The sequence below is a fragment of the Zootoca vivipara genome, chromosome 5, assembly GCF_965207765.1.
Source record: "Zootoca vivipara chromosome 5, rZooViv2.hap1.1, whole genome shotgun sequence".
NCBI classification, from domain to species: domain Eukaryota; kingdom Metazoa; phylum Chordata; class Lepidosauria; order Squamata; family Lacertidae; genus Zootoca; species Zootoca vivipara.
The window spans coordinates 42,635,002-42,866,938 of NC_142588.1; the positions used below are offsets into that span (position 1 = coordinate 42,635,002).

Consider the following 231,937-nt stretch of genomic DNA (forward strand, 5'->3'; position numbering starts at 1 on the left):
TACCTATTTATTCCATGATTATTTATTGAAAGCTATCTCATGCTCAGTTACTTTTCCTACTTTCTTTTGCTTTAAACATTAAACAGATGCTGTATATTTTCAAATCATTTCAACGTAATACCTGATGAGTGAGTTCTCTCTCTCTCTTTTGCTTTTGCTGTGTCAGTGGCTTAGTTTTCTGGAGTGTTTGCTTCTTTCTGTGCAATCATCGTAAACAAATTGTGTGCAGTCACAGGCAGGGGAAGTAAAGTCAGCTGTCTCGTAAACAAACCAATGTTTCTGTTTATCAGATAAGTGTATTATTTTGGCGTTTGGTAAGCGGTTTCATTTAATCACAGGGGTGTTGAAAGCCTGCATGGCTTTTTCAAACAGATTATTAAGATACTGGGGAAAGTCAGGCTAGCCAACATTACACATGTACCTGCTTGAAGCACTGCATTGCTGCCTGAGTCTACCACCACCAATATTAACTGGTTTACTTTGAACTTGAGAAGAGCCCAGCTGGATCAGATCAAAGACCAATCAAATTCAGCATCCCGTTTTCACAGCAGCCAACCCAATGCCTATGCGAAGTCCGCAAGCAGCACATGAGCACAACTGCAATCTTTCAACTTCTGCTCCCATACATCTGATACTCAGAGGCATACTGCCTCCGACAGCAAACATAGCTACTTTGAGAGCTTTATCCTCCATTAATTTCTCTAATCTTCTTTTAACTTGGTGGCCATCATGACATCTTGCAGGGAGCTAATGCTATAGTTTAACTGCACTGCATAAAAAAGTGATGCCTGGACTTATTTTACTACTTTTTCATCGGTCTTGAACCTTCCAACATTCGTTCACTGGGCACGAGGTTATTTTGAGATCGGGAGAAAAACGTCTCTCTCCCTCCACTTTCTCTACACCATGCATAATTTTAATTATAGTCTTACCATCTTGTAGGCTATTCTTTGTCGACTTAAAAGGCAAGAAAGGCTGATTAACCAAAAGAACATCCTTGAAAATGTTCACATGTTGCATCCAATCTCCGTCCCCAATAGTTGATCTGTACACTTGTATATTTATTCACATGTAAAAGTTGATGAGCCTGGGCATCTGTGTACACAATAGGTGAGCTGTACAAAGCAACACGTGTACACTCTTAACACTCCTGAACATATGTAGAGACAGCTTGTACCTGTGTTCGGTGTGATGTGTGAGCAAGCCTCCTCTGCTTCATGGTTTGTGCATGCATAGAAGGGGGCAGTGAAACTGTGCTGCTGCCTTTGTCCCCAACAGTGTGAGTGCCACCGGCTGTCCCCTTTTGATGTACATGCATAGAAGATATGCATGGGGAAGTGGGGAAGTTCACGATGGTAAGAACCACCTGTCCTGCTCCCTCAGCTCCCCACTCCCTTTGTGTGCACAGGTGTACCTACTCACATGCAGCAGTACACACGAAAGCATCTATTGATAGTAGCTATGGGTGAATCAGTCAATTCTGCTTTTTCTCAGCTTCTTATTTTTCCAATCTTAAGTTCAGTTCTCCTACCTTTCCACACGAATTCACGATTCTTCAGTGTTTTAGTGCAATATTCTCCAATATACTGTACGCATTTTTAATGGCAATTTTGCCCAATTTATGTACGTTTACTAAGCAATCTCCCCCAATACATGGCATTTTTGTGTGGCATTTGAACGATTGTGCATATTTTTAAAATGCACACTTTGCCTTAGTGTATGCATTTTTGTACACATTACTTGGCTGGAGGATTGCACTGCAGAATTCAGAAAATGCGAATTTTGAAAGATGTCTGTGTTTTGGTGTTTTCAGAAAATGGGTATTAGGTTGGTTCCCCTTTAAATGCAAACTGAATTGCATATGCCTCTAATTTGACCTCTTGTGAAATGCAGATGGTAATTTTGACTCAATAGTGATTCTTCTGAACATCCACAGGCTGTGTCCTAGTCCGTATCCCATTAATGAGTATCTCAATATCATGCACACCTGCAGCCTGGAAAATCCAGAAATGTATTACATAGAGATGCTTGGGTTGGGATACCCAAACGGCAATCCTATGCACACTTCCCAAGGGCTGAATCCCACTGAACCCATTAGGGCTTACTTTGGAGCAGACATGCATAAGATGGTGCTGTTAATGGGTTAAAGGTAAAGGGACCATTAGGTCCAGTCGTAACCGACTCTGGGGTTGCGGCGCTCATCTCGCTTTACTGGCCGAGGGAGCTGGGGTACAGCTTCTGGGTCATGTGTCCAGCATGACTAAGCCGCTTCTGGCAAACCAGAGCAGTACACGGAAATGCCGTTTACCTTCCTGCCGGAGCAGTACCTATTTATCTACTTGCACTTTGACGTGCTTTTGAACTGCTAGGTTGGCAGGAGCTGGAACCGAGCAACAGAAGCTCACCCGGTCGTGGGGATTTAAACCGCTGACCTTCTGATCGGCAAGCCCTAGGCTCTGTGGTTTAACCCACAGTGCCCCCCGCGTCCAGTTACCTGATTCCAAACATATTCACACCACCCAAATACCAACTCTTTTATATCTATATAAGGCATCCCTGGGAGAGAGAAAAATTTGGAGCTATTTACAGAAGAAGACTTATGAGCCAAACACAGCTAATTCTCAGAGGGCTCCTGTCAGCAAAAAATACTTTAGGGATTGGAACCTAAATCTCATTGAAATTCACGCTGAGACTTTCAACAATGTTCCCCTTAATATCTTTGAAGAGTTCTTTGGGGAAATACAGCTGTTTGAAACTAAAACTAAAGATTTCATCTTACTTTATGATACCAATATTTCTCATCAGCAGTCACTGCAGAGTGACAATATTTTATTGTTCACAGGGCACCGCTCCTGAAATGTGACTTCTTTTATACAAGTCTCCAAAGAAACAAATTTCTAAAACTGTATATTTCTTGGATGGGTGGAAGGAAGGTCTTTCTTGAATTTACTTATACCCTCTTCTTCCCAAGTACCACACAAGCACCCTTAATGGCCATTTAAGGGGCGATCCTGAACACATGAGCAGGCGCCTCTTGATTTAAAGGGACTTACAAGGATGTCTGAGGTGGCAAAAAGGGGGCACCAAAGATAGATGTGAGTATTTATCCATCTAAGGAAATACAAAAGGAGGGGGATTTCAACCAAGGAAAAATGATACGAAGGGGGCTTTCAGAGATAAAAATGAATGCATTTTCAAATTGAAGAGGGGAGATAACTTGCACATTCATCTTGTCAAAAGAAACACTTGCACACTCTTATACCTGAAGGAGCATCTCCACCCCCATTGTTCTGCCTGGACACTGATGTCCAGCTCTGAGGGTCTTCTGCTGGTTCCCTCACTGTGAGAAGCCAAGTTACAGGGAACCAGGCAGAGGGCCTTCTTGGTAGTGGCGCCCACCCTGTGGAACGCCCTCCCATCAGATGTCAAGGAGATAAACAACTACAGGTGAAACTCGGAAAATTAGAATATCGTCGAAAAGCGCATTTATTTCAGTAATGCAACTGAAAAGGTGAAACCAATATATGAGATAGATGCATGACATGCTAAGCAAGATATGCTAAGCCTTTATTTGTTGTAGCTGTAATTATTTGTCATTAGGCAGGTCAATTATAAATTGAATGTAATTAATGAAATGTAATAGTGATGTTTATTTTTGTATTATTGTAACTATTTGTTTTATTACTGTGGAATTTCCAAAAGAAAGCATTTGTAAAAATTGTTAAAAGAAAAAATAATAATAATAAGTTGCATTACTGAAATAAATGCACTTTTCGATGGTATTCTAATTTTCCGAGTTTCACCTGTATCTGATGTTTAGAATACATCTGAAGGCAGCCATGTTTAGGGAAGTTTTTAATGACAGAGGTTTTAATGTATTTTTAATCTTTGTTGGAAGCCACCCAGAGTGGCTGGGGAAACCCAGCCAGATGGGTGGGGTCTTAATCCTATATAATAAAGTCCAAGTTGTCCCTGCGTCCAAGCTGTCCCGTGTGTCCCTGGGTCACTGCGCATGTCCCCCAGAGACACAGGGATTGGACGGAGGGACAACGGCCAACCGCCGCTCCGAAGCCCAGTCTCATGCTGGAGGTGCGCGGTGAGGCGGCAGGGGAAAGAAGCGCTCCCCCCGGCAGCCTTGCCGCGCACCGCCGGCATGGGACTGCGCTTCCTCGGCGAACACAAGCAGGCAGACAGCCCGCCTGCTTACCTTCCCCGAGGAAGCCGAAGCGGCAGCGGGCGCCAAGGGAAGCCGGCTTTGGCTTGGCGGCGGCGGGAAGAAGGGGAGGAATTCCTCCCCTTTTTCCCGCCGCCACTAAGCCAGTCCCCGAGCCGAAGTGCGGCGCGGCGGGGGCTTTTCGCCGATTGCCTTCCCGGAGAGAAGGGGGAGGCAAACGGCGAAAAGCACCCGCCACGCCGCACTTCGGCTCGGGGACTGGCTTGGCGTGCGCGGCGAGGCGGGGGGGGGAGGAGAAGCGCTCCTCCTCCCCGCCGCCTCACCACGCAGCGCTGACATGGGACGGGGCTTCGGAGACCTTCTCTGAAGCCCCGTCTCATGCGGGAGGTGCGCGGGGAGGAGGCGGGGGGGAGAAGCGCTCCTCCCCCCCCCGCCTCGGCACGCAGCGCCGACATGGGACGGGGCTTCGGAGACCTCCGAAGCCCCGTCTCATGCGGGAGGTGCGCAGCGAGGCGGCAGGGGGGGGAGAAGCGCTCCTCCCCCCCGCCGCCTCGGCACGCAGCGCCGGCATGAGACGGGGCTTCGGAGACCTCCGAAGCTCCGTCCCATGCCGGCGCTGCACAGAGCAGCGTTCTAGCGCCCGTTTTTAAACAGGCTGAATTCCACTAGTAATAATAACAACAACAACAACAATAATAAATTATTATTATTATTATTATTATTATTATTATTATTATTATTATTATTATTATTATTCCTACTGCATAGTTTGTGACAGCATGGAAATTGGTCCAGAATGAGGGAAGGCCTTTTTTGGTTACAAACAAACAAACACACACACACACACACACACACACGGGAGAGACATGTGCTGACATGCTTTAGCCTGTGGAGAAGCCAAATCTCAACCAATCATCCCTGTAAAGGTAAAGGTAAAGGTAAGGTAAAGGGACCCCTGACCATTAGGTCCAGTCACAAACGACTCTGTGGTTGCAGCGCTCATGTCACTTTATTGGCCGAGGTCACGGCGTACAGCTTCTGGGTCATGTGGCCAGCATGACTAAGCCACTTCTGGCGAACCAGAGCAGTGCACGGAAATGCCGTTTACCTTCCCACCGGAGCGGTACCTATTTATCTATTTGCACTTTCGAACTGCTAGGTTGGCAGGAGCTGGGACCAGGGATTCGAACTGCTGACCTTCTGATCAGCAAGCCCTAGGCTCAGTGGTTTAGACCACAGTGCCACCTGCGTCCCAAAATCATCCCTGTACCTCTACTTAAAACAAAACAAGCACATATTCTGGCAGGTGGGGGGCGTACAACATTTTTTGTCTAGTGCCAGGAGTGCTAGTTCAAAGGGATGCAGGAGAAGGACTTGTAATACCTTGTATCTCATGTCACTGATCCCAACCAATAGATGACACTAGTGTGGTAACAGCATTTGGAAGACTACTCCCAGTTATTATTACTTTTAAAGTCAATGGGACTTAAGCACTTCAGTCCCATTAACTGCAGTGTCTCTTAAACCTCTTCTGATTGTGTTACCAAAGTACAAAATCTATTGTTCAGTATGTTGTAAATACATTGTTTGCTACATTCCCCTCCCCTCCTCCTGCACCCGTCAGCTTCAGCTGATGAATGAACAAGTCTACAAGCCGTGTCTCGGCAAAGAACTACCATGGAGCAACAGCAAGGAATACTTAAAAGAGGCACCCTGAGCAGAAAATGACAGTGTTCTGCTCTATACTCTGTCAAATGAGCCAATGTGTTCTCAAAAGTTTGTCTAGGAAAAAAAGGGTTCGCCCTCTTAACTCTGTTTTTACGATAGAATATATGGTGTGAATTTAATGTTTTTGACAGCTGGAAGGTAGGAGCTGTACAATATTCGCATACACCCCAGAACTATGCACATAACAAGGGCATTGCAATACAGACAGACCCTTTCTGGCTTAATCAAAGCATTGTCATGAGTCACAGTGGAAGAAAGTCATAACTAGTGTTTAAAAGGAAACAATAATGGGCCAAGCTGTCATTGTGGGTTGTGGATCTCTTCTCTCAACCGCCTGGACAAACCTGCTTGCGTTGGTTCTCAGCGCACAGTCACAAGTGTGTTAGGTTTTTGACATGCTGCTGCAAATATTGCTCTTTGAGTGAGGGCTACATTCTACCTTTGCTATCAGAGTCAGTAGGGCTCTGTGCACCAATTGCTGGGAATCACAGGTGGGCGGAGTGCTTTTGGGCTTGAGCCCTGCTTGTAGGCTTCCCAAAGGCATCACTGTAAGAACAGGACGCTGGACCAGCTGGGCCTCTGATGGATCTGGCTAGGCTCTTCTTATCTACTTAGGAGTGTCACCCATGCAGGATGCCCAAATCAATCCCCCTGCACACGTTTGCAGATCCACACAGCCTTCTCATCACAGGCGGAAGTGGGTAGTCATCAATAGGTGGAAGGCATTTTCCGTAGCTGCAGCATGTTGTTGTGATTGGGTGCCTAGGCTTGGAGGTGGGACATAATCCAGGGGAACTGAATCCTGCTGAGCTCTTTCATTCAAGCATGCCCCTTTGGCCTGCGCTTCCACTGGGAACTTTTACCTTTAGCAATGCATGCTGATACAGTCTCCCCTCTTCCTCTACTTAGCCCGTTTGGTGCATAGCTGCCAAGTTATCCCTTTTTTAAAGGGATTTTCCCTTATGCTGAATAGGCTTCCTCATGAGAAAAGGGAAAACTTGGCAGCTATGGTTTGGTGGTTTATCTTTCAGAAAAGCTTGTTTCCTTGGCATAGAATCATAGAATCATAGAGTTGGAAGAGACCACAAGGGCCATCCAGTCCAACCCCCTGCCAAGCAGGAAACACCATCAAAGCATTCCTGACAGATGGCTGTCAAGCCTCTGCTTAAAGACCTCCAAAGAAGGAGACTCCACCACACTCCTTGGCAGCAAATTCCACTGCCGAACAGCTCTTACTCATGTCAGGAAGTTCTTTCTAATGTTTAGGTGGAATCTTCTTTCTTGTAGTTTGAATCCATTGCTCCATGTCCGCTTCTCTGGAGCAGCAGAAAACAGCCTTTCTTCCTCCTCTATATGACATCCTTTAATATATTTGAACATGGCTATAATATCACCTCTTAACCTTCTCTTCTCCAGGCTAAACATACCCAGCTCCCTAAGCCATTCCTCATAAGGCATCATTTCCAGGCCTTTGACCATTTTGGTTGCCCTCCTCTGGACACGTTCCAGCTTGTCAGTATCCTTCTTGAACTGTGGTGCCCAGAACTGGGCACAGTATTCCAGGTGAGGTCTGACCAGAGCAGAATACAGTGGTGCTATTACTTCCCTTGATCTAGATGCTATACTCCTATTGATGCAGCCCAGAATTGCATTGGCTTTTTTAGCTGCTGCATCACACTGAAGAGGCTCAGGAGATGACATCATCAATAGAGATGAGGTCATTGCCCCTGCTGTGGAATAAGCGGTAGTGCTTTGTGTCTTGTGCCCTACACCACCCCCAGTCATCCAAAGAGATAATTCACTTTCTGGGGGACAATCCACTGATAGTTTTGTGTATGTACAATGTGCCTTAGATTGCAAGCTTATGCTCACTTACTGGGAAGTAATCACCATTAAACATGACATGTCTCAGTTCTGAGTAAACTGCATACGGTAGGATTGGGCTGTTGAGGGCACAGTTAAGCTCTTTGGTATTTATGGAAGCCTAAGTTTCTCTGAATTTTACCCACTGACTTCAGCTGTTTCAAGAGACTTCCAAATAACCACCTCCTGATGATCTGAGCTGTCATTTAATTTGCAGATTGCTACAATAATTTTGGAGAAGTTTTATCACATGAAATCTGAAGCACATACATTTGGAGTTAAGTAGAGGTTGGGACAGGTGGAATTGACCTGCATTCCAAGTAATGGAGAAAGTAAAAAGCTCCATGGTTTAAATGGCATCTTGATTTTGGAGGTTAGGTAATAGGCACTGGGTTCTCTCCCCGCCCCCAATAGACTTAGTATTCTGCTAAAAATGCATTTATTTTTTGTCCCTTCTGAGGTGCTGAACTAGAAGTAGCCACTATATTTGATTGTATCTTATATGAAGTAAAACTCGGTTTTAAGGTCTTCAGTATTTAATCCAAGGACAGATGAGACATTTAAATTTTAGTAGCACTCAGTTTATATACCTGACATAGAAAAATGGCTGCAGTCCTTTTTATCAGATCAGAGAATTGGCATTAAATGACAAAATATTAGTCAGGCGATAGATCCAAGAAGCCTATAAGTTCTGAAGCAACTTCTTTAAATCTATTTCTTTTTTTAGGGGACAGAAGGGTATTGTCTGATGCTAGTTATTTGAGGCACTGGGAGTGGTTTCCTTTCTCTTTTCTTGAAAGAATGCTGCCAGATACTTTATCCATCTGTCCATTTTCATATTTATTGTTTTCCCAATCACTTTATCCATCCATCTGTTCATCTGTGTAAACCCATTTTTTAAAAATTTTAATTTTTATTTATAGACTGACCTTAATAAACTCTCTTCAAGTACCGTGTGTTTATCACTGTCATGGATGAAAACATTATTAATGACAGGCGAGTCGAACAGGGAAGATGACTACCCTTTAAATTCCTTTTCAGCTGACTGGGCCGGAGCAACTCAGCTGGTTAGAGGTGGCTCCGATCGATAAGGTCAGAGTTCAGTCACTGTTCCCATCACTTCTATCATCCCCATCATTGCCAGCTAACGATGCCTGCAGGTGGAGCGTTGCAGCTTCCTACATTTATGAATTGCCTGGCTTTCATATTGAAGTCTCATCAGCCCTGCAGGATTTAGAAACATGCACACACACACACCATATATTGCTATAGATACTTATTTTCAAATGTGTACAAGTAAAGACATAGAGGTCAATAAAGAGGAAGAAGAAATCCAGTGTGTTAGAGTGGGGAAAGGTGTACTCTAGCAGTTTGAAAAGGAGCAGTAATTGTACTTTTGGATAAAGTGAAAGAAAACTCTGGTTGCCGTATTCGATGAAATTCGGCAAGATTCATTTAAGTTCTCTACAGGATCAGGTTAGGATCCACAAACAACCCTACAACCCTGACACCTCTGGGCTTCCCCCAGACATCAGCTTTAAAACAAACAAACAAACAAACAATTCTATGGCCATGATTTGGAGCCACCACAGAGAAGGAAGACAGAGGAGAGAAAACCAGTGCTGAAGGTATGACTTGGGGAAGAAGAATGAGATTGGCTGTTATAGGGCATTCTTTCCTCCACCCTGCCAGAGATCAATCTGAGTAACTGAGTGAAGCTGTATGAATGGGGTGATGGTTGGGCAAAGCAGTAGCAGGGAGGATGGACTTCCCTGGACTCCGGGGAAGGCTCCTTTTTGGAGTTTTCCTTCTGCTGTCAACCAACTCCCCCTGCCTCCAGCTTCCTATTCTCCACGTGGGTGGGCTCCTCACCTTCTGTATGGGAGTTCTGATTGTGTCTCCACTTTTTAATATCTTCTGGGTTTCTTTAATTAAAAGAAGCATGATGTTACATAATTCCACATTGTATCTGTCAGGTGTCCAGGTTCCCAGCTTGATAACACAGTAAGTGTAGGTAATTAAAAAGGAGGATTTATTGCAAAAACAAACAGCTAGCTCTAACAAAGCCTCCAGCATCATTACTCAAGATGACCCTTCTGAAGATTCCTTCCGATTTCTGCAGAATATATTGAACTTTTGCACCTTATGTCTCTTGTTTTGTTTCCTGTCTAACAGCCCTCCTATTCACCGACTCTTCGGACTTATTGGATCAGCTCCAGCCTCTTCCTTTTCTGAGAGACTGCCTCTGTGTCTGTGCGCGCCTGTTGGAACTTACTGAGAGCATTGGCTGTGTTCCAGCCTGCTCTCAGCTACTGCCTTATCAGCTTGCCTGTCAAAGTCAGGAAGAGCCAAAGTCTGCAGCTGCTGGCTCTCCCCTGCCTGACTAACATCTAAGCCTCTCTGTTCCTGGCTGCTCTCTGCAGTTGGCTGCAAACCTTCGCTTGGAGCTGGCTCGTTCCTGACAGTATCCCTTGGTATTTGAATTTGAATTTCAGGACAGGGGGTGTAATTAAAATAACAGTAACGTTAAGGTTCTATCAGCGTAAGGGTTTTCCTTTTGCAGTGGAGCCCTCTCCCCTTCTCCACCCCCTGCTCACACCCATAATCTGTACTGGGTGTTCCCCTAACCCTCTAAAGCAGATCTGGGGAAGGCATGGGATGTGCATGGGGGGGAGAAGGGAGGGAATTCCCATTGCACTAGTGAGAATCTTTGTGTTATAAATAATTCTTGATTTTTATTTTTATTTTATATTTTGCTTATATACACCATGACTCTGTTCCTCTTACCTGGGAGAAAAACATCATTGAGCAAGCACATGTAGTATTGCACAGATGCAAATGGCGGCACTGACTATATCAACCTGAAGATGATGATGTTCCTTTGTCTCATAGTACATTACCAGGTACCCATACATCTATATAGCTGTGTTTAGAAGGAACTGGCATTGTGGACTGCCCATTCTTGTGAAAGTTCACAGAAGTCAACTCTACATTTTTCAAACTGCCACTTTTTCTACCAAGCTTACCACAAAATTTCAGTTATGACTATAATAGATGTTGCTTTTTTATTTTTATTGAAAGAAACTCTAATACAGTGGTACCTCGGGTTAAGAACTTAATTCGTTCTGGAGGTCCGTTCTTAACCTGAAACTGTTCTTAACCTGAGGTACCACTTTAGCTAATGGGGCCTCCCGCTGTCGCCGCACTGTTGGAGCACGATTTCTGTTCTCATCCTGAAGCAAAGTTCTTAACCTGAGGTACTATTTCTGGGTTAGCGGAGTCTGTAACCTGAAGCGTCTGTAACCTGAGGTACCACTGTACAATAGCTCATGCAAAAGATTTGTTTCACTTTCACCACTGCCAAGAGGTGACTGGGGTTGCTGTGAGATCAGCTCTTCAGCATCCAATTCTTATGTGGAGGCATTCTTTTGCAGAGAGGATTGGTTATTTGACACTTGAGGGCATCTTTATATTTAAGCATTAGCATGGGCAACAAGGACTTGTATGCAGGGGAGTGAACAGGCTGATAAACTGCTCCATCCCTCCTCTCTGCCCAGCATAGAAACCAAAGAGGGTACAAGAAGGGGGAAACCCCTCTTTGGTGCTCAGCATAGATATGGACCAACTCCCCACCCTCAGGCTCACAATCTACAAAGACACCACACATGAGGAAAAAGGAATGGGGGGGAGGAAGGGAATGCAAGCTCCTATAATTCCTAAGGCTGTGCCAATTTCAGGGGCATTTTTGGCCATTCTGCCCTTGATGAAGAGCAGTCTCCTCCCCTGAAGGACCTCCTCCTCCCCAGATCAGCGGCAGAGCTGGTGACAACATCTAAGCCAGGATGACAGAGCAGTTCCAGCCACATGGTTCTTCCCTCAGACAGCTGACTTGAGGGCAGTTAGAATCCACACAGGAGGGGATTTGATGCAGTTACCCCCCCCTTCCTAACAGATGCATGCCAGTGACCTTTGTGGGCTTATTTACAAGGCTACCATCGGCTTAAATTGCCATTAAAACTCTCATCATTATAAAAGGGGCCTGTGCAAGCTTCCCAGAGGGTGGGGTCCCTGTAACCTTCCTGGTGTTGCTGAACTATGACTCCTTTCACATTGAGCACAGTTGGGTGGGGGACCTGTGGCCCTTCAGATATAGTCAGACAGCATTCTCAGCCAAGGCAGCCAATGGCTAGGGATAGCAGTTGTAGTGGCAATCTAAAGGGTCACACATTCCCCATCCCTGTTCTAAGTAGACCAGCTGATGGGATGTTTTGCCCAGATTTTCTTGCCTAAACCAGGTTACTGAAAACTTCAACTCAACAAGTAGAATTGGAACTTTCCACTAACCCAAGGCAGATTTTCTGTTTTTATATTTTTCTTATCTAGCCCCACCTCTTGACAGCATTCAAAGCTTGCCCACATGGTGTTTCTGTAGATCAACAGATCAGGTCCCAAGTAGGATAATGATGGATCACTTGGCAGAATAATATATGATGTTCTGGTAGGCCAGCTGACTCCATGACTGAATCACAACTGGTTTGTGGACATGGATGCCCAACAAGCTACATATCCTAGGGTAATCCTATAGACATCAGTGAGACTATACCAGAGTAAATTGTTGGTATAAGCTCCTGGGTATACCCCGCAAAAAAACATGGATAAGTGACACTAGACCTACTTCTTAATTACAGGCAAAAAATATATGCTGACAAAATATATCTCTGTAGTACCTTAGGAATTGTAGTAAAAGTCACATTAATTTCAAAATCATACATTTCTGGGGGGAGCTGAGTTCAGATTTATGGGAGATAATGGTTAAAAGGTGGCTATAAATGCTTTATGAGTTCAGTAGGTTGACATAAGAGCCAACCTTGCTGGGGGAAAATTACATTTTTTATGCAGGCGGCTTCAAATAGGTTTGACAAATATTTGGTGAGACAACCTACGGTAAGCCTTGTGTTTTATCTTTGGGTGGTATAGCTGGGGACTTTATTTCCTGTTGTGGTGACACTGTTTGATTATTCAAGATATTGTGTGTGTGTGTAATGTTGTTTGATCCCAAGTTGTACAAGAATCATTAGAATGCTGAGCTTTCTAGCATGGATCTTAATATTGGCAGCCGTGACATAAAAACTGAGCCCCAGACGTATTTAATCTAATATCTATAATTCTGACAGTGAAATAAGCAACACAAGTGCATATGATAGTTTGTGACACACAATTTTAACTTCATTCAGTCACTTTGCTCTTGAGCCATGGTTACCTGCAGGATAGGGCGATAAAACAAGGATGTACAAGAATGTGTCAAACGTAGGGCTTCCCTAAATTACACTCGGAGGCACAGATTAATACATTTAATACATTCCAGTCATGAGTGAAGTACTTATAGCAGCGGCAACGTGCTCCTTCAGTGATATCATTCATGGGAATGAACTACAGCTAACAGTGACAAGCTGGAAAAATGCCCCCACTTTTCAAACTGTACAAATGGCATTTGGACACAGTAACTCAAAACTGGACACTTCATTTCAAGTTTAAAGCTAGTGGCCCAGTCAAAAGCTATTACTCCATCTTCTTTATTTGTAGTCCATGCTTTTGTGCTCTTTAAGAATCAAATAAATACTGGTGTAATGGTTAGCAACTGCCACTTCGACGAAAAATACTGCTAAATTCACCAATAAGTCTTCTTTCTACACACTCAAATTTATGACACTGAGAACTGGAGCCGTTCCTATTACGATGTCTGGTTAGGGGTGCCTCTTTTTTAATGCAGAAGGAGGCTCATTTTAGTGATAAGGGTTTAAACCTGATCTACTTTTTCTTTGCTTCCTTATAATACATCTCTCTCCCCCCGCCGAGGACTGTGAAATAAACAATCAATACCTGCAAGCAAAGGCATACAGAGCGAATCCACTCTGCTTTGAGGTTTAGTAAGAAGCACATCATTTCATTATTGGGATGCTGGTTTCCTTGCCACAATCTGTATTTACGATTATTGAAAGGGTTCATTATTATCCCAAACACAGAGCTTTGAATCTGCCTTCTAATACCAGCTTCTAATACACTGATGAGGAGGTTTTTTTAGCGTGAGGACCAGAATTCATTTTAGACAACCTTCTCAGGGTTGGAGGGATGTCACTGGTGTCTGTAGCCAGAAGCAAAAGTGGGTGGGGAAACTACAGCTAATTACTTTTTTTTTTTTTACAGCAGGCTTGTTTCTTCAAACACCTCTCTGTCCTCTGTCCAGGTAAGCAATTTGCATTAACAAAGGCCAAAGACACATTATAGCCAAGCATAAACACTCAAGGAAGATGCCAAGCAAACTGGTGAGGGGTATGGCCTGAGAGAAGGTTGTGTCTGGGGAGGGTTTGGAGAGAGCCCTGAGGTCCAGATGGAGAGGCCCAGAGGGCACCATTTGGTCCCCAGGCCTGAGGTCTCCCATCCATGAAGTAGTAAGTAGAAAGGTGTGCACACTGTTACAATTAACACTATGGTATCATGTTTTTGAGTTTTACTTGCATGCACCAACAGTGATGAGTCTGGAGACATGAAGCAACATCCGAGTCTGTGTCATAATTTAACCAAGCAGGCTTGTTTCCACTACTTCCATTGCTCTGTAGTTGTAGATGTTGTAGGTGTCTCTGAAAATTTTTACACATCACTTGGGAAGACAGGCAAATTAATATCAGTGTACTGGTAGAAGCAAAGATCACCAGTGTTGAAGCAATGATTCTTCAACATCAACTTCGTTGGACTGGTCATGTTGTGCGGATGCCTGATGATTGTCTTCCAAAGCAACTACTCTATTCCGAACTTAAAAATGGAAAGTGTAATACTGGTGGTCAACAAAAGAGGTTTAAAGACTGTCTCAAGTCAAATCTTTAAAAATGTAGTATAAACACTGACATCTGGGAAACACTTGCCTGCGAGCGCTCCAGTTGGAGAACAGCCTTTACCAAAGGTGTTGTGGACTTTGAAGACGCTCAAACACAGGACGCAAGGGAGAAACATGCCAAGAGGAAGGCACGCTTGGCAAATCCACACTGTGATCAACTCCTGCCCGGAAACCAATGTCCCCACTGTGGCCTCCACAGTCACTTACGGACCCATCGTTAAAACTGTGTTTATAGAAGACAATCTTACTCGGATACGAGTGATCACCAAAGAAGAAGAAGAAGAAGTTGTAGATGTTGGCCTACTTTGCCACACAGTTGAAGACTAAGGAGACAGCAGAGTTGTAATGATTTTGAAGTATTTGTTGATCATAAAAACAGAAGGTCCTTCAGTGGCTTTCATGTACTCAGAATTAATCAAAGACATGCCGTTGTGAAGGAGCAGGTCAATACTCAACTATAAAAACCCTACATTGTGGAGAATACTTGGGAATAAAGGCACTTAGCTTGAAATTCATGGCGTGAATTCATTGATTAGAGAAGGAGGAGGGGTGAAAGGGTGGTGGAACATTACAAAATGTGTTGATATTACAAGACTAGTATCTTCTCCTTAGTCTATGCTTGTACATTCAAACTTACCTCGTCTTACACATCAAACATATTTCCACTTAACAGTTCTCCCTGCTAATTGTAAGACAGTGAACCTGGTGAGCTTTTTAAATTTTTGCATCCTGAAAGGTGTGATGGAAAATGACCATCTTCTCCATTATTTCTCCAGCAGGTAATGTTAAAGAATAGCAACTTGTTTGGAAAGGGATGTGGCTCAGTAGTCGAACATGTCTTCCATGTAGCTGGCCCCAGGTTCAGTCCTAAGCATCTCCAGGTAACGTTGAGGAAGAAGGTCTTATCTGAAACCCCTTAGAGCATAAGTCTTTGTAGCCACTATTGGATTAGATGAACCAATGGTCTCATTCAGTATAAGGCAGCTTTCTGTGTTCTATGTTCATCAGCATAAGTATTTGAAAGGGTTTTTTAAAGTAGAGGGTCAACTACCCATTGGTTTGAGGCCATCTGACATCACATGTTCTCTCACCCAAGCCAAATAACCATTACTGAGCTATGGTTATCCCCTCTCCCCAGTTCACACTTTTGGCTTAACCTGCGGACTTTCAATTGTGTTTGTGGGAGGGGCATGTTACTGGTTTGTTGGTTGGTTTAGTTATGTATTTTCTGTTCTTGTTCTCGTTCTGCCTGGACACTGAGGTCCAGTGCCAAGGGTCTTCTGGCGGTTCCCTCAATGCGAGAAGCAAAGCTACAGGGAACCAGGCAGAGGGCCTTCTCGGTAGTGGCGCCCGCCCTGTGGAACGCCCTCCCATCGGAGGTCAAGGAGATAAACAACTACCTGACATTTAGAAAACATCTCAAGGCAGCCCTATTTAGGGAAGTTTTTAAAGTGTGACACTTTAATGTATTTTAATCCTTGTTGGAAGCTTCCCAGAGTGGCTGGGGAAACCCAGCCAGATGGGCAGGGTACAAATAATAAATGATGATGATGATGATGTGAACCACCCTGTGATCTTCAGATGAAGGTTGGTATACAGATAACAGTGATGCTTATCATCATCATCACCATCACATTTATCTGCTTTCTAGATAATGCTCCATTGAATTGTTTGTGTTACCTGGACTCCAACAATTATGTATCATGGTTTGAGTACTACAAAAGAAAAAGAAAACATATTTCTGAAATAGAGGTGCTCTCCTGAGGAAGGGTACCTGGTTCTCATACCACACACAAGGAACAGCTGTGCATTTGCTGCAGTATAAACTGGAAAGGCCTTTAGAAGTGATATGTGATAACAGGAGAAAGATAAATCTGAAAAGGGAGAATGCTAAGCCATGTTGTTTCAACCTATTTTGTAATTCTCTTCCACCTTTCCCTCTCATCTTAGGTAAGCAATGAATTCACATCCTGGATTTCAGATGAAGTGTTATAAGCAGTTTAACAAGTATAAAACCAATTAAATATATATATATATATATAAATACACATTCCATACTATTCACTCAATTTGGGCTTTTTATAGTTGAGCATTGACGCTTTACAATGGCATGTTTTTGATTAAGAAAGCCACTGAAGAACATTCTGTTTCTGTAATATACTATTATATTACTTTTTTTAAAAAAGGGACTATGTCACTACTGTCTCTTTTTTACCTGTAACATAATTGTGACACCCTCACTCAAAACCCAGTCGCATTTCACTTAATCTTGGGCCCACTTTAGAAAGTTTGAGAAGAATTCATTTTTTCACACAGCATTTTGAAGTGGCATGACATTGTTTTATATCTGTGCTACATTATGTTTTATGATAGATTTGTTAGCTTTTAATCATTGGCCTGATCCTGACATTTTCTGGGTTTATAACTTAGGCATATGATGAAGGCCTGTTTTTAAAATGGCATTTATTTTGTTTCTTAAGTAAACTGTTTCCAGTCTCCCTCGTTAACCAGGATGCTAAAATAGCTGTGACTATGTTTGTTTGTTTTTAAAAAACGTTTCAAATTTTTTTTAGGAAGATTTATTAGGGTGCAATCCTAACCCTGGCTTACTGCCTGGTGGAAGATAAAAGAGTGTTGGAGCCACTGCAGCATCTGAAAGGTGGGGTGTGCTTAGCTTGTGTGGGACAATAGTGATGTGCTATGACCAGCATCCCATGTAACCTGTTTCTGAGAAAATATGCACTGGATCATGCTGCATTGTTCATGAAGTGTAGGTGGGTTCCCACAAGGCAAGATACAATGATAACAGCAACGACCTTTATTGAACTAGCAGAACTGGACAACAGGGGCAAAGCAGCTGCTTATATACACTTCCGAAGGCCTGAGCCACTCCCACTCCCAACATGATTGGCCGTCTAAACTTCCAAGCTGCGAATCATGACTCAGAGTTTAAGGGCCAACAGCAGAGGCCCAAATCCTGAAATGTTCTGTGATTGGATACCATGTATCGAATCAGAACACAGGGGCTCAGAATCCTTAGTCCAGACAAGCTCAGGCAAACGCAGACCACTGAATACATAACAGTTCGTATCCATGCTAAGATTCTCTACATTTCTAGGTGAGGCAGAGCACAATGGCTTTGCATTGTGAAGTCTCACAATGTGAAGAGAATCTTCTTATCATCTCATTAACAACACCCATTTGTGAATGGCGCAGATGCTTCTGCGCTCTGACATCTTAACAGCTTTTTAACTGCAGCTAAGGGCATAACACTCACTGCCCTCCCCTCCATTCTTTAAAAGCATAGATCCCTTTTGTCTTCCTCCCCAAAAGGCTGGTTGTCTAAAAGGGCCACTGACTATGAAACAGTATCTGAGCAGCTTTGATCCCAGACTAGTTGAGGGCAGTGCTTTAAAATTGCACCATCCTGTCAGACCTTGATGATGCCATCAGAGCCGTTTTCTCCCGCTTTCACTCTGAATGCTTCCTCTCACCTTCCCTCATTGTCTTCTTCTCTCTTGCCCCGGGGTTAGGATAGTTATTGTGTATGGCTGAGCAAAAGAAGTTCTGGCTGAGTGACTGCATTCAGCAGTTGAGAAATCAGACGCAAAAGAGAGGACTAGGAAAATGAAAAGCCACCTGCACCGCACACACCTTGGGGAATATTATGAGCAAATGCTGAATTGGGAAAAATCTGGGAATATCCATGGAAATGCTACAGCAGAAATGTGTCTGAATAAAGAAGAAAAATACATGCAGCGTCTAATCTGGAGACATTTCTAGGCAGAATGTAAAAATACCATACTTGAGCACATGAATCTGTCTATACAGTCTCTCTCACAACTGTGTGTCTTTATATATTTTAGTTATATCTTACTATTTCTCCACAGAGTGCCAGTTTGTTTCTGAGCCCAATTTGAAGGGCTGGTTTTGACCTATGAAGCCTTGCATGGGACACTGTATATCTACACTCTGCTAACATTACATCTGAGGCTTTTCTCTGGGTGTCCCCTCTAAGATATTTTGAAGGGTATCACTGAAAAAACAGGCCACACTCATTCCCTGGTCAATTGCTCCTCAGGGAAGTGTGCCTAGGGCCAGCTTTGTCATCCTTCTGGTGCTGAGTGAAAACATTGTTATGCTCCTGAGTATTTGGACAGCACTGATGATAAGGCTTTTGCTGGCTGGCTTCATGCTATGTGGAGTGGGGGCTATTTTGTGCTGTTTCAGAAGAGTATTTCTTTGTATGAGCACTTAATTCATCCAAAGAAATAGTTAACTACATTTAACAAATGATATGATTAAATCTCACATGGTAGCTTTTAAAAAAACCTAAACACTGGATGCGGCCGCACTTGTCTACAGAAACACAGGGCACAGTGAAGGGAGGTTTAAGCTAGGGGAAAAAATAAACACTTTTAGGGAGGCCGCAATCTTGTGTGGGTTACATGACATGCAGGCCCAGATGATGGCATCCTGGATTTGTGCTGCATCATGATGGAAGTATGCTGGTTCAATCACCGCCATCTCCACAAAGTGCTGGGAGAGAGCCCTGCTGAAGGCTTAGAAAGCCATTGCCACCAATGGGCCAATGGATAAGGCAGCTCCTTATATTTTCCCCGCTTGCTAATATCATTAATGTCATGTGTCATTAAGTCCTCAAAGATAGTGACTGGCCCCCAAATCACCCACTGGGTTTCGTGGCTGAATGGTGATTTTAACTTGGGTCTCTTTCTAGTCAAAGTCCAACAGTCAAAGCACTACATTAGGGGTAACTGTCATGGTGCCTTCTGAATGTTGCTGGACAGGCTACAATCGCCATTAGCCCCAGCATGTTGGCAGTTTTAAAACACATGGTTTAATGACAATAACAAAATTAACTTGGTCAATGCACTTAAACTGTTAGTTACTGCTAGTTGCACTGACTACTTTGCAATGTGGCATCTTTCCTTTCCTTTGCATCACTACAGGATATATATATATTTATTTATTTAAAAAAATGAATAACAATTGCAGATTTGGGTTTTCTCTAATCTTAGAATGAATCAATATCCTTTCCATTGGCTCCAAGTTATGCTAAAAGAGGTTTACTTTTGAAATGTGACACTCTTGAGAGACCAGTAGAATAATTTTAGGAAGTACTCTATGCACACTGATGTCTTTGTAGGAAATATATATTTGAGAATAAATTGATAAAATAATTGGATTTCATGCACAGAAATACAGATTTTGAGATAGTGAAGGTGCTCCCTCACTACTGATTTCTACAGAGAAGTCAGGTTTTCTTTGTTCGGTAGTCCTGAAGAGCTTGTAGTGCTTATTTACATATGAAAAGAGAAGTTTATAAAAGAGCTTTCCTCTTTTAAATTATTAACTATTAGATGGACTAAAATCTGCCACCATTATCATCCTATAGATTGACACAAACGGCATATGGATCATTTTGAAGCTGAGGGTTAGTTTCTTTTTAAAGAGAGAATTGTTTTAGTTTTTGCAGGAAATTAATCAGGGGAATGGGCTTTGTAGTGCTTGGAGCACATCTAATCTGTCCTTTGTTCAAATTTGCCTTGCTCCAATTCCTAGCAATTGTAGACAACATCGCCTTTTGTTGGCGAGCCACTTGTTACATGCATAATTAGAGACCTCAGTAGCTGTGTTTAAAGAAAAACTGTTTTCCAATGTAATGTGTGATCTTGATAATAGTATTTTCATCAAAGGTAGCAATTACATTCATTAAGCCAGGACTGGCATGGCAGCAAGGAAATTAAGTGGAAGGTGAATAAAAAGCTCTCCCATTTCTTTCTTCCTTTTTTTCTTTCTGTCTTTCTTTAAAAAAACCCCACAAAAAACCTCTCTTTATAAGTTGAAATGCACCATGTTGAGCTGTTACTGCAAAATACATACTGAATATGGCAAAAAATAATAATAAAGTCCCCTTAACCTTTCTGAATAAAGATCCTGCAGATATCTCAGGGACATCTACTATAGCCGCACTTTTCAAATGAAAGAGCTTGAGTCTACATTAATTTCTTATGCAAGTTTTAAACGAGCTCAACATACGATGCAGGTCTTTAAAGGCTCCAGGGCTCAGTAGGATTAATTCACTGTTCTTTTCACACATAAATTAATTGTTTTGTGTTCTCAAAAACCGCAAACAGCACATAAATCAACCAGTTTAGAAGACAGGCAAGGCTTTCATTATCTGTTTAGAAATTATTACGGGGTACCTTTTAAAAGGAGAGAGGAGGGGAAAACCAGAAGCATTGCAAAATTAGGCCTTAGTCTGTATTAATTAACTCTATCCTGAATATGAAGCGATAACCCTGAGAAATTTAGCTCTGGAAAGGAAATGTTCTAGAACACTAATGGAAGATTGGACTCAGATAAACATGGAAGACTTGAGGCTTCCTTTCTTCCCCAAAGGTAACTCAGGGTGTGGGGCCACATGGCTGTCCCATAGCATATAGACAGAAATGGGCACAATATGCACAGAATGGAAGAGGATTAAGGGATACTTAAAAGGTAAAGGGACCCCTGACCATTAGGTCCAGTCGTGGCCGACTCTGGGGTTGCGCGCTCATCTCGCATTATTGGCCGAGGGAGCCGGCGTACAGCTTCCAGGTCATGTGGCCAGCATGACAAAGCTGCTTCTGGAGAACCAGAGCAGCACATGGAAACGCCGTTTACCTTCCCGCTGTAGCGGTACCTATTTATCTACTTGCACTTTGACGTGCTTTCGAACTGCTAGGTTGGCAGGAGCTGGGACCAAGCAACGGGAGCTCACCCCGTCACAGGGATTCGAACCGCCGACCTTCTGATCAGCAAGCCCTAGGCTCAGTGGTTTAACCACAGCGCCACCTGGGTCCTTACTTAGTGGCTAACTCCATAAACATGTTTAATGGAGCTGAGCGCCATTAAAAACAAAACAAAAGAACAGCAAGGGGGAGATTTAAAGGAGTGAATTAATAGGAGAGGGTTTTTGGTTTTACTTGTCCTTCAGCCATTTCTCTGCTCCAAATTGCCTTGTAGACACATCGTTCTCTCCTGTGAGTTTCAAAGCACGCATTGACCATCGGTGTGGATCCTGCAGCCTTCCAGATGTCGTTGGATTCAAGCGCCCATCAACACTAGGCCAGCAAGACCAACAGCCAGGAGTGATGGGAATTGGAGTCTAGTGACACCTGGAGGGCCATAGTTTTCCCTATAGATGCGTGGTTTGAACTTTGCAGTGGTGCTGCAAAGTTCCTAAATTTGTTGTGTGGTTGAAAGGATGCCATGTTACAAGAGCTTTGCTCGGTTGAGCCTATGTAGACCTATGCAGAAAGGTAGTTGTCAGGGGGGAGCCTCTGAGGAAGCTTCTTCTTCTTCTTGGGACACGGTTCTCTTGAATGCAACGTGAGGACACATTAGGCGTTTAATAGCCAGTCTCTCTTCTCCAGGGACACCTGAAAATGGCATACCCTCCAAGAGTCCCAATATTCCAGGTACAGTCCCAGAATTATGAAAGCCACCCCAGCTTCTAATTTGATCTTGGAATGTTCCTTATTTCCCCTGCCAGTGCTTCTGCCACTGAACTTGCAGAGGAGAATAGGCCGGCGCTTGTCCTGAGCAGCAACAGTAAGAGCACCCTGTTGCCTCTCCATGGCGGCTGCTGCTGCTGCTGCTTCCTTTGGGGGCAGCTTGTAAGTGAGGAGAGGCAGCCACAGCCAAGGCCCAGCCCCACCTGATGGGGCAGGCAAGTGGCAGAGCCACCCTGAGAATAAAGGGGGAGCTGAGTGCAAAGAATCTTTTATTTTTATTTTTTTTAAAATACTTTTTAGGTCCACATCTAATCTTTCCCCCTTCTAAAATTTATTTATTGAAATGTGTTTTTCTTTTTGTAAATCTAACAAAGAATAAAATAAAATCGGAATTAAGGGCTTTTCTCAGGACAGTGGAAGGGGGGGGGTCCTGTTGGTATCGTGGTGGTGGCACTCGCCCTTCTTCTGATAGGAAATGCTTGGGGGGGGGAACGGGGAGGGTCAAGGAGGGTCAGTTGTGGGCGAGTGAGAAACGGCCCTCTTTTCATCTGAGGAATGTTGGAGGGTATGGAATGGTAGTTCGGGTAGGTTGGCTAGAGTTTCAAGGAGAGTCATAGGGGCCAGGTGAGGGGGGCCCTGGGTGCTCCAACCCCCCACAATATTCTCCATGAAGGGACCGAGCACCCACAATATTTTTTTTTGCGTCAGGGCCACACAACATGGGAGTTGGCACATGTGACATCAGCACACCTGCTGACGTGCGCGCCTGAGGTCAGTACACCGCAGGGCGTGCTGACCTCGTGCACACATGCTGCAGGGCGGGCTGATGTTAGATGCATGTGTGCATGTGGCGTGTGTGGCCCCAGGCACCCACGGTCCCAGGGCCAAGCCGGTGGGCCTGAAAAGAGTTCTCAGCACCTCACCAAACTACCTTCTGATTCCACAATAGTACCCTTGAGTTGTTTTGATGTCCAAATGCAGGAAGCTGTTAAAGGGGGAGGGGGGCGTCTATCCCTGAAGTTCTGCATAGCTCTTTAGGTAGTGCTATACAGTATTCCCCATTAGAATATCCCCACCCACCCACCCCCCGCAAAGGGAAACAAGGACAGTGCATCACAGTCCCAGCCACAGCAATATCTGGCCCTCTCCAAATGTGAAGGGTGTTTGCTTTATTATTGTTGTGTCGTGGGTTTCTTAATAGTAGTCATTCAGTGACAACATCTTCATGATAACAGCTCTTTATTTAAGGCAACAAGACAAGACTGACTCTGAGGACAGGAAAGCTACATTTATAGGGACAGGGGACTAGCTAGAAAGGGATACATTTTGGAGGGAACAATATCAGGCAATCACAGTGCTGCCTTTTGGAGGGAACCAATAAGATAGAGGATCCAAATACAGCAGCTTAAATGAACCAATAGTAGCTGAACCAAAAGGCAGTTTTGTTGTTGTTGTTTAGTCGTTTAGTCATGTCCGACTCTTCGTGACCCCATGGACCAGAGCACGCCAGGCACTCCTGTCTTCCACTGCCTCCCGCAGTTTGGTCAAACTCATGTTCGTAGCTTCGAGAACACTGTCCAACCATCTTGTCCTCTGACGTCCCCTTCTCCTAGTGCCCTCAATCTTTCCCAACATCAGGGTCTTTTCCAAGGATTCTTCTCTTCTCATGAGGTGGCCAAAGTATTGGAGCCTCAGCTTCACGATCTGTCCTTCCAGGGAGCACTCAGGGCTGATTTCCTTAAGAATGGATAGGTTTGATCTTCCTGCAGTCCATGGGACTCTCAAGAGTCTCCTCCAGCACCATAATTCAAAAGCATCAATTCTTCAGCGATCAGCCTTCTTTATGGTCCAGCTCTCACTTCCATACATCACTACTGGGAAAACCATAGCTTTAACTATACGGACCTTTGTCGGCAAGGTGATGTCTCTGCTTTTTAAGATGCTGTCTAGGTTTGTCATTGCTTTTCTCCCAAGAAGCAGGCGTCTTTTAATTTCGTGACTGCTGTCACCATCTGCAGTGATCAAGGAGCCCAAGAAAGTAAAATCTCTCACTGCCTCCATTTCTTCCCCTTCTATTTGCCAGGAGGTGATGGGACCAGTGGCCATGATCTTGGTTTTTTTGATGTTGAGCTTCAGACCATATTTTGCGCTCTCCTCTTTCACCCTCATTAAAAGGTTCTTTAATTCCTCCTCGCTTTCTGCCATCAAGGTTGTGTCATCTGCATATCTGAGGTTGTTGATATTTCTTCCGGCAATCTTAATTCCGGCTTGGGATTCATCTAGTCCAGCCTTTCGCATGATGAATTCTGCATATAAGTTAAATAAGCAGGGAGACAATATACAACCTTGTCGTAGTCCTTTCCCAATTTTGAACCAATCAGTTGTTCCATATCCAGTTCTAACTGTAGCTTCTTGTCCCACATAGAGATTTCTCAGGAGACAGATGAGGTGATCAGGCACTCCCATTTCTTTAAGAACTTGCCATAGTTTGCTTTGGTCGACACAGTCAAAGGCTTTTGCATAGTCAATGAAGCAGAAGTAGACGTTTTTCTGGAACTCTCTAGCTTTCTGCATAATCCAGCGCATGTTTGCTATTTGGTCTCTGGTTCCTCTGCCCTTTCGAAATCCAGCTTGCACTTCTGGGAGTTCTCGATCCACATACTGCCTAAGCCTGCCTTGTAGAATTTTAAGCATAACCTTGCTAGCGTGTGAAATGAGCGCAATTGTGCGGTAGTTGGAGCATTCTTTGGCACTGCCCTTCTTTGGAATTGGGATGTAGACTGATCTTCTCCAATCCTCTGGCCATTGCTGAGTTTTCCAAACTTGCTGGCATATTGGGTGTAGCACCTTAACAGCATCATCTTTTAAAATTTTAAATAGTTCAGCTGGAATATCATCACTTCCACTGGCCTTGTTATTAGCAGTGCTTTCTAAGGCCCATTTGACTTCACTCTCCAAGATGTCTGGCTCAAGGTCAGCAACCACACTACCTGAGGTGTACGAGACCTCCATATCTTTCTGGTATAATTCCTCTGTGTATTCTTGCCACCTCTTCTTGATGTCTTCTGCTTCTGTTAGGTCCTTACCACTTTTGTCCTTGATTATGGTAATCTTTGTACGAAATGTTCCTTTCATATCTCCAATTTTCTTGAACAGATCTCTGGTTTTCCCCATTCTATTGTTTTCCTCTATTTCTTTGCATTGCTCATTTAAGCAGACCCTCTTGTCTCTCCTTGCTGTTTTTTGGAAATCTGCATTCAGTTTCCTGTATCTTTCCCTATCTCCCTTGCATTTTGCTTGCCTCCTCTCCTCCGCTATTTGTAAGGCCTCGTTGGATAGCCATTTTGCTTTCTTGCATTTCCTTTTCCTTGGGATGGTTTTCGTTGCTGCCTCCTGTATAATGTTACGAGCCTCCATCCATAGTTCTTCAGGCACTCTGTCCACCAAATCTAAATCCTTAAACCTGTTCCTCACTTCCACTGTGTATTCATAAGGGATTTGATTCAGATTGTATCTTACTGGCCCAGTGGTTTTTCCTACTTTCTTCAGTTTAAGCTGGAATTTTGCTATAAGAAGCTGATGATCTGAGTTACAGTCAGCTCCAGGTCTTGTTTTTGCTGACTGTATAGAGCTTCTCCATCTTTGGCTGCAGAGAATATAATCAATCTGATTTCGATGCTGCCCATTTGGTGATCTCCATGTGTAGAGTCGTCTCTTGTGTTGTTGGAAGAGAGTGTTTGTGATGACCAGCTTGTTCTCTTGACAGAACTCTATTAGCCTTTGCCCTGCTTCATTTTGAACTCCAAGGCCAAACTTGCCAGTTGTTCCTTTTATCTCTTGATTCCCTACTTGAGCATTCCAATCCCCTGTAATGAGAAGAACATCCTTCTTTGGTGTCATTTCTAGAAGTTGTTGTAGGTCTTCATAGAATTGGTCAATTTCACTTTCTTCAGCACCGGTAGTTGGTGCATAAACTTGGATTACTGTGATGTTAAAAGGTCTGCCTTGGATTCGTATCGAGATCATTCTGTCATTTTTGAGATTGCATCCCATTACAGCTTTTGCCACTCTTTTGTTGACTATGAGGGCCACTCCATTTCTTCTACAGGATTCTTGCCCACAGTAGTAGATATGATAGTCACCCGAACTGAATTCGCCCATTCCCTTCCATTTTAGTTCACTGATGCCCAGGATGTCAATATTTATTCTTGTCATCTCATTTTTGACCACATCCAGCTTACCTCCACTCATGGTTCTTACATTCCAGGTTCCTATGCAATATTTTTCTTTACAGCATCGGACTTTCCTTTTGCTTTTGCAGTTCCTTTTGCTTTTGGCAGTTACTTTACCCTAAAGCACATACAGACAATAGTAATGCAGATATAAAATCCTTTGACTCAATACACAACAATTATTATTTTATTCCTACAGTAGTGCTTTAGTGCAAAAAATTAAATGATTTTTTAAATAAAAAATAGAAAGCAAACAATAGGTGAAAAATGAATGAATGAATGAATAAATAAATAAATAGGGAAAGGGCCATTTATAGGGCGTTTCAATGATACAGCTGCAAGATAAATCAAGTTAAAATGCTACTAAGTCACCTGTTTGGCAGAAAAGTATTGAATCTAGCTCTTTATCAAAACAGTTGTGTCAGGGGGACTCCCTACAGGGAGCCTCCCCCAGTCATCCTGAGCAGCACTTCGCCCAGTGACAGCGCTAGCAGCGGGTCAGGAGGAGGGAATGAGGAATGGAGCGGGATGGAGAGGGGGCTCCAAGACGTATCAGAGCCTCAGCACCGACCCAGCTGGCCAGAGGAAGGAAGGACAGCGCAGTGAGGTGTCGGAGCCTCTGCAACGCTCCAGCCAAAGGATGGGAGAATCAACGCAGCCCCTTCCGGTGCCCACATTGGGTCATGCACCCAGATGTAGGGCAAGGGGGCGGCATTTTGGGGTTCCCAGACTATTATGCTGGCGCAAGAGCAGACAAGCGTCATTGCCGGGTTCTGAATCAGACTAGGCAGTCATGTTTTCTGATGTCTCTGCACTGTAAATAGTATGCACAATAAAGCTCTTAAAGACAGAGCAGGCTGGAGCGTCTTTACTCGAGAGTAGCCGCAACAATCCCCTGACAAGTTGATTTGTATATTTTAACCTTTTTTTAAAAAAAAGCTTCATGGATTAAAAAAACACCAAGTAATGGTAGCAGTACAGTGAGGAAATGTAGGTGGGCCCATCACCAGTTGTGTTCTGAATCACTCTTTTATTCTAGCTGATGTTAAAGCGGAGGGACAGAAATATATAAATGACCCATATTTGGTTTGTTGACTGTTGGATGGATCCAGTTCTATTTGTGGGGCATTCTGCTGCAAGGAGAGAAGTGATTTCCATCCCTCCCATCCTTTCTATGCACTGCACCTCCCTAAAAAGAGAGTTGGAGGATCTTCTGAAACAAAAAGGGAAGTGATGTGGGGGAGTGTTTGTGTGCATGTAAAAACAGGTGAAAATTACCTTCTCTCCTTTTTCCACTGAAAGCTTCTACTGGATTCGGGTTCTTTTCAAGGTGTCTCTAGATGCAACCCTATATATTGAATAGTTACGGTCAAAAGTCTTCTGTATTGTCAGGGGTCACCCTATTCTCCAAGAGCTAGCAAAATGAAATGTATTTAATGTATTTAAATGAGATTTATTCTGCTCCTAACAAGTGAATTTGCATCTTCCTTCTTTCCTTAAAGTTTAACCTCCAGGAGTGAGATGTGGGGACCACAATCCATCCAACTTGCCAGTGGTCTACTCTTTTATTGTATTTTCCATTCATTAACAAATCACATTTTTGAAGAGATGGCTATTCAGTTAACAGAATTTGTCACCACCAAGAGCAGATAAGCCCACATCTACTGCTAAGTCAACTAGACATGAATTAACCTTATAGGAATAATTGATACAGAAGACTTTGCTTCTGGGTGAAAGCAAGTCAGACCAGATGGCCTCCAGAAAATTTGTAAGTTTATGCAATTGCCTAGTGAGATACAAGGTTCTAGCTTAGTGGTCTGTTGAGCACATGCTTTGCATGCAGATATAATCACCGGCACCTGCAGGTAGGGCTGGGAAGGACCCCTTCCTGAATTCCCCGGAGAGCTACTGGCAGGCAGTGTGGAAAGGAAGTACAGTACTGAGATAGACAGACTAATGGGCCGACTCAGTTTAAACCAGCTTCCTATGTGAGAGATGGAGGAGGGGAGCACACTTTGTCTCTCCCCTTCCCAACCCCGGAAGAAAAAAAGAGCAAGCCAGCTGCGTTTTGGTCCTAATGAAAAACTGAAGCCTAACAGCAAGAAAAGACATAATGAATGAACACTTCACTACATAAAAAGTCAACTCGCTCTGGTGCCAAAGAGGACTTACTGTTAACCTTAAAAAAAGGAAAGGCATACATTTAATTATTTCTACACTGGCAGGCTTTTTTGGCACACTTTCCCACATCTTTCTCCCTCCAGTATCTTCAATGTGACAGTGATTTAGGCATTTATTATTATTTTTTAAAAAATGGCCTGTATGGAAGAGCTCCTATGCCCTCTACTGTATAGATTTGGATATGTTCAGCCTGTTTACTGGTAGATGGATGTCCCTCTAGTGGCTGGCTTAAGAGGAGGAAAAGGTAAGCAATCACACTCGAAACTAAAAAGTCAAGATTGACTCCAGTGCATCATTCTTGCTTATGCAATACCTTTTACAAACCATCCCATGAGGGGGAAACATGGGAATGCTACATTCAAATAGGTTGCCAATGCAATTTGCTTCCCCTGCCCCATAAATAGACAACTTTAGGGTGAGGAAAATGTATGCATCTGAAAATATTTTATTCCAAGTAAGTTGCTAGAGGCAATTTGCCACCCAATTTCAAAACCAACGTAGAACCAACTTAACAAGTCCAAAATGACAAAACTGCCAAAAGAACACTCCTAATGGATTTACTTTGTTATAATCATACATGCACCTGAGAAGAGTCAGCATTATTTGTGAATAAACAGGACGTACAGAACCATCTAAATGCCATAGCCAAGTCCATTTCCATTATTGCTTAGCTTCTCATTCTGAACCAAGATCACAAATGTATCCTTGTTGTTCAGCTGGTTTAGTCTTTGTGTTAACATTACTCATAATCCGTTTTCTTGACTGTGACAGAATTTTTTTAAAAAAGCTTTTGGGATGCCTTTAAGGATACCTTGATGCCAAAGAAAGAAAGAAAGAAAGAAAGAAAGAGCAGAGAAGAAACTAAGAGAATCCCATATGTGTGTTCTTGTCCAGGTGCAGAAAGCGATCTTGTATGAATTGTGCTTGCATTTGCAAAAACCTTCCAATGTCAGCCTATGAAAAAATTAGGAAAGCAAAAGAACAGCAAGAGATAGCAATGTGTGCCAGAGAAGAAAGAAGAGAAAGAGACAGTGAGAAAGGCATCTAGGCCTTACTGTGCCACACTAGATCATGCATCAAGTACTATCTCCATGGAATGTAGTTGTGGGGTAGATGGATAGACAGCACACACCACAGTCAGAAGACATTATCATATGCTTTGTTAATTGAGAAGATGTTGTGTGTATGGCATTCATCAACCACAAACTTATTTTACAGTTTTATTCCACTTTCACTTAGTAGATGCATTTGCATTTAATCACTTTTATAGCCACTTTGTGGGGTGTACAATCATGGTAGAAGACATACAAAAATATTTGTAACAATGCACGCAGTAAGCGTGCTGTACAAAAATACTTCATGTTAGAGATGCTCTTTATACAAACTGTGCCTTTAACTTGAAATATTCACCAAGGGTTTTAGAAGGAATCGGATTCCGATCAGCTGCATACAGCCCAAAGCAGATATAATAAACACACAGTTCAAAGTGATAAAAACTTGTATGCTAGATGCTTAATGCAAAAGCCATTTCAAGTTAGGGTTGTAACATTCCCCCCTTGCTGAAAGTGGATTTCTGCTTTTTAAAAGCTGCCTCCTAGCGAGAATTTAAAGAAAGCTTTCCCAGGCATGAGTTGTTATAAGGAAAGGAAAGTTCTGCCTGCTGAATCTCTGACTGACATGCAGATGTTAAAAGACCCAGAGCCCCTCAAGAAAAGAAAGAGGCAAATGCAGGCACTGTAACAGATATACTGTATAGCAAAAGCAGAGGCATGAACAGTATGTTGAATCAAGTACGGTAGCTGGACAGTTTTCATGAGCAGCTTTGTACATCGTATAAATGGACTATGTGGCTATACTTGTTCTAAACCCACGAAGGGAGTCCAAATGTAACAAGGACAAGCTTTCCATATTTTTTAATACAGCTAGATTGATTGAAGGCACAGTGGGGACATTGTCACCGAAATGGTATAGCCAATTACTGCCAGATTAAAGAGTAATGCTACCACTTATTACTGGGGCTGCAATGTTTTGTCAATCAGATTACTCCATCTGAAACATTTTAATAAATTTTAAAGATGGCTCTATTAAACTTGCAGATCGTTGCAATTATTTTTTTAATACAAGCATTTCTTTAAAAAAAGAATACAGGCAGCACTCCCAGGCTGCAGAGGGAAGGCACATGAGGCCACCACTTGGTTGAAGCCAAGTAGGTCTGGGTCTGGCTGGTGCCTGGAGAGGAAACTGCCTGGAAACCACATGAAACCATAAGATAAGAAAGGTGGGAAATAAATGAATCATCGAAGAGAAAGATCACATCTTCTGTCACACAGAGGAGAATGCCTCTTCTAAGATGGCAGAAACAACCAAAAATTCAACTTGTGCCTGCTGGATTTCTGGTCTCCTCTTTTTGGGGGTGCCTTTTAATGTGTTGCGCTTCTTCCAAAATGTGTGCATTACCTAACACAAAGTAGGCTTCCTCCCCACCCCCATCATCCACTTCAGAACATTGCTTATTCTGGAGGTGGCTGGAGCCTGAGGATGGATGGCGGCTAACAGATTGAGGTTGAATCCTGACAAGACAGAAGTACTGTTTGTGGGGGACATGAGGTGGGCAGGTGTGGAGGACTCCCTGGTCCTGAATGGGGTAACTGTGCCCCTGAAGGACCAGGTGTGCAACCTGGGAGTCATTTTGGACTCACAGCTGTCCATGGAGGCGCAGGTCAATTCTGTGTCCAGGGCAGCTGTCTATCAGCTCCGTCTGGGATGCAGGCTGAGACCCTATCTGCCTGCAGACTGTCTTGCCAGAGTGGTGCATGCTCTAGTTATCTCCCGCTTGGACTACTGCAATGTGCTCTACGTGGGGCTACCTTTGAAAGTGACCTGGAAACTAAACTAATCCAGAATGCGGCAGCTAGACTGGTGACTGGGAGCGGCTGCCAAGACCACATAACACTGGTCTTGAAAGACCTACATTGGCTCCCAGTACATTTCCGGGCACAATTCAAAGTGTTGATGCTGATCTTTAAAGCCCTAAACGGCTTCGATCTGGTATACCTGAAGGAGCATCTCCACCCCCATCGTTCTGCCCGGGTTCCCTCGCTGCGAGAAGCCAAGTTACAGGGAACCTGGCAGAGGGCCTTCTCGGTAGTGGCACCCGCCCCGTGGAATGCCCTCCCACCAGATGTCAAAGAGAAAAACAACTACCAGACTTTTAGAAGACACCTGAAGGCAGCCCTGTTTAGGGAAGCTTTTAATGCTTAATGGATTATTGTGTTTTAGTATTCTGTTGGAAGCCGCCCAGAGTGTTTAGGCCATGTTTTCAAGCACCTACCATTGATACTTGTGTAGTTCACCGACATCTATGGGTTGTAGGGTATTTTTTAGTGTAACTTCATTACAGCTCCCATGTGATCAGGGCCATCACACTTGTGTGAATAGAATTTCAGAGATTTCTTGGATACGTTCTTTTTCAGTTTATATATTTTTGTGTTGGATCTTGATAGGCAGGTGCAAAAGTTCAAAGAGCCCACATGGAAAAGCAGAGAAGCCTTGATAGCCCAGAATCAACTGAAGTTACCAGTTCTACAAACCCCAATGTGTAGATACAGAAGAAGGCTGATTTCAACACCCAGTATCATTATGTAGTTGGGAAAATTAGTTATTATGGTACATTACTGAAGTGTAACAGTCTAGCCACTTATGCTGCAGTCTTGTACATATTTAAAAGTACCACAATTTTTCTTATTTTGTCTTAGAAATTGGACATGAAGAGATAACCCATGATTCTGACAGGTACTGCAGCGGTAATTAAATCTCTTGAATTTCAGTATTCTTGAGCAATGCATTTTGCAATTGTGTTCAGCTGGATATTTGAGGTTCCTTCATATATGGTACCTAAAACAAACCATCAGGGTGGGGGAATAAATGAAGCAATGATATAAGCAGTGATAAAGAGTGATTTAAACGTGTTTTGGTAAACATTAGATATGAGGAAAAGATACGTAACACAGGCAGAGCGAAAAAGATCCAATAATGCAGCCTCAAGTTCTACAGCTGGAGTATTTTTTATGATCAGTGCAGTATGTTAAACAATTTAATAGAAACTTTGAATGTGGCATGGTTTTATTACAAAGGAAGATGCAAGGGCAAGCTCACAAAAGTTATGGATTGACTCCAGCGGTGACCGTGTGGTCGTGGAGCAGACTTCCGTTTGCAGAACAGGACTTTGGCTCTCTCTCCCTTTTTTCTGCAGCCACCCACAAAACCGCTCTGAGGGACTGGGGGGTCCCTCCAGTGCAGATTTGGGAGGCATGTGGGGGCTGTAGGAGGGAGGAATAAGAAGTCCTGTTGTGCAAGCAGAAGTCTACTCACGAATGTTCGATTCCACCCTATAACTTGTATGTGTTAAGTAGGTATCGCTTTCATATCCTCTTGCACAAATTTTAATAGAGTCGGTCCATTATGGCAGGCTGCAGATCAGTGACTGATGAGACTGTGATATTGACAGAGATTTGTACAGCCTAGCATAGATAGGGCTGGTCATCATTTTGCTGAAGAAAGCACAATGCATTTCCTAACAGAAATTAGTCCCTATATCTTCCACATCCAGAGGCATGAGGCCTGCTTTTCAGTCATGCAATTCTGAGCAGCTAAGGATTGGAAGCGAATAATATAGCCGCATGGTGGGGCAGGTAGCAAGGATTTGCCTATGCAGCTGTATGCGAAGAGACTATCAGATCTACATTCTGCATAATGAACAAGCTAAGGTATCTAATCAGTTTGCCTGTGAGTAGTATCTTAAGCTGGGACAGTGAAGAGGGTCAGGAACCTGGTGTGGCTAAGAATGTAGATCAAAACTAGAGAAACAATCAGACTTCCAGATTCTTATAGACTTGCCACTCAATATCCACATCAGGAGATGGAGAATGGCAAAACTGCTTTGTCGATAACTTTCAAACTCAAACTAGATAAAAAAATGCTAAGTTTTCATTTTCAACAGATGATCTATAAGGAACTGCTACTTACCAATCTTGCAATCCCTGTAATATTTTTCAATAGGATAATCTTTTGTGAAGCCAACTCCGCCCATCCATTCAATACATTTACTTGTTGTTAGAGTAGCAACCTGCAAAAAACACATGAAGCATGCTGTGACTTTGCTCGATTCAAATCAATACTATCCTGACCGTGAAAATACTGACATCAGGTTGGTGCCACGTAGAATGTTTTAATCAGGTATTTGGCTTATTGCTGATTTTAATAATTTTAAAAATGTTTAAAATGCTGTTTTTAATGGGCGATTTTCTTGTTTCGTTCTTTTTGTAAGCCACTTTGCGGTTCCATTACAATCCAGCGATATATTTATCTTGTTCAAAGTGTGTATATGATTGTTTTATGTAGGCAAATGTTTTAATTGTATTTAAAGGCAATTGTTCCATATATGTTTTTATTGCAAACTGCTTCAGGATGTCTCATGATAAGCTATCTGTAAATTAAAGAAAATAATAATATAAAGCCGCAGTTCAATTATGTTGAAAAAGAAAAGGCAAAAAAAGAACCTCAAATACAGCTTACCTCCGCTGCATAATACTTGGCCATGCTTGACTCTTTTATGAATGGCCTTCCGCTTTCTGCAAGTCGAGCTGCATTGTAGGTTAACAATCTTGCAGCTTCTATCTGTACAGCCACTTGAGCAATCTGATGTTGCATTCCCTTGAAAGAAACAAGTTCCAAGTAAAACTAAACTTGCATGAGAAAATCACCCTCCCTTCCCCAGCTGTCAAGTATAATGCTCAGTTCTTGATCCGATGAGTGACTGATTTATCAATTCTTTGCTTGTTTACTCAAGTGTAAATAGAACCATATTCATTTCCAGGTAAGGAATGAAGTCTAAAGTGCCAAAAGAGCAAGCCAAAAAGCAAGGGGAAAATCATTACTATAGATATCGTTTTATAAACACATCCTATGGCAACTACAGTGAAATAAAAGGTAAAGGGGCCCCTGACCATCAGGTCCAATTGTGTCCAACCCTATCGGGGTGCGGCGCTCATCTCGCGTTATTGGCCAAGGGAACTGATGTACAGCTTCCAGGTCATGTGGCCAGCATGACAAAGCTACTTCTGGCGAACCAGAGCAGCACATGGAAATGCTGTTTACCTTCCCCTATTTATCTATTTGCACTTTGACGTGCTTTCAAACTGCTAGGTTGGCAGGAGCAGGGACCGAACAATGAGAGCTCACCCCGTTGCGGGGATTCGAACTGCCGACCTTCTGATTGGCAAGCCCTAGGCTCTGTGGTTTAACCCATAATAATGCAAATATTACAGTAGTTAACCAAATTGTAGCTTGAGTGATAAATTACAAATGAGCTTTTAAACAATTCTACCATGATGCAAGAAATAACTGCATCATGGTAGAATTGTGTAAAAATTCGTAGCTGGAGGAGTTCTCACTCAAGTTATAGAAAGTTATGCCGCACAGATAGTCAGAAATGTATTACTACTTAAAATGTTTTCTTCATATTTACTACTGACAGGTAGTCCTTCAAACAAAACGTGGCAGTGGTTAAGAAGTTATAATACTGTGGCCTACAAAATATCAGCTGTGATAAAGCATTTCTTTTCTTTTCTTTGTTTTTAGACCCATTTTACAGAATGCAATCATCGCTACCTGAAAATCAAATATGATTTTTCCAAATTGGGACCTCTCCTTTGTATATCGGATGGTGTGGTCAAAACATCCTTGTGCTAATCCCAACATCTGTGAATGAACAACAACGTAAAGCAAATGTTACTAATATGGTTGGAAAAGTGTCACAGTCCTCTTTTAAAGGGCAAGACAAGCTTTGTGACAATTGCCAGGAGTGAGTTTGGTTGTTAGGGGCCCATAATCAACCACAGGATTGGAGAGATTTTGTATTCCCCCAGCAAACCTTGTTATATGCAGAATTCAAAAGGCAGTGAAAGAAGCTAGAAGTCAGGTATTTCTAAGAACACCTCACCGTCACTTTCATTTTACTCATTTAATTTTCAATGCCCCATCACACAGCATAATAATACCTAGTCAGTCGCCCGCAGTCCATTTCACTGCTTAATATGGAAAGTGATAATCTAACAACATTAATGTGTAATGCCTTGATAAGGTTACTTACTTTTTAATACTGTTCTCCCAAACTTAATAGCTCAGGTTTTTTTTTCATAATATGCTAATTAAATTATAAATTAAAACCAGCTTTTTTATAGGGGGGAGAGGAAGGGAACCTGGGTTTTTGCTCATGACATCTCTCTTTACTTCAAGATGTTGGAACAAAGTATTTAGTTAAGATACTCTTGGTGTGAGTGACGCAGGGGAACTTCTAACAAAGAGACTGAAACCTAGTCACTGTGGCTAAAATTCAAAGAACTATGCAACTACTTCCATGTGCCCAAGGACACATGGAAGAGCATTACAAAGCATTTCTGAAACCAAGGGGTTATTCAAATCAGCTTGAGGTATCACATGGAAACCTCTTGTTCAAAGGGGGGGGAGGCAAAACATCCCATTGGGCATGCCCAGTAATTGTTGGGTCCGAGCCTATGTGCTTAAAGAATGTTAAGCTGTGATGAGGTGCACTTTATTTCTCCAAGACAAAGGAAGGACTAGGAGCATGTAGGTAGGGAATTATGCAATCCAGCAGCCAGTTCCTAATCTCTTTAACTACAGTCGTGGAAGACTCTTCAGCCATAATCAGGCTTTCAACCCCTCACATGATTACAGCTGGCTGAAGGGGAAGCGTGTGGCCCCACATTCTCTGCTACGTTCTGAAGGGCCCAATCCTGCTGCAAATCATATAATGGGGGGGAGGGAGTCATAGGTTTCAAGTATACAAACCTTCAGCCACAGTGTCTGGACAGTGGTGGCTCTCCTGATTCAGGTAATTGTAACTTGATGACACTTAAAAGGGCTTTTGTTACAATTCTGCAACATCCTTTTTGAGATCAGGACTGGTGGGGGTCAGTCAAAACTGTATACACTCTGCGTTATGCCTGCAAAACTTAAGTAATTATAGTGATACTTACCTGTGCAGCTATTCCTATCCTTCCTGTATTGAGCATTCCAATGGCATACTTATAGCCCTGCCCAACCTGCCCAAGCACGTTGGTCACAGGAACCTGAGGAATTAAGCAAAATCAATTAATTGCTAATAGCCCTTTACTTCCATCTCCACATTTATTCATTTAAAAAATACAGACCACCTTTCAAACATAAATGCTTCCCAAAGCAGTTTACAAAAACGCACACAAACAAAGCAACAAACCACAATACAACTTCAAAACCGGCAACCTCACTATGCTGCATCCAGGCAACTGCAGAGCCAAACATGTATTTTACATTCGGTTACGAGGAACATAAAAAAGCAAACTACTGTACAGTATGGCTTTGGGTTGACAAAAGTATTGTAAATTTGGATCAATCATAAATCAACAGGTCGTGTGTGATTCAAATCTAAATTTGCTATACTGTATTTCTAAAAGTTTTTTTTTAAAGCCAACCTCCTGCGAGTAATGCACCATTCATCTTCCAAACTCATGCTAATTTATGCAACTGTATCGCACTGAGCTGTTCATACTGAGCTACGGCATTGCAGCAACTTAGCCAAATTCCACAGCTTTAAAAGGACTACTGCACCTTCACATTTTCGAATGTTACAGGACATGTAGATGTGGCTCTGATTCCCAGTTTATCCTCCTTCTTTCCTATGTGTAGGCCCTCTGTATTACGGTCTACTATGAAACAGGTAATTCCTCTATAGCCCTAGGAAGGAAAGACATACGGAAAATTAACTGTGCCGATATTAAGGATGGGGTGGAAATTCGATTCAGTTCACATTTAAAGGCAGTTCTACCTAATTCTATTCTAATTCTATTCACATTTAAAGGTAGTTCTACCTAATTCTATTAGGTGGCACTGTGGGTTAAACCACAGAGCCTAGGGCTTGCCGATCAGAAGGTTGGCAGTTCAAATCCCCACGACGGGGTGAGCTCCCATTGCTCGGTCCCAGCTCCTGCCAACCTAGCAGTTCGAAAGCACGTCAAAGTGCAAGTAGATAAATAGGTACCGCTACAGCGGGAAAGTAAACGGTGTTTCCATGTGTTGCTCTGGTTCGCCCGAAGCGGCTTTGTCATGCTGGCCACATGACCTGGAAGCTGTACGCCGGCTCCCTTGACCAATAACACAAGATGAGCGTCGCAACCCCAGAGTCGGTCACGACTGGACCTAATGGTCAGGGGTCTCTTTACCTTTACCTAATTCTCACATTCTGAAAATGCAGCAATCCTTTGAAATCTGCACTTCTCTGATTTTTGCAGGGCAGTTTTCCAACCAAGTAATGTAAGGTTAAGATTGCATGAAAATGCATATATTAGTAAAAACACAGAACAAAAAACTCATTATATTAGGTAGCGTTCCAAACCAAAAAGGGCACAATACAATAAAATGCTAACAAATGTTTGTGAGTACCTTTAAAAAAAATTAGGAAACTTATGTAGAACTATGGAGAACCCAACTTAATACTGGAAAAACGAGAAGCTGCGAGAAACCAGAATTCACCCATCCAAGGCTGACCTTGGATGACCAGTCTTTCCTTTTCAATATGCCATTTAAGTGAAGATCTTTATCCCAATCTGTGTCTGTATTAGATCTGAAATTATTTCTATTTACAGATTTAGTTTTATACATGGATTTGTTTTTATTGTAAACGCTTTTAACTGTGAAATTGACTGCAGTGGTACCTTGGTTGTCGAACTTAATCCGTTCTTGAAACTGTTCAAAAAACAAGGCGCAGCTTCTGATTGGCTGCAGGAGCAAGTCAGGCGTTCAGCATCTGAAGAACGTTCGCAAACTGGAACGCTTACTCCTGGGTTTGCAGCGTTCGGGAGCAGATTTGTTTGGGAGCCAAACTGTTGCTCTCAACTTACAGCTTTTTATTTTAGTTCATGTGTGTATGCTGTTGTTCCTCTTCCCACCCCCCAGAAATGAAAATCAAGGTAGCTAATAATATACCAAAATGAATAAAAAATATCCTGGAAATTCCTAGAGTATGAATATTTCAGTAAGTAAGTTGCTAACAATTAATGGAACAGGTAGGTAGCCGTGTTGGCTGCCATAGTTGAAACAAAATAAAAAAATTCCTTCCAGTAGCACCTTAGAGACCAACTAAGTTTGTCATTGGTATGAGCTTTCGGGTATCTGAAGAAGTGTGCATGCACACAAAAGCTCATACCAATGACAAACTTAATTGGTTTCTAAGGTGCTACTGGAAAGATTTTTTAATTTTGTTTCAATTAATGGAACAATCCGTCACCGCAACCTCTAAGCAGACGCAAGCGTAAAGTAGCAACCATGCAAGATACCAAGAGCTTGAGCACTAATCTTCTTGGCACTCAAGCTGTAATTATTTTTAAAACTCAAAGACACATAACTGCATGCTATGTATTAAGCATACAGTGGACCCTCTGGATACGAATGTAATTCGTTCGGGGGTCCGTACGTACCCCGAAAAATCCGCAAGTAGAGGCGCCGCTTCTGCGCTTCCGGGTTTACCGCGCTCGCAACCCGAAAGGTACGCTACCTGAAGGTAACACAACCCAAGGGTCCACTGTAATGCGTGATTTGTCCTTTGTCACTCACTATTAAAAGGTAAAGGACCCCTGGACGGTTAAGTCCAGTCAAAGGTGACTATGGGGTTGCGGCGCTCATCTCGCTTTCAGGCTGAGGGAGCCGGCGTTTGTCCACAGGCAGCTTTCCGGGTCATGTGGCCAGCATGACTAAACCGATTCTGGTGCAACAAAACACTGTGACGGAAACCAGAGCACACGGAAACGCCATTTACCTTCCCGTTGCAGCGGTCCCTGTTTAACTACTTCCACTGGTGTGCTTTTGAACTGCTAGGTTGGCAGGGCAATGGGAGCTCACCCTGTTGTGGGGATTCAAACCACTGACCTTCTGATCGGCAAGCCCAAGAGGCTCAGTGGTTTAGACCACAGCACCATCCGCACCTTTACCTTTTTACTCACTAATATGGATACTCCAGTCCAGACAGGACTTCTCAGATGCAAATAGGGTAAGGAAAACACTAGGGCAAGGCAGCAGGGATCGGGGGGGGGAGAGGGGGGGTTCCTAAATTTCCAAAGCAACAGAATAAATCCCCTAAATTGAGGATACAGGAAGAAAAAGGTAGACTGCCAGTATAAACAAGGTAGAAGTCTAGTTTATACCTTGTAATTAATCTTGATGCAGTGCCTTAGTAAAATCAAGCAATAACTCTTTTAGCTACTTACTGCGGAAGGGTTGGCATTTGCCATCACCAAAAACACTCCTGCATGCTCAGCAAAGCTAATCCACATCTTTGACCCACTGATGATATAGTAGTCCCCCTTCTTTTCAGCACGAGTCTTCAAGGAAAATGCATCACTGCCAGAACCAGGCTCCGAAAGGCAGAAGCTGCCAATCTATCATTTTAAAATAAAGTCAAGTCACTAGATACATTCACTCTGCAAACATTTTGAAAACATAGGTACAGCAAAGTAATCAAGTAAGAAAGCATTATTTTTCAACCAGTGGCATATTTAATCCACAAGACAAGTATTTACACAATATAGTGTCTCTTAATATTTTCGCACCACTCCAATTAAAAAAAACACCCAACCCTTTCTTGGATGGCACTGGTTGGAAAACAAAGAAGGGCTGTTACTACTTATTGTTTTAATCAGAGCAAACAGTTTCCTAGAATTCCACATTCTCATTCATCCTGAACAAAGTCACACGTCTACCGTTGTACAGCAGTGCTATGGAGGAAAGGGGGAACAGCTGCTGCAATAACAGTGACACTGTTATGTTGTGCATTGGCAGTGAGAAATATACAAAAAGCTCTGTCACGGGCCAGTTTAGTGGCCTCTTTAAGGGTGATGAAAATTAAGAGTTTAGCTCCAAAAACTTGAATGATTTCGCTGTAAACATCTCTTTTACCCAACCTAAGACTCACAGGAGTCAATGAGACACAAATATGCCTAAACTCAACTGGTTTAGTTTAACTAGGGCTAGGCTGTGGATGGAGCATCCTATGCATGCTTACTTGAGAGTAAGTTTCAGTAAATTGGTGGAACTTACTCCTAAATAAATCTACATAGGTTTCTGCAGTTTGTTCCTTAAGGTGGAAATTCTGCAAATGCATACTTAACTTATGTGCCAATATGCTTCACCTACTATGTCTTTTGCCAGTCTAGGCAAATAGGTTTGCTTTTGTTCTTCTGTGCCGTACGTCGTAAACAATTTATTGGTTAAGGTATTCTGGAGTTCACACATAAGCGCTACAGATGGATCAACCTTGGCCAACTCCTCAACCACCAGAATATTGGAAAAAAAAGAAAACCCAGTTCCTCCATATTTGGGATCAAGATCAATACCCATCAACTGAAAAAGAAAGAGCAAGCTATTGTTAGGAGTGGGTGGAGAAACCTTATGAATTCTGACTTCTACTCAACTTCCATAATCTTTGCTAGAAAAAAAAGAGTATTCTACTAAGGCCCAATCCAGAGAAGGCCCAATGAATTTTAACGAACATGACTCATTTCAATTAGTTTCAATGGGTCTACTCCGAGTAAAATTTAGCTGAATACCACTTATTGATTCCGAAAGGAATTTTCATGTGTACCCTCCTATAATCACAGCCTCCCACTGAACTCTAAGGAAATGTTCACAAGGTTTGGCTATCAGCATGCTCAAGTTTGAGATCCAATACTGTGATCCTACAGATTTGTTTGTGCTGTTGTACTCCTGAAACAGCAAATTGGAATCAGAGTGGCATAATACTAACACATAATTGTTACTTGTGCCTCTCAGATTAATCAAAATGCCCCAAAGTGCAATCCTAACCATGCTCACTCAGAAGCAACCATGTCCACTCATTTGGGCTTGCTCCCATGTAAGTGGGGTCAGGATGTAACCTTAGTCACCAAATGTTTCCCCCTGAAATCTACCTCCAATGAAACAACCGCATAAATTTTCTATCTGCTAAGAATTAGAAAAGCTACAAATATTTACAGAAAAACAGAATGAAAGCTAGCAGTCAGCAGACCATTTTTCAATTATATCATTCATCCTTTTGCTCATAATGTTATAAATGTATACGTACAGTACTCAGTGTGCAAAGGGAAGAAGTTACATATTGCATTAAAAACACCAAAATATGTACAAACCCCTTGTTCAAATAGGCCTTGTAGAATAGAATCGTCCATTTTTGCATCAGCATCCATTTTCTGTACTAATGGTAGAACTCGCTCATGAGCAAACTTTTTCACTATAAGGAAGAAAAGATATAAAGAATCTCATTGTTGGCCTTAAGTTGCAGTGAAGCCAGAAATTTAACAGATATAAAATTCACAAATGTAGGTAAGATAGCACTAGTGGTTACAGTTAGATTTAGGTCTTTTGATTGAAGTTTACCATGGTGTAGTGGGGGAAAGGTAATAGTATTTATCCCCTCTGCCTAGAATGTAACACAGAATTGTGTACATAGACTTAAACCGACATTTAATTCTTCAAAACATCTTTTTGAAAATGAGCTAACAATTTATGTGGTGGGGGCGAATTTCTTGCTTATGGAAGTGATTCATTCTCTTCAGTGCATTATTATAAATCACATGCCATGTAGAAAATAATTGATTTAGTCATGGCAGACTTTGCCCATAGTGATTGAATTCAAATACATTACCCGTTTCTTTGATCATGATCTCCTCTTCTGTAAATGTCTGAAGTGGAGCACAGGTTACTCCCTCACTGGCTAGGTTTGGTAAAGCCTCAGATTTGGAAGATTTAAAGGAACTGGGTTGCCTCATGCAAAAGTTTATGCATGGAAGCATATTCCATCTCAGCTGTGGACAAAACATATTTTAAGAAGGAGAGAACAATATTACTAGAGAAAATAATATTAACCTGAAGCTACAAATAAGATAGGGGCGTGGGTAGCGCTGTGGTCTAAACCACAGAGCCTAGGGCTTGCCGATTAGGTCAGTGGTTTGAATCCTCGCGACAGGTTGAGCTCCGGTTGCTCGGTCCCTGCTCCTGCCAACTTAGCAGTTCGAAAGCACGTCAAAGTACAAGTAGATAAATAGGTACCGCTACAGCGGGAAGGTAAACGGCATTTCCGTGTGCTGCTCTGGTTCTCCAGAAGCGGCTTAGTCATGCTGGCCACATGACCCGGAAGCTGTACGCCGGCTCCCTCGGCCAGTAAAGCGAGATGAGCGCCGCAATCCCAGTCATCCGTGACTGGACCGAATGGTCACGGCCAGGGTGGATTTGATTTAAATCAAACTGATTTAAATCACGATTTAAATCACGATTTAAATCACTAGTCAGTAAGGCTTGATTTAAATCATAGTTGATTTAAATCATAAAGACTAATTCTTGCTGGTATAACATTATTATGCAAGTAGATGAAGATTTTTAGAATAACAACTTTTCATATTAGTTTTTTTATCCCCAGTTTAATAGGTTAATCATTCATATTTGGACAACTTTACTGTTGTACTTAGGAAGGAGAAAAATAATCATTACCTTAATAATAACAATTTAAATAGATTTATTCAACTGAAACAATAACATTTCAGCAAATGTTATTTGCTTAAACAAACATCCATGTTTGTTAACTAATTTGGCTAAACAAAAACAAAATATATATATTTTAAGAAACTTAGACTGTCAGCCCAGTCTACACATGAAAAACTTAAATACTGTCCAAACAATCAGAAAAATATTGTTTCTATTCTATTCACTGAACTTCTTGAAACTTAGCACTGAAGGGGTTGCTTCTGTATTCATAGGTTTGTAGAACAATAGGATTAAGGTCTTTTTCTCAACTCTGTTCATGTTATAACATTTTTGCTGTGAAGAAGAGGCATGTGATCTCTGTTGAGTCAAATTCAGTTTTGAGAACTGCAAAAGTAAACCAAGCACCTGTGATAATATCTTGTAGGCAGAGAAACTGCCCAATAATCTTACAAAAACCTCTGGAAGAGGTGAATGGATTAATGGAATTTATTTACCCCCAAAATTAAACATATACAGTACAACCTTATACTACATAATTAAAAAAACTAATCTTTATTTCATGATGGAATAACCTTTGGATGGTAATATGTTTTCCTCAAAAAGCATTTTATTTAAAAAAAATCCAATTTAAATCAAAAAAATCGATTTAAATCAAAAAAATCCGATTTAAATCAAAAAAATCCGATTTTTTTGATTTTTTTAAAAAAATCATTGATTTTTATCCACCCTGGTCACGGCTCCCTTTACCTTTACCTTACAAATAAGATACAGTATATCCATGAAATCTCTATCATGCTACAGAAAGCAAGGGCAGACTCTGACCAAGGTGACTAATGAGCACATCACTAGACTTGGATTGTGCGCAAGGATGGATATTATAATTTGGGGTACTGGGGAAAGAAACTATGCTCCCAAGTGAACAAAAGTATCCTACAAGATACTTCAGAATATAAACAGGATGAAAGTCAGCCATGTATCAGGAACAGTGCCTTCCTGAAGTTTTGGGTTCCAATTCCCATCAGCCCCAACTAGCAAAGCCACGGTCAGGGGTGGTGGGAATGTGCAATAAAGTATCTGGATTGCACCATGTTGGCTACCACTGCAATACAGTATGCCCTTGACTTATGTGGGGGTTGCTACAGGTGTTGTGGAAGTTGTCTCTGTCGATCATGTTAGATCTTTTGAGTCACACATACAGATTATCATTTGCTTTGCTTTAGTAATCAACTGGTGAGCATGCACAAGAACAACTTCAAGATCGCATATGGTGAGACAACATTTGCATAGTCCAAGACTGTAAATTCTGATTTTCATTCTTTGTTTTATGCAATCTTATTTCTCTGGCTTTGTTGCTGAGAACACAAGTAAGACGCCTCCCCCCCCCCTAATGTTAAGAACACTTAGGAGAGACACCTTTCAACAGAAAACTGTTTAGGATTATCGTGCAACAATCCTTTGACTTGCTTAGATCTAACAGCATATGTGCTTAAATTTAACATTGAAACAGACCAAACTTAATTTCAGGCAGAACAGAGTGAAAGGTCATTTCCATTTTGTTAAGGTAACTTCAGCCTCTTTGAAAAAACTAGATTATAAAGAATCTACACAGATTTTTGTTTAGTTGCTCTGTAAAGTGACATGCAGAGTGAAGGTGCTATATAAAACTACAATAACTATAATATAAAAGGGCTTAGTACTGGAGCCTAGTGGCCTGATTTATGTTGTTAGGTCCTATGCAGATTTAAACACATTGGACACATTCAGATTCAATGCAAATGGTTTGTTTAGTTTAACTGTGGCTTGCTTATACATGCAAACCTGTTTCGGTGGGCTTAGATATGGGCAAAGTACACAGGATTGGGTTTTAAGTTGCAAGTCAACCCACCTTCATGTTAAACAATTTCTTGCTGACAGGCAAGTAGACCAAGATTGCTCTCACTTTATAAAAAGAGGCAACTTCCTGTTAAGCTATCTTCCACTATAAAATTTACAATGGGCAATATACATGAACATTTGCAAATAGCTCCTGAATTATGTAGAAAGTTCACACTCCAGGGTTAGGCACTTGAAAGGGGTCAGCACACATAAAATAAGTAAATACCCAAAAACAATACATACTTCTGTACTGCAGAATCTCACACAAAACTCAGTAGATGACTACTATGTTTGAAATAATAATAGTTTTCTACAATAGGGAAGGCCAGCCTTTCTACATTAAAGTACCTAATGTAACAGTTGCATAGATGGGGTTTTTAGCATACATAGCTTTTCAGAGCACAGTAACATCAGAAGCTATTACTGTAAAAATAAATAAACAAACCCCTCCCTATTGTTAAAGGCACAAACTCCTAATGTTAAAAAGCTGGTTCATCCCTGTTCTGGGTAACAAACAAGCTGAATCGCCACACTTTTCTTTACAGTATACAATATGCAGATGGCTGAGCAAATCACTAGTGAGAAACCTTAGCAATTGGTGAGATATTGTTGGACCAATGGACTTGCCCTTTTTCTATCCCTGTTTTAGCAGGCTAATATTGAAAGCTCATGTTGCAATAGATTAACTAGTCTTATGTACCAGTGGAGTTCTGCTTGACCTCTTCTGGATCCAATCTTTTTGTGAACAGACACCAACTAAAAATACCAATGTGTCTACATTTGTAACAGACATGTAATTTTTTAAAGAGATTAGAACCACAGTCTACCATTTTTTATGAAGTGAGTTAGGAGAAAACACTACTGAAGTGTTCTCTTTTCAAAAATACTGAAATATGGGCTACCAAGTTTTCTTGTTCATTCTTACAATAAAGGACCTACATGAATGAAGTTGTATTTCCCAAGCCAGTCTTGAACAGCTAGTAGTGCTGGACTTAGAGCTTCATAGTAGTTCCCTCTTTAGTTGGCAATGTGTATTAATTTTCTTCAGAAGGTAGTAAGTCAGGCCTGATGCACCGACTTGGGGGGGGGGGCATCCTGCTAATTCTACACTTCTATCTCATAGTGCTGCCCTGATTATCACTGAAAGGACCATGCTTAGTTACACCCAGCTTTGCAGCAGTTACCGGTATATGCATTTTCATTCAGAAGTCAGTCAGTGTTCAGTGGAGCGGAAACCTTTATGTTTAGAACTGTTGCGTTAGGATTATTATTATTACTGGCACATCTTAACAAAGGGTATGCAAATTTAGCCTACTCTACAGAGTGAAAAGGGGTGTGGGGTGAAGGAGAGATCACCTCACGGCTCCCCTGCGCACTAACACACCCTTTATCCATTTCTAAAGAGAGAGTGAGAGGTGCCAGAACTCAGCAGCATCTTGAAATCACGTTCTGGGAACTGTTCCTCCTAAATCCCAAAACGCATGGAGACCGTTATGCACCCACGCCCTCTTGTCCAAGAACAGTTTAACCACCTTTCCCCGTGCATCCTCCTGAAATTCAACAAGGGAACCTTTCTCTGTGACTGGATTTGTTCTTGGACACAGCTCACCTGTACAGGTGAGGTTTACAAAGGACTCCCTCTCTTACCAGGGACCAGACTATCTTGCACATCTGGACTACGCCCCTCTTCTCGCACTGGAGGTAGCTTTCCGACTCGAGATGCCGGGATTGGAACCTGCGACCATCTGCTTGCAAAGCAGCCGATCGACCCGCTCACCTACAGCCTCCACCTGCAGCTGCGTCCTGGATCTGAAAACAGCCCCTCCCCCCAGGTGAGCCCCTGGAAAAGAACGGCGACATTTACCTTCCCGCAGCGCCTGAGCGAAGACAGAGCCCCTGCCGCCGCCGCCGCCATCCCGTCTGCCGCCGCAGCTTCTCTCTCCGAAGGCTGAGCGGACACCGAACTTGCTGGAGGAACCCAAAGAGGGAACTTCTGCCCACCTTTACGGAAAGCCTGCCGCGCAACGCACTTCTGGCTCCCAATGGAACCCTCCTCCTCCTCCTGAGGGACGGGAGTGTTTAGAAGCGCCTCGACTCTTGTTCCCCAACTCCCCGCCCCCGATCCGGAGCAGCGTCGCTTTCATTTTTACAGGCGTTTGCGCATCCCCTTCGTTCTCGCCCCCGCACATTAAAGGAGGGAGGCCGACGGTATGCGACTGGATACCGGAAGTTCTACAGAACTCAAGAGAAAAATAAAAACGAGCAAACCACCCGCTTTGGAGAAAGAAGGAGCGAGAGCGCGCTGCTTCCCACGCCTCTCTTTGAGGACGGCGCGCGTCGGCCGCGCCTGTTGGAGGAGCTGGCGGAGCTCTCGCGGGATTTCGAAAGGGGAAGGACGCGGGTTACGCCTGGGCTCTGGGAGACACAACAAACATGGAGGTGGCGGCGACGGCGGTGGCGGCAGTGGCGACGGCGGGAGTCGGGTCCACCTGCGGCTGGCAAGTGCGGCGGAGGTGAGGCGGCGGCGGGGCAAGCAGCGTCCGGGGGGCTCCCTCCGCCTGGGCGGAGCAGGGGGAGACCTCGTGGTCCTTCCCCGCTGGCGCCCCGCTCTGCCTGCCTGCCGAAGTTGGGAGCGCAGGAGGAGTGGCGCTGGCGAAGCCCACTTCGCTGAGGGTCGGCCGGGGAGGCAGCATCTCGGGAGCGGCGCTCCGATGCGGTCGGGGAAAAGGCTGCGCGCTGGCCAGGAGGTGGGTTCGGTGAGCAGTGGGAATCTGCCCCCCAGCAGCTCCCAAAGGGAGGCTTGGAGTTTGGGGCTCTGTCAGGGTCACGGGAGGAGAGGTGGTCGCAGGCAGCCTGCGCTTTCTCCGGGAGTCGCTGGCAGCTCATCTTGCCTTAAGGGGAAAGCAAGAAGAAGATGAAGATGCCTGGGCTCCTCATGAATCCTACAGTTGTGCAGAAGAGGGTTTTTTTTCCAGCAGGTGTCGCTTGCATGACAAGGTGCTTCTGTGGACATCTCCACCTCTGCGCAACTATTAAGGGGCGCCTGGAACAGGAACACCCAGTCCGGCCGCCGCCCTTGCCCAGCGAGGGAGGATGAAATTGCCTCTTCCCCACACAGCTGTTAAGAGGGACACACCTCTCCTGCGTTGCATCTGACCATCCTGGCGGCCACTTGGGGGTGGGGTGTCCAGAGGCAGAAAGTGGCTCACTGAACTGTTTTGGAGCCAACAGCTCTTTTTGCTCCTAAAACATACATCCTCGAAAGGATGCTCGCTGATACTGTTGGGTGCTCCTTTAGCACTACCCGAGCTGCCCAGGCTCAAGAAGTGACACTATTTTTATTGTGATCACTCAATAAGCGACACAGAGTGGGAGATGTCTGACTTGAACTGCTTGGAGATGAGAGGGGTAGGTAGTGGAAGGGAAAAGTTGCAAGTTGGGGGGTCTTTGCACGGGATTGAAGAAATGGAGGGCAGGGAGGGTGGTGGGCCATAGCTTGTGTGCATGGAGTTCTGTGGAATGAAAAATCTGAGTTCTATTCCAACTGCCTCCCTCTTACCGTCTCCTTGGTTTAATTCTTTAAAGTAATTATATGAGCCATAATGTTTAGGATTAAATTGGCAAAGTAATTGGGAGCAAGTGGTAAGAGATGAGAAGATGAAGTGGTATCTTCCAACAAGATTGGATCATACTGTATTTGTATCATAGTACTATAGGCCGCTGATTTGCAGCATTGGACAAAATTGCTGAGAGTTCCTTCAGCTCTGCATCCCTTCAAGCCTCGCTGCCCTGATCTGCAAGGATGGGGAAATGGGTTAAGTGTTGACAGAAAGGGCAAGAGTGACAATATACTGGATGGAAATTATTGCTCCCACAGTGCAGTTAATACAGTATAGCTTTGCTGTGGTGAAAAAGCAAGCTCTGTAAAGTTACTTCCTGCATTTTCAAGTTCTTCCTATGGTTTGTGTCACCGTTGGCTATATATAATATGTTCTCCAGTGGGAGCAGAGGTACAGTGAAACATTTTAGCTGAATAATATGGCTAAGTCCGCTGTAGAGTATGTAGCCAGCTCATTTTTGCTGTTGCCTTCGGGATGAAAGTCAGCAAGTGAGAATAAGGCAACAAATGCATGGTCATCATTCAAGACTTTCTGGTGGCTGAAATGTTGATCTTCCTCCTTATAGCACTCATGTTCAGCCTCTTGCACATTCTAATGCAGGGGTCAGCAAACTTTTTCAGCAGGGGTACGGTCCACTGTCCCTCAGACCTTGTGGGGGGTCGGACTATATTTTGAAAAAGAAATATTAACGAATTCCTATGCCCCACAAATTACCCAGAGATGCATTTTAAATGAAAGGACACATTCTACTCATGTAAAAACATGCTGATTCCTGGACCGTCTGTGGGCCGGATTTAGAAGGTGATTGAGCTGCATCCGGCCCCCGGGCGTTAGTTTGGGGACCCCTGTTCTAATGTATAGATTTTGTTTTGTCATGTTAACTTTATGTTTGGCAAAAATCAATCTCTTTTGGACAATGTGGAACTGTGAAAATGTTAAGGTGTTATGTGAGCAGACTTGAGAAAAGTCTCAAATTTTTCTTTCTTCCTTAGATTTCTTAGATACGAGCGTCAAATGTCTGTCCTGCACGGAGCAGACAAATATGGCATGTACATAAACAGCTGAACCACCTGTTTCAGATATGTAAACAACAGCATAAAAAACTTTAGCATTCAGGCAATCCAGCACTTGGATTCTTTCGTGCAGCTACAATTCACTGTGAATATCCTAAATAGGGCTTTGTACAGCAGTGTCAGCTAGGAAAAGAAAAGCATATTCTTCTTACACAGGAAAACTATTGCATAGGTTTATTCATGTGGATGCTGTATTTGACAAAATGTAATTTTTTAGCATTAACTTGGTAAGGATTTTGGTATGGGAATTATATTACTTAAGCATGAAATGTGAGTTATAAAACTAAGATTTTATGGCTTTCCTTAGGTATAATGTACTCTGTGCGTATTTTCAACACTAAAGTAACACCATTATCAGGCTATGTTATTTTAAGGCAATGGCATCTAATTTAACGAACTCAGTTTGAAAATGCGGAACTTCACATTTTGATTTCCCTTGAGATTGCTTTAAAAACAATATTGAGTATGCAAAATTATGTCTTTTTTTATTCTGCAGTGTTCAACTAAAGGAACCCAAGTTAACTTAAATCTATATGAAGCTGATGACTACAGAAAGAAGGTAGGCAAAACGATTGTATAAAGGAGAATTTGAAGCAACTGTCACTGAGAATGACACTAGATCTTGCTCAGCACCAACCTAGTGATACTTTTATTGCTTTATTTTTTTTGTAAACAGCTTTGATGGTTTTTCAACCGATAAAGTAGTGAATAAGTTTTATGGGATAAATAATAAATAACCCAAGAACAGCACTGCTGGATCAGACTGAAGGCCTATCTAGTCTAGCATCCTGTTCTCACAACAGATGTCTATGTGAAGACTACAAGCAATCATGAGCACAACATCAGTCTGTCCTCGAAAGATATGGCTGCATAATGCCTATTAAGATTATTGTCTTGGTCATATGCTAACCATATTGTTCCCCACTTAAAAAATAGCAAAGAAAGGCCATGGCAGCGCTACACAACTTGTGACCCATGAAAATGATCACATCTCTACTAGGATCTCTGCTCCTAGTAGCCTTTGGAGAGGGATGTTTCTGGGAAGGGTGTGTTCTCTGCTCTGCTGCCGCCCCTGAGGCTTTGAGGCAGACATTGTCAATGCCTTCTGGCTCCCTGTTGTGGGCGTTGGGCATTGGGTGAGCTAGACTAGAACAGGGTTTCCCAAACTTGGGTCTCCAGCTGTTTTTGGACAATTCCCATCATCCCTAACCACTGGTCCTGCTAGCTAGGGATGATGGTAGTCTAAGAACATCTGGAGACCCAAGTTTTGGAAACCCTGGAATAGAAGATGGACAAGCCCTCTCACCTCAGAGACTGGCAACAGAAATGTTTGTAAGCAGCCTTGAAGACTTAACTGGTGGAAATGCTTTTTAAAACCAGTGTGCCCTAATCTCATTTCCTTGTAGACTAGAAAGGCATTAATCAGAGAAGTGTGTTTAATATATGATGGAACATACATTTCAAGAGTGGATTTTTGATGTCTGTTTCACTGATTTGAAGTTGATTTGGATGATTAAGGTAAAACTCTTGCACACACATTTTAATGATCTCTTAAAAGTTATGTATCTTCATGTGTCAGTAAACCGTAATGAGCTATGCTTGGGTTTTTTGTCTGGAGGGAAGAAATGAGGAGGTTGTTGGAATATGCAGGGCGAAGTGAAGTCGGAATAAGGGAGCTGTGGGTGCAAGTGGGAATCCTGGTAGTATTACTATTTTTGAAGGCAGCACTGTAGAGGGAAGCTTTTTAATGTTTAATGTTTTATTTTGTTTTTATATATGTTGTAAGCTGCCCAGTGGCAGGGGTACAAATAAATTCTTCTTCTTCTTCTTCTTCTGAGAAGATGGAGTAGAGTGGGCTATCTGGAAAGAAGGAGGCTTAGAAGACGACTAGTTCTAATTACATTCTTATTAAGCTTCAGTTTACTGTGGATATTTTTGATGAATAAAGAAAACAAATACTGTTGCTGAGCCTGGGTAACTGTCAATAAAACTCACACTTCAAGAGTTTAAACATCTACCTTTGTCATTCCTCCCCTCCCTTCCCCACAAGTAATTTCAGTGGCAATGAGTCTCCTTCCAGTACAGTCCAAAATATAATATTAATCTCTTTCCCCTACTCAGCTGAAAAGCAGAACAAATATACTCTTTTATAAGTCATTTTTTCAAACATTTTAGACACTCTTTCTGGATCACACCATTCAAAAACCTTTATTATTTATACCCCGCCCATCTGGCTGGGCTTCCCCTGCCACTCTGGGCGGCTTCCAACAAACATTAAAATACATCAAATATCACAGATTAAAAACTTCCCTAAACAAGGCTGCCTTTAGGTATTTTCTCAATGTCAGGTAGCTGTTTATCTCTCTGACCTCAAATGGGAGGGTGTTCCACAGGGCGGGTGCCACTACCGAGAAGGCCCTCTGCCTGGTTCCCTGTAGCTTTGCTTCTCGCAGTGAGGGAACCACCAGAAGGCCCTCGGCGCTGGACCTCAGTGTTCGGGCAGAACGATGGGGGTGGAGACGCCCCTTCAGGTATACTGGACCGAGGCCATTTAGGGCTTTAAAGGTCAGCACCAACACTTTTAATTGTGCTTGGAAATGTACTGGGAGCCAATGTAGGTCTTTCAAGACCGGTGTTATGTGGTCTCGGCGGCTGCTCCCAGTCAACAGTCTAGCTGCCGCATTCTGGATTAGTTGTAGTTTCCGGGTCACCTTCAAAGGTAGCCCCACATAGAGCGCATTGCAGTAATCCAAGCAGGAGATAACCAGAGCATGCACCACTCTTGACGAGGCAGTCTGCAGGCAGGTAGGGTTTCAGCTTGCGTACCAGATGGAGCTGATAAACAGCTGCCCTGGATACAGAATTAACCTGCGCCTCCATGGACAGCTGTGAGTCCAAAATGACTTCCAGGCTGCGCTCCTGGTCTTTCAGGGGCACAGTTACTCCGTTTAGGACCAGGGAGTCCTCCACGCCTGTCCGCCTCCTGTCCCCCACAAACAGTACTTCTGTCTTGTCAGGATTCAATCTCAATCTGTTAGCCGCCATCCATCCTCCAACCGCCTCCAGGCACTCACACAGGACCTTCACCACCTTCACTGGTTCTGATTTGAAAGAGAGGTACAGCAGGAAGACAGGATTTATTGTCTTTCTTCCTATTTTAATTTTCTCCCCAACCTGAGCATAAATGACTGCCCGGCATCTTGCTGGCTAGAACTCTTTGAATACCAAAGAGACCTCATCTCTTTGCATAGGAACTTTCCTGTGGATCCCCACCACTATTCCTTTCGTTGATCAACTCCAGCTATTCTCAACTCCAGTACATCACGCAGGCTCCTTGTAGAAATAAGGGCAGGTACTAAATCTTCCCTTGCAAGCCCATAAGCTGGCAATTCTGTTTCTCTCTCTCTCTTTCTTTCTTTCTTTCTTTCTTTCTTTCTTTCTTTCTTTCTTTCTCTCTCTCTCTCTCTCTCTCTCTCTCTCTCTCTCTCTCTCTCTCTCTCTCTCTCTCTCTCTCTCTCTCTCTCTCCCCTTCCCTTATCTTCTGTTTTCAGCCCGATCAGATTCCTCTTTCTTGGGAAGACCTGCTTTCTTTATTTCCCTAGCTGTTCACCAATTGCTGCCTTCTCATTCTTTCCCTGAAATCTTTCCCAAAGCCCCACAAAATTACTAGCATAAACACTCTTCCTAAAGCAAGTAATGCCCTCAGCCAGATAACCCTTTCCCCTTGTTTAGCCAAGATCTCCTTCCACACTTTCTCTTATCAGTGTTACTGCATCCTAGAGTTTCAGTGTGTTCCCAGGCATGCTTTAAGAATGTAGTTAACTTTTGTATTGGTTTTAAACTCTTTTAAACATCATCTGTTATTAGTTTTCTGGTTATTGATTCTGTTTAATTTCTAAAATAGCATTTGTTTTCCTCACTGCTTTTTGCCCTTCAGCAAACAAGTGATGCCTGAAAAATTCCTTTTAAAAATAACTAGGGGAAGTGGGAGGCATGTACAGTGGTACCTCGACATCCGAATGGCTCTACTTCCGAAGGTTTTGACTTCCGAAGTCGGCAAACCCGGAAGTGTTGTCGCAGCGTGTGCGTTTGGCGCCTGCACAGAAGCGGGGGGTGGTGGTGGTGCGATCCGCGCATGCGCAGAAGCGCAAAATTGCGCAGAAACGCAAAATTGCGCAGAACGGGCGCTTCGACAACCGAAGACCTCGACTTACGAAGAGCGCCGCGGAACGGATCATTTTCGTAAGTCGAGGTACCACTGTATATGAATAAAATGTATGAAATGGTATAGCCAAGTAAATAGAGAAACTTTTGTCCTTCAGAGTACTAGAATTTAGGATTTTCCAGTGAAACTGATTGGCAGTGGGTTAAACACCCCCACAGACCAAGTACTTAAATAAGTACACAATGATGAAGTGTACTAAATTAGTAGACGTTCTAATTCAAAAAATGAAATTTCTATAGCAGGTTACTAACATTCCTTCCAGATGTTGTGGACAACAACTCCCATTAGCTCCAACCAGCGTGGCCAAAAGCAAGAATGATGGGAGTTGTAGTTCAAAATACATGCAGGGTACCATGTTGGTTGTTTCTGCTCTATAGAGGCAGTATATCAGTAATGAGTAGATGGAGATTAATCTGGGAGGTTATAATGACCAGTTTCAGGGGTTTCTTCATTTATTTCTCTTTTTTGCTTGCCACAGTATTCATTTGGCCATAATTTGAAACAGAATACTTGGATAGGTATTTTCATCTAATCCAGTAAAGTAATATGTGCATTTTCATTGCCTGCCTGATGTTTACTGCAAAATTTTACAAACTAAATATATTTTTCCTGGCAAGACTGAACAGGTATGCCTGTTAGCACCCTCTTCAAATATATTTTAATTTTTTAAGACTTCCAGGTGACTAGCTGCCTTACTGTGATGTGAACCAGTGTGTGTAGAAATGTTTTGTATGCTGTCAGCCTTCAAAGAAAAAATGATTTTCAAATGTGATTATATATACCACTGGTAAAGCCTTAACAGGACATAGTAAAAGGGATTTAAGATTGAGGTGAAAAGGTTGTTTTCAAAACAAAGTCTGTAAAATGAGTAACTGAAATGCTTCTGTCAGTTTTATATATGATTTTGGACTACCATTCCTGAAGTTTTCTTAAATTAGTTAATAAATGGTTGAATATCCCCCCCTTTTTTGTTAATAGGGAAAGTGGGACATGTGTGCTTTATTACTTATCTAATATCCTGAAGAAGAGTTCAAAATGTTTTCTACATAAAAGGAAAAAATTCAGGTATGACATGTCTATAATGATTTTTTGGGAAAAGACTGCAGTTCTTAGAACTTGCCTTTAAAAGTTTTTATCCGCATGTAATCATTTTGCAGCAGTAGGCTGTGTGCGTCTCTTCTCTTACAGCACACCAATAAAATGGAATTACGGAGATATTTGGGAGAGGCCAATGGAAGTCTAACAAGATTTTTTAGTAATACAATATTAAATCTTGTGTAGTGATAAAAGACACTACAAATTGCACAAAATCAGCGGCTGGTTAAGATTACCTATCAAATGGATTTGATAGTCATTTCACTTTATTCCTTTAAAAAAATATAGCCAAGTGAAAGACTGGGTGTGGGAACTAGGAATTTGCTACTGTGGTTATCATATATAAATGAAAGAAATATGGTTATAATATTAATCTAGTGAGCAGAGCAAGCTAAATTACATCTGGGGAATGGTGCAGCCACTGCTATATTCAATGTTTTATTGCTCGTGCCCACCGGGGTAGCAGGGGAAGGGTAGCTTTTGATACTTATTTGTTGAGGGGGCAAATTGGTGGCAGCAGGTGGGCATGTCTGCTGAACCCTAATCCCCTCCACAAGTGTGGGTGAAGGGGTAGTGATTCCCCCCCCCTTGCTGTTACGTGTTTGCCATTTTGTTGTATTGGATATATATGTTTTTTATATATATTACGTATAAGCTTCTCTGAACATTCCTTTGGGGGGAAGAAGCAGAGTAAAATTATTTTACAGATAAATCTAGTGAGTCAAAACAGAAACCGCATTTTCATCAGCAGACCAAGAGAAAAATTTACATGGAGTGGAGACACAAAAGCGGAACCTTTGAAATGAGAGGTGTCTTACTGAAGTTTCCAATCATCAGGGCTTTGAGTATTTGTAGATTTCACAGTTCCACAGGCTACCTTCTTTCCCTCGACCTTGTGTCGCAAAACACCAAATTCTAGTTACCAAGATGGTTCCTTAACAGTATAAAATGACCCTTGCTGGGTGAGACAAAGGGCCTACCTAGTTCAATATCCTGTCTCCTATGTTGACCAACCAGATGTCAATGGGAAGCCTGCAAGCAGGAGTTCTGTGTTTTGCTTTTAGCTTAGTATCTTTTTGAACCACAAAAATGTAAACTCTTGATAATGGATAACTGGCTCCTGGAAACCTACTTTCTATTTTCTGAAGGCCTTGATGTAGCATGAGTAGGTTTGTTGATATGAACAGTATAGGACTTGGGCTTTTATAAAACGTTAGACATCTTCACACAGTGAAACTTCTTATGGGGAGCCCGAATCGTTTCCTGACTCTGCTTTGATGGCTGGCTTTTTCAAGTCACCATCTACCACCCTAGCTTACCTCATAGGGTAATTGCAAGGCTGCTTTTCAAGTGAGAAATCAGTAATGATTTTCAATATTGTGTGGTTTTTGCTTGAATCTTAAGTTGGTTTTTTTATTTTAGGCCCACAGAATTGTGAAGTTGTAGTGTGAATATGGGTGAAAAGAAACCAGAACCTTTGGATTTTGTAAAAGATTTTCAGGAATATCTGACTCAGCAGACTCACCATGTGAACATGATTTCAGGCTCTGTTGGTGGGGACAAAGAAGCAGAGACTCTTCAAGGAGGTAGGTTCACCATGGTACAATTCAGTTTTCCCTTTATTTAAATGAAAGGCTGGTTATTGTAGAGGGAGCTTCTTTCCACCTTTCTCGCAATAGCCTGTTATAGTATGCAAACTAAGTACAAGATAAAGAAACTTATTGGTGTTTCCCTTCTCTTTTTACAGCAGGGACAGAAGGTGATCAAAATGGACTAGATCATCCTTCGGTCGAAGTCTCACTGGATGAAAACTCTGGAGTGTTAGTAGATGGGTTTGAAAGAACTTTTGATGGAAAATTGAAATGTCGGTATTGTAACTATGCCAGCAAAGGAACAGCACGTCTCATAGAACATATCAGAATTCATACAGGTATTACTGAGTCTGCAGATTTTGTATCTCTCTGCTGGTGGTATATATACCTACAAGCTTTCTTACTGTGTTAAACGTGTTTTCCAGTCAGGAGATTTGTATCTATCTGTTAAATCAGGGGTCCCCAAACTACGGCCCCCGGGCCGGATGCGGCCCAATCGGCCTTCCAATCCGGCCCGCGACGACCCCCGCCGCCCGCTGCCGCCGCCCGCTCTCGCGGCGCGCGGCGCAGCGGCGATCTAAAAAATCGGCAAAAAAATCGCCGAAAATTCTTTGTGCGCATGCGTACGGGCCTCTCCCGACCCGGAAGAGGTCATTTCTGGTGCACTTCCGGGTCGGGGGAGGCCCATACGCATGCGCACAAGCGATTTTCGGCGATTTTTTTCCCCGCCCGTGTGCGCGTGCGCATGCGCACGGGCGCGCACTCCCCCGCCCTCCGGCCCGCTGCGCGCGCACTCCCCTGCCATCCGGCCCACCGCGCGGTCGGCGCGGCGGGCACCGGCCCGCCGCTCGGTAAGTCTGGGGACCCCTGTGTTAAATGATCTTTCACCTTCTATTTTTCCAGTAAGCAAACCTGATTCTTAAAGTTCAGTTTTCAACTAAATGTAGGAAAACCAGACTATATGAAATAACCTGTGTGATTGTCTAGGGAAATGGTTTTGCCAGTTCTAGATACTGCTTACACTTGCAATGTTGCTGGTTCTTTTACTTGTTCAACTTACCGTATGTCTCTTCCAGCATTTACTGGTCCTAAGACATGAACCATAAAACTCATCTCTTTCATTTGACTGTTGTTTGTCTAAGGATTTTAAATGGTAGCTTTAGATATTGTAGTGCTCTGTTTCCGCAAGTGACTCAACTCTAGTTAGTCACTCTTCTTCCTTTTGTTTCTTGCAAAACACATGGTATCAAAGCAACAATAAAATCTTGACTTGTATTCTTTCAGGTGAGAAACCACACAGATGCCACTTATGCCCCTTTGCATCAGCATACGAACGTCACTTGGAAGCTCATATGCGATCGCATACAGGTGAAAAACCTTACAAATGTGAATTGTGTTCATTCCGCTGTAGTGACAGAAGCAACCTGTCTCACCACCGCAGGCGCAAACATAAAATGGTGCCTATAAAAGGTACAAGGCCTTCCCTTAGTAGCAAGAAGATGTGGGGTGTCTTGCAGAAGAAGACCAGTAACTTGGGGTATAGTCGAAGGGCGCTAATAAACTTGAGTCCACCTTCCATGGTGGTTCAGAAGCCGGACTACCTTAATGACTTCACTCATGAAATCCCAAGCATTCAGACTGAAGCATATGAAAGTATGACAAAGCCAACAGAGACTGGTGGGTTACCAAGAGATCCACAAGACCTTATGGTAGATAACCCTTTAAACCAGCTATCTACTTTAGCAGGACAGTTGTCTAGCCTGCCCCCTGAAAACCAAAACCCACCCTCTCCTGATGTTGTACCGTGTCAAGATGAAAAGCCTTTTATGATGCAGCAGCCTGCTGTGCCAGCAGCCGTTCCAGCGATGTCGACCAGTATTCCTCAGAGTTCATCCCCTACGAGTCCTGATCCTCGCCCTGCACATTCTCAAAGAAACTACAGTCCGGTTGCGGGTCCCAGCAGCGACCACAGTGCTCATGCCAGCACCCCGAGCATAAGTAATAGCCAGCCAAGCACTCCAGCACCAACTCTTCCAGTTCAGGATCCTCAGCTTCTGCATCACTGCCAGCACTGTGATATGTATTTTGCTGACAATATCCTTTATACGATCCACATGGGATGTCATGGCTTTGAGAACCCTTTCCAGTGCAACATATGTGGTTGCAAATGTAAAAACAAGTATGACTTTGCTTGCCATTTTGCCAGAGGCCAACATAACCAGCATTGATTGAATATAAGTTATACCATGCATTCATTTATCTGTGTTTGTTTAAACACATTGCTGTCTTGTCTTTTCGCTGCTACTGGAGAGGTTGCGTGCCCTTTTGGAGGAATCCAGTTAAGCAGATTTAACATCAAAGGCAATTACCTTTACATGCTTTCATGATTTGCTAGGGACGTGCTTGTTTACCATGGTGGCATTCTTCACATGGTTCCTAAAATAAGAATGAGGTTTGTAGTGCAATTATTATTATTACTATTAATGGATAATCAGTGCAACACAATATATACTGACCTAACATAATGTGGATCTTGTCGATCAACACTTGTGTCCAAGTACTTAACAAATACTTAACATTAAGCTGAGCTACTGGAGTAGCCTTTAATTCCGTCATACATAATGCACTCGGATATTTTCAGTGTAGAAGCTATATGCAACTGTGTATAAACTGACCATCCCTATAAAATATTGTGTAAAGAGTAAACAGAGATAAAGTTGATGTCTACAACAAAACTTAAATCTAGGAAAAGTTTAATTGCTGTGAGGCCTTTAATAAAGCTCCTGTGGTAATAGTGAGTCATGATGTGGAAAACTAGAACAGTAAAAATGTGAAATAGGGTACAAAGACATCCACTTTCCATTACTGCTGACCCCCTTCTAAAGGAATACAAGGAAACAGTGCCTAGTATTAAATGTGTGTAATTTTAAAAACTGTGTGCAGAAAGAAAACTGGAAGAAAATGGGTAATGTGTTAAAATATTGTACCATAATCTTCATACCTAGCTTGCATTGCATTGCATTGCATAGAACTTCATTACCATTTAAATGCTAATGTGTAAGTTGTTTTGTCTTTGCCTTCTGGTAGTAACGTTTTTACCTTAAAATGAAGTGGCAAGGAGGTTATGAGATTATGATAATCCATTAAGATTTCACATGGGTCATTTTATCTGTGAATGATGAGTGCACTTCTTGAAAAGAGCATCCTTGTCCAGGTAAACAGCAGTCAAAAGAGAACATTCCATATTGGGTTTTTTGTTATAGTTCTGGACTTGACAAAGCAAAAAGTTTATATGAGGAATCACTGACTAATTACAGTGGATAAATACCATAAGACATAGCAGTCAGCTGTTTCTGCCTTGATCTAGATAAGTGAATAGGCACTTTAAACAAACTATGCTAGCAAAAACTGTGGTGCTAGCTTTTAGCACATGAATCCTTAATATACAGGGGAAAACACTTACTTTGACATGCACTTTTATTGTATATCTTCGTTGTTTTATTTTAAGGGAAAGAGAGGTCTTTATACTGCTGTCACTTGCATAACAAGTAAATATGCACATGCACATACAAACCTAGGACAGTGTGCTTTTATTGAATGGTTTCGCATCCCAAAGTACGTTCCTTTGTGTGAATAATTGTCTAGTATACCCCTCTCCATCTTCAGCGCTTTTGGTAGAGGAGCATTCTTCTGATAGCCAAAATAGGAGCACAAATTAGAAAAGTCCTCTTGAGTCAGTTAAGTCATCACTGGTCAGTGCAAAACCTTATCAGTAGAATCCTATCTAGTAAGGTGTAAGAAATCTTATGCCAAAGTCTACTTGAGCAATTGGGTCCCCCCCCCCTCCTGTAGCCACATGGCACCACAAAGGTCCTAAACTATAATAAGGTGGAGGATGCACAGTATTTACTGAGGTAAACAGCACATAGTTTGAGCAGATTATGCTGCTGGCACTGTACTTAAAGCAGACTAAAAACAACCTTCCCGTGTTTTTGTCTCTTTAAGTTTAGAACCATTTTTCAGAGGGAAAGCCCTCTCAAGCAGCTATATTTAAGACCTTAATTTCAGTTCTTGACATTCTCTTATCTTTCTCAAAGTTAATGTTCAGTGTCTTAATACATTTGTGTAACTGTACTCAATGTTTGCATTCCGACGTATAGAAGTACTCCGCCAGAATATTCTTGGAATTGCCTTCTGCCTCTCTAAAATGGCATAGCACCAAATTAGTCTTGCAACTCTAGTGCCATATATGTTGCACTCAGGAAGTCAGTGACAAACTTATCATTAGTCTTGTTTGATTGGGATTGCATGCTATGACAGCAGAGAACCTAAAATATACTATGTATGTTTTAATTACAGTGCTGGATATGTTGAATGGACTAACACAGCTAAATAAAGGCTGCTTGTAAAAATCCTCACGTATATCCTAGCTGGGTCATCTTTATGAAATGTCTATAAATGATCTGATTGAATGAGCTGTTGTAGAGCAATGGACAACAGCTGGTGACAGCTCCACTCTCAGCCTGTTCACTTCTTCCCTGGCCAAAACCAGACCAGCTGGTCTTAGTTGACCCTGAAAGGGCATCCATGCTGAGAAGGAGGCCAAGGGGCCGATTGAAAGCATAGGTATGGGGAAAAGATAGGGCAAGAAGTGGCCATCAAATAAGGTCATGTTGAATAAGTGAGGGAAGGAGAAGCTTTATTGGGGACATCTCTACTTTTTCCAGTACAGTGTGTTGGCAAACTCTGAATGTTACTGTGTACTAGAAATACAAAATATTTTTAGAATTGAGCCGTAAAGGGCTATGGTCAGGGTCATGGCTTCTATTTTAGTAGAGTTCCTGTACTCCTTAAAGTCGAGCAGATAGTCAAGAGGTGAGGCTTGGAAACATATAGATAACCTGAGCAACTGCTACAGGTCACGCAGCTTTTGAAAACTCAAGGCCACTGTTGCGGTGGGTAGTGGAAATAGAAACCCTGTGCACTACTGTTTTTTTAGAGACCATTCAGCCAAAGAGCTATTAGCGACACCTGAGCAGCAGAGGACAACAAACTTAAACCAACAAGAAATGAGAGCTGGGACTAAAAGCAGATGAAGGCCTGCAAATGATGTCATTTACCACTGGGATCTACAATGCCAAAATGCTCAAGTACAAGGTATACGAAGTACAATACAGCCTTTACTGCTTCCACTAAGTAAGGCATAAGGATGGGATGTTGCAGACTCTGGTTTTACCACTGATACAGAACAGCTCGTTTCAGTAACAAAACATGCAGGATTGGGGTTTTGAAAAAGAGTATTAGCCTCATTCTCTGCTACAGCATCAAAATTAATCTCTAAACATAACATTTTCCACTGTCCATGGGCTCTTAAGTCTCTCTCCCCATATTCAGGCCCGAAATAAGAAAAAATTCAACAGCAGCTCTATTAATTAAAGCAAAACAAAGTCTTAATGTTATAAGGAGCTTGCATTAATATTTTCTCCAGATGAATTTCAGCTTCTGCATTCAGATAAACGAGATTGTGTGAGAGGTGGTGGTTGAAACCGCAGCCCATAACTCACTTATTTTGGAGTTGTCAACATGGCTACAGTGCCTCCGTGGATTGTGGATCGCTGCCTTACTAGGTTGCTCTATTACTACTGTTACCTTGCTATTTTTAAACCCTTTGTTACTCACAGTACTGAAAACAAAAAGTGATATACAGTCATACCTTGGTTCACGAACGCCTTGCGAGTTGAATGTTTTGGCTCCTGAACACCGTAAACCTGGGAGTGTTCGTTCGATTTGCAAACGTTCTTTGGAACCCAAACCTCTGACGCGGTTTCCGATTGGCTGCAGCAGCAGCTTCCTTCAGCCAATCGGAAGTTGCGCCTTGGTTTCCAAACGTTTTGGAAGTCGAACGGAGGTACCGAGGTACCACTGTACCTTTGACTGGAAACAATTCACAAAATGTGGAATATATAGCCAGAAGTACTATATGCATCCCCTTTGTGAATAAAAATGAAACGGCAGTCTGAGTGGACTAGATGGAACAAATATGGAAAGGCACAGTCCTTTTGATTCTGATGGTCTTTAATGTACAGTATTTTATAACAGTGCTAAAGCTACACACAGAACTCAGCCAAATTGGTAAAGAAAAAGTGATTTATATGTGTTGTATATAAGGGACGCAGGTGGCACTGTGGGTAAACCACAGAGCCTAGGGCTTGCCGATCAGAAGGTCGGCGGTTCGAATCCCCGCGACGGGGTGAGCTCCCGTTGCTTGGTCCCTGCTCCTGCCAACCTAGCAGTTCGAAAGCACGTCAAAGTGCAAGTAGATAAATAAGTACCGCTACAGCAGGAAGGTAAAAGGCGTTTCCGTGCGCTGCTCTGGTTCACCAGAAGCAGCTTTGTCATGCTGGCCACATGACCTGGAAGCTGTACGCCGGCTCCCTCGGCCAATAATGCGAGATGAGCGCTGCAACCTCAGAGTCGGTCACAACTGGACCTAATGGTCAGGGATCCGTTTACCTTTATATGCGATACAGTATAACTTTGTGCCATCAGATGGTGCTGTGGAGTCCTGTTTTTTCCCTACAGTACTTGTTTTCCCTATTTAAATTTACAACGCTTTTAACTGGAATGCTGCTTTAATGTGTCTAGATCCAGCCATTGTTTGCCCACTAAGCCCCTTGCCCTCCAGTTGTTGGACTACAACTGCCATCCTCCATTAGACCTTCAGCCATGCTAGTAGGGGCTGGTGGGACTTTGAAGTTTAACAACGTCTGGGTCATACCGGTATGTATGAGTCAATGATCCTGGCTGCAGACATATTTCAAATTATAGCAAACAGTAAAATATTTCAGAGGGTAAATCTCACTGTATCTTTCTTCTCCCTATGGATCCTGAAGCTTCTTGGTACAACTGGTATTTTTCGCAGTCAGTCCGAACAGAGAGAGAGAGGGAATCGGCCCAGCTTTTTCCAATGAGACATCATATCTGCTTCAGGTGCCTGGCATTGAAAATGCCAAATCTCAGCAATATCTTGTGTTCTTGCCAAACCCACATCCTACTGCATTATATCCCCTTCACTGAATGAATCAAAATGCTAATACTTCTTACTTAAATATTTTTTAACAACGCCATCTGCCTGTTGGCTGAATAAAGAGGTTACATTTATATCCAATTGGTTATTTTTCTCGTTTTCTCTGTGCCTCAAATCTTCCAAAAATTCCACTTTCAGCATATTTAGTTCATCTGCCAAGCTCTTCATCTCCTTTGGGGTAAGGTTATTATCTAGGGAAACAAAATGCACAGCACATGGTGATTTACCTACTGTTAAATTTATCTTAAACCAGGCAGAGGGCCTTCTTGGTAGTGGTGCCCACCCTGTGGAACGCCCTCCCATCAGATGTCAATTAAATAAACAACTCTCTGACTTTTAGAAGACATCTGAAGGCAGCCCTGTTTAGGGAAGTTGTTAATGCTTGATGTTCTATCGTGTTTTTAATATTCTGTTGGAAGCTGCCTAGAGTGGCTGGGGAAACCCAGCCAGATGGACAGGTTATAAATAATTTTATTATTATTATTATTATTATTATTATTATTATTATTATTATTATTATTTTAGAGGGGAAGGAAGATCAAAGTTTTAAGCAAAGCCACTTTTTTGGGGGGGGGGGGAATGAACTGAGGCTTACCTCCTCAGGAGTGGGATCTCTAAAAGAGGAATCTTCAGAGATAGAGAGGGGACAACTGGCATGTACAGGGCCTTTGTACATAGTGTCTTTAAATAGTAGTCATAAACCGCTGCACATGTAAGGTTTTGTTGTACTGTGCCCTCCTAATTTAAGTGCATGCAAAGCAAGTTAAGCAACCTCTTGCAAATAAGCATACCTTTAGCAGTCTTCATGGTCTGAGAGACAGCTCGCCTGACAGCCTGGTCTGCTTGATGAAGAACACTGGCTGCACAAATAGCTCGATCCATTTCCTAGACGCAATCAAGAAGAAAAAATGTTCATAGAACTGGGCTCAAATATATATATAGATCTTCAAAGAGTAAATTCGGGCATTATGAATATGTGCACTAACTGGAGTGAGCTTTGTGCACCTTCTTGCACAAAGGGAGGAGAGTTGAAACTTCCCATTTATTTTTTTTGCACTTTCGGACAAGTATAAAACTACACGGGGAATTTTGGTACAGAGCACTCTTGAGGTTTGCCATAAGAACCTCTACTGAACATTCTTCACTCTTCAGAAATGCTGTAACACAAGAAAGCTTACAACCATAAGACATTGATTCAGTGAAATGAGGTGAAAAAAGGCAGACTTCCCTCTTGTCTGCTACAGAAGGCTAGCACTCATTTCCTTTGCCTTCCATTGTTGACAATGGGACCTGATGGCTCTGGTAGTTCTCTCGGTTATGGCCACCGAGTTGTCCCATTCAGAGTAGGCCAATTGAAATGAATAAAGTCAAGTTAGACATGATTATGAACTTCAGTGGGTTTACTCCGAGTTAGGACTACCATTGGGTCGGATTCATCTAATGAACCCCATTAGTGAAAGCCCTGCATAATGACTTCCACTTATGCAGTGGGGCTTCCCCTATACCCCATGGGCTGGGGGTGGGGGTCAGGAGAACCCCTGGAACTGTGCATGGGGAGGGATCATTCCATCTGACAATGTGCAGGTGGAGTGTTTGTAATGGCACGACACTGAATTCCACCAACTGTCTTTTACAGCACAAACTTCTTCTTTATGACCACAAAGTGGGTCTTAAGATTTCCTGTGTAGGAAATGTTCTCCTCCAAAGTGGACAATTATCCACTGGTGGATTTTTTTCCAGCAGAAGTGCCAGGCATCAAATGTCTATTTTATTAGCTATGTAATAGTTCCATATTACCTTTACTTCTGTATTCTCTTCCAGGGGTTTCACTGGATTTTCCAAAGCAGTAGATAGCAAATCAATCACTTGAAGACTGAAAAAGTCAAGAAGACAAAAATGTTAAAGGAAAAACCTACTATGCATATGCAATGTAAGCACTCGCCTAAGGACATTGGCATCACAGAAGTGTCCAAGGCTAGAATTTTGCTGAGATCAATGAGGTTAGACAGCAGAGAAAAGAGAGAGCAGAATTTAAATTGGGATCTAATATTGGATCTCAGGGTGAGCTGCGATAGATTAGCAAGGGTCTGAGTCTGAGTTTTCTGATTTTTATACACACACACACACACAATAATTTTTATTAGTTTTCAATTAGAATAATCCAATGGTAGCCTCATTATAACAGTGCCAGATTAACTTTGCTAGGCCCACAGGTGACTGTGAAGCCTCCATTTAATTCAATGTAAATAACTGCTTTCTTGTGACTACATACTTATCTTCTACTGAACATTCTGTAGTCTTCAGAACGAGGCTGTTCTGCTCCCAGGCGTATTTCTCTGGTTTTGGAGCTTCCATTTTCTGCACCATTGCATGGATGGTTTCTTCAGGTAATGGTTGTTTTCTCCGATTGTTTCTCTCTAAACAAACATCAACCTGGCAATCTAGGAACAACTGACAGAAGCCCAGTGTATCTAGACAAATATAAAAATATTCCTGGATGATAAGAGGGGCATTTTAATCTCACCAAGGTTTCTGAAAAGTGTAGGCATAACACACACACACAGGAATTTTGCACAAAATGAGGCGGTCTTTTGTATCGCCATGAAGTAAGGAAGTGGGATCCTAAGTATTTCAGAGTTTAGTATTCATTACAAATAGAGCTTGCACGAGACTATGTAACACACATTCTGCTTTGGTTGCCTAAGGCCAATTGTTCAAGGTTTTGGTTCTAGTATAGAAAACCCTGAAATGGTTTAGGAGCTAGGTATCTGAAGGAACACCTCTCCTGCCCAGACCCTGTTTGGGGAGGCCTGGTATATCAATGATATATGATAATGGTATATCAATGACTAATTTTTTTCTTTCAGAGCTTTGACTGGCACTCACTTTATCTATATTTTAGAACCAGCTGAATTTCCTTTTCTGCCAGGCCATCTGAAGTACATGTACATGTGGGAACCTGGTCGTATTAAGCAGATGTTATGGTAATAATTATTTGTAATATTATTTTACTTTTGGTTTTCATTGGTTATTGTGTCTGATCTGCGGTCACTTAGGATGTGGAGGTGGGACAGAAATGCCCTAATAAATAAAAATGAACAACACGAAAAAGCATAACACAAGTAGCATAAAAATAACATCAGAGGGAACAAAACTGCATTAAATTAAATTAAAATGGGATTCCCTGAAAAAATAATGAAATAGGCACCAAGCAAACCTGACTGATGAGAGTTTTCCACAAGAGGGCACTGCAATTGAAAAGGCAGCAGCAGCAGCAGCAGCAAGATGTTAATGTCCAGGTGGCTGCTATGCTGGCCTCCAGGTATCCTAGCCCCAAGCCATTTAGGGCTTTCTGGGTAAAAAATAGAACTCTGGAAACAGACCAGAAACCCTCTCTAAAAAAAGCTCAACAACATTGACCTGAACCCCAATAAAACAGGTGTAGATCACTTCCCATTTTTAACTCTGTGAGTAGATCGCAGTCTCCTGGAAGTTGGCCATCCCTGGTATAGGATATCAGGTGGAAGGAAACAGACGTCTGCAGTCCCAGCACCACTACCAATGCAGAAATGGCCAGTTCTGTACCACAAGTTGCTGCCCACTAATGCTATCATAGTTTAGGTGTTCTATGTAGCAGATTATTGATCTTTGGGGCAGATAGGAATCCATGAGATACAACCAGAAATCATGGTTTGCACTGCTGAGTCATAAGGCTGAGCCGCTACCTTAAAATATAATACCAAACTTACACTGGCGAGCTAACTGGTACACTTCGTATCTCATACTCCGATAATAAAAGTTGTCATCTAAAATAAAATATATTGGTCTGAGAGGGGTAAAATCTATTAAATATTGACAAGATGCAGAGTCTTCAGTTCCTGTTCTTGGATATATTATTTCTTGTTGTTTCAGATAGCAGGCAAACCTTTTCCATGTTGTTTCAGTTCTGTTTGGAGGAGGAGAATAATGGCATCCTTTAATAAAATTCTGAAGGAAATGTTCAAGATACAGCAATAATTCATGACGGTACAATCTCCAGTGTGACATCTATAAAGTAAAAGAACAATTATTCATGGTTAGAGTACAAAAAAACTGGAACCATTAAGAGCAATGAAGGTGTTGCTATTGGCTGCAGTGTTAAATGGACAGCGTTTGTCCTCTTCATTTTTAGATGATTTGCTATTCTTTCTTAGCATTCTTAGTATACTTATTTAATGACAGAAGGTAATTTAACCTTTTATCTTTCTTTTGGTGCCTTAAAGACCAACAGATTTATAGCACAACCCTAACTATGCCTACTCAGAAGGAAGTCCTACAGGGGTCAGCAAACTTTTTCAGCAGGGGGCCGGTCCACTGTCCTCAGACCTTGTGGGAGGCCGGACTATATATTTTTTTTGGGGGGGGGGAAATGAACGAATTCCTATGCCCCACAAATAACCCAGAGATGCATTTTAAATAAAAGGACACATTCTACTCATGTAAGAACACCAGGCAGGCCCCACAAACAACCCAGAGATGCATTTTAAATAAAAGGACACATTTTAGTCATGTAAAAACATGCTGATTCCTGGACCGTCCGTGGGCCAGATTTAGAAGGCTATTGAGCCACATCTGGCCCCCGGGCCTTAGTTTGGGGACCAGTCCTACTGAATTCTCCCAGGTAAGAGGAGTTAGGATTGCAGTCCTATTGCAGTGTAAATTTCATGGACTTCACTGAAGCCACAAAAATGTCCAAGGGCTTATTCTGCAACAACAAAAAAACACCTCTTGGCTGTTTCTATGAATGAATATTAAGTAATTTCACATCTTCTAATCTAAACAGCTTGTTATCAGTTCAGCCCAGACTGAACTGACTGCAAAATACCACCACCACCACTGGTTTATTTATATATTGCCTTTCAGCCCAAAGGGCCCTGAACCAGCAACCAGCATACTGAAATACTGTAAAACAAGACATAACACTATGCTGGTTTATCAGTCCGTACATGAGGATCAAAACAGCAAAACATTAAGATTCAGAAAGGGAACTTTCAGCAGAAAATAATAGGAAACAAGATGCTTTTTAAAAATATGCAGGCTAGTCTTGCTTAACTTCATGTAACTAATATATATATATAGATGTTTTAAAAACTAGTTCCCTTTTCCTGATGCAAATTGAAATACGCAAAACCTTCTGGCGGCAGCTTGAGCAAATCAAAGCTGATTTAGAAGAATGATGACTTTTGTCATTTATCGTTGCCATGCTACAGTAGATTACTTTAATAAAGGCTCCCACAATACCCTTTTTTTTACTATTTTAGCAAACTTGGTGAGCGCCTACTCAAGGCAAACCCCGCAGCTGACGCTAAAGCACCAGATCTCATAGCCGGATTCAGCTGCGAGGCGTCAGAAGGAAAAGGATCCTTGGCATTGGTAGGAGGCTCACACAGCGGCTGAAAATTACAGCTGGGGGGCATCCTGCTGCCCACCTGGAGCTGCTGAGCTACCACTGAAAGATCCCGCGGGCAGGCGAAGACCTTTCCCTGGCCAATGAGAATCGCAAGACCACACTGACCAATAAAGAGCAGGGGGAGGAGGCTACTGACCAACGGCTGCTGTCCGCGTTGTCCCGAGCTCTCATTTGATTGGTCGAACGCTTCCGAAGGTATGAGGTCGTCGTAAGCGAGGGGAACGCAACGCCACCCTTTGCGCTCCCTCAGGACCCGGCTCAGAGCCTGCGCCGCCGTCGTTTTACCCGCGGCAGGTAAACCGCAAAGCAAGCACAGCCCCAGCTGGTGGCCTCCGGAGCGCTGTAACTTTTCCGCCATGAGGCACCGCGCTTCGTGCGGAGCGTTAAAACTCCCGTGACTGGAAGGGACCGACGGCTGAGTTCTGCGCTTGCGCAGTTGGCTCCGTGCGCTAGCACTGCGCAGGCGCGCTGGGGAGGGACTTTGGCACAGGGAGTTCTAAAGAGACAGGGCTTCTTCCTCCTTCCGCGCACCGGACTTCCAGGTTGCTGTCGACGCTGGGCTCTAGAGGGGCAAAAGCGACCGTTGCATGTAGGAGACACAAGCAAGGAGCCCCGGCACCCCTATGTCGCTTGCAGTGATTTGGCAACAGTTTAGGGTGGTCAGATGCAATAGAGGACAAGGCAAGTTGATTCTGACTGTTGATTGCGCTGTAAGTTGCTTTTAATGAAAACTGCTAAACGGTATTGATTAGAGCAGGCATATCGATCTATTGTATGAAAATAAATTACATTTCTAATGATTTTTCAAAGAGTTGTTGCTTTTAAAGATTACCAACTTGCAATAAAGAAACACGTGCAAATTAAATAGCAAAGTATTTTATTTCGTACAAAATAGTTCACAGAGATTGCCACTGAAATACAACAGTGTGTGACAGTGTTTTCTAAAGGTATTTAATTGCGATTTGTGCAAAATTGCATATAAAATGGTTATAGGTACCGGTATTAGAAAAAGTAGTAGTTGAAAAGTATTGTTAGAAGTTTGATTTCTGATGGCATTTTAGAACCTGTAAGCAAACCTTACAGCCCTCATTCTCAGAAAAATGAGCTGAACTGTGGGGGTTAAAACCCCATGTCGGGCAAAGGATTCCTGCATTACAGGGGGTGGAATAGATGATCCTTGTAGTCCCTTCCAACTCTGTGATTTGGCAGACATCTTCATTCTACTGTTTTAAATGTCTGCTAAAACCTTTTATTCCAGCAAGCCTATCTCGGCATATAATTTCATTGTGTATTACTCATTTTTAAATGCTACTACTTTTATCTGTTAATTATTTTATTGCTTTATATACACCGCTTAGATATATTTTTTTTGAGTCAGCAAAGTCTTATATTCAAATAAATACCCGTAAAAATAATTTACTGTTTCTAACAATACAGTATAGCATTCACAGCAATCGGATTGTACATTCATTCACCTCCAAAACAAAAACACTGGCAGGGGTGTGATTAGGTATGATTTTGACAGTGTGAGCTGTTCCTACAATATTGTAAACAAGATCTAAATTCCTATATATTAAAAGTAAATAAGGAGGATGCATAATTATGCCCCCCCCCCCCCGCGCCACAGGTTTGGAATATAGAAATGGAAGACCAGACCTTTAATCTAGGAGTACTTTGCCTACTTTAGTGCAAAAAGGCATATTGAAAAATATCCATGTACTGTAAGTATTTTGGAACATAACAACTATGAACTTGGGCAATACCAGCTGAGGACAAACAACATTGGAATCAACCCCTATTCTCAAACAAATTAACGTCCACTTTGCCAACCATGTAATTAGTACTCAGGGTCTGTAAAAATCCTGCCCCGACCCAATTTTCAGTATCAGTTCTACCTCCATGCACTTCCTTTGGTTCCGCACTCTCAATTTTAAACAACTTACAGGTGCCTGTTTCCATGCATTGGCCACCCCTTATTGAACTGGGGGCAAATAAATCAAAAAGTGTTCCCCCCCCCTTCATTGTTTTCATTAACATTTTGTTTTATGTTTAAAGCAGCTGAATTTTAAGGAACAATTACAGTGGTACCTCTACTTATGAACGGAGCTCCGTCCACCATCTTGGATGTGGTTTAGATAGGATTTTGTCTACTTACGAATTTTTAGATAGGGTTGCTTCTACTTACGAATTTTTTCTCCCAATGCATTCCTATGGGATTCGACTTACAAATTTTTTCGACTTATGAATGTGCGTTTGGAACGCATTAAATTCGTAAGTAGAGGTACCACTGTATTCACAGAAAAGCTGTGGGCAAAGCTAGATGCAGCACTAAGTGCATCATTAGAACTCGTGTCATATTTTAAATATAGGGATGGTTTCCATCAGGATTGCAGTATAGTGGAGGATAGGTTTCACCTCTCTTTCCTCGGCTATGAAAATAGCTTTAGGGCAGGCTTCCTCAAACTCGGCCCTCCAAATGTTTTGAGACTACAATCTCCATCACCCCTGACCACTGGTCCTGCTAGCTAGGGATCATGGGAGTTGTAGGCCAAAAACATCTGGAGGGCCAAGTTTGAGGAAGCCTGCTTTAGGGTGAAAGCTGCCTTTGGCATAAATGAGATCCTTTTTTCTAAGGCTAACAGCTGTGCCTTAGGTGTGTGTTGTGTGCGTGCTAAGATCTCCATTTCTTGTGTGCTGCAATCCCAGTGGTAAATCAACCCTAGTGCATCCTTTTTTTTATAAAAAAAAAAGATAGTAAAATTTGGAAACCTAAAATGATTTCTAATTACACATTCAGCATTGTATCAGTTTGGCCCTGTGTTGGGAGAGATATATTTATGTATATGTCCTGACGGCTAATGTGACACAACACAAACAGTATTCTGCAGTCTAATACATGAGTTCTGAGACTGGTCCATGGACCACCAGTGGTCTACAAACTTTGTTCAGGTGGTCCATGTGTTGGTATTAAATACTAATACTGATTTTAGGTGCATTTTTATTGCTTCTTTCATTTCTTATATTGTATTTTAGTGTATTGTAATAGAGCAATACCGTAAAATACAATAGAAGAAGCAATAAAAATACAATTTAAAAATCATACAGCATCTAGCACAGCACATTACCATCGTTATAACAGGCAAAAAAAAAGTCATTCAGTGGCCCATCAATACCCTCAGCAATTTTCAAGTGGTCTGTAGAAAAAAAGGTTGGGAACCACTGATCTAATGATTAAGGCAGCCTTAGTCTATCTACGGAGGGGGGGAATCCCATATTCTTTTGTTAGCGTTTCAACAGTTTTTAAGAAATTAAAATGAGGTCTTCACTTGTATATCGATAAAAAATAATACTTTCAAAAATATGTAACAGGTTTAGCACTGGCACATTTCTGCTACCCTCTTACATGTTTAATGTGTCCATCTAACCCTCTTGAGAATTTCTCAGGATGGAGTTGCGTAAACAGGTCTGGGTGGGATTGGTGGTCGTAAAGGAGGTCTTGATGGAAGTGGCCCAAGGTTTGCTTGTATGGGTGGCCTAAAGGAGATAACATGCAGTATTAGTAGTATGCATTTGGTGGCATATTTCAGAGGCTGGTCAATAGTGACAGACTTTCTAGAAACAGACTTTCCCTCCCACTAGAGGTCAAAGAGAACAACAATTACCAGACCTTTAGAAGGCATCTCAAGGCAGCCCTGTTTAGGGAAGCTTTTAATGTGTGATGGACTTCTGTATTTTAATGTTTGATGGATTTCTGTATTTTAGAATTTCTTTTTGTTGGAAGCTGCCCAGAGTGGCTGGGGGAACCCGGCCAGATGGGCGGGGTATAAATAAATGATTATTATTATTATAAACATAATGAATACTTCTACCTACCTACATACCTACTTACTTACTTACTTACCTACATACATACCTCCTTACTTACCTTCTAGAAACATAATGAATACTTCTACCTACCTACATACCTCCTTACTTACTTTCGATTATATCCTCTGTATGAATGACAGCTGCTCTGCCAGAGTTCTACCCCTTTATGCCATGGGTAGCCAACAAGGTACCCTCCATATGTTTTTGACCACAACTCCCATCAGCCCCAGCCAGCATAGCCAATGGTCAGGGATGATGGGAATTGTACTCCAATAACATTCTGGCACGAACCACGGTTGGTTACCGCCTCATGTACATCAACTGTGCACTCTTTGCACAAGTGAAGCCACAGGTAAATAGATGAACAGGAGAAATGTTTATGGGCAAAATTCTGCTGGACGCCCCTGCTGATATTCACACCAGGGAACCGGGATTAAAGGAACCTTTCCCTGGATATTGGCTCTCTGAGAAGGGATTCAGTGTGCAGTTCAAATGTTGCTGAATCTCCAGTCTTTGCTCAGTTTAAATGTTTGCCCTGATTGTAGGCACAGATGCCTGTAAAATTATGCTGAAAAGATTTTAAAGTGCAAACCTTGGAGCAGGAAAGTGTGATATCGTAAAGATTCCAGAATTTGACGTTGTAGGCTGCAGAGGGAAAAGAAATGTATAGTAAGGAGAATTCATGCTTAACACAGCAGTGAAGCTTACTGCATCTTTTCATTCTAGCAAAATACGGTACCATGTACTGCTTTAATGTAACTGATCTAACCTTCTGCAGAATTGCATTTCTGAATGGAAAATCATTGCCAAATTCACAGCGCCTATGGAGAGCCGAAACATTAGCCCAAACTTTATTCATCAGCAGTAACTTCAAATAATACATTGCGATGAAAAAAATAAATATTCTTACCCGCCTATTATTTACTGGTGGCTTTGGTCCACCTGGAGTGCTGCTTTGTCTTGCTTGCCGTGCATTTTCAGCCCTTAAAACATAATGCAAACAGGTAGGTTAAAAATAACACATTTTTCTTCATTAAAGATTAAGTTTTGTTCTGGTGCATACAAACCATCTGGGACAAGGCAATCCAAAGCCCTGGGGCCGCATCTGATTTTCACTATTTTAGATACAGTATTTTGCTGCTATCCACTGTTTTAACACTGACGGTCTTAACCTTGTCACAGACTGGGCACACATTTCTGGTTTTTAAAAAACGATCTTATTCTTTTCATACCTGTGGCGTCTTCTCCATTCTCTGAAAATACGTCTTTTAATTGCATCCCTCTTGACAATTGCAACCGCTACTATAATTAGCAGAGGCAACACAAGCAGGAAAAACACTAGCAGGCCATCACGAAGTGATGTATCTAAAGGAGAAAAGGCAATGAAAATTACTTGTTTTGCTTTTAATTTAGGATTAATGTCATAGTGCAGCAGAAGAGAAGGTTCCGCATCCAACACCACCTTTTTCATACCCAGCCTAATCCCTATGGCTCAGGGATTCAAAAATTTAGGTCTCCAGCTGTTTTTGGACTACAACTCCCATAATCCCTAGCTAGCAGGACCAGTGATCAGGGGTAATGGGAATTGTAGTCCAAAACAGCTGGAGACCCAAGTTTGGGAAACCCTGCTCTAGCTCATTCTTACCTATGTGAGTTGGGCCACTGTCTATGCTACCACCGTATCCAGATTTGTCACAATAAGGAGGTGCCCATCCAGGATCACAATGGCAATTGCCTTTGTTGTTGCATACCTACAGGAAAGAAGGACCAAAAAAGAGGTGAAAAATTAGGCTAGGGATGGTGAAGCTGTTGGCCATTTGTCATGGGATGATGGGAGCAGATGTCTAGGAACAAACAGAGGGTTCTCCACCCCTCCATTAGGCCCCATTATGTTCTGACTTCCTTGAGGAAATGCTACGATGAACACAGCTTTCCTTGACTTCAAGGCAGAAAAAAAAGCAATGAGTACAACCAAAGCAAACGACAGATATGTATGCTATGGAATAAAGAACACTGACCTAATTTAGTGATTTGCCATTTCTAAATATGTTCAATGATGCTAACATTGTCTGGCTCCAGATTGTGTCTGCTGCAACCAGCAGCATGTATGATAGTTCCCACGCACAAAACAGGTGGGCTGCCAAATATTTTAATGGTTCTTAAATGTTTCTAATTGTTGTTGCTAATCATTTTAATATTTCTTGTAAGCTGCTTAGAGATTTTGCTACAATCAAGTTGTATATAAATTTTGTTAAGAAAACAGTTTGTTTTTTTATTTTTACAAAATTTATATCGCACCTTTTCTCCCAAAGGAGCTCAGGGTGACATGTTTGGTGCTACTGTGCAAATACATGGGAACGGAGCCTACCACCAAAACAGGTTCAGAATTACAATTCTGTATAGTGCGGGAATCCTGATTCTGAAACTGGTCTGAAAGCCATACTAAGAGGGCTTCACAAAATTGATGGCAAGGTGCAGGAAATAGCTATTCAAACCACATGCTGCCCACTCCTTTACAGCAATTGTTTCTGGTGGCAATAAAGACTGCAAGAAAATCTTATCAATAGCTGAACTGTTTTTATAGCCAGAATATTGGAATATTATACAATCTTTTTTTCAGCTCTACCTCTGGAATAATAGCATCATCATTTTCTTACTTACTGCACGGTCATTGCATGTTTTCTTTACATCACAATTGTAGCCAAGCAGGCTTGCATTGACACACTTGAAATCAACACAGGCCTGAAAAAACAAAAAGGAACACAAGCTTTAAAGTTTGAAAGCATATGTCTTTAAAAATACCAAAGTGTAATGCAGAAACAACGGGCAGGCTCAGACTTCACGCTAAATCATAAGTTTGGATGTAACACTAAACATAAATAGCTTAGAATTACCTGCATGAACCACAATAAGCCTTGGGCTCACACCCTCCCTCCTTCCCCTGAACAACTCTTTTGCAACCAAGAAAAGGAGAGCAAAAGATTTCACATTCAACTATTTATTTATTTGCTGCATTTATATCCCACCTCTTTACTCTCCAAGGAGCTCGAGGTGGTATCCATGGGTCTTCCTCTCCTCATTTAATCCCCACGGCAACCCTGTGAGGTAAGTTAAGCAGAGAGGCAACGACTGGCCCCCTGCGAGCTTCATGGTTGAATGGGGATTTGAACCCTTGTCTCCCACGTCTTGGTCCAGCACTGTAACCACTATGCCACACCTTTGTGTCTGAATGTGAGGAACTCTGGGTACTTAAAACTCTAGTTAGTTCAAGCAAGCTGGAATCACATGACGGTTTATGATTCTGATTTGTTTGGGTAGCTAGTGTTTTAACTAACCAGAGTTTGGGCACAGTGGGGAACTCCGGTAAGTTTAAAGATGGAAGTGGATGCTTCAAATCTCATCCTCTGGTGTGTGCTAGAGAGGGACGGAGGCTGGGTGCCAGCATGAGGCTTGCCACAGCCTGTGCATATAACTCCAACAATGGCTTAACATTACATCTGAAACCTGAAGCACACAATTAAGAAACCAGGTTTCTGTGGATGGTTTATTATAAGGTTTCCATGAGATACAAATCGGCTTTTTCTTCCCAGGCAGGGCACCTGTGCCTTCTAAAGCTATATGACAGGTAGCAAGTGAAGAGCTGCAACTGTGGAATCGCTGCTTGTCAGGGAATAGGGTTAGAAAAAAATGGTTGGCAATACAAACTAAATACAAAAAGGCAGTTTTGGAAATACAGACATAACTCGGACTGTAATCTGAATCCTGTTTGCACCTGCATCATCGAGCAGGGAGTTTGTGATGCGAAGGACACTCTCTTACCTTCCCTTCTGCACAAGCTGTGCCTCTGTTAACCAAAGCTGGATCGGGAACATCTGATCCCAGAGCAAAGTCAGTAGTCACACACCTAACGCCATCTTGAATCTGGCTGTATATCTGGGATGGAAGATTCTGTTGACTGACAGATGTGCAGTGAATCTTGCCACAAAGGCTATTGCTGCAATAAAAATGAAGTGCAAAAATTAAGAAAGTGGGGAACACCAGAGTAAATATCAAAGTACCTCCCATCTTCTAATGTCTATACAAGCATACATGGTTCTGTTTGCTCCAGTTTTTAAAATGCCACCAATCATGTTTGTACAAACTAAATGATCCATATTAGCAGTTTAACTGCATAAAATCTGGACTGCTTTTAGGGAGGAAGAAAGACCGCATGTATCAGCTTCAGAGGAGCTATCCTGCATGCTTTATGAAGCTGGGGGAAAGCACTGTGGCCATGTGTTTCTCCTTCCCATTGTGTGCCAGCTGCTCCAAGATTCAGTCCTGCATTAAGCCAGAGTTCCCTGTTACATCCAAACTGGGGGAGTCTGGCTTAATATCATTTAACAAATGAGGATAATAAAGCAGGATTGTATTCCGATTTGTTAACTAGCATTAAGCTGGGGTCCCCTGCTTTAAACATAATGGCTTGATGCCAACTAGGATCTTTGTGTCAAAACCAATGGGTGATTGTAAATGGGGAAGTGAGAGAGATGAGCATCAGTGGTGAACTTTGGGCCCCGTGTGATGCTAAAATTTGGCACCCCTGCCTCTTGCACTCAGTTCTAAAAGCATTATTTTGTCACCCTCTGCAGCATGGCACCCAATGCATTTGCACCAGTCAAACCACCTAAAACCGTCTCTGGTGCTTGGCTACAGTTACATAAACCATGGTTTATGAAGCCATTGCCTATCATCTATTAGGGTTTCAGCTTCCATGAAGCAACAGCGTATAAATATGACTTCCTGAGTACTTACGCTTGAGAACATTTAACAAAATCTCCTTTTGACATTCCACAGTTGCCGAGCCTGTCTCCATTACTATTGGCTGTTTCAAAACAAGCATTTGGCCCTTTCTTTGCTCCTATAAAAACAACAGAAACGTATTTGTCAAAAATAGTCCGTTTTCTTAAACATAGCTGTTTCTGCTAACTTAATAACAGTTGTGTTACATGGGCTATAAACCGTTTAAAACATACCCTTTCCAAAGAGGGATTCACACTGAGAATCATAATTCTGACAAATTCCAGCATAGCAATAGTCTTTCATATTGTTGCATGGGTAGCCATCCATGATATACACATCATCTGGGCAGTTGGGATATGTTCCATTGCAATATTCAGGGAGATCACAGGCATTCATTTTTGCCCTGCACTGCACTCCTGCGACCTTGAACTAGAAAACAGAATTTTATTTATTTTGTTTGCTTGGTAACCATAGCAAAGACGCTATAACAATATGTGGAAGTGACACGGGATAAAGAAGAGTAAAAATGCCTTTTGACAGCAGCTTGTAAAAAGGGAGAAGAGGCAGGAACAATTCCTGGTACTCAGCTTCAATAAAAGGGTAAGTTGATAGGGTTGCTAGCTATACTGAAGGAAATATGACAGAAGGTGCTGTTGTTCCAACTATGGCAAAATAATAATAAAAATACAAGAAGCAGGGCTAGCCCAGTAAATTTTGCTGCCTGAGGGGAAGGACAAGATAGAGCTCTCCGAACACTCTCCACCCCCACCAATTCCATGTTCTGAAACTAGGGATGTTGGCGAATTCTGCAAGAAATGCAAGCAGAAAGTGCAGGTGTTTGCTTATTCATCCTATATCTGGAACAGAAATTGATGCAGGATGCAATCGGTATTCACCATTGGTGCTGTTTTCAATGTGCAAATGGTATGTAATTTATTATCTTTGTGCCTTCCATTTATTTGCATTGTTTCCTTTGCACTGAAATTAATGGTGTAGAGTAGCGTAATGATTACACGATTAATTATGTAAAATTTCACTGAAATGAATAGCATTGCTTTTGTCAGAAGCCAAACTGCAGTGGAATGGAAACAGCACTGCATAGGCTAACAAGGTGGAACAGAAATCAGTGCCTTCTTACATTCCTCACTGAACCAGTAGCTCAATTTTACTTCAGCACTGGTTATGGGTCAGCATCCGCCACACCTAAGCTAGCTTTAGGAGGAGCAGGACACGCAGGGTGACATACATACAGCTCTGTTCTCTAACACCTCATGGCTGCTTCTTGCCCTCCAGTGGCCTTGCTTCTGGGTAAATAAGCATAGCATTGTGTTGCACGTGTACAGAAAGAGCAATCTAGCTTACTTGACACTTCTCACAGCACAATCCTTCAGCACACTCTGATCCAGCTTTTAGTTTGCACGTGGCAGCATCACAACAAGGGTTGGTACACTCCTGTTAGGAAAAAAGACTTCAGTTGGACACAGTGTTAAATTGTCAAAAGCAACTTATGTTAGTTGCCCACTGAATCCCTCCTTAGAGAGCCCCTTCATCTGGGGGTGGGGCGGGGGTGTGTGTCTTCTGTTCTTGATTTGGAGGGCTGCAATTCTAACCCCCCATTTTTCAGGTAGAAATCCCCATTAATTCACTAGGACTTGCCTCTGAGTAGATCTGGTCAGAATCACGCTATGCGTGTTTTAGTTTATTGCTTGGGAGGGTGGGCAGAGAAGAGAATTTGGCTGGGCATTTCCCCACACCAGTTTCCATTGCGATGAACCAATGAATGCCCTGTAGGAATCTTTTATCTTTGCTCCAGGGGCTTAGAAAGGGAACCAGGGGTGTGTGGATGTGAAGAGAGGGTGGTTTTTACTTGTACAGCTCTCTTTGTCTGAGGTATGCAGGTAGGATGCCTCTACCCCTAACACGGAACAAGGCAGTAAACTAGCCCAGTAGCTGGAGGGGGGAAACCTGTTGCCCTGCGATGCTAGTCAACTAATTGAAGGGATACAGTTTGACTTTAAAGCACATCCTGAGTGAAGTCTGTATAGTACAGTCCACATTTATTTAGGCTGTTTACTGCCCAATGTGTGGAGCTGCTATTGAGGGCCAACTTACTTCCAACTGTGGTGACACACATTGGCATCTAAAGGGCGTTTGTTGAAAGTTAAGAACATTGCTACTAGCAATACAGTGATGCCTCGCAAGACTAATTTAATTTGTTCCGCAAGACGAATTCATTTTGCGAAAAATTCGTCTTGTGAATCACGGTTTCCCATAGGAATGCATTGAAATTTCTTTTTTTGCCCATAGGAACACATTAATTAAATTTCAATGCATTCCTATGGGAAACCGTGATTCGCAAGATGAATTTTTCGCAAAACGTATTCATCTTGCGAGTCACCATCAGATCGCAAGACGCATTCATCTTGCGAAATATTCGTCTTGCAGGGCATTCGTCTTGCGAGGTACCACTGTATATCACAGCTTCTATAGCCTCCATATAGTAGGAGTATTTAAAATGAGAGTCATCATAGTGACTTGTTGTTAAAAGTGGAAGTTGGCAAATGTATCCTCTTTTTTGCTATTCAAAATATGGCAAACCTAATTTATCTCCATCTAGATAAGGGAAGTGTAGAAATCCTATTCCCTCCTGAAGAAGTGTTACACCCATTGTCTCCCTGAAAACACATACAGTACATTCTTCAGCAACTCTTTATTCATGCAAATGGTTGGTGCTTGCAGGTCCAGCTATCGCCAGTCAACTATGAATAAATAAACTAGTTTGACAAATTTAGTAGTTTCTTCTACTACAAACTACAGCATTGATGATACAAGATTAAAATCTCAGTTGGTACCTATGAGCATTATCTGAACCACCTGCACCCCCACCCCATTCAGTGTTATAAATGGCAGTAAAACTTCCTGTTTCATTATCCCTTCCTTCTTGATGTGATTATTAAGTATTTACCTTTTGTTACACGTGGATTTCTCCTTGTTCTCTTAACCCTTTTCTCTATCCATGCCTAACAGAGCAGGTGTGAGGGAGAAAGGAGACAGAAATTGTGCACATTGCCTCGAGCAGTGGTAACCTCCACATCTGTCAGGGTGGTCAAACAAGATACAAAACCTCCTCTTCCCCTGCCCTGTTCTTTGACTCAGTCTGGAGTAGCAGTGGACAAAATTTTTAACTAACTCGCTGTTGTACTACACCAAACACAGGGTGGGGGTAGTGGGAGGAACAAAAATCAATGCACCGAATGCTATATCTAAATATTAATTCAAGAAACACCTACTTCTGGTGTGCCACAATCACATTCTTCATTTTTATCCACAATGTTGTTGCCGCAGGCGGGCTCTGTATAAATATCACTTGGCTTGGGAGGATTTCGAAGGCAGGTTCCTCTGCCTCTCAAAATGAGGTCCTCAAAATCATTGGCGCTGCAGCTGCTGAAGTTCTTGGACCCACTAGAAAGCACAAAATTGCCTGTGTTTTGCATATCTGTTTGTCCAGACTATGAAGTAGTGCATTTTGTCACTAGAAATCATCGTCTTATCAATGCCATCTACTTCCTGTTTTAAGGAATGAAAACCACACTTTTTGCAAAAGAAGGAAAGGAACAGAGCTGGCCCACCCATAAGGCCCACCACCTGAGAAGAGGGATTGACTGTTAAATCACTCTGAAAATCGTAGCTCTGTGAAGGGAATAGAAGTCTCAGCAGATTACAGCTCCCTGGATTCTTTGAGGGGAAGACATGACTGTTTAAAGTGGTTTGGTACTGCTTTAGGTGTATAGTGAGATGTGGCCTTCAATTGATCTTAAGCACCAACAGAAGATTGGCAGATAGACCCCCAATCTACAAATTAAAAATAAATAAGACAAGTTGCTATAATAAAATAAATAAGGGTTCTTACTTATCTGAACTGTGCATAATGTAGTGACCTGAACATCTTCCGTCATCATGATTCATACCCAAATTGTGTCCTAGCTCATGTGCAACAACTGTAGCGTGAGCTATCACAGCACCATGGTTAAACTGGCAAAGAGAGCAGAAATGGCAAAACCATTAAAATGGTTAAACTGGCAAAGAGAGCAGAAATAGGGGTATGCAGAGGGAGACACTGTGAAATCCCCTTGTCTTAGTGCTAATGTCTAGTTAAATAACACCCATAGCAACAATTGTATGAGAGACTTAACAAAGTAGTACAGGAAGAGCCAACTCAATGTATATTGCTGCCTAGGCAAAAACTAATTATCTGCCCCCCCCCTACTGTATCCTGTTTCATGGAGGGGAGAGAGAGTGGTCGATTCTATTTAACACATCATGAATAGTTCAAACAGAGCATTATAAAAAGAATACAGTAGTAAATGTCTGCCCTATAATTAATACTCATTTTATAGAAGTCCATGTTCTACAATCTTTTATCAACTCATAATTAACTCTACATAGTGTTCTACCTCAAGTCAAGATTTGTCCAGCACGTATTGATCAGCCCTCAGCGATACCAGCTCAAGCATGGAATCTAGCATCTCTGCAACATCCTTCACTTCCATTTTTAACATTGTCATTTTTTTTTATTTGAAAGCACAGCTCTTAAGCATTGATTCTATAGACACTTATTGGAAGCAAGTCCCATTGAACTCAGCGGAGTTTGTTTCCAAGTAGAGATGTTGAGAACTGCACTGTGCAGTCCATGGAATATGCTTCAAAAAGTATAATTATGCCTTATAAAATCACAATAACCTGTGCAAGAGGTTGGATTGATTATAAAAATAAGAAAACATACTGCTCTATTTTATTTTCATTTTTAATTGAAATAGAATTTGAGCCATCACAGTACAAAATTAGATTCTCCTTCCCATCACGCTGCAGATAGCTATACCAGAAATTATCAGTCTGCTCACTATGATCCTTTTTAATGAGTGGTTATTTTGTTTTGCTGTTGACTGCAAGTCTAAACATATAATCAAGGCAAAAATTGGCTCAAGCTCTGCCATAATCAAAAACTGGACTAAATGTATACAATGTTGATGCAGGTATGCCTTTGCTAAGACACTTTGCTAAGACATCTTTGCTAAGACATCTTGCTTTGTAGAGCCCTTCATTACATAGTTGGAAAACAATTTTTTTGTAAACCAGTTTGAGATCCTGTTACTGTCAAGAAGTATGTATATGTGTGTGTATTTAAATAAAATAATTAATAAATAAATATAACGAGCAACCTCATGGCGAATCTTAAGGTCCTGTTGAATTGGCTGGACGTGCAAACATTTTCTACTTAATAGGCCAACATGTCCACAACTAAGAGAATATAGTGTACTTACTGTGCTGATTGACCCTCCATGATTCGGACTACAGACTGTGCCAACGAAAGCCATTCCAACCGTTGCACCAAATGCACTTCTCCCTCTGCAATGCAGGAACAGAATGAGTGTAATGCTTTTCAAATATGTTTGGGGCTATGCAGTGCAATATGAGAATTTCAACTTTCACATCAGAGAAAAAAAACATGCTGAGTCCTCATGCTTGCAGGAATAAGGTCAAGACCTGTTTGTTAAAATTCTTTCTGCTAAAACTCCAGGAACGTATAAAGCCTAGGTATGCGGAAGGGCTATGGTTCAGTGGCAAAGCATGAGAAAGGTCAAAGGTTCAATTTCTGGCATTTCCATGCAGGGTTGGGAAACACCCCTGTCTGAAATCCTAGAGAGCTACTGAACTAGACTGACCAGTGGTCTGAGCAGCTTCCTAGATTCACATGAGTTCCGTGGCTGGGTGATGGTGGAGTTGGGAGAAATGTTCTTCTCCTAACTTAACACAACTATCAAGCTAGTCACTTTTGTTCTCAGCCTTATCCCTCTCCACCTTGGATTATTCCATGAACCAAAACCTCTCTTTAAATAGTGGCCAGTTCCCAAGATAAAAAAACAAGAACACACACAAGGCACTCAACCCACATCTTCTGCCAAATTCTCAGAACATAAAATTGCACAATCTGAAGGGGAAAACCAACACATGTGACCGGACAAAGCATATGAAGCATGCAGGTTAAGTGCAGTTGGTGACATTTTCCTAAACTGAGTTGTTCCCTTGGGCAGCAGAATCTCAAGAGTTCAGTGTCCCAGTCAGTAATCACAGATAGGTTTATGTAGAGAGGGGAAAACCTTACATGATGAGGTGGCTGACATCATTTCGTGATCTCTTCAGGAGATTTGTCTCTCTCCAGGATGCGAATTTGCCCAGCACATCTCCAGCTGAACCACTATCCACATCTATAGGGTTTCCTTGAGTCCATATTTCTAGCCCAATTAGGACAACTTGTATATTTAAGGGACTGAACATCTGCACATACAAAATTGTTATTATTATGAAGATCTAAGGAATTTGATTAGGTATTGCTCCCCCAAATCCTTGGTGTTTGTCCACCTCTACCCCCAAAGGAACGTCATGGTACATGCTTCATCTGCTCCCAATAGTTATGCGTTCAACACAGTAAAGACAAGACATTTTTTGATGAATTGTGCTCCCCATCATGCATACAGATGTACATCTAAAGCAAGCTCTGCATATGATTCACATCCCACAGTCACCCAACCTTTATGCATTTCACCAAAGGCCATTACTCCCAATGAGAATTGTATCTGTGTTGAGGAGCAGGACTCTTTAGGAGTGAAATGGAATTTAGTGTAACAAACACAATCCACAAATGACCTAAAGCACTGTGACTGCCAAAACTGGCTTCATAGGCTCTTAAAAACCACACAGGGTTGCAGGGGGATGGGGCTAATCTTTTTAAGTAGCAAGGAACCTATGAGCAACTGTGGGGTTTGAGCTATATATATAAAAAAATCCACAACAGACTCAATGCAAAGGGGCAGGAGTAGCAATTGACACTGCTGAAACAGTAGTGAAACATGGCTCCGCAATGCCTTTCAAGATGTAGGGAGATGTGGAGGTGGGGGGTTACTGGGCAGGCCTTGACTTTTAGAATGGAATTCCAATGACTGGTCCGCAGGCTGGATCCAGAGGGCATATGGGCCTGATCCAGCCCGTGGTCCTTACTTTGCCAAGCCATGTTCTACAGTGGTACCTCGGTTTATGAACACAATTGGTTCCGGAAGTCTGTTCATAAACTGAAGCGTTCATAAACTGAAGCGAACTTTCCCATTGAAAGTAATGGAAAGTGGATTAATCCGTTCCAAGCGGGTCCCGGGCGTTCGTAAACCGAAAATTTGTAAACCGAGGTGTTTGTAAACCGAGGTTCCACTGTATATCTATACTGTATCCAAAATCAGATGCCCAATGAATCATTGCCTCCTTCACCAACTCGTCCTTTTTCTCCCCTTCCAATAAGATGCTATAGATATTAGATAATAATTTATTCTTCTCCCCTAGAATTATTTCCCCAAAATCTGATTCTTCTTCAAATAATTATTCCAAGAGATGTCTTGACTGGATTCATTTTCATACATACGTTCAGTATTTGTAGGCTCTCTTAAATATTCTGAAGGATCACTAACCTAAATCTTACACAGTTTTGTATGCTTTTGTTAAGCACATTTTTTGCTGAAGTCCATAGTATGCAAAGCCTGGCAATAGACAAACCGATTACACATCTGAACATAAGAAAGAGCCTGATTCTGCTAAGGCAGGCCATGCAATTAGCCTCTGCGCACTTACTGATTTGATATAATCCAGTTACTGATAAAAATATTACTGTAGTGTTTTGACATTTTCTGCAAAATAGTGTGATAAAGCACAGTCTAATGAATGTCTCTGTGAGGACTTACCCCATCAACATAATTAGCCAGTTCTACTGTTTCCTTTTGTACAGCTTCAGCATCAGATTTCTTCAGCAAGTACTGAAACAATTCAAAATATAAGATTTTCTAGAGCAGGAAATTCAAATACTTTGGCAAAAAGCATTGAGTTGAGAGAGAAATTACCCTGTTTTTATCAACAACCATATACAGTTCGACATATCTTTTCTCTGGCAGTACGGCTCGCCTTCTCTGTAACGAGGAAAACAGACCACATGACATTACATATATTTCCAGACTGCATTTTTTATTTTTATTTTGAAGTAATTCAAATAGATAAGTTAGCTATAAAAAGTACATAAAATATTTTAGGAGGTGCCAGGCATCCAAGGAAAAGGCCAATTCGTTGGCTGAACTGGCATTCTATAAATTTTCTAACACACCATTGTATGTTTGGAGGGGGGGTCAGTATAGATTATGTCCTTAGACAGGCACCCCCAAACTTCGGCCCTCCAGATGTTTTGGCCTACAACTCCCATCTTCCTCAACCACTGGTCCTGTTAGCTAGGGATCATGGGAGTTGTAGGCCAAAACATCTGGAGGGCCGCAATTTGGGGATGCCTGCCCTTGGATCTCATCCTGTGAGCTTGTATCCAGTAAGGGCTAGAATCTAGTAGAAGAGGCTGTGGAACCTGCCAAACCAGTTCCTTTGCTAAGGTAATGGCTTTGGCTGGTCAGTTAAGTGCCTAAAATCAGCATCTCAAAGAATAAGCCAGGCTGCAATCTTACAACTCAGTGATGCTAGTCATTTTCCCCACTCATCTCATCTAGCTGGCTGCCACATGATTCTAGATATAAGAACTATAGCCCAAGTAGATTGTGTGAGCAAGAGAAACATGCCTTGCTCTGTGCTGAGCCTAAACTGGACTTTGGGGTTCCCTGGAAACCAGTGGGATAGAAAGATCTATTGGAGCGCAGTGCTGTAAGCCCTTCCATCCCATCCCATCCCATCCCATCCCATCCCATCCCATCCCATCCCATCCTCTCTCTCTCTCTCTCTCTCTCTCTCTCTCTCTCTCTCTCTCTCTCTGTGTGTGTGTGTGTGTGTAGATAAAACCATATATCTTAACAGCACCACAATAATTTGACTCACCTGGGGCATGGAGCAAGCAGAAAGGTGTAATGCAAATTATCCAAGTTAAACTGAAATTAACTCAGTATGAAAATATACTTTTCTATCTAATCTTGCCCCCTTTCCCATGGGAATATTTTAACTATGGAAATAAAGTGCCACGGAGAGACTTGCTGGAAATAAACCACCAGTCTCAGTTTGAAACCAGAAGGATTGTTGCTAAAAGCTAGAATAAATAGTTTAGACAAGGTGTACTATTTTCGAAAAACAATGTACGAATGCTTTTTTACCCTTAGAATTTTGTCCGAATTGAAGGGACTGTGTGAGATATTTGTGTATTTGAGAAAAGTCTTTGTGCTCTGCTCATGGTCTTCATTTGGCACACCACATGAAAAGGGCTCATGGGGAGAGTTTTCTAAGGCATAGAAGAAGTGCTCAAATCGATCTGATCCATCGACTGGTTCCAAGCCATATCGCTTGCCACCAATATGAAGCATTCCCCTGAAACCACAGAAAGCAAGAAAAGTTACCTGGCCGTGTCCTGCTCACCCACATCCACATCGATAACAGTTCAGCCTAAGTTAACTATTGCTAAACCATTCGTAGCGATAGCATTTACTACAACAATATATAAAATGTGTTAAGTTTCTCGAAAGGCTAGTTGAGTTAACTGTCTAGGCTGCCTACACTTTAACCCATTAGTTACCCAAAAGTGTAACCCAAATGTGTACTTTTTTTTTCTTAATCCAGGATCATTTATGCTCGTATTCAGCAGGTTGCATTCAATCTAGACTGATTCTAGATCCTGACATCAACAAGAATGGGTGTGTGCTTACTTGATGCACATTTGAAAACTGTGATCGGGTTATCTGTGCCTTTTCTTCTCTGCACAGGGCCCAGGTGAATGAATGAATCACCCTGCTGGGATAGCCCAGTTGGTAGAGTATGAATCATAGAATCATAGAGTTGGAAGAGACCACAAGGGCCATCCAGTCCAACCCCCTGAGACTCTTCATCTCAGGGTTGTGGGTTCAAGCCCCATATTTTGCATTGCAGGGAGTTGGACTAGATGTCCCTTGTGGTCCCTTCCAACTCTGCAATTCTATGATTCTATAAGAAGGCTGACTGCAATCTTAGTATACACCCACATATCATTGGGGAGCTGGGGTTAGACCCCTGCACTGCAAGGACCACTTCCATTTGTTTTCAAACAGCTGTACTGTGGGGGCAACAGAGAATCAAATTGCAATAAGCTCCCCCCCCCCCCCGGAATGAAATTGATTTCTCAAGAAGTGATTTTCAGGGGCAAGAAATAGGCAATAGATCTAGATTGTGTGTGGACTATTGTAGCAAAAGCAAGAGCTCAGACTCCCATTGATTCTAAAATAAAATGTCAAACAGATTAAAACGTATTTGCCTCCAAATGAAGTTAGAATGAAAAGGTAGTACCTAAGGCCATCACAGGTACTGAGAGCAAGCAGGGAGTCCTCAATCCCTTCAACAACTCCACGGTAATAGCAGTGAGCCTGAAACCAAACAATTAATAGTGTTTTTCTCATGCAAACAACAGACGCAACCTGTAATTTGGTGTACAAACTATGCTTTGTTTACTCAAATTGGCACACACACTATGTGGTTTTCTGGCTTCTGATGCAACTTATTTCCAAGTCCTGTTTTTCATCAACCATCCTGTGATGAGGATTTAAGGAGAGAGAGGAAGGGAGGCTAAGGCCACCTCAGAGCCACCTCCGTTTGTGGTTTTCCCTCCCCACCATAGGCCCTTTCTACTGTCAATCAATTCCCCTGTGGGAAGGATGCAAACGACTTTTTACATGCTGACAGTATTTATTGCATGCTTTTTAAATGTAGCTTAAAATTTATTGTAAGCTGCCTTAGAAAGATTGTTATCCTGTTGATACGGTTTGCTTCACAGGCTTTGGATTGTGCTTTTGTTCTGTTTTGAATGCCCATCACTGAACATTATTCCAAACAGTGTCACGAAGCACTCACCTGGGGGGACTTTGGTTAAGGAAGTTCCCTGCCTTGGAGGAGAAGTGGTGTATAGGGGCTGGTGTCAGCTATTTACCTCTGTAGAAAAGCCCAGAGGAAAAATTCATAGAATCATAGAGTTGGAAGAGACCACAAGGACCATCCAGTCCAACCCCCTGCCAAGCAGGAAACACCATCAAAGCATTCTTGACATATGGCTGTCGAGCCTCTGCTTAAAGACCTCCAAAGAAGGAGACTCCACCACACTTCTTGGCAGCAAATTCCACTGTCGAACAGCTCTTACTGTCAGGAAGTTCTTCCTAATGTTTAGGTGGAATCTTCTTTCTTGTAGTTTGAATCAATTGCTCCGTAATGGATTCGAAAGATGCAAAGACCTGAGTCAATGAGGTGGTTGAATTCCTGCAGGTGAGTGCGTTGTGACCCTGCCTTCTGCATTAAATGCAGCCAATACAACTTTGATGTTGTTCAGATGCTTGATTATCATCTTCCAAAGCAACTACTCTATTCGCAGCTTAAGAATGGAAAGTAAAATGGCAGTGGACGGCAAAAGAGATTTAAAGATGCTCTCAAGGCAAATCTTTAAAAAATGTAGTATAAGCATAGATAATTTAGAAACACTGGCCTGCGAGTGCTCCAGTTGGAGAATAGCCTCTACGAAAGATGTCATATGAAGGCAGCCCTGTTTAGGGAAGTTCTTAATGATTGATGTTTTAATGTATTTTTAATCTTTTGCTGGAAGCCACCCAGAATGGCTGGGGAAACCCAGCCAGATGGGCAGGGTTTAAATAAATATATTATTATTATTATTATTATTATTATTATTATTATTATTATCTCTGAAGAAGCATGAGCTCAGGGCAAAAGGGAGAAACATGCTAAGAGGAAGGCATGTTTGGCAAATCCTCACTGTGATCAACTCCCGCCCAGAAACCTATGTCCCACTGTGGAAGGACGTGTGGGTCAAGAATTGGCCTCCACAGTCATGGACACACTGTTAAGAAGACAATCTTACTCGATTATGAGTGATTGCCAAATAAAGAAGAAGAAAAGATTGGTTCAAACCATAGCAAGGACTGTGTTTAGGAGAACACAATGTAAGGGCAGGTCTATAACCTCCCACTCCCCTTTGGAAGTGAGTTGATCCAACCTCCCTCTGTTCTCTCTTATTCTGGCCGGTAATATTACAGAGTTTCTAAGCCATGTTTTCCCAACCTGGTGCCCTGCAGCCTGCCAGCCTTAAAACAACAATAACATCTGGAGAGTATCAGGTTGAGGAAGGCTATTCCAGGTACATGAGGCATTTTTGACCAACCATCTTATAGCAGTTTAGAGCATTTAAACCAAGGGTGGCATTCAAGAGAGCCAGTGTGGTATAGTGGTTAAGAGTGGTAGGCTCGTAATCTGGTGAACAAGATTCGCGTCTCCACTCCTCCACATGCAGCTGCTGGGTGACCTTGGGCTAGCCACACTTCTCTGAAGTCTCTCAGCCCCACTCACCTCACAGAGTGTTTGTTGTGGGAGAGGAAGGGAAAGGAGAATGTTAGCTGCTTTGAGACTCCTTAGGGTAGTGACAAAGCTCCTCCTCTTCTTAGGGCCCATCCAGACTGGCTCTTGACCAATGCCCAGAAAGCACTGTCCAAGCAGTTTTCTGCTTCTCCTGCATTTTCTAGGCATGGGTCAAGCAGTTTTGCCTTTGCTCCACTGCTTTCCACCAGAAAACCTGCTCTTTAGTAATAAATCAGAGCAATTGCCAATCTGGAGAAAAGCTGATTGATGGTTGCTGCAATTCAGCGGTAAATATCAGGTTTTTTGGGGGGGGGAGTGGCGAGGTAAGGGCAAGGCTGGATGAACCCTAAGTTTTTACTCTGCATGGACTGTTGAAATTACATCCATTTATGTCACCAGGCCAATTCTGAGTTAAGACATAGTTGAATAGTGCCCCAGGGAGTTCTCTTTATCTCTCACACACACCCCTTTATCTTTATGTTTAACTATAAAAATACCTTTCTTGAGGTGGCCAAGAAAGATAAAGGTATCAGGGGTGTGAGACAACTCCCTGGGGCACTATTCAACTACTTCTTACTGCGGGTGTGAATCAATTGTTGCTCAAAGGTGGGGGGGGGGGTCCTCCACCATCACTGTACCTTAGCTTCGAAGGGAGTAGTCTCCAATTTGCCATCTTTTCTGTAGGTATATAGTATGAAATTCTCACCAATAAGGTTTCTGAAAGCATAAAAAAATATAGCATGTGATTTTATGCTGGATTTCTTTTCCTTACTGCATTTTCTGCAGATCAGGAAAATCTGAATTAAATGTGGGGTAGTGCAGGCTGCCCCTTGGATGGGGATAACATCATGTGGACAAGAAGAAAAGCATGTGAGCATGGGTTTGAAACGCCCTTCACTCCTCCCATCCAAAAGTTTCTCTGTTGCATCCCAAGGTAGCTTGTGTTAAAAAATTAGGCCAGGATTCTAGAGACACCTGTAAGCATGCATACAGTACTTCTGCATGCACCCAGAAGAAAGCGGAATTTCTCCCTTTCTGGTACAGCCTCTCATTCCCCATAGGATGCTATGAGGCCACTGGAGAGGCACATCAAGGGCACTGAAGGCTGTTTCTGGAAGGAGGAAGTTGAAAAGTCTGCTTGCATGCACAGAGAGCACCATACTACATGGATCCTGCTGCAGCGGTCCATATTGGGTCTAACAGCTAAGTTCACCCCAGATGGATTGTTTAATATTTGCCAAAAGAAAAGTATATATTAAGTATACAAATTAAAGAGCCACGTACAAATATAAAAAAATGTTTTCTCAGCTGCTGCACCTTGCCTCTCATTCCTGATAATTTGTACACAAACACACATTTTAATACAAGCCATTTAAAAAAAATCCCTTCCCTTGTAGTCCACCATTCACAGTATTCGCCCCAATGAGATTTCATTGCAAATATTATATCAACTAAAATAAAACACAAAAAGGCCTTAGAACGGTATACATAAAACATACTTATTTTTCTTTAATTTCAGGATATGTGTTCCGTTTCCAGTTTGGATCAAGTAAGACAGCTGATTATCTAAATGCTCCTGAAAAATAAATCACATGCAAAACATAATATGCAGTTCTTAAATCTTCATAAAACCAGCAGTGCCTCTGATCAAAAACATGATGCTACAGCTTTGCTCAGTTTTCTAAACAGGCAACAAATCTGCAGAATTCAGTCCAGCAGGTCATTGCATGCACACTCTAGCATGAATACCTACCAATTAGTTCTTTATATTTACACATTATAATAGATCCTCTGCAATTATTTATTTTTAAGGGGGGGTTACACCCCAAGTCTGCAGATCTGCATAGCTGTGACTGGTGCACAATGTGGCTTCTACTGCTGACACAGCTACAGTAACAGCCTATTCAAAGAGCACAGCACAAGCACGTTCAACACTGTGTGCTGCCTGTCAGCTAAAATTATAGACGTAGCTTGCTTTGTAAAGCTACCAGGATACAGCTCAGCCTTCAGGAATGACATCTCACTCCTGGCCACTGACCATGACCAGAGCACTGCATTTGGCAAAAGGCATGGTTGCCTTATTAATACATGTTGGAGTGCTTCTTAGTATCCAACAAAACAGAGACATGGGAAGCTGCCTTATCCCAAGTTAGACCATGGACTCATCTCCCTCAGTATTGTTGATAGTGACTGTCAATGGCCTTCCAGGCTTTCAATCAGGAGTCTTTCCCAGCCCTAGAAATGCCGGGGATGGAACCTGGGATCTTCTGCAAGCAAAGCATTTGTATTTGTATTTGCATGTGTTCTACCACTGAACTATGATCCCTCCCTGGATCCATTCATGCCTGGGAATTGTATTATGCTGGCACAGCTCTCCTTTCACCTGATCCTTTGCTCTGCTAATGTGGTGGGACGTAGAATGGGACCATAAGTCAAACATGCTTATCTTGTTGATAAACATTATCACATAACCTCCTTGCAAACAAATCTGAAGGAAGGCTCAATAGATACCAGACATCATATAACCTTCTCCCAAACTTTGTGCTGACAAATCATGAGGAATGCTCAGGAGACCCACCATTTGGAAGCAAACTCAGTTCCAAGATGGAGACTGCAATGGGGGCTGAATAAGGCTGTGTACGTACTCCCTTTTTCTCTGCATTCAGTGCAGTTGTCTGGGAAGCAGTGTATATACTGTATGACTTTAGCCACAATTCATCTATCCTGTATTTTTAAAATGAAATACTGTGTTTTGATGCTTTGATCTGAAGAAGAAGAATAACATAGCTGGGTTTTAAGCATGTAATGTGTACACAACCCTAGTCCCTGTCAGGTGCTACAGATATCAGGTGATAAACCTAGGATTCTGGGATAATGAAGAAATCAAGATAGGACTGGTAATCCAGTTCCAGCCCTTTACTGGGGGGCCTTATTCAACCTGCCGTCTCCATTTGGGGGCTGAGTCTAGAAGAAGACGACATCTAGCCTAAATTTTGTACTTTTTGAATTCTTCTTTGTCCCACCAGCCCCTGCTTTGTCTAACTTCTAGTTTGATAAAGAGTCCCAGATAACTCAAAAAAGTGGTAAAACTCTGTGAAGTTTAGGTTGGTCCTAATAATGGTATTTGGGGGACGCAGGTGGCGCTGTGGGTTAAACCACAGAGCCTAGGGCTTGCCAATCAGAAGGTTGGCGGTTTGAATCCCTGTGACGGGGTGAGCTCCCGTTGCTCGGTCCCTGCTCCTGCCAACCTAGCAGTTCGAAAGCACGTCAAAGTGCAAGTAGATAAATAGGTACCACTACGGCGGGAAGGTAAACGGTGTTTCCATGTGCTCCTCTGGTTCGCCAGAAGCGGCTTAGTCATGCTGGCCACATGACCTGGAAGCTGTATGCTGGCTCCCTCGGCCAGTAAAGCGAGATGAGCGCCGCAACCCCAGAGTCGGTCACGACTGGACCTAATGGTCAGGGGTCCCTTTACCTTTAATAATGGTATTGCACAGCTATAGATATTTTCTTATGGACAAATGGCTGCGTTTGCTTTTTATTTGCTTTGGATAACTAGGACACCATATGAAGAACACTAAAGGGGGACAAAAATTGAAGGAAAAACAAACCTTTTGAGAATGCGTCCAGCGCTTCACCCTGTCAGTCAATCTTTGAGGAATTACAATCTCATATGTGGAATGCCTAGAGATCTGATGAGCATACCCTCCTAAAAATAAGGTTACAGTTTTTCAGTTTGTGTGGAGAGACCAGCCTGATAATGTCACAAGAATATTTATTTTATAATGCCCCAAAGGACCTGGACTAATCCTTTAAAAGGATTATAGAAAACAAGGTTGGGACCCACAAAACCTTAGCATACTTACAAGATCAGCAGATTTTCTTCAAGCTTGGCCCTGTCAAGTCCAATAAATCTTCTTATCTCTCTTTAATTTTAGGCAATTTCTAGCCTTTATGGTTTATGCAGGATCCACACAAAAATTAAATGTTAATAACAAGCTAATTCCTCAAAGCCTGCAAAAGGCTTTGTGCAAGATCCAAAGTAGCAGAAGCAGGAGTCCACTAGCACAGGCATCGGCAACCTCCGGCCCATGGAGGCCGTTTATCCGGCCCACGGGCCTCCCGTGAACTGAGCCGCCTGCTCGGCAAGTCCCCCGAGCGCTGCGATAAACCGGCGCAACACAGCGCGGGGACTTGCTGAGCAGTGCCAGAAATCGCATCTATGCAGCCACAGTAGCGATTTCTGGCGCTGCGGACATTTTGGAAATGGGCAGCCAGCACCGGAAATTGCTTCTGCACAGCCGCGGACATGTGCAGAAGCCATTTCTGGTGTTCTAGACATGGGCAGTGAGGCACCGGAAATCGCTTCTGCGCCTGTGCGACCCATGTCTGGCCCATGGACGATAGTCCGTGGGAATCCTCCGGCCCACGGGCAGAAAATGTTGCAGACGCCGGCACTAGCACAATGGTGCTTCTCTACCCTCCCCTCCTCTCTACAGCCCCAGCCTATGTGCCCTCAAAATCCACTCCAGGGGGTTGGGGCACCCTTCAGGACAGACTGAAGGGGGCACAGAATCTGGAGGAGAGAAACTGGGAGTCTTGTTGCACGAGTAGAGTTTGTTTTCTACAAGTGAGCAGACACAATTGGATCTAGTCCTATAGTCTAAAGCAGGGGTCAGCAAACCTTTTCAGCAGGGGGCCGGTCCACTGTCCCTCAGACCTTGTGGGGGGCCCGACTATATTTTTTTTGGGGGGGAGAATGAATTCCTATGCCCCACAAATAACCCAGAGATGCATTTTAAATAAAAGGATACATTCTACTCATGCAAAAACATGCTGATTCCCGGACCGTCCGCGGGCCAGATTTAGAAGGTGATTGGGCCGAATCTGGCCCCCAGGCCTTAGTTTGGGAACCCCCTTGTCTAAAGAAGGTTTGCAATTTTAAAAAAATGGAATGAAATGAGCAAGTGAGCAAACAGTTGGCAATATGCCATTGGTCAATTTTTTATGACCTTCTAAAAACAAAGAAGACACCTGTTGAACAAGTTATCCAGAAACTGCCCAATACTAGATTCCATGGAACAGAGTTCTCTCAACATTTTTTTATTTCTGACCTCCTTAAAATGCCTTTGTGCAAAAATGGGGTGATAAATACATTAAATGATTGATAACCATACCTATATTTTATCAACATTCTGAGGCACCCCTTACTTGCTTTGTCTATTATTACAAACAGGGAGAGCCCAAGACGTTTTGCTGTCTAAGAAATATGGATATATGCGTCCCCACCCCTCCATGAGTAGAAGCTACCCAGACTGGTAGCCGAATCTTACTTCAAAACTGTTGATGGGATTGTGTCTTCTACAGCACCTGAGGGCTCCAAATTTGCTTGGGAGGTGTCTGTTTGGCCAGGCCCGTGTGGTGGTGGGCAGCCAGGTACTCTGAGCCTTGGAGGGCTAAGCCAGACAGGAGACTCTGCAAGGGGCCTGGCGGTCTTATGCTGTCATGCCAAGAACACCCTGTGCCTGCCAGCTGCCCTGGGCTTCAGACAAGCTTTGCACAGGCCTGTGCGAGGCATGCATGGCTCAGCTTTCCAACATCTTCCCCCACTTCAGCCACCTGAAGCAGCTACCTCTTTATACCTAATGACAGGGCTGATTCTTGGTGGAAAAAAAATCTTTATACAAGACACTCAGCACACACCTTTAAACTACCTCAGTGATACAAAATTAACTGGTTCACATATTATGTTGGTCACTGGATGAACTATCAACACAAGTTGGAAGGGACCACGAGGGCCATCTAGTTCAATGCCCCTGCAATGCAGGAATCTTTTGGCTCAACATGGGGCTCGAACCCACAACCCTGAGATTAAGAGTCTCAGGCTCTACCCACTGAGCTACTGAAGCAACTGTAAATCAAATGTATGAATTACACGCCTGACTCACTGGTGTCTGTTCTTGCTTAAATATCAGGCGAACTTGCTTGGAAGAATTCTGTCCCTCTATGGTGCTGTATAAAGCCTGTTAATCAGTGTTTAAAGAAAGGTTCTCACTGAGTAAACATCTTTTTTAAAAAAAAACAAACCAAGCTTCACATCTTCTAGAAATGGTCTTTGAAATACGAAACAGTGGCCTTCCCTAAAAACCCCATATCTGACACAAAACTTGTCTTTGTTACCTATAATTCTGCTCACGAAAGGAGTCTCCCTCCCCACTATGCACTAGCTTCCTTTTGCACAGAAATGCACCAGGTTCATTTAAAAACAAACAACGATGCTACTAATTAACAGTTGAATACTACTATAGCAAAAACAGTTTTTAAAGAACACAGGCTACTTTAATTTATGCACACACACCCTCTTCTGCATAATGATAAATCCTAATGTCAGTTTGAAACATTTCCAAAACGCCACATTATTTAAAGATAAGTCCTTCATCGTGTGATCTTTCATACCTATCTTATATTACAGCAGCACATCATCCATTCCTCTTCCAAATCCCCCCATTTCTTTTTTGAACAATGGGATGTCAACTCTTTGATGCTACTTTGTATACTCCTTGCTTCTTCAACATTGTTGATGATTTGACAGTGCTTAATTTCCACAATTTCCTAACCAGCTGTGGTTCATTTGGGTTATATTTTACTTCACTTTCCATGTTTTGGCATAAAGATTTCTAGGTTGGTATATATAAAACCTGCATTTGGATTTAAGCTTACAATTCAATACATATTACCAAAAATAGCACCCACACTGTTTGGTAAAGATTGAAGAGGGCGTGAAAAATAAACTTTTGCCACATAGATATATAAATAAGGAGCTTAAACCACTGAGTCTATTGCCCAATATGCTCCTTTTAGGCTATGACTGCTTTCATTTCAGGAACTGCATCAAGAGATTCTAGCTGCCTGATTCACAACATCTTCTGAGAGGAAGGAAGCATTCTTAAAACCCTGATCTGAAATGCACTTTTTTGTTTTTGTTTTTGAAGCCTGTAATAAACATTTGTCCCTATATGAGTGCTAAAGATCACAGCCTAAACCAACCTCCAAGTACTCTGGTTTGACTGAGTTGGGCATCATGCTGCCAATGTAAACTTCTAATTGCTTTTAAAACAGGCAGAAAACAAAGCAAAACTTACCCATTGTTAGCACTGGTTTTCCAATGCCGGTTAGTCCTAGCATGATTAAATAATACAGGCAGCATTCTGACATGGTTTCTTCCTCCGGCTTTGCTGGCTAAGGTGTTCCAGCCTGGAATGCCCCAGCAATTTCACCTAATGGCCATAGAGCAAGAGAACTGAATCTTAGGACGGCAGGCGACTGACATAGTAACACAAGAATTCAGATAACACTTCCAAGGAAAGGGGAAGTGACTCTCTGAGCCAACACTGCAGAAAACTGGTTTGTCAACTTACCATTTGCAGACGGTGTAACTGGAGAAATGTACCCTGTCCACTTCACTGTAAAGATGACAAAACTAGATTCCTCTAAAACTATTTTACAAAGCCCTAGGGCTTTTTTCACAACTGAAGTGAAAAAACATCCGCCTTTTAGCCTGGAACATGCCACTTGTGACTGCCACAAATATAGGATAGCGAGCGGAAAAGAGCCATTAAGACATCCTAGACAGTGTATATTTCAAAATTGTAGCACAGACACTGGTGGGTGGGGTAGAGATGTTGAAACAAAAGACCAAAAAATCTCGGCCCAGCAGATTTAGTTTTATTATGAGATGAGTAAACAAAGGATGACAGCAATGCTGTTGCTAAAGTTGCAGCCGTGTACTCGGCTGACCAGGAACTGCACCAGAATGATTTCATTTGCAAGTGGGTCCCCACCCAGCCTTAAAACTGTATTAAAATTCCTTTCAAAAGCAACTCTGAAGATAGAAAGTGATGTACCTACAATGTAGAAATACTTGGCAGTGATGAACTGAGTTTTTTTCATCAACACATTTGCATGTTTTGTGTATAATTCCCAACCTGGCACAGTGATGTGTCACCAGAGAAGCAGGTCCCACAGAGCAGCCATCCCCTGCCTTGAAGAATGGGGGGGCAGTCAGATTGAGGACGAGCACTAAGACCCCCCCCCTTGAAACAGTGGTGGTCAATCCGTGGCCCTAGGCTACATTTTACATAGACTTTTTCTTAATTCAAAAGCCCACTGCAACTTCGGGCTTCTGACATGAGCAATCTCTCCTGGTAGGTCCACTATGCAAGGAAGAAGAGATAAAGAGATGTCAGGGAAATAAAGAAAAAGAGATTTACATGGGGGGGGAGTAAAAAGGGGTAAGAGAGAAATGCTCTCAGATGCAGTGGCGGCTGACAGATTTCCTCTGAAGTAATGCAACCCTCTACAGGGGAAAAAAAAGGCTTGTCCACGTTTGAACATTATTTAGCTGTTAATTCACCTTCCTCCCATTCAAATTAGACCAAACTAATCCACATCCACATGTATTTGACTTTGTATATGAACAACTTAAGTCTTTCTCGTTCATACCAGTAGGGCTTCCCTTTTGAGTATGCCCCCACCATCTAATTTGCTGATTCTCTATTGCTGATTAAGTACAGTACTGACAGGGAATCCATCAGATAGCTGTGTGCGCACCTTGGGTTTTCTCTTTATATCGTTGCCTAAGTAGTGTGTGGAGACACAAAACTGTAAATGCACTTTCTTACTGAAAAAGGATCCACTTGAGGCATTCGGACTGTGGCAACTGTACAGAGAAATCCATAAACAGATCCCCGCAAGGAACCTCTCCCTTGACATAACCCTATTTCAGGCTGCAGGGAGTGGAGCAAGGATCATACGGCAATGGCACCCCTACTTCTCTCACCTCCTGCAGCTAGATTTTGCCATTGCTTCCTGGGCCACGACGCAACCTGCTGGACAGCCAAGCTACCCACCGCAGTGGACACTTCTGAATTCTAATCCCCAGCATCCTCATTTTCTTGGAGAAGTCTAGAAAACCATCAAATCAGACTAAAAAGTGAACGGTGAAAGCTCCCTCACTATAGGCACAGTTATAGGAAGGTGGGCCATAGAGGTTGCAAGAAATAACTTACTGAAAAAAGGCTCTTGCCTTTCTCACACCACTTTGCAGCACTGATGAAAGCTGGCAAAATGCTCACCAGCCTTACCTGGAGCAACAACTTTGCAAAACCCACCTGGGATTGCATTGCTACCCTCCTGTGGGTCCTGAACCATTGGTTGAAGACCTATGAGCTATACTTTTTGCTCCAGCTCACAATAGTAATATTTAAAAACCTGCTTCCACATTGGAAACTGGCACCAGCAAAATTCTCTAGAGGCCAGTGAAGACATGCAACTGAACAGTTCCGCTTCTCCTTTTGCTAACCACAAGCAGGCAGGAAAGATTCGTTTTTGATTTTATGACCGTTTTGAAAAATAAGGGCAGACAGGTTTCACATCTGGGGTCAGGGAGTGGCGGACTGTTCACTTCGTAGAATGCTAGAAGTTTGGAAGCAGTGTTGCTATTCCACACCCGGCTTAAAACAGAACAGCAACGATAGGATAGCATTAAATTGTCTATGTCTGGGAGCAACCTTTGTGTTAAGAGGGAACACAACATGTCTGCATATCATGAGCACTGGCTTTTTTTTAGTGGAGAGGGAATTTAGTTAGATTTGCCTTTGCTGAAATTAAATGTGTGTTTCCATACGGGACCTCCGTTGCTGTGTATAATAGTTTCTTTTCAACATAATGATGTGGTGATGATATAAAGTATTTTAGGCTGCAAGACGAACTCTGAACCTCCATACCTGCAGGATGCTGTGGAATAGCGTAGCCAGATCCACATCCACAACCCGCACACTTACAGTAGCAACGGTGTTACGGGGTGGGAAGGGCAATCAACACCTGTGAGGCCAACTCAGGATCTAGCAAAACCTGGGCTGGCTCTGCCTTACCCTTTCTCTACCCTCTGAACACCCTGCTTCAGGGCTTTCTGCTGGCAGGGATACACCAGTGGGTGTGCATGCAGCAGGAAGGTGGTTCAATAGGGAGAGCCAAGCAGAGGAGCGCCTCCACTTAATCCCAGCCCACCAGTTAGGCATGAATGGGGTTTCGATTACCAATTGCTCTGCCCCAGTGTAATCCTATGCATGTCCAGTCAGAGTTGTCCCACTGAGAACTATGGAACTTATTCCCAGGAATAAGTGTATACAGTATAAGACTGCATCCTCGTGCTGTGTACACACTATACTGGTTAAAGCACGTTCAAAGCACATTTCTTCCCTCAAAAAATTCTGGAGACTAAAGTTTGTTAAGAGTTGCTGGGAACTGTAACTCTGCAAGGAGTAAACTGCTTTGGGGGGAGGGGAATGTGTTTTAAAGGTGTGTGTACAGTATTAGTGAAGCTCACTTACAACATCATTATACCCCATTCCTGTATAAAGGTCCTGCTGTTTCCATTCATGCTAGTGTTTGTATTGTACAGTATTGCAAACCTGCACCAGTGACAATATATTCTACAACTAAAGATCAAGCAGGTGAATTTTTTCTTTTTAAAAATATTTTATTAGAGTGCTTTTGTAAGCCACTATCTAGTTATATAAGCTTTTGTGGGATCTAAATATCAACACCCGCCGCCTTGGGTCTACTTTTGGGACGTGAAAGCTATCACACACCCTTTAGTGATGATGACAACAGCAATGAGAACATCTGCCAAGAGTGAGGCTTGATCCAACTTGTTTCCTCTGCTGCCTAGATATAGCCAGGAAGGGAGATGCTGAGAGGACGATCTTTCTTGGTTCAAGAAATGGGACCCTGGTGAAGTTATGCCTTTGCTTCTGGGGCTACAGTTGAGATCCAAGTGAGAGTGGGATGTCATGGAATACATTGAAGACAAAAGTGGGGCTTTCAGCTGGATATTTGGGATGTGTTTGTTAATAAGCTTATAGCAGGTGTCCTGATATATAGCTTGTATCATAATACAGAATCATAGAATCATAGAGTTGGAAGAGACCACAAGGGCCACCCAGCCCAACCCCCTGCCAAGCAGGAAACACCATCAAAGCATTATTGACATATGCCTGTCAAGCCTCTGCTTAAAGACCTCCAAAGAAGGAGACTCCACCACACTCCTTGGTAGCAAATTCCACTGCCGAACAGCTCTTACTGTCAGGAAGTTCTTCCTAATGTTTAGGTGGAATCTTCTTTCTTGTACCGTAGTTTGAATCCATTGCTCCGTGTCCGCTTCTCTGGAGCAGCAGAAAACAATCTTTCTCCCTCCTCCATATGACATTCTTTCATATATTTGAACATGGCTATCATATCACCCCTTAACCTTCTCTTCTCCAGGCTAAACATACCCAGCTCCCTAAGCCGTTCCTCATAAGGCATCGTTTCCAGGCCTTTGACCATTTTGGTTGCCCTCATCTGGACACATTCCAGTTTGTCAGTATCCTTCTTGAACTGTGGTGCCCAGAACTGGACACAGTACTCCAGGTGAGGTCTGACCAGAGCAGAATACAGTGGTACTATTACTTCCCTAGATCTAGATGCTATACTCCTATTGATGCAGCCCAGAATTGCATTGGCTTTTTTAGCTGCTGCATCACACTGCTGACTCATGTCAAGTTTGTGGTCAACCAAAACTCCTAGATCCTTTTCACATGTACTGCTCTCAAGCCAGGTGTCTCCCATCCTGTATTTGTGCCTTTCATTTTTTTTGCCCAAGTGTAGTACTTTACATTTCTCCTTGTTAAAATTCATCTTGTTTGCTTTGGCCCAGTTGTCTAATCTGTTAAGGTCATTCTGAAGTGTGATCCTGTCCTCTGGGGTGTTAGCCACCCCTCCCAATTTGGTGTCGTCTGCAAACTTGCTCAGGATTCCCTCAAGCCCATCATCCAAGTCATTGATAAAGATGTTGAATAAGACTGGGCCCAAGACAGAACCCTGTGGCACCCCACTAGTCACTACTCTCCAGGATGAGGAGGAGCCATTGATGAGCACCCTTTGGGTTCGGTCAGTAAGCCAGTTACAAATCCACTGAATGGTAGCGCATCTGCAACACGACGGAAGTGCTTCTATGTAGCTCCAGTTTACAATAGCATGGATATATAGTTTGATACAGTGGACTACAATGCAGGGCTACCCAAATGCATTTTTCTCCACACACACTCCACACAGCACGTTGCATTTTGGGAATGCACCGCATCACATTGCACCCTTGCCCACCCCCAATTTTCAACGGGGGATGTTACTGACACGGTCTGATCTGCGTCGTAGGGTTGTTGCAAGGCACCTTTTCTGAGACCCCATGTGCAATATGGAGTGGGTAATCCTGGGCAGTTTATTTCCCTCTTCCTAGCGCTAACCAGAGTTTGCTGAGCGCTGAAAAGCCGAATCTTAAATTTTAAAAAAAGCAGAACAAAATACACGAATGACATTTCCCCCGTCCCCCACACAAGAAGACCTGGGTTTCAACGAGAATGAACTTCTCTCTGCTTCTACTGGGGCGGGGGGTGCGCATGGGGTGAGCGGGGCAGGATACGGCCAAATCCCTGCGACGGCTTCCTCCGTAGTCTCTCGTGAGCGGCTCTCCCCGTTTCACCACTCAAACCAGAGGGAGCCGCGGCGTCGAAAGAAACCCGGGAATCCAGGCTGCGGACAGCCTTTTCTCTATGGCCAGCTTTCATCCTATCATATGCTAATACGTCTACGGTTGAAGCTGCGGAAGGGCGGAAGTTCCTGCGGGGAAGAACCGTCCGGCGAGCCCCGCGATCTTGGGAAGTTGAGTTCCCCCATCGTGAACCGCCCCCTCTCACCGCCCCGATTCCCGCGTATGGTCCCGCCGCGTAGCATCCTCTCGGCGCCCAGAGCCCGGGGGGCTTCCTGCCTGCCATGGCGAGCGGCAGCAGCCTGACGGTGGTAGCTGGCCTCACAAAAGCTCCCGCCGCTGGAGGTCTCTTCGCGCCCGCCGGCCGCCTGTCGGCTGCTTGCTCCTGGGAGTGCCGGGCGGACCTGGCGGGAGTCCTGCGCCTCGTCCCGGAGGGGGAAGCCGACGCCTGTGAGCCCCTGGGACCCCCGCTGAACGGGTGAGGAAAGCGCCCCAGATCAGGGTGCGGGAGGGGGGATACACACGCCCCAGGTCCCGGGCCTTCCTGTTCTCTGGATGGAGCCCCGGGAGGGAGCCGTGGGAAGGAGGCGAGGGGCAGCCGAGACGTGGCCTCGAGGGGCTTGGAGGGGCCTGCTCCCCTTCCAGACCCCCCCCCCCAAACACCCAGAATGACCGCCAAATGCTGAACAAGCATCAGAGCATTAAACAAACACAGAGGCTTCCGCGTCGTGACTCAGCGGGCAGGCTTTGTGTGTGTGTGTGTGTGTGTGTGTGTGTGTGTGTGTGTGTTTGCACGAAAAGGATCCCAGGCTCATCAGTTCCCGGCGTTGATCCCTGCCTTGGAAACCTTGGAGAGCTCCTGCCCTCCAAGTGCAGACCCGCCGCTGTCAACCTTTTCCACATTGAACCCAAACACAGTGCACTTGGGGGACCCGCTTCTTAAATCTTTGGCCGTATAGTTTGCACTGTCGCACTTGCGTCAGCTGCAACCCAACTTGGATTGATTGGAAGACCAGTGGGTGTAGCAGCAGCCTGGCAAGAATACGCTCTCGTCCTCATTACACTTTTCCAATCCCCCCTTCCCCCCTCTGGGGTAGCTTTCTTACTTGCTCTAGAACAGTGGTTCCCAACCTTTTTTTTTGGCCATGCCCCACCTAAGCATCTCTGAAATCCTGTGAACTAGTCATGTGGATCTAGTTACAGGTAGGTAGCCGTGTTGGTCTGACGTAGTAGAAACAAAATAAAAAAAATCCTTCCAGCAGCACCTTAGAGACCAACTAAGTTTGTTATAGGTATGAGCTTTCGTGTGCATGCACACTTCTTCAGATACACTGAAGCAGAAGTCCCCAGACGCTTATATATAGTCAGATGGTGGGGGGAGGTATTAGTCAGAAGGGTGGAGGGAGTGGGTGATTGACAGACTGATAGCTGTTGATGACCGTTAACGACTGCAAATGGTCTACGTGCAGGGAGCCTAAAAGGCTATTAACTTGGTCTAACTCATTCTTGAATTGTCCCCCCACTAAAAATCAAATTGCCCTCCTGTGGGGCGTGTACCCCATATTGGGAACCACAGCTCTAGAACAAATCCCTTTTTATAAGTTAGGTTCCGAAGTCTTAGCTCCGTTTGTCCATTCTGGCAACCTTGCAGTGACCCTCCACTACCTAAAACAGGGGTCCCAATTTACACGTGGTAGCTCCTGTTATTTTGGTTTAGCAGCTAGTTTTCCAAATCAGGGTAGTAATAATAATAATAATAGCCTGCTTTCCACTGAGAACACCGTCAGGGCCTGCAGAGGGAAGAGGTTCTCCCAGCACTGAACTAATCCACTAGGGATTCAGCGGACAGTACTGGGTTTGATGGGACCAGTGCTCTGAATAAGGCAGTGTCTTGTATAATGTTTATAGGCTCCAAACCTGAGTAAACCTATTGGACACAGTGGGCCTTACTTTTGAGCAGATGGCCAAAGTTGTAGTACAAGCTTTCATGGATCCAAGTACGAAATCTTATTTTACAATGGCAGTGTGTAAAGTAAGTATTATTTCACTCAGTGGGGCTTACTCACAGATAAGTGTGGCATAAAACCATTTTTTAAAAAAGTGCTCACAAGACCTTTAGTTGTTTTTGCTGCAAGCGACTAGCACAGCTAGGCAGAGAACTCCTGGGTCTTTTAACAGTTTTTTCAGAAATAGATTTTTCTTAAATTTTTCTGCTCTCTTCATTGCTCTCTGCAATGGTTAGCTGCAGCTACCAAAAACCATTCTTTTTTTAAACCATGCTTATTAATGGTAGCACTAATGAATTGCAGCAGCTACAGTGTTGAACTTACTGTGGATCTGAATTCAAGTCCTCGTTTTCCAAAGAAGCTCATTAACTGATCTAAAACAGTAGTTTCACCAAGCCAAGAATGGTTAGATACTCTAGTGTCCTATCATTCAGGAACAGAAGAAAAGCGTATTTGAACAATGTGGCAACAACAGGGGCAGATCCAGTCCTGAGAGGTAGATCACTATTCTCTCATTTATTATACAGATGCAGAGTTTAAGCTATATAGGTGATCATATCTTACCGTGCAATCCTGTGCACATTCATTCAGAAGCGAGTCTCGCTGTAAGTCCCAGTGGAGCTCGTTCGCACAGTGCAGTTGGCACCCGCAGGTTCTGATCTCAATTTAAAATGCAACACTATTCACCAACTAACACTTGTAAGATGAGTATTTTAAAACACACACACACACACTGTCATGAGCAGTTTGTCATTAACAAAACTTTACTGCTTAGTAACTGGAACTGTCAGTGCTTTGGCTAAACGTATAATTCAAGATGGACTTTCCCACCTTCTAGTGAGAACGTTGTGGTTCTTGAAGGACGATTACACAATGGCAACGTAGCTCCATGCTTACTGTACTTGCACTGTGACCCCCACGGTTCAGAAGAAATTATTGGTCTCGGCATTGTCAGTGAGGCCCGGAACATGGAAGTCTACGTTGGTGACGAGTACTGTGGAACTGGGAGAGGAGCGAAAGTCTTTACTGGCCAACATGACAGGTCAGTTTTCTCCTTTTTTTCTCCAGGTTGCCCACATGTTAGTTTTATGTGGCACACTGAAAGGAAAGAACTCTATGCATTCCACTTTTCTACCTGATCACCTGGAGGCAACTCCGGTGCATCATAAGGCTAGCGTACTCATTTCTTACAAGAGAATCATTTTTAAAGTTGCATCTTTTTGAAAACTCAGGCATGACATTTCAAGGAACTGTGGATGTATAGGAAGTCTCTTCTAAAGAATGGATGGGGAAACTTGCTGGACTCCCAGCTCCCACCAGCCCTAGCCAACTTGACCAATGGTCATTGATGATGGGAGTTGTAGTCTAGTAACCTCTAGAGGGCCACAGGTTCTCCACCCAAGTTTTAAAGCAAACGAGAGAGTTGCCATTTAAAAGAAAAACACCTAGTGTGAGATGGAAGATTTGGATATTAGGTAAAGCATGTTGTCACACTGCATAACCAAATTTTGTTGTTTCTGCTTTTTTTTTTTTACCAACTTATGCATTGATATTGCCATGCAGACTTCTTTCTGCTAGTGCAGTGAAATGCAAAGCAACATTTGGGATGCTGGTTGGGAGCTACTTTTAAAAGAAGCCCCCCCCCCCCCCAAGAAAAGTTGTCTGCATCTGACTCACTGAGGGGAGGAGGATAGAGGGTGAGAGGTTAGCAATGAGACCCTCTGTGGATAGGGCAACCAGCCTCATGCCGCAAAAGAAAGAAAAGGCTATTGATAGGTAAAACTGTAGGTGTACTGGACGAATCTGTGTTGTGCTTCTTGTGAAAAGCTGTTACATAAAACTTCATGTTGTTAAACAGAATTTCCACAGCTTGTATTTTTTTCCCCCTAGCAAAAATGACCAGGTTTCATTATATCAAAAGTCACTTAAATTGGAGTGTTCTGCAGCCTCTTGTAAGATTAAGGTAGGAAATTACAGAAATTATTTCTTAAATTGTGGTTATCAATCTTATTTATTCAAAAAGGCAGCACCCATACAGTGCCATGCTCTGTGTTCTGTCTTGAGTAGTGAAATAAAAGGAGGAAATATGATTCCTTTCAAAGAGCAATGAGAGTCTTGTCTCTACAGTCAGTCCTAGTGTTGGCAACTGGTCAGGAATCTCCTGGATGCCTTGCATTGACAAAGGGACCAGTAATCAACTTGAGCTGCTGCTGGACCTTAAACAAGGAGCCTGTAGCAGGAAGCACACTGAGATTCTTACTTTACTGTGGAAATTTCTGGGAGAGAATTGAGAGGGGGAAAGACCCACCTAGGCCAGTCCAGTTCTGCAGCAATATCTGAACTCTCAATGTATCTGTGAGATGAAGAGGGGAACCACTGGGGGAAGAGGTGACTTAAAACCAGCCTTGCATCATGGTGCTCCCTAGACAACAACTCCATAATTAATCACCTTTCAAAAAAAGGTTTTTTTTCTAGACCAAGTTTACTGCTTATAATCCATAATATTTTGTAGAGAAAAGTGACTATTTAACTGTTTCGTCAGTTCACCCCTGTCTGTATCCTTCTCTCCTCCACCGTCCAGCTACTGTCCATCCCTGGAAAACAAAGAGTCCTCGTCAGTAAAATCATAGTGCAAGTCAAGCCGGTCTGTATGAACCCTGTGCCAGACATTGCTGCGTTAGGATCAGGAATAGACTTGGGCAAAGTGCAAACAATAGTGGAATCTATGGGATCCAAATTATCACCTGGGGCTCAGCAACTCCTGGATATGGTTGTATTTCAACAGAAGGTAAGTCGTTGTCCTTTATTCGAAGCTATACAGTGGTGCCTTGCTTAATGAATGCCCTGCTTAACGAAATTTCCGCTTAACGAAAGGATTTTTCGAGCGGAGGTTGCCTCGCTAGACGAATGCGGTTTACGAAAGATTCGTCTAGCGAATCGCGGTTTCCCATAGGAATGCATTGAAATTCAATTAATGCGTTCCTATGGGCAAATTTTTTTTAAAAAAAATTCAGTGTATTCCTATGGGATTCGCTAGACGAATTTTTCGCTATAAGAAAAGACCCGTGGAACGAATTAATTTCGTCTAGCGAGGCACCACTGTATATGAAATGACCATTGTCAATGGTGAATGAGGTGGAGAGCGGACATGGGCTCCCTGTGAGCAATGTGTGGCATTTGTGTACTGAGACAAATCGCATGAATGCACTTAGTGGGATTTCAGCCAATAAGGGCTGATATTCCTAGAGCGAGGGCAAGATTTGCCTTCTAGATTTCAGCTGTGGAACTAAGCTGGAATAGACGACAGCATCGGCAGCCCTGCCAGATGAACAGAGCAAACTCCTTATGCTGGACTGGGGAGAGGAGATGTGGAGTTAGGCAAGGCATCTGTCTCTGCCCAGCTCTCCCAGCTCCATCCACCTCCCACAGCTGCCGCCAATGAAGTGATGCAAGGGGCACTCGGATGGCACCAAACTCTCCCCCCCCCAGAACATGTGGGCAGGAGGGCCACTGGCAGGAAGCAGCAGAAAGCCCTTAAAGGATGCATTCCTAGGATGAGGATGGGGTAGGATTGTGTTGGGGCAAGATCTGCTGCTGTCATGCAAAAGCATCAGGCTTGACTTGGGGTGGATAGTCCTGCCCCACCTTCTGCCATCGCTGCCATGAGCAGCAGGTGCATGGGTGTGGCGGCAGCTCTGCAAAGCCTCTTCACTGTGTGGGGGCGGGGGTTGGATTGCACCCTAATGAATTTTATCACTGTGATGTTAATAAGAGATAGGCAGTTCTTTAAAGCACCTCTAAGATCCTTTGGTAAGTAGGTAGTGAAGAGAAGAAGAGTGAAAATACTATGGATATCCAGTTGTGGTAGCTTGGTTGTATGATAGAAATGCACTTGTGCATTTGTGGGTCTTCTGGTTTCTCTTTCACCTCCTCCGGTCCCCCCAAATCCACTCTGAAATGTCCCCCAACCTTCTGGAGCAGAGTTTGGTGGTGCACAGGAGAACAAGGGGGGGGGGAACCTTTTGCACAAGTGGATGCCTTTTCACGCTATGTTGGATTGCACCTTATATAGTTTCCTCTGCCTGCTGCCCTCTTCCTTTGCTCTGATTGCCCACATTTCCAGGCAATTTTTTTCTTCATTTATTGTACTACAGTAGAAGCTCCTAATGTAGTTGGTTGTCTCCCCATTCCAATTATTGTGTTGTATACAAAATCAAAATCACTATACATTTCTGTAAGCAATATTAATTGGTACCCAAGGTGAACAGGAACCAACAAGGAGAGGGGGGTGGAATTCGGGAGCAGAGGGTGGTAGATATGTGATCTGAAAAGAACAAATGCTCTTCCAGGCTGAGAGGGTGATAGAACGGCAAGAGTAGTAGTGCCCAACCTCACGTTGCCTGTTCAAAACGAACAAGTCCTTGATAGAAAGCGCTGCATGTATTGGCTTGTTTGGGCTCCACATTTAACTTGTTAACATTCTCTTTCTATTAGAATGGTCTTCCATTTGGAGGCAAGTTACAAAATGTCTTTGGGAAAAACGGATTTGGGTTTGAAAACAATCATACCATTGATGGATTGAAAAAGGTAGTTGATATTGGAAGATTAGACCACTTGCCCAATGGGCTATCTCTTCCAAGAGCTCATGCAGCAGCTGGAATGGCTATGGAAGAATTAAAGAGGCACGCCGATATGAACAAACAGATTCCTAATGCAGAGAATGTATGTGAGACTCCAGGACTTCAGGCTCCACAGCCCAGCGCTGTACTTTCTCAGAATGACTTCAAAGGTTTGGTCTCATCCTTTTTGCAAGAGCAAGGAAGTGAAAAACCAAACGCACACAACTCCATGCTGCTGCTTCCACTCCTTCAAACGGTATGCGGTCAAGTAAATCAGTTACGAATAGATGAAAGGAATAAGCACTGTGAGAACAAATCCGCATCTGAGGAGGATGGGATTCAGACTTTGGGGTGAGTCCTGACTGCGGAACTTTGGAAACTACTTTTACTCTAGCGGATTTCCCTAGTGGCCAGAGGGAGGGAGGGAGGGAGGGAGGGAGGGAGGGAGGGAGGGAGGAAGGAAGGAAGGAAGGAAGGAAGGAAGGAAGGAAGGAAGGAAGGAAGGGGGCAGTTGGGATCCAGGTCACCAGCAAATAAAAGCAGGTAGTACTGAATGGTGTGAGGAGTATTACCAGTAGTTCAGGAGCCCCAGTGATGGGACAGGAGCAGCTGAGCTGGAGGGGACTCTCCTTAACCTGGGAGTTCCGGTTTCCCCCTTCAACTGGGGGGACCTCCTGTCCTTTAGAGGCATTGCTTTGGAGGGCTGCAATCTAACTCCGCACTTTCCTGGGAGTAAGCCCTATTTAATTCAGCGGGACTTGCCTCTGAGTAGACCGTTCCTTGGAGGCTTTGCTTTTGGGGTTGAGGGTGGGCAGAGAAGAGAATTTGGCTGTGCACCCCCCTCCCAAGTTTCCATTGCAGTGAACCAGTGCTCTGTAGGAATCTTTTATCTTTGCTCCAGGGGCTTAGAAAGGGAACCAGGGGGTGTATGGATATGAAGAGAGGGTGGTTTTTACTTGTACAGCTCTCTTTGTCTGAGGTGCGCAGGTAGGACGCCTCTACGCCTAACCCAGGTGGTGACTGAGGCACTGAAATTAATGACTGTGACACTAAAGACTTCCAGGGTTGAGGATGCATGTCATAATCTAGTAAACTAGCCCAGTAGGTGGAGGGAAAAAACACCTGTTGCCAACTAATTGAAGGGACACAGTTTGGTTTTTAAGCACATCCTGAGTGCATAGCTGCCAAGTTCTCCCTTTTTTTAAGGGAAATTCCTTTATGCTGAATAGGCTTCCTCGCGAGAAAAGGGAAAACTTGGCAGCTATGCCTGAGTGGAGTCTGTATAGTACAGTCCACATTTATTCAGGCTGTTTGCTCCCTAATGTGTGGAGCTTCTGTAGTTGTTGTGCCGTCAGAGTAGGCCTTTCAGGTAGAAACTCAGCAAAAAGAGCAAGAGGGCTCCCAGAGACAGTAGAGGCAGCTTACTTCCAACTATGGTGACACACATTGGCATCTAAAGGGTGTTTGTTGAAAGTTAAGAACATTGCCACTAGCAATATATCACAGTTTATATAGCCTACATTTAGTATGGGTCGTCATAGTGATTTGTAGTTAAAAGTAGAAGATGGCAAATGTGTCCTCTTCAAAATATGGCAACCCTATACTTAGAGTGAAAAGATGAATAGTTATAATTTCTAAGTTTGCGTTGTTAACTGTATACAGATCAGAATTAAATCATATTAGGTGTTCAATAACATGGTCCAGAAACACACCGACTCAGTGCCTTGCCTTCTGTTGAGGCATTTTAATTTCATGTAGTCAATATGCACAGTCAGTTATATTTTGGGCTGGTGTAAATTATTTCTTGTGTGTCCATTTACTATAGCTTGGAACAGCAGCCTGTTTTTCTGCACATGGAAAAGGTCATCGCCAGAAACATGGATCTGATGGAGAAGAGATTGATGGACCATATTGATCTGCGTATGCAGAAACTTCAGGAACATCTAGATCATAAAGTTGCTGCGCTGTTTGATTTGGTTCAGAATTCCAATAATGTTTCAAAAGAACATGGTTCTGAAGAATGCTCAGATGGGAAGAGGTAAGCAGTCTTTGGGATATGGGAGGCTTCAATGTGTGTGTTTTCCAAGGGCAACTATTTATTTTGCAAGCTTTTCAAAACTATGTGTATAAGTGTGTAAATACTTGAGATCTCAGTATTTGTACTTGTTACTGTAATTTCCCCAGTATTGTACACTAATGTTAGTGTTCGTATATCTGTAACTTGCAAAAACAACAACCCAATATTTTTTCGGTTCAGAGATCTTTTCTATATCTACTTAGGACTTATTTATTCATAAACATTTCAAAAAAGTAACTGTTTTGGGGTGTTTGCCCCTCTTTCATTGAACTAAAGAAAAGTTCTCCAAATAAAGTAGTTTGCAGGTTTAACTGTGGTGTCTTTTGTCCTACTGAGACAAGAATTAAATCAATTCTGTTTTCAGGCAATGACCGATTTACACACTTCCAATTGACACACAACTGCACCTGCGCACATTGCAGTGGCCTGGAAGGGACCAGAACGGGCAGCGTGGGCATAACAGGGTGGAGCAGGTTTACGTGTCCTTCGCTGTCATGCACGATGACCTGGAACAGAACCCCTGTGCAAATTGGGGGTTGCCTGTATTCATTTATTTACATAGATGAAGAGCCTTATTTTTGGAGAAGTGCAGATGTGTTCGATGCAGGGGTGGGTGTTTTATCTTGGCTTGTCTGCCACCCCGATTCCTAGATGGTTCTTCTAAGGTCTGTTTCATTTCTTATCCATCATTCACTCATCTCTTTGGCTGCTGCTGCAATATGCCATACATGTTTGAGCACACTGTTCCAGAATTCGAATTGCACATAAGGTGATAATAATTTCTCTGGTGTTGCAACGGGAACCAACACAATTTCTAACAGTATAAAGTGCTTGGTTCTTTTGTGTTTTTGTCACATCAATTCACATTCTGCTTAGAAAACAAAGTAGAAACAGATAGCTTGAGTGCTTATACACCTGCGTAAATGCCCAAGTTGAAAGTGTGGATCCTAAGAACTGAAGGAAAAATATCTCCCATTCCTTCCTCCCCTATAGCCTCTTGCACCCCACTGAAAAGCCACTCCAGAGCCCCCTTCTGAACAAAATGGGATGGGGCACATGTGGTTGCTGGGAGGATGAGGGAACCTGAGATTTTAATGCAATGAAATTTCTTTATGGCAAGTTAGCTGAAGATTAATGTCTGATTTGGGGCAGTTGTCCCCCACTCCCTCAGAAGTCCTCAACACCTCATCCCCTTCTGACTCCCAAACAGGCTCTTTGTGGAGGTGTGCAGGTGGATGCAGAGGAGAGGAGAATCTAGGAAACTTCCTTGAGCTAACTTACCTTAAAATCCTAGTCAAAAGTATATTATGCAGTTTCCATTTATCCTTCCCAAACAAGTTTAATTTTCCTTAAACCCAGTGGTGGACAGCATCTCTGTGATGCTTGTATATAGGCTATACTTAACCTCTCCCCCCTTTTCCATACATCACATTTTAAAGGTAAGATGGATGAAAACACAAATCTTCCAGTGCGTCTACATAAACTTAGGGTTCAGACTGAAGCAGGGAACGGATGTGCTCTGTTAAGGGCTCTGCAACTTCTGGTATCTGTATCCTGGTTCTCGAGTGAATAAATGCTTCGCTGCCAGAGCAGCCAGGAGGATAGCATTTGCAGCCACCACAACAAACGTAAGGGTATACAGGCCCTTGGATGGTGTATTCTGGCTTTCCTCAGGATGAACTTGAATAGAAGAATCTGAATGTAAAAAGCAGGGGGAAAAAGGAGAGTAAAATGTAGTTCAAAAATTTATTACCTCTATACCAGCATGTACACGTGCACACCCACCCACCCACACCCCTGTAATCATTGGGAAAATATCCATTTCACTTTCATTCACTTGCTTGATTGAGTGAGAGATTGTTGAAGACTAAGGACACTGGTTGCCTGCAATTTGATGGTGATGCACTCTTAATCCGGGCTATTATAAATGTTCAGTTTCCATGTCCCTCTTCCCTTCCTGTTTCCCTTTTGTGTCATGCCTTTTAACATTGTAACCGTGCAAGCAGGGACTGTCTTGTTTTAACTGATTGCATATTAGCCCTCATGGGATGTGTTGGGAGACCTGTGGTCTTCTAGGTGCTGCTGGATCCAAACCCCTTCAGCTCCAGCCCACATCACCAATGGGATGAAGAGAGTTGGGACTCCCAACAACTTTGTGGAGAGCCACGGGTTCCCCATCGCTTCTTTTACTGATAGTGTTTTAAGAGCAGGGATATCTGTGTATATAAGATCACCCACCAGAAGGCAGTCTTTTTCTTGCAATATACACACCTGAGCGATCCATAGAGCCGAGATCTCTCTTCAGGAGGATAGGTCCCACTGCAGCCTCCCCTTTCCATGTGTAGGAAGAAAGCTCTCTCTTAGGTCGAGGGCGACAACCTTCAGTGCAACGAGAATCAGGAGCCTTGCTGTCACAAATTAAAACTTCACAGTGGAGGTAAACATATGGTTGATACCGTAGGAACCTGAAGGAATTGAACCGAAATCTCCCATAATGTTCAAGGACCGGATAAGCCACGTAAGTGTCGTCTTCTGCGCATCTGCAATAGAACGTCCACATCGCTTTATAATGATCAGCAGTCGCTTGATCCTGTTTGCAGTAATATTAGATGTTTACCAGACAGGAAGTTGGTGGACTAATGTTAAGTGAAGAAAATGTGGAAAACAAATTACTCTGCCTTACAGAAATAGCCAATTGAACAGAGATTTGGCCTAGTGGCCTGCATTTTTTTGCAATTGTATCTGTTTTAATCATTGTATTTTGAATTGTTTTCACCTGCCTGGGACCTTAAGGTTAAGGGTGGGTAATAGTAACTTGAATTATTCACCACCACCATCATCATAGCATCAGTATTGGGCAGTATAAAGAGATTAGCTATAAGAACACAGACTGTAATAGAACACTCCCCACCTATTGGTGGATAATTTTATTATTGCTATTATTATTTATTAGATTGATACTCCGCACCTTCTTCCAAAGGAGCCCAGGATGGCATACGCAGTGATACTAATGCAACTGAAACAACTTTAAAAAGAGTTTAAAACAATATACTAAAACCGTTTAAAACTACTAAAAGCAATCATCTACTCTCAAACTAATGTTTTCAAGGTTGCAAGGGTCCAAAGCCTAGGTAAACAGGAACACTATAAAAATTTCCCTAAAAGTTAATAACGACAGCAACAGACGTCCCTCACTAAGGAGCACATTTCGCAAATGTTTACAAATGCTTTCCCTCACAACACTTCCTGTTCCCTGAGTATCAATCTTCTAAACTGTATTTTAGCCATGATAAACCATGATAAAGCCATGATAAATATATGTGCTTCTGATGCTTGAGTCTCATTTTACCCTACAATTTTTGTGATACTTCAAAAATATACAGTTTTGTGTGCACACACCACAATAACGTATTTCCGTTCTTTCCCCATTGGTCCACTGCTATGGAGGCTCCTTTAGTCTCAAATTAGCCCCATTTGTTCCCTTGCCCCACCCACATTCGCCAAGCCTTTTGGCCCAAGGCCAAAAAAACACTTATCTCCTCTGTTCATCAAGCTGTTCATCAAACTCTTCCACTGCCAACTTACAATCCACCAAGAATGACTTTAATTGTAATTGCCAACCATATTGAACAGTTATAATGGCACTCACCCACTTTTGACCAATTCATATTTTGGTGATGTAGAATCAAGGTTTGGTGATGCAGTGCAGGTATCCACAAACACTAACAGATTGGCATCACTGGAATGCAGACTGACTTGTGCATAGAGTGTTTGGTTCAAGTCCACGAAGTATGGTGAACCAAGCATTTGGGAGAAAGAATCGGAATCGTAGAAGGCCATGCTGAGATTGAATCTACCTAAAGCACTGTCATCAACACTCTCTACATTTTCTGTTTCATACATGACTTCTACAGTTGAGTTGTTTTCCATTATACACCTCACAATGAGGTCAACCTGTTTGCGGTGGGTGATCACATTGCCATTTGGGGAAGCAGTGATAGTGTTGGTGTAAGTGATCGTGTGGTTTTCTCCCTGTGTTAAGACAGAAACAAAACATTAGCCACTTTCCTTTTGGGAAAGAAAGGATATTGCAACGCAAAAGAGCACCCAGTGGGTCTTAGCTCATGTTTTGGAATATATAAAAACAACAACTAAGTCATCACATGCTAGCGTTATTCAGGCACATCTTTAAACGATTACAGAATGGCCCAGCCTTTTGAGTTCAGCCTCTTAGGTATTTAGCAGTTTCTCCACTGGAAGACAGTGAAGGTCTCTTGAAAAGAAAAGAAAAAGCTGTTTGAATACTGTTAAAAAGAATAAAAGTTCATTTAACTAATTTGTTCAATGAAGTTCTCAATGAAAGGTATTTCCACAGTGTCAGTTACACTATGATCCAAATGTCTGTATGTCGTAGCTAATCTGTACTCTGTGTTTTGGGGTCAGCATAAGATAGGGAGGTGGAGGAGAGGAGACACATCAGCACTTACCACAATATTGATAATCACTTTTTATGCTTTCTATGCTCTGATGTGCACGTGTTATTATAAGGGTCCTGGAAAAGAAAAAGGATGCGTATCCTGGGGGACGTTCTGAGGAAACAAGTGGTGGATTGGGCCGCCCTGTATCCAGTCTATGGAGCTCATTTCATAATGTGTGCCTATTCAGAAATAAGCTCCCCTGAGTTCCCTGGGACTTACTCCTATTATGCAAGTGTGTATAGGATTTCAGTTTTAAGTGTCTAATATTGGGATCATAAGCACAGGGATGTGAACCTTAATTCATTTCAGTGAATCTTACTGAAGCTATTCCAGCAGAATCCTACATATACCAAGGAAAAGAAAGGAGCAAATCTTAGCCTGGTTTATTATGTGACATTTATGTTTCTGAGATACTTCCATGGTGTCCTTCATGATATGCTTTCTTATTATCCACCTCCCTGGTTCTGATGCTGCTGATTTTCCCCAAGCAATACCAACCAAGTGGAGAGAAAAATGTTAAGATAAGTTCAAAATTTGTCTGGATAGCTCAGGCATGAGTGCCTCTGGCAGGTTTGTTGTAGGTAGATAAGAATGGGCTGGAACAGGACAGACTTGGGTCCACTCCTTGTAAGCTAGATTGTCAGGAGGCAAGCAAGATAGGAAACAAGATGATGAGGCATAATGCGAGCTCAAAGGATCAGTTCACAGCAGCATGGTTTGACTGTTTCCTTTAGTTTTGCTTTGATTATTTTTACCGTTTTAACTGTTCCGCAGCTGTTGAGTAGAAAAGAAAACGTCACTGGGTTTAATGCAACTGGTCTGCAAGATGGGTCATTTAGCGTCAAGTCATTTTCATCATAGCCAAGTGCATCCAAATAAGATTTGCTGAGAATAACTGTCATCATGTCTGAAGAACAACTGATGGATTCTGACAATATAAGAAGGGAGGAAAGCAAAGAATAAAATACAATTCGTACAGAACTGCCTCTGCTGTGGTAATGTCCTAGTTATTCTTTGTGGGCTCTAGCACTGCCTCCTTTTGCACAGGCAACAAAATTCACACCCAAGGACTCCAACGCAGTGCCAAAGTTCATTCTTTGCAGAGGATAATGCTTTTATTAGCCTAATGAAGTTATTTCAATTACTAGTGGGGTATGCCCCCCTCTAATCAGTTCCAATCAGCAGCTTAACACAGGCATTTTGTATGAAATACATTTTCTGAACAGTCTTCAAAAGCAGCTTCTTGCCAACACATTGCAATAGTCCATTCTAGGTGTTACATGGATAATAATTGTGCAACTGGCTACAGAAGGAGCAGTCATCCCTAACTGTCACATGGCTTTGCAGAATTTCAATCCCAGAGCATGTGAAAGAAGCAAATTTGGCGAGACTTCCTGCCATGTTTCAGAGACCAGAGATGATGCAATAGATCATATTCCTCTCTGCTTATTTGTACATACCACATTGAAAAGACCAGCACATCTCACATATAATGAATCTTCAGGCTCTCTATATACACATATAAAGCAGTCAAGAATCATTCTAGAGAAATAAGACTTACTGTTGGGCTCTACTGTTGGTGGTACTGGTATTGGTTCACTTGTGTAGTGAGCAGAAAAGCCCTTGTATGAATTGGCATAGTCGGTAGACAATGCAACGGTCATCACATTGGAAGAAGACTGAAATGCAGCAGATTTGCGCCCACATACTTGTTTGATTAAGCCAGAGTCAGTTGTCGCACCATCATAGATGGCGAGGAAATCAAATCTGCACTTATCATCTAGTTCTAGACTGCATACATAAAGAAAAATGTTAGATAACTGATGGTAGCAGCAGTAGCAGCAGTTTTTATTTTCATCTATGTGGTCCTTCAGTGACTTCCAGGTAACACACCTTCCAGGTAACACACCTTAAAAAAAATCCTATCTGTTTTCCAAAAGAAGCCCAGAATGGTTCTTATCCTGTTTTACCCTGTAGGATAGGGCAGACTAAATGGTAGTGACTAGCCCATGGTCACCCAGTGAGCTTTCCGGATGAGTGGGGATTTGAACCTGGGTCTGGTGCTCTAACCACTACACCACTCTGGCTGTTGATGATACGGTCTCCCCGCTCCAGTATGTCATTACATTTTTGTGATGAGCAGGGGCAGGGCTATAAAACATCATGAAGATGCATAAGGATACCACAAAAAACTAAATGTTTTAGCTGGGATCCAAAGAGCTGCATAGGCTCATGCGAGGGCCTTGTGTTAGGCCCTCGCATGTGCAGAACCCACATATCTGGTTTTTTGCATGTTTTGCTTGTTGATCTTCACAATTCCATCCCCAATAAGGTAAGATGATATGAAATATGAAAGTATACTTGCAAAATGTCATTGAAAGTTAAATTTATCTTGGAATTTTCTTCTGTTTGTATGTGCCATACACAATATGCAAATTCTGGATGTGGCTTGGGGTAATTGGGGCTGACGAATGATCCAGCTGGGCCAGTAAGGAGACCCCCGCAGTTTTCAATTTCAGCTGTGAAATAAAGTAAACAGTCATCAGTTATGTTTATCATACCGTACTTATCTTGTGCAAAACAAAACAAAGAATTAACCAGAAGCAGGACATTCTCCTGAATATCTATGACCCATAGATATTTAGCATTACAGCTGCTAAATTGATATTCTTCATTGGCTAAATGGCAAATCATCATGCTTGAAGTGTATGTGACAAATGTCTATAAAAATATAGTTCACTTGGAAAGTACAAATTCTGGATTGCCTTGTTAAGTCTTTTACAGCAAGCATGACAAGGTATGGATTCTTGTGGCAACTTAAAGTGGCGTGTGAGAGGCGAATACACAGGAAGTGCAACAATAATAGAAGGCTTGTTAAATGCTGACTAACTAGGTAAGCTGATTCATTTTCAAGAAATTTCCCCCTCATTGCCACTCATGAAGGACGTTTGATGATGACTCACGTGAATCTGGTGAGATGAAGTAATAAAATGCAAATATGGTCCGTGCAAATTCTGTGGAGTCTGTTGAGATGCGAAATGTTAAGGAGCCAGAAGATGAGTGGAAGACGGGAACAGATATGTGAGTTTTGCACACTCGTCCCAAGAGAGGCGCATCCGTTGAAGGACCATCATATACTTCAATATTTTCTCTGTCACATGTAGATGATGGATTGAATCTGGAGCAGCAGGGGAAAGACACCATTAGTTACTAAATATAGCAGAGGATCCAGCTTGCCTTGTGTATGTATTACTTCTGTCGACTCAGAAGTACAACCCCTTATGCTCAATAGGGCTTGGTCTTGGGTAAATGTGTTCATTTATTTTTGGCACGTATAAAACACCAAATTTATCATTTCCATTGGGCACTTCACAAATTTAAAAACAGTTTAAAAAATGGATAGTATTGAGTTATGTTTCTGCACTAGTGCAAGTATTAGTATGAGTGCAAATAGGTTTCCTTCCCTCTCCTTCCTCTGCATATGCCTTGTGCCATCCCCAGATCAGTTCTGGAGGGTTAGGTGACAGATTTAAGGGACATCCAGGGATGGGAAAGTGCCATTGTACAAGTGGAAATCCACTGATGGAACAATCTGCTTAGCGCTACGTTGAATACAGGACCGTAGCTTTGGAATTCTAAATGATCAAAAGCATTTGTTTGTTTGTTGTGATTTAATCAAAAATATATCACAAAGATATCTTAAATCACAAAGATACACAAAGACTAAAAGTAAAGGTAAAAAGACTAGCATTAGAGTCACACACACACACAGCTTGAATGTTCGTTCAAAATAAGAACCTGCCATTGGCTATAATTCCCTGTGAATATGGTGTGATGTTTCTCTATCTCTTGCTAGCCCTCCTTTCTATAGTTTATCTATGAGACCTGGCGGTGTAGGGTGCTACATAAATTAAATAAATAATAAAAATAAAATAATGCCTGAGAAATTAATGTGGGAAAAAAAACAATTTTAGGTGCAAGTGGGCAATAAAGGATGCTGGGGGTTAATGCTTCCTTGAATCTAAAGCAACTTTGTGGCATGTGGAACTAGCAGTAACTTAGTTTGGAATACTTGAAGTATACATTTTAACCTTTCAAATTGTTGTAGATATAATGTGCTCCTTCCTTTTAATGAGATTGGAGCACATGATGTGTTATTTTATGGTTTTTAAGATTATGAGAATGTTTCAAATATATGCTGCGGCAAATAAACTATTTTTTAAAAAGAAAGAAAGAAAAGGAAACTAGCTGTTGGTATAACCTTCGAAAATTCAGTCTTATCAGTGTACCTTTAGCTGTACTTCAGTCAATCTCAAAGTACTTGAAAAGTAATCCCAAATATGTGCTTTTCAGCTGTACTGTTCACAACCCATTTAAAGAATACTCACTCATAGAAAGAGAAGATGAGCCTGATTTTTTCATTCACATTCACAGTTGCATTACCATCTCTCTGTATTTGCCAGATACAATTTTCATTTGCCTTGACTGTAAGCGGCAGTGCTTTATAGTTAGCATTCAGTATATTACCACATGCACTTTTTGCTGTGTTTAGAAAATCAGAAACCATTGGTTAACCTCAGTAGGATTTTATGGAAGACCTTGGCCTAAAACATCGAATGATCAATCACTAGTAATGATAAATATAGATCTCATAGACCTCTCAAAACAGCCATTTAATCATTTTATTGCATGAATTACAATATGCTTTGAATCGGAGCACCACAACAGCTGTTCTTCCAGCTGTAGGCAAAATCCTTATCAACTGTTGCAGCCAAATATAATTTAAGCTGCTTTCCCTGTTCCTGAACATCACTGTTTAATTTCCTAAAGTAGCAATTTGGATTTTTTAAATGCTTTACAAAATGTGGAAATGCCAAACCAAGCGTAGGATTCAGGTTGTAAAACGGCAGACATTTGTAAGACGGTTTAACATTTGAAGCAAACATTGTGATTTAGAAGCAGTTGCAGCTTAAAAGTTCATGGCTTTAAATCAATTTTTTAAAAAAAGTTTTTGAAACTTTCATACCTTGGACTTCCTTCAGCTTATTTTCAGCAAGAGTCAAACCAAATAAAAGTGCCAAGAAAATGCATTGCCTGAAAGCTTTCATTTTGCTGAAGACAGGTGGTCACTTTTCCCGGCCCTTTTTATATCTCTGCTTATTTCATAATCATTCTGGCCCACATGGTTCGATAACAGCTTGCCTAATCTTTGCAGATCTTACTGGTGCTTTGAGCTGCAGCAGGAGATACCTGCGAGAAGGCCACAGGTGTTGCATGGCATACTAGGTGTGCTAGATAAGCAGGGGTGGGCAGGCTTGTGTTGTGTTATCTTCTGTGAAAATTAAAACGTAAAAACCAAAGACCTTGAAGGTCCACCAACTAGAGCCAGTTGTAAAACAGAGGCTCAGGGGGGAAGGCACACTTTAACAGCTATGGGAAGGGGGCCCTGAGCACATGGTCAGCCCAAAACAAATATACCCCTCCAAGTTTGCCCCAAACATTCTTTCAGTTTTTGTGTGTTTTGCAATTGCTCAATGCCACTCATTGTGATAGACAGAACTGACCTAGAGTGCAACCTTTCCTTGGTGAGAGATGGGGAAGGATTGGCTATGTTGCTGTATACACATTATACCTTCCGTGCACATTCAAAGCACCATTTAGCCCCTCAAATAATTCTGGGCACCGTAGTTTGTGAAGTGTTGCTGGGAACTGTAGCTCTGTGGGGGATGAACTACATTGCCCAGAATCCTTTGAGGGAAAGAGTGCGCTGGGAACGTGCTTGAAAGGTATGGGGTATGTGCAGCCTATGTTGCAGTAGATGAAGGTGGGTGAATAAGTGGGTTGTCAATTAGGCTTAATGCTGCTATGTATTTTTGTAGGCTAAACATTGCTGTTGGCTGAGGATTAGTTATCTGTATGGCTGGTGGGAATGCATGATAGTAAGACCTGGATAAGGACAATGTATTTGGGAGAGGTAGCGTGCAGTATGCTGCAGCTTCTATCTCCATTATTTTATTATGAATTATGAATTACTAGTGGATTTCAGCCCGTTTAAAAACGGGCGTTAGAGGAAGCGGCCTGCCGGGTCGGCACCCAGCAGCGCTGCACGAAGCACCGGGGGACTGGTGGTGGGGAAGGCAGGCAGGCAGGCAGGCGCTTGCTCTCTTGCCTGCCTGCATTCCCCACCGCCTGTCACACGAAGATCGGCGGCCGCTGCTTGCCGGGGCTTGTCAACCCCGGCAAACAGTGCCCGCCAATCTTCGGCTCTGTCCCCCAATGCGCTACGGCTCGGGGAAGCAGGCAGCTTCCCGGGCTGTTGCCGTCTCCCTGCCTGCTTCCCCAAACCAAAGCGCGTGGGGGAGGCAAACAGCGAAAAACCCTGCCGCTTCGCAATTCGGCTCCGGGACTGGCTTGGCGGTGGCGGGTCTTCCCGCCACCGCCAAGCCAGTCCGCAGCGGGGGCTTTTTGCCGTTTGCCTTCCCCTGGGGGAGTCAAACAGCGAAAAACCCCGCCGCTTCGCAATTCGGCTCCGGGACTGGCTTGGCGGTGGCGGGTCTTCCCGCCACCGCCAAGCCGCAGCGGGGGCTTTTCGCCGTTTGCCTTCCCCCGAGGGGGAGGCAAATGGCGAAAAACCCCGCTGCGCCGCAATTCGGCTCCGGGACTGGCTTGGCGGTGGCGGGTCTTCAAGCCAGTCCGGCGGGCCAAGCCAGTCCGCAGCGGAGGCTTTTCGCCGTTTGCCTTCCCCCCCACTTCGACTCGGGGACTGGCTTGGCGGCGGCGGGAAAAAGGGGAGGAATTCCTCCCCTTCTTCCCGCCACCGCCAAGCCAAAGCCGGCTTCCCTCGGCGCCCGCTGCCGCTTCGGCTTCCTCGGGTTCCCAGAGGAAGCGCCGTCCCATGCCGGCGGTGTGCGGCAAGGCTGCCGGGGGGGAGCGCTTCTCTCCCCCGCCGCCTCACCGCGCACCTCCAGCATGAGACTGGGCTTCGGAGCGGCGGTTGGCGGAGCGGCAGTTGGCTGTTCCCTGGGTCCCTGGTTGTCTCTCCGTCCAATCCCTGTGTCCCTGGCACACATGCGCAGTACCCCAGGGACACACGGGACAACTGGACGCAGGGACAACTTGGACATTATATATATAGATGCCATTTTGTGTTTGTTGCATTTTTGTATATGATTTTTATCCACAATCTTCTTCTGTTTAAGAGAATACTTTATTTTTCTTCTAAATATGCCACTTTTGATGTGCGTTTTATACTTGACCTTTACCAGTATTATTTTATTTTGATATCTTGCAGTGTTATATTTGCTGCTTTAATTTAGGCTGAAAACTGCTTCGATGTTTTTTCAAAATTATATATAAAATGATATAGGAATGACTTAAATAAATAAGTAAATAAGACGGAGAGAGAAGTTCATTTTAAATTTAAGACTAGAGGAATGCAGGAGAATATCAAGGGGAAGAGTTCTGTGCTAATATGACAAAGGTCCTTGTTACAGGTTTTCCATGATACCAACCAATGAGCCTGCCAGAGTCACAGATGTCATAGAATCATAGAGTTGGAAGAGACCACAAGGGCCATCCAGTCCAACCCCCTGCCAAGCAGGAAACACCATCAAAGCATTCTTGACATATGTCTGTCGAGCCTCTGTTTAAAGACCTCCAAAGAAGGAGACTCCACCACACTTCTTGGCAGCAAATTCCACTGTCGGACAGCTGTTACTGTCAGGAAGTTCTTCCTAATGTGATGCTATCCAAAGCCTGAGCCACATTGCATTAGATAGTATATGTCTGTGTGCATACTGGTGTGTGCATATGTACATTTGTACAGATATTCAAGGCAAATTTTCAAGGTGGAATGATGCAATGTGTTTTCTGATTAGAAAGCTAATGCAGCTGTGTAAACATAAGCAATGCCCTGGTAAAATTGGCATTCAGCTCATCCACCAATGCAGCCTAAATATGTTCATTTTTGCTACTGCTTATATGACTATATGCGACGCAGGTGGCACTTCGGGTTAAACCTAGGGCTTGCCGATCAGAAGGTCAGCGGTTCGAATCCCCGAGATGGGGTGAGCTCCCGTTGCTCGGTCCCTGCTCCTGCAGTTCGAAAGCTCATCAAAGTGCAAGTAGATAAATAGGTACCGCTCCGGCGGGAAGATAAATGGCATTTCTATGCACTGCTCTGGTTTGCCAGAAGCAGCTGGACCTAACGGTCAGGGGTCTCTCTACCCTTTACTATATGACTATACTGTATACGTGCATATATTCTTTAATACTGTTTATACCATGTGCCACCTGTATAGCTCCAGCAGCAGTGTCTTTGACCTTTTACCGTAACTGTCTTTGACCTTTGATCAGTTTCCTCCAAGAGCACCTGGATCTGGTCCACAACCACCCGCTCAATAACCTTGGATGAAAGGTTGCCTGCTCTCAATGGGGTTGCCCAGGTGGCCTGAGTGTGTGAATTATGGTCTCCATATGATTACATACACAGAAACATGATTTTTTCCCCACAGCTAGCTTTATTTGTTTTGCTAACTAATTGTGACGACTTCAAGCTAAAGGTTTTACAGATCTTTCATACTGACTACAAAGATACCAGATGATCGGAGTTACAAAGGCAGATCCAAGCATGTATTCTGGCATCTACGGAACTGTCTACAATGATGAATTCAAGATAATGCCACAAACGAAGTCATTATGCAAATATCCTCATTGCCCTTGGTGGGCATTGCTAGGTGACACTACTTAATGAAGCTTAAATGGGCCAATAACTTGCAGGTGTTCTTGACCAGAGCTTATTTCTCTCTTACGCCTGGTCAGGCAGCCTTGATAACATCGAGATTTATAGTCATATGCATCGCACACCACAATTTTGCACTGTAGGTAAACTGTTGACCATTTGAAGTTGGGTTTAAAGCTGAAGCGGGTGACCCTCTGTCTATAAGAACCCACATAGCTATAATCTTTAACACACCTGAAAAAAAATAGAGAGGAAATGATAAGCAATTGCAATTTTGCCCAACAGACACATAGTTGCAAAGCAGTCTTCCATAATATAATGCATTTCCATATGCTACTTTCCAATAATACATGCATTTTTATTCATACTTGACCCCAGTATGTGCATTTTTGTACACTGTAGATAAAACTGCACGAGAAATTCAGAGAAGGAAAGTGGAAAGATGAAAGAAATCCAGGGAAAGAGGTAGGAGCCAATCGTGGCCAAATAGAAGGTAGAATCTATAGAGACAAAATAATAAAGGGATGGCTGTGAAGAGCTTAAAGTCCTGGCAGGATAGAACCAGCTGAAGTGAAAGTGTGTGTTTTCTAATAATTGACCCTGTCCAAAGTATGCAAAAAATGTTTGTCAGCTTATTCTCCCCCTTACCCGTTTTGTATTAGAGTATGTGTTGTAGTTGTGAAGTCATGAGGGCTAGGCGAAGCCAAACAGGTGTCTACGAAGAATATTTGCCTCCGATTACAGTTAGAGATTTCAACTTTGAAGTTTTTGTCCTGGTTCATCTTCAAAAAGTAGGGCATGGAAACTACTTGGCGTGCGAAGGAAGGTGAGTCATAAAATAAAAATTTCATATGGAATAATCCACTTTGCTTTAGGCCTTCTTCCGTGGATTCCATTTCATCTATGTTGTGTGTCAGTTCCTTCATGGCTCTTGGTTCCATTTTGCAGATGAATATAAACTGAGGATTTATACCAGTTCCACGGCTGTTGACAGTATTGGAGAAACTGCTAACCCCTCCATTGTTCTGTTAAAGCATTAGACAAAACACATGGACAGTAAGTTTAAATATACTGTAGCAAATAAAACCAGAGCAAAAACAAACCAGGAGCTATTCAACAAAGCATAGTTTCCTGGTTCAGATTAAACAGGAAACTACAGTTAATGAAATACTTATTAGTTAGGTCATTCATGAGAAGAGGAGTGAATGGATTGCATGCATGTCCATGAGCCTTGTTTATACATGGTTTACAAAACCAATATATGATAATTTGAATGCAAAGGGGCCCCAGGAGGTATAATTTAACAACTGTTTTATTTTTGAAACTCACACCCTAAAAGTTATCCAAATAAAAGCTATCCAATTATACCAATATGTCTTATGATCAGATATACACTTCCTTACCTCCCGCCTTGTCCCGCAACCATCATATGGTATATAGAATATAAATTCGTCTCTTGTAGTCTCAGGTTTGCAGGCTTGGTCACTCAAGTACAGATTGCACTCAGAGCAGCCTTTTGAAGTGAGATATTCTCTGCCAATAACTGCCTTCATGTATTCGGGCAAACATGTAAGTGTTACTGGACAGGGGAAAGAAAAAGAAGAAGAAGTATTGTTGGGTACTATAAGCAAAGAAAATAATAATGTCATGTTGTGTACATGCACATATGCCCACTGGTTAAAAGAAACATTCTCACAGTACATTAGATTTCCACTAATGCCTTTTGTTGTAGCCTATGGTCACTTTATATTGTTTTTTCAATTATAGTGCTTTATTGGATTGTTTTTAGATAATTTGGTTTTATTTCACCCAGAGGACCTTGATATTTTGATATATGCAATTCTTATATATTTGTTTAGTTTTTTTGAGCTGTGAGCCATATTGTAAAATATAGAGAAGTGCAACATCTGAAGGACCTTTAGGTTCCAAGCTGTGCAATAGTCCAGCAGGTGCTGGTTAGGTCAGTTTGCTTAAAAAGGGGGATCAAACAAAATTCTTATCCATCTCTCTTCCCACCTATATGTTCTTGTAAAGATTATTTCAGTCAACAAGTAGAACCACCTTCCCTTTTCATACTTCACCATGGCCTCAAGCAACAGGGAATGAAGAAGAACGCGAAGGCTAATTTTGAGGCCTTAGGTAAAAACTATACATGGATTCCAGAAATGTTCAAAGCAGGAGGTTTTTGAGTGGGTAGCGTTTTTGTCACTGAAGGCGGAAACATCATGGTCCAAAATATTCTTATGGGCTGCCAAAGGCCCACAAACTGTCTTAGGGAGATGTTTTATCATACATTAGTTAAAAAGCAACAATATCATTTTTTACATTACCAGGATCTGTAGTTGTATCATCCACAGGAGCTATGAAAAACAAAGATGATGTTGTTGTTGTTGATGATAATAATAATAATAATAATATTTATACCCCACCCATCTTGTTGGTTTCCAACATATATAAAAACATAATAAAACATTAGACATTAAAAACCTCCCGATACAGGGCTGCCTTCAGATGTCTTCTAAAAGTTGTATAGTTATTTATCTCCTTGATAACAGAAGATAACATATAAAGACTATCTGTTTATGACATTGCTTTAGTGTAATATATTTTAGGAGTGGTACCTAAATGGCTCTCCAACACAAGAGTTATTCCATGGTCAAAAATGTCAGTTTAGGCAGCGGTTTCTTGACAAATACCAGGCATTGCTGGTGTTGTGAGACAGTACATATTTTCAGCTCTAAAAACATGCATTTCTGAATTATTTGTATATCACAAAAATATTAATTACCTGCTGTAGTGGTGGCTTGGGGGGCAGCCTTTGCTGTTATATAAAAAAGGATTGAAATGAAATTACTCATTTTTTAAAGTGACATACATATTTGCAACATATTAAAAGTTATGCACCACCTGCATTTTTTTATGCTGCTCATTAGCGAATTCCTACCTGAGAAACCCATTCTACAATGTCCACAGAGGTAGGATACTGTATTATGAAAACACAATACCTCATGACTCATAATGCTCACCTTAAATACAAGGAAAGCATTACTAGGCTTCCTCATTTGGCTCGCAGAGTGGTTTGGTCCAAACTATGGCTACCTATCCATCACCTGACATCAAGTGATGTCATATGTGGAACAGATAAATCCACGGAACCAAACTGAAAAAAGGAAGAATCAAACAGAAAAGGAATAAGATTCTCCCCTTTCCAGCCACTGGTAGAGTTCAGCACTTTTTAAATCCCAAATACGTTTGCAAAGGATAGGAGGACAGTGCACTCCCGATTCTTCCTTTCAAGGTGAGTCACCTGGCATCATGTAGCATCAGTTAATTGGCACGTGAAAGGCTTCACTCATCTGTTAACGTGGCCTACAGGAGGTGTGGGAATTCTCGAAATGCCCCAATGGCCAGATCCAGTTCCCCCATTACTGCTTTGAGCAAATGACAAGATGGTGTCCTCTCACATTCTGTGTATGGAATCCCACTAGATTAACAGTCAAATCTTACTTCAACACTGGCAATGGGAAAGTGTCATCCACCACACCCAAGGGCCTACTGGGGGGGGGGTTCAAGGCAGATTGTGTAGTAGTCTGCCAACATTTCATTGCTATTCCCCACCCCTCAGCATCTACTGCAGCTAAAGGCTCTGCAAAAATAGATTGACTGAGACAAAATCAAGTATTCAGATGCCTCTGTAGCCATTATTGCAGATAACAACATCTAAAATGTAATTTGAGACATTGATCTCAAGGTGTCACATATTAGGAAAAGGAATGTTCAAACCAACCTTTATTGGATACCAGTCACTTAGGCATTAACACATCTTATTGTTATCCGTTATCCAGAAACCCAAGTTTACCTGAGCACATGACACCAGCATCTTCCCTATGAACACAATTATGTATTCCCCAGCCTCTGTGGGAGCACTGACTCAAGCTGTCTTCATTCCCAGTGCAGCGGACATCATCCATAAGAATTGAGCCTGGGCCTTCACCAAACTGAGCCTTTCCTAGTGCCGAGATAGCATCTCCACATCCAAGCTTCCTGCACACAACTTGTGCATGGGTCATGCCCCACAAATCGTCACAGACTGTCCCCCATCTTCCGTTGTGAAAGACTTCAACCCGCCCTTCACATGCATGTCTTCCATTGACCAGTTTCACAGCCCCTTCTAGAAAGACAAAAGAGAAGGATTGTTTGCAAGGTTAGCTCTATATAAATTTTGCCACAAGTGCTGCTCATTGCACAATTCCTCCAAGGGAAGCCTGTTCAATAATATCTTCATATTTAGAAGAAAGATTTAGGATTATATTATAGAGAATGTAAGGAGCCTCTTACCTGTCGGAGCAGGTGTGGTCTGGACTGGTTCTTGAAAAGAAAGAAGAAGAGAAGTAAGTAGAAAAATGTTCGCTGGTATCAATATTGTAAGTAGGACTGATGTGGTTTAAAATGCAGCAGTAGACGCTGCTTATCAAGAAAAGTAGATTAGATGAAAGTCATGGGTGGTTCTTAAGAAGGGTGAAGAAAGTGGAATATAGCAATCCAATTTCTGCTTCAATTAGGGCAATGTTTTAGTTACCATCTTTAGTGGTATCATGTGAACAATATCTCTTTTAAGGTTTTTTTTTACACAAATAAACAAAACGGTAAATGGGTGACTGCAAGGGGTAAGCACTGTAACTCCATTTAAGTGCCTATCAAAACAGTGATTGTACGTGTTACCCAACCAACAGCATTTTACATATGTGTTCAATATTATGCAGATAATGTAATTCCTCAAGAATGATTTTGTATTAAATTCAATTTTGGTTATTATTAAAACAGTACTTTAAATCTAAATGGTCTTAAATAGTCACTGGCCCCTCCCCAGTGCTGTCTACATCTTTGGAACATGTCTGCCGCAGTCAGCTTGGTGAACAAACACAGGCTATCGTGGTTATCTGGAACAGTAATGGCTCAGCATTTCAGCTCAGCCTATGCATGTTTGGCAAGCTGCCCCATTGCAGACACGCTCAGAGCACGTCGGCTCCTCTAGATCCATCTTTGTACCTCTGGCCCTCCAGATGTTGCTGGACTACAACTCACACCATCCCTGGCTATTGGCCATGCTTGCTGGGGCTGATGGGAGTGGTAGTCCAGCAACATCTGGAGGGCCAAAGGTTCCCCACACTTGGTCTATGTCTATTAATTTTTAATGGAACTATCAACCTGCAGCTGGAAAATACCTGCGCAGATGACACTAGCATCTTCACTGCGGAGGCAATTATGTATCCCCCAGCCTCTGTGAGGGCACTGGCCCAAGTGCCATTCATTCCCAGCGCAGGAGACATCATCCAGATGGATTGTGCCTGAACCAGGACCAAATTGAGCCTGTCCAGGTGCTGAGATAACAGGTCCACATCCAAGCTGCCTGCATACGACACTTGCATCAGTTAAGTCCCATGCATCGTCGCAGACCGTCCCCCACCTTCCATTGTGAAGCACTTCAATCCGTCCTTCACATCTGTGTCTTCCATTGACTAGTTTCACAGATGCTCCTGAGAAAAAGAAGAGAGAAGAATGGGTTCACTACTGGTAGATAAAGAGGCTCAGTCACAATATCAGCATACGGAGCAAATGTTGGTGCCCATCTGAACTGACATAGCCATCCCATTTAATTTTGCTTTTCAACTTTTGCGGGGTGGCTTGGGGGCAGTGCTTTTTATGGGGGGGGGTGCAGGGGTACACATACCCCTAAACATTTTGTGAATCTTTGTACTTTTGTCCATTTATTTCCTCCGATTTTGAACTATAAAATGTTGATTTTTGTGAGTTAAAATGAGAGTACCTGTAAACGGTTTTTTAGGGAAAAAAAGCACTGGTTTGGGGTGAGGGAGATCAGCAGAGAAGTGCCGGTTGAAGTGACTGCCCAGCCACTACATATTTATTAATGTACGTAGTAACCAGAGGCATTCTGGGGATAGGTCACAGTAAAAACAGGAGGAATCCATGTTTTACCCATACAATCCCCTCTGAGAGTGACAGAATGTCAGGTTCTGTTGCACCCGGAGGAACTTGCTCCATTGCATTCAAAGAGTATGGTGGTAAGGAGCACCATGCGCTACACACTCCAGGTTGTGGGCAGCTAGATAACTGGTTCTGGAACTTTTTTAAAAAGTCAAGGAAAAAATAGTTACAGAGGCAGCGCTGCAGCTTATGGACCACCTTGCAAATAACTTTTGTTTTATTCGTCTTTTTCTTTTTTACTTTCATATTTCTGATTTTTTAAAAAATCTGCACAGGAATGGGATGGGACAGATTTAATTCCATCTCCAAGCAGAACTGGGATGGACCTGGCTTTTAGAGGGCCATCCATCCCTAGCAACTGCAGGGATGGGTGGTAGCATCATTGAGAAAAGCACTCTTGAGTGAATCATGTGCAGTTTCCAGCATGTTTATTTCCAAAGAGGTGGCAGGGTGCCATTGGGGGGGGGTAGTGATGGTGCATGTGAGAGATGGCAACACAGATCTGGTGCTAGCCGTTCCTATACATTTATAAATCATTTTGCATTTGTGGGCTATGCATTGGTCAATTCCTCCACGAAAAAAACCCACAGTATTCTACAAAGCCTGCATAGCCAAAGCTAACACTTAGTGTGATATATCATGAGGAAGCTGAGGTATCTCTTACCATTTGAAAGTGTAGTTTCCTTGCTAATTGCAGGTCCTTGAAAACCCCCCACAAAAGATGGAGAAGGGAAAAAAGGGGAAAGTAAGAGAAATATTGTGAGAAACACAGTTTTCCTGCAGTAATTTTTACTGCAGTAAAAATAGAGTCAGTTATGTAGTTTAATATGCAGCAAAAGTTACCCCATTTATTACAGATGGAATCCATGGTTAAAACAGACTTCATACAGAAACATATGTGCATTTAATAGATTTAAATGCCAGTTTGAATCTGTAAACTAAAAACTTCAATTTAGGATTGTATTATAGAGAAGATGAGGTGTTCCTTACTTGGAGTAGGAGTGCTCACAGTTGGTACTTGAAAAGAAAGAGAAAAAGTGGAATAGCAGAGTAAATATAACTTCAACGAAATCAAAATTTTACATAGAACATAAAACGTAACAGAATATGCTTCTTATCAGTGATGGTCAGTCCTTTTTTGGCACCTGAGGCAAAAGCAGAATGTGCTGCTTCTTGCCTCTGTTGTCCTGCCCTGTCTGCCCCCCACTTCCACCACTGCCAGAACACCCCCCCCCCAACTAGGTGAGATCAGGGAGCTTTCCACAAGGCCTTGGTACTCATCTTCTCTGCCCCAGTGGCAGGGAAGAGGAGCAACAATACTGCACAGCAGAATGCCTCCCACTCGCCAAAGCCTGGCAACAGGGGAATGTTCTGGCAGAAGTGGTGTTGTGAGCAGGTAGTGCCTCTTGCACTTCCACTGGCGGAAGCGGTTGCTTCATGTCACCTCATAGGTGGACCAGCTCTGCTCTTTATAAGAAAGTGACTACTGTGAGTGCTTTGGTTCTTTTGTTTTGGTTCTTAGCCACAAAGCCTTAGCCTACTGGCTTGGACATCATCCAGCCCTGTATGGCTTGACATCAGTGTTGATTATTAATATTATGAAGACTTTGCAATTTGTGGCATTTTGGGTCATGGCCCCAACACAGAGTGTGCCCTACTGTGTATTTTGAAAGTTTTCCATTGGACCAAGTCAGCTTTCTTTGCCTGGTGTATGTTCTGGAGAAACCCACAAAACATCATTTTAAATATTGATCACAAGAAATTAGATATTAGAATAGGCAATGTTCATTACAATTGGTTTCTTGAATGAAGCCAGCAAAGGCAGACAATGCATGAAACAAAGGTAATTCCCCTACATCGGTCACTTTCAACACAATCCTATACATGCCTACTCAGATATAAGCCCCATGGACTTCAATTAGACTTACTCCCAGATAAGTGGATATTGGACTGAAATTTTATATACGTTTTCACTAACCAGGTGCCGACCAGATGTTTTGGGTTATAATTCCCATCATACTTAACCACTGAACATGCTGGCTGGCGCTGACAGAAGTTGTAACCCAAGATATGTGGAGTGCACCAGGTTGGCAAAGGCTATTCTATCACCCTGAAATGAAAGAGTACCTGAGCAGATGACACCAGCATCTTCTCTATGGAGACAATTGTGCAATCCCCAGCCTCTGTGGGAGCAGTGTCCCAAGCTGATTTCATTGCCCGTGCACCTGACATCATCCATAATAATTGGCCCTGGGCCTTCACCAAACATAGCATTTGCTGTTGCTGAGCGAGCGGGTCCACATTCCTGCTGCCTGCACACAACACTTGCATCGCTTAAGTCCCACTCATCGTCGCAGACTGTCCCCCAAATTCCATTGTGAAGTACTTCAACCCGTCCCTCGCATCTGTTCCGTCCATTGACTAGTCTCACGGTGCCATCTTAGAAAGACAAAAGAGAAGCATTGGTTGCCTCCCACTGGCAGATCAAACTCTATGCAATATACATATATATAAAATTTGCATTTACATATTTACCAATTTCTTCATAATAAATTTATTCTACAATACTATATATCCAGAACTCAGATTTAATATTATGTCTTGGAGAAGAGGAAACAACTTCTATCAGCTGAAGGAGTAGGTTTCTCTGCAAGGCTGGCTTTTGACAACAGCCCATAGATTCCCTACCCAATCTATGGTACTGACCTGTCAGTCCAAGAAAATCTGGAAGGTCCAGGTTGGCCAGGTTGTTGTGTTACAAAATCACACACCGCACCGCCAAATGTAAACCAGACGACCGTCCGTCTGATGCATTATAACTATTTCTTTAAAAGTTTCACAAATACATACAAGATGAGAAAAACATACCTGGCAAAGCAGGATGGTAAGCTAGAAACAGCAAAAGAAGAGGGAGGAAAGGACCAAATCAAATACTACACTCTTTGAAGACATGATTTCCAATAGCAGGGCTGAAAACTACTAAGGCTGCAATCCTATACCCATTTGCCTGTAGTAAAGGTAAAGGGGCCCCTGACCATCAGGTCCAGTCGTGTCCGACTCTGGGGTTGCGGCGTTCATCTCGCTCTATAGGCCGTGGGAGCCGGCGTTTGTCCGCAGACAGCTTCCAGGTCATGTGGCCAGCATGACAAAGCTGCTTCTGGCGAACCAGAGCAGCGCACGGAAACGCCGTTTACCTTCCCGCCGGAGCGGTCCCTATTTATCTACATGCACTTTGACATGCTTTCGAACTGCTAGGTGGGCAGGAGCTGGGACCGAGCAACAGGAGCTCACCCCGTTGCAGGGATTCGAACCGCCGACCTTCTGATCAGCAAGCCCTAGACTCTGTGATTTAACCCACAGCGCCACCTGGGTCCCTATTGCCTGTAGTGAGCCCCCTTAAATTCAGGAGGACTTACTTCTGAGTGGATAGGTGTAAGATTGCACTGTTATTAAACTGAATTATGGTGAGATTGAATTTCTAGCTGAAGGCTTACCAGAAGTAGTGGATGCTTTGGTGCTAGGCCGAGGTGCAGGAGTGCTACTCAGAGATGTCAATGCTAGTTGAAAGAAAACAGTGAATTACAGTTACCCAGGTCATATGCTCCCTCAGTTTTTATATCCCTACGGCTAATATTTGAAATAGAAAACCATCTATTCAATAGTTCAAAAGGCTAACTATTTCAAACAAAAGGAAAAGGAAAAAAAGGATACAATAAAATAACCTTATATATTCAATACAATGTTAGCTTCTAGCAAAAAATCCTATACAAGAGTTCAGTGGGATGTAGTTATACACTATACCTTTAAAGTATATTCTTTCCATCTGACAATTCTAGGCACTATAGTTCACCCCAAACAGAGTTACAATTCCCAGTAACCCTTAAGAAATTGTAGTGCCCAGAATTCTTTGAGAGAAAGAATGAGCTCTGAATGTGCTTTAAATGTATAGGGTGTACAGTCATATTCTCTGCTAAGTGGCTATATAGGTTTACAGTGCAATCCTGAACATGCTTGATAGTGAATTGAAAAAGACTTAGGACTCAGCTACATTAGTTTTTTGTGCTTTTTTAAAAGCATGTTTTAAATGCATTATAACACTGTGACACCAGATGGTGCTGTAGAGTTCTATCTTTCGGCAATGTGATTTCCCATTATGAGGTTTACAATGCATTTTCCGGAAACATTTTTTTGATGTGTCTGGATCCATCCTTACTTCTAGGTAAAAAATACTTTGGAAGGCACTGTTAATTACCAAGCTTGAAGACCCTCTAATATTATATATTTACTACAGTTCCTATGCTTATTCACTTAAAACGATGAATTATTATATGACTGGGAAAAGATTTAATTTCTAATCCAACAAGACATTGACTCTATCTGGATCACAGCCTATTAATGGAATGTGCTATAATTATAAAATACCTGGTGCCTTTGTTGTTGCATTTCTTACTGGGGTTGAGGTTGTATTCCTTGCTGGAGCTGAGGAAAGAATTATAATAGCATCATAGATAGAAACGAACAACAAAAAGGAAATATACACACAGTTGTGTCTTCCACAGCCTGTTAAGGACTAATCGTTTCATCCTTACTTTTGTATAACTCCAGAAACAAACAATCAATAGCATTTTATTGGTTTCTAGAGAATTCTTCTGTTTCCTTTTCAGGTTTTGACTACTGATATTTACCAACATAGCAAAATATTGTGAACTCAACTAGGTTTTGCTTTGTGAAAAACATGTATAACGAGAAGGGATTTTGTACTTGGATGTCACCATTAAGATGTATGAGTTCTATTAAAATAACTTACTGCGACATTATTTATGTGTACCATTCAGACTTCACTGGTGTGCTGATACATGATAATTCATGCTATCTATACCCATCGGAGTAAAAACCTCAGTGAGACTTACTTCTGAGTAAATGTGCATAGGCATTGCACTGTAGAAAAGTTTCTTCCATAGTGCTAGGAAGATGGAACTTGTCCCATCAAACCCTAGTAGTGATAATGTTCACATTCAGTTGGGAGAGGGAAAGGACCAGAGATTCAGCTTCAGAGAAAATACACCTGCCAAGATATTTTCTGTGGGGGCATAGGTCTCCCAAATCCCAGGTTTCTTAAAACCCATTTCCATGAAAACATGATATTGGGTTGGGACTACAATCCCATCAAATCAAAATGTTTGGGAATTCCAGTTGTGTGTTAGACCCAGAGACCTCCCCCCTAAATAAAGACGCATTTGACTCAAATTTTAGTTTTGGTTTTTGGCAGAATTTAGGCCACAACTTTATTGATTACAGAAAAGTGAGTAGTTGCATAGGCTCTGGTTCGACTAGCTCCCTACACCCTTGCAGGTAGTGCTCACCCAGAGCTCTATCATAGGTCAGCCAAGGGTGAACACCTGAGGGTGAAAAGCCTGGGAACATACTCTGTTCACTCCCCAGATGCTCCCCTGGACTCAGGCATGGGCACAACTCCCTTCCGCAACCTTACAAGTTGTGACGAATTGCTACGTGGTAGGCGAAACCCAAATGGCAACAGCCAATCAGCCAAGTGGGGAAAATTCCTGCCGTGCCCCTGTCCCAACGACAGACGACACACGACGGCATAACAAGGTCAAGCGCAAAATGCCCTAAAATTAGGGAGAGGTGGGCGGGTGTTCCGATGCACTAGCCAAAAGAGGAAGCTCTGGGGCTGCCACCCCATTGGCAAGATTAAACCCAGCAACGAGGGACCTACCAATAGGGTGTTGTGGCTATCTAATGGACCCACTCACAACCAGGAGGCCCTCTTTTAGGGAGGACACGATTTCCCATAATTTCTAGCCCTGTTCAGAAGAATGGGCAATACATTTGATCAATCTCCAAGTGTGGAACACGGCCAGGCCAATTAGTTTTGCCCCCAACACTGCTCACTCTGAGTGGCTCCTTTTCCTATAATCCACACATACAGTGCGAACATCAGCAGGGTGGGGAGCCTTTACTCATACTGTGCTATGCTTCCTATGCACAAGCTGTATGTGTGGATGCCAGCGGATGGGTCTTCTTGTGGTGTGCAACATCCAGGGATGGTCTGGTTGTGTGGCCTTCCTCATGCACTGATAAAACGAATGAGCAGTTCTTCTGAAAAGGGGCTCTCAAATCCATGGAGATGCTCTTATATGCAAAATAGCAGTCTCTAAAACAACAACTCATAATGCTCCCAGCTTTCAATTAATACTCACTACTTATAATGGGACTCCCTGTAGTATGGGAAACATTTCCTAAAACAACGAAAGAAAGAATTTAGAAATAAATAAATGAATTTATACTGCAGAGAGGTGCCTTGCAAATATTATTACAAATAATGAATACTGCATAATATGTAAGGTGTGAAAACCAATAGAAATGTACATTACCAGAGCAAATGACACTTGCATCTTCCTTATGTTTGCAGTCATGGACTCCCCATCCCTTATGGGAGCAGTCCTTAAGCGAAGATTCATTCCCTTCGCACTGTACTGCATCCAGGAGGATGCTGCCAGATCCTTGGTCAAAGTAGGCACTAAGTGGAGCTGAAGTGGCTTCTCCACAACCAACTTCTTTGCAGACAACGCGAGCATCATTAATGTCCCAATCATCATCACAGACGGTCCCCCACTCCCCATTATGGTAGACTTCAACACGACCCTGACAGCTGTTCTCTCCATTCACCAGTCTTAGGGAGAAAGAATTTGCTGTTGTTCCCGATGAAGAATCATCTGCAAAAGTTGAGGGGAAATGCAACTTTTTCTAATATATAATACTGGCAAGTGTAAATTTTTTTATTATAACCTCACTTTAGTTCTTACCAGTTGTAATGCTCTGTCCTGTAGACTGTGGTGGTGGTGGAGTTCCTAATTGAAATATATTCAAGATACAACACTAAATGCTTAAATCTTTGTCTACATATTTATTTCAGTCAAATTGCAGCCAAACATAACTATGCATGAGTGCTAGTTAATGCATGAAGGTTTTAAAACCACAGAGCTGTGTTCCTAGACTCAGGTCAAAGGAGGAAGTGAAGCTGAAGCTTCTTCTCTTCCTTTCTCTCACTATTTTCTCACCTCGTAATACACCAGAACGGACATGTCTGAACTTGCTCAAAGTTCAGACCATATGTTTGAAACTATAGTGTGCATTTTGTACCCAAGTGTAATCTACCTGTGTTCTCTTTGCTGCTGCATGGAACAGTGCATGAATCAGACTTTTGGATTTAGTAAGGAAAGCTTTTAAACATACTCAATAGCATGCTAGAGAGAAGGGGCAAGCATTTTAAGACACACTAAAAGAGATATGCAAAAGAGTTTAACAACCTATATTCCATGCTATGCTGCTGGTTAACTCTGAGAAAGTTTTTAACTGCTGGGGGCTCTCTTCTGCCGGAGGATGTGCACATTCCTGCATTTTGAATCTCAGTGCCCAGTTGATTTTTTTGTTTTGTTAATTACAGTGATACTTTGCTTTACAAGTCCATTCTTAAACCAAATCCATTCTTAAACTGAGGTGTGCTTTCCCTAACGAAGCCTCCTGCCACTGGTGCCCTTCCACCATTCGGCTTCCATTTGTAGACTGAGGTAAAGTTCGCAAACTGGAACACTACTTCCGGTTTTGCGGAGTTCGTAAACTGAATAGTTCGTAAACAGGACTGTTCGTAAACCGAGGTTCCACTGTACTCACAAGTGGATCTACTTTCCACCTCCACAAAATACACAATGAAGACTTAAGAAGTTATCACTTCAGGGTGTTTGCAATAACCATCTGGTGCTTGTATTTTTAACCTCAGCCTTGTGTTATTAAGTGCTTCTTTTCTGATGTCTTTAGATGTAACATGCTTGTGTTCTCTGTTGTCTCCCACTTACAACAAAAAACCCCTTCCATTCTCAGTTTGTGTTTCCATTAGAATTCACGAACCAGCATTTGTTCCTAGTTAGCACCACTGATTTGGGGGCAGCCAAGGAAAATTAAATTTGTGCAAGAACACCTGATTCAGCTCTGTCCTCCACCCTTGCAACAATTTCCTGCAGAATTTTACCAACCAATGACAGGAGGGACTGCTGTTAATACATACCAGATGTAATGGGTGCTTCTGTGGTGGCTGGAGGTCCTGAAAATGGAAAGAAGGGTGCAAAAGAAAAAAAATGAAACTTATTTAAATACCTGATGAGAGAAACTTAAAGTTATATGGGTCCTATTTATGACATCTTAGCAGAGAAAAATGAAACTTATTTGAATACCCGATGACAGAAACTTGAAGTTATATGGGTCCTAATTATGACAGCTTAGCAGATAACTATCGGAGAAATATAATGTTTATAAACTGATTTATTCTGATTGTTCTATTCTAAATCCTAGATTGAGTTCCAGATTGAGCTAGGGAACCTGACAAGCAGATTCAGTTTCCAAAGTTCTCACTGTCTTTAAAATATGGAATCTGCACTTTCCCCTTGTAGTATTTTTTAGATTTGGAAGATGTCAGGAAGTGATTCCCTTTCACTTAGCCCTCTGGCCTCACTCTCATTCATCACAATAATGGAACATCACATCATCTAATGAAAGTGATTTGCGGAAGATTCAAAATGGACCAGAGAAATTACTCCTTCTTCCCACTACCTGTTATGTAACGGGATGACTTGCTACCACAACATATGCCCCGATGCTAATTGCTATTGAACATGATTATCAAGAGGGAAAGTAAATTACAGTATATGAATTGCATTTGCACTGGTTTGTCATTGTCTATTAGCTATGGTATATTCAGAACCAATATTCCTTGGAACATAGAGACATTCAGAACCAATATTCCTTGGAACATAGAGACATACCGGTAGAGCACCTGTCACTTGCAGTACATTCCAATGGAGCTCTAAGACTTGTTGTGTTATGAGCTTGAGTATGCCCACATATGTCTTTAGATTCTAGCCTATGCCATTATTATTGAAATTAGGTCAATGGCTGTGCAGTTTTCAAATAAATGTATCATCAGATGCAACCCCCCTGCTTCAGAAACTTCAGCACCACTTATGAGATGAAAGAATATTCTCCGCAGTGGATGGAAGGGTTTTTAATTTAAAAAACAGAAAAGGAAAAAAAATAACAACCGTATCCTTGCAATACAGGCATAATATATATGCTATATTTGGAAATATCTAGAAGAGATGCTGCAAACACATATGGAAAAATAATTGGAGGTACCTGAGCAGATAACACTGGCATCTTCCTTATGTTTGCAGTCATGGACTCCCCATCCATTATGAGAACAGTCCTCAAAAGAAGATTCAGTCCCGTCACACTGTACTGCATTCAGGAGGATGCTGCCAGAGCCTCGGCCAAAGAAGGCACTTAGTGGGGCTGCAGTGGCTTCTCCGCAACCAAGTTGTTGGCACACAACCTGAGCATCCTTTATGTCCCAATCGTCATCACAGACAGTTCCCCAGGTCCCATCATGGTAGACTTCAAGGCGACCCTGACAGTTGTTCTCTCCATTCACCAGTCTTAGGGAGAAAGGGCTTGCTGATGTTCCTGATGGTGAAATCTCTGCAAAAGGTGATGAAGAATGTTACAAGACTATTTCTTGTTCAATAATATGTAATAATAATAATAATAATAATAATAATAATAATAATTTTTATTTATACCCCGCCCTTCCCGGTCCAGAAACCGGGTTCAGGGCAGCTAACAACAAATATAAAACACTGATTAAAAACAACTTAAAAAGCAGCTTAAAACAACATAAAATACAATATAATAATAACATTTGTGGAAAAAATGCTAAAACTCCACATTAATACTCACCAGTTGTCACCCTCTGTTCTGTAGATTGTGGAGGCAGAGTTCCTAATTTAAAAAAAACAACCAGATGCAATACCAAATACTGTATATTAAATTTTGTCCACATATTATGAATTTGGTTTAAAAATCTAATTAAGGTTTTAGAATTTGGCTCTTCAGGGATGTTTGCAAACTGGTCTATATATCTTTAACCTCTTCTCTGTGTAATAATAATAATAATAATAATAATAATAATAATAATAATAATAAATTTTTATTTATACCCCGCCCTCCCCAGTCAAAAACCGGGCTCAGGGCGGCTGACACCAACAGAATTACAATAAAACATAAAAACAATTAATTAAAATACAGATTAAAATACAGTATCAAAATTTAAAGTGCAGCCTCATTTCAAGTAGTCCACAAATCCAAGCCATGAGGGAGGAAAACACAGGGGTCAGGCTGAGTCTAACCCAAAGGCCAGGCGGAACAGCTCTGTCTTGCAGGCCCTGCGGAAAGATGACAAATCCCGCAGGGCCCTGGTCTCCTGGGAAAGAGCGTTCCACCAGGTTGGGGCCAGTACTGAAAAGGCCCTGGCTCTAGTAGAGGCCAATCTAGCCATCTTATGACTCGGGATCTCCAGAATATTATTGTTTGTGGACCTTAAGGTCCTCCGCGGGGCATACCAGGAGAGGCGGTCCCGTCACTGTGTTGCCTCCAGATGTAACATGCATATCTTTGACCTTCTCTGCTTACATAGAAGAAGCAAAAAAAAGTCCTTTCTCAGTTTGCGGTTTCATCAGAACTCAGAATCACAATCTGTTCCTGGTTTGAAACTGTTTTCAGGGCAGATTATCTTTTGCCCACTCTACAGTTTATTGGCTTTTTGAGATAATGGAAAACTATGGTTTGGTGCAAATTTAGAAGCTCCTTATGTAGTGGGGTAATGAATGAAAAAGCCCAAGGCTCATAGCTGCTGATGCCCATAATGTTGATTCGTGATTTGGCATTATGTTTCAGTTCAGATTGTGCATATACGAAGAGTAACTCTGACTTTCATTTACCTCTAGATACCAGATTACTATGAAAGAAGTCTGGCTAAAGGGTCTTCAAATTTCCCATTAGCTCTCTTTATAAAATAAATTCATTCTATGGAAGTGCACACTCTTCTTTTTGCTGCCCCATGATACATGAAAATCAGGGGTCTAATGTACAACATGTTATTTTCTCTGAAGAGGGCTGTGCTCTGAATCTATTTCTCTTTATATACTAAATAGCTGCAGGATACAGCTTAAGGGAGGTTTGGCATTGGGCAACCATGGTGAATGGGGGGGGAACTGCAAAAGGTGCTACTCCTATCACACTCAAGCTCTCTCTTTTCTGCCAAACAAGCCAAACAATCGTAGCAGAGAATGTTGGTTGGGTTTTTTAAAAAATAAAGCATGATAAAGTCAAAAAATACATACCAGATGTAATGGGTATTTCTGTGGTGGTAAGAGGTCCTGGAAATAGAAAGTAGGACAGCATAAAAATAATGCCCATTTAAACACCAAAAGGGAGGAACTCATTGTTACTGTATATGGTTCTTAATTATGGCACCTCATCAAGAAGATATTGGAGAAATTTAATGTTTAGAACCTTATCTGCATTGTTCACTCTACTATAAGTGCTAAACTGATTGAATGAGGGAGCCTGCATTTTAACTTGCCAATTTCTAATTTTCTCATTTCCTGTTGTGGAACCTTCACCAAAATCTATGGGTATGTGTCCATTTTCATTACATGACAAATCTTTGCTTTGTGCTTTACTGTATACTGGGGAAATGGCAAGAATTAAGCCCGTTTCACTCAGTACTATGGCTCCACACCTATTCCTCACTATTCTGGAATACCAGACCATGTAATGAAAGTGAAAAATAGACTTATAATAGATCCAAAGGAAATATTCTCCTCACCACCTGGGATGAAATTAGAAGTTCTTCTATCATGGGATGTGCACTGCTGCTAACAGCTATTGATTATATCTCTACAGGAGAAGTTTAAATTAAATGAATTCCAAGTGAATTGGTTCATCCATGTATATTAGCTATTGTACCTTAATGGAGCCTACATCATCAGATCCAATATGCTCCTCAATAAAGGTAAAGGTAAAGGGACCCCTGACCATTAGGTCCAGTCGTGACCGACTCTGGGGTTGCGTGCTCATCTCGCATTATTGGCCGAGGGAGCCGGCATACAGCTTCCAGGTCATGTGGCCAGCATGACAAAGCCGCTTCTGGCAAACCAGAGCAGCACATGGAAACGCCGTTTACCATCCCGCTGTAGCGGTTCCTATTTATCTACTTGCATTTTGACGTGCTTTCGAACTGTTGGTTGGCAGGAGCTGGGACCAAGCAACGGGAGCTCACCCCGTCACAGGGATTCGAACCGCTGACCTTCTGATCAGCAAGTCCTAGGCTGAGTGGTTTAACCACAGCGCCACCTGGGTCCCTGACATGCTCCTCAATACTAGTCATTAAAAGTTGATAGGATCTGAAGAGTTTGAGTTCTGGCCACTTGCAGGTTCTTCAAGTCCTTGAAGTCCTCTGATCTTGTACATTTAAGCATTTCTGCATGTCTCTTTAGCTTTTAAACTATATATTTATTATTGAAATGAGTTCAATCAGTGTGCAGTGTACAAATGCATAAGCAGATGCAAAAACAAACAAACAAATGCAGAGGAATAATTCCAATGCAACTTATCATAAGAAAAAAAAATTATACCCTGCACTGGATGGAAGAATTTCTAATTAAAAAGAGAGAAAAGAGGAAGCTGAATCATGTCTTTACAATATGGACAAAAGAACTTCCATCTGTAAATGCAGATCTAGAAGTTAGCACATTTGGAAAATATTTGGAGGTACCGGTACCTGAGCAGATAACGCTGGCATCTTCCTTATGTTTGCAGTCATGGACTCCCCATCCATTATGAGAACAGTCCTCAAAAGAAGATTCAGTCCCGTCACACTGTACTGCATTCAGGAGGATGCTGCCAGAGCCTCGGCCAAAGAAGGCACTTAGTGGGGCTGAATTGGCTTCTCCGCAACCAAGTTGTTGGCACACAACCTGAGCATCCTTCATGTCCCAATCGTCATCACAGACAGTTCCCCACTCCCCATCATGGTAGACTTCAAGGCGACCCTGACAGCTGTTCTCTCCATTCACCAATCTTAGGGAGAAAGGACTTGCTGATGTTTCCAAAGGAGAATTCGCTGCAAAAGTTGATGAAGAACGTAACAACACTATTATATAATACTGACAACTGCATTTATTTCCACTAAAACCCAGCATCGCTGCTTACCTGTTGTAACACTCTGTTCAGTAGATTGAGGTGGTGGAGTTCCTAATTTAAAAAGAAACAGATACAATGCCAAATATTGAAAACCTTGTTTGATATCATATCACTTTTAAATATCTAATTCAGTTTTTCAAATCTGACTTTTCAGGGTTTCTTGTAACTGCAAATTGGCCTATAAACCTTTAACTTCCGTTCACCAATCTTAGGGAGAAAAGACTTGCTGATGTTCCTGATGGAGCATTCTCTGCAAAAGGTGACGGGGAATGTTACAAAACATACAAGTGATATAAAATAACATTTATGGAAAAAATGCTAAAACGCCACATTAATACTCACCAGTTGTCACCCTCTGTTCTGTAGATTGTGGAGGTGGAGTTCCTAAATTAAAAAGTGGCCAGATACAATACCAAATATTATAAACCTTGTCTCCATATCATATCACTATTAAATATGTAATTAAAGTTTTGGGTGCTAGCATTTCAGATTTGCTTGTAAGTGCAACCTGGTCTATAAACCTGTAACTTCACCCTTGCTTTATTTAAAATTATAGCCCTGCTGTGAATCTATTTCTTTCTAAAACAATATACAACATAGCTTGAAGTGAGAGTTACAGCCTGTAACTTACAGGAGGCCTAGATATTGGGTAGCCAGTTTAATTGATCAATGAAAGTGTGAATTGGGTCCAAGCAGAGAATCTGAAATTAGTGGTACTGTAAAGCCATTTGATTGGTTCCTCATTTCTGCTACACAATGATGACGGAATTATGCAAGCAGTGGCAGCAAGGAGTGCCAATATGTCTTGTTTTTAAAGTCAAGCTTAGGTCGAGCAAATACATACCGGATGTAATGGCTGTTTCGGTGGTGGTGATGGGTCCTAAAATGAAAAGAAGAAAGCACAGCATTGACAAAATAACTTCAATATGTTTAATGCAGATGTAGAAGAGATGCTTTAGAAATAAGCATATACAGAGTATAACTGGATGTACCTGAGCAGATAACGCTGGCATCTTCCTTATGTTTGCAGTCATGGACTCCCCATCCATTATGAGAACAGTCCTCAAAAGAAGATTCAGTCCCTTCACACTGTACTGCATTCAGGAGGATGCTGCCAGAGCCTCGGCCAAAGAAGGCACTTAGTGGGGCTGCAGTGGCTTCTCCGCAACCAAGTTGTTGGCACACAACCTGAGCATCCTTCAGGTCCCAATCATCATCACAGACGGTCCCCCACTCCCCATCATGGTAGACTTCAAGGCGACCCTGACAGCTGTTCTCTCCGTTCACCAGTCTGAGGGAGAAAGGACTTGCTGATGTTTCCAAAGGAGAATTCGCTGCAAAAGTTGATGAGGAATATAAGATTATTTATTGTTTATAGATAACGTTGACAATCATAAAAAAAGTTTAAACGCCACATTAATACTTGCCAGTTGTAACACTTTTTTCCGTAGACTGTGGTGGTGGATTTCCTAATTTGAAAACAAACAAACCAGATACAGTGCCAAATATTTCAAACCTTGTCTCCATATCATATCACTTTTAAATATCTAATTAAAGCTTTGGAAACTACCCTCCAGGGTTGTTTGTGACTACAAACTAGCCTATACACATTTAACCTTACTCTTGTGTTGTTATTTTTTTTTAATTCTCAATGAAGAAAATAAAACATCTATATACAAGTGCTGATAGTGTTACAAGTAGAAAACAGTGTACGGCTGAACATTATCATTAAACTTATTATTCCAAAATCTCATCCAACTGATCACAGTGTTGTCTTTAGGTATAACATGCTTACATTTAATCTAGTCACCTCACGCAGAACAAACATAAATGTCATTTCTCGGTTTCTGGCTTTATAAAAACTCAAACACTCTGCTTGGTTCCTGGTTTGGAGATGCAACTTAAGAGCAAATTATCTTTTGCCCCCTGCATAGTTTGCTGGATTTGCAAATAAGAGAAAACTGCTTTGCTGCAAATTCAGAAGCTACAATATAGCACAGAGGAGAGAATGCAGAAACTTAACGCTCATGCCTATTAAGCCCATAAGAACAAACACACCACAAGTGTCCTTGGAAGTATTGTTTGTTAAGGGTGCTGGGAATTGTAGCTCTGTGAGCAGTATATTACAGCCCCTAGGATTCTTTCAGGCAAAATGCTCTTTAAATATATGTTCTGTATTAACCATCCTATATCTCAGTGCAGTCTCTGTGTATTTGAAGAGCAACTGAAATTTCATAAATTTCTTTAAACCATATGTGGCAGACCTTCTAGTGTCTTCGAATTTTCCATGAAAATAATTTATCCTATGGCAGTGCAGATTCCTCTTATTATGTTAACTGACAATAAGGGAAATACATCTCTCTCTCCCCCCCCCCCCACAGAATCGCCAAAGGAGAGAGCCAAAGGAAAGATATGACATCTGATTGGTCCATCACTTCTGCAGTACACTGAGGGCTATTCCAGCAGAATTGTGCCAAGCAATGGCAGCAGGGAGTGGAAATCTGTTTTCTTTTTAAAGGCAAGCTGAATCTAGTACATCCATACCTGATGTAATGGGTATTTCTGTGGTGGTGAGGGGTCCTAAAAATAGAAAGAAGAAAGCACAGCATAAGGAGAAAGCCTATTTAAAAACCAGAAAACAGAATCTTATAGCTGTATGGTTTTTAGTCATGGCACCTCAGTGAGCAGCGACCAGAGAGATGTAATGTTTAGAAATGATGACTTACCCACCTTTTGGGGTGTGCGATAGTTGTGGCCCAGTACAGCACCACAGTGTGTGGGGTTGGGGGTTGGACTACATTACTTTTGGGATCACTTCCAACAGTATAATGATATACTGCCTTCAGCTACACTGCACATTGGCCTGCAAACCTATGTGCCTGTTCCTTCCCCTCCTGCTGGCAAATTTTTCTTTGTGCCATGATTTTTATTACAGAGATGGCAGGCCCTTTCATATAGCACTATGATCCAAGCTTGAGCATGCCCATATATATCTTTAGATTGCAGTCTATACATACATTATTAAAATTAGTTTGATGTGTGTGCAGTCTTCAAATAAATGCATAACCAGATGCAAAGAATTGTCAGAAAAACTTCAGCACCGCTTATTAGATGAAATAAAATTGATTGAAGTCAATAGATGATACTTCAGGGTGGGGGTGGGGTGGAGGTCAAATCATGTCCTTTATATTGTCCTTTATATATAGACAGTGTAACTATTATGTTTGCAAATACAGATCTAGACAAGAAGTGTATGTGTATAAAGAAAATAAATTGAGGCACCTGAGCAGATAACGCTGGCATCTTCCTTATGTTTGCAGTCATGGACTCCCCATCCCTTATGGGAGCAGTCCTTAAGAGAAGTTTCATTCCCTTCGCACTGTACTGCATCCAGGAGGATGCTGCCAGATCCTTGGTCAAAGTAGGCACTTAGTGGAGCTGAAGTGGCTTCTCCACAACCAACTTCTTTGCAGACAACGCGAGCATCCTTCAGGTCCCAATCATCATCACAGACGGTCCCCCACTCCCCATTATGGTAGACTTCAACACGACCCTGACAGCTGTTCTCTCCATTCACCAGTCTTAGGGAGAAAGGGCTTGCTGATGTTCCTGATGGTGAAATCTCTGCAAAAGGTGATGGGGAATGTTACAAGACTATTCTTAGTTCAGTTATACAGTGGTACGTCAGTTTAAGTACACAATTGGTTCCGGAAGTATGTACTTAACCTGAAACGTACTTAACCTGAAGCAAACTTTCCCATTGAAAGTAATGGAAAGCGGATTAATCCGTTCCAGACGGGTCCACGGAGTACTCAACCTGAAGCATACTTAACCCAAAGTAAGAGCATAATTGGTTCTGGAAGTCCGTACTTAACCTGAAGCGTACTTAACCTAAAGCGAACTTTTCCATTGAAAGTAATGGAAAGTGGTTTAATCCGTTCCAGATAATAATAATAATAAATAATAATAATAATAATAATAATATATTATTATTATTATTATTATTATTATTATTATTTATACCCCGCCCATCTAGCCGGGTTCCCCCAGTCATAAAATACTAAAATACAGAAATCCATCAAACATTAAAAGCTTCCCTAAACAGGGCTGCCTTGAGATGCCTTCTAAAGGTCTGGTAATTGTTGTTTTCTTTGACCTCTGGTGGGAGGGCATTCCACAGGGTGGGTGCCACTCTCTGCCTGGTTCCCTGTAACTTGGCGAGGCAGTCCGCTGGCAGGTAGGGTCTCAGCCTGCGTGCCAGATGGAGCTGATAGACAGATGCCCTGGACACAGAGTTAACCTGCGCCTCCATGGACAGCTGTGAGTCCAAGATGACCCCAGGCTGCGCATCTGGTCCTTCAGTGGCACAGTTACCCCATTCAGGACCAGAGAGTCCTCCACACCTGCCCGCCTCCTGTCCCCCACAAACAGTACTTCTGTCTTGTCAGGATTCAACCTCAATCCGTTAACCGCCATCCATCCTCCATCCGCCATCCAGATGGGTCTGTGGAGTACTTAAACTGAAAGTACTCAAACCGAAGCGTACTTAAACTGAGGTATGACTGTATATAATATTGACAATTGAACAAAAACATCAACACCCAAAACTAAAAGCTCATATCAATACTTACCAGTTGTCACCCTCTGTTCTGTAGATTGTGGTGGTGGAGTTCCTAATTTAAGAAGAAACAGATACAATGCCAAATATTATAAACCTTGTCTCCATATCATGTCACTTTTAAATATCTAATTAATGTTTTAATGACACCCAACTGTTCTCTCCTTTCTGCCCCATGCTGAGGGTCAGTCCAGCAGAATTATACAAAGGAATGGCAGCAGAGAGTGCAAATTTGTTACTTAAAAAACAAGATAATTTCAAGTAAATACATACCAGATGTAATGGGTGTTTCTGTGGTAGTTAGAGGTCCTAAAAATGAAAGAAGGAAGAACAATATAAAAAGAAAGGCTGTTTGAACACCAGAAGAGAGAAATGCATAATTCTATGGTTCTTAATTATGGCACATAAGCCAGCAGCTATCAGATAAATTTAATGTTTAGAACCTCATTTGTATTTGGGGTTGTACTCAACAAAGCACTGGATTGTTAGATATACTGTAGACTGTCCTCGGGACAGGTGAGGCTGCTGATCCCTTATTTTCAAATCCGAATGTTGACAGCTATCACACACACACACACACACACACACACACACTGCCAAGTTAATACATACCTGATGTAATGGGTATTTCTGTGGTGGTTATGGGGCCTATGAATGGTAATAAGAAAGCACAGCATAAAAATAAAGTACATGCAAACATTAGAAAAAGGAAACTCATAGCTATATGCTTCTTAGTGGTGGCACTCCACGAAATAGTCGCCAGAGAGATTTAATGTTTAGAACCTGATTCGTCTGAGTCCTACCTTATGTTGTGTATTGAGCTAAGGAACCACCATCTTGACTTGCAAGTTCAGCAACCTAATATTTCAGCTTGTGTTTTTTTAAAAAAATGGAACCTGCCCTTAAACCTATGTCCTACCAATCTCCTTCCCCTCTCACAAACTAATCATGGTGAGCCCCTTTCACTCCATGCTATGATCTGAGTCTAATTCCTCACTACCTGAGAACATCAGTGCATCTGATGAAAGTGATAAGCTGTACAGGACAGACCAGATGAATTCTTTCTCCACCACCTAGAATAGACTCAGAATACGTTCTGCTGCAGGATGTGCACTGGTGCAGACAGGTATTGATCAGGAGAGTACAGTATATACAACGAATTTCATGTGAATTGATCTATCAATGACTATTAGCCTTATTACCTTAATGGAGCTATACCATCAGATTCAGTGTACTACAGATGTTACTAGAGTTACTGAGTTACAAGAAGTATGTGGAGACAAAGCTATAGACCAGGCATCCCCAAACTGCGGCCCTCCAGATGTTTTGGCCTACAACTCCCATGATGCCTAGCGAACAGGACCAGTGGTCAGGGATGATGGGAAATGTAGTCCAAAACATCTGGAGGGCCGAAGTTTGGGGATGCCTGCTATCGACTTTTTGACACATTACAGGATATTATAATGGTATTCCAAGACTTGTGACTTTATGTGCTTAAACATCCTCACATTTGTCTTTAGACTCTAGCCTACACATTTATTACTGAAATTAGTTCCGTGGGTGTGCATTCCGCACAAAAAAGGCACAATATGATGCAAAAAACCATAAACCCCCTGCATTCCAGCATCATTTATCAGATGAAAGAAAATTCCCAGAAGTGAATGGAAAAGAGAGAAAAGAAACAGTGTCCTTACTGTATAGTCAAAATAACAAAATAACTGGATGTACCTGAGCAGATAACACTGGCATCTTCCTTATGTTTGCAGTCATGGACTCCCCATCCATTATGAGAACAGTCCTCAAAAGAAGATTCAGTCCCTTCACACTGTACTGCATTCAGGAGGATGCTGCCAGAGCCTCGGCCAAAGAAGGCACTTAGTGGGGCTGCAGTGGCTTCTCCGCAACCAAGTTGTTGGCACACAACCTGAGCATCCTTCAAGTCCCAATCATCATCACAGACGGTCCCCCACTCCCCATCATGGTAGACTTCAAGGCGACCCTGACAGCTGTTCTCTCCATTCACCAGTCTTAGGGAGAAAGGACTTGCTGATGTTTCCAAAGGAGAATTCGCTGCAAAAGTTGATGAAGAACGTAACACTATTATATAATACTGACAACTGCATTTATTTCCACTAAAACCCAGCGTCGCTGCTTACCTGTTGTAACACTCTGTTCAGTAGATTGAGGTGGTGGAGTTCCTAATTTAAAAAGAAACAGATACAATGCCAAATATTTAAAACCTTGTTTGATATCATATCACTTTTAAATATCTAATTCAGTTTTTCAAATCTGACTTTTCAAATCAGACTTTTTCTTGTAACTGCGAATTGGCCTATAAACCTTTAACTTCAAGTGTGTTGCCTTCAGATATAAGATGTTTATATTTTATCAGGTTCCCTCACACAGAACAAACAAAAAAGTCATGTCTCAGTTTTTTGTTTCAATACAGCTCAGAAAATACAATTTGTTATTGTTTTACAAACTTGGTTTGAATGTAAATTATTGGCTCTTATTTTTGTCACCAGCTAAAAAGATTTTTCTTTAGACCACCCAACTGAGATAGTTAGTGCTGATGAGCATTTTAATCTGTTACCAGTTTACGGTTGATTTTAATTCTTGGAATGTTTTCAAATTTTTGTAATTCATTAAAAACACACACAAGTACTTTATTTGTTTTATATTTTTTGTTAAAAGCTTTGAGACATTTTATAATCAAGCAGTGTACAAATTTTAATAAATAAATAAAAATAAAGAGGCATGATAAAAGTGTGTTTGAACTTCCCAACTGTTCTCTTTTCAAATTAATTCATTCTATGGAAGCGCAAACTCTTCCTATTGCTGCCCCATGAATGTGAAAACCAGGGGCAGAAGTTAAGATATGCTATTTTCCCCAGAGAAGAGGGATGTACTGTAAAACCTTTCTCTTCAAAAGAATATACTAAATAGTATTATTAATGAATTCATTAATTAAAATTGTATATTGCCCTATATATACAAATAAATAGCCAGAGAGATAAAGGACGGTATAGATATAGGGTAGCCAGACCAACGAAAGAATGAGTGGGTGGAAGAAGGGGAATTGCAATATGTGCTGCTGTTAGGACACCTCTCCATTCACCAATCTTAGGGAGAAAGGACTTGCAGAAGTTTCCAAACGAGAATTCTCTGCAGAAGTTAATGAAGAATGTAACAAGACTACTCTTTCTTCAGTTATAAATAATACTGACAATCGCATTAAAAACAACAACACCAAAACCCAGTATCAGTCCTTACCTGTTGTGATACTCTGTATGGTAGATTGAGGTGGTGAAGTTCCTGATTTTAAAAAGAAACATATCTAATACCAAATATTACACACCTTGTCTTTTATATTGTATCGCTTTTAAATATCAGGGCTGCTTGTAACTACAAACTGGCCTATACACATTCAACCTTTGTGTTATAAATAGATCACTGCGTTGTCTCCAGATATAACATGATTATGATTTATCTTGCCGCCTGTCATAGAACAAATGAAGTCAAGTTTCTGTGATTTCATCACAACTCAGAAAATCTAATATGTTCTTCGTTTGAAAACCTTATTTGATTGCATATCATGGGTGCATTCAGATGTATCAAAAATCGTGTCAATTCTGCACATGCCTACTTTAATTCCTCCTTGATTTACCCATGAAAATGGCAGGAAAGAACTATATGCTGATATACTGCCTCAAATTTGGTTACTTTACTTTTGCATTTTCCTGGGATAATGCTCCCCCCCCCGCCGGAAGCAATTAACATGGAAATTAGCACTAAACACCTGATATATTCCACTTTTTAAATATTCTGCAAAAACTCAACTATAATTTGAAAATCAACAGATAGGGAAATGTCAGGGAAGTGAAACGCACTGTCTTGTGAATGCAGCCTATGTTTTACCCCAGCCACAGTTTGCTGGATTTGAACATAATGGAAAACCATGGTTTGCTGAAAATTCAGAATTCGCTTATATAGTGGAAGGAAGAATGCAAAAGGTCAAGGCTCATGACCAGGCAGCTTTTTTATATATTAAAAAAGCAAGATAAAATAAATACATACCAGATGTGACGGGTTCTACTGTAGTGGTTATAGGTTCTAAAATTGGAAAGAATATGTTAAAAGCTCCAAAAATTAGAAAGGAGAAAGCACAGCATAAAAGAAATTCCATTTAAACACTAGAATTGAGAAACCCATAGTTACCAGCTGTGGTGGGTACTTCTGTGGTGGTTAGAGGTTCTAAAAATTAGAAAGAACAGGTTAGATGCTCTAAAAACTAAAAAGGGGGAAACAGTGGAGGTAGAATAAAGCTATCAGGATTAGTAGCCATAAATAAGCCCATGATTCCCCACAACAGTGGAATCTCTGTTCATTTAATGGACATGCCAAGGAAGGTACTACTTTGTATGACCCATTTTGAAATCATATGAGTTGCTGATATAAGCTGTAGTGATAGCTGTTAGTTATGATTTTAAAGGCAGTAATAAAGGAAATTTTAATTATTTGTAATTAGAACATTATTTCTAAACCACTAACTCATTCCAACGCACCCCCCCACACACACACACCCACGGCAGTATTCAGTTAAACTCCAACTGAATCGGTTTACTATCAGTGCCTGCTACCCATTTTAACCTGATAGGGCCTATACTTTCAGATGCAGAATACCTCTGAATACCTCCTATTTGCCATTTATTTACTTGGAGCTGCACCCCTGCCTGCTCTGCTCTTCAACTCCCTGCTGCTATTCCCACTCTCCTTTTCCAACCCCATGGCAAGCCCAGAGATGGGGAACCATTTTGCAAGGACAAATCTGACAGCTGGGTGGGGCTGTCCACCTGCCAATCAAATGGCATCACAAATAACACAATGGTTTGAAGCCCGGAAGCCAGGGCTATTATTCAGGCTGTTCTGGTGCTAGAAGTGTGTGCAATCCAAAGAGCCATAGGTGGAGCTCCCGTCCTCTCACAAAACCCTCTAAAGGCACTCAAAGACTGCACGTAGGCATCCACACATTGGCCGTTGGATTCTGTCCTCTGGGTTTATTATTAAAATTAGTTCAAAGGGTGTGCAGTCTTTAAATAAAGGGATAATACTGGGTGAAGGGGAAGAAGAGAAGAAGAAGAAGAGTTTGGATTTGATATACTGCTTTATCACTACCCTAAGGAGTCTCAAAGTGGCTAACATTCTCCTTTCCCTTCCTCCCCCACAACAAACACTCTGTGAGGTGAGTTAAGCTGAGAGACTTCAGAGAAGTGTGACTAGCCCAAGGTCACCCAGCAGCTGCATGTGGAGGAGCGGAGACGCGAACCCGGTTCACCAGATTACGAGTCTACCGCTCTTAACCACTACACCACACTGGCTCTCCACACTGGAGGAAGCAATGGAAAGCTTCAACACCGTTTCCCAGATGAAATAAGATTCTCTGTAGTGGATGGAGGAGTTTCAAATATAAAAAGAGAAAGCTGAATCATGTTCTTACAATACAAGCCACTGTATTTACACCAACAATTTATATACCACAGTATACAATGAGGTTACCAAATAGATACAAAAGATTGAATCAGCTCAAATAACTACTATACAGTGGTACCACAGTTTTTGAACGTCTCCATTGATGAATGTTTTGGTTTTTGAACGCCATAAACCTGGAAGTAAAGGCTTCGGTTTTTGAACACTTTTTGGAAGCTGAACATGCCATGTGGCTTCTGCACTGAGTTTTCCGGAAGTAAATGCTTCGGTTTTCAAACTTTTCGGAACTCAAACCGTCTTCCGGAATGGATTACATTCAAAAACCGAGGTACCACTGTATTTGCCAATACAGATTGAGAAGCTATGCTGCAAAAATTAACACACATGGAAAATAATTTGAGGTACCTGAGCAGATGACGCTGGCATCTTCCTTATGTTTGCAGTCATGAACCCCCCATCCCTTATGGGAGCAGTCCTTAAGAGAAGTTTCATTCCCTTCGCACTGTACTGCATCCAGGAGGATGCTGCCAGATCCTTGGTCAAAGTAGGCACTAAGTGGAGCTGAAGTGGCTTCTCCACAACCAACTTCTTTGCAGACAACGCGAGCATCATTAATGTCCCAATCATCATCACAGACGGTCCCCCACTCCCCATTATGGTAGACTTCAACACGACCCTGACAGCTGTTCTCTCCATTCACCAGTCTTAGGGAGAAAGGATTTGCTGATGTTCCTGAAGGCGAAATCTCTGCAAAAGGTGATGAAGAATGTGACAAGACTGTTTGTCATTTAATTATATGTAATCTTGACAATTGTATACAAATGTAAAAAAGAGAGAGAGAGAAACAATAAATCCTTAACACTGCCACCACCTTTTTGTGACTAATGGGGCTCAGTAATTTCCAACCTACTCCGAGGATGCCAAACCCTTTTGTAGACACTTTACCTTGTGATGAGAGTCTTTGCTTATGTAGGCTCATTTAATGAATACAAAAGGGGAAAAAGAACAAGGAAAGAATTACCTGAGGTGCTAGGAACTTCAGTGACAACAGAGGGAGCTATTGCAGCAAAATAAAAGAGTAACCATTAAACACAAATAGTTGAAAAGCAGACATTTCTGTGGCTGATTCCAATATACTTGAAGCTGTATTATGATAATTTATTTATTGGGTGTTTATTCCCCTTCTAAATGCATGCGCTCAGGAAAGGTCTATGATATGTTCTCTTTTCATCAGATTGTACATCCGTTTACCTGAATTCAAGGTTCCTGAAGAGTTTTGAAATTTTCACTCTTGTGGCACAGAGTATGTATGGGATTGTTCTGTGGTCACCATTCTGATATCAAAAATAAAAACTGGAACTTCTAGAAAATCCTACCCCCTTTCCTAATCAAATATAGATTGTGTCAAGAAGCAGAGCAGCATACAGAACAATGGTAGTAGGGAATTTTTGTGCATGTATTTTATGGCATGCAATGATTCTCATGTCACTTCTACATATACCTATAGGGTTGACCACATATATCCCAAGAGGAGCTGGAAACCTCTGGGTCTGTTTTGTTGGGCAGCACATGTGCAAAACCAAACCATAAACCAGTTTTGCAGCAGACATATTAACTGTTTGCAGACAGCAGCTTCCAGCAAAACTAGTTGCACAACTTGGCGTCACATCACACGTTGCAGAGCTGGCAAACACACCATGCATCAGGTGCAGGGCTCTGCATGATGCTGAGCAAAAATAAATGCATTAGTTACCTCATATCTTTCTGGGTTCACAGCAAAATCACATGGTTAATATTTGGGGAATGTGCTGATCTGGAATGTGTGACTTGCTTGTTACTTGAACTCATTAATATTCTCACCTTCCATTGTGATTAGCAGAGGTCAATAAAGAGATTCAGTCCCTATGTAAGTTACAAATGCACAGTAGATACCCACCCTGATTGGATATGCCCTAATCGTGCTTTTTTTCTTTCTCTGGTTTTGTCTATCTCTTAAATTTAAACAATTGAGTTAAGCCACACAGTACCCTGCACAGAGGTAAGAGTAATTTCCCCAGACTGTTGTGTACTTTCTTGAGTTGTGGTTGGGATCTCAGGAGTAACAGTTTCCTCAGTTGTGCTTATTGTTTGGGTGGTTCCTTCTGTTGTCAACAATGTTGCAGTGGTTCCTTCTGGTGTTGTAGAATATGTGTGAGCTGCCAAGAGACGAAGATAATTTTGAGTTTCATAAAGATAAAGTCCAGAAGTGATAACTTTTGGATTGTGTCTATGCACAAAGGTAGCTTTTTTGGTGCAGCTCCAGGATGGAAAGAATAGATTCATCTCATAGTTCCCATGTCCTTGAGTGATGTCAACTTTGTGGAGTGGATAGACTAGGACTGGGGAGACCCACAATAAAACCCCACTAAGTTATAGAGCCCATTGGGTAATCTTGGATCAGTCTTTCAGTCTAACCTACCTCACATGGTGGAAAAAAAGAGGGTGGGGAGAAGAATGTGTGTCATCTCAAGCTCTTTGGGGCACACATTGGATATAAATGGAATAACTTACTAAATTAACTGGACATTTAACAAGGACTCAAAGGGCAGTCCTGGAAACTTGGAACATGTAGCACTTCATGTAGTTTCTCAAGACTTCTTTCCATCTGAAAAGCAGCCTCTCTGACAAGCCTATCTATGAACTTGAAACTCCAAACAGCCATAGGATGAAAATAAACATTCCTCAAGAAGCCTTGGGCATGCATGGAAGGACTCTCATGCTGCAACAAGGCTCGTTGGCTCCTGCAAATTATTTTTGCAATATTTCTTTTTTAAATGTCAGACCCTTTTGTACAGCCCCCCCCCATTGTACTACTTTCACTACTGTTATGCTAATTCAAAGAAGCACCCTGTGTTGAGAGCCACTTTTGTTAGCATGGAGTGCACCATTCATGTGATGAATGGCAAATCACCATGTTAAATGCAAAACCACTTCCGCATCCCACGGAGGTGGTGTTGTGGGCTTGCCTCGACCGAACTCTCGCGATGGGGGTTGAGAGCTCAGCCCCCTCGCGAGGTGGGAGTTCCCGCCTCCGTCAGACCCGGGTCGATCAATAGGGTCGGCCGGGAGGCGGGGCTTCCCCTCCTTTAAGCAAGTCAGAGGCAGGAACTGAGCCTCTTCTTCCCCGGCTCCCTGGAGGGCCACAGTTTGGGGATGCCTGTTTTAGTGCTTAAGCTGTAAGGGGAAAAGGTGCTGGGAGCACTAGCTTGCCTAGATCAGTCCTTTGGACCTAAAAACACGACTTTTTAGTTCTCAGAGTTTGAGAACTATCTTTCTTTGGTTATTTAGTATTAATGGGAAAACACACTCCGCATGCTCAGAGGTATTTTCAAACCTGTTTTCATTTTATGCATTTCAGAACTGATCCATGGTGAGATCATCTGGGCTCTCACAGACCACATTTACCTGAACAAATAACACCTGCATCTTCACTGTGATTGCAGTTATTATTATAAAATCCTTGATGGTAGCATTCTCCCAGACTTGTCTCATTTCCATCACAATCCACATTATCCAGAACAATATCTCCTGTGCCTGGGCCAAAAAAAGCACCTCCCAGAGCCGAGACGGCTTCACCGCAACCAAGTTGCCGGCATACAACAGCTGCACCTCTTTCATTCCAGGTGTCATCACACACTGTTCCCCATTGCCCGTCAGAATACACTTCAACGCGGCCTTCACAGTTTGAGCGTCCACCGACCAACTGGACAGGCAAGTAACCTGTTGAAGACACAAACAGCAGGAATGTTGAATTGTGAATCAGACGGAGGTATTTGGCATGAAAAGGAAGCCTGATAGGATTATTTGCATTCCCAAGTTTCCAACAGGGAAATCCAGAGTAGACAATTTCAGACCTGATGCCACTCCAGGTGTGGCGGAGGTGGGTATGGTTTGCACAGTGCTATAATAGGGAGATTCTATAGCCAAGAGATTATGCAATTTAGGATTTTGTTTCACTTTCCTCCCACAGTACTTGAGCACAAGATGTAAAATAGCCCTTCCGTGATCATCACGTGCCCTTTGCATGAGGAAGGACACGTTTGGATCAAAGCCATTGCAGCTTCACAAATACCGTACAGTTTGGCATACTCTTCAGGTACAGAACACAAAAGAGACACTGTTCCTGGAGGGCTTACAATCTGCATCAGATGAAAAAGCAAGGAGAAAGGTTAGAGAAAGAAAGAGAGTGGGGGAGAGAAAAGTCATGTAGAAATGGAGAAGTTGAAAAAGAGAAGCAAAAAGAGCAGGAAATGCTTTTGCTAAAGAGGTTACTATGAAAGGCATGGAAGAAAAGGAATTACTCTGACGATGGGAGCAGGTCATTTAGCACTGTGCATTGTGGGTAGGATAACAAAAGATAGGGAAAATGCAAAAGACAGGGGAAAATGCAGCTTACGTCAACAAGCAGAAACAAAGCAGATTGTTATCACTACCACGGAGAGCAGAATAGCCCTACTCCTTTAGGGATATTCTCACTGACAGCATGTAATACTCTTCACAGCCAAGGCATAACAAGAGCTCATCATGGGAAAGTGAAGTGTGCTTCTTCCAAGTGAAAGAAGACTTGCAAGAAGCAAATAATAATAAAAAAGAACTGTATGGCATGAATGACATCAGGCATGAATGATATTATCACTACCACCCCCTAGAACCCCAAGGATGAACCCAACTAATATAAGCCCTAGCCAGCATAGTCAGTGGCCAGCGATAATGCGAGCTGCCATCCAACAATTTATGGAAGGTCACAAATTCCCCTGTCTCTTCCCAGGATGTAATTGAAATCCCACTGGTTGCAACCTAGAAAGGAACATCCAACAATCTGACAAACACTCTCGCCTATACCACAAATAAACAGACTCACCTGTTGGTTGATTTCCAGCCTCTGTGAATAAAGAAACAGAAATTGTTATTTTTATGGTTACTGAACTGTGTAAAAATCACAGTGCTGTTTGTATGTGATTTTAATGAAAATCCTTCTAGTTAAGCATGCTGCCCTGATATCTCTTCTACTCTCATGTTGCATTGATGAACATGATCCCACGGGGTTGTGATTAGTGCCATGTAGTTGTGCATTGCTGTGTATTGTATTGTTGCATTTTTATAAATTCATTTTTATTACAAAACTGAAATAAACACATGTCATTGATATTTACTGTAGGTTAACTGAATTATATAACTATCAAGACACAGAGTTAACCTTTTAATAGCTTTCTGCTGTCTCTTGCTTGCAACTCCCCACCCTTGTCATTAGAAATTACAAGTCTGTCATAGCTCAGTTCCAGATGAATTGGCATTTCTGTGCCCTATTCCATCAAAATATCTGCTTCCTTGGGATATCTCAGGTTTCATAACAGTAAAAGAGTTTAGTACTGGTCATGCTTGACCTGCCTGTGCATTGGAAGCTATACTCTTTGATCCTCAGGCAGGCATCCAAATATTCTAATTGTCCACAGTCATTTGTTCTGTATGCAACATAACCCTATTCAAATTGCAGTCCCAATCATTTAACTCTCTGATTGTTCAAATTGTATTACACCCAAACCACCTGAATAAATGGAAATTGTCTTGTGCCTAAGTAGGTAATTTGTCTGCTTGCAACCAGGGATAAGTAAATTCATAATTTTTAGTCCCTCGTTTTTCCAATATTAAGTTCAGTTCTCCACTTTTCCACATCAGCTTATATATATGTATATTTAAATTCTCATGAAAACCCACTGGCAATTTAGTGTGAATTTCTTCTAATATATACATTGTTGTATGCAGTTTTACTTGATATACACAATTTTTCAAGGTATTTTCTCAAAATATAATGATTGGATGTTATTTTAGCTAATATATACATGTTCACACATACTTTGCCTGGTATATTTTTTTTGTACATATTTCATGATGACAGAACAGTATTGCAAAGTTGAATAAACACAAGTTTCACAAAGAGCTGCTTTTGGGTCTGCATGCTGTTTCAGAAAATATGAATTACTTGGTTTTCCTATTTGAATTGAATCTAATTTCTTCCCCATCCCTACTTGTAACACCATTCTGTCATGTGTTTGAAGTTTGTTTGCAATTGAAAAACCCTACATAGTGCACAGAGAGGTGTTACCTGAGCAGACGACGCTGATGTCTTCATTGTGCCCACAGTCATTTACCAACCATGTAGCATGAGGACAGTCCCAGAGGTGGAGTTCACTTCCTGTGCAGTTCACATCGTCCAGGAGTATGGGTCCAGATCCTCGGCCAAAATAAGACCATCCATACACCGTGGTTGCCTCTCCACACTCAAGTTGTCTGCACACTACGTGTGCATTTTTCTTATCAAAGTTGTCATCGCAAACAGTCCCCCAAGTTCCTTCGTAGTTGACTTCAACTCTCCCAACACACCTGTTCCATCCATTCACTAAACGCAACTGCTGAGCACCTTTGTAAAAGAAAAAAAGGAAAGATTTGTTAAGTTAAATGCAAGTATACCAGCTCTATAATGTTCTGTATTATAAGGAAACATAAAGTCTGCAAGTTGATTGAGTATTTGGGGGCAGTGTGGGAGATGGTGGACACATACAAGTTTTATGATGCCTTAATTCCTGGGAAAACTTATTTTACCCGCATAAATCTGTAGACAGGATTCCACAGGAGCAATTGGGTGAACTTCATTAACAATCTAAAGGGACAGATTCTACCTCCCTCCACCAATGTACAGCCTGATAAAAAACTACTCATTGTTGCATATTCATCTGACCCAAATCTATTCCTCGACTCATAATTGCCAGCCTTTAAAATAGCCTTTCTTTAAACATCAACACACTGCTAAGGCTTTTATGCACATTAATGGGTAAAGTGTAATTTGCCCATGGGAATCACCAGTGAAGGTGGATAAAGGTAAAGGGACCCCTGACCATTAGGTCAAGTCGTGACTGACTCTGGGGTTGCGGCACTCATCTCGCATTATTGGCCGAAGGAGCTGGTGTACAGCTTCCAGGTCATGTGGCCAGCATGACAAAGCTGCTTCTGGCGAACCAGAGCAGCACACGGAAACCCTGTTTACCTTCCCGCTGTAGCGGTACCTATTTATCTACTTCTACTTTGACGTGCTTTCGAACTGCTAGGTTGACAGAAGCTGGGACCAAGCAACAGGAGCTCACCCCATCGTGGGGATTCGAACCGCTGACTGTCTGATCGGCAAGCCCTAGGCTCTGTGGTTTAACCCACAGCACCACCCGCGTCCCAGTGAAGGTGGGACACAGTCCTAATATTTAAGATACTTAAATTTGGCCTCCTGCAGCTTTCGTCTGTTCACAGAAGGCTTTTGATCCAGTGGAGAAATGACACTGGTGAAATAGGTGAGGAGACTCCCCCCCACTATTCCTTCTGCATAATTTCCTTCCAAAATCTGAAGGGCTGGAGGAACCTCTGGAAGAGCACAGCTGCAGGAGGAAGGAGGAATTGGCAAAAAATTACTCCCTTCTTATTTCCATTGGTGGGAGCATCCTGGGCAGAATTCTGCCAGTTGAGGGTAAGTCTGAGTACAACCCAGTTTGCCTGAATACTCAGTTTTTATAATACATATCCCTGGACTTTTCATCCTTGGAGTTCTATCCTTTTGTTCCTGTATGCATGGAACCAAGAGATAAAATTTAATAATAGTTTTAGTATACTTAATTGCTGAGTGGTTTCCTGCACAGTTGAATAGGCTCAGCTGCCTACCAGTTCCATGCCGGCCCACTTTTGCTGGAATTTAAGCAGAGAAGCAACCCATCCCCAAGCCCAAGGCAATAAAAGCACAGTACCTGATTCATGTAGGAGAGCAGAAGGCATCAACAGTATCCAAAATAAGCATATCTGGGCACCCATGTTTCAGGTGGGTTTCTGCTAAAATAAAGAAACGGTGAATTTCAGAATTTATAAGCATTCTCACCTGCTCCGGAAAGCATGTGGTTTGCAATTTGATCTTTCTCCTTGAACTCCCAGATCTATGTCACGGAAGTCCGGGATATTTTCATTTCACAATCCATATCCCTGGAAATAGACAGTTACTGATTATTATTGCTTTGGAGAAGCCAGTGGGAACATCAGTGTTCAACACTCAATAGATCACATATAATGCCATCTGATTTAACTGCTCCAGGAAATACTAGTGTCCCCCCCCCCCGAGGTATAGGTGTTGTTTAATCTGCTTTCCAAATGCCAGCATGTTATCCTAGATGTAGAGATAGAGTGCTCAGGTGAGAAAAGAGAAAGGCTCCTTTTACCATTAATAATTGTGTAGATGAGGGAATTTCAGCAAACCTTGCTTGTGTGACAACTATTAATTGCATTTCCTCTGCCTTAGTTTATTTATCTATCTAGATTTGTAGGCCACCCTTCATCACTTATACCGATCTCAGAGCAGTTTTCAGAATATTATAACATAAACAACAGCTACAGAAACACACTTCAGTTAAAACAATAATCAAAACTAACAAAACCACAGAAGAGCCCATGTTTTTTTGGGTGGCAGAGCTGCATTGCAGAGTTGGAGCAGTACCATGTTTCAAAGAATGGCTGCTTTTCAGTTCCCATATTGTTCCAGAAAGTACAAATTAGTTGGTTTGCCCATTTGAACTGAATCTAATTTCTCCCCCATTCCTCCTAACATTCTCCACAGAATAGGTACACATTTTAATGTCCAAGAAAGTGTTTGGCTCTAAACCAGAGGTGGGAAACCTTTTCCAGCCCAAGGGCCACATTATTTCATCTTCTGGGGGCCACACACCAGTGGAGGGCAATTTCCAGAAGAAAAATGGGCGTGGCTAGTGGTAGTGGATGTGGTCAGAGGCAATAGTAGGTGTAACAGCAATTGTGACGCTAACCCTTGCATAGGAGGCTGCATGCTAAGTACACAAAAACCAGATGTTTCTATACACCCAACTCCCACCTGGCAGACATTTATCCACCCAGTAAGAAGCTATACAGTGCAAAGTGCAAAGACATAGTCAAGTAAACCACGTAAGGAGAAATCAGAGTAGGACTGGTGAGTGTGTGTGGCCTGGGCGGGTGCGGACAGACAGGATCCTGAGGCCTGGAGGGTCCATACTACTGAGCAAACTACAAGAAATCCTGCTGAGATAAATCAAGTTTTGTTTGGGACTAATCCACAAAAAACAGGTGTTGGTGACTGCAGTCTTTATTTGCCAAGTCTTGCTCAATAATAGAGAGAAAAGCTGATCTTGAGCAGATAAGCATGTGAGCTGGGAAATTCCAGCTTCAAGCTTTGCCTCACTCCTTAACTCACTACATGGTCACAGGTGAGCTGCCGTTCTTTCAACTTCGCCCCACCCTAATCTGCAATCTAGAATAAGAATGCTGACATTCTTTATGTGGTAGTATGAAGATTCCTGAGATGTAGGGGGGAAGCTGAGGTTGGAAAGTGCTGAATAAATGCTAAGAATTATTTCAACACCACATTTCTATTTCAAAACGGATTTGTCATATACCTGTACGTTACAAGTTGATTTGGCCTCATGCTAGTTTCCCACTTTTGATTTTGTTGGAAGAGATAAATGCCTGGTCCCCAAGTGCCCTAGAACATGTGGAAAACAAGTCCATATTCAGAAAGGGTGGCAACCTAATAGATGTGCATTAATCCTCCCCCCTCCCCACAGCTGCTACCGCATTGCTTCCGGAGGACCTCTTACATGGCTTGGGGGAGCGCAGAGGATTGCAGTGTGAAGGACAAGGCTGGAAAGCCTCATTCCACAAGCAGAACACCAATTGCTCTGCTAGAGATTGCAGGGGCCAAATTGGATAAGGCACCATTCATGCCTCTAGCAATTTTCTGAATAGCTTTTTGAAAAGTAAATAGCAGGTGTAGACCTCCAACCTAGATCAGAGGAGAAAATGGCTCACCCAGTAGAGTGGAGCTTCAAGACTAGTTCTCAGCAGGTGTGTTGCTGACACTTATGGAAAGGGTCAAGGCGGCGAGGAGGTCAGCATGGTGCAGGTCAGGGGTCCCCAAACTAAGGCCCGGGGCCAGATGCGGCCCAATCGCCTTCTAAATCCGGCCCGTGGACGGTCTGGGAATCAGCATGATTTTACATGAGTAGAATGTGTTCTTTTATTTAAAATGCATCTCCGGGTTATTTGTGGGGCCTGCCTGGTGTTTTTACATGAGTAGAAGTGTCCTTTTATTTAAAATGCATCTCTGGGTTATTTGTGGGGCACAGGAATTCATTCATATATCTTTTCAAAATAACTCCTATTCATTAATTTGAATGGGTCTACACTAACTTGTCTGACTACCACTCATTGTAGAACATAAATATTTGGTTTATTTGCAGATACAATTGGTGAATGCATTGAATTTGGGAACTAGGGCCTAATCCCCCACTCCCACCTCTGCATTTCCTTCCTTCTATTCTAAATCTTATGAGCTCAATGACATGAATGGGTATGTTGTCCATACTGCATCACAACCAAGCTGCTCTGGTGTAAGGAACAAGATATTGACATCATAAAGAAAATTGCAAATGCAAAGAACAATAAATACTGGGCATTTTGGCTTCTTGCAGAGGCATGTAACTCAGGGTAAAAATACAACAAAGGTGCTTAGTCATTAATCCAGATATGATAGACAGATTTAATTTAAATAAGCAAAAGTGGGAAGGAGTGCAGGTGACATCAAGGCTGACCTTTGTGGACATGGCATGATTGTTAAAATGTTTCCTGTAATAACACCTGTTTTGAAAATATCAGTCAAGCCTACCTATGAAACAAAGGTGGCTTGTTAAAGTTTAGTTGATTGGCAGGAATCGGCTCTTTCTCTCTGTGTGTGTTGCTCAGTGTAGGAAATCCTGGGAACTACCTGTTCTTTCTGCCTTTCAAGACTTCCTTTCAATGCTTGAAATTAAACACGTGCCATATATATGAATGGGAATACAGTACAATTGCCAGTATTCCTTGCCTTTTAGTGTTTGGATTGCAAACTTCACCTTGTAAGAATAGGGCAACCTGAAGTATTATCCTACCCTATAATCTGGGGTGTTTTCCCCAAACCATGTCCATCTGCAGGTACCAGACACACATGTTTCTCCCTCTTTTTCTGAGAAAGGAATGTGGTAAAAAGTTTCCCATTTATGATGCTGAGTTTCTATGAATTTCCCCTCAAATTTAAAGAAGTGCATAATTCTGGTGAATGTTTAAAAGCGACACAATAGTATCTCTTTAAAATTTCTGCTGGCAAAGTTCCCACTCAAAAGAACACGTTGATGTTTTTTCAGCACTTCAAGAAGAGGTGAAGAGGTTTGGCCTTTATCATTAACCCTGGCCTGTTGAGCTAGGAAGGATCAGGAAATGTCCCCAATAGATCTTGCATAAAGAAGCAGGAAGAAAATCCTGGAAGGTCATCAAGAATTTATTCCCTGGGTATTTAACTGACACAATGGAGGGCGAGCTCTTTTTGTTTCAGGGCCAAAGTAGGCCAGACTCCAGACGCACCATTAGCAATTGCATGAATGGCTTTTCCTCCCTTTTGTAGCAAGTAATGGCAAAGTAGCCTGGTTTTTGCAGGTTTAAAAGTACAGTAGTACCTCAGAAGTTGGACGGAATCCACTCCTGAAGTCCGTTCAACTTCCAAAACGTTCAAAAACCAAGGTTTTGGATTGGCTGCAGAAAGCTCCTACAGCTAGTCAGAAGCCATGGGAGTCGCATCGGACATTCGGGTTCCAAAGAACGTTAGCAAACTGGAACATTCACTTCCGGGTTTGAGGCATTCGGAAGCCAAGGTACGACTGTATCAGTATCACACACAATCTCTCTGAGGCCCTGCAACAAACTGTTGAAATGTGGAGTGTGGATCTATTAACCCTCTGAATCCTGAGTTCCACAGCAATCACTCAGCATTTTGTCCCCACCGAGCATGCTTTCTCCTCCTTGGGCTCTTTGATGTTGGGGAGAGGGGCACCCAGTCCCAGCTGCATTGGAATCCTGAAATTCTCCATTGATTTCTATGGGAAGATCTCACTGGATACACTTAAAAGTAGCATCTAGTCCATGTGGGAAGCCCTTCATCACAGTTGCAGGCCCTGCGTGGAGCAGCCACCATGGGGAAGGAATGTTAAGCAGCAGCCCCCGCTTCTGTAAGAACAGATCTCAGGGTAAAAGATGAGAGAAACTGAATGTGTCCCATGCTGCTATTTCACACTGAGTAATAATAAGATCTTGGAAGTGAAAGCCGCCGTGTGTGGTTGAAACATTAAAGTATTATGTTTTTGCCTTTATCTCTGAGCATCTAGAAGAGGTCACCCAGGCTAGAAAAGTTCAAGCATGCAATAGCTATGGAGAGGTTTCCTTGCCGTGATGTTGCCCAATGTGGGTAATTTAATCTTTAGGCTATGATTTGTTTCCTGTACTCAATTCTGCTGAGCATTCTAGTTTATAGTGTATGAAACGTGTTACACAATATATTTGTTTTCCCATGCATAGAAGGAACCTGATCTATCCAAGTGAGAGATAACTTCTGATTATGCGTCTTAATCAAGTAGTTTGTTGCCTTATATTATTTAGCAGATTGAGGCTCACTCAGCTCCAAAGGATAAGATGCCACCCACTGCTCTTTCACCCCAAAGAGATTAAGGCTCTGATCTTGTAGGTGCTCAGTGGGACTTATTTTTGAATAGACATGTATAGATAGGTCTGTGTTGTTAGTTTCACAAGATATCTAGAAAATGGAAGATGGAACTATATTGATTAGATTCTTCCTAGATAGGTAGAGTGTTGGTTGTTTCTTTTGTTTTACCTGTAAGACAGTGCGTGTCTGGATCCCTTTTCCCACCATACATGCACCAGCACAGGGGCTAGAAAACAAGTGTTAAGATCTAGTAATGCAAGACAAGTCTGGTCTCCTGTTGCTCTCATTTGTTTAAGTGCCCACTAGGTGGCATTGTTCAGCCATAGAAAAACCATTTATATGGGGACCCTAGGAAATCCAGAAAATTAGAACTCTTCTTTCCTTTTCCTTCCCTTATTCATACCGTGTTTCTCATATTATAAGACATGTCTTATATTTATTTTTTCCTCAAAAACACACACTATGGCTTATTTTCAAGGGATGTCTTATTTTTTTCCTCCTCCTCCTGCCGTGGCCAGCATTGCTGCTGCGCCTATCACTATGTCTTATTTTCGGGGTATGGCTTATATTCCTTGAATGCTTAAAAATCCTGCTATGGCTTATTTTATGGGTATGTCTTAAAATATGAGAAACAGGGTATTTTGAGAATGGTTTAGTGTTGGGACATCAGTGTGTGGAAATGAAAACAGGGGTCTCTTATCTGTAAGCCATGTTGTATGAGGAATTTGATTTCTTTTCCAAAGTGCTTAGTAAATTTCTAGTGCTATGTATAAATGTGAGCTACTGAGTACAGGTGGATGATGCTTTGTTAGCTGGAAGAGCAGTAGGTTGCTACACAGTATGTTCCTGTTAGAAAATCTCCACAATCCTATAAATGTATACCCAGAAGAGAAGTAAGACTCATTGAGTTGAATGGAACATACTCCCATGTAAGTGAATATAGGGCTGAAATCTTTAGGTCATCTATGTTGACTCCCAGTGCACCAATAATTTATTTTAGGACATAGATAAGAATGCAGGGTGTTCACTGATTCAGCATCATTGGCTCTGCTACTTGGCCATGCTGGAAGGGGCTGATGGGTATTGCAGCCCACAACATCTGGAGGGTGCAATGCTAGCTACCCATGATCCAATCGAAAAACAGGAGGGCGAGTGCTTCATAACACCATGAGACCATATAACACCAGTCTTGAAAGACCTACATTGGCTCCCAGTATTTTTCTGAGCACAATTCAAAGTGTTGGTGCTGACCTTTAAAGCCCTAAACAACCTCGGCCCAGGATACCTGAAGGAGCGTCTCCACCCCCATCATTCTGCCCGGACACTGAGGTCCAGCACTGAGGGCCTTCTGGTGGTTCCCTCCCTGGAAGAAGCCAAGTTACTGAGGGCCTTCTGGTGGTTCCCTCCCTGGAAGAAGCCAAGTTACAGGGAACCAGGCAGAGGCCTTCTCGGTAGTGGCACCTGCCCTGTGGAATGCCCTCCCACCAGATGTCAAAGAGAACAACAACTACCAGACTTTTAGAAGACATCTGAAGGCAGCCCTGTTTAGGGAAGCTTTTAATGTTTGATGGATTATTGTAATTTTATTATTTTGTTGGAAGCCGCCCAGAGTGGCTGGGAAAACCGAGCCAGATGGGTGGGGTATAAATAAATCACTACTACAACTACTACTACTACTATAAACATTGCAACCCAGCAGTGTCTATCTCTCAGCAGAATGGACACCAATGGCAGATTTCTCCTTTTTCTGCATGCCTCATATTGGACACAACCCAGTAAAATTAAAAGAGAGAATATCCAGGAACATGAAGGATGAGATAATTTTTAAAGGGTAAAGGTAAAGGTAAAGGGACCCCTGAACATTAGGTCCAGTCGTGACTGACTCTGGGGTTGCGGTGCTCATCTCGTGTTTATGGCCGAGGGAGCCGGCGTACAGCTTCCAGGTCATGTGGCCAGCATGACAAAGCCGCTTCTGTGAACCAGAGCAGCACACGGAAACACCGTTTACCTTCCCGCTGTAGCAGTACCTATTTATCTACTTGCACTTTGACGTGCTTTCGAACTGCTAGGTTGGCAGGTGCTGGGACTGAGCAACAGGAGCTCACCCCGTCATGGCGATTCGAACCACCAACCCTCTGATCGGCAAGCCCTAGCCTAGTCTCTGTGGTTTAACCCACAGCGCCACCTGCTTTTAAAGGGTAGCATCGCATAAAAGGCCAGGTTAGTGTAAGGTTACCAGATTTTTTTCAATGAATCCGGGGACGCTTTTCAATTTCAACAGGAATGATAGGATTTTGTCAGGGGACTGATTTGTAAATCTGGTCACTGTCCCCGAGAAACGGGGACGTCTGGTAACCTTAAGTTAGAGACTCATGGGAGAAGCGGTCTGTGACAGAGGCACTTATGGTCTCAATCAGGCAAAGCAGAGTCATATCAGCACCTTGGACAGAGCAATGTTTAAGTGTTCTGGCTGGAGCCTTTCCCATTACACTCAGCTTGTGTTGGGTCCTATGGTTTGAGGGCAATGGTTCCTGCTCAGCAAAAAAAGGCTCAGTATCAATTTTTGGTCAAACCAGTCTCCTCCCTGAAGCTGCTATTTGCATAGGAAGGGAGGTCTCAGTTGGTACCACTGATGTATGTGGTGGACATATTTATATTTCAGACATGACCTTTTGGATACAGTATATAAATTATTTTTAAAAAATAGGGGAAGTCATACTTCTAAATTCTCCCCATTTCTTGCTCTGACTTTTTGGACAATCTATTTTAAAAAGAGCATCATTGTTTGGATTCCTAGATCACGGTCTGCAGTTTCTTGATGATGGACTTCTGGCAAGTGATGGACTGCACCTCACAAAAGTTGGGAGGAATGTTTTTGCCACAAAACTCAAAAACCTCATCAGGAGGGCTTTAAACTGACTTATGTGGGGGAGGGAGACAGTGGTCCTGAAGGTAGGAGTCTATCAAATGCTGAAGATGATCATCCAAATGTCAAGGACCAAATGGAGCAAGCAGCATGCAGACCTAGTGGTGGGACGAAAATATCCTTAAATAAGAGACATGGGGGAATGATCAACGGTCTTCAATGTCTGTATACTAATGCACAGAGCATGGGAAATAAACAAGATGAACTTGAGCTCTTGGTACAGCAAACTAAATATGACATAATAGGCATCACTGAAACCTGGTGGGATGAGTCTCATGACTGGAATGTAGTAATAGAGGGATACAATCTATTTAAGAGAAATAGACCAAACAGGAAAGGAGGAGGAGTAGCTTTATATGTTAGGGATATGTATACCTGTGAAGAGATCCAGGATTTAAAACTTCAAAGCCAAATTGAGAGTATCTGGGTCAAAATTAAGGGAGAGAAAAACAACAGTGATCTCATTGTGGGAGTTTACTATAGATCCCCAAGCCAAACTGAGGACACAGATGATGCCTTCCTGGAACAGATGGCCAAGCATTCCAAAGGAAGTGAGATAGTAGTAATGGGGGATTTCAACTATCCTGATATTTGTTGGATGTCAAACTCAGCCAAGAGCATAAGGTCGAACAGATTCCTCACTGGCCTTGCAGACAACTTCATTGTCCAGAAAGTGGGAGAAGCAACAAGAGGATCAGCCATTTTAGATCTGGTCCTAACCAATAGTGATGACTTGGTTAGTGGGGTAGAAGTGGCAGGATCATTAGGTGGGAGTGACCATGCTCTTCTGGAGTTTATTATCCAGCGGAAAGGAGCAACCAAGCATACTAAGGTCCAAATTCTAGACTTTAAGAAAGCCGACTTCAGAAAACTTAGGGAAACGCTGGGTGAAATCCCATGGACAGTAATACTAAAAGGGAAGGGAGTTCATGATGGTTGGGAGTTTGTTAAAAGGGAGATATTAAAAGCACAACTTCAGGCAATACCAATGAGACGGAAACATGGAAGGTGCCTAAAGAAGCCAGGCTGGCTATCTAAAGAACTTTTGACTGAGTTAAGATTTAAAAGGGATATGTACAAAAAATGGAAAAGGGGGGAAATCTCCAGAGAGGAATTCAAACATATAGCCAGCACGTGTAGAGACAAAGTCAGAAAAGCTAAAGCACAGAATGAACTCAGGCTCGCCAGAGAGGTTAAAAGCAACAAAAAGGGCTTTTATGGGTATGTCCGTAGCAAAAGGAAAAACAAGGAAACAGTGGGGTCACTCAGAGGAGAAGATGGTGAAATGCAAACAGGGGACAGAGAAAGGGCAGAACTCCTCAATGCCTTCTTTGCCTCAGTCTTCTCCAAGAAAGAAAACAACGCCCGACCTGAAGAATATGGAGCAGATGATTCAGCAGGGGAAACACAGCCCAGAATAAGTAAGGAGGTAGTACAAGAATACTTGGCTAGTTTAGATGTATTCAAGTCTCCAGGGCCAGATGAACTACATCCAAGAGTATTAAAAGAACTGGCAGAGGTGATTTCAGAACCACTGGCAATAATCTTTGAAAATTCCTGGAGAACAGGCGAAGTTCCAGCAGACTGGAGGAGGGCAAATGTTGTCCCTATTTTCAAAAAGGGGAAAAGAGAGGACCCAAACAATTACCGCCCAGTCAGCCTGACATCAATACCAGGAAAGATTCTAGAGCAGATCATTAAGCAAACAGTCTGTGAGCACCTAGAAAGAAACTCTGTGATCACTAAAAGTCAGCATGGGTTCCTGAAAAATAAGTCATGTCAGACTAATCTGATCTCATTTTTTGACAGAATTACAAGCCTGGTAGATGAAGGGAACGCTGTGGATGTAGCCTATCTTGATTTCAGCAAGGCCTTTGACAAGGTGCCCCATGATATTCTTGTAAAGAAGCTGGTAAAATGTGGGCTAGACAATGCTACCATTCAGTGGATTTGTAGCTGGATTACTGACCGAACCCAAAGGGTGCTCATCAATGGCTCCTCCTCATCCTGGAGAGTAGTGACTAGTGGGGTGCCACAGGGTTCTGTCTTGGGCCCAGTCTTGTTCAACATCTTTATCAATGACTTGGATGATGGGCTTGAGGGAATCCTGAGCAAGTTTGCAGATGACACCAAGTTGGGAGGGGTGGCTAACACCCCAGAGGACAGGATCACACTTCAGAATGACCTTAACAGATTAGACAACTGGGCCAAAGCAAACAAGATGAATTTTAACAAGGAGAAATGTAAAGTGCTACACTTGGGCAAAAAAAATGAAAGGCACAGATACAGGATGGGAGACACCTGGCTTGAGAGCAGTACATGTGAAAAGGATCTAGGAGTTTTGGTTGACCACAAACTTGACATGAGTCAGCAGTGTGATGCAGCAGCTAAAAAAGCCAATGCAATTCTGGGCTGCATCAATAGGAGTATAGCATCTAGATCAAGGGAAGTAATAGTACCACTGTATTCTGCTCTGGTCAGACCTCACCTGGAGTATTGTGTCCAGTTCTGGGCACCACAGTTCAAGAAGGATACTGATAAGCTGGAACGTGTCCAGAAGAGGGCAACCAAAATGGTCAAAGGCCTGGAAACGATGCCTTATGAGGAACGGCTTAGGGAGCTGGGTATGTTTAGCCTGGAGAAGAGAAGGTTAAGGGGTGATATGATAACCATGTTCAAATATATAAAAGGATGTCATATAAAGGAGGGAGAAAGGTTGTTTTCTGCTGCTCCAGAGAAGCGGACACGGAGCAACGGATTCAAACTACAAGAAAGAAAATTCCACCTAAACATTAGGAAGAACTTCCTGACAGTAAGAGCTGTTCGGCAGTGGAATTTGCTGCCAAGGAGTGTGGTGGAGTCTCCTTCTTTGGAGGTCTTTAAGCAGAGGCTTGACAGCCATCTGTCAGGAATGCTTTGATGGTGTTTCCTGCTTGGCAGGGGGTTGGACTGGATGGCCCTTGTGGTCTCTTCCAACTCTATGATTCTATGATTCTATGATTCTATGATTCAATTGAGCTCATGTCAAGTGCTTGTTGTGAGATGAACATTGCAAACCAATGTGCACAGTAAAAAGTGTGACAGAAACAACAATACCAAGCAGCAACAACAGCAATACATTCTTGTGGCACACCACAATTGTGAATATGAACTGGAGAGTCTCCCATTAGCACAGAGAACTGAAACATATACATATTTATGAGATGCTTTTATTAAAAAGGCTAATAATTGCACAGTCAATATGCTCAGAGCTGATAGAAACCAGATTAAAGTCGCCCATGAATCAATTAATTTTGGCATTCTGAAGTGACTGTCTGCAAGATCAACCAGATGCAATAGGTGTATCAAAAGTACCAGTGTGCTCACATCTTAATTTTCAAATGGAAATTATGAAGTCCGCCCTGAAGAAAAGAATGAACAAATAATGCCATGAATGACTAAAATAGGTGTCAAACAGCAGATTTTCTGGACAAATTCAGAAGATTTTGTCTAAGGATTAAGACAAAGGATGTGAAAAATCTAAGGATTTTCACATAAACTATCTTAACAGTTTAAATTTATCATGTTAAAATACTGAGGCTTCTGCACTGAGGACAGCATCCCAGGAGCCATTGGATTTTGTCTGACTCAGTTTCTACTGGTGGAGAGGTTGACCTTTGTAGAGGGGGGTTCTCCTATGAATGGCTCACTAGAGCAGTGTTTCTCAACCAGTGTGCCTCCAGATGTTTTGGGACTACAACTCCCATCATCCCTAGCTAGCAAGACCAGTGGTCAGGAATGATGGGAGTTGTAGTCCCAAAACATCTGGAGGCACACTGGTTGAGAAACACTGCACTAGAGCAGTGGCAGAAAGGTCTGCTGTTGGTGTTCTGGTGTTGGAGAATGCAAAAAGAGGGTGTTCTTGGGAAAGTCAGGAATAGAGCGAGGTAGGCTTTGGATTCCAAGTCCTCCCCATTTTCCCAATATGCACTCAAGAGAGGGGAAATTATGCCTGGATGCAGCATAAACAAGATTTGTCAGTGTGGAAGTGAACAAAGGGCAGTCAGTCTTGGAGACTGGAACTGAAAAAGAGACACAGAAGCCTATTTTTGCTTTCTGCGCTGGATCAAGTTCTATGGTGTTGGGAAGCCCCTCTCCTCTGGAAACCCAATAGAGGAGGAGTGAATGAATCCTGAGGACCTCATGTTCACGGAAAACATAATCTACCTCCAGTGACCTGAAGTCCAACGAAACCAAGCTAAGGGAACATGCTGGCACTCCTAAGACCAGAGAGAGAGAGAGAGAGAGAGAGAGAGAGAGAGAGAGAGAGAGAGAATGTGTATGTACACACATTTACACACATATATGCAAATACCACCCAGTACATGTATTCTGAGAGAGCCAGTGTGGTGTAGTGGTTAAGAGCGGTAGACTCGTAATCTGGTGAACCCAGTTCGCTTCCCCACTCCTCCACATGCAGCTGCTGGGTGACCTTGGGCTAGTCACACTTCTCTCAAGTCTCTCATCCCCACCTACCTCACAGGGTGTCTGTTGTGGGGGAGGAAGGGAAAGGAGAATGTTAGCCGCTTTGAGACTCCTTATGGTAGTGATAAAGCGGGATATCAAATCCAAACTCTTCTTCTTCTCCCACTCCTTGCAGGCTAACAGCAGTTTTATGATAGGTGGTTTAGATCAAGGAAAGGGACAGTGGTGACATGTACATCCCTCTATTACCATTGGTCCAATCAAAGTCTCTTAATAAAAAGGACTTGCAATAGATAGTTGCTTTAAAATATTTGTATTAACTTTCCCATAGCATTCTACAAAGATTCAAAAATCAAGTCACCTTTATAAGGAAAAAGTACTCAAGGAATACGCTTTCATTATACAGCTTTAGGTGACCGGCAAAAACGTTCCTTTTTAACCAGGCTTTGGTTGATTTGATTGACATCCTATGCCAGGCATCCCCAAACTGCGGCTCCCCAGATGTTTTCGCCTACAACTCCCATGATCCCTAGCTAAGAGGACCAGTGGGCAGGGATGATGGGAATTGTAGTCCAAAACATCTGGAGGGCCGAAGTTTGGGGATGCCTGTCCTATGCCATTTAAATTGCGTATTTTCTGGTTTTATATTTTGATTTTATTCTGTGAATTGCCATGAGACCCTTGGGTATAGGGCGGTATATAAATAATGATGATGATGATGATAATTGTAATAGTAGTAGTAATAAAAATACCTGAGCAGATGACACTGGCATCTTCATGATGACCACAGTTATGTGTTCCCCAACCTGCATGAGAACAACGAAGCAGGGAAGGTTCATTTCCTGTGCACTCCACATTGTCCAGGAGGATGTTGCCTGAGCCTTGACCAAAATGGGCGCTTCCTGGTGCTGACTGAGCTGGTCCACATCCAAGCTCTCTGCAGACCACTTGTGCATCATTCATGCTCCAAAGATCATCACAGACAGTCCCCCAGTTGCCATTATGATATACTTCAAGACGACCTTCACATTTGCTGCCTCCATTAACCAAACGCAAGGAATGTTCTTTGGGAGGTACAAAATACAGATTTGTTTGTTTGTTTGTTTGTTTTAAAAATGATACAATGAATCATTTACCATTAATCAGGACACATAAAATGTTTATTTAAACCTGATATTATTGGTGTGAAACATTAAATTGAGGAACATGTTGCTAGGCATATGCTTGACCTGGTATTTGCCAAAGACTGAATTGGTAATATTTGGTTGATTGGGAGTTTATTGTGAGTCCATTGCCATGGATAGATGACTCCAGAGTGGTTTAAAAGTCACTTCCCCTTCCCAGGGAACTCTGTAGCTCTGTGAGGAGAATAGGGGTCTCCTAATAACTCTCAGCACCCATGAAAACTACACTTTCCAGGACATGTTGGTGGTGGTGGGGAGCCATGGATGTTCAAAGTGGCATTATATTGCTTTAAATGTACAGTGCAGATGGGCCCTACATCTTAACCTTTTTATACCTTACCCAGCACAAACCATGAAGGAAATTCACTTTTATTAATAACAGACCACTTCTTGTTTAATTAAAACTGGAAATTTTGGTGGCTATTTTCTTTAATAATTCCACTATATGCTTCCCAAAGGAGTTTACAAAACTGCTTTTGATCTATTGGTTAGATCAGTGATCCTCAACCCCCGGGCCACGGACCTGTACCGGTCCGTGGATCAAGTGGTACCGGGCCGCCCAAGGAACATTTAAATACAATTAAATTAAAATTATTAAATCAAAACAATCTAAATAAAATATAAACAATCAACGTCCCCCCCTCAGCGGGCCGCGGTAAAAATCAAACGTCGACTGGTCCGCGGCGATAAAAAAGGTTGGGGAGCACTGGGTTAGATAACCCAGCCTAGAAATACCTGAGCAGATGACACTGGCATCTTCATGATGACCACAGTCATGTGTTCCCCAACCTCTGTGAGAACACTGAAGCAGGGAAAGTTCATTTCCTGTGCACTCCACATTGTCCAGGAGGATGTTGCCTGAGCCTTGACCAAAATGGGCATTTCCTGGTGCTGACTGAGCTGGTCCACATCCAAGCTCTCTGCAGACCACTTGTGCATCATTCATGCTCCAAAGATCATCACAGACTGTTCCCCAGCTGCCATTACGATATACCTCAAGGCGACCTTCACATCTGTTGCCTCCATTAGCTAATCTTAAAGTAGCTAAATTGGAAATATTTAAAAACGTATTTCTTATTGTCAAACAAGTCAAAAATATGTTGATTATTTCCTTTTCCCACCAATAAGATTAACTCAATTGTACAGTGAAAGTAAATAAAGACTCAATGGACATTAATTGTGCATATTGTACATTGTTCTATTAGATGGCACTGGAGATAGTTGCTTTGAATTAGAGAGGACTTACTGGCAGCTCTCAACACTGTTGGACTCCAACCCCTATGAGCCCCAGCCAGCATGGTCAGTAGCCAGGGATGATGGGAACTGTAGTTTAACAACACCTAGAAGGCTATATTTTAGCCATCCTGCTTTAAATACTTCCTTGTTTTTCCATGATTTTTTTCAGGAAAGCCAGGAAAGTTGAGGGACGTAGCCTGGTAATATCCTACACCTGCAATTCTCTGTTTCCCATTCCTTCTACTGACCAACTGAGCAGAAGCTTTTTGATTCCTGGAACTGGAGTGCAAGAAGCCTTGGTTGTGAGTCAAGGCCCCACTCCCCGCATTATTGAAGAAATAATACAAGTGGAAACCAGTATTTTAGGTTAATGGGCTAAAAAGGGCCACAACTTTATTGGTTACACTGTGAGTGGTATTGGCTTAGGCATTGGATCCGAACTGACTATACTTGACTCCTGCCCGCTCTGCAGGAAGTCACACAAGGTTAACAACCTGTAGGGAGAGCCTGTTGATGCAAATCACCTGGAAGCTCCCCCTAGTCACCAGAAGGTCAAGTCATGGCCCTAGCCACCACCTGGGCCTTGGACAGGAACAACAACCACTGGATTCCTTTAATGGAATAGCCCTCAAAGGGAGGGGTAGGTGATGGCCACAACCTCCCCTCCAACACACAACACATTTTCCAATGCCTAACCACCAAACTGATCCATGTGAGCAGGAAGCAAACAGAAGGAACCCCAGTCCTGCAGCTGCTTAAATGCGGCAAACCACGCCCCCCCGCCAGCTGGATTGGCTGACTGTGGGTGTGACGCAGGCTGGGGACTCCCTGTGACACAGGGGGCCTAGACATGCCCCCTGCCGAGCGCGGGAAGGTGAAACCTGCTCGCAGCCCCTCCCCTCTGGGAAGAGGGCCGACCTTCCCACCGAAACTTTGTGGGAAGTGAAAGCAATACACAGAATATACACACTCTTTCAAAAACCACTTAGTGTGCTGCCAGCAGTGTGCCACTGGAACCCCGGAGGGTTTCAACTCCCTTTGGCAAGCCCACTTCACAGAAGACTCCAGACCCAGGCAGAAGACTGGGTGTGAAAACTTTTTGGACTTTGTGAAGGCAGCTACCAAGGGCTTTTCTATTGGATTAAATGTCTTGGAATGGGGAGAATTTTGCTAATGCAGCAGGCTAAGGTGCATTTTTGCATTTTGGATTGTTTTAAGTATTTCAATGGTACTATTTTGATGGGTTTTCTGTTTTGCAACACCCATTTCCCCAGAGAAATCTAGCCAGATTAAGAAACTGAATTCCTTTAATGAGGACGGCAAGAGTTCTTAAGTAATACCTGAGCAAATGACACTGGCATCTTCAACATGGTTACAGTTATGTGTCCCCCAACCTCTGTGAGAACACTGAAGCAGGGAAGATTCGCTTCCTGTGCACTGTACATCGTCCAGGAGGATGTTGCCTGAGCCTTCACCAAAACGGGCACTTCCTGGTGCTGACAGAGCTGGTCCACATCCAAGCTCTCTGCAGACAACATGTGCATGATTCAGGTTCCAAATATCATCACAGACAGTCCCCCAGGTTCTATCATGATATACTTCAAGACGACCTTCACACTTGGTACCTCCATTAACCAATCGCAAGGGTGTTTCTTTGGGAAATATAAAAAAACCCTGTTTTAAACAAGAAAATAAAACTCTACATTTCAAAACTGGTCAAGAGACAGAGATGGTTCGATGACTGCAGTCCAGCCTTTGGTAACTTCCAGATTAGAATATTACAATGTATTCTCCATTAGAAAGCCCATGAGGAGCACTCAGAAATGTCAATCGATTGCATCAACCAGGTTCCTTCTTGGGGTTATCTGTAGAACTATGTTCTAAAAAGCTGCATTGGTTGCCAGTTTGTTTCCAGGCCCAACTGAAGGTGTTCACATTAATCTTTAAAATCCTAAAAGACTCTGATCACAAAACCTGAGACAACACCTCCTTCCCTACAGACTCACCCAAGTGTTAAGATTGCCAGATGGGGCCTCTTTGTAGTTCCACTACCCTCAAAGTCTTGGGGTGCTGGTTGCTCAAAAGAGGGCACTGTCTCTGGTAGCCTCTGTTTTGGGGAATTCCTTCCTTACAGAAGTGTGCCTGTCACCTTCAATAAGCAGGTTTCAGCAAGTGGTGAATGTGTGCCTCTTTACCCTGGCCTTTGAAACCTGAGATTTGTATTCTCAGGACCCACCCTATTCCCTTGATTGCATTTTAGTGAGGTAGATTAGCCTAGCCTAGGAATACCTGAGCAGATGACACTGGCATCTTCATGATGACCACAGTCATGTGTTCCCCAACCTCTGTGAGAACAGTGAAGCAGGGAAAATTCATTTCCTGTGCACTGCACATTGTCCAGGTGGATGTTGCCTGAGCCTTCACCAAAACGGGCACTTCCTGGTGCTGTCAGAGCTGGTCCACATCCAATCTCTCTGCAGACAATGTGTGCATGATTCAGGCTCCAAAGATCATCACAGACAGTCCCCCAGGTTCTATCATGATATACTTCAAGGCGGCCTTCACACCTGTTTCTTCCATTAACTAATCGCAAGGAATGTTCTTTGGAACATGGAAAAAATAAATATTATATAAACAAGACAATGAAACACTGCATTGGAAAACTGGTCAACACAATGGGCACTTAGCACAACTGCATCTTGGGATCTAATGATATGAAAATGCTTGGTGACTCAGCTGCTTTAGCAATTCTGTCTTCTAAGTGAATTTCCTTGGTCCATTTCTGAACAATGTTGCTGGAGGAATCATGAATTACACACAACTGCATCTTGGGTTTTGATAATATTACAATGTATTAGGTATCCAAGTAGTTATGTCCCATGACCAAGCACATTCTTATATTAAACTTCAATATTCAGAAATCATTCATTTCTATGTATGTTAGCAGATCTACAATTCCATGCTGGTTTAATAATCACTCTACCTTCTCAGGTAACTCAGGGACTCATCATTCTGTGAGGACACTAGTGGTCTCAGCACTACAGTTCCCAGGAGATAGATAGATAAGATGATAGATAGATAGATAGATAGATAGATAGATAGATAGATAGATGATAGATAGATAGATAGATAGATAGATAGATAGATAGATAGATAGATAGATGATAGATAGATAGATGATAGTTAGATGATAGATATTTGGGGAAGCCAAGAATGCTCCAAGTGGTATTATATTGCTTTAAATGTACAGTGCAGATGGGCCCTACATCTTAACCTTTTTATACCTTACGAAGCACAAACTATGAAGGAAATTAACTTTTCTTAATAACAGAGTAATTCCTGTTTAATTAAAACTGGAAATTGTGGTGAAAATTTTCTTTAATAATTCCACTATATGTTTCCCAAAGATTGAAACACTGCATTTGATCTGGTGGCTAGATTATCCTAGTCTAGAATACCTGAGCAGATGACACTGGCATCTTCACGGTGGTTACAGTTATGTGTTCCCCAACCTGTATGAGAACAATGGAGCAGGGAAGATTCTTTTCCTCTGCACCGTACATCGTCCAGGTGGATGTGGCCTGAGCCTTCACCAAAGTGTGCACTTCCTGGTGCCGAAAGAGCTGGTCCACAACCAATCTCACTGCAGACAACGTGTGCATGATTCAGGCTCCAAATATCATCACAGACAGTCCCCCAGCTTCTGTCATGATATACTTCAAGGCGACCTTCACATCTGTTCCTTCCATTAACTAACCGCAAGGCATGTTCTTCGGGTATATACAAAAAGTAAATGTTATATAAACAAGACAATTCTGCATCAGAAACTGGTCAACCCAATGGAAACTAAACACAACTGTATCTTGGGTTTTGATGATACAGTATTAAAATGCTTGGTGACTCAGCTTCTTCTAGCAATTCCATTACCTGGACTTGCCTTTAAATTTCAAGGTGAATTTCTTAAGTCCATTTCTGAACAATGTTGCTGGAGGAATAATGAATTACATAAATTACACAAATCCCAGGGCCAAGTATAACCTTGTCTTAAACTTCAATGTTAGGCAATCAAATACCTGTCAAGTGCCCCAGAAAGAAGGGACATCCCATTTTTTCCACACAAGATTGCAGTGGCCATTTTGGGTGCTGGGCTCTTGCAATGTGCTCCCGCCCAAAAAAAGCAATTTCCCCCCCCAGGGTGAGAGCAAGGTGTAGGTCACATGACTCACATGGGAGCCCTTCCTGGAAGAAGCACATTCTGGTTTTTGGTCTGAAAACCTCATATTCTCTCTCTCTCTCTCTCTCTCTCTCTCTCTCTCTCTCTCTCTCTCTCTCACACACACACACACACACAACTACAACCCCCCTTTCTCAGGTAACTCAGGGAATTATAGGTCTGTAAGGAGACTAGTGGTCTCAGCACTACATTTCATAGTTTTTTTTGGGGGGGGGGGCGAAACATGAATGCTCAAAGTGATATGATACTGCTTTAAATGTACCTCGCAGATTGGTCCTCCATCTGAAACTTTGTATACCTCACCAAACATGCATTATGAAGGAAATAAACCTTTATTAATAATAGACCACCTAATTCAAATTTTAATTAAAACTGGAAATTGTGGTGGATATTTTCTTTAATAATTCTGGTATATGTTTCACAAAGGAGTCTACAAAGATTGGAAAACTGCATTTGATCTATTGGGAAGCTAGATTAGCCCAGCCTAGGAATACCTGAGCAGGTGACACTGGCATCTTCACGATGACCACAGTTATGTGTCCCCCAACCTGCGTGAGAACACTGAAGCAGGGAAGATTCGCTTCCTGTGCACTCCACATTGTCCAGGTGGATGTTGCCTGAGCCTTCACCAAAACGGGCACTTCCTGGTGCTGACAGAGCTGGTCCACATCCAAGCTCTCTGCAGACCACATGTGCATCATTCATGCTCCAAAGATCATCACAGACAGTCCCCCAGGTTCTATCATGATATACTTCAAGGCGACCTTCACACCTGTTGTTTCCATTAACCAACCGTAAGAGAGGTCCTTTGGGAGAGAGAGAAAAGTTTTCAATCTGAAGACTAAATTCTGCATTGCGAAACTGTTCAAAGCCATGGACATTAAAACACATATTCATCTTGCGATCCGATCGTATGAAATTACTTTGTGACCCAGCTCCTTCTACCAATGCTTTTACTTGGACTTAACCTCAAATTTCAAAAGGATTTTATAAAACCGTTTCCAAACAAAGTTGCTGGAGGAATCATTAATTACACAAACTGCATGAGGTATCTAAGGGATTATGTCCATCACCCAAATATAACATTATATTAACATTCAAAATTATGAGATGTTTTATTTCTATATATTTCAAGCTGTCTGGAGAAAATACATGGATCCCAACATTAAATGAATTTCTTGCTGATCCCTACGAACAAGAAATAAAACTTACCATGCAGTTGAAGACGTCTGGAAGCTGTTAAAAATGATAAAAAGTCATTTCCTTTTTAGGACTGATTACACACACACACAACAACAACAACAACAACAACAGCAATTAATTAAGTAATTTTTACAGCGTGGGTTGCTGAGGATACTATTAGAATATGCATGATCCATATCAGTGCAACGAAATCCTCCCTGCAATCTGATTTGGTGCCTGATTTGGTCTCATTGGCCTCCAGGAATAGCTTGAGGACAACCACAATCTGGGAGGCGGTGTCCACATCCCCAACCCTGCCTGCTTCTTCCAGAATGGCCTACTGCCCTTCACCATAGCTGCCAAGTCTCCCGTTTTTCACAGGAAACCCCCATATTTTAAACTGTTTCCCACTGGCAGCGCGGATTGGGAAAAATCCCGTAAATCCCCCGGATTTCCTACCTGCCAGGGGGGCTCCATTTTGGGTCCTGGCGCCGCCCAATTTCCGGTGCCCAGACATGGGTAGCGCGGCACCGGCACCGGAGGTTGCTTCTACGCATGTCCAGACATGTGTAGAAGCGACTTCCGGTGCCGCACCACTGCTGATCCCGCATTTTTCAGCGAGAGACTTGGCGGCTATGCTCTTCACACTGTGGTAAAAATGCCCAGCAACCCTTCTGCAGGTTTTGAGGCGATCATGGGTGGCGAAGGAAGGAGGAAACATGTCACCTGAACCCAGGGCACCCTCCGCAATCAGGTGGAATATGTGGGTTATGGAGTGGATGCCCACAAGTCCACATTCATGTGCCATATTACCATATTCACTTCCCCATCCACCAATATTTTGCTAATATTTATCGTTCTCCACATTTCCACATCAGTTTGCAATGGAATAAAAGAAAGTTCTTAGGAAAAATCACCACTATTTTACGGCAAATTTCTAATATGCATGCTTGTATTAAACTTTCCCTAATGCACACATTGTTGCAAAGCAATTTTCCCTAAAATAACACATTTCTGTATGCTGTGTGTGTGTTTGCTAATATAGGCATTTCTCTGCACACACTTATCTAAGTATATGTATTTCTGTACAAAGTTGGAACTTGGTTGTACCTGGTTGGAAAATTGCACTCCATAATTTGGAGAAGTTTCAATATAAAAGGATGGTTGTTTTGTTTTGTGCAGTGTTTTGAAAAGTACAAATTAATTAAGTCCGCCTGGATAGCTTAGCTGGCATAGCTGCCAAGTTTTCCCTTTTCTCGCGAGGAAGCCTATTCAGCATAATGGAATTTCCCTTTAAAAAAGGGATAACTTGGCAGCTATGTTAGCTGGTTGGAGCTTGATGCTGATAATGCCAAGGTTATAGGTGTGATCCACAAATGGGACAGCTGCATAATCCTGCATTACAGGGGGTTGGATATGATGATCCGAAAGATCCCTTCCAACTCTACAATTCTATTATTCTAAATTGACTTTTAAGGTTAGATTGAATTATTATTATTATTTGTTAAATTTATATACTACCCTTCATACGAAGATCTCAGGCCAGTTCACAATATAAAAATACAAGATAAAAGCACAAATAAATAGAACAAAAACATTGAATCCCCTACCCTATGATAAAATCAAATTGGTTGCAGACTTGATCACAACATGAGGATCGATAATTATTTTCTTTGCTGGATCAAGGTACAGTATGATGAGCTAAAAAAGTAATCAAGAATGTGAACTTACATGGTCTCCCTGGTTCTTTATTGCCTGTAAATAACAAATATGATACAAATATGGTATCTGAAGAAGTGTGCAATGCCACGAAAGCTCATACCAATAACAAACTTAGTTGGTCTCTAAGGTGCTACTGGAAAGAATTTTAAAAAATATGATACACTGATATATATAGATATAGATGATAGATAAAGATAAAGATATTAGATATTTAATGCCCTAATCCAGATCAGTCAAAACACATGATTCTTCATCCCTATCCAACAACCTCAGCTTTAAGCACATATTCCTCTGCTAGTAAACTGAAGATTAAACTAATAAGATGTTTGGGAGGGAAAAATGGAGTGTATTTAGTTCTCATCACTCTTCCCTCCCTGATGATCAGTGCAGGGATATGGACATGCTCCCAACAGAAAAATAACTTAGTTCTGGGACATTAGAAGAAACTGCAAATTTGCAGTTCATCCAAGACATCACTGTGTGGGGAATGGCTGTAGTTCAGTGGTAGAGTATCTGTCTTGCTTGCAGAAATATCTGATTCAGTCTCCAGCATCTCCAGGTAGGTCAGGGCAAGTGCACTGTCAGAAACCTTGGGTTTCCACTGCAAGTCAGCACAGACCGTAATGAGCTAGGTGGACCAATGGTCTGACTCAGTATAAGGCAGCTTCCTATGTTCCCATGAACACCTGTCACTTAACCTGAGGATATTTCACTTAGATATAAGCAAAAAAAATTAAAATATTATGCACATCTGAATCATAAATGCTAAAATTAGAAAGAAACATTGATTCCTTTACAACTGATCTCCAGTCATTCAGACATTAAATACACATATATGCATAAAATCATCTTTTTGAAAAGGAAAAAGAAGAAGAGTGCACCTGTGCAGATGACACCAGCATCTTTCTGATGGCTACATTTATGGGTTTCCCACCCTGAGTGGGGGCACTGCTCAAGAGAAGTTTCAATTCCTCTGCACTGCACATCATCCAGGAGAATATTTCCAGAGCCTTGGCCAAAACGGGCGTTTGTTGTAGCTAATAGAGCCCGGCCACACTGAGCCTGTCCACAGACCACGTGTGCATCATTTATGTCCCAACCATCATCACAGACGGTCCCCCAACTTCCTCTGTGGTACACTTCAAGACGGCCTTCACATCTGTTGGTTCCATTGACTAGTCTCAATACAGCATCTTTGAACAATAAATTAACTTTGTTTTAGGAGCTATGCTTTTTGATCTCGAGGCATTTCACTGCCAGGTCCTAAGGAATCATAAAAAACTCTCTGGAAAAATATAGATATAAACTAAACTATTAATTTACAGTTAATTTACAGTTACTGTATTTACATTTTCAGAAGGGTGTGTTGCACACAGTGGGTTGGATTCCAGACTTGGAATGTGAAATGAAGAGAACTGAAATTAGTCATAGTTAGATTAGTTCCTATTGATTTGAATTGTCTACTTTGACTAAGTTTGGTTAAAACCCTATCTTTTGTACAGTTCCTAAATTTGCAGACAACTCATATTAGCGATCATTGTTAATTTTTCAGAATTAGCATCCTACTTAATTTTGAAGAAGTTGGGTGTTGGAGAGAAAAGATATACCAGACATATATTCTGTGGAAACTATGAAATATCATACACCCTAGCTATCGAATTGTTTTAGATAGTTGAATATCTTGTCTCAACTAGGTTTGCACATGGAAATAGAGTATATCCTATGATTATGTTTCTGCTTATACTCATTGTATGGGTGCTATATCTTGAGGTGTCAGACAAATTGACTGGCTGAAATAAAAAAGAGACATACTAAGTTCCAGAAGAACCCAACTGGTGATTAGTGTAACAGTGGATTTTTTTCCAGCCCCCTTCAAACTATGTTCCTCATTCCAACACAATGCAATGAGGGAGTTTGTTGGAAGAGTGGTGGTTATGGAATTCTTTATTATTTTATAAATATGTCCTAGTCTGAGACTTGGACATATTTCTAAAATAATAAAAAAATAACCTATCCAAACTTGGGATGCTAAGCAACTGATAATGTTTTCATAGACGGACAGAATCAAAGAGACTACACCTAGATATATGTAAGATACATTAACAGGCCAGTTGATACACTAATCTAAACCACGCATGCTAAACAATGTGAATGTAAGAAACACTTATTCCTTTACAACTGATCACCAGTCATTCAGAAATTAAACAGACATATAGGAATAAAATGATCCAAATTAAAAAAGGAAAGAAGGAAAGTGCACCTGTGCAAATGACTCCAGCAATATCCTGATGGCCACAATTATGAATTTCCCAATTGTGACGGGGGCAATACACAAAAGAAGATTCATATCCTCCACACTGAACATCACTGAAAAGAATATTGCCAGAGCCTGGGCCAAAATGGGTTCCTTTTGTAGCTGACAGAGCCCATCCACATCCAATTTGTCTGCAGACAACGTGTGCATCATTTATGTCCCAACCATAATCACAGACTGTCCCCCAGTTTCCTCTGTGGTATACTTCAAGGCGACCTTCACATCTGTTGGTTCCATTGACCAGTCTCAAGGATCCATCTTTGAACAATGAAAAGAGTATCCATTTAGAAGTCAGTTTCTGTTCTCAAGAATTTCACGAGGAGAAAAAAGATTAGGTTGCACTCTAATAAACAAGGAGCTTCCTATCTCTAGGAAGATATAAACTAAAGCATTTGTAGTTAAGCCATGGTCTATGGACTGTATCCCACGCTGAGGAGACCTACTTTTCAATATTTTGCATGGTCTCAAAAAGGAGATTGATAGACATGCCTTTTAGGAGAGAGAAAGATTGACTCTTAGTACATTCAAGTAGATAGTCCAGATGTCTGGGTGACCAAAAGAGCTGATTTGAGAATGTAAGTGTCTACCCTACAGGTTCATACTGTCTCCAAAATATATTTATTGTATTGCATCAGGAAATGGAAGTTCATGGATTATGAAAGAACATAGGTCTCTATTTTTATTGCATATTACACAGGCAGACCCTAAGAAAAAAAGAAGATTTATGCATTGAGCATCATATATCCTCACTGTTTTAGCTCAGAATCATCATACTGGATCTCAGATTGATCTTCATAATCAATTTAAATGAACTGGAAGCACAGAATGAGAATGAGAATTCTCAGTGATGAAATGTGTTGGATTCTACTCCCCTACCCCCATTAATGAACACATCACACATTAAATTTCACTGTCTTCATGGGTGTTTAGGGTGACATAAATTAGAGTGACTCTGAATGCTGCTCTTCTCATGCACTGCCACACCTTGTCTGCACACAGTGCTACAGCTTGACACAATGTCACTAAGTGGCATTTCTGAAATGAATTATCGCAGGTAAAACACATTTATATCCAAGCAGCAGATCTTGTGATGCTTCACAAAGCCAAGTTCATGAACAAGAATTTGGCTCTCTAGGCTACATCCACATCAAACATTTAAAGCACATTTATGGAACTTTAACAGTCATAACTTCCTAGGAAATCCTATGAAGGTTGGAAGGAATTTAAATGCATGGTGTGGATATGGACAGTCAATAAATGAGAATTCAGGAAACAGATTCATTTAAATGTTGTGTTGATATTTGCATTCACCAGATGGCTGACACCCAGGTTGCTGTTAGTCACAGATAGGGAACCTGTAGCCCCCCAGATGTTGCTGGACTACATCTCCCATCATCCCTGACCATTGGATTTGCTGGCAGGGGCTGATGAGCGGTGAAGTCCAACAATATGTGGAAGGCCACAGGTTGCTGGTGTAAGTAAGTGTTCAACTCTACTAATATCAGGATTTCAACAAGCTTGCTATTGGCATTTCATCTGAAGTGTAGTTTCCATGTAGTTTTATTGAATTAATAAACAATTGAACTTACCAGGTCTTTCCGGTTCTCTATTACCTGTAAATAACAAATAAGTTATATTTTACATTGTTTCATTTAAAACAAAATAGATCTCTAATTGAAGTTTTCATGCATGTAGCAAGCAGGCCCCTGCCTGGAAGGAAAAAAAGGACATTCTTCCTGGACTAACCTACCAAAAATAAGATGAATAACATGTATCTGATCTCTCTCTATTTAACCTGAGCATATTTCAATCAGATAGAAGTAAAGAGAATTTCACAGACTGACATACAGTACCCTTTTAATCTAGACTGCCTATAATATGCTATCAAGAAACAGTAATTAATTTCGACTATCAGTCGCTCAGAAATTAAGTAGACTTGCTGGATTAGAAAGAACAGAATCGTCTAAAGAAGCACACATAACAAAGGAGTACCTGAACAGACCACACCAGCATCTTCTACATGGACACAGTTATGGATTTGCCATCCTCTGTGGGAGCACTGCTCAAGAGAAATTTCATTCCCTCTGCACCTCACATCGTCCAGGAGAATATTGTCAGTGCCTTGGCCAAAATAGGCACTTCCTCTTGCCGATAGAGCCAATCCGCACCCAAGCTGTCTGCAGACGACCTGTGCATCGTTTATGTCCCAATCATCATCACAGACTGTCCCCCAGTTTCCTTGGTGGTAGACTTCAAGCCGGCCTTCACATCTGTTGGTTCCATTGACCAGTCTCAACGAAGCATCTTTGAACAATATGAGAACGTCTAGAAGCAAAATTTTCTGCTCTCAACACTTGGTCCCCCACCCCAGTTGTAAAGGAGTCAAAGTACACACATTAAAACAAACATTAGTTTCTTGAGGTATGTTTCAGGGTCAGAAACCAAACTGAATAAATCCTTATAATTTCTGGGAAGATGCATTTTAAATATTTAGAATTTCAGAGCATTCTGCTGAACACAGTGTTTTGTACATATCCAAGCATATAATAGAAAAATTATTCAAATAATTGGTAAATGAGAAATAAAGTGTACCTGGTACATATCTGATCCTGTAGAAGGTGTGGGTGATTTAAAAACACCCAGTTATTTAGTTTTAAATTATACAAACACAAGAGTGATGTCCATAAATACATAGACTGTATTCACAATGCAATGTATTCCATTTCCCAATGTTTCTCTAGCTATTAATGTCTACATTGTAAAAGCTACTTCTAGAAATTTAGCAGAATATAGAGAAATTTTATTTGCTTATGTTCAAATTTTTTAAACAAAGATTATGAAGACCTTGCACAAAGTAGGATTGGAGGTTTTCTGGCTCTTTGAGTGGTTTTGAACTTAAACCAACATTAACATTCCCTTTAGAGGGTCTTTTATAGCAAGCTTTTATAATATGCTCTAGATGTGTTCTAATTACATTCAGACATAAAATGAATTTGCATTATTAGAAAATCTAGAAAAATCAGGTGATAAATATTTTGTTTGAAGAAGGCAAACCTAAGAAATCCATATCGTCTTTCAAAATAGATCGTTATCGTTGTGATTGTGCCCAAAGTGGCATGCAATATATGTACTAAAAAGAAAACAAAAAACATATAGTATCCAATGCATATGTTTAAAACTAGCTCTGCACATGCCCAAAAATGCAATAAGGAGCCATGATTAATAGAAGAACCTGACGTTTAATAATGCCTTCTTTAAACATTAAAGGAATTGTGGAAATAAAAAAAAACATGTATCAGGAATATCAGGTCCTCTGGAAGCTGGGGGTGAAAACAACAATAAAAATATGTTATCTTAATTTTCTTTTACTCTAAACTGGTCATGTTATAATATAAAGGTAAAGGGACCCCTGACCATTAGGTCCAGTCGTGACCGACTCTGGGGTTGCGCGCTCATCTCGCATTATTGGCCGAGGGAGCTGGCGTATAGCTTCCAGGTCATGTGGCCAGCATGACAAAGCCGCTTCTGGCAAACCAGAGCAGCACATGGAAACGCCGTTTACCTTCCCGCTGTAGCGGTTCCTATTTATCTACTTGCATTTTGACGTGCTTTCGAACTGCTAGGTTGGCAGGAGCTGGGACCAAGCAACGGGAGCTCACCCCGTCACAGGGATTCGAACCGCTGACCTTCTGATCAGAAAGCCCTAGGCTCAGTGGTTTAACCACAGCGCCACCTGGGTTATAATATGTTTTACAATAAATAATGATAGTGATTACTGAGAAATAAAATCAGCTTACAAAATTGTACAATATGGAAAAAAACTGTCAATACAAATCAATAGTTTTCCTCAAGTATCTTTCCTAAGACATCCTTATTGTGTGTGTGTGTGTGTGTGTGTGTGTGTGTGTGTGTGTGTGTGTGTATATATATATATATATATATATATATATATATATATATATATATATATTATAACCAAAGTGAAATTTTAATCATGGGTTGCTCCATAAGTCTGTTTGAAAGGTTTGTGTGAATTGGATAAATAAATAAATAGATAAATAAAAAATAAATTGTACCTACCAGGTACAAAAAATAAACTGGCCTACCAGTTCCTGTGGAAGCTGGTGGTGAAAAATGACAAGAAAGAATGTTTATCTAGCATGAATATTCAAATAGATTCCTCTATGCTCATAGATCAAGCATGCCTGTGTGTGTTTATATAAACACTTCTATCCGCATTTTTCTTACTAGAATGCATTTATGTATGTTATTTCCACTAATATATGCACTAATATATGCTTAATTTACCTTAGTGTACGCATTTTCATAAACATTTCTTCACTGAAATTTTTAGACACATTTTGTCTAAAAACTTTAGTACACATTTTGAAGGAAAGCTGTGTTTTAGTTTGCATATTGTTTCAGAAAGCCCAAATTAGGTAGGTTCACCATAAAATATGAACTGAATTGAGTTTATTCCCCATTGTACCCCTAAAGCCAATATTCCCAATGGTGTGCTAAAAGTAGCATTTGTATATACAGCTGTATTTGTATATACTGTACACTTATCTGGAAATCTGACTTCTTTTATCATAGTATATATATGGGACGCAGGTGGCGGTGTGGGTTAAACCACACAGCCTAGGGCTTGCCGATCAGAAGGTCAGCAGGTTCGAATCCCCATGACGGGGTGAGCTCCCGTTGCTTGGTCCCTGCTCCTGCCAACCTAGCAGTTCGAAAGGATGTCAAAGTGATCCTTTGCAAGTAGATAAATAGGTACCACTACAGCGGGAAGGTAAACGGTGTTTGCGTGTGCTGCTCTGGTTCGCCAAAAGCGGCTTTGCCATGCTGGCCACATGACTTGGAAGCTGTACGCCGGCTCCCTCGGCCAATAATGCGAGATGAGCGCTGCAACCCGAGAGTCGGTCACGACTGGACCTAATGGTCAGGGGTCCCTTTACCTTTTATCATAGTAAAAGGTAAAGGTAAAGGATCCCTGGATGGTTAAGTCCAGTCAAAGGCAACTATTGGGTGCGGTACTCATCTCGCTTCAGGCTGAGGGAGCCAGTGTTTGTCCACAGACAGCTTTCCTGGTCATGCGACCAGCATGACTAAACCGCTTCTGGCGCAATAGAACACCGTGATGAAAACCAGAGCGCATGGAAATGCCGTTTACCTTTGATCATAGTAAACATGCATAGAATAATTTTGCCAGCCATTATATCCATATGTTCCTCTTCATATGAAATATCTTGCACTTGTTTGTTTTCAATTCCTAATTCCACCTTTCCTTCTTGGATTTTATAAGTATTTCACCGACTTATTAATATTTCAGAAACAGGCAGGATTTTTGACGAATCCAGAATGACCCCCACAATGCCTATATTGAAAGCATCTTATGTGTTTTGATGGAGCCATAAATACCCATGTCATCTTTATGTGTTACCTTGCAACAAGCTCTTCCCATCATTCACTGGCAGTTTGTAAGGTCTTACAGAGAGGGAGAACAAGAAAAAGGAAAGAGAAAGAATGTTGATAATTTACCTGATGCACTTAGACATCTTCCATACAACAGTAACAACAAAGTAAAGATCTCCAAGGAATCCATTTTCACCAAATTGGCTTCTTCTAGGTTGATTAGATATGCACCAGAATATATAGAAATAAGATCTGAAAGGGGGTGTGCCATGCAATTTGATATATTTACTTTATCTCATGTTAGAGGAAGTAGTTTAGCGGGTTTTATGCTTGTAAGGCATTGCTTACAGTAATGCTATACTTTGTTGTTCTAAGTTTTCAAAAATTAGTTTCCTGGTCCATATCTGCAGAATGCTTTGTTCAATTCTGGTAATAAAAATATAATAATCACTTGGGTCAAATGCAATGCGAATATTGGCAGAATGTATTGCTTTCATGAAACCTTGCTGTGGTCCCTTATTGGTGTTGGCATGAGACACAAAAAATGCATTTGATAGACTCTGATGGGATTTATTATACAGCACAGTGCAACTGCATCTACTACAGTGGAACCTCGGTTTATGAACACCTCGGTTTATGAATTTTCGGTTTATGAACGCCGCGGACCCATCTGGAACGGATTAATTCACTTTCCATTACTTTTAATGGGAAAGTTTGCTTCAGTTTATGAACGCTTCAGTTTATGAACAGACTTCCGGAACCAATGACACCCATGTTTCAGTTTATGAACACTTCAGTTTAAGTACTTCGCGGACCCGTCTGGAACGGATTAATCCACTTTCCATTACTTTCAATGGAAAAGTTTGCTTCAGTTTATGAACGGTTACTCTGCCGACCGTCTGGAACGGATTAATCCACTTTCCATTACTTTCAAGGGGAAAGTTCGCTTCAGTTTATGAACGCTTCAGTTTATGAACAGACTTCCGGAACCAATTGTGTTCATAAACCGAGGTACCACTGTATTACAATACCTATGGTTCATACATTATTATGTAGAATTCCATATGCTTTTGTTCATTGGTACTGGTTAGTGGAGAGTTTAATTTGCTGTTAAACACATTCTAATTACTGTTAAACACATTCTAATTACATGAAAGAACTTGTCCAGGCAGGCGCATTATGTGACCCATAAGAGGAGCAAAACACAGTGATTAGATAAAATCAGACCAAATCTTTTTTGACAACAGTAGGCAGGGTAAGGGTTGGCATGGCATTTGGTGCCAAGAACAGTTCAACATTCCATAAGACCCATGTTGATGGAATGGATCCGCCATATTTGGATCACCCCAGACCTGTTCCATGGGAGTCAGCCAGTGTTGAACTTTGCTGTGGTGCAAGCCAAGCAAAGACTCGAGGGTGCAGATTCCTACTAAGCAAATACCTCAACACTGAACTTTGGAGCGCTGTGGTTAATCCTTCCCTCAGGCCCCCTCAGCCCCCCCTATAGTATGTTGATCTTGCCCAATGCCATTTCCGCCCTCATGCAAACAATGTTCTTTGCCTGACAAAGAAAGTATGCCTAACATACTTTCACTGAAGGAAAAGTGGAGGGAAACCCAGCCAAGTGCCAATCAGGTTGAGAAGGGAAAAATCATTTCCGGCCCTGTAAACCAGCGGCCCATAATTACTCAGTAAAGGCTAACCCGAAGGTGGGCAGGTGGGAAGCTCTCAAGGCAAAATGGCCCTGAGCTCCAGGAGAAGCAGCCTTATACAGGTTTCCCCCTCCCTTTTGCAAGAGCTCATGGGGCAGTTTTCCCCCCCATGAGCCCACCACACAAACAATATACTGGGCAAAACCTTGCCCAGTATTTTGCTGCAATCTATGGAACATAGCGCCACTGGACAAAAGTGTCTTGTGGTTACTGGCGACAGAACAAGGCATAAACGGCACACAGAGAATCTGTATAATTACATAAGAAAAAATAAGCAAAATTCCGAGGGATATATTTAAAGTAATGTAAGGATTGTTGTTAGCACAATTAGCCCCCTTCTTCTTCCCCCATGTGTTCCCGAAATCTATTCTAGGGGTTCCTCCAATCCTCTGGAACAGATTTGGGGAAGGCTCAGGGAAAATCCCATTGCACTTGTGCTGCCAGGATGAGTTCGTAGAATACCACCCTATAGGTACTGAAGAAAACAAGGTGTATGGAAGAGAAAGGATGGTCAGGTTTGCTTCTGTCATTGCTAAAGTCGCTTCAGACCGCAGATTGTATCAGTTTCCGAAACTTGAAAGGAATTTAAAATGGATTGATTGACATTTTCATGTTGAAAGGATCACATTGAAATTATTTGTTCCCACCAGAATTATGTATAACAAAATTTTGTGTTGCATTTAGAAGCATAAAGCTATGCTGTGGAATCTGAACTTCTGTTACCAGGAAGAAAAGTCAAAAGAATGTACTGCAGTATTTTCTTGTGTTTGCGTTGTTAACTTTGCTTGTCAAAATTATGTTAATAGTAAGGACATATCTGAGTTGCTTTGACAGCTATTGAACTGGGGACAATAACAATATTTGGAAATTGTCTTCAGTGTGCTTACAGAGTTCAAATTCATGCCAATAATGTGCCTCAATTGTTGTTTTACAAATTTGAACGCTGAACCCATTTATCCAGGGCAAGAAAGGACTCAGTGCTAAGTGATGCAGAGCTATTAATGCGAATCTAAAGCAGTGTCTGGCTTTGGGTTTATAAACATCTGCTCTAAAAACTTCATTTGTTTCTGCACTTCCAAAAATGACAGCTCCGGAATGACAGAGAAAGAGATGGACAAAAAGATGATTGGATAATCTCTCTAAACCATAATTGTTAAGAATGAAGTATATCTAGCCAGATGTACTATATTTCTGATCACAAGTGGCTGGTGATGGACAACAGGGGCTGGCTACCTCCATTCAACTTCCAAGAAGCTTGTAAATGGCTAGTGTTGGAGCTCTGGTGTGGTCAAAGGAAACAACAACAACAACAACAACAACAACAACAACAACAACAACAACAACAACTTGTATTCTAGTTACAGGTAGGTAGCCGTGTTGGTCTGGTGTAGTCGAAACAAAATAAAAAAATAACAATAAAACAATAAAACAATTTCTTCCAGTAGCACCTTAGAGACCAACTAAGATACCTGAAGAAGTATGCATGCACACGAAAGCTCATACCAATGACAAACTTAGTTGGTCTCTAAGGTGCTAATGGAAGGAATTTTTTTATTTTGTTTCAACTTGTATTCTGATTCTGATGATGGAATCATATTCAATGTTTTGCCACAAATCGGATCCTCCTATTTGAGGGTCCGTGTTGCGTGTGGGTCCAGGGCACACACCCCACACCCATGGGGAGGGGAAGAGAATAATCCTTGAGCCTGCACTGGCCCCGCGATCACGGCACCAGCCTGTTGGGCAATTAGAGCGTGATTGTGGGGGCCTTTAAAAGGCATGTCGCGTTGTCAGGGCTTCATCTGGCTTTGCACCGCCAAACAGTGCACCAAAGCCTGTTCTTCATGGGGCTCATGTGGCAGTTAGGAATTGGCTTATTGTGATGTGGCGGAGGGGAGGTGCGGCCATCACCTGCCCCTCCAGGTACAAGGGTATTCTGTTAGAGGAATCTGTGGGCCTGGATCTCGTCCGAAGTCCACTTGAGGATCTAGGGCCATGCCAGGACCCAACGGGAACCCCAGGGTGAGCTGCAGTTGGTCGCCATCGACGGAGCTCCCTCTATTGATCATTTACCCTTTCAGACTTCCTGAAAGGTGGACAGGAGTCAGCTATAGATATTGCCAATGCCTAAGCCAAAACTACTCACATTTCTGTAATCAATAAAGTTGTGACCTAAATTTTGCCCATTAACCTTTAAACTAAAACTCTTTGTCAATGTGCTTTTATTACTTCTGGGGGGGGGGTCACCTGGGCCTTGTCGTGCAATTAGATTGGGAGTATCAACATGTGCACTACAACACATCCTATGATGCAGTGTAGCAGTGAACAATGTGTGCATGCATGAAAATGTCATGTGCTTTATATGTGCATTGGATGTGTTCTAATTTGGGTGCAGATCCACCCTGAATGCAAAGGTAGACTATCAGGAAATTATGGGCCAGATGACTTTTCTGTAGTAATTAAGTTTACTACATCTCTACACCAGTTTGCAATTTTTTAAACAACAATTTCACCAACATTTTAGTGCAAATTGCTCCTGCTGTGCACATCTGTGGATGAAATTTTGCCTGATATGGACATTTTCCCAAGGCCATTTTCCCACTTCACCCTAGTGCGCACATTACTGGACTGGAGAACTGCATTGCAAAATTCAAATGTGGACCAAACTTCTCTGTCGTCCCTAGGCACTTCATGCCAATCATGTATTTCCTTTCAACCATACAAATAAATTTATGTTTGCTTGCGAGGCAATGAAGAAAAATGCACACTGGCAACTTGCAGGGATTTTATTGGAAAGTACTTGGAAGCAAAATAAATTTCATATAATTTGGCATAAATTTTCATTACAGACTCTGACAAATCCTTCTTGAAATATAGTCAGTATTCACATCTGACATACAAAGTTCCCAACCGTAATGTTTATGCATAGAAAGGTTATTATCATAACTGGTATAACCTGGGACTTTGATTTAAATGATATAACCATAGTCAATAGAAGGGGAGGGAATTAAAAGGAGAATGAGACCCTTTCCACAATACCATTAAGTAAAAGCAGCTGTGGATAACTAATGTTCTTGATCAGTATGAATATTAAATCCCAATATTTGGAATTAACTGAGTTATTGCTTGTGCTAAAATGTAAATGTGTCTGTCTGTAGGTTTGTTGGATTATGAACCACTTTCTTAGAAGAAACTGATTACTTTTAGAAATACATGCTAGAAACAGAGCTTTTTTGTGTGCAGAAAGTGCTTAATTTTTTACATTGGTGATGCATTGGAATCAGCTGGTTTCAGTTTGCTGCTTATAAGAAAGCCAGATGGAGACCGTGGCTGCCAAAAGTACAGTAGTAACAGTAAGTAGGATGCCAGCTTTATCCTTTTCTAGACTTGCACTCTAAGCCAGTTCTGTAAATGAAAAACACAGTTTAGAACACAGTTAATCCACTTATTCATCAGATTTCTGACCTGCCCTTCACCAAATAATCCCAGCAAAACATTCTACAGTATACAATTATCAACATATATGTCTATTATTTTTGTAAGAGATGTCCTTCAAACACCTAGTTTAAGGACAACTTTGCCCCTGCATGTTCGTCATTGTATCTATCATCTCAGACATAATTTATCTCAAAAAAATACATTTCAACTATTAATCTGCAATTCATCAGTTGATGAAGGTGCATGTAACTTACCTGAATGTTTAAGAGCTGCAATTTGCAAAATCCAGTTTACTTCAATTGAACTGAATTTAGACCCCATTATTTAAGGGACAATATAACACAGGGAAGTATATTCCCCACCCCCCCATTGTATTTGCATCTGAAGTGAAAGTTAAAATGATATCTTGGTCCACAGAATAGGCTTTAGACTCCCACTTTCATCCCTCTTAAAGATCTAGGGCCTTCCCAGGTCACACCTTTCATGGACTCTACTCCGCATGCTTCTCTGCTGTTGATGCCTGGCTGTATTGTGTCCTTGAACTGCAACAATACATATTGATTGCCTGGAAGTGCAAGGTATGGGGAGCCCAGCACCGGGCAGGCACAAAATAGCAAGAGTGTCAAATTGGCTCTGCTGCTGCTGGATTTGGAACCTGGAGAGCAGCGATTCCCAACCTACGTTGTCACATCAGCCACTACTGTCTGTCCATCTGTATAGAAACATCTGACTTTTGTGGGTCTGTAATGTAACCTACTGCATAAATATAAGAGTCAAATTCTTCACTCTGTCCACTTTTGCACCTGACTCTCCAGCCACTCCTGGCATTGTTGTTGTTGTTGTTTAGTCGTTTAGTCGTGTCCGACTCTTCGTGACCCCATGGACCATAGCACGCCAGGCACTCCTGTCTTGCACTGCCTCCCGCAGTTTGGTCAAACTCATGTTCGTAGCTTCGAGAACACTGTCCAACCATCTTGTCCTCTGTCGTCCCCTTCTCCTAGTGCCCTCAATCTTTCCCAACATCAGGGTCTTTTCCAAGGATTCTTCTATTCTCATGAGGTGGCCAAAGTATTGGAGCCTCAGCTTCACGATCTGTCCTTCCAGGGAGCACTCAGGGCTGATTTCCTTAAGAATGGATAGGTTTGATCTTCTAGCAGTCCATGGGACTCTCAAGAGTCTCCTCCAGCACCATAATTCAAAAGCATCAATTCTTCGGCGATCAGCCTTCTTTATGGTCCAGACTCCTGGCATAGAACTTCAAGAAAGCTGCCCATTAGGGAATGCGACCTTACCAGGGGAAGCCATGTAGAATGAGGTTTTATTGTGTGATGTTACTATGCTTTTGCCAAGCAAAATCAGAATAAATATTGGTTTAAATACAGTTTAGCAAAATAGTAAAAAAAATGTATTCTTTGGGCTACTTCAGAATATATTTTGAGAATTATCACTGCAACAAGAAAAGGAATCATAAGTAAAAGTTACCCTGCTTTTTGTCTTCCTTAGCTTCTTTTTGAAGCTTGATTGGTCCTACAACCACATCCACCTTCTCCTGAAGTTCATCTGCATCCCTCTTCTTTCTAGTTAAACATCCTTGGTAGCATCTGGATGAGTAATCATATGCCTTACACACTACTAGTTTGCACCTCAAATAAACTTCATTGTGATAGTTAAGAAACTTAAAGGAGCTGAACATGAAACGAACTTCGTTTTTCCTTGGATTTCCCAGATATCTGAAGGTAGAGTCTCGTGGGCATCTGAAAATAAAAAAGCAGGTTTGTTTAGATAATGACTCCTTTACTTTGAACATTGATAGGAGTCATTTCTGGAGTTCTGAAGCATGTTATCTCTGGAGATGAAGAACCATGTTGGGGAAGAATGGGAAGAAACATCAATAAGTGGGAGGTGGATTTCAGAGAGCAAAATGGAAGACAAATTCAGTGTATATGAAAGCAGTCACTCAAGATACTAGAACTCAGGGCCATCCAATGAAGATGAAGGTTGGGGGGAAATCAAGACAAGTGGAAGTGCTTCTACACACAGCATAGCTCATAGTTAAACTTTGGGAGTCACTCCCACAAGATAGTGATGATGACCACCAAGTTGGATGGGGATTATAGGAATTCATGGAGGATTGGGCTATCGGCAACTATGAGCACTAATGGCTGTCCTTTGACCTCCACTGTTGAAGGCAGTTAAGCTTCTGAATAAGAGTTGCAGGGAATCTCAAATGGAGAGAGTGCTGTGACAATCAGGCCCTGTGTGCAGTCTTCTCAAAGGCATCTGGTTGGCCACTGGATAAAAATATACTAGACTAGATGGACCTTTGGTCTGATCCTGCAGGGTTTATCATATATTCTTATGTTCTAAATGGGGAGGAGCAACTCCACAACCCCAGTTGGAGAATGCTCTGGAAATGGTAAGTGTCTGGAGGACTACAGTGGGGTTATGGCTGTCAGTCAGAACGGATTTTTGAATTTTCTAAATGGATATAGTTTAATTTTCTTTTATAGAATTAGGAAGTTAGTCTCAATCAAAAAAGACATCTGGCAGGGACACCATGTGTATGCAACAAAAAACAGCAACAACACTTTGCTCAGCCCAGCTCAAAGTATACTTTTGCCTTGCTTTTGTATGAGAAAATTTGGATGATGACACAACGTAGCAGCAAACATCCATCTTTATTATTCCATTCAGTAGCAAATATTTGTAGATAGCATAGTGGGTTCTTTCTAGATTTTCTTAAGAAGTATTATGTCAGAATTAAAATGTGTGCTAATGTTCAAGTTTGAGAGAATAGCAACTCCTCTTGCCCATAGCAAAAATAAACATTTAAGTGCATTCCTATGCGTGCCTACTCAAAACTCCAATTGAGCTCAGTATGGTTTACTCTACATAATGTGAATAAGAGTGTGTGCTTAGCCTTAAATCTGCTTCTTTATAAGTCGAATGGCAAGTGTTTCTTCTAAGTTTGTATCTAAACATTTTTATCTAAAACATACTCACCCACTCCTCCATAAGTCATAGGTCAGAGTTTTGAAGTCACCAGAGTTTGGAGATGCTTCACACGTGTCTAGAAATAGTACTAAGTTTGGATCAGAACTGTGGAGAGTAGCTTGGAGGTAGAGCTCTTGATTGAGTGCCACAAAATATGGAGAAGAGCGAATTTGATAGTTGAAATACCTCGACTCAAAGAAGGCAAGTGTCACGTTGTAACTGCCATGTCCTACTGCAGTAATGTCAGTTGAATTACGAGCAACAAACATTGTCTCTACAACAGCAGTCTTGTTCATTTCACACAAGACGTGAAACTGAAAGTTACTATTTCTTGTAATGATATAACCAGAAGCTGATGTCTTGATTATGTTGGAATAGATTATAGTGCCATTATTTGCCTGCTAAAGGACAGGAGGAAACGAGATATGTCAACAGTACACATAAATCAGTAACCACCATATATAAAGCACCCTCTGTACTTAATCACTTTAAAATGTCCTGACATTCCAGACATATAGTTATGAAAGTCACCTTGTATGTTCAGAAATTTTATTTTAATTTTTTTAAAGGTAGGAGAGATATAAGAAATCTAAGATACTTTAAGTAGCTGAGAATAGAAACACATAGAAACAGGCAAAAATATTACAACATTTCTTATAAAAGAAGGCAATTAATGTTGAGATGACACCTGATTTTCAAAGTGTTGGATTTCTTTAACAGTTTTTAAATTCTTTTTTCTTTCTTTTAAACTATTAGTTTAAAAGAGAAGAAATTGGAGACAAAAAAACTTGGACTATATACACTTTTAAAAATGCAAAATATTCAAAGGGCCAGAATTAGCTGGCTTACTAAATCCGGGAGACAGTTTCAGGAAAATATGTTTCTTTCCTCCTCACATCACTTTCTCTTTCTGGAGCAAATTCCCCACTCCTGCTTTTTCTATGATTAAGAGAAATGTCAGAATTTACCTGCAATACTGTCTGCTTTAAATGGTATGGCAAATTGCTGACATTTTCTCTTTATCCTAGGTTCCCAAACTAATCTTGAATTGTAGTCTCAAATCCTAGTTAAGACTAACATTAAGCAGTGATCATATGGTTCAAGGTTAATTCTGATATTTCTTCTAAACATCGTAAAAGAAAGAGGAGGAATCTGGATCTATGGCAGGGTAGAGAAGAAGCAATATGGATTTCCCAAGGGTTCCCTTAATGTTAGTGTTTGCTGGACCAAAAGATAGAATACTTTCCCCATCTTTAAAACAGCAAGCTTACAAAGCTTACATAGATAACGGCAGAATGTAGATTTGGTTTTTAAAGCTCTTTTTCTTACCTGTCTCATTGTGCCACACCCACTGAATGGTATATTGAAGACCACATAGTATTGTGTAATCTGAGGTGCGCAGAAATAGTCTGAAGAATTCAAGTACAGACTCTGTGCATTATAACCCAGCAATCGGAGATACGCTCTGCTGATGCTTACAACCATGTATTCTCCAGAACATGAAAGGGCTAAATGATGCCAAACAGAAACAGCATTGAATAGTGTAAAACGCAAACACAGTTTTGTTAAATGTAGTTGCTCAATCTTGCATGGTGCCAGAGTCTTCCCACTTTGCACTTTGATGCACTTTGCAAAGAAGAAGGGTTGCCTGTGACTTCCTTACCTGTGTCCACACTGTACCTGTGACAGAAGATATATCTTAAACACAATTACATCTCTGTAAGCATCAGACATTGTATTCAGACTAGTTAGGTAGATTGCATTTGACTCAATGCTTGGAATGAACCAGTTCACGAAATTCACGAAATTAAAAAAAAAATCTTTGAACTACACCTAAAAGCAGTTCCTATAATTGCAGACTGAACTGAATGTGATTAAGTTCATTTTGGGGGTAGAACATTCAGCGATTTTTAGTTCATCTTTAGGTTCATTCTTTTATTTGTCTTTTTTAATTCTATACATTCTTTTGGCCTCTAAACATAAGGATAATAATTCAGTCTTCTTTAGTAGATATTATACAGGAGCAAGTTATAACATTCTGTATGCTGGAAACAATTTGGAAAGGATATTTGGGATGTACTAGAACTGAACTGTGAACTGAACATGAACTAAACAATTAAAGAGGTAAACTTGAACTGAACTAGTTGCTTCTTAAAACAAACTTTCAAGGCTTTGATTTGATTCCAAGGTTCTTACTCATTCTCCCTGATTTTCACAATTATATCTTATGGAGAACTTTGAACTTACTTCTGGATTTAACTGCTGTGGGACTTGTAGGAAGAGCTGCAGAAACAAAAGCATGACTAAAGTGAGATCTATAGGCATTTAAATTCTGCACAATCTAAAAGTGTAGGCATGAGGTTGACGTCTGTGCCATCACCTTTGCCCCACCAATTCTAAGCAGCACAATATTTTCATCATACATGGTCAGTTTAACATTGTTTATGAACAAAGATAAAAATGGAAGAATCAGCATCTAAAAAAAGTTGCCCTCAAATGCTGAGAGAATCAGACAAATAAGAAATAAAATGTACCTGTTGTATTAGGTGTTCTGGAAGCTGTGGATAAACAAATAATAAAAATATTCAGCCAGCATAAATATTAAGAAAAAGACCCTTGATGTACATAAAATAGTGACATCTGCTGGTTGATATTCTGCATCTATTTTGTTACAATCCAGCAGAACAGATTCCCAGAAGAATTGCACGCAGTCTCTGGAAGAATAAAGGCACTGCAATTAATCCTGCCTACTTCCATCCGCATGGCAACATAGGATCTTTCCTTGACCAGAGCAACTGAAACTCATGCCTTGCTTTCCTGTTGAAACAGGATGGATATCACCTCAACAAGTTATTTGCCTCTTTCTACAGAATGCAACTCCATCTTGGGTGTAGTGGAGAATATTGCACAGATGCCCCTTTAAGGCTTTTTAATAAAAACGTTTTATGTAATAATCCCAATAGGAAGCCGAAGCTGTGGCCACAGAATTTACCAAATAGACTTATACCATTTCCCCATTACCATATACCATTTATTAGTCTTCCTGCAATGAGATCTCCACTGTTAGAAATATATTAGAAGACTAATAATAATAATAATAATAATAATAATAATATATTTATACCCCACCCATCGGGCTGGACATCCCCAGCCACACTGAGCGGCTTCCAACAGAAAAATAAAATAAATTAATCGATTAAACATTAAAAGCCTCCCTAAACAGGGCTGCCTTCAGATGTCTTCTAAAAATCTGGTAGCTGTTTTTCTCTTTGACATCTGATGGGAGGGCATTCCACAGGGCGGATGCCACTACCGAGAAGGCCCTCTGCCTGGTTCCCTGCAACTTGGCTTCTCGCAACGAGGGAACCGCCAGAAGGCCCTCGGCACTGGACGTCAGTGTCCGGGCAGAACGATAGGGGTGGAGACACTCCTTCAGGTATACTGGGCCGAGGCCATTTAGGGGTTAAAGGTCAGCACCAACACTTTGAATTGTGCTCGGAAATACAAAGGATCAGAAAGTTACCTGAGCATATGACACCAGCGTCTTCATGATGACCACAGTTGTGACTTCCCCACCCCCGATGGGAGCACAGCTCCAGAGAAGGTTCATTCCCTCTGCAGTTTACATCATCCAGGAGAATCTGTCCAGGGCCTTGGCCAAAATGGGCACTTCCTGGTGCTGACAAAGCCAATCCACATCCAAGCTTTCTGCAGACAACCTGCGCATCATTTAAGTCCCAGCCATCATCACAGACTGTCCCCCAGCTTCCTCTGTAGTTGAGTTCCACGCGTCCTTCACATGTGTTGTTCCCACCGACCAGTCTCATGGAAGCATCTTAGAACAATAAAATATCATTCTTACATAGGCAATACTATTCTATATGTATTGCCTTTAAATAATAAATCTGTTGTAAGTTAGGGATTTTTTCAATCATACAAAATAAACTCCCCCCCCATGAATGCTACATTTTCCCCATGTATAATTTGCATGACCTTGAATAGAATTGTGAACTGCACTGCACTTAAGCTTGTTACTTTTTAAAAGGAACATTCCAGCCTTTAATTTGACTCCAAGGTTCTTGATCATTCTCTCCAATTTTCACAGGCGTACCTTATAGCAAACACTGAACTTACCTCTGGGTGAAACTGCTGGCTCACTTGTAGGAACTTCTTCTGCAGAAACAAACACATGACAAAAATGAGATCTATTGGCATTTGAATTCTGCACCATCTAAAAGTGTAGGCATGAGGTTGACTTCTGTACCATCACTTTGGCCAAACCAATTTTGAGCAGGTGAATATTGCCGTCATACATGGTCCAATGAGCTTGTTTACCACTAGGCTTTGTCCATGTCCAAAGATAAAAATTGAAGCTGTGATCTGAAACTATCTACATCTTCAACAACTTTTCCTTGAATGTTGAAGGAATCAGGCAAATAAAATGTACCTGTGGCATTAGGTCTTCTGGAAGCTGTGAATAAACAAATGATAAGAATATTCAGTCAACATAAATATTAAGAAAAAGACCCTTGATGTACATAAAATAGTGGCATCTGCTGGTTGATATTCTGCATCTATTTTGTTACAATCCAGCAGAACAGATTCCCAGAAGAATCGCACGCAGTGCTATGTCTCTGGAAGAATAAAGGCACTGCAATTAATCTTGCCTACTTCCATCCGCATGGCAACATAGGATCTTTCCTTGACCAGAGCAACTGAAACTCATGCCTTGTTGAAACTCATGCCTTGTTGAAACAGGATGGATATCACCTCAACAAGTTATTCGCCTCTTTCTACAGAATGCACCTCCATCTTGGGAGTAGTGGAGAATATTGCACAGATGCCCCTTTAAGGCTTTGTAATAAAAACGTTTTATGTAATAATCCCAATAGGAAGCAGAAGCTGTGGCCACAGAATTTACCAAATAGACTTATACCATTTCCCCATTACCATATAGCGTTTATTAGTCTTCCTGCAATGAGATCTACACTGTTAGAAATATATTAGAAGATTAAATATGAAGGATCGGAAAGTTACCTGAGCATATGACACCAGCGTCCTCATTATGACCACAATTGTGACTTCCCCACCCCCGATGGGAGCACAGCTCCAGAGAAGTTTCATTCCCTCTGCAGTTTACATCATCCAGGAGAATCTGTCCAGGGCCTTGGCCAAAACGGGCATTTCCTGGTGCTGACAAAGCCAATCCACATCCAAGCTTTCTGCAAACAACCTGCGCATCATTTAAGTCCCAGCCATCATCACAGACTGTCCCCCAGCTTCCTCTGTAGTTGAGTTCCACGCGTCCTTCACATCTGTTGTTCCCACCGACCAGTCTCATGGGGGGATCTTGGAACAATGCAAAACCATCCTTAGAGAAGCAATTCTTGTAAACCCAGGTTCTCCCCATCCCTAACCTAAGCATCAGACTCTACTGGCATTAGGATTTCAACATACTGACTTTAGATCTGTGGTTCCCAAGGTGGAGCCCATGGCCCACAGGTGGACAATTTGATTTTTAAGGCGGACACCGACCAGTCTCATGGGGGGATCTTGGAACAATGCAAAACCATCCTTAGAGAAGCAATTCTTGTAAACCCAGGTGCTCACCACCCCCAACTTAAGTGACAGACTCTGCTGGCATCAGAATTTCAACATGCTGACTTTGTGGCAGCTCATCAAGAGAGTAGTTGCTGTGGAGGCCTTTTACATTAATAATTAATGAAACTTAACATATCTCCCCAGTTCTATATTGCCTTGAAAAAACAAATTTGTTCTATGTTAGGGGATTTCTTGCAGTTGTGCAGAATATACTCCCCTCTGAAAAAGAAATGTTAATGTTACATTATTCCTGTCAAAACAAGAAGTTCTTTGCTTGAACTTGCCAAGCATACTTTCCATGACCTTGAATTGAGCTGTGAACTGCAGTGGACCGAACATGTGTGTTTTGTAAAGGAAGCAATGTGAACTGGAACGAGTTCCTTTTGGATCATGCTGAACTTAAACTTAAGCTGGTTTCTTTCTTAAAGCAAGTTTCAAGCCTTTGATTTGACTCCAAGGTTTTGCTTATTCTCCGCAATTTTCACAGGCCTCTCTTATGGCGAACACTGAACTTACCTCTGGGTGAGACTGCTGATTCCGTTGTAGGAACTTCTGCCAAAAAAAAAGACGAAAGTGAGATCTTTTGTCATTTAAATTCTTCACCATCTAAAACTGGAGGTATGAGGTTGACTTCTGTACCATCGCTTTGGTCAAACCAATTATGAGCAGGTCAATGGTTCAAGAAGCCTGTTTAGCACTGGGCATTGTTCATGTCCAAAGATAAGAAATGGAAGCCATGATTTGGAAGAATTTACAGTTTAATTTCCCCCCTTATATGTTGAAGGAATTAGGCAAATAATGAATGAAATATACCTGTTGTAAGAGGTTCTCTGGAAGCTGTGGATTAAAGCAAATAGTAAAAGAAATGTTTAGGCAGCATGAATATTAAGAAAAAGATCCCCAATGAACATAAGTAAATCACATCTGCTGGTCCATATTCAGCATCAATTTTGTTATAAGCCAGCAGAACTGCTTCAGAAAAGAATCACATGTGGTACTGGTTCCATGTCAGAATGGGGGCACTACATCTAATCCTGCCTATTTCCATTCACTTGTCCTTTACCAGGGCAATTGTCACTGATCACTTGCTTTCTTGTTGAAACAAGAGGGATGTCACCCTTGCCTCCTTCTATAGATTGCACCTCCATCTTGGGAGTAGTGGAAGATACTGCACAGATGCCCATTTAGGGCTTTAAAAAAATAATAATTAAGTTTTTATGCAATACTGTAATCCCAACACAGTGCAGAAGGTGTGGCCATGGAATTTACCTAATAGACTTATACCATTTCACCATTTATTCGTCTTCTTGCAATGAGCTCCCCACTGTTAGAAATATATTAGAAGACTAAATACAAAGGATCAGAAATTTACCTGAGCATATGACACCAGCGTCTTCATTATGGCCACAATTGTGACTTCCCCATCCCCGATGGAAGCACAGCTCCAGAGAAGTTTCATTCCCTCTGCAGTTTACATCATCCAGGAGAATCTGGCCAGATCCTTGGCCAAAAGGGGCATTTCCTGGTGCTGACAAAGCCAATCCACATCCAAGCTTTCTGCAAACAACCTGCGCATCATTTAAATCCCAGCCATCATCACAGACTGTCCCCCAGCTTCCTCTGTAGTTGAGTTCCACGCGTCCTTCACATCTGTTGTTCCCACCGACCAGTCTCATGGGGGGATCTTGGAACAATGCAAAACCATCCTTAGAGAAGCAATTCTTGTAAACCCAGGTGCTCCCCATCCCTAACCTAAGCATCAGACTCTACTGGCATTAGGATTTCAACATACTGACTTTAGATCTGTGGTTCCCAAGGTGGAGCCCATGGCCCACAGGGGGACAATTTGATTTTTAAGGGGGACACACCGACCAGTCTCATGGGGGGATCTTGGAACAATGCAAAACCATCCTTAGAGAGGCATTTCTTGTAAACCCAGGTGCTCACCATCCCCAACTTAAGTGACAGACTCTGCTGGCATCAGAATTTCAACATGCTGACTTTGTGGCAGCTCATCAAGAGAGTAGTTGCTGTGGAGGCCTTTTACATTAATAATTAATGAAACTTAACATATCTCCCCAGTTCTATATTGGCTTGAAAAAACAAATGTGTTCTATGTTAGGGGATTTCTTGCAATTGTGCAAAATATACTCCCCTCCGAAAAAGAAATGTTAATGTTACATTATTCCTGTCAAAACAAGAAGTTCTTTGCTTGAACTTGCCAAGCATACTTTCCATGACCTTGAATTGAGCTGTGAACTGCAGTGGACCGAACATGTGTGTTTTGTAAAGGAAGCAATGTGAACCGGAACGAGTTCCTTTTGGTTCATGCTGAACTTAAACTTAAGCTGGTTCCTTTCTTAAAGCAAATTTCAAGCCTTTGATTTGACTCCAAGGGGTTGCTTATTCTCCCAAATTTTCACAGGCCTCTCTTATGACGAACACTGAACTTACCTCTGGGTGAGACTGCTGATTCCGTTGTAGGAACTTCTGCAAAAAAGAAAAAAGGAGAATAAAGAAAAAGTGAGATCTTTTGTCATTTAAATTCTGCACCATCAAAAACTGGAGGTATGAGGTTGACTTCTGTACCATTACTTTGGCCAAACCAATTATGAGCAGGTCAATGGTTCAGGAAGCCTGTTTAGCACTGGGCATTGTTCATGTCCAAAGATTAAAATGGAAGCTATGATCTGGAAGAACCTACACCTTCAAAAACGTTTCCTTAAATGTTGAAGGAATTACACAAACATAGCATCTTTCCTTGACCAGAACAACTGACACTCATGCCTTGCTTTCCTGTTGAAACAGGAGGCATGTCACCTCAACATGTTATTTGCCTATTTCTACAGAATGCACCACCATCTTAGGAGGAGGTAGAGAATATTGCACAGATGCCACTTTATAATAACAACATTTTATGCAATAATCCCAATAGGAAGCAAAAACTGTCACAATTTACCAAATAGACTTTATACCATTTCACCATTTCTTCGTCTTCTTGCAATGAAATCCCCAATGTTAGAAATATATTAGAAGACTAAATACAAAGGATCAGAAAGTTACCTGAGCATATGACACCAGCGTCCTCATTATGACCACAATTGTGACTTCCCCACCCCCGATGGGAGCACAGCTCCAGAGAAGTTTCATTCCCTCTGCAGTTTACATCATCCAGGAGAATCTGTCCAGGGCCTTGGCCAAAACGGGCACTTCCTGGTGCTGTCAAAGCCAATCCACATCCAAGCTTTCTGCAAACAACCTGCGCATCATTTAAGTCCCAGCCATCATCACAGACTGTCCCCCAGCTTCCTCTGAAGTTGAGTTCCACGCGTCCTTCACATCTGTTGTTCCCACCGACCAGTCTCATGGGGGGATCTTGGAACAATGCAAAACCATCCTTAGAGAAGCAATTCTTGTAAACCCAGGTTCTCCCCATCCCTAACCTAAGCATCAGACTCTACTGGCATTAGGATTTCAACATACTGACTTTAGATCTGTGGTTCCCAAGGTGGAGCCCATGGCCCACAGGGGGACAATTTGATTTTTAAGGCGGACACCGACCAGTCTCATGGGGGGATCTTGGAACAATGCAAAACCATCCTTAGAGAAGCAATTATTGTAAACCCAGGTTCTCCCCATCCCTAACCTAAGCATCATACTCTACTGGCATTAGGATTTCAACATACTGACTTTAGATCTGTGGTTCCCAAGGTGGAGCCCATGGCCCACAGGGGGACAATTTGATTTTTAAGGCGGACACCGACCAGTCTCATGGGGGGATCTTGGAACAATGCAAAACCATCCTTAGAGAAGCAATTATTGTAAACCCAGGTTCTCCCCATCCCTAACCTAAGCATCATACTCTACTGGCATTAGGATTTCAACATACTGACTTTAGATCTGTGGTTCCCAAGGTGGAGCCCATGGCCCACAGGGGGACAATTTGATTTTTAAGGCGGACACCGACCAGTCTCATGGGGGGGATCTTGGAACAATGCAAAACCATCCTTAGAGAAGCAATTATTGTAAACCCAGGTGCTCACCACCCCCAACTTAAGTGACAGACTCTGCTGGCATCAGAATGTCAATATGTTGACTTTGTGGCAGCTCATCAAGAGAGTAGTTGCTGTGGAGGCCTTTTACATTAATAACTAATGAAACTTAACATATCTCCCCAGTTCTATATTAGCTTGAAAAAAACAAATTTGTTCTATGTTAGGGGATTTCTTGCAATTGTGCAAAATATACTCCCCTCCGAAAAACTAATGTTAATGTTACATTATTCCTGTCAAAACAAAAAGCTCTCTGCTTGAACTTGCCAAGCATACTTTCCATGACCATGAATTGAGCTGTGAACTCCAGTGGACTGAACATGTGTGTTTTGTAAAGGAAGCAATGTGAACCGGAACAAGTTCCTCTTGGGTCATGCTGAACACCAAGGTTTTGCTCATTCTCCCCAATTTTCACAGGCCTCTCTTATGGCGAACACTGAACTTACCTCTGGGTGAAACTGCTGGCTCATGTGTAGGAACTTCTGCAGAAACAAACATATGACAAAAGTGAGATCTACTGGCATCTCAATTCTGCACCATCTAAAAGTGTAGGCATGAGATTGACTTCTGTACCGTCACTTTGGCCAAACCCATTTCGAGCAGGCGAATATTACCATCATACATGGTCCAATGAGCCTGTTTACCACTGCGGCTTTGTTCATGTCCAAAGATAAACAATGGAAGCCATGATTTGGAAGAATTTACAGTTTAATTCCCCCCCCCTTATATGTTGAAGGAATTAGGCAAATAATGAATGAAATATACCTGTTGTATGAGGTTCTCTGGAAGCTGTGGATTAAAGCAAATAGTAAAAGAAATGTTTAGGCAGCATGAATATTAAGAAAAAGATCCCCAATGAACATAAGTGAATCACATCTGTTGGTCCATATTCAGCATCAATTTTGTTATAAGCCAGCAGAACTGCTTCAGAAAAGAATCACATGTGGTACTGGTTCCATGTCAGAATGAGGCCACTACTTCTAATCCTGCCTATTTCCATTCACTTGTCAATGTGGGACCTTTCCTTTACCAGGGCGATTGTCACTGATCACTTGCTTTCTTGTTGAAACAAGAGGGATGTCACCCTTGCCTCCTTCTATAGATTGCACCTCCATCTTGGGAGTAGTGGAAGATACTGCACAGATGCCCATTCAGGGCTTTTTTTAATAATTAAGTTTTTATGCAATACTGTAATCCCAACACAGTGCAGAAGCTGTGGCCATGGAATTTACTAAATAGACTTTACACCATTTCACCATTTATTCGTCTTCTTGCAATGAGATCCCCACTGTTAGAAATATATTAGAAGACTTAAATACAAAGGATTAGAAAGTTACCTGAGCATATGACACCAGCGTCTTCATTATGGCCACAATTGTGACTTCCCCACTCGCGATGGGAGCACAGCTCCAGAGAAGTTTCATTCCCTCTGCAGTTTACATCATCCAGGAGAATCTGTCCAGGGCCTTGGCCAAAACGGGCATTTCCTGGTGCTGACAAAGCCAATCCACATCCAAGCTTTCTGCAAACAACCTGCGCATCATTTAAGTCCCAGCCATCATCACAGACTGTCCCCCAGCTTCCTCTGTAGTTAAGTTCCACGCGTCCTTCACATCTGTTGTTCCCACCGACCAGTCTCATGGGGGGATCTTGGAACAATGCAAAACCATCCTTAGAGAAGCAATTCTTGTAAACCCAGGTGCTCACCACCCCCAACTTAAGTGACAGACTCTGCTGGCATCAGAATTACAACATGTTGACTTTGTGGCAGCTCATCAAGAGAGTAGTTGCTGTGGAGGCCTTTTACATAAATAACTAATGAAACTTAACATATCTCCCCAGTTCTATATTGCCTTGAAAAAACAAATGTGTTCTATTTTAGGGGATTTCTTGCAGTTGTGCAGAATATACTCCCCTCCGAAAAAGAAATGTTAATGTTACATTATTCCTGTCAAAACAAAAAGTTCTTTGCTTGAATTTGCCAAGCATACTTTCCATGACCTTGAATTGAGCTGTGAACTGCAGTGGACCGAACATGTGTGTTTTGTAAAGGAAGCAATGTGAACCGGAACGAGTTCCTTTTGGTTCATGCTGAACTTAAACTTAAGCTGGTTCCTTTCTTAAAGCAAGTTTCAAGCCTTTGATTTGACTCCAAGGGGTTGCTTATTCTCCCAAATTTTCACAGGCCTCTCTTATGACGAACACTGAACTTACCTCTGGGTGAGACTGCTGATTCCGTTGTAGGAACTTCTGCAAAAAAGAAAAAAGGAGAATAAAGAAAAAGTGAGATCTTTTGTCATTTAAATTCTGCACCATCAAAAACTGGAGGTATGAGGTTGACTTCTGTACCATTACTTTGGCCAAACCAATTATGAGCAGGTCAATGGTTCAGGAAGCCTGTTTAGCACTGGGCATTGTTCATGTCCAAAGATAAGAAATGGAAGCCATGATTTGGAAGAATTTACAGTTTAATTTTTTCCCCCTTACATGTTGAAGCAATTAGGCAAATAATGAATGAAATATACCTGTTGTATGAGGTTCTCTGGAAGCTGTGGATTAAAGCAAATAGTAAAAGAAATGTTTAGGCAGCATGAATATTAAGAAAAAGATCCCCAATGAACATAAGTAAATCACATCTGCTGGTCCATATTCAGCATCAATTTTGTTATAAGCCAGCAGAACTGCTTCAGAAAAGAATCACATGTGGTACTGGTTCCATGTCAGAATGAGGCCACTACTTCTAATCCTGCCTATTTCCATTCACTTGTCAATGTGGGACCTTTCCTTTACCAGGGCGATTGTCACTGATCATTTGCTTTCTTGTTGAAACAAGAGGGATGTCACCCTTCCCTCCTTCTATAGATTGCACCTCCATCTTGGGAGTAGTGGAAGATACTGAACAGATGCCCATTTTGGGCTTTTTTAAAAATAATTCTTGTAAACCCAGGTTCTCACCACCCCCAACTTAAGTGACAGACTCTGCTGGCATCAGAATTTCAACATGTTGATTTTGTGGCAGCTCATCAAGAGAGTAGTTGCTGTGGAGGCCTTTTACATTAATAACTAATGAAACTTAACATATCTCCCCAGTTCTATATTGGCTTGAAAAAAACAAATGTGTTTTATGTTAGGGGATTTCTTGCAATTGTGCAAAATATACCCCCCTCCAAAAAAGAAATGTTAATGTTACATTATTCCTTTTTGTAAAGGAAGCAATGTGAACCGGAACGAGATCCTTTTGGATCATGCTGAACTTAAACTTAAGCTGGTTCCTTTCTTAAAGGAAGTTTAAAGCCTTTGATTTGACTCCAAGGTTTTGCTTATTCTCCCCAATTTACACAGGCCTCTATTATGGCGAACACTGAACTTACCTCTGGGTGAGACTGTTTGTTCCATTATAGAAACTTCTTCTGCAGAAAAAGACACATGACAAAAGTGAGATCTTTTGGCATTTAAGTTCTGCACCATCTAAAACTGGAGGCATGAGGTTGACTTCTTAGATACTAAGTCATCTAATACATAGTATATATATTTAGCAGATTTTTAAATAAGTAGCAGATTTTCCTTACCGGTAGTTTGTGGGAGTCCTGTGGTTAATTCTTTGAAAAGATGGTAATATAGGAAAAACAAGAATTAAGAGCAACATCACTGGAAATCCCAGCTTTTGTCAGGGACGTAGCCAGGATGAAAATCAGGGGGGCAAGGGGTGGGAAGGGGCGGGGGCAAGGGGTGGGGGGCGGGGCCACATCGGAGCAGCCCGATTTCGGGCTGCTCTGACTCCCTCCTCCCCCTCCGCGATCGGCAGGGACGAGGGGGAGCCAGGATCAGCCCGAAATCAGGCTGCTCCGACTCCCTCCTCCCCCTCCATGATCGGAAGGGACGAGGGGGAGCCAGGATCAGCCCGAAATCGGGCTGCTCCGACTCCCTCCTCCCCCTCCGCGATCGGCAGGGACGAGGGGGAGCCAGGATCAGCCTGAAATCGGGCTGCTCCGACTCCCTCCTCCCCCTCCGCGATCGGAAGGGACGAGGGGGAGCCAGGATCAGCCTGAAATCGGGCTGCTCCGACTCCCTCCTCCCCCTCCGCCATCGGCAGGGGCGAGGGGGAGCCAGGATCAGCCCGAAATCGGGCTGCTCCGATCCCCTCCTCCCCCTCTGCAATCGCTGGGGCAGGTGGAGGGAAAGCCCCAGAGCTGCGCAAAGCGGTTGCCTGGCTTTCCCTCCGCCCGCCCCACAGCCAGCCGGCTAGAAGGGACGTCTCCCTTCTCCCTTGCTGGCTGTGGGGCGGAGGGAGGGAAAGCCAGCCAAACGCTTTGCACGACTCTGGTGCTTTCCCTCCGCCCGCCCCACAGCCAGCCAGGGAGAAGGGAGACGGCACCGGGCGGGCAGTGGGGCAGGCTGGCCAGCGGCCCTGCTTCTAGGGGGGGCAATTGCCCCCTCCTGCCCCCTCCTGCCTACGCCCATGGCTTTTGTAGCAGTGAATTTTGTTTTAATACTAAGTCAAAGTATGTCTTATGTAGCAGATTTTAAAATAAGTAGCACATTTTCCTTACCGGTAGTTTGCGGGAATTCTGTGGTTAATTCTTTGAAAAGAAACAAACAAAAAGGATTCAGAGCAGCATTACAATTAAACCCATTTAAGGGGAGGGGTAGCACTGGCAGTGAATTTTGCTTTAATACCAAATGATCTTACAAGTATACAGCATTTACTTGTAAATGAATGGTGAATTGTTGAAAAGGGGGGGGGGTTTAAATAAACAAAGTGCATATAAAAACAATATGTCCTTCAACCCTATCTATGGTCCCTGGGATGGTGTCCCTGGGGCCATAGGAAGCACTGGGTCTTTCTCTCCAAAGGTGGAAAGAGCTGTCCAGCCTTGAAGAGGGCAATCAGGTCCCTCCTCCTCAGTGTCAAGCATCTTGTCCTATCAATATGGAGCAAAGAGTTTCAGACAAAGGTGCTAAAAGTTCCCATACATACCACATTTACCCATGTTAGGGGGGAATCCAACTCCTTTCCATCCTGAAGGGTTCAATGCCTTCCCAGTCACTAACATGCCCCCAAACTGGGGAGCTAACTATATCAGTTCCGATTTCCTCATCAAAATGTCCTTCCATATCACCCCCATTTAATACAGATTAAATGAGAAGATAAAATGGGACTGGCTGCATTTTGATGAAGACTATGCCATGTGGATGCTGTGCAAAACTCGAATGCATGAGCAGTACCAAGTCCATAGTAAACAGCCTTGTGAAAAAGACTAAATGTCACTTTCAGCTGCAGCTCCCCAGTTCTTCAGATGTAATCTCTCCCAGCACCACCTGGAGATGCTGTGCACCAGATCTGGGACCTTTGCATGCAAATATGTGCCGTGCCACTCAGCCATGGCCTTCCCACAGTCAACATGGCACTCTGAAGACAAGCAGAGGTCAAAGCAGGCACACACCCACACCCACAACTGACTTCATGTTACAAGGTGGCTGTAATGCACAAAACCCTCTGGAGGGATCTGCCTGCAATCTGGCAGGCTTACAACACTCTTGAAGGGCTCATTAGCCTACAAACACCAAGCAATTCTGTGACAAGAAAAAAAAAGTTTAGCCAATGTGGGGGAAACAGAAATTCTGATTTAACAGAGCTGATTTGGCCCAAATAACAAATCTTATGGAAAAGGCACAAAATGGGTCCAAAACAGACTGACTTGATCCTAGTGATACAGGTGCATATGCAAGGTAAATCTTATGGGCAGTACACACCTATTTTATTTAATTTATATAAATAGCCCATGAGAGTTGGGTGAATTTAACTCTGAAATTTTGTTCCATGAGGAGGACTTTGGCTGCGTTAGGCACCTATATTTTAATCCAAAACAAAATCTCAGATGCCAAAAGTGTTGAGATTCTAGTCCAACAAAAAGCAAATATATTTGGCTGTAGGGAAAAGAAATGTATGACTTCCAAGATTACCTGGTATATCGTAATAGGCAAAAAAGCCAGTGCCTGAGTAATAAGACTGTCTGTGGAGCAGAACTGTCATCGTGCCTGTATAGGAAGTGAATACCCAACCCCAGCCACTGCATATATTCCCAAGTAGTGCTGATTGATAAACCATTCCATCGTAGACATGAACATATTCATGAGTACAGTCCAATCTGTGAAGATAAAAGAGCACAAAACCATCTTATTTCAAGCAAGAGCTCCTGGGTCCCGTCCCATCTCAAAGTTTGCAGTATCAAATAAAGTGAGTACTTACCTCATATAATCAAGAGTTAGCACTATAGGGCTAAAATCATAGGAATGGATTGTCCAGAGACACTGCATGATGCTTCCATCACCATTGTAATACGGGCCAGAAAACGACTGAGATGGATTTGAGAAAGTATTGCCACATTCATGGATTCCTAGTAAACATACAATTAAACACTGATTATCTCAGTCCCACCCCCCACCCCCCAAAAGCAATCCTGGTAACAATTCTCTGTCTTCACCTAGACCCTGGTGCTTATAAGGACTGAATCCAGTTTACCCGATCTCCAGCATAGGATACTCTATAACACAGGATATATTTCATGGGCCCACCCAATTCAATATGTTTGTTTGTTTGTTTGTTTGTTTGTAAATGCTATTTTTTCAGGATAGAAATATAGCATTTCTTAAAAAGTGATGTTTTCTTGATCAGAGAACAAGGGAAAGAAGGAACAGTGTTTTTATTCTAGATCAGATGGTTATGCTTCCCAATACAACATGCCCATTGCTTCCAGTTCCACACTTATATGTGAATTTCCATGCAAAGTCGTTTTCATTTTTTACTTTGTGTCATAAAAAAATGACTCAGCAACCTTAAGAACATTTCTCACTGAAGCTTAGACACTCCACCATGTAGCAGACAGTCTTGCTTGCAAAAAAAGGTCACAACTGGAATGTGAAAAAGTAGAAGGCAGGCACTCACCAGTAGTTTGTGCAAACATTGCTGGTCCTAAAGAAAGATGAACAATGATCAGCAAATTTATTTATTTATTTATTTATTTCGGCAGGCTTAGAAGACTCCTGAAGGGCTCCTTTCCCCACAACTACCAACCAATTCTCTCTAGAACATGGTGTTTGGCATAGAGGGGAGGTTTCTTCTGCCGCCATCCCTGCTGCCTCTGCTTCCCTTGGCCTAAGGTAAGTTTCTGGGCCTTAGAGAATGGAAAGGCAGTGGAGGTTTGCTGTAGCTTCCAAATCTGGTCATCTGAGCCAAATAACCCATGCACCACAAGCAGAGGGCTGCCATCAGGAATAAGGACTACACCAGGCACCCCCAAACTTCGGCCCTCCAAATTTTTTGGACTACAATTCCCATCATCCCTGACCACTGGTCCTCTTTGCTAGGGATCATGGGAGTTGTAGGCCAAAACATCTGGAGAGCCACAGTTTGGGGATGCCTGGACTAGACCCACAAGCCCAGTGAATCCAGCTTACCTCCTTGTCCCAAAACACCCCCCAGCATAGGTTTAAAGACATAGGTTCTCTTTTCAGAATGATAAACCTGTTCACAAGGAATTCAACAGTTTGCCAAACCATTCATATTTGGGGTGGGGTGGGCAACCTGATTTACTTCCATTTGAGCCAGGAATGGCTAACCACAGCCTAGAAACTGCAACAGGCACCACAAGTCTTTTTTCTTTTTTTCCTTTGTGTCAAAACAATGGCTCAGCTACCTTAGGAACATTTCTCACCAGAACTCGCATGTGATCCATGTAACAGGGAATCCTGCTTGTGGAAAAAGTCACACTTGGGATGAGAAAAAGTAAGAGGGAGGGACTCACCAGTAGTTTCTGCAATAGTTGTTGTTCCTAAAGAAATAGGAACATTGATCAGCAAATCTAAATATCAGTACTGTATTTTATTTTGGGACACTTAAAACACGCCTGAAGGACTCATTTCCCCACAAATACCAACCAATTCTGGCCTTGACAGAATAGGAGTGAGGTGCACTGTTTGGCACTGGTCCTGCCAGAGCTTGAGGCCACGGCTGTTTACCACCATCCCTGCTCACTCTGTCTTCCCTTGCCTTCTGGGACTTGGAGAATGGAAAGAGAGTGAAGGTAGATACCTATTTTTACACCTTCATGAGCATTTACATCTAATACTCACGAAGTCCTTGAGCTAAAAACCTGTGCTCACTAGAGTACTCTTCACTGGGTATTCATTATTCTCAAATGTGTGTACACAGAGAAAAGGCAACAAAATTGCAACTGAATGTCTGATTATTCAGTTGGAGGATTGCTTCTGTATGATTCCTACTCTTATCTGGAACTGAGACGTCATTTGCCATAGTAAATCTGTATGGGACTGTGTCCCCAGCCATGATATCTAATAGCCCCTCATCTTGAGAAATATCCTGTACGTACTTATTTTAACATTCTACAGTGGTACCTCGCAAGACAAATGCCTCACACAACGAAAAACTCGCAAGACGAAAGCGTTTTGTGATCTTTTTGTTGACTCGCAAGACAAATTTTTCTATGGCTGTGCTTCGCAGGATGATTTTTTTTTGCTTTGCTTTGTTTAAATTGGAAAACCGCAAGACGAAATTTTTGCAATACAAAACGACTCGCGGAACGAATTAATTTCGTCTTGCGAGGCACCACTGTACTTCTTTCCCGCCTTTCCTCATTGACTTCCCCCAGTATCTTCTGTTCAAACCTGCCCATCATCAATATATTATAATTTCCAAAAGCAGGTAAGATTTTGCCAAATTTAGGATGAAACTAACAACACCTATATTGAGAATAGCTTGTATGTTTTGATGGAGTCTTAAATACTCAAGTCAGCTTCATATGTTCCTTTGCAACAAATTCTTCCCATCATTAACTATCAATTTGTAAGGTCAGCATAGAGAAGGGGAACAAGAAAGAGCAAGAGCAAGAATGTTTATAATTTAAGCCATATTACCTGATGCAGTTAAACATATTTCATGAAACAGGAACAGCCAAGAAAAGATCAGGAAGGAACTCATTTTTACCAGATCGCCTTCTAAGTTGATTGAGCATGCACCAGAATATATAGGAATGAAATTTGAAAGGGCGTGCCATGCAATTTGATATTTTTACTTTATCTCATTATAGTTGGACAGAGGGCTACTGTCTAATGGTGTTTATGTTGTCAAGGCATTGCTTATAGTAATGCTACACTTTGTTATTCTAATTTTTAAAAAACCCATTTCCCGATTCCAAGACACAGAGTATTGTTCAATTCTTGTAATGGAAAGATAATAATCACTTATGCCAATTCAAATGCACATGTACATATTGGCAGAAAGTATTGTTCTCATTAGACGTTGCTGTGGTCTTTCATTGACCTTGGCATGAGACATGAAAAAAGCCTCTGATAGGTTGTGATGGAAGTTCTTGTACCCACAGAAATAAGAGAAGGGCAAGAACTCAGCCACGTTGGGAAAGTGAGACTGCAAGTGCTTCAGCAGATTTCTTGTAATCTTTAACTAAGGAGGAATTCCTTCGTTAAAAATATCTCCTTAGTTAAATATTACATTTTTAACTAAGGAATTCCCCCTTAGTTAAAGATTACAAAAAATCTGCTGAAGCACTTACAGTCTCACTTTCCCAACGCGGCTACTCCCATAAAGTATAATCCAACTGCAGAAGGGACTTTTTGAAACTATTGTATCATTTGAACTACTATCAGGAATACATTACTAGGGTGGCCTGAGTTCTTGCCCTTCTATTATTTCTATGGGATCTTCAGTCAGGAAGTTCTTGTACAGCACAATGCAATTGGACCTTCTATTTCAGTACCTACCATTACAATTATCCAGATCAATTTAACTTTGTCTGTGATCATCATCTAAGACCCTTCTTCATGTGCCTCCTCCACAAAAGGTCTGGAGAGTGGCAACATGAGAACAGGCTTTTTCTGTGCAGGCTCCCCATTTGTCGAATTCTCTCCCCAGGGGCGCTTGCCTGGCACCTTCATTACCTATCTTTAGATGCCAGGCAAAAACATTCTTCTTTTTCCAGGCCTTTGGCTAATTAAATAATCTATGGCCTTTAAAACTGTGTGTGCGTAGAGGTATTGTGTTGTTTGTTACTATGTTATGTATTTTTGTGGGTTTATATTGTAAACCTCCATGTGAACCTTGGATGAAGGGCAATATAGAAATTTAATAAATAAATAACTTTGGAACATTTTTTAATTCTGTCTGATTTCATGTGATCCTACGCTTATGGTCATAAAGCTATGTTGTGGAATTTGAACTCTTGTCATCAGAAAGAAAGGCAAATGAATATGCTATGGTATCTTTTTGTATTTGTGTTGTGAACTTTGCTTGTCAAAGATTGCCACCCCTTGCTGTTTAGTGGAGATGAATTTGCCACACACTCCTTCTCGGAAGAAGACACACATTGGTCTCTTCCATAGACATGGGATTTGGGGGATCATATAGGCAGGAGTGCCCAATAGGAGGAGAATAATCAGGCTGCTATTTAAGCCTGTGCCATCCCCTCCACTTCCTTCTTCTCTTTTGCAGTGCTCACCCTCCCTCCATCTACAGTGTGGGTGGGGTTGTGTTTTTTGCTAGTCTCTCTTTCTGGGAGCTAAATATAATTTTGGGGGTAAGTTCCTGTTTTCTCCTTGCAACTCTCCCTTTTCCACCCACCCTGTAGGGTTATTTGATTTGCTGCTAATGTATGCACTTTTATAGTCTGTTTGGAATATGGTGTGGGCAGGTAAGGGAATTTAAAAACTCCATTGGCAGGCACTCTGAGGCATTATGGGGCGAAGGGACATTTTGAGTCCTCCTCAGCAGCTTTCAACTTCAAGAGTCCCTTGGGCTGCCCTTTAGGCCTGGCCTGTGCATCTCGGTGAATACTAGACAGCAGGCCCCAGGTATGCATGTAGTCATTGCCAAGGCTCACATAGCAAGGAGGAAGAATTTTATTCCAATTCCTGGCAAGGAGGAAGAAATTTATTCCAATTCCTGGCCAGAGAGTCACAGAATGCAGCTGTTTGCATGCCCCTGTGGAGTGGAGAAATGCTTTCCTTATTTACATTCATTCCAACCCATCTGCCCATAGTTACATAATTTGGTTACTGTTTGGCAGATTTTGAATAAATATGACCTTTTCAGTATTACTCTGCTTCTCAAGTCTTCTTCCGGAGTGTGTTTATAAATGTTTATAGTAAGGACATACCTCTGTTGGTTTGACATTTATTGAACTGTGGATGTTAACAGTAATTGGAAAATTTCCTCAACATGTTAACAGCTTCAAACTAATGCCAGCAAAGTGCCTCAATTGTTTTACAAATTTGAAGGCTTAACCTGTTTATCTAGGTCAGAAAAGGACTCTGCACTAACCAATGCAGAGCTATCAATGCCAATCAAAACTGTACAGCACATAGCCTATGAAGCAGTGTGGCTGTGAACAATGCATTAAAATATTCAGAACCTGTATACATTATATACTGGATGTATGGCAATGCAAATTTGCCCTCCTTCAAATGGACCAGATAACTTTTCTGTAGTAATATATCACCCATTTTGAAAGTCATGAATCCATGTTTTCTACTGGTATGGAATTAGCTTCTATGTTTATATATGACTGGGGGCATAGAACTAATCTGGCATCAAGTAAGAAAGAGGAAGAGCACATAGGACTCAGCTTCAGGCATTTACCTTCCGTAAACCATTACAGGTGGTCACAGTCATTTAAAGCTACCTAGCTAATATTTCATGAATTTCTTCAAATAAAATTGTCAGAATGTATAATCTTGACCGTTCCTCAGCTGTCACCTAAACTGGAGAATGGAGCATGCAAATTAATGATTGAATCACTGCAATGTTGCCAAATAAGACCTAATCAGCTCCATCTGGTACGCAGGCTGAGACCCTATCTGCCTGCAGACTGTCTTGCCAGAGTGGTGCATTAGGGTGTGTCATTTAAGGACGATTTTTTTAAAAAATTTTTTTGCACAATGAGGGGTTCTAAAAATATGTTATTGCACATGAGGAATCCAAATCTGCAATTATTTTTATGATTGGTTGATGTTTAGCTTGGTAAATTGAGATCTGTTTGAAGTACACTAAAAAAAAGCCGAAAACTCGCATTTTGAAGCAAAGTTAAAGTTTTTAATCATTTTATACAAGCGAAAATATAAAGAAATTTTGTTTCCAGCTGTAACAACATATCATTACTTTATCTTAGGCATCCCCAAACTGTGGCCCTCCAGATGTTTTGCCTACAACTCCCATGATCCCTAGCTAACAGGACCAATGATCAGGGATGATGGGGATTGTAGTCCAAAACATCTGGAGGGCCGAAGTTTGGGGATGCCTGCTTTATCTTATAACGTCCTATTATAGTAAAAAAGAATAATAAATTAACAACTTCAAGGGCTGGTGTCACATGATCATGTATCTGCTGAGGGCCCACATCTGAGTAGGAGAGCCACTGGCAGAAGCCCCCTGGACCATGCTCTTCAAAAGAAGTGTACACTGTTAAAATTTCATTCCTGTAGAATCTAAAGGCCTGCTCTTGATCCTCACAAAGATGGTGTCAGACTTAGAGAAACCATATTCCATGCAGGTCAAGACTTCTGTTCATTTATGGTTCTGAAGCAGGAGAATATATAGTATTTCCATCCTTCCATCACTGTGATAGAAGGGTTACCATAATGCTTATTATCCATGCTACTATTGAAGGAACTAAAATATTGTCTTTCTTAAAATGTAGCAATCCTTATCTTAAGATTGGGTGCCTGCCCAACAGCCTTAATCCTACACTATCAGAATGCTGTTTTTGCACCCCCAATTTATCCAATAAGGAAAGACCGTCACTCGACTAAACTTTGGTAGCTCTACTTTACAGTGTATTTTTAACACCTCCAAGTAGTTTATCCAGTCCTCTGCATAGACTTCCTTATCGTGTTTATCATCATAGCTATTCTTCAAAGAAAACATGCTTTTCTCCTTCATGGGAATAAAATTCTGCTTGCAAAGGGTGAGAGTGAGCAACAAAAGGACACAATTCTCTGCTGAATATAGTATATATATATATATATATATATATATATAGAATATAGTATAGTATAATAAAATGATGTTGGTGGGTGAGGATCCCAGCTCCTTTGATGACCACACAATTGTTCTGGTACCAGAGATGCTCTGTAACATATTCAAGCAAGACCCCAGACCCCAGTCTCCAATGCAACACAGAAGACAATTGCTAGGGCTGGTTAGATGTCCTCATGCCACCCCATTCTGTCTATCTCGGATAGATGAGAAATCTACTTGTCAGAGCATTTCGGCTTTGAAACCCCAACGATCTCAGTGGGTGGACTGGTGGTAGAAAGCAAAAAAGATATCACATACTGTTGAATAATATTAATATTAATAGTACAGATAACTACAATACATATATAAGAGAACTACAATACAGTGGTACCCCACAAGACGAATGCCTGATGCAACGAAAAACTCACAAGATGAAAGCGTTTTGTGTTGCGCGAGGCGACTTGCAAGACAAAGTTTCCTATGACCGTGCTTCGCAAGACAAATAGGAATGCATTAACTAAATGGGTAGACCAGGTAAACCGGGAAAATTTTAAACCGTGCTTTGCAAGACGAGTTTTTTGCTATATGAAGCGACTTGCAGAACAAATTAATTTCATCTTGCAAGGTACCACTGTATCTTGTAATCAATTTTAGGCACTTATCAACATCTGTTTTCATCAAAATTGGGGAATAACCTATATGTTTATAAATGACAGGAAAATTTAAAAAATGTTAAAAAGTAGGAACTTTTCACATAGAGATTTACCAAGCAAGACCTCAATATTTACAAGGAACCAAAATAGATTTCAAATTACCTCACCATACCACAACTTTTTAACACCCCTCAAATCAGGATTTTTAAAGATGAAAAATTCAACACGCCCTAGTGGTGCATACTCTAGTTATCTCTCACTTGGACTACTGCAATGCGCTCTACGTGGGGCTACATGGGGCTACCTTTGAAGGTGACCCAGAAACTACAACTAATCCAGAATGCGGCAGCTAGACTGGTGACTGGGAGCTGCCGCCTAGACCACATAACACCGGTCTTGAAAGACCTACATTGGCTCCCAGTACGTTTCTGAGCACAATTCAAAGTATTGGTGCTGACCTTTAAAGCCCTAAATGGCCTTGGTCCAGTATACCTGAAGGAGCGTCTCCACCCCCATTGTTCTGCCCGGACACTGAGGTCCAGCACCGAGGGCCTTCTGACGGCTCGCTCATTGCAAGAAGCCAAGTTACAGGGAACCAATCAGAGGTCTTCTCAGTAGTGGCCCCCGCCCTGTGGCATGCCCTCCCACCAGATGTCAAAGAGAAAAACAACTACCAGACTTTTAGAAGACATCTGAAGGCAGCCCTGTTTAGGGAAGCTTTTAATGTTTAATAGATTATTAAACTTTTCTGTTGGAAGCCAATTATTATTATTATTATTATTATTATATTCCCCCCTTCCCTTTCCAGATGGTTTGGATAGTTTGGTGGGGATTTAATCTGTGTCAAACTCAAAAAACAAAACAAAAAACCAACCAACAAAAAACCTTGAACATTGTGTTTCCTCCAAATTGAAAAGGAGTCAGAAAACAAACACATGTATTTCTGCAGTTATGTCAGAGATCAGGCTCTGATGAGGAATGGTGGGAGCCCCTCTCTCTCCCTGCTCAAGGCCAGGATCTTGAAACTACACAGGAGCAGGAGAAAAGTATTGATCTGGAACAATGGTTTGCAGAGGGACACAGTTCAGAGACCGATAGTTGGGCAGATTGGGGAGGTGAACAACAAGGAGAAGAGGAATGGGTGGAGGGAGAGCTGGCTGACTCTCCTTTACTGGAAAATGTGCAACCTATCAGCCCTAGGGCTAGAAGACTGGATAAGGTAGCCTCTCAAAATGCTCAGTGGTTGAGGGATCATGTGGCTAGCAGACAGGAGGATAGAAGTGACTCAAGGGAAGTGGGAGGAACTCCAGTATATTCTGGTTTGGGAGCATAACCAGGCGTGAGAGGAAACAAGTCAACACAGAGGTTGGTTCTTTTTTAATCTAGAAAATGGAAGATGGAACTGTATTGGTTAGATTCTTTCTGGAAATGTGGAGTGTTAGTTGTTTCTTTTGTTTTACCTGTAAGACAGTGTGTGTCTTGATCCCTTTTCCCACCATACCAGCACAGGGGCTAGAAAACAAGCATTACCGGTAAGATCTAGTAATGCAAGAAAAGTCTTGACTCCTGTTGCTCTCATTTTTTTAAAGTGGCCACTAGGTGGCATTGTTCAGGCATAGAAAAACTGTTTACATGGGGGCCCTAGGAAATCCAGAAAATTAGAAATCTTATTTCCTTTTCCTTCCCTTATTCATATTTTAAGAATGGTTTAGTGCTAGGCCATCAGTGTGTGGAAATGAAATTAGGGGTCTCTTATCTGTAAGGCATGTTGTATGAGGAATTTAATTTGTTTTCTGAAATGCTTAGTAAATTTCTAGTGCTACCGGTATGTATAAATGTGAGCTACTGAGTACATGTGGATGGTGCTTTGTTAGCTGGAAGAGCAGTAGGTTGCTACGCAATATGCTCCTATTAGAAAATCTCCACAATCCTAGAGAAGTAAGACTCGTTGAGTTGAATGGAATGTACTCCCATGTAAGTGAATATAGGGCTGAAATCTTTAGGTCATCTATGTTGACTCCCAGTGCACCAATAATTTATTTTAGGTCATAGATAAGAATGCAGGGTGTTCACTGATTCAGCATCATTGGCTCTGCTCCTTGGCCATGCTGGTAGGGGCTGATGGGAATTGCAGTCCACAACATCTGGAGGGTGACATGTTGGCCACCCATGATTCAGTCGAAAACAAAAGGGTGAGTGCTTCTGCTATAAACATTGCAATCCAGCAGTGTCCATCTCTCAGCAGAATGAACACCAATGGCGGATTTCCCCTTTTTCTGCATGCCTCATATTGGACGCAATGCAGTAAAAGTAAAAGGGAGAATATCCAGGCACATGAAGGATGAGATCATTTTTCAGGGGAAGCATTACATAAAAGGGCAAGTGGTCTGTGACAGAGCCACTTGCGGTCTCAGTCAGGCAAGGCAAGGCAGAGTCATATCAGCACCTTGGACAGAGCAAATGTTTATGTGTTCTGGCTGGAGCCTTTCCCATTACTCTCAGCTTTGTTGGGTCCTATGGTTTGAGGGCAATGGTTCCTGTTCAACTAAAAAGGCTCAGTAACAATTTTGGTCAAATCAGTCTCTCATTAGAGCTCATGTCAAGTGGTTGTTGTGAGATGAATGTTGCAAACCACTTTGCACAGTAAAAACAGTAAAAGCAGGAGCAATAGCAATGTGTTCTTGTTGCACACCACAGTTGTGAATATGAAATGGAGAGTCTCCCATTAGCACAGAGAACTGAAACATATATTTATGAGATGCTTTTATTTAAAGGCTATTAATTGCACAATCAATATGCTCAGAGCTGATAGAAACCTGATTAAAGTCGCCCATGAATCAATTAATTTTGGCATTCTGAAGTGACGGTCTGCAAGATGAACCAGATGCAATAGGTGTATCAAAAGTACCAGTGTGCTCACATCTTAATTTTCAAATGGGAATTATGAAGTCCGCCCTGAAGAAAAGAATGGACAAATAATGCCATGAATGACTAAAATAGGTGTCAAACAACAGATTTTCTCAACAATTCAGAAGATTTTGTCTAAGGATTTAGACAAAGGATGTGAAAAATCTAAGGATTTTCACATAAACTATCTTAACAGTTTAAATTTATCATGTTAAAATATTGAGGCTGCTGCACTGAGGACAGCATCCCAGGAGCCATTGGATTTTGTCTGACTCAGTCTCTACTGGTGGAGAGGTTGACCTTTGTAGAGGGAGGTACTCCTATGAATGGCTCACTAGAGCAGTGGAAGAAAGGTCTGCTGTTGGTGTTCTGGTGTTGGAGAATGCAAAAAGAGGGTGTTCTTGGGAAAGTCAGGAATAGAGCGAGGTAGGCTTTGGATTCCAAGTCCTCCCAATTTTCCTGATATGCACTCAAGAGAGGGGAAATTATGCTTGGAGGCAGCATAAACAAGATTTGTCAGTGTGGAAGTGAACAAAGGGCAGTCAGTCTTGGAGTTTGGAACTGAAAAGGTGACACAGAAGCCTTACCACTGGTAAGAGGTCTTATGACACTGCAGTTGTGAGGACACTAGTGGCCTCAGCACTGCAGTTCCCAGTATATATATATATATATATATATATATATATATATATGGGAGCCAGGAAGCCCTGTCGGATATTCGGCTTCCAAAAATGGTTCTCAAACCGAAACACTCACTTCTGGGTTTGCGGCGTTCGGGAGCCTGGAATGCTCCAAGTGGTATGATACTGCTTTAAATGTGCAGTGCAGATGGGCCCTACATCTTAAACTTTTTATACCTTACCAAGCACAAGCTATGAAGGAAATTAACTTTTATTAATAACAGACCACTTCTTGTTTAATTAAAACTGGAAATTGTGGTGGATTTTCTCTTTAATAATTTCATTATAGGTTTCCCAAAGAAGTTTACAAAATTGCTTTTGATCTATTGGCTATATTAGCCCAGCCTGGGAATACCTGAGCAAATGACACTGGCATCTTCATGGTGACCACAGTTAGGTGTCCCCCAAACTCTGTGAGAACACTGAAGCAGGGAAGATTCACTTCTTGTGCACTGTACATCATCCAAGAGGATGTTGCCCGAACCTTGACCAAAATGGGGACTTCTTGGTGCTGACCGAGCTGGTCCACATCCAAGCTCTCTGCAGACGACTTGTGCATGATTGAAATTCCAAATGTCATCACAGACTGTTTCCCAGCTGCCATTATGATATACCTCAAGGTGACCTTCACATCTTGCCTCCATGTTGGTTAATGTTGCCTCCATTAACCAATCTCAAGGCAGCTAAATTGGAAATATTTAAATATTTTAAAAGGTATTTCTTATTGTCAAACAAGTCAAAAAATATGTTGATTATTTCCTTTCCCCACCAATAAGATTAACCCAGTTGTACAATGAAAGTAAATAAAGACTCAATGGACATTAGATGGCACTGGAGATAGTTGCTTTGAATAAGAGATGACTTACTGGCGGCTCAGCCCCAGCCAGCAATGGTCAGTAGCCAGGGATGAGGGAACTGTAGTTTAACAACACCTAGAAGGCTATATTTTAGCTAAAGGTAAAGGGACCCCTAACCGTTAGGTCCAGTCGCGGATGACTCTGGGGTTGCGGTTCTCATCTCACTTTACTGGCCGAGGGAGCCGGTGTACAGCTTCCGGGTTATGTGGCCAGCATGACTAAGCCACTTCTGGTGAACCAGAGCAGCACATGGAAACGCCGTTTAACTTCCCGCCGGAGCGGTACCTATTTGCACTATATCATGTATTCATATTCAAAAAGGCAAAAATGGCTTAAAGAGTACTGTATACAGTTATTAGTTGTCCTTGGTTCCTGTTATATACTAAGCAGAATGTCAAATTATGTGTGAAAATGATATAGAAGTTTAGAAATTGATAATTATTGGAAAGTAGAATTCAATGACAAATAGACTCCATGTTTCCATCAATTTGGTACACATTCTTCAATATCTCTTTTATAATAAGTAGGTTTTGTCATCTACATTATATCCCCTATATTTCAAATTCATTGGTACCGTATGACTAGTCTAGCTACAGTGACCATCGCTGTCAAAAACTCCAAAACATTCATTTTGAAAAGGACAACTAGCTGTCCTGCCATCACAAATCTTATCTGTCTCTACTACAATCCTTCTTTTCATCACAGAGGGTCAGAAAATGGCAGCACTAGTGGCTAGAGGTGCTAGTACAACTCTAGGACTTTATTTAATAGATTACGCCTGGCTTTGATAGTGGTATCTGTATTCTCTATTCTATAATTGATCACGTCCTTCCTTCAAAGTATCTAACATCCTCCTAAACACCCACACAGCTGGCTTTTATAATTCTTATCAGTATTTTGTAATGGATTACATCTGACTTTTATCATTTTATGTGTATTCTGTAATAGATTATATAGTTCCTTCAAAGTTTATGACATCCTCCTGAATGAAAACAGCCTCTCACAGCTGGCTTTTATAATCTTATCTGTACTCTGTAAGAAGGCTGGGGCTTTGCTGTATTCATCATTGAAATGCCTGACCTGGAAGTTAAATATCATAAAGCAACGTGGCATCTTTTACAAAAGGATTCAATATCATCCAGCTGAAGAAGACGTAATATTTTTGCTTCTGCGTTTTGTACAGTTTACAGTATGTTCCATCCAGAGTTTGTCCAGGGCCAGCACCAAATGCAAAGATGATGTTTGTGAGAGCAACTAAAAATTTTAAAAATAAATAAAAACGGCCAGCTTTCAGATGAAATTGCCGTACAACTACAGTCTTTCCCCTTCAGAGACTACAGGTATGTGTCAGGAACAAATGATACTTCTGAAAAGCTTTCTTTTACAAAATACAATGAAGCATACTGATAGAAAATATTCTTTTTTTTGTTTTTCTTTTCCAGTGCTTAGCACCAAAAAATGCAGAACACACAGCAGGGAACGCAGTAGGGAAAGTAAGACAAAGAAAATCTTGTTACTGCTGCTGCACAGAATCCAAATGGTTGCACAATGTACCAAGGTTCTTAAATTTCAGAACATAGTAAGGTTATTGCACTTGCTCCGATAAATAGTTCATCACTGTATACCAAGACCTTAATGCTTATTACTAGTGCTATAAATTGAAACTCCTGCTAATAAACTTCAATGAATTTGTGTACAGTAGCCTGCGGCATTATGTGAAGTAAAGTTAAAAGGCACACCCTATGAACGGTTAAATAAATAAAAAAGGGAGAAAGTATTTAGCTTCAGAATAATTGCACCATAAATTCCCAGCCGTCCCCAATATGCCCAAACTTTGGTGTTTATTTGCAGGGCTTGGTGTCGTGCTGGCAATAAAGCTCAAAGTTCTGTTGTACACAGGACAGATGGTCATGCGAAGCGCAACAGAAAGGCGGCTCTATTTGATTCTGCAGCAGATATTTTGAGGCACAGAATATGAAACATTAGCTAATGTAATGAAAGACTTCAGAAAACATGGCAGTGCCACACAAAGACAGGCAATCCCAGTATAGCCACACCTTGTTATTTATTGCCAGGACTTTTTCCTTTCTAGTACATATATTCCTATATGCCCTAGTGCATAGGGGGATAGTCTCTCCTATATTGATTATATTGTTGAATGTGATGTTGCCTCTTTTGCTAGTAAAGTGTTGTTTGGGGTGCAGATTTGAGTGAGGAATTTGAGAAGGACTTGTGGAACAACATATGGTCTATTTAAACACATTTTATTTGGTTCTGGCAAGTATTAGAGAAAACTCATTGAAACAGTGCATAGATAGTACTATGTACATCTAAATGAACAATTGGCTTTGTTGGCAGAATTGTGGAGTTGCAGGAACCTACTGGCACCTCTGGTGGTCTTCCCTTCACCATTAATGCATTCTGATACGATACGATACAATACGATACATATAATCTTTACTGCCATTGTCTAATGCAGAACAACGAAATTGAAAATCTACATCAAACGTACAACAACCATCAGCCTACTATCCAAAAAATGCATATTGACTCGCTACCCATCCCGCCTATACATAATTAACCCCCTAAAAACTCTAATACCCCTCCTGATTTGCTCCCTAAAACTCTGATGCCCCACAATTGAATACAGACCCTCCCTCACAGACTGCCTTTTGCTGTGTTCAAAACCGAAATCGCTCTCGGATAGAAGCTATTTCTCAGGTGGCTTGTTCTGGTCTTTATGACCCTATACCTCCTTCCAGAAGGCAGAAGCTGAAAGAGATCATTTCCGGGGTGCACACTATCCTGCACAATATCTGCAGCTTTCTTATAGCACCTGGAGGCATAGATTTGCTCCAAAGTGGGAAGAGTGCACCCAATTATCCTCTCCGCAGTCTTTACAACCCTGGACAGCGCGGTTCTTTCCCCAACCGTTCAACTCCCAAACCAAACACACAGACCATAGGTTAATACACTTTCTACAGTACAGTGGTAAAATACTCAGAGACGTGCAAATCCATCCTGACCCCTTGGGAACGGTTCGATAGAAAATCTAATATCCACCTGTGTAAGCTCGGCTGAAGTCCCAGGTCTAATAGTTTGGGCACCAGTCTATGTGGAAGAATAATATTAAATGCTGACCTGAAGTCCACAAATAACAGTCTCGCATAGTTCCCTTGTTTCTCCAGATGAGTCAGGACAGCATGGAGTGCCATTGCCACAGCATCCTCCGTGGATCTCTTCCCCTTATATGCAAACTGGTACGGGTCAAGTCCCACTGGCAAACAAGATATAATGTGATTCTGCACCAGTTTTTCAAAGCATTTCATTATGATGGGTGTCAGCGCCACAGGCCAAAAATCATTCAGGCTGTCTATCTTTGATTTTTTTTTTTGGCAGGGGTATTATGGTAGCGGATTTCAGACAGGATGGAACAGTCGCTTGGGCTAGAGACTGATTAAAAATCTTTGTAAAGATTTCTGCCAGCTGGTCTGAGCATCTCTCAGCTCCCTCCCAGTTACACCATCAGGGCCCATGGCTTTCCTTGCATTTACCTCCTTTAGTACTCGCCTCACTTCTCCCTCTTCCACTCTAGCTACATTCCCTATGGAGAGTGACAACAATATCTCTGGCATCTCTATTGGAGCCACTACTTGTGTCGTCTCAAATCGAGCAAAGAAGATATTCAGCTCCTCCACCAGAGAAGCAGTACTCTCTACAGCTGATGGACTGTCAGCTGTAGCCAGTCAGCTGTTGAACTCCTTGCCACATTTGTCTGGTATCATGATTTCTCAGGTGACCCTCAATTTTTTTCCCTCTATACGCCGCTTTTGCCTTCCTGATACCCCTCTTCAAATTCGCTCTGTCTATCCCATACAATATCCAATCTCCAGTTCTAGAAGCAGAGTTCCTGGCCTTCAACAGTCTCCTGACCTCCCCTGTCATCCAGGGTTTCCTGTTCGGATACAACCAAACATGCTTTTCCCTGGTGACGTTTGCTGTGCAAAATCTAATATAATCCAGGACCATTGATGTATAAGTTTCCAGATCTTGATGGTCGAACATATTCCAATCGGTCTGCTGGAAACAGTCCTGCAGCTGCTGAGAAGCTCCCTCAGGCCACACTGTAACCGTTCGTGTTTGTATCTCGACTTGTTTCCTAAGGGGCGTGTATGCTGGTGTCAAAAACAGGGACACATGGTCTGAACCACCAAGGTATGCTAAGGGCTTAGCCTCATAAGCCCATCTAATATTCATATACACCTTATAAAGAGTATTCCCTCCCCTTGTTGCACACTCAATGTGCTGATAGAATGTGAGTTTTGGCAGAAATCGGAGTTGTTATTGGCCATGCTCTAGATCCAGATCCTATTCTCTGCCTTGTCTTCATATCTATGGGAACCTTATTAGATTCCTCTTCGTTGCTGCTAGATTGGCCATCCTTCAAGGCTGGAAGGAAGTCACATACATTACGCTGGAAGTTGGTATAGAAAAGCCTTATACACAGCTGTTTCAGAAAAGTTTACTCGCCACCTAAAGGTACTGAGAAGTACTGAGAAGGGATGCTAAGATAGAGGACTTTGCTGCCATCTGGTGGGCCTTTGTTACACACATGAACAAGCAACATTTGAGGCTCCTTATTCCTGTAAAATATGACTTTATTTGGATATACTTCTAAATCTTGTTTGCAGTACTTGAC

At 42.1% G+C, this 231,937-nt stretch overlaps 8 protein-coding genes across 13 annotated transcripts; 2 read left to right on the forward strand and 6 right to left on the reverse strand.

The window, feature by feature from the left end:
- Positions 1 to 29,017: 29,017 nt before the first annotated feature.
- Positions 29,018 to 47,232, reverse strand: ACADSB (acyl-CoA dehydrogenase short/branched chain). The gene is made up of 11 exons (XM_035138454.3): positions 46,916 to 47,232; positions 42,341 to 42,500; positions 41,826 to 41,926; positions 40,834 to 41,040; positions 39,909 to 40,079; positions 37,258 to 37,383; positions 36,648 to 36,740; positions 35,260 to 35,349; positions 34,165 to 34,302; positions 33,616 to 33,715; positions 29,018 to 32,484 (listed from the first exon to the last, which is right to left on the reverse strand). Exons 1-11 carry the CDS (start codon positions 46,964 to 46,966, stop codon positions 32,414 to 32,416), a joined length of 1,308 nt encoding a protein of 435 aa, XP_034994345.2. The 5' UTR covers positions 46,967 to 47,232; the 3' UTR covers positions 29,018 to 32,413.
- A 160-nt stretch (positions 47,233 to 47,392) lies between these two features.
- On the forward strand, positions 47,393 to 61,070 carry IKZF5 (IKAROS family zinc finger 5). 4 transcript variants are annotated; one of them, XM_035138298.3, is made up of 7 exons: positions 47,424 to 47,798; positions 50,241 to 50,303; positions 51,151 to 51,262; positions 54,948 to 55,034; positions 56,487 to 56,650; positions 56,812 to 56,994; positions 57,941 to 61,070. In XM_035138298.3, the coding sequence occupies exons 5-7, from the start codon at positions 56,518 to 56,520 to the stop codon at positions 58,882 to 58,884; spliced, it is 1,260 nt and encodes a 419-aa protein (XP_034994189.1). In that variant the 5' UTR covers positions 47,424 to 47,798; positions 50,241 to 50,303; positions 51,151 to 51,262; positions 54,948 to 55,034; positions 56,487 to 56,517; the 3' UTR covers positions 58,885 to 61,070. The 4 variants fall into 4 exon arrangements, with proteins under 4 accessions (XP_034994184.1, XP_034994189.1, XP_088526582.1 ...); XM_088670456.1 differs by having other exon boundaries at positions 47,425 to 47,564; XM_035138293.3 differs by lacking the exon at positions 51,151 to 51,262 and having other exon boundaries at positions 47,393 to 47,564.
- A 1,643-nt stretch (positions 61,071 to 62,713) lies between these two features.
- Positions 62,714 to 69,943, reverse strand: PSTK (phosphoseryl-tRNA kinase). The gene is made up of 6 exons (XM_035138466.3): positions 69,329 to 69,943; positions 67,493 to 67,790; positions 66,016 to 66,214; positions 65,541 to 65,616; positions 64,535 to 64,628; positions 62,714 to 63,934 (listed from the first exon to the last, which is right to left on the reverse strand). The coding sequence occupies exons 1-6, from the start codon at positions 69,548 to 69,550 to the stop codon at positions 63,747 to 63,749; spliced, it is 1,077 nt and encodes a 358-aa protein (XP_034994357.1). The 5' UTR covers positions 69,551 to 69,943; the 3' UTR covers positions 62,714 to 63,746.
- Positions 69,944 to 70,052: 109 nt separating this feature from the next.
- Positions 70,053 to 102,706, reverse strand: LOC118096415 (disintegrin and metalloproteinase domain-containing protein 9-like). Of its 3 annotated transcripts, none has more exons than XM_088670453.1 (23): positions 102,686 to 102,706; positions 97,386 to 97,520; positions 93,855 to 93,952; positions 91,743 to 91,819; positions 90,882 to 90,960; positions 88,177 to 88,253; positions 87,018 to 87,228; positions 85,782 to 85,847; positions 85,626 to 85,697; positions 84,005 to 84,177; positions 83,163 to 83,247; positions 81,752 to 81,873; positions 81,132 to 81,303; positions 79,204 to 79,293; positions 78,075 to 78,270; positions 77,854 to 77,959; positions 76,879 to 77,053; positions 75,721 to 75,801; positions 74,705 to 74,810; positions 74,292 to 74,424; positions 73,970 to 74,042; positions 73,652 to 73,704; positions 70,053 to 72,726 (listed from the first exon to the last, which is right to left on the reverse strand). In XM_088670453.1, the coding sequence occupies exons 2-23, from the start codon at positions 97,456 to 97,458 to the stop codon at positions 72,633 to 72,635; spliced, it is 2,412 nt and encodes an 803-aa protein (XP_088526579.1). In that variant the 5' UTR covers positions 97,459 to 97,520; positions 102,686 to 102,706; the 3' UTR covers positions 70,053 to 72,632. The 3 variants fall into 3 exon arrangements, with proteins under 3 accessions (XP_088526579.1, XP_088526578.1, XP_088526580.1); XM_088670452.1 differs by lacking the exon at positions 102,686 to 102,706 and adding an exon at positions 97,662 to 97,994; XM_088670454.1 differs by lacking the exons at positions 93,855 to 93,952; positions 97,386 to 97,520; positions 102,686 to 102,706 and adding an exon at positions 91,997 to 92,122.
- Positions 102,707 to 102,949: 243 nt separating this feature from the next.
- Positions 102,950 to 111,842, forward strand: C5H10orf88 (chromosome 5 C10orf88 homolog). Its single transcript, XM_035138411.3, has 6 exons — positions 102,950 to 103,307; positions 105,674 to 105,877; positions 106,726 to 106,798; positions 107,417 to 107,623; positions 109,330 to 109,805; positions 111,280 to 111,842. The coding sequence occupies exons 1-6, from the start codon at positions 103,114 to 103,116 to the stop codon at positions 111,494 to 111,496; spliced, it is 1,371 nt and encodes a 456-aa protein (XP_034994302.1). The 5' UTR covers positions 102,950 to 103,113; the 3' UTR covers positions 111,497 to 111,842.
- On the reverse strand, positions 111,279 to 121,177 carry CUZD1 (CUB and zona pellucida like domains 1). The gene is made up of 9 exons (XM_035138410.3): positions 121,036 to 121,177; positions 120,398 to 120,551; positions 118,973 to 119,187; positions 118,375 to 118,528; positions 117,571 to 117,800; positions 116,765 to 116,937; positions 115,181 to 115,563; positions 113,803 to 114,071; positions 111,279 to 113,226 (listed from the first exon to the last, which is right to left on the reverse strand). Exons 1-9 carry the CDS (start codon positions 121,115 to 121,117, stop codon positions 113,054 to 113,056), a joined length of 1,833 nt encoding a protein of 610 aa, XP_034994301.3. The 5' UTR covers positions 121,118 to 121,177; the 3' UTR covers positions 111,279 to 113,053.
- A 3,331-nt stretch (positions 121,178 to 124,508) lies between these two features.
- On the reverse strand, positions 124,509 to 195,077 carry DMBT1 (deleted in malignant brain tumors 1). The gene is made up of 53 exons (XM_088669872.1): positions 194,936 to 195,077; positions 187,871 to 188,182; positions 187,468 to 187,491; positions 185,825 to 186,136; positions 184,446 to 184,757; positions 181,155 to 181,466; positions 179,885 to 180,196; positions 178,716 to 179,027; positions 177,767 to 178,078; positions 175,926 to 176,234; positions 174,759 to 175,070; positions 160,119 to 160,433; positions 157,421 to 157,735; positions 156,004 to 156,171; positions 154,998 to 155,033; positions 154,382 to 154,723; positions 152,708 to 152,743; positions 152,567 to 152,602; positions 151,763 to 151,804; positions 150,646 to 150,687; positions 150,218 to 150,559; positions 149,102 to 149,137; positions 148,763 to 148,798; positions 148,503 to 148,544; positions 147,154 to 147,495; positions 146,416 to 146,451; positions 145,299 to 145,340; positions 144,864 to 145,205; positions 144,716 to 144,751; positions 144,214 to 144,255; positions 143,881 to 143,922; positions 143,450 to 143,791; positions 142,008 to 142,043; positions 140,566 to 140,607; positions 139,966 to 140,307; positions 138,842 to 138,877; positions 137,583 to 137,627; positions 137,151 to 137,492; positions 136,977 to 137,015; positions 135,178 to 135,234; positions 134,250 to 134,312; positions 133,624 to 133,644; positions 132,883 to 133,194; positions 131,746 to 131,772; positions 131,420 to 131,455; positions 129,975 to 130,286; positions 129,088 to 129,117; positions 128,609 to 128,920; positions 127,538 to 127,570; positions 127,080 to 127,109; positions 126,153 to 126,328; positions 125,398 to 125,774; positions 124,509 to 124,983 (listed from the first exon to the last, which is right to left on the reverse strand). The coding sequence occupies exons 1-53, from the start codon at positions 195,075 to 195,077 to the stop codon at positions 124,755 to 124,757; spliced, it is 8,880 nt and encodes a 2,959-aa protein (XP_088525998.1). The 3' UTR covers positions 124,509 to 124,754.
- Positions 195,078 to 195,779: 702 nt separating this feature from the next.
- LOC148685658 (scavenger receptor cysteine-rich domain-containing protein DMBT1-like) lies at positions 195,780 to 218,167 on the reverse strand. The gene is made up of 28 exons (XM_088670446.1): positions 218,028 to 218,167; positions 216,899 to 216,925; positions 216,040 to 216,066; positions 215,344 to 215,491; positions 215,058 to 215,242; positions 213,644 to 213,673; positions 212,663 to 212,692; positions 212,465 to 212,503; positions 211,619 to 211,642; positions 211,308 to 211,343; positions 210,431 to 210,742; positions 209,859 to 209,882; positions 209,540 to 209,575; positions 208,105 to 208,416; positions 207,496 to 207,531; positions 206,414 to 206,725; positions 205,855 to 205,878; positions 205,558 to 205,593; positions 204,478 to 204,789; positions 203,888 to 203,911; positions 203,575 to 203,613; positions 202,964 to 203,275; positions 201,975 to 201,998; positions 201,688 to 201,723; positions 200,770 to 200,948; positions 199,450 to 199,841; positions 197,929 to 198,200; positions 195,780 to 196,413 (listed from the first exon to the last, which is right to left on the reverse strand). Exons 1-28 carry the CDS (start codon positions 218,089 to 218,091, stop codon positions 196,403 to 196,405), a joined length of 3,303 nt encoding a protein of 1,100 aa, XP_088526572.1. The 5' UTR covers positions 218,092 to 218,167; the 3' UTR covers positions 195,780 to 196,402.
- Positions 218,168 to 231,937: the final 13,770 nt, after the last annotated feature.

Excerpts from the sequence above, each read along its gene's own strand:
- ACADSB (XM_035138454.3), bottom strand. The coding sequence starts at position 46,966 with ATGGCGGCGGCGGCGGCAGGGGCTCTGTCTTCGCTCAGGCGCTGCGGG. Across the intron at positions 42,501-46,915 it reads CGCTCAGGCGCTGCGGGAAG|CTGAGATGGAATATGCTTCC; the intron begins GTAAATGTCGCC and ends TTTTGTCCACAG. Across the intron at positions 33,716-34,164 it reads CCAAGTATTATGCAGCGGAG|GTTGCTACTCTAACAACAAG; the intron begins GTAAGCTGTATT and ends TGTTTTTTGCAG.
- IKZF5 (XM_035138293.3), top strand. The coding sequence starts at position 56,518 with ATGGGTGAAAAGAAACCAGAACCTTTGGATTTTGTAAAAGATTTTCAG. Across the intron at positions 56,651-56,811 it reads AGCAGAGACTCTTCAAGGAG|CAGGGACAGAAGGTGATCAA; the intron begins GTAGGTTCACCA and ends CTCTTTTTACAG. Across the intron at positions 56,995-57,940 it reads ACATATCAGAATTCATACAG|GTGAGAAACCACACAGATGC; the intron begins GTATTACTGAGT and ends GTATTCTTTCAG.
- PSTK (XM_035138466.3), bottom strand. The coding sequence starts at position 69,550 with ATGGCGGAAAAGTTACAGCGCTCCGGAGGCCACCAGCTGGGGCTGTGC. Across the intron at positions 65,617-66,015 it reads GAATGTTCAGTAGAAGATAA|TCTTCAAGTGATTGATTTGC; the intron begins GTATGTAGTCAC and ends TGACTTTTTCAG. Across the intron at positions 64,629-65,540 it reads AAGAGAATACAGAAGTAAAG|GAAATGGATCGAGCTATTTG; the intron begins GTAATATGGAAC and ends GATTGCGTCTAG.
- LOC118096415 (XM_088670453.1), bottom strand. The coding sequence starts at position 97,458 with ATGTCAGAATGCTGCCTGTATTATTTAATCATGCTAGGACTAACCGGC. Across the intron at positions 90,961-91,742 it reads CTGAAATTAAAGAAAAATAA|AAACCTTATTGGTGAGAATT; the intron begins GTATGTTTTATG and ends TTATGCTTTCAG. Across the intron at positions 81,304-81,751 it reads ATTATGCACAGTTCAGATAA|TGGGTCCAAGAACTTCAGCA; the intron begins GTAAGAACCCTT and ends TGTGCTTTCTAG.
- C5H10orf88 (XM_035138411.3), top strand. The coding sequence starts at position 103,114 with ATGGCGAGCGGCAGCAGCCTGACGGTGGTAGCTGGCCTCACAAAAGCT. Across the intron at positions 106,799-107,416 it reads CAGCCTCTTGTAAGATTAAG|CTACTGTCCATCCCTGGAAA; the intron begins GTAGGAAATTAC and ends TCCACCGTCCAG. Across the intron at positions 109,806-111,279 it reads GATGGGATTCAGACTTTGGG|CTTGGAACAGCAGCCTGTTT; the intron begins GTGAGTCCTGAC and ends CATTTACTATAG.
- CUZD1 (XM_035138410.3), bottom strand. The coding sequence starts at position 121,117 with ATGAAAGCTTTCAGGCAATGCATTTTCTTGGCACTTTTATTTGGTTTG. Across the intron at positions 116,938-117,570 it reads ACCAACAGTAGAGCCCAACA|AATCCATCAGTTGTTCTTCA; the intron begins GTAAGTCTTATT and ends TTATATTGTCAG. Across the intron at positions 115,564-116,764 it reads GCTGCGGAACAGTTAAAACG|GGAGAAAACCACACGATCAC; the intron begins GTAAAAATAATC and ends GTCTTAACACAG.
- DMBT1 (XM_088669872.1), bottom strand. The coding sequence starts at position 195,077 with ATGATCAATAGAGGGAGCTCCGTCGATGGCGACCAACTGCAGCTCACC. Across the intron at positions 148,545-148,762 it reads AGAAACACCCATTACATCTG|GAACTCCACCACCACAATCT; the intron begins GTATGTATTTAC and ends TTCTTAAATTAG. Across the intron at positions 147,496-148,502 it reads AGAACAGAGGGTGACAACTG|AGATTTCACCATCAGGAACA; the intron begins GTAAGTATTGAT and ends CACCTTTTGCAG.
- LOC148685658 (XM_088670446.1), bottom strand. The coding sequence starts at position 218,091 with ATGAGTTCCTTCCTGATCTTTTCTTGGCTGTTCCTGTTTCATGAAATA. Across the intron at positions 215,243-215,343 it reads CTAACTCTTGATTATATGAG|ATTGGACTGTACTCATGAAT; the intron begins GTAAGTACTCAC and ends TTATCTTCACAG. Across the intron at positions 201,999-202,963 it reads CGCTGGTGTCATATGCTCAG|CTTCCAGAACACCTAATACA; the intron begins GTAACTTTCTGA and ends GTTTATCCACAG.